The 288,358-nt window shown below is 42.5% G+C and overlaps 3 protein-coding genes across 4 annotated transcripts; 2 read left to right on the forward strand and 1 right to left on the reverse strand.

Annotated features, from left to right (window-relative positions):
- Positions 1–21,336: 21,336 nt before the first annotated feature.
- Positions 21,337–172,585, forward strand: ephb2b (eph receptor B2b). Of its 2 annotated transcripts, none has more exons than XM_020490923.2 (16): positions 21,337–21,504; positions 84,902–84,981; positions 95,406–96,090; positions 126,886–127,041; positions 128,770–129,105; positions 154,720–154,844; positions 155,860–156,022; positions 156,994–157,102; positions 157,389–157,453; positions 159,160–159,282; positions 159,441–159,688; positions 162,148–162,363; positions 162,663–162,812; positions 165,097–165,290; positions 166,111–166,266; positions 167,042–172,585. In XM_020490923.2, exons 1-16 carry the CDS (start codon positions 21,453–21,455, stop codon positions 167,148–167,150), a joined length of 2,967 nt encoding a protein of 988 aa, XP_020346512.1. In that variant the 5' UTR covers positions 21,337–21,452; the 3' UTR covers positions 167,151–172,585. The 2 variants fall into 2 exon arrangements, with proteins under 2 accessions (XP_020346512.1, XP_031668412.1); XM_031812552.1 differs by having other exon boundaries at positions 159,169–159,282.
- A 33,501-nt stretch (positions 172,586–206,086) lies between these two features.
- On the forward strand, positions 206,087–233,201 carry LOC109896630 (leucine-rich repeat-containing protein 38-like). The gene is made up of 2 exons (XM_031812664.1): positions 206,087–207,715; positions 229,055–233,201. Exons 1-2 carry the CDS (start codon positions 207,088–207,090, stop codon positions 229,300–229,302), a joined length of 876 nt encoding a protein of 291 aa, XP_031668524.1. The 5' UTR covers positions 206,087–207,087; the 3' UTR covers positions 229,303–233,201.
- Positions 233,202–265,270: 32,069 nt separating this feature from the next.
- On the reverse strand, positions 265,271–272,754 carry dhrs3b (dehydrogenase/reductase (SDR family) member 3b). Its single transcript, XM_020490907.2, has 6 exons — positions 272,081–272,754; positions 267,195–267,338; positions 266,713–266,832; positions 266,063–266,301; positions 265,844–265,969; positions 265,271–265,750 (listed from the first exon to the last, which is right to left on the reverse strand). The coding sequence occupies exons 1-6, from the start codon at positions 272,273–272,275 to the stop codon at positions 265,666–265,668; spliced, it is 909 nt and encodes a 302-aa protein (XP_020346496.1). The 5' UTR covers positions 272,276–272,754; the 3' UTR covers positions 265,271–265,665.
- Between the last annotated feature and the right edge of the window lie 15,604 nt (positions 272,755–288,358).

Here is a 288,358-nt window from a genome sequence, read left to right on the forward strand (position 1 = left end):
CTCTTAAAAACACTTTCTGCTTATATACATTTACAATATGGTACATTAGTAATGTATCCAGGTAGCTAACACTGTGATACAGTAGTCATCTCATCATTCACATGCCCCATATAAAGTGTTCCTCTGATACAGGTGGTACAGTAGTTGCGTGCATGGGCCCTCAGCCTCCAAAGCCGACACACTGTTTCAGTTCAGGGCACATCAGGGATGGCCAGATTGAACGTGACCCTTGAACCAGCGAAGTGGAGGGGGGTGATCAGGGTGGAGGGTGTACTGTGCCCCCAGCAGGGCCGGAGTGTTGTACTAACCGTCCCCTCCGCCCCATCGCCTGCCTCCCAGATCACTGTATGTTTCCGGGCCAGTATCCTGAGTGGGCTGCACTCATGTTCCAGATATTAAATTACTCATGAAATATTTCCTTGGCCTCCAGGCTCCTGCTCAGAAGACTCCACTTAGCCACTGCAATGTCTCAGATAGCAGGCTTGTGTCACCTCTCCACACAAGGTCAATTTTTCCAATTTAGAGCCTAGGCATTACAGGACGATTCGGCTTGCATTTGCGTCAAAGTCACGCTCTTGCCACCTTTTCCTCCAACCATGGGCGGATTGGCTGTCTGGCAATTCTGATGAATGCCAGAAGGACTGGACCATCTTTTATTAGGACAGGCTGGTCAATATATATATTTTTAAAATATACTGTGCCTTCTGAAAGTATTCAGACCCATTCACTTTTTCCACATTTTGTTACGTTACAGCCTTATTCTAAAATTGATTAAATATATTTTTATCCTCATCAATCTACACACAATACCCCATAATTGCAAAGTGAAAACAGGTTTTTAGAAATGTTTGAAAATGTATAAAAAATAGAAATCGCTAGTGGCACAGCTACCCTAGCACTGCAATGCAGTGCCTCAGCCATTGCCAAGATGATATGACCAATTGTGATCCTCACAGGACAGTCATGACACAACATAGCCTAACAAGTCGTTAAATTGGCTTCTATAACACTTAGATAAGGCAATAGCCATCTAGACATTTATACAGTGCTTTTAACTGAACACAAGTCATCATGTACTACAATAAAGGCCAATTCGGGGACTGTCTGTGTATTATAATTTCTTTATCAATATTTATTCACTTCAGCCCAGCGAGTGAGTTTATGAGCTGTAGTAACAAGTGACTCTGGTGTCTGATTACATCACAGAGTGGCAGATAGCCTTGTGGTTAGAGAGTTGGACTAGTAACCGAAAGGTTGCAAGATCAAATCCCCGAGCTGACAACATACTGTACTCAAGGCTGAACAGTCCTGCTTATTTAAACTGCTGTTGGGCCCATCACTTCTTGGCTGAAATATATACATACGCATTTGACACTGTCAAATGAAGCAACACTGGCCTACAACACTGAAAATGGGTCCTCATCCACATAAACTAATCCACATAAACTTTGACAAAGAGAAGGTTGTATATTGAATTCAATAAAAGAAAACAGAGAGAGAGGGAGAGAGACTGCCAGTTCCTAAATATAACCACCGCAATATAAGTAAATTGACTTTCATAAGGTATTATGGGCCATTGGTCATTTTCTAGACATTAATAAATGACAATTTGCTCGGGATGTGGGCTGAAATGCTAGGGCTTAATTTTCGTCCCAGTCCGCTCTTGCCTCAAACTCAGTCTTACCTCTTTTCCTCAACACCCTTGTGCAGATACTGTTTCCTAAAACAAGTGGTCTGGAGATGTTGAACATTTCACGATTCTGTCCCTCCAAAAAATGTATCCCTCACGCTGGGTGCACTTGCATGTACCAGAAAGTTCTGTCATGTTTACTGAAACTCAAGACACAGTGGCCCACAGTTCAGAGAGGCACAATATAATGAGAACTAGGGTTGCAAAGGGAGGGTATATTACTGGAAACTTTAAAGTTTACCAGTGAACTACCAGAATGTTGGTATCTTTCAAGGATTTTATGCAATCTATCACAAGACATCTAGATTCCAAGATGGCGCAGCAGTAAGAAGTATTTGTTTTTGTCTTTTTAATTTTTATTGTATACATTTCATTATATTTCAATATCTTATTTCCATTTTCAAATTAAATATATCTTCCTGCAACCCGCCTCACCCAATGCGGTACGGATCTGCTATTTTTTTGCCACTGCTAGCGGTCTTTACCTTTCGCTCAGACACCAGCCGCTTTATCGATATCAGCCCTGAGCATATCGGACTGCTTTTTTTCCCACTACATCCCCGGATTCCTGCCGCAAGCTCTGGACCATTACACCGGATCTTCACAAATAGCTAGCTGCTACCGAGTGGCTATTGTGGCTAACGCCCTTGTCCAGAAACATGCACCAGTTAGCCTCAAGCTACCCATCTCCCTGCTAGCAAACGAAGTACACCAACTACAACTCTCTTGCTAATTGGCCTGGACCCTTTGTCGACACAGAGCCCTGCCGATCCATCACAACTGGTCTGCTGACGTAATTCGGCCGATGTGCTCTCAACCAGCCTCTGCGTCGTGCATGTGGTGAAAATCCATCTGCTAGCCCCGGCCCTCTAGCTTCCTGAACGTCGTGTCTCCCGCTCGCCTAGCGTAGTAATCGACTACCGAACGGCTCCCTGTTTCATCTGTTGCTGCTTGGTGGACCCTATGATCACTCGGCTAGTGATCAGTGATGGACAACATTTGCCGATACACTGGTCTCAACACAAGACCTACAAGTTATCATGTACAACGCTGTGTACAGACCTTACGTCATTTCCGGTAACAACTTGTAGACTTATTTACGTGCTGCTGTGTGGTTTGTTGCTAACCTTACTTTGCTACCTGCCAACTTTACGGTTTTATTTTTTAATTACCATTTATATTTTTTGTTATTCCCTCGCTCAAATTTTTCCATACATTTTATTTTCACCCCGGATGCTTTATCTGGACGTGGTTCGTCAGGACCTCCACCAGCCGAAGCTAAGTAGTAACATTAACATGAGGCCTTCCAATTGCAGTTGCTTTACTCATAATATAGAGGAGAACGATCGCCTAATGGCAGCCCAGCTTCAGACGGGTAATTTAAGTGTAGGAAAGGATAAAACAGCGTCTGTGCCACCAGTAAGTAAACATAGTAGTATAAATCCCCTTGCACAGTCCCCACAGCCGGACAACTTTCTCATAGCTTCTGGAAGGAAATGCTGTCAGAGGCCGAGCCTTCTGGCTAGCTTAAGGGCTACCGACGTTAAGGCTAATCTGAAGATGGTGCTTGCTAAAGCTAAAACTGGCGAGGGTAGAGAGTATAGGGATATTGTTATCCACGTCGGCATCAACGATGTTAGGATGAAACAGGCAGAGGTCACCAAGCGCAACATAGCTTCAGCATGTAAATCAGCTACAAAGATGTCGGCATCAAGTAATTGTCTCTGGCCCCCTCCCAGCTAGGGGGAGTGATGAGCTCTAAAGCAGAGTCTCACAACTCAATCGCTGGTTGAAAACTGTTTTCTGCCCCTCCCAAAAGATTGAATTTGTAGATCATTGGCACTCTTTCTGGGACTCACCCACAAACAGGACCAAGCCTGGCCTGTTGAGAAGTGACTGACTCTATCCTAGCTGGAGGGGTGCTCTCATCTTATCTACAAACATAGACAGGGCTCTAACTCTCCTAGCTCCACAATGAGATAGGGTGCAGGCCAGGCAGCAGGCTGTTAGCCAGCCTGCCAGCTTAGTGGAGTCTGCCACTAGCACAGTCAGTGTAGTCAGCTCATCTATCCCCATTGAGACTGTGTCTGTGCCTCGACCTAGGTTGGGAAAAACGAAACCTTGCGGTGTTCGCCTTAGCAATCTCACTGGAATAAAGACCTCCTCCATTCCTGCCATCATTGAAAGAGATTGTTATACCTCACATCTCAAAATAGGGCTACTTAATGTTAGATCCCTCACTTCCAAGGCAGTGGGTTTTGTCCAACATGTCTCCAGACCTACTCACTGCCACAGTCATACTCAGGACCTACTTTTGTCCCGTGGAATAAATGTTGTGAATCTTAATGTTTTTCCTCATAATCCTGGACTATCGGACCACCATTTTATTACGTTTACAATCGCAACAAATAATCTGCTCAGACCCCAACCAAGGATCATCAAAAGTCGGGCTATAAATTCTCGGACAACCCAAAGATTCCTAGATGCCCTTCCAGACTCCCTCCGCCTACCCAAGGACGTCTGAGTACAAAAATCTGTTAACCACCTAACTGAGGAACACAATTTAACCTTGCGCAATACCCTAGATTCAGTCGCACCCCTGAAAACCAAAAGAATTTGTCATAAGAAACTAGCTCCCTGGTATATAGAAAATACCTGAGCTCTGAAGCAAGCTTCCAGAAAATTGGAACAGAAATGGCGCTACACCAAACTGGAAGTCTTCCGACTAGCTTGGAAAGACAGTACCGTGCAGTATCGAAGAGCCCTCACTGGTGCTCGATCATCCTATTTTTCCAACTTAATTGAGGAAAATAAGAACAATCCAAAGTTTATTTTTGATACTGTCGCAAAGCTAACTAAAAAGCAGCATTCCCCAAGAGAGGATGGCAGTTGTAAATTTGTTGCAGTTGTATACTGGCCTATCTGGTTAAATAAAGGTGAACTAAAAATTAAATTAAAATCTAGTGGTCCTTTTGGGTACTTCAGATTTTTACAGGTGTCTGTAATTATCTCTGGCCCACACATGATAAAATATTTTTTATAGTAGAATGACAAAGCTGTAAAACATTATCTTAAATATAAACCATCAACTTAGTGAATAGTCAACTTAGTGAATTTTTCATTTATTTTACCTTTATTTAACTAGGCAAGTCAGTTTAAGAACAAATTCTTATTTTCAATGATGGCCTAGGAACAGTGGGTTAACTGCCTTGTTCAGGGGCAGAATGACAGATTTTTACCTTGACAGCTCAGGGATTTGATCTTTTAAATTTCCGTTTACTAGTCCAACGCTCTAACCACTAGGCTATCTGCCGCCCCGCATTGTCCACGTGAGGAATTCCCCTTGACAACAAATTGTGGAAAACAAAAATAAAAGTCCCATTGACCCCCATTGAAAAAGAGCCAACTTTGTTGTCGATTTTTGGTTACACAGAAACAACCAAACATACTCTAAATGTGTTGTTACCTGTATATGTAACCAGTCAAAAATATCGACCTACTGTTTGCAAAGTTCCCACAAATGGCTGTAGAGCCCTGTGGCTTCAGGCTATTCGGGTAAACTAGGTGACGACACATTGTTTTCCCCACAGACCCGCAGGGCCGCAATGTTCTATCTAATATCAACTGGGACTATACAATTGCAGTTTAATATGAGGGTTTCAGCATGAAATATCCTTTATATATTTTTTTTACACTTTTATTTATTTGACTATGTCAGTATGTATTTGTTGTCGATGTGTTGGCGTCAAACTGGTGGCAGTTGTGAAAAAAGTCAATAGTTGGAAGAGTTTCAAAGTTAATTTAAAATAATGCCATTGTTGATTTGATGTTTTTTAGTTATTATTTAAGCTATGTTCTCTTGAACCATATAGTCTATGTACTATAAACTCATGGACAATATGGACACAGATATAAAAAATAATAATGCTATATAAGAATACATTCTTTGAAAGTTATTCAAGTATAAAGTTACAATAGATTGTCATAGATTTTCTGTTAATTACCAAAATGACTGAAGATTCTGATAACTTTGGTAAATTAACTGTAGCTTCACAACACTAGTGAGAACACATTTAGGTTGTGCTTAATTTCATTAGTGCTCTTTAACCCTGCTTTGGCCCTGTGTGTAATCTTGGGCCTGTCACTGAAAAAGAGCAAATGTGAAAATGTGCAAACAGGTCAAACTTTCCAGGAGTAGGTTACTAACAACAAAAACTAATTACACTGAAAACTGTCTGAAGATACGCTTAAAAAAAAAAAAAAATATATATATATATATATATATATATCTGTATACCATATTGAAAAAACTATGCATGAATCAAATATAATATTTGAAAAGGTAATTAATTTGTAATAATTTAAATAAAATTACTTTAACATAAAGAATATGATAAAGCTTTTAGGTTCCAAAAGCAGTGGTCACCTCTATTTTAGGAAAATGTAATAACCTTTTAAATGTCTAAACCAGATAAGTCTGACAACTCTATGACCTTCACTTTCCTCCAAAATATAACCTAATTATTTCGTATCGGCAGTAAAATATCTTATTCAAAGTACTCTCACCATCTAACTACACTAATGTATCATACGATTCATTGAAACCCCTGTCTTCCTTCTCTCTTACTTTAGCAATTCCACCAGCAATTCCACCAGAGTAGTGCCAGGAGACATTCACATCTGGTTATTAAAAGCCTCTCTACTGTAGCCGCCACTCACTGTGTTTTATTTCAGTTTGGCTCTAATTCTTTGCAAGTTCTCAGGAAAAGGTGAGAATCCAGTCACCCGTGATTATTACCAGCTCACTCATGAAATCTCCGACCACGGGGCAGAGAGGGAATGAGGAGAGAGAGAGAAAATGGGATATTTTTTCATTTGACCAAGCTACCTTAGAGTGCCACTTTCTTTAGATTGAACATGACAGACAAATATTAGGGAAATATATGTAGTATTACATTGCTTGGAAATGGGAAAAAGTGCCTTTTGCATCAAAGCATTAGTTGCTGAACATTGCTTACCCTCCAGAAGTAATAACCTATGTCGCTTTAATTTGTATGAAATATTTCTCTTCCCCTGAGCTTCCTGTGCTTTCTCTGAGAGATCCATTTCCTGCTGTTTTTGTGTTTGTGATTTCATCCGGATTAGATGAGTTGTCTTCATCTCTGCTACTTTCTATACATGCAGCTGAATGGGACGTTTGTGTGTTGCGTGCTTGTAACCATCTGTTTACCTCTGCGGACCTGACCCCGTGGCTGAAACAAATTAATGTGCTTTCTACATAGAAATCACAGTTTTATTCGTGCATAGCTGAGAATTCAAACCTTACGTGATATAGACCATGAAGCTGACTGACCTAAAAGTGAGATTTAACAACTATGTGAACCTCAGAGAAAAGGAGCCTGTATTTGGAACCTCTTTGTAGACTTCACATAAAACCATGGTCTCTCAGAGGTTGGATTCCGTTCCAGAAACATGACACTGTAAGGCTAACTTAGTGTCTAACTCTGATGGTTCTGGACACCAATGCTACAAAATAATGTTGTTGAAATCAATTCAATTTGGCATGCCAAAAATCTATTAATTGCGTTTGTTTGTACAGTTGAAGTTGGAAGTTTACACACACTTAGGTTGGAGTCATCAAAAATGTGTTTTTCAACCACTCCACATATTTCTTGTGAACAAACTATAGTTTTGGCAAGTTTGTTAGGACATCTACTTTGTGCATGACACAAGTAATTTTTTCAACAATTGTTTACAGACAGATTATTTCACTTATAATTCACTGTATCACAATTCCAGTGGGTCAGAAGTTTACATACACTAAATTGACTGTGCCTTTAAACAGCTTGGAAAATTCCAGAAAATGATGGCATGGCTTTAGAAGCTTCTGATAGGCTAATTGACATAATTTGAGTCAATTGGAGGTGTACCTGTGGATGTATTTCAAGGCAGACCTTCAAATTCAGTGCCTCTTTGCTTGACCTCAATGGAAAATCTAAAGAAATCAGCCAAGACCTCAGAAAACAAATTGTAGACCTCCAAAAGTCTGGTTCATCCTTGGGAGTAATTTCCAAATGCCTGAAGGGACCACGTTCATCTGTACAAACAATAGTACGCAAGTATAAACACCATGGGTGTATAAACACCATACCCTCAGGAAGGAGACGCATTCTGTCTCCTAGAGATGAACGTACTTTGGTACAAAAGTTCAAATCAATCCCAGAACAACACCAAAGGACCTTGTGAAGATGCTGGAGGAAACAGGTACAAAAGTATCTATATTTACAGTAAAACGAGTCCTATATCTACATAACCTGAAAGGCCGCTCAGCAAGGAAGAAGCCACTGCTCCAAAACCGCCATAAAAAAGCAAAACAACGGTTTGCAACTGCACATGGGGACAAAGATCGTACATTTTGGAGAAATGTCCTCTGGTCTGATGAAACAAAAATAGAACTGTTTGGCCATAATGACTATCGTTATGTTTGGAGGAAAAAGGGGGAGGCTTGCAAGCCGAAGAACACCATCCCAACCGTGAAGCACGGGGGTGGCAGCAACATGTTGTGGGGGTGCTTTGCTGCAGGAGGGACTGGTGCACTTCACAAACTAGATGGCATCATGAGAAAGGGAAAATGATGTGGCTATATTGAAGCAACATCTCAAGACATCAGTCAGGAAGTTAAAGCTTGGTCGCAAATGGGTCTTCCAAATGGACAATGACCCCTACTTCCAAAGTTGTGGCAAAATGGCTTAAGGACAACAAAGAAGGTATTGGAGTGGCCATCACAAAGCCCTGACCTCAATCCCACAGAAAGTTTGTGGGCAAGGAGGCCTACAAACCTGACTCAGTTACACCAGCTCATTTACACCAGGAATGTGCCAAAATTCACCCAACTTATGGTGGGAAACTTGTAGAAGGCTACCCGAAACGTTTGACCCAAGTTAAACAATTTAAAGGCAATGCTACCAAATACTAATTGAGTGTATATAATCTTCTGACCCACTGGGAATGTGATGAAAGAAATAAACACTGAAATAAATAATTCTCTCTACTACTATTCTGACATTTCACATTCTTTCACATTCTAACTGACTTAAGACGGGGAATTTTTTATTAGGATTAAATGTCAGGAATTGTGAAAAACTGAGTTTAAATGTATTTGTCTAAGGTTTATGTAAACTTCCGACTTCAACTGTAACTTTATATATTGTTTGGATTGTATTGTAGTATCATAGTGTCTTTGTACATGTACAGTATGTTCTGATAGTAACTTTTTATTTTAGGAAATAAGGAAAAATATGGCCATCACTACAGTTCTTTACCTTCAACCAGAATTTTAGCAGAATTAGTCATTAATCAACTCAACATGCAGAGAGATTGTACACCATGTAGGAATTTCCACATAAACCAAATTCATATTTTGTACCATCTCCATTCTGATATTTTGTTTGATCAAACGTCTGCTAAATGTTACACAGCAGAGTATAATGCCATATCTGTCATCATTCCTCCTTTTTTAATTGTTTCTCTGCATTCTACTATTGCTTAGAGATGGTTATACACAACCTTAGCATACCTCATAATATGACAGTAAATGTATTATCATTCTTAAAAACACTCTATTCAACCAATTCACTAAAGTGCACCACTAAAGGAGCGCTGTAGAGTAGACAGAGAGGGAACGGAGTTAGTCTGAATAACTGCTAGGGCCAGGGCCATCCTGTATATTTCCAACATGTCTCTAGGACCATGGGACAAGAATGGTATTTTATGTATCTTCTGTCATTTTGTCCTGTTTTTCAGTGATGTACATAAATTCAGCACTTCAGAAATCACCAATATTGTATAATTCCAGTTGCTTTCAGCTGTAGTTTGTTTCTTAATTTCTATGTTAGAGGACATGTACAGTGGGCAGACTGGGATTTATTTCCCTTGAGGCCCCGACACTGGCCCATTTTCTCCCCTTGAGGCCCCCACGCTGGCCCATTTTTTTCCTCGAGGCCCCAACACCAGCCCATTTATTTCCTTGAGAACCCCAAGTTCAATAGGCCCACTGGGCTAGAAATGGACCAGCCCATCTGGCATTTTCATGAAATGCCAGATGGTCAGTCCGTCCCTAGGGAAATCCATTATTCATAACACCCCATAGTCATATTCTTAAAGTCACAGACATATTTTGGATGACAGATGTACTTTATACAAGCTATACCAACATCTAAGGTCTCTATTGATTAGTAAAATGTACAGCAATGTGGAGGTATTTAACAGATATAAAATATGTAAGAACATATAAGTTATAGTATACTTTTCATGTCATATTTTGAATAAAAAGATTCACTATGAATTAACACTTCATTCATTAATTAATCATTGACATTGGAGTCATGTAATTACCCAGTTGACAATTGATTTTACTTAGGATATTCCTTGTGGGAAATGTATACATTTGTTGACATGGACATTTAATGTATGGCTCCTCCTTGTAATCATCAACATTATCATAGACTTGGGCCTGGTGAGATAAGCCAGAGTGGAAACCAGTTTTATAGTTTAATTTATGACCCTTAAGTCAAGCCAGATTAGGCCTGATTGGATTGCTAGTGCCATATGTGACCTACAATCTGTGCTCCACTTGTATTGGCAGGTAGGAGGGTCAGCAATCTCCCTGGGCAAAGGTTTCCATGGGAACGACCTCTGCTCCTCCAGTCTGCTGTTTTGCAACCCTCACTCATCTTGAGGCAGAATTATCATGGATTCCTTTATTTCAGTCCCATATTCTTCTGCTCTATTTCCTCACTCTTCTCTACCGTTTCAGCTCCCTCTGCTTTACCACAAACACATTCATACACACAAACACATGCACATGCACTAACGCGCACACACACACACAAACACACTACTCATTCCATCGGTTTTGTTATACCTCAGTTCTCCTGTAGAGCTTATTTTTCCTTCTTCACTATGCGGCCACTGTCTGCCATGCTAATGCAATTAATCGTCCTACTTTTCCCACCCAATCTCCCTTGTCACGCTTTGGACTATTCAGAAACAGCATGCACAGTCAAAAAAAGGGCTGCTGTCTTGTTTGGTCAATCTGTCTTTATTGAATAGACTAGGTCCCTTCGTTCCACTATTAGGGAAGATATAAAAATGATTGTATGCTGTGATGGTTATCTCCATCCACTGTAGAAAATGATTTGTGTGCATACTTTAAGTGGTGCTTTTACTGAATGAACATCCATATACTGTTCAGTACTTGTTGTAATTGGTCATCTTATTATTCTGTTTTAAAACAATCAAACCACAGCATTCCCTTTTGCTTGTTAACATAAACAGATATGAATTAACACTTTTGACTCAGGTGATTTTCATCTGTCAATTTGGAAATTCATATCCAGAATGTAAGTGATGAGCAATGAGAGACCAAAGCCCTTAAAAAGCCCTTGATTGGTGAAATAATCTGATGTCAATCATTGATATTGGGCATTGATAAATGCCAGTAAACCAATGAGACACTTGCTATCCACACAAGTTTCTCATTGGTTTATTGCCATTTATCAATTATCAATATTATGTATAGGGCTATGACCTCCTCACATGATATTTTCTCTACACTCAAGCAGTCCACCTGTAATAGGATTCTTGGAATTTACCCTGGGCTATGATACATTTCTCTTTATGGCAAACTGGCTCGACAAATCTCCTCAGACATCTAGGACAGATCCACAGTTAGCATGTTACAAGGTATCTTTCTTTTAATTGGGGAAATAAATCATTTTTATGATTATAACACTGTCATGCCTGCCCATGCAATGGAAGCCTCATAAGACGGTGGATTGTAATGTGCTCACTGTCACCTTCAATGAATTAACTTTGGAGCTAGGTCAGAGGTCAGGCGTGAGGCACCACCAGGATCAGGATGCTTAGCATAACTGTACTACACACTGTTAAGTAATGAGGGATTGTCCCTGGCCTGGCCTCACAGCCAACTAGCCTGGTGGCTGGTCCTGGTGGTGGGGGAAGGACTGGCCCACTACTGTATAGCACACCCAGTTAGCCAGCACTTGGGGGACACCAAAAATCAACATGCAGGGAATCCTCTTAGCTTTAATGTCCTGTTTTACACACCTCCATCTGTTGCACAAGGGGACTACAAACAAGAGAGAAAGAGAGAGACACAGAGAAAGAGACACAGACAGAGAGCAAGGTACAGAGAGCACAGAGAGACGCTTTGTGAGAGTGAAAGAGCTGTCCTAAGGTGTGGTCCATCAATGACCAAATGTTCAGCTTCTATTTCTGATCAACTGTGTGGCCTTATTACCTTTTGACCTCCTTTGTTTTGCATAACTCATACAGTGGGGGAATCCTTGCCTGCATGTGACTTGCTGCTCAATGTATAGGGCTACGTCAGAGCGATATCATCAATAAATCAATGATTTATGTGGGTGTTGCTGTATCAATTAGGATTAATCTTATTGCGAACGTTAAAACTCTGCAGCCCATGATTGATAGCAGCCATGTTAGGTACTGTCTGTGAATGTCATTTGAATCATTTTTACAGGTAGCAACAACAACAAAAATTCAATGGTGTTTACATTTACATGGCCTTCAGAAAATATTCACACCCCTTGACTTTTTCCACAATTTGTTGTGTTACAGTCTAAATTTGTGTCTGGCCTACACATAATACCCCATAATGTCAAAGTGGATTTATGTTTGTAAAAAGTTTGACAAATTCATTTGAAAAAATTATAAACTGAAATGTCATGTTATGGCAAGCCAATAATAGTGTTAAATAGTGTGCAATAATAGTGTTTAACATAATTTTGGAATGATTTACCTCATCGCTGTACCCCACACATATAATTATCTGTAAGGTCCCTCAGTCGAGCAGTGAATTTCAAACATAGATTCAACCACAAAGACCAGGGAGGTTTTCCAATGCCTCACAAAGAAGGGCACCTATTGGTAGACTTTGTAAAAAAGCTGACATATCCCTTTGAGCATGGTGAAGTTATTAATTACACCTTTTTAAAAATCAATACACCCAGTCACTACAAATATACAGGCATCCTTCTTAACTCAGTTACCAGAGAAAAAGGAAACCGCTCAAGGATTTCACCATGAGGCCAATGGTGACTTTAAAACGGTTACCAAGTATAATGGCTGTGATAGGAGAACATTGAGGATGGATCAACAATGTTGTAGTTACTCCACAATACTAACCTAATTGACAGAGTGAAAAGAAGGAAGCCAGTACAGAATCAAAAATATTCCAAAACATGCATCCTGTTTGCTTAAGAAATTAACTTTGTCTTGAAAACAAAATATTATGTTTGGGGCAAATCCAACACAACACAACACATTACTGAGTATTACTCTTTATATTTTCAAGCATGGTGGTGGATGCATTATGTTATGGGTATGCTTGTGATTGGCAAGGACTGGGGAGTTTTTTTAGGATAAAAACAAACAGAAGAGAGCTAAGCACAGAAAAAATCCTTGAGGTGAACCTGGTTCAGTCTGCGTTCCAACAGACACTGGGAGACAAATTACCTTTCCAGCAGGACAATACCCTAAAAACACAAGGCCAAATATACACTAAAGTTGCTTACCAAGACGACATTGAATGTTCCTGAGTGACCTAGTTACAGTTTTGACTTAAATCAGATCGAACATCTATGGAAAGACTTGAAAATGTTTTTCTAGCAATGATCAACAACCAACTTGACAGAGCTTGAATAGTTTTTTCATGAATAATGTGCAAATATTGTACAATCGGGGGGTTTGTACTTACTAAGAAAGACTCATAGCTGTATTCGCTGCCAAAGGTGCTTCTACAAAGTATCGACTCAGGTGTGTGAATACTTAAGTAGATGAGATATGTCTGTAGTTAATTATCAATACATTTGCCAAAATGTCAAAAAACATGTTTTCACTTTGCCATTGTTAATACTTTTAAAATTTAGGCTGTGAGAGAACAAAATGTGGAATAAGTCAAGGGGTATGAATACCTTCCGAAGTCACTGTATTATTGTGATAAAATTTGCTTTCTGGCTCCTAAAGTGCCTACACCATTTGGGCCTGTCCCCTTCCGTAAACCAATAAAAATGCTGGCTATGTAGACTCTGCTAGGTAAGTTCCCTGAGAACATCCAGGGTGTATCAACTCAATACACACCAATAATGATATTAAGATTAACAACTCTTTTCACCACTGCTATTATACTTTCATACCTCTAAGGATCTTTTCACCTCATTCATGTAGTCGTCCTCAGTTTATTAGGCCAAATAATCCAATTAAACAACGCCAAGACTTTTGGCCCATGTGATTAAACCTGGACCAATTGACTTGGGTTCAATTCAGTTTTTGGCAATGGGTAAAGGAACACACTGGGCAGATAATTGTGGAGGATAAGCACTAACTATCTCCTTCACTCAGTGTGGTAGAATCAACACTCCCTACATAATGTACCAACTAGGCATTTAGTAGTCAATATTAAACACTACAGTTTGATAAACACTGTTTGGTATATGTCTGATTGGACTGCATGTTAGACATCAATCTTTGACTTTCACTAACACCAACACTGTGTTAGTGCTGTTGGGGCTGTGTTTCTGGACCTAAGGAAGGCTTTTGATACTGTTAACCATGAGATTCTCATCACAAAATTGTCCAAGTTCAACTTTTCCCCTGATGCCTTGAGATGGATGAAATCATACCTTGAAGGCAGAACTCAGTGTGTCAGAGTGAGCAATGAGCTGTCGCCCACTCGTAGCTATGATGTGGGCGTGCCCCAAGGGTCAATACTGGGGCCCCTCCTGTTCAGCCTGTACATTAATGATCTGCCTTCTGTCTGTACTGGGTCTGAAGTTCAAATGTATGCAGATGATACAGTGATATATGTGCATGCAAAGAGCAAACAACAAGCTGCACAAGAACTCACTACTGTAATGGTCCAGGTTACAAAGTGGCTCAGTGACTCGTGTTTGCATCTCAATGTGAAAAAAACTGTTTGCATGTTCTTCACAAAGAGGGCAACAGATGCTACTGAGCCAGATGTCTATGTGTCAGGGGAGAAGCTCCAGGTGGTATCTGATTTTAAGTACCTTGGCATCATACTTGATTCCAACCTCTCTTTTAAAAAGCATGTGAAAAAGGTCATTCAAATAACCAAATTCAACCTAGCTAATTTCCGATTTATACAAAATTGTTTGACTACAGAGGTAGCAAAACTGTACTTCAAATCTATGATACTCCCCCACTTAACATACTGCTTGACTAGTTGGGCCCAAGCTTGCTGTACAACATTAAAACCTATTCAGTCTGTCTACAAACAGGCTCTCAAAGTGCTTGATAGGAAGCCCAATAGCCATCATCATTGTCACATCCTTAGAAAGCATGAGCTCTTGAGTTGGGAAAATCTTGTGCAATACACCGACGCATGTCTTGTATTCAAGATCCTCAATGGCCTGGCTCCCCCTCCACTCAATATTTTTGTTAAACAGAAAACCCAGACATATGGCAGCAGATCCACAAGGTCTGCCATGAGAGGTGACTGTATAGTTCCCCTAAGGAAAAGCACCTTTAGTAAATCTGCATTCTCTGTGAGAGCTTCCCATGTCTGGAATACACTGCCATCAGACACACATAACTGCACCACATATCACACTTTCACAAAATGCTTGAAGACATGGCTAAAGGTCAATCAGATTTGTGAACATGGTCCCTAGCTGTGTGTTGCCACTCCATGTTGTCTGTTGTCTGTAGCTTGTGAGGTGTGGAAACACTTTGTTGCTTTTATGAATTTTGTCTTGCTGCTTTTTGTTTTATGCTGCTCTGTCTGTATGCTACGTCTTGCTTGTCCTATGTTGCTCTGTCTGTATGCTATGTCTTGCTTGTTCTATGTTGCTATTGTCTATATTGTAATTGTTTTTAATAACCTGCCCAGGGACTGCGGTTGAAAATTAGCCGGTTGGCTAAAACCGGCACTTTTACTGAAATGTTGATTAATGTGCACTGTCCTTGTAAAAATAAAAATAAACTCAACTCAACTCAACACTGACTAGGTATGGATCTCCGTACGCTTTTGTTGTATCCAGTACTAGGCCAAGTCCTAGTTAGCCTGCTAAGTGTGGTATTGAGGAGGGAGGCTAATCCACAGGCACATGGTATCGCCAGATTAGAGGGCCCTGTAGATCTTCTCACTCAGAGGTCAAGCACAAACTTGACAGAGAGCAGGATAGTTCTCGCCCTCTCTCCATACCCTGCTGCTAATATTAGCTATGAGCTATACCTCATCTTAAGCTCTTTCAGGCTGAAAGTGAAATCAACTCCATTTAAGAGAGAGCATTCTGAATGGTAAAGTCAAAGCAGAGTACTTTTAAGGTTACTTCTGATCTGCATGAACTCCTTTCATCCCCACACCTTCATCTTTCTCTCATATCCAACTTTCTCCGAGATAATTGACTGTTCAAGTTTAACCCTATGAGGTAGGAGTTTGAAGAGAAATAGTACAATCTACAGTCATACTAGGGAAAGCTCACCTTAATCATGTTTTCCTTACATTTAAATAGTATTGTTTGTGATCCATGGTAACATTTTTATTAAACTACTTAAATGTACATTCTGAATGTTGTTGCAAGCACACAAAGCATGATTATGTTCGCAATTCTACTGTATTTAAGGAGTTGTGCAGAACAGTAGTCTAGTGCTACTCCTCTTAAAGCCACAGTAATCTAGATTTAGTCTCAAATGGAACATTGCACATTGCAGAAATGTTCTTTTAAGTACTTACCCTAATGTAAAGATGTAGCAATGCAGCACTTGTAAATGAAATATGCACACAACCTGTCAGTATCTACTGGTTAACTTGTTTGTCATAATGCTAACCCTGATTTACTGTACCATTCAATAGCCCCAAGTGCAAAAATGTTCTCTTTTTAAACTCTAGATGGCACTATTGACGTAATCAGACTGATGCCGTGTCTAGCAACACAGCTGAGGAGACATCTATGCTCTTTAGGTCAAGTCATATTTTACAGGCAGCAAGAGAAAGCCTTCTATTGAGTCCTTCCAAATTATTACTTTGAAGCCACAACAATGAAACCACAACTCTTGCCTAAATTAAATCCATATTCACTCAGTGATAATAGTATATCTAGATTAGTTGGACTGAGACACTGTACATTTGCTGTCGCTATGCTACATCATTATCCAATCTCCAGTGATTTACAAAGGCCTCTAGTCCAGTCAGTCTCTGCATCTGAGATTAATTGAGTTTAATACAGCCACTTCAATAATATAACCATGTGTTTCACCACTTGGAAAAGGTTTTAAAAATTATTGGTTTTATACCTCTACTTTGATTGTTACATGTGTTTTATATATATATATATATATATATATAGTGGCCATTTTTTTATATATATATATATATATATATATATATGAATATATGAATGACATTTAACATACATTTTTGTTTCATTTTGTATCTATTTTCAAGGATCTTTTACCTTAATTATCATATTCACAACATACTGTACACAACCAAGGAACATGGAAACAAAATTGCACGTCTGAGATAAATACCTGTCTTAAAACCCAAACATGCTTATTTGTAGTTATTATCAAATGAAAGTTTTAAAAAAGACAAAGAAAATGCATGGGTGTATGTTGTGAAATAACCTTTTTATCATTGAACTTTGTTTAGACCCTTTGAAAGGTTAATGTTTTCAGGATGTGTAAATGTGTACTGAAATAGAAAAGCACAAGATCATTATTCAGCCTTCATAAAAAATAAAGCTATGGTACAATATAAATCCACAAACCAATCAATAAAATAATGCAATGGTAAGAATTGTATTAATATACACTTTTGGATATAATTCACAATTTAATGAATTTGGAACATTTCTACATGTATCAAGTCCAGAGTGTAAATGTACATGTTAGTAATATAGTTATATAAAACACAAAGTACCATATTATCTCAATTATATTAATCTGTGCCTCATATATTTTCACTCAGAGACTTAGTAACTGCTCTCACTGTTTAATGGAGCTAGCTAAATGGTTCTAGGCCTACTGTTAGCTTGGACATATCTACTGTTAGCTAGGACATATCTACTGTTAGCTAGGACACATCTACTGTTAGCTAGGACGTATCTACTGTTAGCTAGGACATATCTACTGTTAGCTAGGACACATCTACTGTTCGCTAGGACATATCTACTGTTAGCTAGGACACATCTACTGTTCGCTAGGACATATCTACTGTTAGCTAGGACGTATCTACTGTTAGCTAGGACATATCTACTGTTAGCTAGGACATATCTACTGTTAGCTATGACATATCTACTGTTAGCTAGGACATATCTACTGTTAGCTAGGACATATCTACTGTTAGCTAGGACATATCTACTGTTAGCTAGGACATATCTACTGTTAGCTATGACATATCTACTGTTAGCTATGACATATCTACTGTTAGCTAGGACGTATCTACTGTTAGCTAGGACATATCTACTGTTAGCTAGGACATATCTACTGTTAGCTAGGACATATCTACTGTTAGCTATGACATATCTACTGTTAGCTATGACATATCTACTGTTAGCTAGGACATATCTACTGTTAGCTAGGACATATCTACTGTTAGCTAGGACATATCTACTGTTAGCTAGGACAGCTATTTAAGAACGTTCCTCCTCAAACTCTACTATTACAAAGAGAGGTTAGATATGGCATAAATATTTATGCAATACATCATTACTATAGCAATCTTCGTCTCAACTCAACTAAACCTGCAATTCCACGCTTTGTATTTGCCAATGCACTCTAATACTACCGAAGATGTGAAATGGAACTCAAATCACAATGTTATGCTCACAGGGACTGTATATACTGTATGACCAATATATCATAAAAGACAATATGTCTGTTTATGTTTATGGCTGCTTAAAATAGGCCTGAGCTCCATTTTAACACAGCCTCTCTCCCAGTGTCCATCATCTCCTCAAATAAAACTTATTTGTGTATTCTTTACCCATCATGCCTCAGCGTCTGTACAGTCATTTGAATTTCACTACCAGCTGCTGAAACAGGAAATCTGTATTATACTGCTTTAAGGAAATTACAAAATTATGTTTGTAGCTTGGCACACATAAATTCAGATGTCATTGTAGGTTGGTTGACAAATTACATCTTAAAATTGCTTAGGCAACAGTATTTTGATGGAGAAAAAATACAGTGTGGAATTTATATATTTAATTTATTCATATTTCTCTCCCCAAAAAATTGCGTAATTTTATACTAGACAGAATGAATTGGAGAAAAAAAAGATGACAGTGTTGCAATTGATGGCAGTGCTAGTCTTTGATGTGCCAACCTGATGTGCCAACTTCAGGGCTTAGTTTGATTTGAACAGCTTGGGGTGATCAATTATGACTTGTTTTCAAGCTACATTTATACTTTGAGCCAAATACTGTACCCACATGAGCAAGAATAATGCTGATATATTTGTAGAATATTGACTAAATTCTGTCACTGACAGTCGTTAGGTTTCATCAAAGTATATTAATTTGAGTAACTTTCATCAGTATACTGTATTGCTCATAGTGTAATAGACAGATGTTGGAATAAAAATACTAACTACTTCAACAAATTCGGTGAAAATCAAAGGATTAATCCAAAAAGGAATAGTTTATGTTTACAACAACCTACTGTGGCATGTTATCATGCATCATTTTGCATGATTCAAATGGGACAATAACATAATAATTTTCAAAGACAACGTTGATGCAGTGGTGCAAATGTATATGGATTGTACAGCTCAAATAGCTTGCAGTGTAATACAACTCCTGCAATCATTGTGATACAATGCATTAATAACATGTACAGGAAGCCTACAGCATGCATGTTTTCATACTGAAAATGGAAAACAAAATGGCCACTATTACTCATATGAGATACTGAAAAGTTTATCAAAAAACATATACCGGTAGTTCCTTTAATCTTCATTACAGATTCTGAGAGTAAAGTACAATACCATTGATCATATTCATATGTCATTATCACAACCAATTGTTCATATATTGTTTTCGGGAGGTTCGGTTCACAGCAGCTTCTAGAGAGGATATGCAGTCTTTTCCCCAAACTCCACCACCAGATAATGATATGAACTATTTAACAAAAAGAGCTGACCGATTGAATCTACAGTGCACAAACGCAGGACCTGTCACTCTATGAGGACCTGATATCCATACCTGACTGCTTTCAGGGGATTCCAGTATGTCTCTAAAAAGCAGAGAGGAAGCAATAGGCCACACTGAACACTAACTTATTCATCAGTTTGTAATCATCATACTTGTGAAGATGTTTAGATGATAACAAACTGATGTACAAACACATTTTTATTGATCTGTTCTTCAATAAAAAAAATATTCAGTTATTGTGCTCAAATTAATTACAGTAACCATTTAGAACACAACTGATTTTTATGATACAAGATTCCTGATTATTTTATGTTATAAAACATGAATATTGATAAAACATTAATTTAATTTCTTGAATATGACACATAATTTATATTAACCATAATATATCATTGAGAGATTGTGGGGGATTAGCATTAGTTGATTCGATCCATACCTTGACAATAGTGGCTCATGAAAAACAGCAGCATCCCATAATAGACACAGCAAAAGCCTGTGCCCTGTTGGTTACAGTTAATTTTAAAAGCACATTTCCATCTAGTAATTTGAATGGACCACCTATTACCGCTATTAATGAAACAGTAGTGGAATATCTAAAGCAGAGGATTTGAGCAAAACATTTGGATTTTCAGGATATCAACTAGTGAAAGATGGGATTTATGAAAAAGGTATTTCTTTATCACTGATACTATTGCTATGTTTTGGCAATGTTTTCTTCCATTGGTCCAAATGGCTCACACGCATGTACAGCAGATGGCTCATGTATTGAACACGCATCCTATATCAAAATTACTTTGAAAGATTTCACTTCTACCCCTTATCTTAATTGCACTCAAGACATAATGATTTTGCAAATTATACTACTACACAAACTAGCAGACATACACTTTCACAGTGGGTTTTCCTTTCTAGAAGAGACCCTTCTAGGCTACTGGACCATAAAAAAAAAATAACTTACTCTTTATTGAATTATATAATCCATGCTCCTTGTCAAGTGTCAAGCTTGTAGTATAAAATACATTACTGACAACAAAATACACATAAAAGTCGTAGGCAGAAAACTTTTTGCGTAAGAATCAAACATCATTGGTCATCCTTCCACGTGATTCTAAAATCCTTTATTATCAGACAGATGAGGCAGTTAGCGATTGTATCGTCATGATTGACAGTAGGGATATAGTGGAATTTCTTTTGACAGGTGGAGAGCATACCATGTACCACAACTACAAGCATAACCAAAAGGCTTAGCTTATGTATGTTATATTTTAGGGTTGGATCATAGATATATCTAATATACACATCTCATACATTTGAAATCTGGAGCAGTTTCCGATGCATGGAAAATGTTATGTTTTACACGGCACCCCTCTGTTTTGGTTTCGTCCAAACTTGGTTAAGATTTGAGTTATTTTCTATGGCATCTGGTTCACTCTGTTGAAGGTGAATGTCCTCTCGTGTCAGTCAGCATTTGCTGTCAATGGCTTTCATGATTTATTTTATTTGAATGTCTGGGCTTTTTACACTTTCGTCCAAAGAAACCAATAATGGATATTCTATGGATTTTATGGATAATACCCACTGTAATAGCTGTAGAAGGTAAGATCATGTTTAAAGCTCTTTGAATAACGTCTTGCCGACGGGGCGAAAGAGTTGCTGATCACATCACGTTGAGTGGTTGAATTGATTTTAACGAGAACGTTCCGGGGGCGACTGTACATTGTGGCAAAGGCGCTTCTTTGAATTGTGTACGGAAATAATTAACAATAGCTATATGAGGGTTGCACCGATCATGCCCGCATCCTCTCAGGTGTGGAAATGTCCAAACGTATTGCTTGTCATGAAGGACATACGTTATGCTTTTTACTGTGCCATTGTATACATGTCAAGTCAAAACACCGCTATACTTTTATATTATTTCAAACAGTTCAACCGTGAACAAGAAAGTACACGGGTTACTTTATGATGCAGCATGGCGTTTTCCCCTTGTCTTCAATTTGTAAAAGAGCAGCGTGAACAGTCAGTAGGCTATACATTTTCTGAAGATGATTGGGTGCAGTAGGGACAGTTATGTATTTGATTAATGACGTCTTTGTTGTATAGTTTAATAATTTTGTTGGCATATTCTAATTGTGCTGTGCACTGGCCGGAGCACACAGGCTTCGCTCGCGAATGATGATGAGCAGCGTGTTCAGTGGCACAATAGAACAGGTATTTCATGAGAGCATAGCGCTAGGGTAGCCTACCAATATTTAACCACAATTTTATAACGTAAGAAAATGCCTCGGTAGGTTGTTGATAATATGCCTTCAGCTAATGTGATTTGTCACAGAACATGCGTCTTGTTATTTATTTTAAAGATATGCACGGCCTCTGAAGGACTCGCGCATCTCTTTAAAATACATCACAAGAGCCTATTTTACCGGGCAAGCCAGTTAAGAACAAATTCGTATTTAAACTATTTTCCTACATCGGCCAATCCCGGACGACGCTGGGCCAATTGTGCGCCGCCCTATGGGATTCCTAATCACAGCTGGATGTAACACAGCCTGGAATCGAACCAGGGTTTCTGTGGCGACGGCTCAAGCACTGAGATGCTGTACCTTAGACCGCTGCGCCAATCGGGAGCCCCACATCCCCGTAGGATTGTATGTTTACCAATCCTATTGTACTTAGCATTAGCGTCATATTCACATGGTAGGCATTTTCATGTTCATGTAGTCTATTGTATAGATAGTAGGCCCAACCGTTTGAGAGAAATAATGTGCTGTGCTCCTCATACTTTGATAGGCCTTTTGAATTGACAAATAAAACGTAAGAAATGTTCAAACTGGACACACTCTTTTCATGCCACATCAATATAAAGTGATTGTCATAGCCGGTTAGGAGAGATTTTTTGCTAACCCTAACTCTTTAACTAACCTTAACCTCAGTCTCCTATCCTGCTACATTAATTATACTAACCTGCTGCGTAAATTCTCCTAACCTGATACGAAAAAGTCACTTCGGTATTGAAGTGTCTTGAAAAGAATGTTTCCCAATTTCAAGCAGCATATCATTTAACTGGGATATTGGAAAGTTATGTTTCCTGAATTGTTACATAGGCAGGCCTAAATATGCCTGGAATTTGTATTTTCCAGTTGACATTATACTTGTACAGTAGGTAGGTCCTACACACATCCAATGTCATGTGTTCCTCTGGCAAAATAAAATATATGGTAGTGTTTAGGCCTTTGTGCCTGAGCTTACGGCTTTTGATATTGAACGTCTATACATAATAATTTTGTAATGCTTTGATTGTTTATTTCATTATTTCAATGCCAATAGTAGAGTGGGTGCTTTTTCTTGTGTCCTAAAATACTAATCTATATGTATATGTTTGAACGATTACTGTCATTTGTAGTCGACCCTGCTGTACAGTTGAAAAATATTTTTCTTTCCTTATTAGTTAAAAATAGCAATTTAACCTATTAGAGAAAAACTGTTTGCAAGACCCAGGTTCAAGGAACCACACTTATATGCCATTTATACAAATATTTGAATTTTTATAAACAATGGCTTTGTGTCCTAGCAAATAAATTATATATATATATATATATTCTTTTTTTTACCTGGCTTGATCTGCTATATTTACTATATTGTTACCATTAATTCTTCTTCTTATTATTATTATTCAAATTACTGGAGTTAAATTATTGTTATTTTGTTTACTAAATAAGCAAATCTTAATACAGTGAGGATTGTTTTCAACATTCTACTTGAGGTAAATCAGCTAAGGCCAGACTTTTCGAATAGCTATGTCTTCCGGTTCGCGTTAGCTCATGAAAGTTGTTAATTTACATTTTCACTTTAAATGAAGAATAAAGCTTGAATGGGAAAAGCTTATGGCTGTTCACCTTTAGAAGGTTAGTGATAGAATGAAGTTGTTCTCTCTTAGCGCAGCAGTGTTCGGCCCTAAGGTCATGAGTGAGATGGAACCCCAGACAGTAGGGTAGAAGCTGCTTCAACATTGCTGAATGAATCACGTTTTTATTTTTTTTGCATAAAAAAAAATGATGACAAATAATAACAGACCAATGTCTTTCTACCAATTGCGTTGAATAGAGTGGCATGCTATTTTCTCTTTCTGGAATGCAAACGTGGCTAGATGACGTATGAGACTGCAAAATATATGAAGAGACACTGACAGCCATGAAAAACAGGCATTTATTTTACTTTTAGTCAGTGGGAAGCTATTGATGGAAATGTTTTGTATTGTGCAATATGGCTATGTCTGGCAGGCTAATACACATAATATGCTGTCATTTAATAGGCCTATTTTATCAAGAGTTTTCTTTTCTATTTGTGACACAAACAATATATGTTCTTGATGAAGCCATTCATTTGGCTATTCTCTTTCAAAAGAAATGTATTACTTGGTCATTTTCAATGTAAAACAAATCATATATTTACCCTTTCAGACAATAATGGCTGCATGGAAGAAAAGGCTGTTTTGTTTCTGGAGAGGCAATTAAGCTAATAGTGTTACCCTTTTCATGTTTTTGTTTACGTAATTGAGAAGTAATTACTTACTATTGAACTTGACTGACGATAAAAGTATTGATTTCCGAAACCATTTTTTCTCAAGCAACATTAGCCAGCAACACTATTATTATATTTATTGTATTTCAGTAACATGACTGGTTGGTCTCTTCCCCAACCCGTCACAGCCCCCCATCTTACCCTTCGTATCACCCTAGCCGATCATCCAATGAAGTCGCAGGAGTAGGCTATGTATGCATTTTTTGTTGTTGAAAAAGAGGTCACTGTAGCCTTAATCCAAAAAACAACACACCACAGCGAGGAACATCAAAGTAAATCGTATTGACGGCTCTGATGTCATGGCATCAGGACATGGTTGCTTTGGCAAAGGTTCTTCTGTCGGGTTTTATATAGAAACACGTCAAAATATTCCCATAGTCCTTCTGGCACATATCTTAGATCAAGGCTAATGTTGGTAATTGCATCGTGATATAATTTTTGTTGTTGTTGTGTGTTTTGATGTATAATTTTGAAAGCTAGCTTATAATTATGTACGTAACTGTATAGCTTAGCAATTGAAGAGAATACAAATAGCAATACTTTCATATTTATCTTAGGATAATTATTTAGCCCTACATATCTTTTAATGTACTTGGACAACATACATTGTTTTATATTGTATCTTTTTGAATGTTTTTTGGACATAGCAGGTGAACTTTGTCTTAATGACAGATGCTATTCTTTCAACTACAGCTCTAACATCCATAGCTCTGTATATGGATTTCAGAGTGATCACATTTTGAGAGTGATGTAGCTAGTTATCTTTCAAACCAAGGCAGGGATGTTGTTGGGCTAAAACACTGTGGATTGTATGCAAGCCCCTGTTGATATGAAATCTTCTTGGTAGACCTATGGTCAATTTTAGCAGGTGAGCTTTGATGAATGGAATCGAGGTGCTCAGTAAGACAATTCCTGTTGTTCCATCTGAGCCAGGCATGCCTGTCTATATATCCTCTCATTTTGTTTACCTACCTCATGCCAGGTGTATCTATGGAGAGCATCATCATCATCCGCAGCAACAAATCTTACCAGAGCTGCCAAAAAGTATTACCATGGAAGTAGTTGCAAGCCCATTCACTCTTAATGCCATTTAAGGGAGAGTATTATAAAATTAAGTCAATCATTGATTTAATTAGTAAACACAACGCTTATGGCGGTACTAGACCTTTGGTTCTCCATATCTGATTCTGTATCTTATTACCCTTCTGCTATCTCTGGACTGGGTAAATACTGGGTAAGTAATGGACTGTAAAATAAGGTAACCAAAGTTTGAACACGGTTTATTGACTAGCTTGTTTGTGGATTTATGATAAATGTAACAGACATTTAACAGGAAAAACACCTTGCTTTTGAATACCCTTAGGAGTAACCTAAGGCAGCTACTGTAACGATAACAAAACCATTAACCTTCAGTGGGATTAGCACACAGAACATAATTTACTAGGTATTCTTGGAAATACTGCCAGAGTACACTTGCTAACAACAACTATCGTTTACTACGAATTTCACCTCTGCAGTCAGTAGTACAAGACCCCAACTACCTTCTGAAACACATCCCGTTACTGTATTATGCTACATTCAGTGAGATAGCATGTTTCTGGCTATATGTATATGTGCAAAAGCCACATTGTGATCTGATCATGACCATCACCAGAGGTAGACAAACTAGGACACATGGCATCCATGTTGAGGCAGGGTGAAGCCATTTAAGGCAATGTGAAATCATGATTTTTATCGAAATTCAAAAATCACGCAAAATGTAAACAGTATACAGTATAACTCGTGCCTCAATAATTTGCATATTTAGATAACTCACATTAGTAGAGATGACTCCATGGATGAGATGCTGTAAAATAACATGGGATCGAGATGAAATATTTAAGGAAGGGAGTGGCTTTTTATTAGCATCAAGTGTAGAGCGATATCTTAGAGTGTACAGGTAAGAAAGGCAGTGGCGGAGGTTTGTTGGCCATAATGCGGTTGCCTCCTATAGGCTACAGCGGAGACCTGAGAGAAAACAAAGTGCTTTCAGTATTTAATACTATCGTGTTCTGTTATATCTTAACATGTCTTATTGTGTTGTGTGTCGTTTGAAAAGCGTTATGAAAATGTGTATTTTGAGTTTGCCAAATATGTGTAAACTTTCTTTCAAATGTAAATTCAATAGGCCCAGTTCAACTGTACTTGTGTGGGGACTAGAAGTGTTCGCCTAACATGGAAGCATTATCGTTTTTGGAATAGTAACAAAAGGCAGTGACAGGGGGCTCTGAAACGGGATTAAATCAAGGTAAAATGAGTGACCATACACAATCCTGTGTTTTCTCAGTCTACCCAATGAGCAGATGCAGGGAGCTTGTATGCACGCCAACCACCACAGTAGGCTTTCACAAAGAATCCGCCTCTATTCAAGACCTAATCCATGCTGCCCATGGCCCAGCCATTGTCACTTTGCATGCAGAATTTAAATTAGTGCTGGTACCAGTTGTTTCATTTGAGAGTGGGTGTCACATTTCGGGGACATCCATGGGCTACCTTGAGGATTAGTTTAATGCAAGGGTATCCGAGGGCTCAGAGATTTTGGCCGATGGCAAGAGGGGATGCTAGTTTTACAAAAATGTGTTCTCTCTGCATGGCATGACATCATTGTGGCTGCATCTTTTGTTACGGGCTTGTATCAGTGCCTCAATCTCCAACCATGTTTACTACAACATTTGTTCATTAAGAGCCAGTCGGTAAGAGTCTGCCCCCTTTGGTAACATACCATTTAAAACCACTTTCAATTACACTAGTTATTCATTTCAGTCTAGTAATAATTTGATATTCCTTAAGTTAACACAAAACCATGTTTAGATGGACAAATTTATTTTGAAAAGGCACCCAGTCTATTCCCAATATACTTTTTTTTTTATAGCTGGCCTCGGGACGGTCAACTGTGTATAAAATAAGCTCTGTTCGGAAATACTATACGTTTCTCAATGGAATAGTTCTAAATGTAGACTCAAATTTCAACACCAAAAAGTTTTGTTAACACTACAACTACTGTGGAATGGGGACAATTGAGAACCTGTGTGTTACATAAAAAATGTGTTCTTCACTCAGGATCACTTATGTTATGGGTCTTGGGTTTTGTTTTTGTTTTTCTAGCAGTCGTTAAAGTATAGGTGTGTTGTTCAACCACAGGGCTATAATTGTTTTAGCCTGTTTGGTCTGAAAGTGAGTGAAACTAGCTACTATGACTAATGCCCCTGTTAGAGTTTTTTCAACCAAACATTAATGACACTGTTAGGGCTTGTATTGAACATGAGTCAGATTGATTGCATAATTTCTGAGATAATATCATTATATTCCACATGGTAATGTGAAATCATCCAAGCTTCATACTGCTCAACATTAATTAGTTTATCTAATGAAGTTACACAGGGGTGAGTAGTTTATTCAATGAGAGTAACTGTATAATTTCATTAGCACAGTTTCTGGCCATTACGTCATCCCTGTGGGCTATATTTTGTTATTTTTTGCTGATCGGAAAAAACATCAACATTTTGAACTGTCTGTAAAGAGTTCTAGATTCAATTTAAACTGCAAAAGCAACCTAATATGTACGTTTACAGGTAGAACCTTGTTATACCAATCACAAATCTTGATTGACAAATTGCAAACCTTCAGCATGTCACATGCTAGATTGAAAACTCAAGCTGATGAGCACCCTCATTGTTGCCTGCATCTTTTAGAATATTTGAAAGCACAAGTCTTCTAGAACTTGAATTGAGCTCAGAGGGTAAATGCAGCCAGCATCAAGCCAGGATACCCTGAGAGAGGTCAGACCTGGTCTCACAGCCTCCCTCCATACAACCCCAGGTACTGTGCCACTGCCTCTCTGAACAGGCCCACAGAACACAAACCCAGCGGATTAGTGTCTGGCTCTCAATGTCCCCGGGAGCAGAGCCCATCGGCGGAGACAAAGAGGGGCTGATTGCGTTGTCATCTGCATCACAAAGGGAAGCCTTTTCCACCTGAACCATTGCCTCTGCTGAGCTGCACATCCCATCTATCAGCTCCTCTGGACCCAGGTTACATCTGCTTTTAGTTTCTCTATATCTCTGCTTTTCTCTCTCCCTCCCTCTCTTTCTCGGTCCCCTCTTTCTCTCCAGTGGTTGTGATATCAGCAGCGTGACGGCTCAGTCCTTAGTGGGGACTGGGCTCCCCAGCCTTCATGTAAGCTGCAGCAGATCTGACCGATTTCAGCCTCCGTCGGTAGTAATGGGCCCAGCATGGTTCATCGTTTTTCTCCCCCTACCCTTGCTCTCGCTGGCTGGCTAGCCACGGTGGGCTGCTCTGTTCTGCTTTGCTCCGCGACAATATGCAGACGCGCAGACATTTATTTTAAATTTTTTAAAATGTAACCTTTATTTAACTAGGTAAGTCAGTTAAGAACAAATACTTATTTACAATGAGGCCTACCAAAAGGCAAAATGCCTCCTGTGGGGTTGGGGAGCTGGGATTAAAAAAATAAATACATGAAATAAAAAATATAGGACAAAACACACATCAGGACAAGAGAGACAACACAACACTACATACAGAGAGACCTAAGACAACAACATAGCATGGCAGTAACACATGACAACACAGCATGGTAGCAATACAACATAACACCACATGATAGCAACACAACATGGCAGCAACACAACATGGTAGCAGCACAAAACAGACAAAGGACCTTCTCTACTCCTGCCCAGCCGGACCTATCTGTCTCACTCTCTGATATAGACAGAGCACCCTGACGTGATTTCCAGCGAGCAGACATGTTTTATCTGATTAGTGTGAGCTGGGGAGGACCTGGTGTCCTCTAACAGATTATGCTTGTCTTTAGTTATTGGACAGGGCGGTTGAGCACCAATGTGACATGGTACAGTAGAGCAGAGGTACTGTGGATCTTTGCCTTCTCGTGGGATCAGTACTCTAGTCTATAGGTCTATTGCGACGACACAACGACTCTACCTTTTGCACAATATTTACATATGAGCCACACATAATAACTACCCCATACAGTGCATGCAATAATTGTAGATTTTTATGAATCAAATGCCTGAAAAAAAGTGTTACAATTATACATTCACATGGCTAATTTGAGGACATGACATTTAAAAGTCATAAAAGAGAGAACGTTATTAAAAAACCTGTATGAAGAGTGATACGGGAGGTATTTGTTGGCATCTTATTGCATTAGCCTAGTGCTGAGGGAATTAACAGAGATAATGAACTGATTTGGCCCATGGCTGTGACTTGACTGCATTCAGAGAGCAGGAGCTAATCTTTTGTTGTTCCCAGATTAATTCAGATACAGCGTAAATCAATTGTATAACCCCAGACCCTCAAAGGGCTCTAGAGTAGCTACAGTTCAGACAGTCAGATTGGTGAAATGTACTGTAACAACAAGGGTATAAACCTAGCTCTGGGCTGAAATTACACGGTGTTAGATGTGGCCACAGAGGCGTGTTGTGCTGGAAACGGTTAAAGAAGTAGGGGCCATTTTGATCACCTGGAATCCTAATATAAATAAAGTGCTAAAATGGAGGGTTAATAGATAACAAATCTCAAAGGCAGGGGTCATGTCACGCCCTGACCTGAGATATCTCTGTTTTCTTTATATCTTGGTTAGGTCAGAGTGTGACTAGGGTGGATACGCTAGTTTTTGTATTGTCTAGGTTTTTTTATGTCTAGGGTTTTAATGGGTCTAGGCATTTGTATGTTTATGGTGGCCTGATATGGTTCCCAATCAGAGGCAGCTGTTTATCGTTGTCTCTGATTGGGGATCATATTTAGGTAGCCATTTCCCTTTGGTGTTTGTGGGTTCTTGTTCTATGTTTAGTTGCCTGTCTGCACTATTCATATTTGCGGCACGGTTCGGTTTGTTATTTTGTTGAGTGTTTGTTCTTATAATAATAAAGAATGTACACATACCACGCTGCACCTTGGTCCGATTCATACGACGAACGTGACAGGTCATCACAACAGAAGGGTAACAGCACTTCTTCTTTGCAGTTAATCGGCTGTAGTCCAATTACTCAGGACTGCCTGGGCCAGAGGGGGTACCTCTCTGCACAGACTTGGCCCTGGTAAGCACACATGAATTTTCAAATTATGTAGGGGTGTCAGGTGATAGACCTTATGGCAGTTTTGCTTTTTAAGTATTTAAGGCTTGGGAGAGGTTTCCAGGTTTGAGTTTTTCTTCCATGTAGGAAAACTGTCATTATCAGAAATGGAGTCATTGTTGTGGGTTGAGGCCGAGGTAATCATCTCCTTTGGAATTCTCAGACTTCTCCAGACAACCCCATATGGAGCTCCCTCATCAATCTGCGTAGAGCCCTAATCAATAGCACAAGCTTAGCAAAGATTTAACCCCTAGCAACATTATATGGAGGAACATCAATGAGGGGTTATTACAATTTTTCTTTTAATAACTCGTATGATAGACATTCTATTCGACAGAGTAAGCACATTCATTTGCATAATCATCTCTCAGTAAGCAGATTCAGCATGGGGCCGATAGACAGCGGGATCAGTCAGACGTGCAGTTGTAATAACTCCCACTCAGGCATTAAATTCATGTCTTGCACTTGTTCCAACCCTCCATTCATTGCTATTTTACCCTAATTCCTACCCTGTAAAGGTTTTTCAGCAGGAAACACTACCCCTAAAACTCACGCCCACGTTTTGAGAAAAGCCAAAAACTGAGCAATATGTGTCCACTGGGCTCGATGAAACCATGTCTGCGATCATTGTTGCCATGAGGTAACACAGCTCACCGAAACAGGAGCACAATATTGGGATTTGAGGCGTGATGACTATTTTCCATACCTTCCTCTGGCTCTACGTTCCAGATAGTAATCACAGTGGACCATTTGCGAGGGCAGCTGGAAAATCCATAGAGAATCTCAGGAGACCTGCTGTGGCTGTGAAATCAATGCAGAGATTCAACGGAGAACGTTAAATGAAATGAAAAAGTCATATGATATGGTTAAATGTGTAGAATGTTATTATTCATGTGGACCTAATAACTTTTTCATCTGCAGATAACTCACTACTTCCACGTCAGCTCGCGTTATCTTTGTGGTTGGTACCCCGTTATACTCACAATCCATCATTCCTTTTGGAGATACAGTAAGAATAGCCTTACGTGTTGAGTTATTGGTCCAATGACAAGAAAGAGACAAAGTAAAGGATATCATACAAACAGGAAACAACTGGTTTTAGTGTTGTATAAATACGGCATAACTCTGGGACCTAGAGACACATTGTACTATTTACAGAGCACTCGCATAGGCTAGGTCTGACACGGAACCCAAACCGGCTGCGCGCGTGCGCCATCGTGCGCTATCGTGCATACATTTATTTTGCCCTCCCCACACCAAATGCGGGCATGACACGCAGGTTAAAATCGAAACAAAAAAATCAAAACAAACTCTGAACCAATGACATTAATTTGGGGACAGGTCGAAAATCATTAAACATGTATGGCAATTTAGCTAGTTAGCTTGCACTTGCTAGCTAACGTTAATTTGTCCTATTTAGCTGGCTTGCTGTTGCTAGCTAATTTGTCCTGGGATATAAACATTGAGTTGTTATTTTACCTGAAATGCTCTACTCCGACAATTAATCCACACATAAAACGGCCAACCGAAACATTTCTAGTCATCTCTCCTCCTTCCAGGCCTTTTCATTGTTTAACTTATATGGTGTTCGCATCTAAACTTTCATTGTATTACCACAACTACCGGCAAAACGTCTTTCAGTCACCTACGTGGGTATAACCAATGAGGAGATGGCACGTGGGTACCTGCTTCTATATGTGAGAGCCAGAAATCTTGCTTGTTTGTAGGTGACCAAATACTTATTTTCCACCATAATTTGCAAATAAATGCATAAAAAATCCTACAATGTGATCTTCTGGATTTTTTCCCCTCATTTTGTCTGTCATAGCTGAAGTGTACCTATGATGAACATTACAGGCCTCTCTCATCTTTTTAAGTGGGAGAACTTGCACAATTGGTGGCTGACTAAATACTTTTTTGCCCCACTGTAAATGATGGACATTCCTGGGAGTGAATTCTGATGAAGATCATAAAATGTAAGTGAATATTTATAATGCTATTTCTGACTTCTGTTGACTCCAACATGGCGGATATCAATTTGGCTAGATTTGTCTTCTGAGCGCCGTACTCAGATTATTGCATGGTTTTCTTTTTCCGTTTTTTTTTGACACTGTGGCTGGATTTACAACAAGTGTATCTTTAAAATGGTGTAAAATACATGTATGCTTGAGGAATTTTAATTATGGGATTTCTGTTGTTTTGAATTTGGTGCCCTGCAGTTTCACTGGCTGTTGACAGGTGGGACGCTACCGTGTTTATTATATCATAATTACGTTTATGATTTGATAGAGCATTCTGACTGAGCGTTGGTAGGCAGCAGCAGGCTGCCTACCAAGCATTCATTCATTCAAACTTTCATTCAAACTTTACAAGCATTCATTCAAACTTTACTGCGTTTGCTAGCAGCTCTTAGCAATGCTTGATCACAGCTCTGTTTATGACTTCAAGCCTATCAACTCCTGAGATTAGGCTGGCAATACTAAAGTGCCTATTAGAACATCCAATAGTCAAAGGTATATGAAATACAAATGGTATAGAGAGAAATAGTCGACGTGTCATAATTCATTCCTATAATAATTTCACCTAATATGTATTTACTGGGAATATTGAAGAACTGGGAATTTTGAACCACCATCTTTCATATGTTCTGAGCAAGGAACTTAAACGTTTTCTTTTTTACATATATTACACATATTGCACTTTTACTTTCTTCTCCAACACTGTGTTTTTGCATTATTTAAACCAAATTGAGCATGCTTCATTATTTATTTGAGACTAAATAGATATTATTTATGTATTAAGTTAATGTTATGGCTGCTGTCCCTGTACAGGGATCAACATCAGGGGAAATTTCAGAGTGACAACTAATAGACCTCGATAAAACTCAAACTTTCATTAAAACACACATGCAGGGTACTCAATTAGAGCTACACTCGTTGTGAATCTAGCCAACATGTCAGATTAAAATGCTTTTCGGCGAAAGCATGAGAAGCTATTATCTGATAGCATGCAACCCCCCGAAATACCTGAAGGGGACGTAAACAAAATAATTAGCGTAGCCGGCGCTACACAAAATGCTGAAATAAAATATAAAACATTCATTACCTTTGACGAGCTTCTTTGTTGGCACTCCTATATGTCCCATAAACATCACAATTGGGTCTTTTTTTCGATTAAATCCGTCCATGTATACCCAAAATGTCCATTTATGAAGCCCGTCTGATCCAGGAAAAAAACAGCTTTCCAAAACGCAACGTACTTTTTTAATATTAAAAAAGTTAAACTTTGACAAAACACTTCAAACTACTTTTGTAATCCAACTTTAGGTATTAGTAAACGTTAATAATCGATCAAATTGATCACGGGGCGATCTGTATTCAATAGCAGCAGGTCTTGAAATAATGGTCGATATTCTCTCTTTCATAACTTCCTCCGGTGTACCCATGACAGGAAGTGCCTATTCTTCATTTCACCAAGGATTAACTTCAACCCAATTGCCAAGACTGGCGACATCGTGTGGAAGCTGTAGGAATTGTAAACTGGGCGCTATCTATTTTCCCTTGCCATAGACAAAACAGACAACTGGCGGAGTGTTTTTTTTTTTTTTGGTGATCAGTTTTCCTTGGGGTTTTGCCTGCTACACACGTTCTGTTATAGTCACAGACATGATTTAACCAGTTTTAGAAACTTCAGAGTGTTTTCTATCCACACATACTAATCATATGCATATACTATATTCCTGGCATGAGTAGCAGGATGTTGAAATATTTCGCAATATTTAACAAAAAGCTGAAAAAATTCTCACGCTCTTTAAGAGGTTTTAAAATAAGTGTTCATTGTTCATTCAGTATTGTTGTAATTGTCATTATTTAAAATATATATATATATATATATATATATATATATATATGTGTATGTGTATGTGTGTGTGTATATAAATCGGCCGATCAATCGTTATCGTCTTTTTTTGGTCCTCCAATAATCGGTATCAGCGTTGAAAAATCATCATTGGTCGACCTCTGGTGTGTTGGGTCATTGTCCTGTTGAAAATGACCCACTAAATGCAAACCAGATGAGATGGCGTATTGCTGCAGAATGCCGTGGTAGCCATGCTGGTTAAGTGTGCCTTGAATTCTAAATAAATCAGACAGTGTGATTATCCTCTGCAGCAGAGGTAACTCTGGGTCTTCCTTTCCTGTGGCCGTCCTCATGAGAGACAGTTTCATCATAGCGCCTGATGGTTTTTGAGACTGCACATGAAGAAACTTTCAAAATTCTTGACATTTTCCTCATTGACTGACCTTCATCTTTTAAAGTAATGATGGACTGTCGTTTCCCTTTGCTTATTTTTGCTGTTCTTGCCATAATATGGACTTGGTCTTTTGCCAAATAGGGCTATCTTCTGTATACCACCCCTACATTGTCACAACACAACTGATTGGCTCAAACTCATTCAGAAGGAAAGACATTCCACAAAATAACTTTTATCAAGACACACCTGTAATTGAAATGCATTCCAGGTGACTACCTCATGAAGCTGGTCATAAGTAAAGCGTACTTTAAATTGTTTTACCTCAAATCAGTATGGTTTCACAATTCAATACACTTTTTTCACAAGCCATTGGTGTTGTGTGGCATGCAGTGCACGCATGTGTAGTGACTTTATGAGTCCTTTGATGGACTTGCTGTCAAAAGCCTGCCTCTTGGAGTGATTGAAAAAATATGCATGGGTGAATATTATCATGTGATGTTGATGCCAACAAAGTAAACCAACAAACCAGTTGATCATGCAAATTATTTTACTTTTGATCTTGGCATTTATGGTAGGATGTCCTACTTTTTAGAAATAGACATTCTAAATCTTATGTTGGTTTTCCTACCGACAGACAAGCTTCTGGCATGGGCATAAACTCACATGCCTATATTCATGCACACATGCATATGCTCACAAACTCACACATTCTTCCTTTTACTAACTCAACACCTGCATACTGTGTCTACAAGGTTTTTTGGGGCATTATGGCATTAGCATGAAAATCCAAAGACCAGAGACCTAGAGCAGGATTAGATGAGTAGGTGTGAACACAAGGCCGGGGCAAAGCTACGCTTTTAGCCCTGTTGGTTAGTCACCACACTCTCCACGCACTGAATAGTGACTCAAAATATTTTTCACTAAATATCTATACCGTCTACATCATTTGAGACTTTTCAATGATGCTTGGTTTTACGATGCTTTGCTTTTATCAGATCCACAAATTATTTCTGCCTCAGCCTACCAAACAGACTGTTGAGTAGTCTGATGGATACACTACCGGTCAAAAGTTTTAGAACACCTACTCATTCAAAGGTTTTTCTTTAATTTTACTATATTCTACATTGTAGAATAATAGTGAAGACATCAAAACTATAAAATTACACATATGGAATCATGTAGTAACCAAAAAAGTGTTAAACAAAATATATTTTAGATTTGAGATTCTTCAAAGTAGCCACCCTTTGCCTTGATGACAGCTTTGCACACTCTTGGCATTCTCTCAACCAGCTTCACCTGGAATGCTTTTCCGGTCTTGAAAGAGTTCCCACATATGCTGAGCAATTGTTAGCTGCTTTTCCTTCCCTCTGCATTCAATCTCATCCCAAACCATCTCATTTGGGTGAGGTCGGATGATTGTGGAGGCCAGGTCATCTGATGCAGCACTCGATCACTCTCCTTCTTAGTAAAATAGCCCTTACACAGCCTGGAAGTGTGTTGGGTCATTTTCCTGTTGAAAAACAAATGATAGTCCCACTAAGCCCAAACCAGATGGGAAGGCGTATCGCTGCAGTAGCCATGCTGGTTAAGTGTGCCTTGAATTCTAAATAAATCACAGACAGTGTCACCAGCAAAGCACCCCACACCATAACATCTCCTCCATGCTTTGCAATGGGAAATATACATGCAGAGATCATCCGTTCACCCACACCACGTCTCACAAAGACACGGCGGTTGGAACCAAAAATCTCATATTTGGACTCCAGACCAAAGGACAGATTTCCACCGGTCTAATGTCCATTGCTCGTGTTTCTTGACCTATGCAAATCTCTTCTTATTGGTGTCCTTTAGTAGTGGTTTCTTTGCAACAATTTGACCATGAAGGCCTGATTCACACAGTCTCCTCTGAACAGTTGATGTTGAGATGTGTCTGTTACTTGAACTCTGTGACTCATTTATTTGGGCTGCAATTTCTGAGGCTGTTAACTCTAATGAACTTATCCTCTGCAGCAGAGGTAACTCTGGGTCTTCCTTTCCTGTGGTGGTCCTCATGAGAGCCAGTTTCATCATAGCCATTGTTGATTTTGAAGTCAGAGTCCTTTAGGTGCCTTTTGGCAAACTCAAAGCACTCTGTCATGCCATTTACTGAGGAGTGGCTTCCGTCTTTCCACTCTACCATAAAAATCTTATTGGTGGAGTGCTGCAGAGATGGTTGTCCTTCTGGAAGGTTCTACCATCTCCACAGAGGAACTCTGGAGCTCTGTCAGAGTGACCATTTGTTAAGGGAATTTTTATCAATGATGACTAATTATGTATACATTTCAATCAGGACTGACTAATCAGAATACTATTATGTTACTGTATATGTATGAATTTTCATTTGAATATAATGTGTGTAAATATAATCAAGAGTTAGAACAATGACTGTCTGTTCCTTGGTAGAAATGAATGAACTATATCGCCAGTCTGGCTAGAAGGCTTATCTTCACAAGCATGACCTTGGCACGGTCGTATATTATCTTAATAGGGAGAGACGATGTGAGAACCATACAGCCTTTGTACTAGAACGGAGATGGCACGGGTTGGTACTGAAACTAATGACGTCATTTTAAGTTTATAACCTGTGGTAAAATGTTTAAGGAGCAGTACTCACGAGAATAAACGCAGCTGGTTGATTTCAAAGGCTAGACTCTGTCCTATTTATACCAAACAGGATCTTGCAACCTCTTATGAATTGACAGAGTGATTAATTTGAATTGGTTATTAAAACAGAGGAATTTAATTCCTGTAACACCATTGGGTTCTTGGTCACCTCAATGACCAAGGCCCTTCTCCTCTGATTGCTCAGTTTGGCTGGATGGACAGCTCTAAGAAGAGTCTTGGTGAATCCAAACTTCTTCTATTTAAGTAAGAATGATGGAGGTAACTGTGTTTTTGGGGACCTTCAATGCTGCAGAGATTTTTTGGTACCCTTCCCCAGATCTGTGCCTCGAAACAATCCTGTCTCGGAGCTCTACAAACAATTCCTTTGACCTCATGGCTTGGTGTTTGCTCTGACATGCACTGTCAACTGTGGGACCTCATATAGACAGGTGTGTGCCTTTCCAAATCATGTCCAATTAGTATAATTTACCACAGGTGGGGTCCAATCAAGTTGTAGAAACATCTCAAGGATGATCATTGGAAACAGGATGCACCTGAGCTCTATTTCGATTCTCATAGCAAAGGGTATGAATACTTATGTAAATAAGGTAGTTCTGTTTTGAATTTTTAATACATTTGCAAACTTTTCTAAAAACCTGTTTTCGCTTTGTCATTATGGGGTATTGTGTGTAGATTTATTTGAAAAAAATATTTATTTAATCAATTTTAGAATAAGGCTATAACATAACAAAATGTGGAAAAGTGAAGGTCTGAATACTTTCCAGATGCACTGTATTAGAGGTCGACCGATTATGATTTTTCAACACTGATACCGATTATTGGAGGACCAAAAAAGCCAATACCGATTAATCGGCCGATTTTTATATATATAATATATATATATATATTTGTAATAATGACAATTACAACAATACTGAATGAACACCTTTATTTTAACTTAATATAATACCTAAATAACGTCTATTTAATCTAAAATAAATAATGAAACATGCTCAATTTGGTTGAAATAATACAAAAACAAAATTCCCAGTTCTTCAATATTCCCAGTTAAGAAGTTTTTGGTTGTAGTTATACTAGGAATTATGATGCGTTGACTATTTCTCTCTATACAATTTGTATTTCATATTCCTTTGACTATTGGATGTTCTAATAGACACTTTAGTATTGCCAGCCTAATCTCAGGAGTTGATAGGCTTGAAATCATAGTGCTGTGCTTCAAAGGCATGGCTAAGAGCTGCTAGCAAACGCAGTAAAGTTTGAACGAATGCTTACGAGCCTGCTGCTGCCTACCACCGCACAGTCAGACTGCTTCATCAAATATAAAATCTTAGACTTGATTATAATATAATAAACACAGAAATACGAGCCTTTGGTCATTAATATGGTCAAATCCGGAAACGATCATTTTGAAAACAAAATGTTTATTCTTTCAGTGGAATACGGAACCGTTACTTATTTTATCGAACAGGTGGCAATCCTAAGTCTAAATATTGCTGTTACATTGCACAACCTTCAATGTTATGTCATAATTATGTAAAATTCTGGCAAATTAGTTCGCAACGAGCCAGGCGGCCCAAACTGTTTCATATACCCTGATTCTGCGTGCAATGAACGCAAGAGAAGTGACACAATTTCCCAAGTTAATATAGCCTGCTAACATTAATTTATTTGAACTGAATATGCATGTTTAAAAAAATATACTTCTGTTTATTGATTTTAAGAAAGGCATTGATGTTTATGGTTAGGTAAATTTTTTTGCAACGAGTGTGCTTTTGTTAAATCATCACCCGTTTGGTGAAGTAGGCTCTGATTCAATGATAAATTAACAGGCACTTAATTGATTATATGCAATGGAGGACAAGCTAGTTAACTTTGTAATATCATCAACCATGTGTAGTTAACTAGTGATTATGTGAAGATTGATTGTTTTTTATAAGATAAGTTTAATGCTAGCTAGCAACTTACCTTTAAGTTACCTTAGCTTAACTTAACTTAGCTCCTTGCTGCACTCGCGTAACAGGTGGTCAGCCTGCCATGCCGTTTCCTCATGGAATGCAATGTAAGCGGCCATAATCGGCGTCCAAAAATACAGATTACCGATTGTTATGAAAACTTGAAATCGGCCCGAGTTAATCAGCCATGCTGTTTAATCAGTCGACCTCTACACTGTATGCTACATTGCCTATTTAGTAAAACAGCCTCGTATGGCTTAGATTAGATTTGTCAGTTATGTGAAGTGTCTTGACATCCAATGTACAGTACTGTAGTAACTTGCTACATACAGTATGGACACAACAGTGTCAAGGTACAAATATGCCTGGTATGAAGTAGTCTAATGGTTTCTGTTATTCAGCTACAGCTATGACTACAGCTTTCACAATACAAGGTATATATTTCTACGTTCAACGTAGTTAATCAATCATGTTCCTAATTGTTTGTTTGATGCCAAAGCATTTTGGCTGAAAACTCTTCGGATTTTATTGAAGTGATGTGTATGTTGTTCATGCATGCATTAGGCTGCTGTACAACCTAGAATCTTCATCAGCATCCATAGTTCAATGAGACTAGGACTGATTTATTAAGCAACACTTTTTTGACACTTTAAGACATGAGATCATTATGAGGTTTGTAAGACCAGTCATGATTACAAGACTGTCAAAAAGTCTAGTCTTGCAAGTTTAAAATAGTCAGTAACCCAGTTGAAAAAAATTCCTGAACATAAGGATGCTTTTGATCAGGTTGTCTTTTGGCTGGATGATAACATTGTCACGCCCTGGCCATAGAGAGGCTTTTATTCTCTATTTTGGTTAGGCCAGGGTGTGACTAGGGTGGGCATTCTAGTTTCTTTATTTCTATGTTTTGGCCGGGTATGGTTCTCAATCAGGGACAGCTGTCTATCGTTGTCTCTGATTGGGAATCATACTTAGGCAGCCTGTTTTTTCCACCTTAGTTGTGGGTAGTTGTCTGTGTTAGTGGCCTGTATAGCCAGCCCTAGTAAGCTTCACGGTCGCTTTTGTTGTTTCTTGTTTTGTTGGCGACATTTATAATAAAGAGAAATGTACGCTCACCACGTTGCACCCTGGTCTGGTCATTTCCCTGACGACGTTCGTGACAAACAGCATTGAGCTCTTTTAGTCAACCAAGGATGTTCTGACAATGACAAAGGAATGCATTGTGTTAATTTCTTACCATTAATTCAATTTCCATGGAACGTCCCACTGGAAATCTTGGAATGTTTTCACAAGTAACGTTCTCAGAAAACGGGATAAATCTAGGTTGGAACTTAGTTGGAATAATTGTTAGTTGGGAAAGTACTACGTTAGTCTGGCTAACACCTAACTTGAATTCCTCCTGACTTCAGAGTCTGGAAAGGCTGTTTTGATGTTGTCGGCACGATGCGTCGATAATGAAGGGGGCTGTGCTTTAACTGGTTGGTTCTCTTCTGTGTCTTTCTCACTCAAACACCCAGACGCACAGTCAACGTTATAGAGAACCAGTCAATGCCTAAATATCTGAGCGAATACTGCATTTACAATGGCCTCTTCTCCAGACAGGTGTGTCACAGCTCTCCTTGCGCTGTTAGTCACGGGAGTCGCGTCAGCCAGGCTAGTACGACGTACCCTGTAACCGGCACTCATTTTAATCTCATCTGCTCGTCTTCAGAAAGTGAATGACACTCAAGGTAAATGGAAAAAAGGAAGATAGGGGTTTGGAAGTTTTCAGTGCCCAATTGTGGTTAGTTCTAGAGAATCACAACATCTAATCCTTCAACCGACAAAAGGAGTGTATACAACTCTTCTGGTGTCCCACTCATGTTGTCTTGCTGGAGGGCACTTCTCAATGGCCCACTCTCAGAACAGAAGGATCTGCACTTTAAAACAGCACGTTGGCTGCCATCTTTCTCTGCTTCTGTCCCAAGTCTGTTCAGTGAAAACAGCAGTTCCACTCTCCTTCAAACAGCCCTTTCTTCCTCCACCTGTCTTCCTCATGCAAAAGTGAAATATTCTCAACTTAAAAAGTGGGGTGGAAATCTCACCTCTGAGAAAGGCATTACATGTCACTCTGTTTTGTATTAGGATTTCATCAGTGCCAAACGGTTAAGGGCTTTTGCTCGGTTGTCAGGCAGACATGATTGTCTGGCCTGTGGCCTGTGGCCATAAGGAAACATATGTGCTCATTTTAAAGGCGGGGGCATGCAAGGTCAGATGTGTGTGGTGAGTGGTATGCTTTTCTCACCCTTGAACGTGTGTCAAAGCCAGTGTACAGCTGGCTGAAGACTGAAGAGTCAGTCAGGCTATCTCATAGAGTGAGGAGGAAGGAGGGTAGAAACAGCAGGTCTAATTGAACAGGTTAATGTGCTGTCAGCAAGCATTCCTACTAGTGATGCACTGATGTGACATTTTTGGCCGATACCGATATCCAATGTTTTTCTTGACAAAAAAAAAACGATACCGATAACCGATTATTAAAATTTTTCGCGACCTTTTAAGTCTTCTAGTACAGTTAAATAGTTAACACACACATATGGGCACAGCGGTCTAAGGCACTGCATCTCAGTGCAAGAGGCGTCACTACAGTGCCTGGTTCGAATGCAGGCTGTATCACATCTGGCCGTGATTGGGAGTCCCATAGGGTGGCGCACAATTGGCCCAGCGTCGTCCGGGTTTTGCCGGGCTAGGCCGCCATTGTAAATAAGAATTTGTTCTTAACTGACTTGCCTAGTTAAATAAAGGTTACACACACACACACACACACACACACACACACACACACACACACACACACACACACACACACACACACACACACAGACCAAAGAGTTATTTTGTTGCCATTTACGTATGTCCCCATTACCAGTAAAACATAATCAAAACCTATTTCTTTCACTTACTTGCTGTGCTGTTTCGTTGATCCTGTACGGTAAAGGACCCTGGAGGCAGGCTGGAGATTACTGTCACACCCTGGCCATAGAGAGGCTTTTATTCTCTATTTTGGTTAGGCCAGGATGTGACCCAGGTGGGCATTCTAGTTTTTTTATTTCTATGTTTTCTACACGGACATGTCAAGCAGTGAAGTTTCATGGGAGGAGATCCTGGACGGTAAAGGACCCACAGCTGTCCGTGGCCTCTCTTCCTTGGTGCACACTGTCACTGTGTCCGTTTCCATCTTGTCCAGCTGTGTATGTAACATTTCTTGTCTGCATCAAAGTAACGGTCCTTGTATCAAATCAAATGTATTTATAAAGCCCTTCTTACATCAGCTCATATCTCAAAGTGCTGTACAGAAACCCAGCCTAAAACCCCAAACAGCAAGCAATCCAGGTGTAGAAGCACGGTGGCTATGAAAAACTCCCTAGAAAGGCCAGAACCTAGGAAGAAACCTAGAGAGGAACCAGGCTATGAGGGGTGGCCAGTCCTCTTCTGGCTGTGCCGGGTGGAGGTCATAACAGAACATGGCCAAGATGTTCAAACGTTCATAGATGACCAGCAGGGTCTATAATAATCTATAATAATCACAGTGGTTGTCGAGGGTGCAACAGGTCAGCACCTCAGGAGTAAATGTATCTCTACCGCTCTGACTGTCTCTAGAGAGTTGAAAACAGCAGGTCTGGGACAGGTAGCACGTCCGGTGAATAGGTCGGGGTTCCATAGCCGCAGGCAGAACAGTTGAAACTGGAGCAGCAGCACGGCCAGGTGATCTGGGGACAGACAGCAAGGAGTCAATCAGGCCAGGTAGTCCTGAGGCATGGTCCTACGGCTCAGGTCCTACAAGAGAGAGAAAGAAAGAGAGAATTAGAAAGAGCATACTTAAATTCACACAGGACACGGGATAAGACAGGAGAAATACTCCAGATATAACAGACTGACCCTAGCCCCCTGACACATAAACTACTGCAGCATAAATACTGGAGGCTGAGACAGGAGGGGTTGGGAGACACTGTGGCCCCATCCGATGATACCCCCGGACAGGGCCAAGCAGGCAGGATATAACCCCACCCTCTTTGCCTAAGCGCAGACCCCACACCACTAGAGGGATATCTTCAACCACCAACTTACCATCCTGAGACAAGGCTGAGTTTAGCCCACGAGCATGGTGGCGACACAGTAAAGAAAGAATGCCACCGAATCTCTTGTTCACAGCCTGTGTGTACCGGTGCTCGACCAGTTGGCGAAAGCCAACATCACCCACGACAGAGAAAGGTTGATTGTCAAAGGCAATGAATTCCATTATCTTGGCGTCAATGTATTTCGCGTTTGAGTTGTCTCGTTGAAAATACCTTACTCCTTTAAATGACTGCTCGACTTGTTGACTGCTCGATCCACACAGCAGACAATGTGGGCTAGGTTAGGAATGCTGTGTTGCACGTGTAGTGCAAAATTTTACGCAGCCTCATTATGTCATGTACCTATGTTATATGCAAAGATGTTCTCATCTATGTGTGTTATATAGCTATGCATGTCAGCTTTGACATCGGTTTTGCACATCGGCGTTAAACTAGACATTGGGCAGATTCCAATATGTTCACTGATATATTGTGCATCCCTAATCCCTAACCGTGATAAAGAAAAGCTCTTATGTATCCTATAAGTGTTAGGTTAGTAGTGAGAGCAGCCCAAAACTACAGAAAATATGGAGGTTCTGTAAAGGAAATCATTGCTTATTAGTGTATTCAGCTGCTATTGTGTATTGGCTGTAATTTAGTGCAGGAAGCTATGCATGCAGTGGGGCTTCCAGGAGAAGGACGACAGTCCGCCTCTGTCTCCCCAGCTATAGCCCAAGCTCTAGCTCCAACCCCAGATCCAACTCCATCTCTAACCTCAGTCCCTCCTCTGTGTGTGTGATGGAGGGAGGGTGGTGAAAGGGCGGAGCATCCGACCTCCCTGCCAGAGAGTTTAAGACCAGAACGGGGAAGCTTTCCTCTGGGTTTTACTCTAAGAGAGTGGTTGCAATGTTCATTCAAAAGCACGCTGTGATTTGATTAACTCAGCATGTATTATTCAACATACTATGTTATAATAGTTTTTCTTGGCTCCTCCAGGGTAACAAAGAATGTCTCATACTGCTGGAGCATACAGAGGCAGTGTAAATCCTTATTGAGGAATCTGGATTTTCAGATTGCCAGTTGCATTACAGTGATCAGTGTTAATGAATGGTTTTAATCCTTTGGCATTGATCTGTCGACATGTATTTTGTTTACAGACAATGTGCACCGTAGGTAGAGAAATCAAACCAAAAAGAATATGTGATTTAATATTAATAATACATTGCAGAATATAATCACTGAGCTATATTTGAACCCTTAGGGCTGTAGACATTAACCTCACCGCCCCTTTTCAGAGCCAGAACTAGAATGACGTGTCGTTTTATTTCAAGGCTACATGTTACGGAGCTGGTTGGTGCAGCGTTGATTGTCTCTCTTAGTGATAGTTCTTTAATGATAGTGTTGTCTGGGAGCTCTACCAGATATAAACTACTGCTCGTGCCCAGTTAAAACCTGATTCAACAGGTTCCTCCTCTTCTTCTTTTAGTGCTCTGTAATCAGTTTTAAACAAGAGCCAGGCCTTTCTCTGATGGCACCAGGTTTGATTTGCCAAGAAGCCACTTGTAGAGTGGATGAATAGTGCATGAGTGTTCCCAGCTCATTCATAGAATTTCAAGAGAAAGGACTATATTAGGGAATCTCTATTTTGTTTTGTTGCATTCGTTTGGGTGTTGTTGATTTTTGCATATTCCAATTAGCCCAGAGTGCGAAGGATATAAACTCAGCAAAAAAAGAAACGTCCTCTCACTGTCAACTGCGTTTATTTTCAGCAAACTTAACATGTGTAAATATTTGTATGAACATAACAAGATTCAACAACTGAGACATAAACTGAACAAGTTCCACAGACATGTGACTAACAGCAATGGAATAATGTGTCCCTGAACAAAGGGCGGGAACAAAATCAAAATTCACCGTCAGTATCTGATGTGGCCACCAGCTGCATTAAGTACTGCAGTGCATCTCCTCCTCATGGACTGCACCAGATTTGCCAGTTCTTGCTGTGAGATGTTGCCCCACTCTTCCACCAAGGCACTTGCAGGTTCTCAGACATTTCTGGGGGGAATGGCCCTAGCCCTCACTCTCTGATCCAACACATCCCAGATGTGCTCAATGGGATTGAGAACCGGGCTCTTCGCTGGCCATGGCAGAACACTGACATTCCTGTCTTGCAAGAAATCACACACAGAACGAACAGTATGGCTGGTGGCATTGTCATGCTGGAGGGTCATGTCAGGATGAGCCTGCAGTAAGGGTACCGCATGAGGGAGGAGGATGTCTTCCCTGTAACGCACAGCATTGAGCTTGCCTGTAATGACAACAAGCTTAGTCCGATGACGCTGTGACACACCGCCCCAGACCATGATGGACCCTCCACCTTCAAATCGATCCCGCTCCAGAGTACAGGCCTTGGTGTAACGCTTATTCCTTCGACGATAAACACAGATCCGACCATCACCCCTGGTGAGACAAAACCTGACTTGTCAGTGAAGAGCACTTTTTGCCAGTCCTGTCTGGTTCAGCGACGGTGGGTTTGTGCCCATAGACGACGTTGTTGCCGGTGATGTCTGGTGAGGACCTGCCTTACAACATGCCTACAAGCCCTCAGTCCAGCCTCTCTCAGCCTATTGCGGACAGTCTGAGCACTGATGGTGGGATTGTGCGTTCCTGGGCAGTTGTTGTTGCCATCCTGTACCTGTCCCGCAGGTGTGATGTTCGGGTGTTCGGAACCTGTGCAGGTGTTGTTGCACATGCTAGGATGATCAGCTGTCTGTCCTGTCTCCCTGTAGCGCTGTCTTAGGCATCTCATAGTACAGACATTACAATATGTTGCCCTGGCCACATCTGCAGTTCCCATGCCTCCTTGCAGCATGCCTAAGGCACGTTCACTCAGATGAGCAGAGACCCTGTGCATTTATTTGTTATTGTTGGTGTTTTTCAGAGTCAGTAGAAAGGCCACTTTAGTGTCCTAAGTTTTCATAACTGTGACCTTAATTGCCTACCGTCTGTAAGCTGTTAGTGTCTTAATGACCGTTCCACAGGTGCATGTTCATAAATTGTTCATGGTTCATTGAACAAGCATGGGAAACATTGTTTAAACCCTTTAGAGTGAAGATCTGTGAAGTTACTTGGATTTTTATGAACTGTCTTTGAAAGACAGGGTCCTGAAAAAGGGATGTTTCTTTTTTTGCTGCGTTTATTACGTGCAATTAAAATCATTGTGGGCACTATTTTACAATGCACAATATCTTGTTTTTACATTTCAGAAGCCTGTTAGTTTTGAGCATTTGTGTGTTGGAATGAGATGTTTCATTTTTTAACCATCACTCTTGGTGACAATCAGGGAGAGAAGCAGTAGAAAGAGAGCAGGCCTGCTTTATGATGCAGAGTGTAACGTAGCGGGCCCTCCTGTCGTGATGCTCAGACAGATACCTCCTCCTCCCTCTCCTCCAACTCTTCCTTCCTTTCCTCCTCTTCCTCCACATCCTTATCCCCTAACCACACCCACCCTTTTTTAGAATTCTAATCCAATCAAAGTTGATAAGAGAGATGCCATTGCTCATTTATGTCTGTAAACGTGGGTGGCTTGGCGGCCCTGCAGCCACTGCCAACAGCAGTTTACACGGTTGAGTAGGAGTCTTAACGTGATTTCCATGGAAGGCCATCTGTACAGGGAGGCTCTCTGCTCATGTCAGCACATAGACTTTTGTGTGGGTGATGGAGTTGATGAACGTATTGGTTCCCTGAGTGAATTAACCCGCCTTGACATGCTTCCTGGTGTCCTCCATGTTGGTGGAGGGGTTATATCTCTTTGTCAGTCAGGGGTTAAATCTCTTTACTCATCCCCTGCCTCTCGCTTTCCCTTCTCCTCCCCTTCTTTCTCTCCATCTCTCTCTATCTGTCTTCCCCTCTCACCCCCTCTCCACCAGGACCATTAGCGTTAGCCCCAGCCAGTCGACTCAAGGCAGATTGTTTATACAAGACTCAGGTCTGGGGACTGCGGGACTCTCTGCAAACAATAATCAAATGTTTTTGTTGGAAAGCACAATCCTGTTTTGGATGTAACAAATGGCCTTTCCCTGTCAGCAGTGCTCATTATTCATGTGTTTCTTGGCAGGCTGCAGTCCAGCAATGCATTACACAGGCCCAGGATGTTTGGTACCAGAGCTGTGTGCAGGAAAATCATGTGTAATCCTCTCATTAAGAGCAGAGAAGTCAGCGTCTGATACACTCATACGGTTTCCTCTTGTGTCTAATGATGGTCCACTAACACATCAGGAGATGCAAGCAGGGCTGGCCAGACGTCACATTACGTCTGTGTTAGGTCATAGTTGGTCACTGGGAGCACAAGTGAGTGTCTTTCAACAGAGGATTTGAAATGCATCACCATTTGTGATCGTCAACTTTACATCCAGTAGGGTTGGGCGTTATCCAGATTTTCATACCGACATTCCGTTTCCGTACCATACCGGGGGTATTCGTTATTAACGGAAGTGCAAACAAGGGGAGCTATTTAAAAAAAACTTGTTGTTTTACTGACACACAAAACAATTTAAGCAACAGGTATCTATGATCCAGAAGGGGATTGAATGTCTCTGCTGTAACCAAGTAGCTTGATCTTGACATCAAGCCACTTAGCTAGCATGTTAGCAAACCAAATGCATTGCTGGAGCCCTGAGCTGGAAATAATGTATTTGATACATCTTAGATTTATACTTAAGTGATAGCATGCACCCCCGCAGCCCCCGCAATGCGGATATACACTATTTACAGTGGGGAGAATAGGTATTTGATACACTGACGATTTTGCAGGTTTTCCTACTTACAAAGCATGTAGAGGTCTGTACTTTTTTATCATAGGTACACTTCAACTGTGAGAGACGGAATGAATCTAAAACAAAAATCCAGAAAATCACATTGTATGATTTTTAAGTAATTAATTAGCATTTTATTGCATGACATAAGTATTTGATCACCTACCAACCAGTAAGAATTCTGGCTCTCACAGACTTGTTAGTTTTTCTTTAAGAAGCCCCCCTGTTCTCCACTCATTACCTGTATTAACTGCACCTGTTTGAACTTGTTACCTGTATTAAAGACACCTGTCCACACACTCAATCAAACAGACTCCAACCTCTCCACAATGGCCAAGACCAGAGAGCTGTGTAAGGACATCAGGGATACAATTGTAGACCTGCACAAGGCTGGGATGGGCTACAGGACAATAGGCAAGCAGCTTGGTGAGAAGGCAACAACTGTTGGCGCAATTATTAGAAAATGGAAGAAGTTCAAGATGACGGTCAATCACCCTCGGTCTGGGGCTCCATGCAAGATCTCACCTCGTGGGGCATCAATGATCATGAGGAAGGTGAGGGATCATCCCAGAACTACTCGGCAGGACCTGGTCAATGACCTGACGAGAGCTGGGACCACAGTCTCAAAGAACATTGAAGAAGGGTCGTGGCTGGGTCTTCCAGCATAACAATGACCCGAAACACGCAGCCAGGGCAACTAAGGAGTGGCTCCGTAAGAAGTATCTCAAGGTCCTGGAGTGGCCTAGCCAGTCTCCAGACCTGAACCCAATAGAAAATCTTTGGAGGGAGCTGAAAGTCCATATTGCCCAGCGACAGCCCCGAAACCTGAAGGATCTGGAGAAGGTCTGTATGGAGGAGTGGGCCAAAATCCCTATTGCAGTGTGTGCAAACCTGGTCAAGAACTACAGGAAACGTATGATCTCTGTAATTGCAAACAAACGTTTTTGTACCACATATTAAGTTCTGCTTTTCTGATGTATCAAATACTTATGTCATGCAATAAAATGCAAATTAATTACTTAAAAATCATACAATGTGATTTTCTGGATTTTTGTTTTAGATTCCGTGTCTCACAGTTGAAGTGTACCTATGATAAAAATTACAGACCTCTACATGATTTGTAAGTAGGAAAACCTGCAAAATCGGCAGTGTATCAAATACTTGTTCTCCCCACTGTATATATTTGTATATATTTGTTTTAACCGGTAATGAAAATCAATATCGCCCAAGCCTAACAGGGTGAGGACAGAATGGACGGTTCACTTTACACTTAACCTTTCAACTTAAACATGATGTGCCTGCCTGTTCAGTTCATGTCATGGACATTCAGCTTCCTTGCTCTTATCTGAAAAATGCATGTGCCCTTGTGCGTGGTTGTGTTATGTGCTAGCACAACAGACCAGGGGGAATTCAGTAACATTGCTACTCAGCGTAATTCTGGCATAGGTAATATGACAGAGACTGGAGTAGTGATATTGAATCCATGTAGGGCTGCAATGGATACAAGTGGGACTTAGAGTTTAGTCCACTCGACTGTGTGTCCTGGAGGACAGTCTATGTTTCCACTGGAGGTAATCCAGCACAAGCACTGTATGGTCTACTGGCCTACAAGGATTATATGGTGCATTTGTTGTTTCACTGCTCTACTTTCCCCCTTTGATACTGTATATAGGATTGTATAAGAGAAAGTGCATGTGAGAGAAAGAGGTCATATTCACAACATCCAACAAGGACTGGAAAATCCTAAGGCATAATACTGAACCCACATGGAAGATACCACTGAAATGTCTTCTCAGTATGTTCTAGATGTTTCTTTTCCTCTAGCTTTTTAAGTGACATGTCGGGTTAATGTAAGGAATGCTGGCCTTGTTTTTCATGAGCTGCTTTCATGTCAACGACTCCCAGATTGGCTGAGGATTTGTTCTGCTGTGCATAATTGAAGCTTCGCATTACCTACATCTCGAAACAAACACGCACACAAACATGGACACACAAAAACAGACACGCAAAAACGGAAGAGGAAAGAAAGACTTGTGTTCTGTGGGGCTGGATCTTACAACCAGCACATCTATTCTACCACACTATCATGTGAATCTACATTGCCTTGTATGGCATAACTCTTTAGGGAGAAACACCTAATTCAATTGGATTGCTGTGTTCAAAGGTGGAAATTGAAGCCACATGTCTTCACATAAAATAATCACGTAATCAGCCTTGCTTTGGAAAGAGAAGCACAGTGCCCACCACACACTCAGTCGGACTCAATGGCAGTCAGATGAGGTCTCTGATGGGTTGCAGGTAGCCTAGCGGTTAATAGCGTTGGGCCAGTAACTGAAAGGTTGCTGATTCAAATCCCGAGCTGATTAGGTGAAAAATGTGTCCTTGAGCAAGGCACTTACCCTTAATTGCTCCTCTAAGTCACTTTTGATAAGAGTGTCTGATGGCAGTGAACACATTGAGATAAACACACACATGAGATATTGTGGATAGTGGTATTCTGACCCCAATTTAGTGATCATTGCAGTTAAATTAAAAAAAATGGCTGTCTTGAAGGCAGGTCTGGTTTGATTACATTGGAGATATTGTTCAATGTAAAACACTGCCCACTATTTTACAGTGTCATTTGCAAATACATTGCACATTTTTCCGGGGCAGTCTTCTCACCTTGATATCCGAAGGCTCAGCAATGCATACTATGTCATGGGTGACTTGAATGACATCCATGTACGTTAGTGATCCTCTGGATGATGGGACAGCCAGAGCTGGTACATAGGAGATGGGAGCGTAGCCATTGAGAATTATGTGATCTCTAGCATACTGTTGTTAGCTGGTCTTGTGACACACCAACTGCCATCTGACCTTAATGGGTCACAATCAACATCTTGTTTATGGGAACAGGTACAGTGATAGATTACACACTGTGATGGGATGGGAATTGATTTTAGAATCAGAAGGGTGCGTTTGAAGTAGACGTCGACCGATTATGATTTTTCAATGCCGATACCGATTATTAGAGGACCCCCCCCCAAAAGAAACGATACCGATTAATCGGACGATTTTATTTTTTTATTTGTAATAATGACAATTACAACAATACTGAATGAACAATTATTTTAAAATAATATAATACATCAATAAAATCATTTTTGCCTCAAATAAATAATGAAACATGTTCAATTTGGTTTATATAATGCAAAAACAAAGTGTTGGAGAAGAAAGTAAAAGTGCAATATGTGCCATGTAAAAAAGCTAACGTTTAAGTTCCTTGCTCAGAACATGAGAACATATGAAAGCTGGTGGTTCCTTTTAACATGAGTCTTCAATATTCCCAGGTAAGAAGTTTTTAGGTTGTAGTTATTATAGGAATTATAGGACTATTTCTCTCTATACCATTTGTATTTCATATACCTTTGACTATTGGATGTTCTTATAGGCACTTTAGTATTGCCAGTGTAACAGTATAGCTTCCGTCCCTCTCCTTGCCCTACCTGGGCTCGAACCAGGAACACATCGACAACAGCCACCCAAGCATCGTTACCCATCACTCTACAAAATCCGTGGGGAACAACTACTCCAAGTCTCAGAGCGAGTGACGTCACCGATTGAAATGCTATTAGCGCGCACCCCGCAAACTAGCTAGCCATTTCACATCGGCTACACCAGCCTAACCTCGGGAGTTGATAGGCTTGAAGTCATAAACAGCTCAATGCTTGAAGCATTGCGAAGAGCTGCTGGTAAAACGCACAAAAGTGCTGTTTGAATGAATGCGTACGAGCCTGCTGCTGCCTACCATCGCTCAGTCAGACTGCTCTATCAAATATTAAATCATAGACTTAATTATAACATAATAACACACAGAAATACGAGCCTTTGGTCATTAATATGGTCGAATCCGGAAACTATAATTTCGAAAACAAAACGTTTATTCTTGCAGTGAAATATGAAACCGTTCCGTATTTTATCTAACGGGTGGCATCCCTAAGTCTAAATATTGCTGTTACATTGTACAACCTTCAATGTTATGTCATAATTATGTACAATTCTGGCAAATTAATTACGGTCTTTGTCAGGAATAAATGGACTTCACACAGTTCGCAACAAGCCAGGCAGCCCAAACGGCTGCATATACCCTGACTGCTTGCACAGAACGCAAGAGAAGTGACACAATTTCCCTAGTTATAAGAAATTCATGTTAGCAGGTAATAGCAGGTTTAAAAATATATACTTGTGTATTGATTTTAAAGAAAGGCATTGATATTTATGGTTAGGTTTGGTGCAACGACAGTGCTAGGCTGTGATTCGATGAGAGGTAGGCTGTGATTCGATGAGAAATGAACAGGCACGCAGGACACGCTAGATAAACTACTAATATCATCAACCATGTGTAGTCAACTAGTGATTATGTCAAGATTGATTGTTTTTTATAGGCTTAATGCTAGCTAGCAACTTACCTTGGCTTCTTGCTGCCCTCGCGTAACAGGTAGTCAGCATGCCACGCAGGCTCCTCATGGAGTGCAATGTAAAGGCAGGTGGTTAGAGCGTTGGACAAGTAACCAGAAGGTTGCAAAAAAAATCCCCAAGCTGACAAGGTAAAAATCTGTCATTCTGCCCCTGAACAAGGCAGTTACCCCACCATTCCTAGGCCGTCATTGAAAATAAGAATGTGTACTTAACTGACTTGCCTAGTTAAATAAAGGTGTAAAAAAATAGTTTTTTTAAATCGGCCAAATCGGTGTCCAAAAATACAGATTTCCGAGTGTTATGAAAACTTGAAATCAGCCCTAATTAATCGGCCATTACGATTAATCGGTCGACCTCTAGTTTGAAGTGAGGCACATCCGAGACTAATAGATTTTTGGTTGTTAAATGGTAAATGGATTACCTGAAAGTAAGTATTTTAAGGTGACTCAATATGGACACATAGACTTGTGCACCTCAGTCTCATAACTTAATTCACTGTAAGTCAAGAATTTTGCGTTTGCAAACACCCAGTTTGATGTTTTCTTTGTTTTAGTTCATTCAGTTAGAAGCAGTTTAGTACCACTAGTACCGCTGCTCATAATACTGTAATGACCCTGGGTTTATAAGCGTGGAAATCGACTCTGCCGCACGAGCATGCTTTTGCGGCACAGTCGATAGAGCGCCGGTTCTCGGGCTAGAAGGTCGAGGGTTCGAGACCTGCTCCCTGCTGTTTCATTACAATACTATGTTATAATAGTTTGCATGAAGAAAATGTTAAGGTCGCCAGAGCTATAGGGGTATTGGTGAGGCAGAGCCCTCTGGTGCAGCAGGGTCTTTCACACTGTTGAAGCTGTGGCAGGAGCGCTGTACAATAACCAGATGCTAAAAATAGCCTGGATGGCCCAGCCAAGAAATGCTGCTTGCCTCACTCCAGTAGAATGGTGTTGTATGCAGACAGATTATTGAAAGTATGTTTGGTAGAAATACTATGTTTATTTTTTTGCAGTGGAGGGAATGATTTTGCGATGGCGCAGCACCATAGCTAAATAAACGCAGCTTAAACACTGTTGTAGCTGAACTACTTTCGAGCTATCCCATTACCTTTTGCGAGCTATGGGAATTCCTATAATTCCTTATTGGAATTGGGAGATGGGTGCTTGTGTGTACCAGCCACGTGCTACGGTCTCCTTGGTGATTAAGAGAGGAATCGTTTGTCTGGTGGTAATGCCAGAGCTATAAGGGTATTGGTGAGGCAGAGCCCTCTGGTGCAGCAGGGTCTTTCACACTGTTGAAGCTGTGGCAGGAGCGCTGTACAATAACTAGATGCTAAAAATAGCCTGGATGGCCCAGCCAAGAAATGCTGCTTGCCTCACTCCAGTGAAAGGGCTTTGTTTGTGACATGCTCTCCCTCTTTGTTCTTCCCCTCTTTGAAAAAGGGAGGGTGGCGGGTGGTTGGTCTTTAGGAGAATGTTGATGTCTCTGCTAGTGTGGCCTGCCTGACTGTAAATACATTTTAAAGCGACAATGAGCGTGTACACTGAATGAAATGAGATGCAGGTGTTTCCGTGAAAATGTCTCTCCATGAAATAGGAAGAATAACTATCTAAAGTGTTACAAACGTTGTGAAAATGATTTAATTGTTTACACAAACAAAGCTTTCTTCTGCAAAAATTCGGTGCAAGGACGTCGTTCGCCACTGCCAGTGCAGTGACTGGATCAGCAGCTTAGCTTTCTGTTGTAGCTATCTTACTGACATAGCTAACATTAGTTAATTAGCTAGCTCTACCTTTACTGATATAAAATGGCTGCTGCTTAGCTTGTTAAATTACCTTGAAGTTGTAGATATGCAGCCCCAAAATTAAGAGTGATTGTTATCAGTAATCAGTCTGTTGATCAGCATGTTACTTCGAGATCGCTAACATTACGTTGTAGCCTATTGTTGGGTGAGATTAGCATGGCAGCTGCCTCGGGAGGCTACTGCAATGACTCATGGCAGAACAGCTGCTTCATGAAAACTTGTTTTTAATTTTTTTTTATTTCACCTTTATTTAACCAGGTAGGCTAGTTGAGAACAAGTTCTCATTTACAACTGCGACCTGGCCAAGATAAAGCATAGCAGTGCGAACAGACAACAACACAGAGTTACACATGAAGTAAACAATAAACAAGTCAATAACACAGTAGAAAAAAGAAAAAAAAGAGTCTATATACATTGTGTGCAAAAGGCATGAGGAGGTAGGCGAATAATTACAATTTAGCAGATTAACACTGGAGTGATAAATGATCAGATGGTCATGTGCAGGTAGAGATACTGGTGTGCAAAAGAGCAGAAAAGTAAATAAATAAAAACAGTATGGGGATGAGGTAGGTAAATTGGGTGGGCTATTTACCGATGGACTATGTACAGCTGCAGCGATCGGTTAGCTGCTCAGATAGCAGATGTTTAAAGTTGGTGAGGGAGATAAAAGTCTCCAACTTCAGCGATTTTTGCAATTCGTTCCAGTCACAGGCAGCAGAGAACTGGAAGGAAAGGCGGCCAAATGAGGTGTTGGCTTTAGAGATGATCAGTGAGATACACCTGCTGGAGCGCGTGCTACGGGTGGGTGTTGCCATCGTGACCAGCGAACTGAGATAATAATGTTAGCAACACTACTACAGTAGCTTTCTAGCTAGCTTTTTGTGTGTGCATCACTAAGTAGCTGGCTGGTTGGTTAGCAGCGTTATTTCAGTGACTGGATCAGTAGCAAACTAATGTTGGACAAATTTATGCTAGCTTTCGAGCCCATTGGCCAAAAATTTAAATCTGCTCATTGAAGCACACAACTCCTTAGCTAGATGTGAAATCATGTGACTAACACATGCTGACCAGGCCGGACACGTCGCGTGCGCGAGCGTCGCAAATTAAATGTAGAAATCCATGTAATTCAATTATTGCACCCACACTGCTTGCGCGCGCCAACGAGCGTCTGCGACACCAAGGGCTAAAATAGAACTCATTCCTATTTCTGACGCAGATCGCACTGAAAGTCCTGCCTCTCCCATCACCTCATTTGTTTATTGAAGCAGGTACCCACGTGCGATCTCCTCATTGTTTATAGCCACGTGGGTGACTGAAAGACGAACTGTTTTGCCGGTAGTTGTGGTAATACAATGAAAGTTTAGATGCGATCACCGTATAAGTTAAAGATGAAAAAGCCTGGAAGGATGAGAGATGACTAGAAATAATTTGGTTGGCCGTTTTATGTGTGGATTAATTGTCGGAGTAGAGGTCCTTGTGGATTTCAGGTGAAATAACAACTCAATGTTTATATCCCAGGACAAATTAGCTAGCAGCAGCAAGCTAGCTAAATAGGACAAATTAACATTAGCTAGCAAGTGCAAGCTAACTAGCTAAATTGCCATACATGTTTAATGATTTTCGACCTGTCCCCAAATTAATGTCATTGGTTCAGAGTTTGTTTTGATATTTTAACCTGCGTGTTCATGATTGCGTTTGGTGTGGGTGGGCAAAATAAATGTATGCACGATGGCGCACGTGCGCAGCCGGTTTGGGTCCAACATGCTGACCAGACCGGACACGGCGCAAAATAAATTCAGAAATCCATGTTGTTCAATTATTGCACCCACACTGCTCGCACTCGCCAACGAGAGTCTGCGATGCCAAGGGCTAAAATAGAACTCCTTTCTATTTCTGACGTAGATTGCACTGAACGTCCTGCCTCTCCCATCTCCTCATTGGTTTATAGAAGCAGGTACCCACGTGCAATCTCATCATTGGTTATACCCACGTGGGTGATTGAAAGAAGAAATGTTTTGCCGGTTGTCGTGGTAAAAGTGTAGATGCCAATCACCATATAAATTCAAAGATGAAAAAGCCTGGAAGGAGGAGAGATGACTCGAAACAATTCGGTTGGCTGTTTTATGTGTGGATTAATTGTCGGAGTAGAATACCTTTTTCATTTCAGGTAAAATAACAACTCAATGTTTATATCCCAGGACAAATTAGCTAGCAACAGCAAGCTAGCTAGCTAGCTAAATTGCCATACATGTTTAATGCTTTTCGCCCTTCCCTAAATTAATGTCATTGGTTCAGAGTTTGTTTTGATATTTTATCCTGCATGTCGTGATCGCGTTTGATGTAGGGGGACAAAATACATTTATGCACGATAGTGCACGATGGCGCACGTGCGCAGCTGGTTTGAGTTCCGTGTAAGACTTCCCTAACCAAACACGTCATCATTATTTACAGATTTTGGTTGTATTCCCCAGTTCCCCAGACCTAGCATGCGTCTATCAATGGTTTATTAAAGCTCGACTTGACTAGGTGAGTGGTAAAGTCTGAGGAGGTATGACAAAGTACATAATATGTATTCCGTACCAGTGACTGGCATGCTGTTTTGAGGACGGTGCACTGTGTTTCGACAACAGTGTTGTATCCAAACAGAGTTAAATAACCTTTAGAACGGCGTTGTATGCAGACAGATTATTGAAAGTATGTTTGGTAGAAATACTATGATGTTTATTTTTTTGCAGTGGAGGGAATGATTTTGCGATGGCGCAGCACTATAGCTAAATAAACGCATCTTAAACACTGTTGTAGCTGAACTACTTTCGAGCTATCCCATTACCCTTTGCGGGATACAAGACAGATCAGTGCAGGCAGAATCGACACGCTGTCTGGCGTAAGACAATGGGTAAGAGATCGAATGGCCATTTGCATATGTAGACCAAAATAAATGAACTGCAACACTTATTACTGCAGTGTAATGTTCACTGGTTGTTTATGTGTGGTGGCGGTGGACAATGGTGTGGTCTTTCTACAGAGTAGTTATGCCCATGACACATGGTACCACACATATCATCCTACTGTATATTGACTTCTTAGAGCTTGGACATCAGAGTGCTACTTCAAATACTATTTCCCCCCATTTTACACATCATGTGGCATAATAGTCTGTATCCACAGAATGAAAGCATTTAAGTACTATCAACTAGATTTATGCCTGCTTGAAAAGGCAAAGGTGTCTTTACTTTTCTGAAAGTGCAGTCCTGGCTGTCTTCCTGCTCAGATTTTGACCAATAACCACACATGATTAATAGTTATTGCCCGGCCTGTTTAGCATTCATTGCTCACAAGACTGAAAGCTCCTCTCCCATCCTTGGACTTGATTGAACTTTTTCTAAGCCAGTCCGGCTTCATGTTTTAGTACTCCAGGATCAAATCTGACAAACATAAACTCCCTAAATGCAAAGAGGGAATAAAGGATTTATTTGACAGCTTCCATATGCACATCCATCACTCCTCCTCTCTCAGTCCGCCCTCCCTTTCCTCACTCACATCTCCTCCCCGGCGCTAGAAAGCATTGACGTTCCCAAAGCCATTAGCTACACTTGTGAGACCAAGTGAGATGTGTTTTTTTCCAGATTATCCTACGCAAGCAGAATAAATTGAGAGCAAGTGTCAAGGAGTGACACTTAATCGGGCGAACAACAATTTTCACTCCCCTCACAGGTCCTTCTCACGTGTGGGCAATGGAGGAAAGTAGTCCAAGGAGAATGCTTGGAGAGAGGAGAGACTGTTAAAAGGGTGCTTCCCCAAATAACGCTAGAAAGGGTGTCTCACTGTAGTTTTTGGCCCCTCTCAAACACGGCAGTCCATTTTTAACGCATCTTCAATGTATCATTAATAGAATTCAAGCTGGAGATGAGAAGCAGGTACGGGGAGTTGAACATTTAATGCTGAACAAGACAGGAACAGCGTCAGCACAAGGGTAGCAACGACATATGAACATTAATGCAGCTTGTGAGGAACAGAGCTGGGGAAATGACAAATATAGGGGAGGTCATAAACAGGTGATTGAGTCCAGGTGAGTCCAATAATCGCTGATGCGCGTGACAGGGGGAGGCAGGTGTGTGTACTGATGGTGGCAGGAGTGCGTAATGCTGGGGAGCCTGGCGCCGTTCTAGCGTCAGGCAGGAGGAGCGGGAGAAGGCTTAACATGCATTATATTTCTCATGTTGTACATAAATGTTCAAACCAACATGAATATTCCAATCACTGTAACACAATTCTAATAATATGATGGTCATTATCGATGAATCACCAAACAACTAATAACAATTTTATCACTGATGTTGATGATCTAGAGAGCACAGATCTATTGCCCATGGGAGAGCAGAGAGGGACAAAGCCTGGGGATCTTTCAGGAATTCAAATGATTACTACACAGTCCAGGGTGGAGAGGGAGGAGGTGGCTGGCTGGTTTGACGCCCTGGACAGCCAGGAGATTTCACACCATGCTCATGACTGAGTGCTGGGCCTCAATTTGTCTATTTGTCTATCTTAAAACAAAAAAAATATTTCACCTTTATTTAACCAGGTAGGCTAGTTGAGAACAAGTTCTCATTTGCAACTGCGACCTGGCCAAGATAAAGCATAGCAGTGTGAACTGTGACTGAGCAAGATTGGACTTGGATATGGCCGACCACTGGATTTAATTTTAATCTCCGACCAGATTGTACTTTCAGTCAATGCATTGGTTGCGCTCCTCTGTATCATAGGTATGGAAACAGATGGAATGAGAGGATTTTGTCAGTATGTCGCACATGAAATCATCCCAGCTAGCACGTTACATTCTGAGAACCATATGTCCTAATGGTCATATTTAAAGTAATGTTCTCAGAACATTCAGAGAATGTTAAGAAACAACATTATTCTGTGGGAATTTCAGTACTTCATCTTGCCTACAGGTTTCCACATGGTTGAATCTCACTGGAATCTTGGCACAAAAAGAATGGGTTTGTATGATTAATTCCTATGCAAATTAATTTCCATGTGTCCTATCTGTGCTTGAAGTTCAAAACAGTTAACCTAAGTTAGGAGTGTTATTAAAAGTCTCATTGAAACATGTTCTCAGGGGCCTTCCGAGAGGCACTGCATCGTAGTGCTAGAGGTGTCACTGCAGAACCGGGTTCAATTCCAAGCTGTATTAGGAGTGTTATTAAAAGTCTCATTGAAACATGTTCTCAGGGGCCTTCCGAGAGGCACTGCATCGTAGTGCTAGACGTGTCACTGCAGAACCGGGTTCAATTCCAAGCTGTATTACAACTGGCCGTGATTGGGAGTTCCGTAGGGCAGCACACAATTGGATCAGTGTCGTCCGGGTTATGGGAGGGTTTGGCCGGGAGGCTTTACTTGCCTCATCACGCTCTTATGGTAGTCCGGGTGCCTGCAGGCCTCAGTTGAATGGTTTTTCCTCCAACACACTGGTGCTGCTGGCTTCCGGGTTAAGAGGGCGGAAGTTATTCACTTACCTTTGATGATCTTCATCAGAATGCACTCCCAGGAATAAATAAATGAGAATTCCGGAGAAATCCATTGTCTGTAGAAAACACTGGAACGAGAGCTAACTGTCGGGACCGCGCGTCACGAGCCTGAGACACTCTGCCAGACCACTGACTCAGTCAGCTCCCATTCCTCCCTCCTTTATAGCAGAAGCCTGAAACAAGTTTCTAAAGACGGTTGACATCTAGTAGAAGCCTTAGGAAGTGCAACTTGACCCCATAGACACTGTATTTGGTAGGCCAAGCTTTGAAAAACTACAAACCTCAGATTTCCCACTTCCTGGTGGATATTTCTCAGGTGTTCACCTGCCATATGAGTTATGTTATACTCACAGACATCATTCAAACAGTTTTAGAAACGTCAGAGTGTTTTCTATCCAATACTACTAATAATATGCATATATTAGCATCTGGGACTGAGTTGGAGGCAGTTTACTCTGGGAACACATTTAATCCAAAAGTGAAAATGCTGCCCCCTATCCCAAGCAGGTTTTAATTACTGTTCTCAGAATGTTAATACAACCTCCCAGGAAAACTTTCTGAGAACCTCCTTACAACCTAAAAATGTACCTTCCCCGAACAGATTGTATTTTCAGAACGTAAATTTTTTTTTTCAGTTTTACCGGTCAAGAAACGTATGGCTTCGTACCCAGAAATAATGGGAAACCAAAAACTTTGATTCCCTCAACTTCTAAGGAAGTAAATGTGATGGCTAGGATTAGGGTTGCAAAGGGTCAGAAACGTTCCTGTACATTTCTAGAATATTTCCGGAACTTTTCCTTGGGAAGTTAAGCCCTGGAATTTGGGGAATTTTGCTTAAATTGTGGGATACACAAGGCAATTCTAGGTCTTCTGGCATATTTTGATTAAACTATCCCCAATTCAATGGAATTTCCTCTCATGCACAGTACATTTTTCCATCACATGTACACATGTATGATTCGCAAGATCTTGTACACTAATGAGATGCTATTGAGTCCACACTACTATACTGTCTGCGCCAAGGACTACATGCTTTCTGGTAAGTTTACAATACTGGGTGGGGTGAATATATTTTATATGACATACATTATGTTTTTGTTAACTAGTAAATAGTAGCCAACAGCAATGTGTGTTTAAATCATTTCTAACTTGTTGACAATTTCTGCTAGTTAGTTTTTTCTACCATGTGGGTTATAGCTTGCTTGAGCCTGCTAACTGAGGAGTGTTAATTCACCTGTTTCCATACCTGTTTAATTTTTTAAAAGTATTTTACTAAGGAGTTGTTTAATCTATCTTCTTAACTATTTATCTGTACATTGAATTGTATTTGGTGTTCTTTTCGCCATCCTGGCAGTCTGGCGAAGTACACTTCCAAGCAAGGGCTTTGGGATGGAGATGCATTCCTTCCTGTTGGAAGGGACTTTGTGGATCTGAGGCTCTTTCCCCTGTTGCCTCCATCATCCTCCAAATCCCACCAACATCAGCTGCCTCAGATCGTAACTGGTGCTTGTTTGAGAACACACACACCAAAGCACAGGCTGACCAATACAAGGGTTAAAAAATTGGTGACCATCTAGGCAAATTTGAGGCTTTTTGAGCCTGACAACGAGCCATCCTCAACAAGGTTGGAAAGTGAAAGTGAAGATGAGGCCTCAGAGTCTGATGTTCAAGAGGTGGACATTGAGGTGGTCTAGGGAGAAGACATGTGAGCCTGAGAGGAAGACAACCAAAGCTTTAGTTTCTAGACTATCATTTATATTATATTAATCACGCTTAATATTAATTTGCATATATTCCTGTTAATTCCAATATATTCCCGTTAATTCCCACGGAAAGTTTCCACCTCTGATTATTCCCTAAAATGTGCAACACTAGCTAGGATAACCTCTTTGAAACTTCTCCGCCTTCAAATTATATTTTGTTGTTTTGAGAAGAGGTTGAAATCAACCACTGCTGGAGCCTGTTGGAGAGAATACTATTATTTTTGCACTGACTCTTAGCAACTTCTTCACTTCTGAGTTGTACAGTATCTGCAGGAAGTTGTGTTGCATGTTATTTGCTGTTATCCTATTATTATTCACAGGCAGGATTATAAATAGTTTGTGTGTGTGTGCGTGTCAGCATTTCAATGGGCACCTGGTGTCTATATTCTGATAGATATAGAGCTTTACTTGCATTTCAAACAAATGTTGAAGTTATGTAAGAAAATCAACTGGCTATTATTCAGACCTTCCCCATTTCAGTTTTAGTCAAGCTGGAGTTTGAAAAGGTTGCGGGGTCTGGGCTGTGGCGCAGTCTATATAGACTGTGCTTAGGAACTCATTTGCCTAATCTTGGGAACTAGAGTGGAAGCTTGGTGTATAATGAGGGGTAAGGCTTGTCTGGGAGGGGGTGGAGGGGGGTGAGGGACTCTGAAAGACTTGAAGGTATTAATCGGACAAAAGGGGCAACCGAAAGTTTGAACAGAGGGAGAACGCCTGTGGAATGGGCAAGCATTTTGCATTTTGATGGCTTTTGTGCGACTCAAAAGACGGGGAGAGAAACAAAAATGCAAAGGAGTGTTGGCGTTTCCCTAAGGCTCGTCTTACAAACATTTGTCCACTTGGGAATGACAGGAACTGCGGTGACGTTGCTAGAATGTGCGCCATGTGCCATTTTTCATCAGAAGTGAATACCCCAGAGCGTAGTTCCGCATCACTGAGCGTTAAAGGGCAAACAATTCAACCTTTGATAATGGAGCAACGACCCCGAGTTTGGTTACTACCAGCACTCTTTATCGCAGCCTCTACCTCATGGAAAATCAGCCTGCTAAAGTCTAATACTGCCATAGCGCATTGATTATCTCCTCTATCATGTTACACACTGCAATATGTTCATATACATGTAACCTGATAGGTTAGCTTAGATAAGGATTAGTCCTTCTTACCTAGGTTTACATGTAGCCAAACCTATAGAAACATGACATTTTACCCAGCATTTGCCATGATGTCTACAACATATTGTTCTTACAAATGGTCCTTCGCTTTTCTTAATTTGTTTCCATGATTCATGCAATAGTCCACTTGTTTGTGTGCACATCTGTTAGTGTGTAATTTACCATAATTTCCCATTTAGACAAGTCCCCAGGTTCGCAACACTCATTGTGTGTGCACAACATCCCTCTCACAAGCACACAGGTACTCGGATATTCGCACACAGACACTCCAAATAGCATCCGCACCAAGGACCTCTGTCAATTTCATGTTGTAATGATATGGGTATTATCCAGTGCAATCTAGCAGTAAATTAATTACAAACCACAGTCCTCCTCTCCCCTTCTCTGCATTCCCTGAGTAAACGACCACAGTTGCACTGTGCCTTTCCCCTGGCTCTCCATGCCAAATATATATCACTTAGAGAGATGAAGGAATTCACCATTTTAAATTGAAGGGTTCTTCCTGCTTCTATTTAGAATGCGAGATCCATACTTTCAAACTACTCTGATAAATGTACAGTGTAAATGTTGGTAATTGTACATTTTAAACACAATAAAAGCACTTCGGAAACACTTTTCAAAGAGACACTTTAAAATCTTTGTATGAGCATTCCTACTACCTTACACCTTCTCTCTTTCTATGTGGACGGATGGCATTTACACAGATGACATCATGCCTGTGGGATTTTGAGCAATATGACAGCCTTTCCAAAAAAGTCTTGAGTTGCCAAGAGTTGCTGAGGTAATAGTTTCCTCCCAGAGAATCCTTTCACCTTGACTGTGATAAACCATATTAAGCATACAGTTGCGCCTGCAATGTGTTGGCATAAAATCTGAATATGCTAACTCTGGAAATGTATTAGTCTCCTCTATAAACAAGGTCACTTGTCATGTTTTTCTTTCAGCAGTAAATCCACCCTGAAAATGTATTTGGCCTCATACTGTAATTTATTTTATTTTATTGTAACTACACCTGGTCCAGTAAGTAGTCCCTAGAAATGTTAGAGATGGATGTTTTTAACAACATGGAAGTAGTGTAAGGCTGAATTAGGTTTATAATTGATGCAATTGTAATTATTGATTAGTTATTGAGGGCAGTCTTCCAATTTTACAACAATCTCTCTCTCTCCCTCTCTCTCTTTTTCTCTCTGACTCTCTCTATCTTTCTCTCTCTGGTGCTGCTCCGTGTGGGTAGCTAGAAAAGCAAAATTAGGTCAAAATAAAAGGGAGAACTGGTATGGTGATTTTATTTATTTTTCCCCCTGTTTCAGTCCTTTGGCACACACCACCTGCATGTAGCAGACAGAGACCAGCTAACATAGAAACCTCCTAGGAGTCAGACTAGTGCAATTCAATATTACACACATTATCAAAAAAATGGAAAAAAGCCTGGCGACCTGAGTGGTGAGCACACACGCAGAGTAACACACATACGCACACAAGGTCACAGAGATGGGCTGGTAAAATGTGTGCATCGTATGCAGGCACACACCCCGGCAGGGAGACTACACAGGGAAATGAATGCACCAACACTCTCCCAGATATAAGTTGTGGAAGCACGTCTTCAGGGGAATATGGCCAGCAATATCATCAAGGGAGGCCCACAAAATGTAGTCTGTCTACAAATGAGGATTCTCCTTAGTGCCACTCCAAAACACATGCTTCATATTTACAATGTCCAGGAAATAATGTTTTCCAACGCGGTCACTTCTTGATAATCGTTGTGCAAATACTAACGGCAATACCAAAGAGTAAATTCAAGTAATTCTATAAAAAAAAAAAACACTATGGTTTTCACTCTTGTCAGAACACCTTTCCTTTCAATGGGAATTCCTTGCTTAAAGGCGGACTCAGCAATATGACGGAGATGCAGAAAGTAAACACTATAGCGGTTCAATTTCCACAACAACTAAGAGCGTTGAAGCACGAGGCTCAACTTCTCCGCTGTTTTGGTCCCGTGGCTACCACACTGTAACATGGCGAAGCGTACCCGTGCGCATGCGCAGATACTGTGTGTGACTGTGTGAGAGTGAAGTCTTGCATCTCGCTCATCTCAATATCTGCGATGCTGCTCATGAGAACATCATTTCGCTGAGTCTACCTTTAAATAAAAGTTTAAGAAATTAATAAAATAAATAATCCTTTGGCTCTGTTCTTTAAGGTGCATTGAATATGAGAACTGTCTGGCAGCCTGGCAAGAGCTTCCCAGGAAATAATTGACAGAGAGAACACTGACAGGAAGCTTGAAACGTTTACTCTGAATATCACATTGTTACTCAGGAACATATTTTGGATTGAGCACACTGTGATCTCTGAGCTTTGAAATTTTCTCTTGAACTGAAGTTTTTCTCATCAGGAAAGTTTCAAGCGAGGAGCAGTTCACAGGGGTGGTAAGGTTCTGAGTTGTAGTTTGAATTCACCCAGATACATTCTGTCTAATGAACAACCTTTGGCATACTTGCTCTTAGCTGTGGCCCGAGGCAAGCCTTTTCTCCCTGCTTCAGCAGCTCCATTTCTTAGAGAAAAGCAGAGTCAATGTCTAACTAAATAGAAGGTTCAACGCCAGATTCATACGGACTGCTGCTCCAATAGAGATATGGAATACTCAATCTACTGTATCTGCCCTGGCTGACACCATGAGAGATCAGAGGTCCTTTCGTGTTTCACATCAACATGTTGACTAAATGGGTCATGATGGTTGGACACTGATCCCTTTCTCTGAGCATGGTACAGTGAGAGACATACACATTTGTGCAGATGTGGTTAATCATGGGGTGCTTTGGACAATTAGTAAATGTGTCTGACAGTAACCTCCATGCATTAATCACAGTAAATTACACAGAAGAAGGCGCAGCACAGAGACTCAATGAACCTTTTAGCCTTCATCTCAATGTTGCAGATGGTGCTGGTATTCAGCAGAGAGCCCGACACCCTCTCAGGTCACTGGGGAGAGTGTGGCACCCGGTGCGAAGGCAGACGTGTTAGAGCGAAGTGTTCCCCGCTTTTTATCTTACAAGGCCTACCCTGACCCTCAAAGAATTGAATCCTTTGTGTTTGGCCTTTTTCTCACAGATTTTTCAGAAACCTCCAGCTGTTGTAAGATTTTTCCTTAATCAGTTTAAGGTTGTAGCTGACCCAGTCACCTACCCACCAACACAGCCTCTCCCAGGAGAAATCAGGAAGCAGTGCTGGGTATCATAGCCAAGGACTCCTCTATATGTGGATCAGTACCAAACAGGGCTGTGTGGGTATGTGATGAGCAGTATCAATGCTAGGATTTGATGCATCAGTTCTCTGCTATTGAGCTCACTGCCTCACAATACGAGGCATCCTGGATATTAGTCTATGAGTTTGACAAGGCCCTCTCATCTGTCCACACCCTTTCTCATCACTTGTCACAACATACAATTTATCTTTGATGGATCATGCACATAGCCGCGGGAAGTAGTTTGGGGGTGTTGTAACATTTGTTTTCAACGGGGGAGGGTTTAAGGACAGATGTTATTGCTGGCGCTACAGACGGATACTTCAGCTAATACAGGACTATTAAAGGCCCAGTGCACTACTTTTGTGAGAACACATTTTATTTTTTATGAATTTCTAATTCTGATTAGTTCTACTTCCTGCGGCTATGATCATGCATGGACACACACTGATACATTTACATATACTTTTAGTCATTTAGCAGACGCTCTTATCCAGAGAGACTTATACTGTCTGGCCTTGATTTGTTGTTGTCTTTAGATTTTAATGGCCTTGATTGTTGGTGTGAAAGGAGTTTTTGATTATAAGCAGGTTATAATGTAAAGTTCTACCAGAAGAACTTTCTATTAGTACTGCTCTGAATTATAACCCGGTGGTTTTAAAACATATGTGACCCTACTTAGTAGCCTACACCTCTCAGAGGTTTCTTCATCTCTGGCTTGGCATATGAGATCCCATCTAGTATTGAGTCCATGTGCGCTCTGTCACGGAAGGAATGCAGCAGCCTGGGCGACAGACCAAAGATGCTTGTAACAGAGGATATCAAATTAGTGCTTTGTAGCTCTACACTCCCGTTTCACATTTTACATGTAGTGCTTTTATTCAGTGTTGGATTTACAGCTTCCTCAACACACTTAACACTGATTCAGAAACAAATTGCGAGCTGTTTTCTGGTAGGCATATTTTGAGGGAACAGTGGGATAAATGTACTATATAGATGTAGTATTATTTCACCTTTATTTAACCAGGTAGGCTAGTTGAGAACAAGTTCTCATTTGCAACTGCGACCTGGCCAAGATAAAGCAAAGCAGTGTGACACAGACAACAACACAGAGTTACACATGGAGTAAACAATAAACAAGCCAATAACACAAACAAGTCAATGACACAGTAGAAAAAAGAAAGTCTATATACAGTGTGTGCAAAAGGCATGAGGAGGTAGGCAATAAATAGGCCATAGGAGCGAATAATTACAATTTAGCAGATTAACACTGGAGTGATAAATAGACTCCATAGTGGTTGAGTCATTCAGTTGTTGCCAGTGACAAGCCGACACAATAGTCTCTCTGTCCCATCCAGGACAGACTGTTCTTATCGGTTGATGCTGATGTTTCAGGATTGATTTGCCTGTGTTCAGCAGAGAGGCACCTGGCACACAAACAATGACATAGGCATGCAGCCTTAATACGTGCCCTCCAGTTTCTGACGGCCCAGTGACCCTGTGAGAACCGCTGGTCACATGACCAAGCTAGTCACGGAACGTGAGGGGCACAAGGGGGAACTCCCCCATCCTGGTCCTCTCCATTCTTAGACACGCTCAGCCACTCACAGGACAAACTGTACACAACCACACACTCTTGCACATACACACTAACACGCATGCATGCATGCACACTGCCTCAGACACACTTTCACACAACCTGCACAAACACATTTGCCACATGTCCTCACAACCACAAACACTTATTAGAATATGAGCCTTTGTCATCTTTAGAGAGAACCTCTTCCGGGAGGACACTCTCTCTGGTCTAAGCATGAGTTGATCCCTTAAGCCTGTGTCTCAAACATTCAAGGCTTTATGCATCCAGCCTTCCCTACGCTGTGTTCCAGCAGCCCCCTCCGACCCCCCTGGCCTGCTTGCCGCTCTGCTGGAATTCCTCGCGGATCACTGCCTGCGCCCTCTTTATTCCCATTCTGTAGCTGCTCCGACACCTGGCCACTGCCCCCCCCCCCCTCCTCCTAGCTCCTCATTAATCGGCCCTGATATTGATGGGAGGTGAATGCCAGCAAATCACTGCCTCTGAAGCCCAGATAGCCCCTCCCCCCTTCGTCCAGATACAGGCCTGATTTGCATGCCAATTGATACGTTTTTTTCTCAGTCTTTTCACAGGGCATTGCCCAGTAAGCCTGTGAATCGGCTCCTCTGTAAGTCCCGCTCGCTTTCTTCTTTTCTTTCCCATGTTGGTCTTCTCTCATCTCTCCTTTTCTTCCAGTCCCTTCTCCCTCCCCTTTTTCTCTGTCTCTCTGTCACTTTCTCTCACCAGCTGATGGACAAAGTACCTGCACATGATTCATGAGATGTATTCTATCAAAGAAGCAGATTGTTGTTTTATCACACTAATTTTAATAATATGACCAGCTTCTGTCTAATATGTTATAGGACATTAGCTTTCTTTGTAATTTTGTGTCTGTGTTTGTGGTTTAGTTTGTACACAGTGAACAAAAACATGTCCTGTGCCTTCATTTGGCACCTGTTGATGTCCCTATATCAGAATTCTGTGGGCCCTTTGTAAGAAAGGTTGTCAGAGTGAAATGACAGAACACCCGATAGAGCAGCAATTAATAGACACACACACACACACAGCTCCCTCTCTATCTCTCTCATTGAACGTTGGCATTGATGGCTTTTAAGAAACTCTTCACCTTTGAAATGGCTGTGGAAGAAGGCTTCTGCGTGCCTTACAAACATAACAATGTTTTACTTGTGCAGTATTGTCAGCTTTTGTCAAGGCCTTTTGTCAAGGCCTTCCCTTCATAGGAACAATGACTAGAGATGTGCTTTGCAGAAATCCTCTCTCTGAAAGGCCCACTATGTGCTTCCATCCTAAGACAGAGAATATACCTATTCCTCTCGTTGTTGTGGATAGCCTTTTTTAAAAGACAAAATAAGTCTTTGTGGGACGGGTTTTATAGAGGGTGAGTACCAGAGAAACATCCTGTTCAGACGAGGGTCAATCAATTGTCTTTGCTTGAGGGTTAGAATTAAGACCGAAAGGGGATTGCTTGTTTACATCTCTAAAATGAGATATGATTTTAGAGTTGTCATCTGTGCCAAAGCTAAACCAGGTGGAACAACCATGGATTAAATTGTTGCCATTGACTACAATGTTTTCCAGATGGTGAAGTTTGGATAGCAATTCAGTCTCTCTGCCAGCATTACAGTGATTTGAATACCTTGAAGCCGAGACATATAAACCAATGAAAATGTGGCTCAGCAGGTTTTTCCCTTTCGTGAGATCATCTTCTGTAAATCCCCACACAACAAAGAAAGTTATTACAACAGTGAGAATGAACAATCCTTTTCTGTTGATGTCAACTTCGGCGCCTTTCGCGCCAGTAACCATAGAAACTAAAGATTGACTGGTTCTGGGACTTTGACAGGTCTTCTGTGGCCTCATGTATGATGACTTACAAAACCGTCCTCCATCCAGAGGCCTGGACAGATTGAACAAACAGATGAACTCTGTCTACCGGCCAATACTTCCTGATGTCATTGCAGTCAGACAGCAGTCTGGAAGAGCAGACGTCTCTTTTGAGCTCACCTATCAGAGTCAGGTTTTTGTGTGAAATATATCCCTGCCTTTACCCTCCATAGTAAAACCTCTATGGTGTGAGAGGGTCTATGAACACTGGCCTGTGCTCTGTTCTGCTTACACAGTCTAAACACCTCAAACTCAACTCTGGACCGCAAAGCCAGTTTCACAGCATTTTTCATTGTTCCTCTCTAATCAGGGACTGATTTTAGACATGGGACACCGGGTGGGTGCAATTAATTATCATGTAGAACAGAAAACTAGCAGGCTCCGGGCCTTGTAGGGTAAGAGTTGAATACCCCTGGTCTAAACCAATCAGTCTTTGCGCTTTTGAGTCAGGTGGGAAACACAACTAAAAACACTTATGTGTTTTAGCTGTTTGGGAGATAAGTAAAGCAAACTGCTCTGTCATCTTAAGTGACTGTAATGACTGAAAGCAAATAGACGACAGGGCTCTGCACATCTCACAATCAGCATGTCACATTCCAAACAGAAACAACACAAAAAACCACAGAGCTACTCTGGACCTTGGACAAGCCAGGCTCTGTTTGTTTACCTCACAGGTTTTACAATAAACCTTTATCGACATTGTAAGGCCAACGGCGGTGTCTGGCCTCCACCGCCGTGTTCCAAGGCTGATTTTAGGTGACAGAAGTGTTGTTCAACAGGCTAACAGCAGGCCATGCCTGTTTTTCTACAGGAACCTCACTCTACGTTTGGTCTGGTCCGCCCTCAGAGTTAACCCTGAGTCTTAGTGTGGTTTGTGGGGGTTGAATGCTCTCCTTTGATTGTTACAATGGACAAGGACATACAGGCATATACTATTATTTCCCAGAGCCATAGCTTTGCCTTCCCCAATTTGAAGAGCTTTATAGACACACACATAGATTCACAGACAAAAAACATGCATGCAACCAAATACTACAACCACATCCTGCCTAAATGACTACCGCCCCGTAGCACTCACAACTGTAGCCATGAAATGCTTTGCAAGGCTGGTCATGGCTCACATCAACACCATCATCTCAGAAACCCTGGACCCACTCCAATTTGCATGACACCCCAACAAATCCACAGATGACGCAATCTCTATTGCACTCGACACTGCCCTTTCCCACCTGGACAAAAGGAACACCTACATGAGAATGCTATTAATTGACTACAGTTTAGCGTTCAACACCATAGTGCCCTCCAAGCTCATCACTAAGCTAAGGACCCTGGGTCTGAACACCTCCCTCTGCAACTGGATCCTGGACTTCCTGGCGGGCCGCCCCAGGTGGTGAGGGTAGGCCACAACACATCCGCCACGCTGACCTTCATTCGCGCAAAACTGAAAGCGCGAACCACTGCTTTTAATCAGGGCAAGGCAACCGGAAACATGACCGAATACAAACAGTGTAGCTATTCCCTCCGCAAGGCAATCAAACAAGCTAAGGGTCAGTATAGAGACAAAGTAGAGTCGCAATTCAACGGCTCAGACACGAGAGGTTTGTGGCAGGGTCTACAGTCAATCACGGACTTCAAAAAGAAAACCAGCCTTGTCGCAGACCCCAATGTCTTGCTCCCAGACAAACTAAACAACTTCTTTGCTCGCTTTGAGGACAATACAATGCCACCGACACGGCCCACTACCAAAACCCCTAAAAAAAGACTCTCCTTCACCGCAGCCAACGTGAGAAAAACATTTAAATGTGTTAACACTTGCAAGGCTGCCGGCCCATACGGCATTCCTAGCCGCATCCTCAGAGCATGCGCAGACCAGCTGGCTGGTGTATTTACGGACATATTCAATCAATCCCTATCCCAGTCTGCTGTTTCCACATGCTTCAAGAGGGCCACCATTGTTCCTGTTCCCAAGAAAGCTAAGGTAACTGAGCTAAATGACTATTGCCCCGTAGCACTCACTTCCGTCATCATGAAGTGCTTTGAGAGACGAGTCAAGGATCATATCACCTCCACCCTACCTGACACCCTAGACCCACTCCAATTTGCTTACCGCCCCAATAGGTCCACAGACGACGCAATCGCAATCACACTGCACACTGCACACTGCCCTAACCCATCTGGACAAGAGGAATACCTATGTAAGAATGCTGTTCATCGACTACAGCTCAGCATTTAACACAATAGTACCCTCCAAAACCGTCATTAAGCTCGAGACCCTGGGTCTCGACCCCGCCCTGTGCAACTGGGTCCTGGACTTTCTGAAGGGCCGCCCCCAGGTGGTGAGGGTAGGAAACAACATCTCCACCCCGCCGATCCTCAACACTGGGGCCCCACAAGGGTGCATTCTCAGCCCTCTCTTGTACTCCTTGTTCCCATCTCAATCATCAAGTTTGCAGACGACACTACAGTGGTAGGCTTGATTACCAACAACGACGAGGCGGCCTACAGGGAGGAGGTGAGGGCCCTTGGAGTCTGGTGTCAGGAAAATAACCTCACACTCAACATCAACAAAACAAAGGAGATGATTGTGGACTTCAGGAAACAGCAGAGGGAGCACCCCCCTATCCACATCGACGGGACAGTACTGGAGAAGGTGGAAAGTTTGACCTTCAACACGGGGGCCCTTCAAGTGTGCGTGCTTAAGTTTGCCGACAACACGATGGTGATAGGCCTGATCACTGATGAGACAGCCTATAGGGAGGAGGTCAGAGATCTGACAGTGTGGTGCCAGCACAACAACCTCTCCCTCAATGTGAGCAAGACAAAGGAGCTGATCGTGGACTACAGGAAAAGGGGACCGAGCACGCCTCCATTCACATCGACGGAGCTGTAGTGGAGTGTGTCGGGAGCTTCAAGGTCCTTGGTGTCAACATCACTAAGAACCTATCATAGTCCAAACACACCAAGACAGGTGTTGTCGTGCCCTCTTCACGACTATTCCCTCTCAGGAGTCTGAAAAGATTTGGCATCCTGACTGCTTGCATCACGGATTGGTCTGGAGCTACTTGGCATCCGACTTCATATTTATTTTTTTGTACTGACTCTTGCACTCTCTTGCACTCTCTTTTTATTTAACCTTTATTTATCTAGGCATGTCAGTTAAGAACAATTTCTTATTTTACAATGACGGACTACACCAGCCAAACCCTCCCCTATTAACGCGGACGACACTGGGCCATTTGTGCGTTGTCCTACGGGACTCCCGATCACAGCCGGTTGTGATAGTACTGAGATGCAGTGCTTTAGACCGCTGCGCCACTCGGGAGCCTACTCTCACTGATACTTCAATGACAATCCAACACACACACACACACACACACATGCATATTGTCACACACACACACACACACACACACACACACACACACACACACACACACACACACACACACACACACACGCATATTGACACCACACACACAAACAATCTTGTACAGCTAACCTTGTGGTGACACACAATTCGGTCCCGTTCAAAATCCTATTTTCAACTAACACCTAACCCATACTCTTACCCTAACCCCAACCTTAACCCTAAACCTAACCCTAGCTCCTAAACCTAACACTTCATTCTAAACCCCCTAGAAATAGCATTTGAGCTTGTGGGCACTAACAAAATGTCCCCAGGTGGTCAAATTTTTGTTCGTTTACTATTCTTGTGGGGAATTTTGGTCCCCACAAGAAATGTTAAACACGTACACGTACACGTACACACACACACACACACACACACACACACACACACACACACACACACACACACACACACACACTATACATCTATGCATAGTCACTTGACCCCTACCTACAGTACATATTACCTCAATTACCTCAATTACACACACATCTATGCATAGTCACTTTACCCCTACCTACAGTACATATTACCTCAATTACCTTGACTAACCCGTACCCCTGCACATTAACTCGGTACCGGTACCACTTCTTTACAGCCCTGTTATTGTTATTGTTTTACTATTTTTCCTTTTGTTTATTTAGCACATTTTTCTTACTTACTTTTTTACAAAATTAAGGGCCCATAAGTTAGCATTTCACGGTAAGGAATAGCTGTTGTATTCGGCGCATGTGAAAAATACAATTTGATTTGATACTGAGGATTTCAAGGAAAATGGTTGTGTGGAGGAGCTAGAGTGCAGAATTATTGAGAAATTGTGTTTTTTCTGGTCTGGGATTACTCTATTTTTTTTGCTGTGGTACAGCACCGGCCCAGTTGGTGTGTAGGTGTATTGGAGTTCTCAGCACTCAGTAATGTGAGAGAGTACAGACACTTTAAGTGGAAAAATGTGTCTGGTGAGTATTGTGTCTTGTAAACATAGCCGGGTCCAGCTGAAGGGAGTGCTGCTGTGCTGTCCCAGGCAGCTCAACTTAACCCTGTTTATAACCATTCAGAGCTGGCCACCATGAACCCATTAGCTCTCCATCTCTGGCCCACAGGTGTCCAATGTCTCGGATAGCTGTAGTTAATGTTAGTTTAGTGTTAGGAGGGCCTTAAAATTCTTTAATGGTACACACTTTCCATTGTGCTATGCATTCAGTGATGGAGAGGATGTTGATGGCAGGGATTTGGGGTGCCAGTGTGTGGAGTGATATTTGGGTTAGTGTAGAGGCATGTCCTGGCTGTGTGTCTTTACGCTAGGCTCCTCAGACAGGAGTAATGGTCCCAGCAGTGCAGGACTAGACCCACTGTGGAGCCTGTCTCAGAGCCTGAGCTTTATAGAAAGAACCCTGGGAGGCGTGACCGGTCATAACTCTTCCACAGACAAGTGGACGACTAGCTCATAGGCCAGGAATCTGAAGCAGGTCTGCCATTCCTCTGTTCCCTGATACGTGTGGTCCCCAGGTCCAGGGGGTCCTGGTAAAACGGTCACGACCGTGAGGAGGTACACTCATCTCCTACTCGGTTCAGGGAACTTAAGGGAGGTGGGCTGGATATGGAGCGTCTCAGAGAGCCGTAACAAGCCTGAGTGTTAGGAGGCATGCAGGGAGGGAGGGTGGAGGGAAGGGCTATCCACCTGGAGCTTCTGGAGTCTGTCTGCTGCTAAGCATGGCCTCATCATTCAGTCACTACACCAGCCATGCAAAGGCGTGCACTCAAACACACACAGGCACACAATCAATTATGCACACACACACACACACACACACACACACACACACATACATACATACATACATACATACATACATACATACATACATACATACATACATACATACATACATACATACATACATACATACATACATACATACATACATACATACATACATACATACATACATACACACAGGAATCCATTAGACACACCCCCACAGACACTCTGTAATCCCCCTCTCTTTATAGGAGGATGTATGGTCATTATCTGTCTCTAGCCATTTGTCTGTCAGCTGATTCATACAGGCCTCCCCACATCTTTACTATTTCATATCAGTCATGTCCCCTTTTCATGCTCATGTTTGATTAAAGTCTCCATTAACATTCTTCTATTGAAGATTACGCCACACTGGGGTGAGTAAATATATAGGCTAGCTAGACCATGCTATTGATTATGCAGCAGGGAAGGTGGGGATGGAGATATCATGCAGACAGAGATCTAGCTGATGGCTTTCCTGGCAGACAGACTGCATTGACTGGCAATGGATCAACTCCCCTAGTTTGACCCTGTGATGCTCACACATCAAATGTCACTGCTCAAATTCCTCAGCACTGAAACTACACAGAAAGGGCTAAAGGTTTAACATGGCAATCTAGGGCATATGCAATTCTTGTGATTCATATTACTGAGATGAGATTTAAGGACAGAGTGGTGAGATATTATTGTATTCTTTATCTTGTAATAGTTGTGCTACCAGATTATATTAGTTATACTTGGTGGGATGGTTATGGAAAATGAATTGAGGTTATTTGAGTCCCCAGATCTCGGTAATCATCCCCTGTGATATTTAGCTTTTACATTTTCCTGGAGGCTCCTTGCCATACAACAGACAAGGGCAGCTGTTGCCAATCCCTAACACAGGCAGGCACAAACACGCCTAGGGGTTTCAAACAGCAGGATGCAAAGTTTCTAATTAATCTCTGTTCCCTGATATGTGTTCTTTTTATGGATCCGGATACCAATGTTTTGGTTTGTTGCCAATGTCTCAAACAGTGAGAGTAAACAGTATGTGAACTCAATATGCTGGCCATGATAATCTCCCACTCTTGTGTCAAGTCTTTTGTTCTTTTGAAGCCTCTTAGTAGGATACGGGGCCAATGCCTGTATTCCCGCCCCACCCTTTCATAAATCTTTTAAACACACATTACAGTAGGGAAGCTACACATTACAGTGTTGGGGAAGCTACTCTGAAAATATAGTTTACCAAGCTACCAATTACTTCACACTGGAAGAAGTTAAGCTACACTAAAGCTACCCTTAAGAAAAACATACTTAAAGTTCATTTGAAAAATAAGTTCACTACATTCAAATGACTTTGTGATAGTCTAAATGATCTGAATCTGAAATGTCATGGACTACAAATTGCTAGACAGGTCACTCTGGGGTCAGATGTTAATAGCAAGAACAGATCACTCTGGGGTCAGATGTTAATAGCAAGTGAGAATTGGCAGGTTTGATGCCAAAAAATAACAGACATTCACCCATATGTTATTTCCGTAAAAGAAGTGGTGTGCTGTTCCGCTGAATAGCAAAAAAGTATTTAACTACTGGAAAAACAATCAAGATTTTAATTTAGTTGAACTACCACCAAGATACTGCAAAATGTAGTTACATGTTGTTCACTACTCCCCAACACTGGTTATGGTATTTGTTGTAGATACAAGCTACACATAATGATGTGTTTTTATTTCCCCTGTGCCCATTTTAAGCACATGCCAGGTAAGGCACAGGAGATTGGAGAAACTGTCAGTTCTTGGGATTCAAAAAGTATTGACTTTGGAGGCAAGGCTTAATAATGTGTCACGTTCTGACCTTAGTTCCTTTGTGATGTCTTTGTTTTAGTATGGTCAGGGCGTGAGTTGGGTGGGCAGTCTATGTTATTTTTTCTATGATTTGGTATTTCTGTGTTTGGCCTGGTATGGTTCTCAATCAGAGGCAGCTGTCAATCGTTGTCCCTGATTGAGAACCATACTTAGGCAGCCTGTTTTCACCCTTGAGTGGTGGGTGATTATTTTCTGTTTCGTATCTGTACCAGACAGAACTGTTTCGGTTTCATTTCGTTCTCTTGTTGCTTTTGTATTTTAGTGTTCTGAGTTCTATTAAAGAATAGGAACACTTACCATGTTGCGCATTGGTCCTCACCTTCTTCCACCACAGACAACCGTTACATAATGGTGTGTAAAATCACTGTAATTTTAATTTCAATGTTATTTTCACGTGTCCTTATTTCCCACTTAATTTTTCCCCAAGTCGATTGATAAACGGCCACAATGAAGCAAGCCCGTCTCTGCGTGAGAGGCAATGACTTATTTTACATACCATGAATAATTCACATGTCCGGGTGAGTCACATATATCATTAAACAACATAAAGTCAGAAGCCCCATTTACAGTTCATGTAGCACTTAACCTAGAAATGATACACCATTTTGTACATCAATGTTGAATCTAGGAAACTACTGTAGGTGTCAAGCATTCACAGCATGCTGTATACATTTGTTTTTAAGATTACTTGCTTCAATCGCTTTAGCCAATCAATAAATAAGGGACTTGTGCCTAGAGACAAACATCAGAGTATCGTAAATTAATCACATTTAACCCTTAATGTCCAGGACAGTGACTCACATCCTGCATGGCCCAGATTTAAATACATATTCAACCCGATATGAGGAGGGTGGAAGCTCAGAAGCTTAGTCTCACACATTTCCATCTCATGCATATTTCAGGTCAGGCAGAGAGCTATGGGACAGAGCAGGGTGTTGTAGTACAACGGTTACTCTCTGACAGCCAGAGAAATGGTCCATCTGGACTTCCTTCTCTCTATCCACCAGGCTATAAAGCCACAGCCCCCAACTCTAGCCCCAGCCCCATCTCTAGCCCCAGCCCCAACTCCAGCCACAGCTCCATCCCCAACTCTAGCCCCTGCCCCAGCTCCATCCCCAACTCCAGCCCCAGCTCTAGCCCCAGCTCTAGTTCCATCCCTAGCCCTTCTCCAGCTCCAGCCCCAGCACTAGCCCCAGCCCCAACTCTAGCCCCAGCCCTAGCTCCTTCCCTAGCCCCAGCCCTTCCCCAGCTCCAGCCCCAGCACTAGCCCCAGCCCCAACTCTAGCCCCAGCCCTAGCTCCATCCCTAGCCCCAGCCCTTCCCCAGCTCCAGGTCCAGCCTAGCCCTAGCTCCAGACCAAGCTCTTTCCCCAGCTCCAGCCTTAGCTCCAGCCCTAGCCCTGGCTCCAGCCCTAGCTCCAGACCCAGCTCTAGCTCCAGCCCTAGCCCCAGCCCTAGCTCCAGCCCTAGCACCAGCCCCTAGCCCTAGCCCCAGCTCCAGCTCCTGCCCTAGCCCCAGTCCCAGCTCCAGCCCTAGCCCCAGCCCTAACCCCAGCCCTAGCCCCAGCTCCAGAACTATCCCCAGCCCTAGCTCCAGCCCTAGCCCCACTCCTAGCCCCAGCTCCAGAACTATCCCCAGCCCTATCCCCAGCCCTAGCTCCAGCCCTAGCTCCAGCTCCATCCCCAGCCCTAGCCCCAGGCCTAGCCCCAGCTCCAGCCCAGTGACATGGAGGACAGGACCAGGTCACCAGGTCTCCACTCCTTAACTGATAAGGATCAGGAGTAAACCTGGTGCTCAGAATGATCATTTTTGACTACTTTAAAAGCTCTTAAAGGATGTGGAATAGGCAGTAAACTCAATTGTTTGTCAGTCTAATGGCTCGGAGTGACATTGACTGGTTAATGTGAAGGCATTTTAGAGGGGTCAGGAATCAACCAGATTCAATCTGGAGTACTTTACCCATCTCTCTGTCACCTACACAGACAGTGTCAGAGCCATTTCACTGATGTAATGCATCTCAGGCCTGCACATACATAGCTGACTTTCTAGCAGGGCTTTGAATCTGAAATGTTGAAACAGAGATGGGTTTTCTTTAGTCTCTGAGGCGTGCTCATAATCTCATAACACAGACTTGGAGTGGAAGGGGAGACAGCCCTGCCGTAGCCCTGGTTCACTTGATTGATCAGGTGGTGACCATTCTTCCTCCCCATTTACTGTTAAGGTTGATGGTTCTCAATTCACAGTGGAGCACTCAAATCATTGTGAAATATAGTGTCTTTCAGAACTAACTACATTGTAATGTGCAGTGAAACTGTGTGCTAATGATGTGCCTACAGTTACTGCTAATAGCAATAGCACACTCTCTGGATGCATGGAAAGAATACTACATTTTGAAAAGATTGGCAAGCTAGCGCACAGGGGTGTTGTAATCCATGATGATGTAAGACAGATTTTGGAAAATGATTTAGTATATTATTTTGGAATAGTTGGAAAAACCCTTTAACATGGGAGCTAAGCATATCACTGATGGTGTGTTTACAAGTTTGTTTACAAAGTTTGCAGCCATTTTTATCTCAATATTAAATCATTTCTGGATAACAATTAAGTATCTTTCTGTGACTGTTTTCAATTAAAGTGGTCAAAAAGAAACAAAAATAGCTTCTTATCAAAGAGCAATTACTAGGACTGTCTGGGAGTGGGGAGGGGGAAACTGAAAACTAGCTGTTATTGCCAGAGAGGTTTGTAACTCTCTTTCTCATTGATCTAGCAACTAATTTACCACCTGGTGTTGTCATTATCATCATTTTCACAATTTCACAGTATTATTCCAACCTCATAGTGTGGAAATATACAAAGTTACGTGGTATAATGGACGTACTGTAAAAGGGTCAGGAGTATCTACTATTTTTGTCATCCGGTAGTTTGACACATTTACTTACGGAAACAATCAAGTATTTTTGATTAGATAATCTTGTGATTTAAATTGGCTTTTTTAGAAAAGGGTTAAGACTGGAGAGTATTTGGATGAGTGATTCAAATAAGTGCATAGAGGACTTGACCTAGAATATAGTTTTTGCTTGATTATCTTTTTACTTTTTGGTCATTGCTCCTTTTCCAGGCTGACAGGTTATTATATTGAATGATAACACAGTGAGCTCTGTAAGGATTACTGTAGAACATCCTGCCTGAAGCCCAGGGGAATGCTATGCTGTATCATTCTGTCAGCAGTCAGAGTGCTCCACGTACTGTGTGTGGTAGCATATTTCACAGGGCACCGTCTGCTGCCAAAATCAACTGCCCAACTTCCTCTCTCTCCCTCAGAGCAGGCCGAGATCCCCAGCCTCAGCCGTGTCCCACTCAGTCCCACCTCATCACTCCTCGAGCCCCTACATCATCATCAGAACCCCAGAACCGGGCATTGCAAGACCCAACAATAACCCCCAGTTACCCATAAATCTCCCTGATAGAGTGATGTCTCTCCAAAGACACATGTTAAAGTGCACCGGATACTCAGGGCGGCATGCCAAGCCCAGTTTGACTCTTTGAAAAAAGTCGGGGTTTGGGCTGATGCCACCTCATCCACAAAGCCTGTTTCATTGTAAATGCAGGATTACTGATTCATTTACCGCACAAGGACATGTTGTAATGTGGTGGTGGGAGCCCCACCTAATGGACCCTCCTTGTGTTGAAAGATTTCTGAGACGGCTCGGGCTCAAATGAAACCGAGCACTCTACTTGTTATTCTGTCCAAAATGCCATACAGTAGCAGTCTGCGTCCATCATTATGGGCATCAGTCTTACCTCAGCACGGGCAGTTTTTCCAATGCCAGTGCCCATGAATGTAGGCACATTTCTTAGCTCTGTCCACAAGAAGACTTGCCCTCTGTGGTCTATGGTATTAGCTTATAGACATATTGTTCATGTTAAGATATAGCTGTACCGCCATCTATAATCCACATTTACCAGTAAATATAGCCTATGATTCCAGGTGTTTAATGACATAGAAGTTCATTGAGTTTTACACACCACAGATTTGGTGAGAAAAGCACTGTGGTGCTGTAACCTGCTATTTCTACCGTGGTGGGAAAGAAAGTATAAGTGGCGGCTTTGATGTAGAAGTCAATGTTGAATGATTTGCTCCATAGAGGCTAGGCTATAGTACAGTTCTCCTGGTGAGAGGATAAAAGAACATCACCCCTGCAAGCCACTACATGCTGTGTTTTGGAGGTCAATCGCTTCTTCATAAATACCCTCAGTAAACTATAGACATAGTTTTGATACAAGCCGGGCTTTGCCCATATTGAAGCTGGCTAGAACTATAACAGTATTCTACATGGCTGCTCCGCGCTGTTGTTCTGCACTATTTTGACAACACTTGCTGAATATTCATGCTTTATGACATGAAAGTACAGGAATAGATTCTTTTTTTAAACTTTTTTATTTTTTACAGTATAGTCAGTGAATTTGTGACCGTGAGTAGTGTGTGTGTGTGTGTGTGTGTGTGTGTGTGTGTGTGTGTGTGTGTGTGTGTGTGTGTGTGTACCCCTATGTGTTTGTGTATAAGTGTTGTAGAGACAGGGATCTGCATCTCTTTGGAAGTCTGCACTTGTTGCCTGCCTGGTGGAGGGCAGTGGGAGCTGGGAGCTGGGAGATGAGATGGTCCACCCTGGAGGAGAGAAGTGGGAGCTGGAAGATGAGATGGTCCACCCTGGAGGAGGGCAGTGGGAACTGGGAGATGAGATGGTACACCCTGGAAGAGGGCAGTGGGAACTGGATGATGAGATGGTCAACCCTGGTGAAGGGCATTGGGAACTGGAAGATAAGATGGTCCACCCTGGAGGAGAGCAGTGGGAGCTGGGAGATGAGATGGTCCACCCTGGAGGAGGGCAGTGGGAGCTGGGAGATGAGATGGTCCACCCTGGAGGAGGGCAGTGGGAACTGGGAGATGAGATGGTACACCCTGGAGGAGGGCAGTGGGAGCTGGGAGATGAGATGGTACACCCTGGAGCTGATTAGGATAGCTCCCTCCCTGGCATCCATCAGTCAGACTGCCATGCTCAACCCTACACACTAATTGGCCATCCATCTCTCAAAGCCTGACCTCCTTGCCTCAAGTCAACTCACACTGTACCCACCCAAATCAAGCACATGTGTGGTCAAACACACACATAGAGCTCCATGGCGGGTCCCCTGTCCTGTCCTGTTCTTTCCTGTCCTCTGTTGCATCCCCTGTTCTGTAGACCTGGAGGGGAATCACTGTGCCTGGATTAAAAGGGTTGGCAATGTACCAAATTCACATACCTTGAAAACCTACTCGATGAATGAGAATTAATTGTATTTTCACTTGGTCTCAACTTTACTGTGTGTGCAGGAAGCTTGGCTCGTCCACCACCATTGTGTATTGCCCATCTGCTAACGAGGCGTGTAATACATTTGGAACACACTGCTCTACAAATAACCTTCTCCTACACTTCTTAGAAATAGAAGTTATACCAGGTACTCCTCCTTTTTTTGTAATTAGAATGTGGCTGCCGACCAACCAATTACCACTGCAATAATCCCAGGCCTAAAAGCATCTTGATCCATGTCAATTAGTGTGCGTATGTGTTCTGGGGCTCATTTTGTTAATGGGCTTGTGAACAGCTGCTCTTTCTAATCTTAATGTAAAATGTGATGGCATTCTGTGGAAAGCTGAGAGGCTGCGGCTGCATCGACTGCTAGCTCTGAGAAAACTGAGTGTTGTTGAAGCACCACTGGCCCCTCCCATTTGGCCCCTCTGTAACTTCAAACAGATCTCTCAGGGAGGTTTCAGATCAAGACAAAACCCTCCTTGCTTACTCTCAGGAAGTGTTCTAGGAAGCACTCTTAGGCCTGTAAGCATTTCTAAAACTCCCAGGTCTCATTGCATATTCATGCACCTTCAGTGTTGAGGCCGAGTCTGTCTAGTAAAAATAGACAGCCATATTGAAAAGTTGAAGGTCTCACATCCTCCATGTGCTCATATAACTCTGAAATATAGCTGGTTACCTTTGACCCCCCAGCTGAGCCAGAGGCCCAGGCTGGAATGTGTAGTCACCTCCAGACCTCAGTATAAACAGTCAGTCCTGGTCTGCTGGCTTCTCCAGGCTCCATTGCTGCCACACCATTCCCTGTTCTGGCCCAGAGGCCTCTCTCCACTCTGACTGGCCACTCTCACCTCATCTCTCTGATTAATGGACAGTGTGTCTGGCTGAGTGGCCATGCCCTTCCACTGTGCTGCCTGCTGGGAGCTTGAGGACTGATGACGGGGTTGAACAGTGCTGGTGGTGATTCAGTGAGGTACGCTCGGTACTGCAGTAGGTAATGAATTGGTGTGGCTGCCTGCTATGAAGTCTAGTCAGCAGGAGGGAGAAAGGTGATCAGTCTTTCTGGGTAAGGTCCTACTTGTCCAGCGTGTGGGTCTCTGATGGAAGGAAGCAGGTGTGTGTGAGCCTGACTGAGGGAGTGGAGGGAAGAGAAGTGGGCCGTCTGTGTTCACATATCAGGGGAATTCACTCCTTCCCTCCCTGTTCTCTAAACCACCACACTCCCTAAACCACCACCAAGGGGTTCATCATTCTCACTTTACTCCCCAGCTAATTATCATTATCATTACGGGGGATAATTACCATTTCACTGCCTAACACCCATGTAGACTGCGGAGTCGCGCAAGGTTATCAATGGCAGCACAAACGCAGCCTCCTCTGCCTAATTATACGATTTGGGCTTTGTGATAACTGAATTGGATGTGAAATGTGCTATTATGCTTTGTGTATATTGGTGAGGCTCTGAGATTCGGCAAGTTCCTAAAAATACATTTGCGGCATGTGGAGCCTGTTAATTAAAAGCTTTGGTTTCCTCTGGAATATGAAGAGGAAATCCACGTGTTATGAAATGCGGGAACATTCTAAATTATATTGGGTGCTTTTCTCTTTCTTGTGTGAGTTTAGCCATACTGCACTGTGGAATGAGACCACCCGGATCATTAGCCCGATTGTCCTTTTATCCAATTTCCGAAAGGGAACTCTGACATCATACAGAATGCATTTTTAAAATACTTCTAGTTTTTACTGAATATCAAATACATCTTTGAAAAATAGCTTTAGACTACCAATCACCAACAGTAACTTATGGTTAGTAGCTAGCTTGTCGAGAGGAGTTACATACATCTTTCTTTGCCCTTTTGGAGTTGCAGCTGATGCCTAACACCTGATGAATGTTGTCTCCATCTGCTCCAGCTCAACACTGGTGCTGCGGGGCTAATAAGCAGGGGAAATTCATTAGGCCTGCAGCACCCTCCTTCTTCCCCCCTCCCTCTCCCCTCTGTGTCCCTCAGAGAGAAGGCTCTGAAGGACAGCCTGCTTGGCCTGCCTCTGAAATTGCATTTGCTGGCCACAGAGGACCTCATGACAAACAGGAGACATATCTCTTTGACCCTAATTACAAGAGGTGTTTTTTTCCCCACCAGCTAATCCAGCTCGTTTAGAGTGCGCTTGCCCCTCAAAGCCAGGGGGTAGAACCGAAGAAGCATGTGCCTGTTGAGTGGAAGTTGACCTATCATGTAGTAGCTTGGTGGTTGTGGTAGAGTTGACCAGGTTCCAGTGAACCCAGTGATCTGTTCTTTTCCATGTGGATGGTCACACTATGCCCCTCTATTTACTACTACTGCATGTAGTCAAATATGCCCGGGTCTCAAACAAAAGCATTGCCATCTTTGACAGAGGGGATAATGGAGGTACAGTATCTGGAAATATACCATCTACAATAGGAGTATTTTTGAGACTGAAAAATTAAGTATATTTTCATTGCAATGAATCTAAATCATATCTGATCAGGGTTTGAATGGATGGACTCATTAATGGACTCCCATCTTCACCTATGCTCAGCTGCTGTAAATGTGCACTGCTGCTACTGTATATTGTTTGTTTGAAGGTAGTTGTCTGACCGCCCTCTCTCTCTCCTCCACAGAAACACTAATGGACTCTACCACAGCGACAGCTGAGCTGGGCTGGACAGTCTATCCTGTGTCAGGTTCCAGTGACAACAGCGTGAGTGTTACCTCATCTACTTGATGTCATGGAATTTTCATTTGAGTTACTTAATTAACTCGATTGCTGATTTATTAATTTGCATGCAGATGCAGCAAGACTACAGTACACTACATGTTCAGTTAATTTAAGATCCTTACAGATACACTTTGGTTTTAAAGGTCCACTGCAGTCAAAAATGTGATTTTCTTTTTTCTTTTATATATATTTCCACACTGAGGTTGGAATAATACTGTGAAATTGTAAAAAAATAAATATGATAATACTACCCTTTTAGTGTAAGAACTTTTTGAAACCACCACCTGAAATTTCAATCTGTTTTGGTGGGATGGAGTTTAAATGGGATGGAGTGACATCACTAGGTGTTAAATTAGTTAATAGACCAAATAGTTCCAAACCTCTGCCAATAACAGCTAGTTTTCAGGTTTCCCCTCCCTACTCAGACCACTCCTAGACAATCTTAGCAAAGTTCTTGCTTGAGAAATTGCTATTTTTTAAGAAGTTATTTTTGTTTCCTTTTGACCACTTTAATTGAAAACAATCATAGTAAATTACTTAATTGTTACTCAGAAAGATTTGATATTAAGACAAAAACGGCTGCATTGGACTTTTAACACCCAAAAGAAAGGATTATTTCTCCCTACTGTTGGGTGTCAAACTCAAGTTTATCAGTAAATCTGCCCTGTCTGCTGTGACAGATGTGGTACTGGTAGTATTTTCATTTCTCACTTCAAGGTCAAAGGCCAGTAATATCTCAGAAAGCTCTCTCCACAGTGAGCCAAGTCTTTGTATGAAAGAACACATCGTAAAGCTGTGCAGAAATCATGAGAGAAACTATAATCCAAATTTAACAGTGGGCTTTTGGGCTCTTTCAGAAAACATCTTCAAGCTTTTTGAAAAATGATCTCCCGCTCTCTCTTTGCAGGGGAGAGGTTTTGAGTTGGTGTTAAACTTTGCCTACTGGTGCTTTAAAAAGAAAGACGTTCTGTAGAGGTCAATTGAGACCCATAGTATTGCGGTGGTCTTTAATATTAACTGTCTACATGCTTGGTTAGGTTTACCTTGAGTTAATGGTCTCCACTTTCTCCACTTTGACCTGAACTGCCCCCACTGCACCACACAATCTAGCCTTATGAATGTCATATTGTACAATCATAAATGCATTGCTAATTACTTCTGTTCATATGCAAGGCATGAAGCTATGTGTTATATGGACTCTAGCAACGTTTGATGCACACTATTTCCACATGGTGTGCCAAGGCATTGGTTTCATCTAGCCACACACAAGCCTAGCCTTCTCCGGGCCAGCCGAAACCAGAACCTCAGCCTCCTACACTTCTTCCCTCACCACATGATCCAGACTCCTCAGACTGGGTCCAAAACACAGAGAAATATGTTGTAGACTTATTTGCTGGTGCATTTCAGAAAACCACTCCCTATTTTATTCAATTATTTATGCTTCTGTGGTTGGTATCCAGGCTGGTTTGAATTATACTGTATGATGCCGTGTGTCTTTAAGCACGAAAAAAGTAGGAGGAAGAAGAAAAAAGGGCTTCAACAGTCAACTGGTGCAACTTCAAAGATCTTCTGCAATAATTGAGCTCAACATCTCCCTCAACCTGAGGGCATGCTGTTTCTTCCCTGCTAGTTCTTACAATTAATATCAGAGAACAAAGAGGACTGGTGTATTCTTCTACCAGCTCTGGATTCAATCTAAACAGAACCAGCGCTGCCATTTCCCCCTTAACGAGGCTGGGAATCTTACAGGTAGTTTGCGTCACGTCTCCCTTTCATCTTTACAAAATGTAAGGTTTAGCAAAACAATCAGAAAAGTCTATTTAATTATCTATATGAATAAGTCAGAACTTCAGACTTGAAAATCAAACATTTGAAAAGGCCAGTGATTAAAAATCTGCCCTGATTAGATTTATTAATCAGCATCAACGCTTTGGGGTCTCAATTCTCACATCAAAGACCCAGTCAGCTTTTAGTGTCCTGTATGCCTTTATGCTAGACACAAAGTCTAGAATTGTCTACTCTTGCAGCTTCGGACGAGTTTATAAGGGGCACGCTTCTACAGGTAGATTATGAAAAGCTTTTTTTTTTTACCTCAGATTAAACATTATGCGATGTCCGTGTTGAGGATTCTCTTATTTATTTCCCTGTGATTGGAGAGCCAAAGAACCTCTCAGGTCCTGATTGGTCAGGTAAGAACGAGACCTATCAGATTCAGACGTTGGGGTTTTATGGGGAAATTATGGAACTGGATGAGGACGCAATCCATTGTGAAGTCTCATGTGGCCATCGCTTTCCCAAGTGGACCAGCACAAAAGGAACAGGTGTGATTACTGGACTTGCTCACAGTAGCTATTGTCTTACACATGCATGGCTTTACGGGCTTAACTGACGGATCAGTAACATTCAGCACTGCACCACACCAGCACTTGGTCTTTCACTACTCTGTAGAGCTTCATGAAATATATCATAATGTGTTACATAGTCAACTGTACAATAGGGATACAAAATCGCTGGTACTATTTCACTTAGATGGTTTACATTTTTCTCCCAAGATTGAATTAATGGACATTGAATTAAATAAATGTATTCAAATGTTTTCAAATACATAGTTCTTCACTTTCCAGGTGTTGGTAGCATTACATAACCTAACATTCCAGTGAAACATGAACAAACCAACTTTTATGTGTGCTCTCCAGGTGTGTTCCCATCTGTTGCACAGTCAGTTTACCCCTTATTATAGTGGCGGCTGCAGCCCTGTATTACCTAGAATAACAGTTCAACTAAAGCAGCAGCTGAAACTGCCTCCAGTCAGGCTCCAAGACCTGAAATATGTTATGATTAAGATTCCATGTAATATTTAGTCAGCTATAACACATTACTTGCTTCAGGCAGAATAGGGAAGGTCTGTTGTGCACAGGGCAGGGCAGTGGGAGGAGAGGCTGTTTTGATACAAAGCAGAGTAGCGGAGAGTTTAAGTGGTCAGTGTTTCCCCTAAGTGGGAGTTGAGAGAACTGTGAACACCAGGCCTTCTGACCTTCACAGAGCTGCTGTGGAATATCACCTCTAGCCTCTAGCCCAGGGGTGTCAAACATACGGCACCGGTCCGTGAGGGGGTCCAATCCGGCCTGCTGGCGGTTTGAGTAGATTTTTTTTTTTTTAAGTCAACTTTAAAATGACTAAAACCAAATTGATACAGTGTAGAAATTATAATGGACCTATATTCATACAGTTCCATGACTGTCCAGCTCGCTAATGATCACTAGACAGTCAGGGAGCATCAACATTTTTAAAAACGATAGAAATTTTGATGGCAAAGAAATATAACCAATTTTCAGTGCGGCCCTCCGGACTTTGCAGACAGTTACAAATTAATCTAGACATTGCACTAAAAACACCCATTATGTGGAGAGGATGTTGAGGTCTTTATATATGAAGGCCTAATGATGTGGCCTGTGGGCTCAGTAAAGAAATGTTCTGTCTGACTCCATAACACAGAACTGGATTGTGGTTGTAAAGGTATGTTGGCCACAGAGCATTCTAGTCCTAGGTGTAATACTTTGATTTAATATTCTGCTTTAGTAATGATAAACATTTATTTTATGTCAACTTGTGAGTGGATTCAGAATCAGAGTAATGAGTCATTAATACAGTGCCTTCTGAAAGTATTCAGACCCCTTCACTTTTTCCACATTTTGTTACGTGACAATCTTATTCTAAAATCGATTGAATAAATGTTTTCCCTCATCAATCTACACACAATACCCCATAATGACAAAGTGAAACGTTTTTTTTGTTTTTTGCAAATGTATTAAAATTAAAACAGCTATGATATGAGACTTGAAATTGAGCTCAGGTGCATCGTGTTTCCTTTCATCATCCTTGAGATGTGTCTACAACTTGATTGGACTCCACCTGCGGTAAATTCAATTGATTGGGCATGATTTGGAAAGGCACACACCTGTCTATATAAGGTCCAACAGTTGTCAGAGCGAAAACCAAGTCATGAGGTCGAAAGGAATTGTCCGTAGGGCTCCGAGACAAGACTGTGTCGAGGCACAGATCTGGGGAAGGGTACCAAAACATTTCTGCAGCATTGAAGGTCCTCAAGAACACAGTGGCCTCCATCATCCTTATATGGAAGAAGTTTGGAACCACCAAGACTCTAGAGCTGGCCACCCGGGCAAACTGAGCAATCAGGGGAGAAGGGCCTTAGTCAGGGAGGTGACCAAGAACCCAAATGGTCATTCTGACAGAGCTCCAGAGTTCCTCTGTGGAGATAGGAGAACCTTACAGAAGGATAAACATCTCTGTAACACTCCACCAATCAGGCCTTTATGGCACATGATAGTTTGTTAAAAGGTACCTAAAGACTCTAAGACCATGAGAAACACGATTCTCTGGTCTGATGAAACCAAGATTGAACTCTTTGGCCAAGTGTCACGTCTGGAGAAAACCTGGCACCATCCCTACGGTGAAGCATGATGGTGGCAGTATCATGCTGTGGGGATGTTTTTCATTGGCAGGGACTAGGAGACTAGTCAGGATCGAGGGAAAGATGAATGGAGCAAAGTACAGAGATCATTGATGAAAACCTGCTCCATAGCACTCCGGACCTCAGACTGGGGTGAAGGTTCATTTTCCAACAGGACAACAACCCTAAACACACAGCCAAAACAACGCAGAAGTGGTTTCGGGAACAAGTCTCTGCATGTGCTTGTGGCCCAGCCAAAGCCCGGACTTGAACCCAATCGAACATCTCTGGAGAGACCTGAAAATAGCTGTGCAGCGACGCTCCCCATCCAACCTGACAGAGCTTGAGAGGGTCTACAGAGAAGAGTGGGAGAAACTCCCCAAATACAGGTGTGCTAAGCTTGTAGCGTCATACCCAAGAAGACTTGAGGCTGTAATTGCTGCCAAAGGTGCTTCAGCAAAAGTACTGAGTAAAGGGTCTGAAAACTTATGTAGACGTGATATTTCAGTTTTTTCTTTGTCATTATGAGATATTGTGTGTAGATTGATGATGAAAAATATCTATTTCATCCATTTTAGAATAAGGCTGTAATGTAACAAAATATGAAAAAAGTCAATGAGTGGTGGATTCGGCACTAGACTAGTTAACATCTTCTACTTCTTAGAGACATTTGAGTGATCAATAGCTCTGTACATTCTCTATAGCCAGGCTATAATGAAGTCAGTGACTGGAATATGAAATATGGAAGTCTTATATAAGATCCTATATTCCATGCATGTCAATTCACAACAAGTTTCATTAAATGGCAGGTTTTGTCATTTAAAGAGTTTACTCAGCATAAAAAAAGCCTGGTTATGACAGATCCTGGTTATGACTTTGCATATAGCCATTTCCTTACCTAAATGGTAATGTTAAAGCATATTTAAGTATATGGAACTCATTAGAATAGAGTAACCCCTAATTTAGTATGATTGTCGATTAAAGTTGGTCTGTAAAACTATATCCTGCCTTTTTAAGACCTCTTCATCATGGGGGAAAACATCTTTGTGTGGTTATGACTTTATATGAGCACTGAAATGTCAATCCCGGGTTGGCAACTTGGCATGCATTATATTGTCATGTCTTTAATTTACTCCAAAGTAAAAATGTAAATACGATCCTTATGTAGATTGGTGGAAGGGGATTAAAGCGGCAATAAGAAGCTTGTTTGTCTAACTTTACATGTTGTACATAACAAGTGGACAATGGTAATTGAAGTTGACTGCACCAGACCATTCTACTCATGTCTCCCTGTGTGTCTCTCTCTGTGTGTCTCTCTCTCTGTGCCCTCCATGTGGCTGGGACTCCTGCAGTACTTGGCTCGTTTTGTTCCCCTCTTTGTAACTCAATGCAGAGACTGGGTGTCATTTGTCCTGCCCTGTCCCCTTAGGGCACAGCACTCTTACTCTAACAGATTTCCCACAACTGCAAATTGGACAACTTGGCCCCAGGAGATTTCCATTGGATTCTTTCTCCTTCATGTGAATTATTTATTTACTTGTTGTCAGTGACAGAGTGCTGGAATGTTTTGTATGTGTGTAGCTGTTCTCTGATGCTTCAGCCATCCTGGGTTGATCCTCATACTGTAATGACAAGACGTGAGAAATGAAGTTCACATTTCATGGTGTGTCATGCATGCCACTGTGGCCTTTGAATGATGTAAATGGCTCAGGAGACCGCTCACCCTGCCAGCCCACTCCACCCCAGGAAGGAGGTTCAGTTAGACACAAAAGTCCATCCTAGAGATCATAAAGACTTTATTTTGGATCATTTAATGTAGCAAAAAGCTTCATTTTGGGAATAGTTTGTGCTTTGGAGATAGTCTACTCTATAACTCATCCCTGACAGTGTGTTCTGCTTGGCTTTACAGCAGAGACACATTGTCAGGGAGACTGAAGGTCAGCTGAACTTTAACCCCATCCTGGAGTGGCTGGCAGCCCTGGGAGTTATCAATCCAGAACCTCATTCTCTGAGTCCAGCATGCTCTATAATTTCATACAGCTACAGAAAGTGGCTGGCAGTTCACACATTGTGTACTTTTCCAAACTGCATACTAAGGAGAACTTCATAGCTATACAGAGCACATTCATCAGATTTCATTCTAAGGTCATTTATCATTCATGTGAATCAAAAGGATAAGTGGCATTTAAACTCTGAAATTAAAAGATGGCCAACAATGGCCTAACCCATTGTACATCCCATTCACACTCAGTAGAGCAGTGCAGCAGAATGCACAGTGGCACCGCTAGTGCTGTAATGACTGTCTTTATATTTGGGTACGACCCTCAAGACCATAGATGCGACCCCGGACACTTTGGCACTTTTATGATGGTCCTCTTTATGTTTGGGTGCCAACCTCTGAGCACTAAGGGCCAATGACACCCCATTAGAAGAAGCTCCTTTATGTGAGTGTGTGACCCCAGAACACAGGACCTTGAAGAGAGCAGCTCCTCTGGCGTGTTGTTGATTGCAAGTTCTCACTTGTTCAGTCTGTGAGCTCTTTATGTCCATAAATTAATGTTGTGTTTCAGCAGATGGAAGCTCATGCAGTGCTATGAAAGAATACCTTGATTCTGTGTGTTTCACCTTGACATATACAGGTAACTGCCAAAATAATGGAAACACTTGAGTAAATGAGGGATACAAAGTATATTGAAAGCAGGTGCGTCCACATAGGTGTGGTTCCTGAGTTAATTAAGCAATGAACATCCCATCATGTTTAGGGTCATGTATAAAAATGCCAATTTGCCTATTATTTTGGCTACCATGACTAGAAGAAGAGATACCAGTGACTTTAAAAGAGGGGTCACAAAGGAGCATAGGGGGTTTAAAGTGTTTGTGTGTGTTTGTGTGTGCGTGTCTCAGTCACCAGATCTCAACCTAATTGAACACTTATGGGAGATTCTGAAGTGGCGCCTGAGACGGCATTTTCCACCACCATCAACAAAACACCAAATTATGGAATTTCTTGTGGAAGAATGGTGTCGCATCCCTCCAATAGAATTCCAGACACTTGTAGAATATATGCCAAGGCACATTGAATCTGTTCTGGCTGCTTGTGGCGTTAAGACACTTTTTATTGGTGTTTCCTTTGTTTTGACAGTTTGTTTACGTAGGACAGATGTTGTAACTGTGAATTCAATTATTATTTGAATGATGCCTTTGACTGTTATCAAGCCAACAGGAAAAAGTAATACTGTATTTGATTTTTAATGACATTGTTCAGTATCTCCTGCTTTATAGCATACATCCAGCTACGTAGCCAACAGTACATCCAGTCAAGATGCTCTACATGGTGGTCGTGATGGTCCCCCTCTCAATAGACCTGGACTCAGATAAACAAGTCTGTGTGTGGTAAAAAAACAATCTCAAAGGAGAGAGAGTTAATGTTACAATTCCCAGCCTCCTCAAAGAGCCCTTCATCCTTCTTAACCAACCCCACCATGAACTCCTCCACCCCCCCACCACAATCAACTCCACCACCTTACCTAACACATGACCGCCCTGCAGCCTCACTCCCACTATAGTACCGGGAGGAAAAGCTGTGAAAATGAAGACGTTTCTTCTTATTTCACACTCGGCGCTTGATCGCTGGCCTCTTATTATGTCCCATTTGCTTCCCTCCACTGGCTCTGATGAAAGCAGGGCAGCAAAGCCGTGACAGGACTAAAAGGGGCCCTCCATCAAAACACATTTGTTTGGGGTCTTTTTAGCCTGGCCCTATTCCCCCTTCCCGTAGTCACTATCTCTCATTAGTGGCTACCGCCCCACCCCCAACCCCAGTTCACATTGTTTAAGTTTGATGGAGCGATGCTTGGGGCTCAGAACAAGAGAACGTCACACTCTGTCCTTTCCTGTTTAATCGGTCCACGACCTCTGTCTGAAAAGAGTGTCACTCTGTGAATGGAGGTGGAAAGGTCAATGGCTGCCCATGACCCTGGATGGCTGTGTCCATTTGGATGGGGAATAGATGGGACGACCAACACATTGCCCCTCCCAGAATGTCTCTTAACTGTAAATCAAGGCCCCCATTTTGGTCAACATTAACATTCATACACTTACAGTATTAATGAGTATCTTTTATTGCATATTAATGGACCATATCTGATACATTCTCAGAATTATAAAAGATTTGTAAATGTGTGTCATCAAAATGAAGACATATAGCTACCATCTGGTTGAATCACATCCAAGGTCTCTTTAATCATTGTCTACAAGCACAATCTTAATAGTTTTGAGTTAGCGCCAGTATTACAATAATACATGTTCTTCATACCTTTCTCCTTCAAATCCCTCCAGTTACTAAAGGTTTTTACATCTATCAGCTGCTATTAATGAACTGTACATATTTGGTATGATGTCCGTCTGTCTGGAGAGAATAATATGGAAATGGGAATAAAGAAGAAAAGCTCTAATTAGTCTGTGAGTGTTTGATAGAACGTGGGTCTTAAACATGAGGGCTGACTCGTTCCTCCTTACCCGTCAAAACTCTGTCAGAATCCTTGTTAAGTGGGCACTAATTTAGGAAATGATGTCAGCTGTGAAGTGAAGAGTGAAGAGGGATAAGAGGGGTTTGAGGTAAAGGCAGCACGGGGTGCAGCTGACTAGTGTGAAGAGGCTTTGGTGTTAAGAAAAGCTTTCTCTTCAGATGAACTTGTCAGGTCAAGGTCACAGTGGTTGGAATCCTTTGCAGTAACAGCAGCGGTTGCATATGAACGCTTTACTATATTGTGTGTGTGTGTGTGTGTGTTGAAATGAAAAGTATCCCTAGCACACAAAGTGAAATCTGCTCTCTGTTTGCAGATAATTACCTGTGTAATGTGATTAGCCCAGTTCTATTGGAGTGTGACTCAGATTAGGGTTAAATTCATGTCATGCATGTGTTTCGGTACAATGACTGATCTGGTTTTTTAAATTTTTACCTTTATTTAACCAGGCAAGTCAGTTAAGAACACATTCTTATTTTCAATGACGGCCTGGGAACAGTGGGTTAACTGCCTGTTCAGGGGCAGAAGGACAGATTTGTACCTTGTCATCTCAGGGGTTTGAACTCGCAACCTTCCGGTTACTAGTTTAACGCTCTAACCACTAGGCTACCCTGCCGCTGTTTCATTTACAATAACTGATGTGTTGGTGCTGGACTAATTTGGAGATTTGCTTATTGTAGTATTCAATAACACATTGTATTTCAAAAACAGGAAAATTGGGTGCATCACCCATGCATTGGAGAGAAGGATTTTTTTCTCAGTATTTAGACCGGGGGATTGTTTTTCCTGTATTTGTTACCCTTGAAGAGCTTCTTCCGACAGTGACTTTATGCAAATAGTTTCCTTTTTTGTATTTGGCCAGAGGACATAGAGGAGCCAGAGAGGAGGCGGCACTATAATGCCTTGCTGGCTGTGTAATGAGCAGAGTTTAACACCTGCTCTCTACTGCCTAAATAATGCATGGTCCTGTCCTAGAGTAGAGTAGAGAGAAACAAACAGGCCAGGTTCATACAGGGAGCCAAGTGGGATCTCCAGCGGGCACTGACAGATGACAACCCCTCACTGCCAACAACCCTCTGTGCCAAGAAAACAATGTTAGGGAGCAGATTACACCCTGACCATAATGTACACTCCCCATCTCCTGCACTGTAATCTCAGCTCTGACTGGGACCGCTGCTGCTCAGGATGGCCCTGTCTTTATCTATGGTTAGGTTGTCGTGTAGCCATGATGCTGGGCACACTTGCCATTGGGTGTGAGGTAGAGGTAAAGAATTGGAGGTATTGATGTGTTACTAAACCTACCATTCAAAATATACGGTCAGCGTGTGGTCAACACAGGGACATATTATCAAAGTGTATGTTATGTCTACATTTGAGTAACACTTTACCTCTGTGTCCTTCTTCCACAGTGGGAGGAGGTGAGTGGATACGACGAGAACATGAACACCATCCGCACCTACCAGGTGTGCAACGTGTTCGACAACAACCAGAACAACTGGGTCCGCACCAAGTACATCCGGCGCCGGGGTGCACAGCGGATCCACGTGGAGATGAAGTTCTCCGTGCGAGACTGCAGCTCCATCCCCAACGTGCCCGGCTCCTGTAAAGAGACTTTTAACCTGTACTACTATGAGTCAGACTCGGACACGGCCAACAAGGTGTCCCCGGCCTGGATGGAGAACCCCTGGATCAAGGTGGATACCATCGCAGCCGACGAGAGCTTCTCCCAGGTGGACCTGGGTGGCCGGGTGATGAAGATCAACACAGAGGTGCGGAGCTTTGGCCCCGTGTCCAAACACGGATTCTACCTGGCCTTCCAGGACTACGGCGGCTGCATGTCACTCATCGCCGTGCGAGTCTTCTACCGGAAGTGTCCCCGCGTCATCCAGAACGGGGCCGTGTTCCAGGAAACCCTGTCGGGGGCAGAGAGCACCTCTCTTGTGGCATCGCGTGGCGTGTGTATCCCCAACGGGGAGGAGGTGGACGTGCCCATCAAGCTCTACTGCAACGGGGATGGCGAGTGGATGGTGCCTATCGGGCGCTGCATGTGCAAGGCTGGCCATGAGGCTGTGGAGAACGGGACTGTGTGTAGAGGTAAGAGCCACCCTCATCCCTCTCTCTTTAACACTGTTAGCCAAACTAGATGGACATTCTAACCTTACAAACCTAGTCAGCTGTAGATTCATAACAGAGTAATCCAAACAGCAGAGAATACATGCGGTACTTAATACCGTACCTGTCTGCATACTGCACTTCATGCTGCTCTAGGGATCAGGTTATTCCCTATGAACAGAAAGTGTAAGCTTTTAAAATATGGCCATGTATATTGAATAAGTAAACAGGAGGATGGGATGATCACACATCACAGTGGATAGTACATGTTGGCTTTACGGTCTCATTTTCATATGAATGATCACCACAGTTTTTCCAATAACAAACGAGTGAATATTACTTCACATATGTAACAGATGTGCTTCAGGTTATGGCTTATATACTGTTTGACATAATATGGCTTTTCTTTTGAAGTGGGCAGATATAGAACATGTCTTGTTCATTTCTAAAGCACTCTAAAGGAGAGGACTGTCAGATCACAGGTGTTTGGACTCCAATCACATAGGTCTGTCATAGCTGGGAGAGACTTTTCCTTCAGAATATTTATTACTTTTAACACTACACCAGGGATCATCATCTAGCTTCAGCCCTGGGCCAATTTATTCTTGAGCGGATGTCAGGGGGCCGGAACATGATTACAAATCATTTATAGACTGCAAATTGACCGCAAGAATCCCAAACAAGAATCCTAAAACTTAACAATTTCAAACCATGCTTACACAATCACATACTGCATATCTCTCTATTATCCATGGGATTTTCAAAATTAAAATAATTTGGAGCTGATTTGCTGGTGTTTTTACAGTCTTATATGTCCAACAATAGAACAATTTTAAAAAATCATATTATTTTTTTGCTCAGAAAACTTGGGGGCCTAATGAAGTCCTCCAGTTGGGGAACCCTGCTCTACACAGTGTAGTAGATGTCATTTTACATGTCCATTCAAATCTACACCGAATGGAAACCATTTCCCTGACTGGGAGAATTCTATTAAATGCATGACTTTACCTCATTGGAAGCTGTAATGCTAATGCATGTAGAATGTGTGAATATATTACATTGAATCATTGTGTCACAGGTCTTCTCATTCCGTTTTCCAGCTCTGATGGAAAAGGCTGTAAAGAGGTTCATATTTCAGTTTCTCACAGTGGAGGCTGAAGTTGATTTGAGTTTATAAGCGTAGTGGTACTGTTTCTAAAGAAAACACAAACAGCCAAAATAAGATCAAAGCTGAATAGTAGCATCTATCACTTTAGGTGCAATGCAGTGTTGAGTCAGTAAGCTACCACACACACACCCACTGGGTATACCAAAAATGTATGTCTTTCATATACAAGGACAAGAGAGGATTTGTTCCAAACGCCTACCTCATACCTTTCTTCTCTTCGACTGGAATCACTCGAGGTCCAGATCGATTTACCATTTCACAACATCACTGTGCTCAACCTCACCTGTGCTGCTACACCCGTCTGCTCCGCGGCAGGTGGTATTGGCTGGACGTGCTCAGAGAGCCTGATGACTAACAGCAGAACGGGGCAGTATCAGCCTGCAGCTTGCAGACAGGGCCCACGCTGACACAGCAATGCAGCCAGCCGGCAGGCACAATAAAACACCCACCTGTGTTCCAGCCGCCTGTGTACTGCTGCCTCTGTAATTAGCCCACAGCCCCCAGCAGCTCTGGCTCTGTAGAGAGGGAAGGCGATGGGCGATAGCCCGTCTTCCTCCTCACAAACAGTACCTCTGATCAATGACTGCTAATGAGGACATGCACAGGCCCTCCTTAAGGAATACGCACCGATAAAAGGCACACATAGGATAGCTGCTCTAATTTGAAACCCCTGCATAATTACACGAATCTGGTTGTTTTTTGACCTACATGTAAGTCACTGCGTTGGCGGATTGGAATGTCTCAGGGGCATTCTCAATCACTGTGCTTTTGTGTGAAACTGGATTATACAATTAAATTGATGGCCATTCAATGGAAATGCACATTTTTCAGTCACTCACTACTAGAATGCTGGGCGGTGGAAGTGTTTCACCTTCTAGTTCCTTATCATTCTCCTATTTCTCCAACAGGGGAAGAATCCGAGTTAATCACAGAGGCTAGCCATCCAAGGTGCTTTGCTCTGAAGAAAAGCTTCATTCATTGTAGTCTTTCATCTTCATCATCCCCTTTGCTGTACTGAGAGAGTGTGTGTGAGGTCAAAGCTCACACAAACACATCACTTCCCAGTGTTCACAAGCAGACATTTTTCTCTGTGTCACTAGGTCTTCACTGATCACATAGCCACACAGCGGACTATTAAAGCTTTATGAGCAGGAGCTGTGGCAGGCAGCAAAGGAGAAATGTATGTACTGCAAAAGAAGAAAATCAAATCATTAAAGATTAAATTATTACTTGCGGTGTGCCCATTGTATGGTAATCCTTTTAGATTTTTGATCAAGCCCTGCAATCAATCGACGTGTGTAATCTTTCTTCAAATTGAAAGTTGATATTGCAGTGTGAGACTTCATTTATGAAAGATGCGCTTTTGTCTGCTCATGTTTAGATAATGAGTTGATTTGTGAAAGATGCCCTCTCAGGGAGTCTTCACTATCCTCTTTCAGAGGGGATTATGAAACCACAGACAGAAACAGCCAAGATGAAAGAGCTGTCCTGCTCATTTATTAATAATGTGACGCTTTGTTCCAATACCTCAGCAACAAAACCTGGAATTACACATGTATCAATTAAATCCTTGGCAGGGCCCTCCACAAATAATCACACTTTTACATGAAATCGGTCAAAATATTGACAATAGACAGTGCTATTGCTTAAATTGCAGGGCATTTTTTCCGTGATCGTCTTACTAACCAGATTAAGTTACTTCTCATAGAAGTGCCGGGAGTAAATGAACCTGAACCGCACCAGGGTCTTTGAACAGAATGGGCCCTGAAAGGAGAGATCTGATTTCCCTCAGAGCTCCAGGAGATGGTGCACCACAGAGACACACATGGGGTTCTGTTCGTCCTTGCCTTTCAGTTGAAATACTCCCATCTCTCTCTAGAAGGATACAATAAGAGCCATGTTCAAGGGTGGACAACTTCCTAACAATGCCCATGTGTGTTTTTTATTGTAATCTGATCATCTAACCCATGCCATTGTGGCTTTAATGGTCTTGACTGTGGGAGTGTGTCTCATATTATTGAGTAATGCAGGTTCAGTTAGAGACGCAAAAGTCACATTTACAGTAACATAATTTCTAACAGCACTAAATAACCCAGTAGTTATTTAACTAGTGCCGTTTGAGGAAGGGGAATGCTGTAAAATCACCAGCGTAGTTCACACAGGCATGTCCCGCTGCACAGATATAAAAGGAAGCATTCAACACGACACAACAAATAGTTCTGCTTGACATCTATGACAGTTAAGGGTGTAGAATGTGAGGAAAAGGAGACTACACGGTCTCTCTCCCAATGAAATGCAGAGAACAAGCCCAGTGTGAAACATAAGACAGCAGGTCAGCTCACAGACTGCCACAGACTGAGGCCATGGCGAAACAGGATGGACATGCTACGTTCAGCACAGCTCACAGACTGTCACAGACTGAGTCCATGGCGAAACGGGATGGACATGCTACGTTCAGCACAGCTCACAGACTGTCACAGACTGAGGCCATGGCGAAACGGGATGGACATGCTACGTTCAGCACAGCTCACAGACTTTCACAGACTGAGGCCATGGCGAAACGGGATGGACATGCTACGTTCAGCACAGCTCACAGACTGTCACAGACTGAGGCCATGGCGAAACGGGATGGACATGCTACGTTCAGCACAGCTCACAGACTGTCACAGACTGAGGCCATGGCGAAACGGGATGGACATGCTACGTTCAGCACAGCTCACAGACTGTCACAGACTGAGGCCATGGCGAAACGGGATGGACATGCGACGTTCAGCACAGCTCACAGACTGTCACAGACTGAGGCCATGGCGAAACGGGATGGACATGTGACGTTCAGCACAGCTCACAGACTGTCACAGACTGAGGCCATGGCGAAACGGGATGGACATGCTACGTTCAGCACAGCTCACAGACTGTCACAGACTGAGGCCATGGCGAAACGGGATAAACATGCTATGTTCAGCACAGCTCACAGATTCAAAACATTCAATAATGCACCATCAGAAAGAGTCGGTATCAAGAATTAGTTTTAAAGTGTACCATTTCTCCTCATAGTAATGGTGAGCTTGGTTGCTGATTGTGGAGGAACAGGAAGGTGTTTTTCTCCTCCTCTTGGATGTGGTGAGGTCTCTGTACTGTCAGTAGTGTGGGCTGAGCTGCCTGATGCTGTTCCACATCCAAGGCAAGAAGATTAACGAGGAGAGCTTTAGTAATCCTTCAGTCAAATGTAATGGTAGATAAAGGGAGTTAGAGGGGATTGAGTGGGAAGGTGGGCCCTGGGATGGCATAGCATGATTGCATGGAAAAAGAAAAGGAGAGTAGGGGGGAAGCTTCAAGCCAGGAAATGACTCCCTAACCCACTGACAGAGTTCCCGGCTCTGCATCCAGAGAGGGTTTAATGGTGGAAATCAGCACAGACGCACCTCTGCTGCACATACTTTTCCCAGGATGCCATTGCCTTTAATAATAGCTCTAATTGACTAACAGCACACGTGGGGAATACACAGCCATGTGTACGCGTAGACACCTCTCCCCTGCGCTCTAGATCCAGGCAAATGCAAAACAAAACACCCCCTCAAGGCTTTTACTGCACTGTGTGCAAACAAAGGCACAGGATTCTGAGAGACGGGAAAATCTTTCAAATCGTTTCCTTTACATATAAAGTGATTATACTGTCGCAGATTAAATTATTTTAGTATGTACGTAAGGAATCCACATTTACATCCACTCAGTATGTACTGTAATTCATCACAGTATTTGACTGAATAGAAAATATGGATGGATGTTTCAATTGAAGGTCTGTCTCATGATTTGAGGGGCTGTTATACTGTAGGTCGATGGTGTGGTCTGTGAACATGAGGTAGATAGTGTAGCAGAAGAATGGGAACATTGGAGCTGTGGGACATGTCTTAGACTACCACAGAGACTCTGGAGCAGCCACACTCCTTTATTCTTGTTCTCAACTGATGGGATTTCAGCCTGACCAGGTGTTTTCTGTGTCTTTGTCTTTGTCTCTTTGAGCGCAGCACACATCTAAACAGCAGACTACACAGAGCAGTAACCATTTACTCCCCCCCCACACACATACAAGCACACACACACACACACACACACACACACACACACACACACACACACACACACAAACACAGAGGGTATCACCCCTTTTCTCCAAAAACATCCATCACATAGGAATGTGATAACTCCAGGTGAGATGTCTGCGAATCGCCTCCAGCTCAGAGATCACGGCCTATTCGCCATGTAAACCTGTTCCATATGGCCGTGCACGTGTTGGGTCCTACCCGATATGGCTTCTCATGCGGTGGTTCCAATCCCTCGTCTGTCCTTGTTATCCCACACCATCTCTGGAATGCAATGTGTCCAGACCATTTTCTGCACAGCGCTCCTTTTATCTTGACCCTGCAGTAGGGTTACCCAGTGCCTGGCTCTGCTTCTGAACACCTCGACACTGTGGCCCCTCCTGGCCCTGGGTCCCCCATGCTTCAGACAGTGGTCTGATGTGAGAGAGGTATAGGAGAATGACCCCTACAACCCCTGATTCAGACAGCCTTCCTACTGGACAAGCCATTTTGCTACTGAGACAAGACGGCGCCTTCTCCAGCCCCCATGTACTCCTTCAGATGTCTTCATTCATGTCCTGTTAGAGGCTTCACTGATTTCCATCAGCAAACAACTAGGAAGTGGGATGGATTGTGTGTCTGACTGACAAAACCTACAGTTGAAGCGACCTTGTTTGTCAGTTAGGTTTAAGTACACGGTCAACATTTTAACAGACTATACTGTAGACATACAGTATACAGTAACTCAAGCAGAATACTTTGTATACTGTTGGTCTGTTCTAACAAGTGCACAGAGAGCTGCTCTCCATTCCAGACATAGAGCTGCTGTCCATTCCTGACATAGAGCTGCTCTCCATTCCTGACATAGAGCTGCTCTCCATTCCTGACATAGAGCTGCTCTCCATTCCTGACATAGAGCTGCTCTCCATTCCTGACATAGAGCTGCTCTCTATTCCTGACATAGAGCTGCTCTCCATTCCTGACATAGAGCTGCTCTCCATTCCTGACATAGGGCTAATGAATGTACCATGTGTGTTATGTGGCCATAGTGTCGCAGAGATGAACCCAGTTGTTCTCACACAATTGACCCCCAGTCGCTTACTGAAGGGTAAACCCCAGATTGTGTTTCACGCCGTGCTGTCATCCAATCTCATGGAACATCTTTCATGGCATGATGTTACACTAAACATAAAGGCGTTCAATGTAGAGGACGGAGTTTTGAAAACCCTGCTATAGAGTACAGTATTGTAGAGCAGAGAATAGTAATATCTTCCTTGGTCATTGAGACAGTTTTCAAACTATAATGGATTTTAAAATTAGAATGTCAGCCCTCCAACAAAGATCTCCCCTCTTTTAAAGTTCAATAGGTGTTTAAAGATTAAACACAGGACTGAGTGAGGGGAGAGACGGGAAACATGAAAAGCTATGGATGGTTCAATCCTCTTGGCTGGGTTGTCAGTGCTGGACACCTCACTGCTCTGTGACATCACTAATAACCAGAGCATGTGTGCACTTTCTTCTTGAAGAGCAGGATAAAATGAAGACATCTTACAGAGCAAACGCTACTCCTCTCCACTATAGAGTTAAGTGCTCTACTGACATTTTTAGGTAGAGAGGTGTATTCTGTTTGATGTATACAGCCAAACAATGCTGAACCTATATTTGGTAATGGTGTCGGCTGAGAACAGGGCTGAGAACAGAGATGGAACTTAGAGTAAGAGGAGCCATACCCAAAGGAAGACCAAAATAAAATGGACCATTAACATTTCATTTCAATGCTACAGCCCAGCAGGAAAACAACAACAGATGGAGAGTAGTATCCTTGGTTTCAAGGGCATCATCTCTCCATAACCCCACTGAATCTCTCCGGGGTGATTATGGCCTCCACCTCTTTTATCTAAAGACAGATTTGGCTTATCCCAGTGTTTGAAGAACCCTCCGAAAAATCAAGCCGTTTATATAGAGCTTTATTATTCTTGGGAATTAGATTCCAAGATGTTTAGAATTTCATCTGCTAGTGTAAACTCTAAAGTTGGACTGACATAACAAAGTTTTTGTCATCACTCCCATGAGACTTTCCGGCAGTGTTTGAGTTTGAAATTGAATACACTCATCTAAAAGTTAAGCTCTCTCCAATCTCCCAGAAACACACCTCAGGAGGATTACTCTCTATTTGCTTTGTCAGATTACTCTCTGATCAACAGGCTGTATTAAAGTCTCTCTCAGACTCAGCTTACTCCACTTGGCCATGGCAGGTAGCGATGTCTTCAATTTGATGCTCTCGAGCACATAGGCCTGTTGTATTGTCCCAGCAGAGTTAGCTGTGCCTTCTGCATGGCACAGAGTCTAGAGTTTACTCTATCTTTGTGCAAAGAGCAATGGGTGTTCGTCTGAACTTTGGTAGTCTACATGTTGCTGGGCTCCGGGTTGGGAAAGTAGCCTGGTTAAGCGCTCAGCCTCCCGCTGAGGGGAGTCCTACTGCAGTAGCTCTGGGGGACAACCCAGCTGTGTAAATGCTTTAGTTACAGAATATTCAACATGTACAACTTTTTTTTGTTGCCCTCGGGCATCGACTAAGCAAATAAATTACCCAATGTAATGAGCTGTTCCACTCCCCTGTGCAAACCCGTAGCTGCTGGCTGGAAGCTATAATGCTAATATACATTTTTTGTCTTACGACTCTGGTGAAGAAATGGGTTCATCTAAAGGATACAGGAATGTTTTCATCCCTTCTTTGAAGGATGAAAGGAATTGCACAATTCCGTAATCCTTATCTCGTCAGTTAGGATGTTTTAGCCAGCACATTGAGTGCCCTAGTTTATACGAACGGGAATTCTCTCTCACCAGATTTCTTTGTTCAACTTTTCTTCTCTTTTCAGTCTGTGCACCATAATTACCTTCTGGGATTCTCTGTTTATACAACCTACATTGCAGGAGGTATGATAGAAATAGTCGGATGACATGAATAATGTGATATTTTTCATTCTGTGAGTTTTCCAGCATGAGTTACATGCAAAATGACATGCAATGCTAGGAGACTGTGCTTGTTTTAATGCCCATAAAATTATTTGCTAAAAATGTGCCTTTATTTGTTACACAAACTTTTTGTTTCACATTAATTTAATTAAAGCTGCAATATGTAACTTTTTTTGGCATCCTGACCAAATTCACATAGAAATGTGAGTTATAGATATACCACTCTCTTTGAACAGAATTCTAAGAAGCAGTAGATTTGTTCTATGTGTGCTATTTCTATGCTTTCCGTTCTTAAGTTTTGTTTTTGCATCTTTTACGTCCAGTTTTGCACGCCAGCTTCAAACATCTGAAAATACAATATTTTTGGTTCTGGAATATATATTTCACTGCGGTTTAGATGGTGCAATGATTCTCTACACGATAGTTGCTTGTTTTGTCACAAACTAATACAATTTTAGCAATAAGGAAGGAAATGGCAGAGCGATTTCTGCGTAGTGCATCTTTAATTTAAGAGAGGGGAAATCCTGCATAGTGAATTACAGTATGTGTGTCAATACTGTAAATATTGGGTGTCCATTTGACTGTATTCTCCTCTTACAGCTAACACAGAATCTCCATATTCCAGAACATTCAGAATATCTTTGTATGTTTACACATTGTCCAAAGCTGATGCTTTACATACACCTTCAGTGCACTGATAATCTCAACAAAAAAATAGGACAATGCATCTTTGAGGTAGTTTACCTCTTTATAGCATACCAGTCAATACCCCATACCAATCAGTACTTATCTCATATGAAATGAAGTATTCCACACACCAACACAGCTCGGAATAAAGCTGCCCAGCCAGACCAGCCATTGTGTGTGCTGCGTGTTAATGTGTATGGTGTAACACCGTGGCGTGTAAAGTTTGAAGGCCACAGGGCGTTGGCTTCAGGCTGAGGAGAGACAGAGGTTCATAGGTGAGCCAGAGTGGCTGCTGGGTAAACACTGTATCACACACTGCTCTGCTCTCCCCCCGCTCCCATGCTGTCACGACATTTGGACATGAACCACCAACCACTGTTTACCATCAAGCCTGGATTGGCAAGTTACTGTATCGGTGCCTGGGAGGCTGCTATACTTGCAGAGTTTTTTGGGCAGCGTGCATGGGGGAGGGTCTTTGCCTGTTAACTGGCAATTAGGGGGGTTGTTTTGTTTCCTCCTGGTGCCAGCAGACACTGTGTGGCACCGTCTCGACGCACCACGACTGCCCTGCTTCTTGTCAGTACATGGGCATCCTTTCTTCGTGAAATAACCCTGCTTACAACAGCTAGCGTCTGGAAAATATTAGTCCTGGTTATTAATGAGGTTGTTTTGATTCTCTTCTTCCCCTCTTTACTTTTCTGAGCCAAGTATGAAAATGACTGTGATGCTAAGGCATTTGGTGAAACCAACAGGCTAGGCTCAACTTCACTTAGTCAACTCTGAGGAGGAGTCTGTAGAGGATGTGCCCATGATAAATGTATGTTTAAACCACACTTGGCAGTGGACTGGATTCCTCTCTTCTTACAGTGAGCTATGATCCAGTTTAAGTTTATTAAGTATCCCACAGTTTAAGGTTATCACCAGTATGATAACGACACAGAGTGGGATATGCTCAGTTGATAATCAAGGGTGTTGTATTATCCTATAAATTAACTGGGGATAGGACTGATAATCCCTTAAACTGTTTTATCTACAGTATCATGGTGCCACATCATTATGTGTTCTCTTTGAATATACTATATCTCTGCTATATCGCTGCATGTAGACACAGTGCAATAATGAAAAGTCAAGTGGATCAATCTCAACTTATTGGAAAACTTGACTCTGGGCTATAATTGTGACAGTCCTACACTCGATGCGATCTAGAACCTGAAACGGTTAATTTGCTGTCCCCATAGGAGAACCCTTTGAAGAACGGGGGAGACACCCTGGACCCAAACAGTTACAGACCTATATCCATCCTGCCCTGCCTATCTAAGGTCTTCGAAAGCCAAGTCAACAAACAGGTCACTGACCATCTCGAATCCCACCGTACCTTCTCCGCTGTGCAATCCGGTTTCCGAGCCGGTCACGGGTGCACCTCAGCCACACTCAAGGTACTAAACGATATCATAACCGCCATCGATAAAAGACAGTACTGTGCAGCCGTCTTCATCGACCTTGCCAAGGCTTTCGACTCTGTCAATCACCATATTCTTATCGGCAGACTCAGTAGCCTCGGTTTTTCGGATGACTGCCTTGCCTGGTTCACCAATTACTTTGCAGACAGAGTTCAGTGTGTCAAATCGGAGGGCATGCTGTCCGGTCCTCTGGCAGTCTCTATGGGGGTGCCACAGGGTTCAATTCTCGGGCCGACTCTTTTCTCTGTATATATCAATGATGTTGCTCTTGCTGCGGGCGATTCCCTGATCCACCTCTACGCAGACGACACCATTCTATATACTTCCGGCCCATCCTTGGACACTGTGCTATCTAACCTCCAAACGAGCTTCAATGCCATACAACACTCCTTCCGTGGCCTCCAACTGCTCTTAAACGCTAGTAAAACCAAATGCATGCTTTTCAACTGATCGCTGCCTGCACCCGCATGCCCGACTAGCATCACCACCCTGGATGGTTCCGACCTTGAATATGTGGACATCTATAAGTACCTAGGTGTCTGGCTAGACTGTAAACTCTCCTTCCAGACTCATATCAAACATCTCCAATCGAAAATCAAATCAAGAGTCGGCTTTCTATTCCGCAACAAAGCCTCCTTCACTCACGCCGCCAAACTTACCCTAGTAAAACTGTCTATCCTACCGATCCTCGACTTTGGCGACGTCATCTACAAAATTGCTTCTGACACTCTACTCAGCAAACTGGATGCAGTTTATCACTGTGCCATCCGCTTTGTCACTAAAGCACCTTATACCACCCACCACTGCGACTTGTATGCTCTAGTCGGCTGGCCCTCGCTACATATTCGTCGCCAGACCCACTGGCTCCAGGTCATCTACAAGTCCATGCTAGGTAAAGCTCCGCCTTATCTCAGTTCACTGGTCACGATGGCAACACCCATCCGTAGCACGCGCTCCAGCAGGTGTATCTCACTGATCATCCCTAAAGCCAACACCTCATTTGGCTGCCTTTCGTTCCAGTACTCTGCTGCCTGTGACTGGAACGAATTGCAAAAATCGCTGAAGTTGGAGACTTATCTCCCTCACCAACTTCAAACATCTGCTATCTGAGCAGCTAACCGATCGCTGCAGCTGTACATAGTCTATTGGTAAATAGCCCACCCATTTTCACCTACCTCATCCCCATACTGTTTTTATTTATTTACTTTTCTGCTCTTTTGCACACCAATATCTCTACCTGTACATGACCATCTGATCATTTATCACTCCAGTGTTAATCTGCAAAATTGTAATTATTCGCCTACCTCCTCATGCCTTTTTGCACACAATGTATATAGACTCCCCCCTTTTTTTTCTACTGTGTTATTGACTTGTTAATTGTTTACTCCATGTGTAACTCTGTTGTCTGTTCACACTGCTATGCTTTATCCTGGCCAGGTCGCAGTTGCAAATGAGAACTTGTTCTCAACTAGCCTACCTGGTTAAATAAAGGTAAAATAAAATAAATAAATAAAACCCTTTTTATTCCAGATAGAGCTCTTTTGGGTTCCATGTAAAAACCCTTTCCACAGAGGGTTCTACATTGGAACCCTTTTTTCACAGTCACACACTCATGCATGTGTAACACACTGTAGGAAGTACACTACTTTAGAATTGCTACAGCAGGTACGATGTGAAAACAGTCTATTTATGTTTGAAAGGAGACCGGTATCTAAAGCAATGTCATCTAATAAGGCAAGGACATAAACCATTCAATATCTACTAAATGAACAATACTGCAAGTGATATACATTTGAAGTTAAAGTTTATCTTCTGTTGAAATCTGTTGAAATGTTTTATGCTCAAAGATCATTGCACATCAACAGAGTATCATAACTGCAATGACCATTCATTCACAACAATACATTCATGTCAATACAGTAATCAAAAATATTACAAACTGGGTACCCAGTGAAAATGAAATATGAGTGCACGTAATTATCTCAGTTCAGTTCCTACCACGATGTATCAGTCAAATGTCCCTCAATAAAAATGAGACGACGATGATGATTGTTGAAGCTGTAGATGATGAGCCTCTGTAGATGGCGAAGTCATTTGTACAAGATGGCAGGTGACGCTGATGCCGTCGAATCAAAGGGGCGGTACAAAAACCAGTCTGCACTATTCATACAGAATAATACATTATTCAGTCTCTTACTTTTAACAACAACATTTTAGTAACTCTTCTGTTATAATATTTTTTTTTACATGTAGCGGTCTCAAAATAATTTTACAGATTGTGTTTCAAAACCCACGTTCTTCGCCACTGCGACAAGACAACTACAGCCGAGCGCCATTACTATTCAATCACTCTCTTACAAAGAAATGCACATGTAGTGATAGCAAATGCTAAATGTTCCAAAATTGTCACAGTCAATATCCTGACTGGTTTTAGGATCGTAAATATCATGTACACTTTAGTCATTCATCAAGACAGGCATAGAATTTAGCTAGCATGAGCTAACTCATCATTGTTCTCTTTTCGGCAGGGTAGCCTAGTGGTTAGAGCGTTGGACTAGTAACCGGAAGGTTGCAAGTTCAAACCCGCGAGCTGACAAGGTACAAATCTGTCGTTCTGCCCCTGAACAGGCAGTTAACCCACTAGGCCGTCATTGAAAATAAGAATTTGTTCTTAACTGACTTGCCTGGTTAAATAAAGGTAAAATAAAAAAATAAACATCAAATGAAAATGTGTCCCAATTCCCCTCTGGTTCAGATCACTCTGATTATCTTAGCGATCGATTCTTCTGTAGTAGTAAATATGTATTCCACAACATTGTTTCCAGTAAGTTATTTAAGTTAAAAACATGAAATATTTCTAGGGTTCTTCTAGGTTTCTTTCATGGGCGCTCTCTAGAGGCAAGAGGGAAAAGAGCGAGATCAGAGGCATATCGAAAGAGGTTCAGACTCTAGGAGTCACCAACAAACTCCCAACCCATAGAATTAGTGTAAAGAAGTTAGGGACTGTCTTGTTTTGTGAAAATGTTTGTGAATGTCTAAAATAGCATGGGTTACACATGCACGCACACACACACATGAATGCACGCTCACACACACCACAGACACACACACACACACACACACACACCACACCACACACTGTTTTCTTTTCAGTGCTAATGGAGAGCATTGATGAATGTGTTTGCTGAACTCAGTCAGGACTAGACACATTAACATTATTGACCAGCCACAGCTCTGATCACAGCGCACAGCAAGGACAATCCGACTGGGAACCCAATGGCTGGAATCATACCTTTAGATTAGATGCTTCACACACTGCTAAGACAAGACAAAACTTTGAAAGGTTTTCTCACTCGCTCAATCTCCATACTAGAGCTTAAACATATCATTAATTTTGTTGAAATATAAATGCCCTAAATTCTATGAATAATTATGTGATCACAATGAATATCATGTGGTGTGTGTTGCCTCGGGGCACTCATGTGACCTTGACACTGTATAAGTGTGACATTCTAAAATGCAGCAGGGAACATCTCACTCTCCATGGAAAGAAGCTCTCACTTGAGAACACATTTGGAAGTCATCTTCATGTAAAATAAACGCCCTCGTGCGCAGGATTGGGATGATGTCATTTGCTCACCATACAGCCTGGCCGAAACCTCCTCGTGACCTTGTTACCAATATACCAATATTACCAATATGTCACCTATTGATTTGGGGACGCAGTGCGTTAATCAGACCAGGGGCCTTTGGGCAAACTCAGTTCCCTGACTTGGGGAGGAGGACAGAGACAGTGCAGTGTCCCTAATAGGGGCTCCCAGTTGGACTTCATTGATTGTAGGAGCGGGGACAAGCTTCAACACAAATGTTTGTATGTCGTCCTAGGCACCTGAGATCTGTACAGACAATAAGAAGATGAGTGTAATATAAAAGCAATAGAGACCTACAACCCCAGATGCTTCAGACACCTCAGCCATCTCTGCTCATCTGAAAAGCAGCTCCCCTGTGAAACGACTGCTGGAAGCTGTGGGTGTGTGTGTGTGTGTGTGTGTGTGTGTGTGTGTGTGTGTGTGTGTGTGTGTGTGTGTGTGTGTGTGTGTGTGTGTGTGTGTGTGTGTGTGTGTGTGTGTGTGTGTGTGTGTGTGTGAGAGAGAGAGAGATGTGATGGATGAGCACTGGTTATTCTTACAGGCTGAAGAAATATGTATCTGTTGTATTTTCATCTCGTTCATGTATTTTATAATCTAACTGTAATATTTTTCACATCTAAATCTTGAATTTTGACCTAATCCTTAAGTTACTGTATTTATTTTGTTAGTGTATCAACTAAAGACATTGAGGGGACAGAGATCTGTCTCTTGTTCTTTAAGTCCCCTATGAGCAAGTACTCCCTTCTTCTCTATCCACACTCAGGGCTTTCATAGCCAGTCACAATCAGGTCTTTGTGGGCCAGGCTTGTCTGTCATCGCCCTGGTTATGTTGATATAGTCCCCGTGCTGAGAACGTGGCCCTCTCATACACAGTCTAAGTGCTGGCTAATTGAGCTTGTCTGGGCAGAAACTGTAAGTGTGCTGATAAGCAGGTATTTGACCTCTCAGGAGGCCCCTAGTTCTGGCCTCTACAACCAGCTTCTTAATAGGGCCTTTCAGAGGAAAAGCATTTAAATCCTGGAAGAGACCCAAAACTAATTTCCAAGTGTACTTCATATGTTATTACAGCTCAAAAGTAAGATTGGTCAGTGACATGCACTAACCTGACCACTGTCTACATGATCTCCTACCACAGAGATGAGGAGACAGCACTGGCATCCTCCGAAACCAGATCTAACTGTCCAGCTTCAATGCAAGGACAAATAGAGTAACACATTCAAAATGTGTAACCAAATGTGACTTTTAAACTGTAATTTATTGTTAGCTAGAACCTTTTAAATTGAATGTAGTATTTTTTTAAACGGATTGTCTAAATGTAACTGTGCATTCTGCATAATTCAGTCTTGTCGACTACGAGAATGAATTAAAAAAATCAAATCTAATGCAATAAACATTGTGTTGCCATTGCAACAGTATTCAGCCTTCCTCAATATTTACTTATATTCTCGAGCAACAAAATGACAGTGAGTCCAGGGGGTTGGGGTATTACTTGGTTGCAGAACACTCAAATTCTTCCTGTGACACCAATTAGATTAGTCTTTCGTTATTAAAATTCCAACATGTTGCTGATGCAATCTATGGAAAGAGCCATGAAATTGTCTATAAACTGGTCTGAAAGAGGGATTTGTGTGTGTGTGTGTGTGTTTGGATGCCCTTCACATAATTGTCATACGGCCAGCCTCCCCGTGCCTGACCCCTCCCATCTCTTCTCACACTCCGGACAAGGATCTGTGTCTCTGAGCCCAATGCTCTCCCAACCCCCACCAGCCTCTCTTAGATAATCCCGCTGCCTCCAGGAACCCAAGACTAATCCACCAGTCTACTCGGCACAGGCAGGCAGGCCACCGCTGAGTTCAAAATCGCCCAGAGTTCTATTACTCCCCACTTTGGTTTAGTGACCTTTCACTGTCACAAAAACAGGATTTTTGAAGCAAACTTGTATTGATGTATGTGTGGGTGTGGGTGTGTGTGCGTGTGCTGTCTGAGTACATGACTTGTCGTCTGTGATCACCCAACTGCTGTTTTTTGGTGCAGAAAATGTATAATGCTCTTGTCTCCTCAGAAGGGACACATACTGTAGCTGATGTAAGTGTACCAGCATCACCAGTACAGAGCAAAGATACAGTAGACCAACCTCTGGGAAATGCACCTGTCTAAATCCACATTATATTTCTATTATAACCTTTTCATCACTTCAGTATTAATGTAAGAGATGAGATTTGTATCAGCCTGTATGCATATGTCAGGTATGTGACAGTGGAATGCTCAGAGGAGTGCCAGGGCAAAGCTAGCTAACCCTACAGCAGTGGAGGATATAGGGTGTGTGTGTGTGTGTGTGTGTGGGTTGGTGTGTGTGTGTGCGATGCGTGTGTGCGTCAGGGGAGGTAATGTGTTTGTTTCAGTAATGAGCCATGTTCTGTTTTCCTTATGATGACAGACATCATCCTCCACCACCAGTCGCCATGGTGACACTGGGGGATAAGCAGCTGGGCAGGCATGGTTACTCCCAATTCTCCCTTCCCCCATCTCTGAGGCACCCAGGTGCAGGAGGAGGCCTCCCTGCCAGTCTGAAGCTCATTTCCACTCTGTGTATTCCCACCATACCCAATCTCTCTATTATGCAATATCTGATCATTAAACAGCAGGTCTACAGTGTCCTATAGCAGTGGGTGGTTATTTATTATACCCATCAATGCAGTAGGTCATCTCTAGATCCATAGCTACAATACAATCCATCTAGCTTATTTACAGTGCTTTCAGGCAGCATTCATACCCCTTGATTATTCCACATTTTGTGTTACAGCCTGAATTAAAAATGGATCAAATTCATCTACACCCAATACCCCATAATGACAAAGTGAAAACCTGTTTTAGAAACGTTTGCAAATTTATTGAAAATTAAATACAGAAATATCTCATTTACATAAGTATTCACACCCCTGAGTCAATACTTTGTAGACGTACCTTTGGCAGTGATTACAGCTATGAGTGTCTAAAGAGCTTTCCACACCTGGATTGTGCAACATTTGCCCATTATTATTTTCTAAATTCTTCAAGCTCAACAATTTACAGGTCTTGTCATTAGTTTTTCAATTAGATTTACAGTACCAGTCAAAAGTTTGGATACCTACTCATTCCAGGGTTTTTCTATTTTTACTATTTTCTACATTGCAGAATAATAGTGAAGACATCAAAACTATGAAATAACACAACTGAGTTAGGAAGGACGCCTGTATCTTTTTAGTGACTGGGTGTATTGATGCACCATCCAAAGTGCAATTGATAACTTCACCATGATCCATTTTTAATGCAAGGCATTGGAAAACCTCCCTGGTCTTTGTGGTTGAATCTGTGTTTGAAATTGCTGCTCAACTGAGGGACCTTGCAGATAATTGTATGTGTGGGGTACAGAGATAAGGTAGTCATTCAAAAAGCATGTTAAAACCTATTATCACACACAGAGTCCATCCAACTTATTACAGTACGTGACTTGTTAAGCACATTTTTACACCTGAACTTATTTAGGCTTCCCTTAACAAAGAGGTCGAATACTTATTGACTCAAGTCATTTCCACTTTTCATTTTTTCTTAATTTGTAATAATAAAAATAAAAAACGTAATTCCATTTTGACATTATGGGATATTGTGTGTAGACCAGTGAATAAAAAAAAAAAGTAATCAATTTTAAATTCAGGCTTTAACCCAACAAAATGTGGAAAGAGTCAAGGGGTATGAATACTTTCTGAAGGCACTGTATTAGGGGCTCTCCCAGCCTTGGGGAATGGTCCTCTGTATCATATCTCTGTTTCCCACTGACCTCAAACCACTGATTGCATGCATTGTTGATGCTTGCTATGTTACGTAATGAGTTGGCTATGAGACATATGGGTTGTTTTGTCTGTGGGAACAATTCCGACATGGACACCCCTTCTCCCATTCCATCTGGGTTTTATCCTCTCTGTGAAAATGTGTATATTTAATTTTGGAGTATATTTGCTCCAGTGTCATGGATGAGTGCCGTTGTTCCACTGTGCAGCCATTTTGGATCTGCCAAATAAAGAAGGAGGGGACAGGGAGGGAGAGACAGCAGTGGTGGTGGCTCGGCTAGCCAGCATTACCATGACAACAGAGGCCATGCTCATCTCCCTCATGCCCAGTCTATGTTGGCTCCAACCTTCTGCAGTGCGAGCGGGGTACTTCATTTCACTGACCCCCTAGGTCTGGATTGAACAGGCTCCATTGATTAGGACAAATGGAGGGATACCCGGCTGGCCCGGCCCCTTCTGTAACTGGGTTAAGGACATGGTCATGGAGGGTGGAAGACATTCAGAGCACCAAGATGAATAGCAGAGGCTTCCTTTGTTTTACATGAATTAATGACATATTTAAAGGCTAATTAGTTGATCCATTCATTCAGTGTAAATTTGCCAGGGCACCACCTCACTCTGGATCCATGTTTGGGCCATGTAATGTATTCCACCCATAAATAGGCACCATTAAACCTTTCAACTGAATCACCTCTGAACAATCCTCAGCCATTGAGACAGATGCAGGTGTAGTGGCCTAGGGGAGCTAGCTGTTATTTAACTGTGTGTGTGTGTGCGTGTCTCCTGCTGCACTGTTTGTTTAAAGTCTCAGTGTGAGATGAGATACCAGGTGGAATCTTTTTTTGGTGGTTACATCTTGTCTTGCATTTTTTTACACATATTTTCATGAATCACTGGATAATTTTAACACCCATTTGACAAATGAAAGTATCTAATAAAGTGCATATGGGACACATTTTGAGTTCTGCAATGGTGGAATAGGGATTTTTTTTTCTTCAGCTCTGTGAGGCTTGGATCCTGTATTGACATTATGCATGCAATATCAAGTACAGGAGGGTTCATTCCTGAAAGTTGTTTGTCCATGACTGAGAACTGGATTCGCTCTCCAAAAGTCCAAGATGGTTCCTTGCCAACATAATACTTCAAAATGATATGTATAAACTGGACAGGTCTACCTATATTTATTGTAGGTGGACAGGGAACCTCTGTTTGTTGAAATACTATGCAGGAAGTACATCCTAGCATGATGACCACGACTTAAAATATCTATATATTTTTTTTTATGGGACACACTTTGCGTGTGTGTGTGTGTGTGTGTGTGTGTGTGTGTGTGTGTGTGTGTGTGTGTGTGTGTGTGTGTGTGTGTGTGTGTGTGTGTGTGTGTGTGTGTGTGTGTGACTAGGTGGGCTCAGTGCAGCTGTTGTTTTTTTCTGTTGAAGATTGAATGGATAATAGAATTCAGACTCCCCATCGTCTCATTAAATCCTTGTGGTCAGAAGTTATATAATCTCTAATAAATACACTCTAGGGATAGGAGGTTTCACATATGAGACAGTTTATGGACATGAGACCTAGGGTCTTGATCATGGCACTGCTTATCTTTTGTCCTTTGCCTGAGGTGTCTTTGTGTGTGTGTGTGTGTGTGTGAGCGCGAGCGCTTGTATGTGCGTGTGTTTTTGTCGAAGGGTTACACAGCGACAGTGACAGGATTCAACGCCAGCTGCTCCTTGAAATGTGGCCCCTCCTCCCTCCCACTCCCCTGTGTCGCCCCCTTGTCTCCAGTGACGGGCAACACAGTCCTTTTATGCCACCTGTCCATCATGCAGACCCCACCTTGGGGAGCCTCTGTCACTGAGGGCTGGGCTTGGCTGGTACTGCTCACTGGCTTTGTTTGGGTGCAGAGAGGGAGAGAGCGAGAGAAATATATAAAGAGAAGCCCCTCCTCCCCTCCTCCAAGCACACAGTACAGACAGCTTCTGTCAGCTATTTCCTGCATCTGCCTCTGGGCAACAAAAGATCCATCCCTGCATGCTTCTCACCTACCCGGGATACCCACATCCAGTTTTGTTTTCTTAAGCGCTGGGTAGAAATACTGCCCAGTGATTTTGGTACGGATGATTTCAATTAACAAATCATTGACTAGAATTAAATGAATGTCGCCCAAGCTGCAATGTTTTGAAACGTTGAGATCTTTAGAGAGTCCCTTTGTAATTTAATCATAAAGTATAGTCGCATAATATATCATTTTTCTGCACCTCGGGAAATGCAGATTTCATCAATTCACTGAAAATCCACAGTAACACACTGTTATGTTAACAGTATTCCACTTTTCATGTAGCCTACTTTTGGCCAGATAATAGCCTAACTGTCGATCAAGCAGCAGGACTTAACGTGCAAATCCTGTTGCTGCAGGATTATTTTGCTGTGACAATATAGGTCATAGGTCAATTAAGATCCTACTTCTGTACACCCTAACACCCTGGAGGTCCTCCTCCTCTCCCACCTCATCCTCTCCCACAACCTCCTCCTGTTCTAGACAGTGTGTCAGATCACAGATCGGGGCTCTGGATGCAGCATGCGGAACGGTGTGGTCCTTCATGGTAGGGGCTTATGTTGCCCAGGCAACAACCTGTCCTTGAGAAAAGGGCACATTTGGGAGTTTAGAGATCTGACACGCACAGTCAAAACTCATAAAGAGTGGAGACACGCCTCCCGAAAATAAACACATGTATCATAGCTGTGTGTGTGTGTGTGTGTGTGTGTGTGTGTGTGTGTGTGTGTGTGTGTGTGTGTGTGTGTGTGTGTGTGTGTGTGTGCGTGATTGCGTGCGTGCTCTGTCTGATTCCCTTTCCCCCCTACTTCAGATGTGACAATACATTTCATAAATCAACAAGCATGATTTCATTATCCAAGACATTGATTAATGTTCCAATCAATGATATGTACCGTACAGTGCCTTCAGAAAGTATTCATTCATAGTATTCATAGTATTCAAAATATATATATTTTTCACCCATCTACACACAATACCCCATAATGACAAAGTTAAAAGTATTTGCAAATTTATTGAAAATGAAATACAGAAATATCTCATTTACACAAGTATTCACACACCTTTGTTATGGCACTCCAAATTGAGCTCAGGTGCATCCAATTTCCTTTGATCATCCTTGAGATGCCACTACAACTTGATTGTAGTCCACCAAAAGGCAAATGATTCTGTGGTCTGATGAGACAGAAAAAATACTTTTTGTGACCCTTTTCAGGAAACTAGGCGTATGTCGTAGGTCACTACTTCACACGAGAGCCATTTGAACGTAATCTTTTTATATTTATCAAAATGGCAGAAATGACTTCTGTGAACTTTCATGTGCCTTAATAACAAACTTGTATGCCATCTGTAAATAAGAATAAAATAGTTAAATTATGAGCCTAGTTTGTTTAGCCACAAACGTTACATGTATGATCTTATTATTCGTATCTCAGAGTCATTTGCTTGGCTAGTTACATTCTAATGTTAGCTAGCTAACATTGAACCTGGTTGTTTATCTACCTGCAGATTCATGCAGGGTAGTAACGAGTATGGTTCATTGTTTAGCTAGCTAGCTACATGTCTTAACAAAAGACTCCACTATGCAAGGAACCATTTCGGGGGCGTTCATAAATTCAGTCTGGTCATCTACAAAATAACTGATTGAATTTCAACACCATTGAATATGGCCGGTGTCAGTAAACATAAGGGGAAAATCGTCATTGAATTGTTGCCAGTAGCACAGTTACAGTCACCAAAGCTCTGGATAACATAAAAACAGCCTAACCAGCACTGCTAGGGAGAGTAATTTTCAATGAGCTGTTCTCTCATTTGTGTCTGGATGTAGCTAGCAAGTTAGCCAGTTATCTTGGGTGCTTGACTGCTGTTGTTAGTACAAAACACTCAGATCAACCCATAAATAGATGGGTGGGGATAAAGCTTAAGAGGGTGTGAACGATGCTGAATGGGTGCAAGGAAGAGCTCTCCAGTTGGTACCAAAACATTCAGGCCATTTTCTCAAAAGTGAGGTGTATAATAAACTATAAATTCCAAATGTATGTATTAGTGTCTTTAATGAAAAAAAAAGTATCTTCCAAAACCTGTAGCTGTTGAAATAAAAACATGTAGCTCTCCTCTCTACACGACAAAGCAAACACGATGTTGACTACCATAATGTAAAGCTGGAGAAGTTAATGCATGTATAATAATAGGTTTGCAATATTGGTGACCAATGTAAAATCAATCTGATGTAATGTTACTCCCCCATGAAGCCAGTAAAAAGAAATTGCAATAGTCAAGATCAATAAATGACTCTTAGTACAATATGATGTGCTAGCATTCTTCAACAGTCATGAAAGGACTTTTAGAAAATCCATAAGAACAGCAGTTCAATTGTGCACATGTATCACCACTTCATCCATGCTTAATAACATCAACAATGGGTTATAGTTTTATAAGCTAGCTAGCTAGCATACACAGGGTACGGTGTTTCCTCCGACACACTGGTGCAGCTGGCTTCTGGGTTAAGTGGGCGTTGTTTCAAGAAGCAGTGCGGCTAGGCTGGGTTGTGTTTTGGAGGAGGCACGGCTCTCGACCTTCGCCTCTGCCGAGTCCGTACATGAGTTGCAGTGATGTTACAAGACTGTAACTACGAATTGGGGAGAAAAAGGCAAAATATTTTTTCAACAACTTTGAGTCTGGGAGATATGTGCTTTATGTAACCCCTTCACAGTGTGAGCTGTTGTCGTACAAAGACAGTAGAGATGATGACTACAAACAGTAACTCCTGTTAGCACCTGTCAGAAAAGCCTTGTGTGGATAATGGCAGGAGCAGACTCTTTTGTCCTCGTTACCACTGCGACATCAGTGAGTATAATGTTGTATAATGTTTGCTTTCACTTTAGTTGGGGACTTATACCACCTACATTCCACTTGACGTATCATTGTGTAACTCAATGTGTCAAAAAGGGGTTTTGTATGTGTGACAATGGTCATCTCTATAGGCTATTCAGCGTATAAACTGTATTCATGTTCCTGTTCAGCTATGTCTTGTGCTAATCATATTCAGAGATAAGGTTGGTTTTAGATATAGCTCCTGTGACTTCAGCCAGGAGATGTAGCCACAGCCAGGTTGAGGTTGACAGTGCATCTTTAATGAAGATTAATGCTCTCACAGGGGTCAGCCTGACTCTCCCTGGCCACACCCCAACCATCTGTAGCCCCATGTACTATGGAGGTCCACCGCCAACCTAATTGGCCCCTAGTACCGTCCAGAGACCAAATTGTCAAGTGATCTGCGTGCATGAAATGACCCTTCACGATTTCGGTGTATCTGTCTGCTCAGATGCCTGTAATTTTACCATTCCCCATATCTGCTTCTTTTCTCAAAAAAATTAGAGAGAAAAAAAGATGCAGTGAAAATTCCAGACATTATTACCGTGCTGAATGTATGGCTCCAGAGATTCTCCCCTTTCATCTTTCTTTTTCATCTATAGACACATGGTAGTTATCAGACACTATGGAAATACTGTGGTTAAGATACTTTTCCCTTTGCTGATTTCACATTTTTGGGGTATTTTATGACCTGATGACTGAGCTGTGTTCCAACTCAAGTAACACTATGTTGTTTGAATTAGAAAGATAATGTTTGCCACATGTGAACGATACAGTATCGGGAGATGGTCCAAGGGCATTCAGAGGTGTGTGTTGGTTTGTGTTTGCATTTTATGTCTGAAGGCGTCCGTGTGCTTCCTTCCGAAAAAGTTTGTAACAGTTTGTGCATATATTATTACTTTTTTGTTCGTTTTGGTCTATGGAAAGTTTTTTATCCGGCTGCTTGTGCACACAAACATTTTTCTCGAGGCAAGCCGAAGTGTATTCCCCTTCGTCTGTGATTGGTCAACAGTAGGGATTCAACAATGAAGGGTTTGTTGTCATTCAACGAGAGACAAATCGTTTTTCAATATAAAATACTGCACCAAACATCTTAGTTAGATGTCAAATTACACAACTAACGTCAAAATCAATGACATATTTCTTGAGTTATTTTAGATTAATTCGGACTATTTTGAGGAAGTGTATATTGGCTACAGCGTCTCAAAATGAACAAACAGTAGTATTGCTGCTTTTATCTTGTTTTTCAAGCGAAGGTCTTTTTAAAGAAGTATGCGAGCACAGTCAATCGGTATGCGAGCAAGCTAGGCGCCAGCATGCAGAAGGCTGAAGAAATGGACATAATGAATGGGGATGTTTGGCTTTACTGGTGTTATCAGGTTACAACACCTTTAATCCACCAACAGATGATGTTTTGTGAGCTTCTATGTTGGCCTGTCACATGTTCTTTTTGTCCTTGATTGCTTAACCATAACACAGTGATGCTGTAGGTATACACATGGAGGGAAACCTGGGTACATCTGAGCCTCGTATTTGGCACCTACTGTAGGAGACATATAGATAGGTGAAATTGACCTGTGGGCTGTGGACAGGGGTTGTTTATAAAGTTATACTGTGTGTGTGTGTGTGTGTGTGTGTGTGTGTGTGTGTGTGTGTGTGTGTGTGTGTGTGTGTGTGTGTGTGTGTGTGTGTGTGTGTGTGTGTGTGTGTGTGTGTGTGTGTGTGTGTGTGTGTGTGTGTGTGTGTGTGTGTGTGTGTGTGTGTGTGTGTGTGTGTGTGTGTGTTTGGACGTGTGCTGGATGTCTAGTTTGTGTTTTTAAAACTGGGCCCTCCCCTCTCCAGCTGTTATGCTGGTGAGCCTGCCCACTGAGAGACCATTTCCCAGGTGTCTCACACATTTCTTACTAATCTCCTGCTCACATGGGCTCCACCGGAGCACCTAATCTGTCTCCATGGCGCCCGCTGGGTAGATTTGGGCTGGATGCTGTCTAAGGAGAGCACACTGACAACTGTAGAGGGGACATGGCTTAGAGCAGGGACAATGACGAATAGTCACTTTCTGTGTTCCACATCCTTCTGCAGGCACACACACTCACACATTAATTCATAATGAAAACACAGACACCCAATAGGGCTATATACATGTGTAGTGTACACACACATGCATAGAATGTAAGATGACAGGAGCCCAGCCATCACTGGGCGTAGAGGGGAGGGCTGCTGTTCTGACCCCAGCCTCTGAATCACCCGATCAGTCCAGCCCTCTCCTCAGTAGTGACAGTGGGCATCCGACTCACGCTGGAAGTGTTCCTGTCCTATCCAGGACATGGAGAGAAGCTTCATTTACGTCCAGTAGATCATTGATGGTCAGCCTCACACCCTGCTCCCCAGTGCGAGCCACGGCAAGATTCAGGCACGCTAATTGCATCAGACAGGGAAAAATAGAGAGGGAAGTGAATATCTCATTTGTGCCCATGTGTGAGGTGAAGCGAATGCCATTTGTATTATTGCTTTCACACCGTCCTAATTGAATTAGCTGGCGAGGCCCGGGCCCTAATTGAATTCCGGGGCCCCGCGTCGCCGCTCAGCCAAAAAGAGTGTGTTCCCTATGGGAAAGTTTACATCGAGGGGACAGACTGGCTCTTGTACTAAACACCTCCTACCTACGTTATGGATGCTGTCCTTAGGCCCATCACAAGGTTAGCTTCTCCTCACATGTGACCACTACAGAGTCTTTTGGCAAAGAGTAAATCATTCATATTTGCGTGCTGTCCCTATTATAGCTGACTGTTTTTCCTAATCTAATTTGGATTTGATCTGCTCCATCGCGGGACCATAAGTATGGCACAAAACAGTCCTCTCTCTTTATGGTCTATCCTTATTAAGGGATAACATCTGATATCTAGTTCCCAGTAATTAATCCAAATTGTTTATATAGGAGACAGAGACAGTAGACAGAAAGCAGGAAAGCCGTGCATAAGCCTGTTTCTCCCTACAGTAGTCCTCTCAGTGGCAATTGGAAATACCCTGTGACTCTGGCCATTTTCACTGCTTTAGCACTTTTTTCTGCTGTGCTAACAAACCTTCACACCTCCATTTCTTTTTCTCTCCAACCTTTTCTCTTTCACACATCCCTGATTCACACACAGAAGCACACACACACATGTAATGAACACTCACACACGCATGTACGCACGTAGACACGCGCGAGCATTGGACACACGCATACATACACACACACCTTGCCCCTCTTTCTCTCCCTTGTCTCTTTTTAATGCTGCTTTCATTAAATGCAGCAGTTTTAGGGGCTGGTTGTGGAGCAGCTGAATAGGAGGAATGGGGAAACAGGAGAGGGGGTGGGGGGTGGTCACCGTCACTGCTGCAGTCCTCCGGCCTGCTGGACAAAGGACCTCTCTGTCGGGCGGGGTTGCTGGGGGATGGGAGACAGGGTGGAGGGAGGTGTGGAACAGGTCATGGGTTTTTCTCAATAGACCTGCTCTGGTTGGATTAGTGGCTGTTTCAGCCAGATGATTCCCCGGCCATGGTGAAGCACTGCACAGCTCAGACGGCCATGATGGAAATAGAAAATGCCCAGCCTTTGTTCTGTTCCTCCTGGCTGTCTGGGCTCATAGTTCTGCTGCTGTGCTGCCTGCATGTATTTGTGTGCGTCTGTGCGTGTGTGCATGTTTGTGTGTAAGCAAACTGAGCTGGAGAAGCCAGATACACCAGCAGCTCAAAATGCTTCCAGTAGAGTGGCTGGCTTCATAATCAGCATTGTCACTGAAAACAATGGAGGCCCACCTCACACACAAATACAGACTAGGGTGGATACAGTGTCTTTTCCTTTCCTCTGACATAAATCTGCCTGACTGGCTAAAACTTACAGGAGCCTTTTGAAACAACTAGCAAATTACCTGCTGTTAAACCTGACTGGCTCCCTGGCACGGAGGACTCACTTCTCACAATACCATTTTTTTTTTTACAGTGGGCCTACAGTACTTCCAATTAAATTCTTTATGTCAGGATGTGTTATTAGAAGTCATAAACACAGACAGAATGGGTTGGCCTCTATCCAGTCACTGTGTTGCCTCTGAGCTGGAGAACAGCAGTCATTGAGATGTGACAGCCAAGCTTTTCCTTTTCTGACGTGTGCCTGGAACCACTTTGAGGTGATCTGGACCCTTTGACATGGCTGCCACTAAATTAAATCCGAAGTGTTTATAAATTCCATTAGAATGTTTCTGTCTGACTTTTCTTCTTGACTTAATGTGGTGTTTCATCACTTCTGTCAAAATCCATGGGTTCTAAGAGCTGAGAAAAAAATTGCTTATTTATCTAATGATATTAATAGACATACAGTAGAGTTTGCAAAGCTGTCATCAAGGCAAAGGGTGGCTGCTTTGAACAAATGTGAAATATATTTTGATTTCTTTAACACTTTTTTGGTTACTACATGATTCCATATGTGTTATTTCATAGTTTTGATGTCTTCAGTATTATTCTACAATGTAGAAAATAGTAAAACATTAAGTAAAAACCCCTGAATGAGTAGGTGTGTCCAAACGTTTGACTGGTACTGTATTTAAAAAGAATACAAGAGAGAAGGGAATATAAAACTCCAGCAATGAATATTTCCCTCATATTACTTCCCCTTGCCAGAGGGATGTCTGAAGTTGGAAGCTACAACCAAAGAAGACTTTCGCCCTTACATGTCGACTGAGGGATTCGAAGGAGATTGTGATCAAACAGCTCAACAGTACCAATCTGAGCAAGGAGGGAATCAAAGTGCTGATCTGCTTTTTAATCAGAGCTCTGTACTCTTCCGCAGGCTACATCTGACACCAAGCAGCTCATCAGCCCTCCAACACAGCCTCTTGAAAGACTTGTGGAATTCCCCCCACCCCCCCACCCCAAAAATAAAGGCCCTGGCGGCAGGGCCGGCTCCAGGCATAAGCAATCGCTTAGGGGGCCCCTGACCCAGAAAAAGGAACTCAGTCAGGTTCACAACTGTTGAGTGTTAAAATAGTAGAATAGTCAAGGTGTAAGTAAAAAATGTGTTTATGCATCAGCAGTTTTTCTTTTGTTTTCTCTTGTCACTGGCAGTCACTCAATAGCCATAACAATTATTTGATGGCAAGTTAGTCCAGGCAGTTATCTAAACATGGCCAAATACCGACCAGGAATGCAGGGCATGTGCCCAGGGGCCCTGACCTCCAAGGGGCCCCCATTGATTTTGTCAGTCACTCTCAGTCAGATACTGTACCAGTAGTCATGGCAAAATGTGTCAAATTGCAGGAAAACAGCTTTCATACTACAAAAATGTATCTTCATCCCATGGCAAAATGTGTAGAATTGCAGGGAATTACATTTTAAACAGCAAAACTGTCTTGCTGCCCGATGGCAAAATGAGTATAATTGCATGAAATGTGTTATAAAAATACTGAATGTTCTCTCCTCCCTATGGCTAGATGTAGATGTAGATGTGTAGATGATTTCTTTTTAAATATCTGCCCCATAGAAAATTAAGCAGAATTACATGACATTTGTTCTAAAATTGCACACAAATAAATCCATCCCATGGCATAATGACCCGTCAAGTGCCACTAAAACATTTTGCCGGCTTGGTGAAAGGACCCCCTACCAAATCTTCCTTAGGGCCCCCAAAAGGCTAGAGTCGTCCCTGCCTGGCAGTGACAGGCTGAGCCCACACTTAAAACAGCCTGGTCTGTATGTCTGTCTGGCCATTCCTGGCCATATCTGGCTACCAAACAATAGAGCTCGTTTTTGACACTGTGCCCCCTTCCCAACTCTCTCTTCCATATAAAACATACTTGGCCTAAACTCCTTAACACACTCATTCATTCAATCCTAAGCACTGCCTACTGCCTTCTGTCTTTCTCTTCTTCTCTCCTCTGCTCCACCCCTTCTCCTTTCCCTCTCACTGGCCCTTTCTGCTATTTCCTTTGGTATCGTGCTCCTCTGACCTCTTCACTGCCTTAGACTTCACTGTGTCCTATAGTCCCAGTCCCAATCCACAGAGCTGGGGCCTCATTCTGTGACTCTGGTGACTGGCAGTGTGAATGTGCCGGCCTCATGTTTCACTCTGTACCGGGCCACTTTCCTTCATCAATCACGTGAGAAAAAAAACATGTCAAGACTAATATTTATTTAAGAGCTCGATCAGATTTTCTCAGTATTTGTATCCAATACCGTTTCCTGCGGCTGACGTTTATGACTACGATCTCGTCCAAGTCAAGAGCCTCTCGCTGAATATTTATTTTTGCTTTAGCTATCCACAAGATGCATCAGCTTCACGGAACATTGTCTTCTCTCTGTGTGTGTATGTGTGTGTGAGACAGTTTTTTGGGACAGGGTTACTAAAACGCAGAAGTGCAATAGTGTGTTTAGCCGTTTTGGAGGGAGGATGATGATTGAGATGTGTTCTACAGAGAGTTTGTGGGGAGTTGGGATTGGAAAAGAGCAGTAATCTTGCTCCAGCATGGTGTTCCAGCATGGTGCTCCAGCATGGTGCTCCAGCATGGTGCTCCAGCATGGTGACTGGGAACTGGGATCTGTCTTCCTAGTATAAACAGTGGGATTGAATCCAGATTTATTCTGCCTTGTGATTTGACCTTCTCCCAATAAAGCACATATTTTAACCCAGCTGTAGTTGCCAGCTCAGACCAGATATGGATAGGGATATGATTGTTTTATTTTGACTAGATATGGAACATAGTGAGAGTTTGTGAGATTATGGAAAGTAGTGCGAATTTGTGAGATGGGATATGATGCAGAGTATCATATATCTGTGAGTTCCTGACCGATTCCAATGTTGCATAATGTATTCAGTGGTGTAGATGTATTTTTTAGGTGCCGGAGGGCAAAACAAAGAGTAAATGACGTTACAGTCAGTGTGTACTGACTGATGTAGTCTATTGAATAATATTGGGCTATTTTATTGCTAAAATGCATCCTCCAAATGCAAACTCTGCTTATACCTAGAAATGTTCCTCTTTTTAATACCCTCAAACAACGAAATATGCCATCATCACTGCCAATCGTCAATGATAATTCTCCACGTTTTATGGGTGAAAGCTGCATCTGCATGCCAACCATTTGATCTCAGTTTCATGGGAATAGCCTATGCATCTATAGTAGGTGTTCTTAAATGATGTTACTATTGTTTTGTGAACACATTTTAGAAGATGGTGTTAACAAGCTATATACTACCTTCACATTGATGCAGCTAAACTTCATTCAATGACAACAGAGATAGTTCTCTGGTAGCATTGGTATATGGACATTCAGAACACTGTGGAGGTCATTCATAAGTGTGGCACCTCCTTTGTGTCAATTTGTCATGTGTTGCTTTAGCTCGTCCCCACACCACTCCATCTCATCCTCTTCCGGATGGAGAGAGAGAGGTGGGTGGTGATTATCTCAAGCTGAACCAACCTCAGCTGGTTTGGCCCCAGTACAAAAACAGCTCTTGACATGGTGCTCGAGCAGGTGCTGCTGTGCATTCTGGGAAGGGTTCCACAGTGCGTGTGCATTTGCGTGCATGGCAGGGCAGGTGGATCTGAGGTAAAGATAAAGATAATTCAGAAAGAGTGAGTTTCACTGTAAATGGTAGTGCTTCACTGTTTTTTGAACATGCACGAACACACACACAGATTCGATGCAGTGGTGTGTGATCATCGTCATCCCTATCCATGGCTGTATATTTTCCTCCCACTCAGGACTTTAAAGACTGCACTTAACAGGAAGTAGACTACTCCAGAAGATCTCAGGCAACTAGCGTGCTGTCAGCAAGCTGAATGATGAAAGAAAAACACAGTTGTCATCCCCACATACCTCCTTACATGAGATTCTTTTGCATTGTGGCGGCTGGATGGCATATCTCGTTAAGTGAGATGCAGACAAACAGGGATTAAAACCAACCAAGCATGAAATGTGTAAATGGTCATATGTTCATATCTCATCTCTCTCTCTTGTTATTTTTCCAGCTTGTCCATCGGCCTTCTTCAAGCCTATACAGGGTGATGCATCCTGCATGCAGTGTCCAATCAACAGCCGTACCACCAACGAAGGAGCCACTAACTGTGTGTGCCGCAACGGTTACTATCGCACCGACTCAGATCCCATCCAGATGCCCTGCACAAGTACGTACTGTCAACTAAAAGAAACACATACATGCACACGCACGCTCGCACACTCACACTTTTTTAATTTCACACCCTGAGGAACTGACAGGAATCAGAAATCAAAGGATACCACAGCCTCTCTGAGCACAAACAGTCCGGTCAGAGAGAAGTCCCTCACATACACCCAGCACTGACATGCTCATAGAGCCCATGCCAACAGGTCTGGCCCAACACACAGGCCACCCTCCCCTCCTCACATCACAGAGCCCTGCTGCCCTCAGCCAAAGCAGAGGTTACTGGGCCAGGCCATGCAGCATTGTAGGGGAACAGACGGAGAGAATAGACTGGGCCAATATTCCTCTTGTCATGCCAATGAAGCCATTTGAATTGGAATTTGTGGTTGACGGAGGGTCTAAGAAAAGAGAAAGAAATAGAGAGAGAGAGAGAGAGAGAGAGAGAGAGAGAGAGAGAGAGAGAGAGAGAGAGAGAGAGAGAGAGAGAGAGAGAGAGAGAGAGAGAGAGAGAGAGAGAGAGAGAGAGAGAGAGAGAGAGAGAGAGAGAGAGAGAGAGAGAGAGAGAGAGAGAGAGAGAGAGAGAGAGAGAGAGAGAGAGAGAGAGAGAGAGAGAGAGAGAGAGAGAGAGAGAGAGAGAGAGAGAGAGAGAGAGAATGCAGTATATACAGTGTGCTAAGAAAAGAGTAAGGGGGAGAAATGAGAGACAGCTCCTTTCACCACCCCGGCAGTTAAAAAAAAATCTTCCCTCCTCTGTGAAAGGGAGAGGGAGAGAAAGATTTGAGCGCTTCCAACAAAGGAGATTTGCATAAGCCCGGCTCTGGGAGCAGAGCAGCTGAATGAGAAAGCAGCGTCACGTCGCTGGTATTAAACACAGCGGGCCCGGGCTGATTAAAGAAGGGAAACGGGCCCATTCGAGTGGCCCGCGAGCTAACTGGGGCCATTAGCTGCCCATCCCAACCCTCCCCGGGAAGGAGATGATGTTTACGAGGCTGTTTCGCATGATAGAGAGACACAGACAGACAGAGGGCCTCGATGGGCACTGCTCCAGGCCTGGAAGTCTCTTAATGGGAGCCAATTAAAAGGGCGGTTAAATAAGTGATCAATTCAGGTTTAGGAGTTTGTGGGCGGGGGGAATTTCCTTGTTTATCTCATTAGCCCTGGAGAGAGCATCCTCCCTAATTAGCTGCACATGCCCGTAAAAGATAAACAGTACTCATTGTGCGTTTGTTTGGGCTCTCAGTCAAATGTGATGCCATGGGGAATGTTACTTTCAACCAGTGATGCCTCTATAGAGGTGGCTGTGTTTGAGGAACAGTCACTTTCTCTGTCTTGCAGTACGTCTACTTGGTGCTCTGCTGTACATAACTAACGGATTGAAACAGACATGTGGCATAATGGACCTCAAAGAGACTGTACTGTATTTGTGGGCGTGTGGGTTTTTGAGTAGAGTGGGTTTTTGAGTAGAGTGATACTGGCTCTGGTATTCCCACCCCCCAGAACTCCAAGGACACAGGAAACATAATTCCCCTGCCAACATCTAAATGAAATGTCATAGTGCTTTTGAACTGACTAGAGTAGATTGAGTCCCTACCATTTCTCCACATTTTTTTTGTCTTTCACCTCAAGTCTGTAGGCAAACCATAGTCTACATATGAGACTTCTGTCAATGCTTCTCACATTCCACACAGAAACCAACTAAGATGTTGACTGTATGTTGTCTGTGTTTCTCCAGCGGTGCCGTCTGCTCCTCAGAATGTTCTGTCCATCGTGAATGAGACGTCTCTGATGCTGGAGTGGCAACATCCTAGGGAGTCAGGTGGTCGTGAGGACGTGGTCTTCAACATCATCTGTAAGAGCTGTGGAGGGGGCCGCGGAGGCTGCACGCGCTGTGGTGACAACGTCCAGTTTGTACCCCGCCAGCTGGGTCTGACTGAGCCCCGGGTCTACATCAGTGACCTGCTGGCCCACACACAGTACACCTTTGAGGTGCAGGCCGTCAACGGTGTCTCTGACCAGAGCCCCTACTCACCACAGTACTCCTCCGTCAACATCACAACCAACCAGGCTGGTGTGTAGACCCTTCCTTATGCTCTCTCTGTCTCTCTCTGTCTCTCAATTAAATTACATTCAAATGGCTTTATTGTCTGGGGAAACTTTAAATTGCCAAAGCAAATGGAATAGACAATAAACAAAAGGGAAATAAACAATCAGGAAACATTATACTCAATGTTCTCTCTTAGCTATGCACGTGCGCAGGCGAGCAGTAGTCGTGAGACTGCCGCGCAGCTCCCCCGGGACTGCTGCGCGGAAAAAATACTGTATCAGCCCATAGAGAGAAGCACGAGATTGAACTTCACTTGGGATGGGCAGGTTTTGCCTGTTAGTTAACACTATCAACGTTTCCCTTTACTGTGGCAATTGTGATCAAATCAACGCAATATTAGCCACTTTCAATGCCACATACCGAAACAAAACAAACTATGCAAGATATTTTGTTGTAGGCAGAACGCATCAGAGTAGGATTCTATTGCATTGACACACACTACTCAACAGGTACTCTACACAGACAGGAGCGGCATCACCAATCAGAGCTGCAGTAGGCCTATATACAAATAGACCATGTGTCACGCCCTAACCTTAGAGATCCTTTTTATTCTTTATTTTGGTTAAGTCAGGGTGTGACTAGGGTGGGTAGTCTAGTTTTTTCATTTCTATGTTGGCCTGTTATGGTTCCCAATCAGAGGCAGCTGTCTATCGTTGTCTCTGATTTGGGATCATATTTAGGCAGCCTTTTCCCACTGGGTTTTTGTGGGATCTTGTTTTTGTGTAGTGTCTGTGAGCACTCCATTACTTCACATTTAGTTTGTTTCTGTATTGTTTTGGTGAGTTTCAATAATTAAACATGTGGAACTCTACGCACGCTGCGCCTAACAACGATCGTGGCACCGTGGCCATATGGATCTGTGCCATTTACTTGGAACTGGACTGTGTTTATAGCTGTGGATTTGAGTAGATGCACTTGTTCTGAGATCAAAGCAAGAGCTGCATGTAGCCACGTGGGCACATTTTGTTCATATCCTTTGCTAGTTATTGAGTTATTATCCCAGTTATAGATAATTTGTAGTCAGCAATAGGGGAGTGAATGCTTCCTACAAGAGCACAAAACATGTACATTCCTAGACATCTCTGAAATGGAGTCAGGTAAAGATGGGTTTTTTATGTCTTAAAGGGGCAGTGTTGAATAAGAGAGACATGCTTGAATAATCGAAGTAGCCAATAGGCAGAGGGTAGCATCATTTGTCTGATTCACTGTAATAATGGCATGGGAATAATAATGCATGTTATTTTGTAAAGTGGTTTCTTGCATCAACCCCATTTCCAGTCACCTCCTTGTCTGAAGGAAAAGTGGATAAACAGGTTAATGTCCAGCCCTGCATGTTTTTCCCCCCAAAAGTCTCATGGAATGTAGACCTACATTTAACACCATATATTGGCTGCTACTGTACGCTGAATGATGGAACAGATATGTCCATGTTAAAATGTTATGGGATGCATTTACTCCATTGTTGTTGATGGTAGGCCACTCTGGTAGGCCTACATTATGATCAAATAGCCACAGTAGCCTACTTGGCCACTGTTAAAACTGTAACTTAAAGCAGGTACAGCCTCAGTGATCACAGTAAACGCTTGCTGAAAGTTGCACAGATTTTCACAATGTTAAAGTTTGCGCTCAGCGGACCTGAAATTTGAGGGAACATTGATTACAGTCACAAAAGTAAAAAAATATTATAGACATTTCAAATGTTATATTATTGGCTATGTACAGTGTTGTAACAATGGACAAATAGTTGAAGTATGAAAGGGGAAATAAATAAACAGATAAATATTGGTGGTATTTGTAATGTTTGTGCTCCAGTGGTTGCCCTTTTCTCATGGCAACGGGCCACAAATCTTGCTGCTGTGATTGCACACTGCAGTATTTCGCATAACAGATATAGGAGTTTATCAATGTTTGATTTGTTTTCACATTCTTTGCGAGTCTGTGTGAGCTGTGGGAAATATGTGTCTCTAATGTGGTCATACGTTTGGCAGGAGGTTAGTAAGTGTAGCTCAGTTTCCACCTCAATTTGTGGGCAGTGGGCACATAGCCTGTCTTCTCTCTGTCTGTCTCTGTCTCTCTCTCTCACACACACACACACACACACACACACACACACACACACACACACACACACACACACACACACACACACACACACACACACACACACACACACACACACACACACACACACACACACACACACACACACACACACACACACACACACACACACACAATGATGCAGTCTAACTTTTCTCTAGTGTGGAGTCAGTATGCAGATCCTTTCTAAATGGAAGTGAGAGGACTGTTGATGATGTCTCAGGCAGGGTTTGATGGCATGTTGGTCCTCAGAGTGTGAGCTCATCAGGGCTCTCAGACAGAGTAGCTGAGTGAGCACTACTTTCCCTCACTACTTTCTCTCCCCTGTCTGCTGCTCAGTGATTATAGTCGTAACATCTCAGACCCTCACTTTATCCACCCACTCAGTTCTAATCTTACTTTGAAGCTTATAAAGTCTTTGGTAATATGCCTTGGATTCACTGTGATCCCCATTCCCTCTATGAGTTACATTATAACTGCACCCAAAACAGTAATGGGACAATTAGTAAGAGACCACTGTCTTTCCAGTGAATAATAACATTTAATCAAAAACAGGTCTGTGTGATTGGCCTACCTTTTTCATCTTTGGGATCTTGGAGAAACATGCTCCAATCACTGGCTGTCTCCTGTAACTATGGTAGCTGTGCATGTTTTCCACTGTGTGCTTTGTGGTTGCAGATGACTGCACCTCCATTATTTCATCCAAGCAGCAGCATTGATTTGCTCTTTAATTGTCTGTATGAGACGCATCATTTGGTGTGCCAGGCTGTGCACTGATGACTGGGGATACGAGCTACAGGCTTTATCTACGCTATGGCTTTGTGTCCTGTAGGCAGTATACGTAAGTACCTGTCATCTCTCATCATCTGACTGGACTGAGGGGAGCCTTCTATGGCTGGGCTCCCCAAAGCCCTATGTTACTGTGTATTATTAAAGTGGACATATTGGCCGTGTTCAACTATACAACGTCCTCCTCCTTTACCTCCTCCTTTAGTTCTTTAGCTGATGTGACTCCCTATGTTTCAAGCGAGGGAGTTGGCACAGCCAGAAGAGGACTGGCCACCCCTCATAGCCTGGTTCCTCTCTAGGTTTCTTCCTAGGTTTCGGCCTTTCTAGGGAGTTTTTCCTAGCCAACGTGCTTCAACACCTGCATTGCCTGCTGTTGGGGTTTTAAGCTGGGTTTCTGTACAGCACTTTGAGATATCAGCTGATGTACGAAGGGCTATATAAATACATTTGATTTGAGATGCAAGGAAGATCTAAGGTATTAAAGAGGCAGAAACAGTTATGCAATACAGTATATGTATTATTAATCAAATGGCTACCCGGACTATTTACACCGCTGCTACTCACTCTTTATTAATCTATGCATAGTCACTTCAGCCCTACCTACATGTACAAATTACGTCGACTGACCTATACTCCCTGTATATAGCCTCGCCATTGTTATTTTATTGTGCTACTTTTTAAATTATTTTTTAAATTTGTTAATTTGGTCAATATTTTCTTAACTCTTTCTTGAATTGCACTGTTGGTTAAGGGCTTGTAAGTAAGCATTTCACGGTAAGGTCTACTACACCTGTTGTATTCGGCGCATGTGACAAATAAAGTTGGATTTGATTTAATTTGATATGTGCCTCTTACAGCACATTTTTGACACATTTGAAAACAGTATACAATACTATGCCGCCTCCTTTAGGGTCAGTCAATTAATAATGATTGAAAGCATCTCTCAGATGAATTAATATAACTGGCTAATTTAATGTTTGTATTGAAAGAACCACCTCTTTTTGATGGTGTGATCGTGAGTGGTTGTTGTGTGGGTTAATGAGGGACCTCTGAGTTCAGTAAAGCCTTTTAATGAGGCCCCTGCCTCAACTCTCCCTCACTGGGCCACATTAAGTCTGCCGCCCCTGCCCCAGCCTTCTCTACTACCCCTCCTGAACCCACCTTCCCCTGCCGTGGGGTCTTGGCGGAAAATGGGGGGCCCTGCACCGTATCCACTGAAGTGGCCGTCACTTTGGATTACAGCGCCAGGGCTACCGTCAGAGAGAGTTGTGAAAGAGACTGAACTCTGGCTCAATCCCCCTCTTCCTGCCCTGTGACCAGCCGGGCTCTTGCCTGGGATAGAGAGGCAGAGTGCTGTGTGGTTCCACAGTGGGCTGGGGTCAATGGGACCAGGGGCCTGTAATTGCATCTGGTTTTGGAGGCTTGGAGGTTACATAAACATCATGTCACCCCTAATTAACAGAGCTGCTGTCGTACCTCCCCCTTACGTTACGGAGAGAGAGAGAAAGTGTGTGTGTGTGTGTGTGTGTTTTTGTTAATCAGACACGTTTGGACCTAAAGCTGTACCAAGCATTTAGCTGCATCCGCAATAATATCTGCTAAACTGTGTATGCAACCAATAAACATTGATTTGATTTGATTTTCAGGGGTGTTCCTTGAAAGAAACAAATAAAAAAGTAAATTGGATGTGACTTGTGTGAGTGTTTTCCTCTCATGTGAATGGCTCCCGTCCTCAGCTGTTGGGACTTGTTGACGAGGGGAAAATTAACAAGGTGTGAGGAGACGAAGGTAAAAGTTCTCATTCACCACCCCCAATCAGCACATAACTATAGCTATAAACAATGATAAGAGAGAGAGGGAGAGAGACAGAGAGAGAGAGAGACATAAAGAAACAGAAGGGGGTAGGTAGAGTGAAGGAAGGGGGAGGGCGATAGAGGTCATTTGATGTGACCCTGAGGCAGCATGTCTGTGGCAGAGAAGGGGCGGCAGAACAGAGTGGGGAGTGTGTTTTGTGAGACTCAAAGGTTTGATGATGACTTGACAAGCCTTCAGATGAGCAGTGATGCCTCAGTCTACCAACATACACAGAATACTTTCTGCAACCCTCTAGTAATACTATTAGATCTGGAATGTTAATACAGGAGTTGCTTGCCTCGGTTATATTGCTTTAGTGATTTATCTGCTGTGTGGCATGGGAGCAGCCTTAACAAGGACTTATTGAGCAAAAACACTATGTTTTATTGAGGCTGTCTCCTCTGGGGCTGGAATGACACCCCTGGGCTGTGGGAAAGCCCAGAAAACACCCACACACATGTATAGGGGACAAACGGCTAAAGACAAAGCTAGCCTTTACCTTCCATTCATAATGATACATTTGTTATTTATTTTTATTTCACTTTTATTTAACCAGGTAAGCTAGTTGAGAACAAATTCTAATTTACTCTTGCGACCTGGCCAAGATAAAGCAAAGCAGTGCGACACAAACAACAACACAGAGTTACACATGGAATAAACAAGCGTACAGTCAACAACACAATAGAAAAAAAAGAAAGTCTATATACCGTGTGTGCAAATGGAATGAGGAAGAAAGGCAATAAATAGGCCATAGTAGCAAAGTAATTACAATTTTGCAGATTAACACTGGAGTGATAGATGAGCAGATGTGCAAGTAGAGATACTGGTGTGCAAAAGAGCAGCAAAGTAAATAAAAACAATATGGGGATGAGGTAGGTAGGTTGGGTAGGCTATTTACAGATAGACTATGTACAGCTGCAGCAATCGGTTAGCTGCTCAGATAGCTGATGTTTAAAGTTAGTGAGGGAAATATAAGTCTCCAGCTTCAGCGATTTTTGCAATTCATTCCAGTCACTGGCAGCAGAGAACTGGAAGGAAAGGTGACCAAAGGGGGTTTTGGCTTTGGGTTGACCAGTGAGATATACCTGCTGGAGCGCGTGCAACGGGTGGGTGTTGTTATCGTGACCAGTGAGCTGAGATAAGGCGGAGATTTACCTAGCATAGACTTATAGATGACCTGGAGCCAGTGGGTCTGGCAACGAATATGTAGCGAGGGCCAGCCGACTAGAGCATACAGGTCGCAGTGGTGGGTGGTATAAGGGGCTTTGGTAACAAAACGGATGGCACTGTGATCGACTGCATCCAGTTTGCTGAGCAGAGTATTGGAAGTTATTTTGAAGTTATAGTCCGTTTTACTAGGGTAAGTATGGCGGCGCGAGTGAAGGAGGCTTTGTTGTGAAATAGAAAGCCGATTCAAGATTTGATTTTGGATTGGAGATGTTAATATGAGTCTGTAAGGAGAGTTTACAGTCTAGCCAGACACCTATGTATTTATAGTTGTCCACATATTCTAGGTCAGAACCGTTCAGAGTAGTGATGCTAGTCGGGCGGGCGGGTGCGGGCACGAACGGTTGAAAGGCATGCATTTGGTTTTACAAGCGTTTTAAGAGCAGTTGGAGGCCACGGAAGGAGTGTTGTATGACATTGAAGCTCGTTTGGAGGTTTGTTAACACAGTGTCCAAAGAAGGGCCAGATGTATACAGAATGCTGTCATCTGCGTAGAGGTGGATCAGGGAATCACCCGCAGCAAGAGCGACATCGTTGAAATATACAGAAAAAAAGAGTCGGCCCGATAATTGAACCCTGTGGTACAAATGAAGGTTAATCATTCATCACACACACATACAGTACCCAATCTCTCTCTCACTCGCTGTCTCTCTCTTTCTGTTAGCCCACATTCATCATTTAGGGGGTGAAATGGTTGCTAAAACCATACCCTTCCCCTCTGATTGTTTAATCAGACCCATCCCCGACAGCTCACTGGCAGCATGTCATTTTGTCCTGAGCTCTAAAGGACAGAGGGACTGCTGGTCTAAGTTCACTTCACTACCCTGGTCCGACATATACACATGCATGCGTATGCACACACACAAACACTCACACACACTCTGAAGGGCTGTTTGATTGAATGACAAACACAGACAAGCCCAACACCAGAGCTGTCAATGAGTGACCGATATGAGAGGAATTACTGTTATCACTGTGTCAGTCATGTCTGACGGGAAAGTCTTTGACACTACTCAAAAAGATATGTTTGGGGTGACTCACAAAAAAAAGATGATGAGCACATAGAATGTCGTGTCCCATTTTTGTGTTGTCTTACAGGCAGTGAATCATGTTTATTGTAGGTGCAGGGGTAGTCATATTTCAGCTCAATAGTGATTATCCTGGCTATCAGTAGTTACAGTGCAGTCGCAGCAACAATATTCACCCCTCCCTCAATCAAAACCATTAGCATTCTGCGTGGAACTTCCATGGAGCCCTGCAGTCGATGACAAAGACCTCCATATACCCATCTATGCTTCTAACTATGTTCTGTAGAGTGTCTAGTTCTATTAAATTGTAGAGGACGTATTTGTTTAGGCGTTTAATTAGCCCAAGGCGAGCCAGGGAAGCTGCTGCTAATATGGGGAGGAAGGGGAGACTGAATTGGTTTCTTATCAACTGAACAGCTCATTGTGGGACTGAATCCCATTACTCAGCTCAGGGGTGGCTGCTGTAATCTGGTGCACCACTATCATACAACTGGGGAAGATGTACCACTTCATTATCCCCCAAATTGCCAGGCCGGACTGTAACCAGTCCTCTAGAGACTGGCTTCCCTGGCTCGCCTTGGGCTAATGAAACGCCAAAACAAATACGTCCTCTACAATTTAATAGAACTAGACACTGTACAGAACATAGTCAGAAGCATAGATGGGTATATGGAGGTCTTCATCATCGACTGCAGGGCTCCATGGAAGTTCCTCGCAGAATGCCATTTTTTTTGATTGAGGGAGGGGTGAAAATTGTTGCTGCTACCGCACTTTAACTATTGATAACCTGGACCATTTCCCTGTTTGACCGCTCGGTTTTACGGGTATTTTGACACATCTACTGTGAGGATTTGATACACTTGATTCTTCGAAGGTCCATTCCTCGCCATTAATAATTTATGCTTGGCCTTTATATTCATGCCTTCTAAACACCAGCTTTGAATAAGGGGAGGGTGTTTTCCACTCCTCTGCTGTTGGTGCTGTAGTGCTGCTGACGTGTCCAGCATACCGTACACTGGTTCGAGAGAGGCAGAGAGATACTTCCAGGCCAGCCAGTGTAGGATGCAGGACGTTTGACAGTGACAGAAGTTGTCAGGAAGGGCACATATGGAAGGTGCCAGTGTGGGTCAGGCGGCCAGACAGACAGGAGGCTTCTGTAGACACCTGGAGCACAGCCCAGCCCTGACAGAGTGGCACAGCTCTATACACCGAGGCTCCAGCCAGCACTGCAAGCACATACTATGGCTACTACTTGAGACCAACTAGTGGAAGGAGAGATAGCAGAGATTGTGTGATTGTGATTTGCATATGGTGTTAGGTATGCAGACTGCGGAGCTAGCTAACTGTAGGGTTAGATGACTTTAGATGAACTACGCATTCAATATGCATTTAATTACTTCATGCCCTTGCTAAAAGAATTAGAGCATAAACTGGCAGCTTAAAGCTTGATGAACTGAAAACTCGCTTGTGTAGCTTTACTGCGTTGGAAATTCCAGGTTCATGTTGCAATGCTTTATACTAAGCTACATATTTTATTCAAACAAAATGAGAAATCTATGACTGTGTTTTGGCAAAACAAAAATAGAAAAGCAAAAGTCATATACTTCATACTGGGGTGACAGGTAACCTAGTGGTTAGAGCATTGGGCCAGTAACCAAAAGGTTGCTAAATCAAATCCCAAATCCCCTGATCAAGGCAGTTCACCCACTGTTCCTAGGCTGTCATTGGAAATGACAATTTGTTCTTAAGTGACTTGCCTAAATAAATAAATACTGGGGCCATTCTACTGGGTACGTGCAGTTGGTTTTATCAAAGATCTAATTTTACTGAATATCTTAAGAAGAAAGAATTAAGAACTTTGGCGATATACATTGCATGAGGGCAAAGCTGTGTAAGAAGATCAGGCCCTTTTGGGCCAGTGGACTTTAAAGGGTTGTTTAGTAAGACTGTGTGGCTGGAATGACTTGTTGTAGGCCACATTAGCTCTGATTGATGCTGAAATGCGCAAATAAATTGTGCTAATGCAGTCATTTATACACTGTTGTTATTGCCCCCAAAGCATAGGTAACAACCTATTTAACATCTTTGTTAGGAATTTGTTCATATGACAGGTTAGAATAATTGACTCCAAAAGAGATTCTGCACAACGAGATTTTGCTCAGTGCTCAGATTTTTCACAGTTTAGAAATATATAAGTAATGTGTCTTGTGAGTGAAAGTGGGCATTTCTATTTATGAATGAAGACAACCACAGTGGGGTGTAAATTAAATGTCATGCCAATAGAAAATTATATATCTGTAATACAAATTATAGTGTTTGCGTAAATACCCCTCTTCAAGCAAGTTTATTGTGCTAAGGGATATGCTGTTTTCCAGCACAAAGTGTGCTCATAAATGATCAGGCTCATTCTGTTATTGCATGTATTTTTCCAGTTCTGTTTATGTTTTTCTGTTTGAGAGGAAAGTGGGAAACATTAAGAAGGTGGTTGTATTACCTCTCCTTCCCTCCTCCATGCCTCTCTCCTCTCCACCTCTGGTCTCAGTCCTCTCCTGGTTGGTGAAATATCAGAGAGAAAGATGCTCTCAGAAATATTTATGTATTACATTTCTGGCTGATATTTTTGCAATTGCTTTATTTTCTATTTCTGGAGCCATGTAATAAGAAGGACTGCTTTTATGTGCCGGAACAGACGAGGAATGAAGTGTCTTCTCAAAGCAAATGTACAACTGAGAGATGGGATGTGGGTATATAGTAAACACACACACATTCACATACACACATACACTTCACACAACGAGGGGCAGGTCTGTGTCAACTCAGACACACCACAGGCACACCACTTTAAAAGATGTTGACGTGCAATTATCTGTTATGTTTACAGAAGCGTGATAACTATAATGAAAAGTGTAGAAAATCCAATATTGACATAATGAATCACACTGCAACAAAACAAAGTCTCTGTTTAATTTAAACTTAAATATTTTTCTTGGATTCTGAAGGATTAACACAATCTCAAACTCAATTTGTGCAAATATGTACAAAAAGTATTTCAGCCGATTTCGTGCGTTTTTATGTTTTTGTGGAGCTTAATTTGTGTGAAAAGACCATTTTATGAGCCGCTTTGTAGGAAAATGCACGTATTTTTGTGCAACTTAATTCAGAGGAAAATACATTTTTGGGGGGGGGGAAACTTCGGAACAATCTTTTGAAAGTTATTAGACCAATGCATGATGTTCAATGGTGTTCTACACTGCCTTTTTTTGTGTCACACATTTATTTATATATAAAAAATGAAAATAAAACAATATTGTTAATCAACCAGGTTGTCACCGAAATAATTACATAATAGTAGCCTTACGTAGTTTTTTTTTATGCCAACACTGTTTTCTGTGCTTGTTGTCACTTAATACTTTGGAATATTGGTGCACTAATAGTCAGAATGGCCCTTTTTTGTGTAGGCAAAAGTAGATCTACACAATTTTCTTCATATGGAATTTCATATTTCGTGGAGCCTACATTTCACCATTTCGTTCATCATGCATTTTATACAAGGCTGTGTCAAATTTTAAGAAGGTTGCCAGATTGGGGAAAAAATACATTCAAATTTTTTTTGTGGTTATACTGAAGGTATTTGATTTTGTGAAATTATAATACAAACCATAATACAGACACACACACACACACAATCACTTACACACATATACACACACTCACTTTGTTTGAACTCATATTATAGCCAACTCTTGACTTTTGTATCAATTCTTTTTAATTAAATATTTTTTATCTAACTGTCATGTGTTCATTATCTTTAACTGGTTAAGTGTTTGTAGTTTGTATGTTTTAGTAATGTTTAACATGGTAAAATAGTCATACATCTCTGCTTGATTTAGCTTTTGGTGTATTTGGTATTTTTATACATATTCTGTATTTCCACTGAAAAAAGCAATAATAATTCGACACACTACTGTAAATAAATTGACACTACCTGCTATAAAATAGAAGTTGCTCTCTGTAAATAAATGGTGAGAAATACTCAGTCTGGAGCCATTCGGCTATGGGTTTCACAGCCCTATAATAATGATCCCTCATTTTTGGATCACCTTAGAAAATAAAGGGTTTATTTACAACCTCTGGGGTATAACTTGGGCAAAGTGGTACAGGAGAGTCTGACGTAAAACCCCTAACTTGAGTTCAGTCTTCACCATTGAGAATCAAGAGGGGCCTAGCTTCGTCCTTCATGACTGGGAAAGGGCTCGATTGTAGGCCGTAGAAAATCCTACATCAGTCAATCAGTCAAATTTAATTTTAAAGCCCTTCTTACATCAGCTGATGGCACAAAGTGCTGTACAGAAACCCAGCCTAAAACCTCAGACAGCAAGCAATGCAGGTATAGAAGCATGGTGGCTAGGAAAAACTCCCTAGAAAGGCCAGAACCTAGGAAGAAAACTAGAGAGTAACCAGGCTATGAGGGGTGGCCAGTCCTCTTCTGGCTGGGCCGGGTGGAGATTATAACAGAACATGGCCAAGATGTTCAAATGTTCATAGATGACCAGCAGGGTCAAATAATAATAATCACAGTGGTTGTAGAGGGTGCAACAGGTCAGCACCTCAGGAGTAGATGTCAGCCTGGACAGGAAGATCACGTCAGTGATTCAACCCACTCAAGTGACCACCCCTCCTAGGGACAGCATGGAAGTGGACCAGTAAGCCAGTGACTCAGCCCCCGTAATAGGGTTTGAGGCATAGAATCCCAGTGGAGAGAGGGGAACAGGCCAGGCAGAGACAGCAAGGGCAGTTTGTTGCTCCAGTGCCTTTCCGTTCACATTCACATTCCTGGGTCAGACTACACTGAATCATAGGACCTACTGAAGACTTAAAGGTCGAGACCGAGTCTGCATCTCTCACATGGATAGGGTGACTATTCCATAAAACTTTAGCTCTATAGGAGAATGCCCTGCCTCCAGCTGTTTGCTTACAAATTCTAGAGTCAGTAAGGAGGCCTGCGTCTTGTGACCATAGCGTACGTGTAGGTATGTACGGCAGGACCAAATCGGAAAGATAAGTAGAAGCAAGCCCATGCAATGCTTTGTAGGTTAGCAGTAAAACCTTGAAATCAGCCCTAGCCTTAACAGGAAACCAGTGTAGAGAGGCAAGCACTGGAGTAATATGATCAAATTTGTTGGTTCTAGTCAAGATTCTAGCAACCGTGTTTAGCACTAACTGAAGTTTATTTGATGCTTTATCCAGGTAGCCGGAAAGTAGATTAGTCTAGTAGCAGTAGTCTAATCTAGAAGTGACAAAAGCATGGATACATTTTTCTGCATCAATTTTAGACAGAAAGTTTCAGATTTTTGCAAACATTCTTGATATGTTCGTCAAAAAAGAGATCAGGGTCCAGAGTAACGCAGAGTTCCTTCAGTTTTTTTAGATGACTGTACAACCATCAAGATCAATTGTCAGATTCAACAGAAGATCTCTTTGTTTCTTGGGACCTAGAACTAGCATCTCTGTTTTGTCTGAGTTTAAAAGTAGAACATTTGCCGCCATCCACTTCTTTATGTCTGAAACACAGGCTTCCAGGAAGGGCAATCTTGTCTCATCGAAATGTACAGCTGTGTGTCATCCGCATAGCAGTGAAAGTTAACATTTATGTTTCCGAATGACATCACCAAGAGGTTAAATATATATTGAAAACAATAGTGGTCCTAAAACAGAGCCTTGAGGAACACCGAAATATACAGTTGATTTGTCAGAGGACAAACCATCTACAGAGACAAACTGATATCTTTCCAACAGATAAGATCTAAACCAGGCCAGAACTTGTCCGTGTCGACCAGTTTGGGTTTCCAATCTCTCCAAAAGAATGTGGTGGTCGATGGTATCAAAGGTCTTGGAGCACGAGGACAGATGTAGAGCCTCAGTCTGATGCCATGCTACCCATCCCTTTAGCGGGATCATTTTCGTCAACAACCGCTGAATAGCATAGCGCAACAGTCAAATAATATTACTAATTACTAATATCGATATTCATGAAATCACAAGTGCAATATTGCAAAACACAGCTTAGCCTTTTGTTAATCCACCTGTCGTCTCAGATTTTGAAATTATGCTTTACAGTGAAAGCAATCTAAGCGTTTGTGTAAGTTTATCAATAGCATAGAATAACATTATGTACACTAAGCATTAAGTAGCTAGGTCAGGAAAATCAGAAAAGCAATCAAATGAATCGTATACCTTTAATGATCTTCAAATGTTTTCACACACGAGACTCCCAGTTACACAACAAATCCTTTTGTTCCATAAAGATGATTTTTATACCCAAAATACCTCTGTTTGTTTGTCGCGTTATGTTCAGTAATCCACAGGAAAGAGCGGTCACGACAAAATAATATCCATAATGTCAACAGAAACATGTCAAACGTTTTTTATAATCAATCCTCAGGTTGTTTTTAAAATATATATTCGATAATATATCAAACGGGTGTGTAGGTTTTTCAAAAACACCGGGAGAAACAATGGCCGCTTTACTCTGTAGCGCAAAACTCACTCTGAGAGCCCCCACCTATCCACTTACGCAATGTGATCTTTCACGCTAATTTTTCAAAATAAAAGCCTGAAACTATGTCAAAAGACTGATGACACCTTAGGGAAGCCATAGAAAAGGAATTGGGTTGATATCCCTTTAAATGGAGGATAGGCATGCATAGGAACAGAGAGGTTTCAAAATAAGAGGCACTTCCTGATTGTATTTTCCTCAGGTTTTCGCCTGCAACATCAGTTCTGTTATACTCACAGAGAATATTTCTACAGTTTTGGAAACTTTAGAGTGTTTTCTATCCTAATATGACAATTATATGCATATTCTACTTTCTGGGGCTGAGAAATAGGCAGTTTCAAATGGGTATGTTTTTTAGCCAAAAACGAAAATACTGCCCCCTACACGCAAAAGGTTAAAAGGTAATTTATCACCTTCACAAGTGCAGTCTCAGTACTATGATGGGGTCTAAAACCAGAATGAAGTGTTTCATATACATTGTTTGTCTTCAGGATGGCAGGGAGTTGTTGCGCAACAGCTTTTTGTAAAGGTTTTGAGAGAAATGGGAGATTCGATATAGGCCGATAGTTTTTGAAATATTTTCTGGGTCAGGGTTTGGCTTTTTTCAAGAGAGGCTTTATTACTGCAACTTTTAGTGAGTTTGGTACACATCTGGTGGATAGGGAGCCGCTTATTATGTTTAACATAGGAGGGCTAAGCACAGGAAGCAGGTCTTTCAGTAGTTTAGTTGGAATAGGGTCCAGTATGCAGCTTGAAGGTTTAGAGACCATTACTATTTTCAACAGTGTGTCAAGAGAAATAGTATTTAAAAAACTTGATTGTCTCCCTTGATCCTATGTCCTGGCAGTGTTGTGCAGACTCAGGACAACTGAGCTTTGGAGAAATACACAGATTTAAAGAGTCCGTAATTTACATTCTAATGATCATGATCCTTTCGTCAAAGAAGTTCATGAATTGATCTATGCTGAAGTCAAAGCCATCCTCTCTTGGGGTTTACTGCTTGTTAGTTAGCTTTGCAACAGTATCAAAAATATATCTTTAATTGTTCTTATTTTCCTCAATTAAGTTGGAAAAATAGGATGACAGAGCAGCAGTGTGGGATACTGTACGGTACTGTCTTTCCAAGCTAGTCGGAAGACTTCCAGTTTGGTTTAGCGCCATTTCCGTTCCAATTTTCTGGAAGCTTGCTTCAGGGCTTGGTTATTTTCTGTATACCAGGGAGCTAGTTTCTTATGACAAATATTTTTTGTTTTTAGGGGTGCGACTGTGTCTAGGGTATTACGCAAGGCTAAATTGAGTTCCTCAGTTAGGTAGTTAACTGATTTTTGTAGGTAGGTGGAGGGAATCTGGAAGGGCATCTAGGAATCTTTGTTGCCCGAGAATTTATAGCACGGCATTTGATGATCCTTGGTTGGGGTCTGAGCAGATTATTTTTTTGTGATTGCAAACAAATATGAATATTAAAGTCACCAAAAATGTTAATATTATCTGCCATGACAACAAGATCGGATAGGATTCAGGGAACTCAGTGAGGAATGCTGTATATGGCCCAGGAGGCCTGTAAACAGTAGCTCTAAAAAGTGATTGAGTAAGCTGCATATATTTCATGACTAGAAGCTCAAAAGAGGAAAATGCAGTCTTTTTTTTGTGTAAATTGAAATTTGCTATCGTAAATGTTAGCAACACCTCCACCTTTGCGGGATGCGCGGGGGATATGGTCACTAGTAAATTCATCAGGCTTAAGCCATGTTTCAGTCAGGCCAATCACATCAAGATTATGATCAGTGATTAGTTAATTGACAATAACTGCCTTGGAAGTGAGGGATCTAACATTAAGTAGCCCTATTTTGAGATGTGAGATATCACAATCTCTTTCAATAATGACAGGAATTGAGGAGGTCTTTATTCCAGTGAGATTGCTAAGGTGAACACCGCAATGTTTAGTTTTTCCCAACCTAGATCGAGGCACAGACACGGTCTCAATGGGGATCGCTGAGCTGACTACACTGACTGTGCTAATGGCAGACTCCACTAAGCTGGCAGGCTGGCTAACAACCTGCTGCCTGGCCTGCACCCTATCTCACTGTGGAGCTAGGGGAGTTAGCGCCCTGTCTATGTTCGTAGATAAGATGAGAGCACCCCTCTAGCTAGGATGGAGTCGACACTCCTCAGCAGGTCAGGCTTGGTCCATCTAATTAGATCAGAACATGATGGATCAAAAGTTATTCATATTACTGGTTTACATCCTAAAAAAGGATAGTTGTGTTTTGCTGCTTAACACACATATAATTTGTCTACCCATGTGATGTGGATCATTGTCAGGTTATTTTATATTTAAGCTTCAGTAACAAAAGAACACCATGGTTGTAATAACACTTTAAACAGGTCGTATGTAAATGTGTAGAATGTGTTTGTTTTGGGTCCACACTGGTAATTTAATTTATTTAAAATAGACAGTCACAGAGGATTTTCTTCTGAATAACTGGTAAGGGCATAGCACTTTCCATTCAGCTTCAGGCAACTTTGATGTAAGGCTTGATCACACCTGTAGTGACTACTTCTATCTGTCATGCCCATTGTTGCTTATCCATTGTTCACTAGATATACCCAGCACAATGTGGAAAAACAGAATGCTTCCCACCACTAGATCACATAACTAGACGTGAGCAGGACGTGATCCCAAAGCAGCCACCAATGTATCGTAAGAAAGTGAAAGCTGCAACAGGGACTTTAATCAGGGCTCATATGTGGCGAGGTGAGCTCTAACGGCCGTTGCCATGAAATCCTGGTAGGCCTCTGGGCAGAGGCAGTAAGCCTACAATGCTGACATATGCCTTGTTACAATAGCCTAAGTACATAACATGATTGACACGACCATAATAATTATAATGAAACTGCCTTGGAAGTGACATAAGTGTAAGCCAACATAATTCAATATTTTAAGTGAACCTGTTTAACTGCATTGATATGGCTTAATTGATCACCAGGGGAATTTAAACCAAACTGTTTTTTTGTTGTTGCTGGTGTTCTGTTTCCCCAAATTTTTTGATGAATTAATTTCCCATCATGAAAATGTATCCCCGTTCCCCAATAAAATACCTTCATCGATACCACAAAAAAAATGACATTCAGCTTTTACTCCAATCTGGCAACCCTCATAAAATCTGACATAGCACCAGTATCCCGAAGTATTAAGGGAAAACAAGCATAGAAAGAAGCATTGGCATTAATAATCCAATTTTAAAAACGTACGGTTACTATTATATTATAAGTATTTCGATGACAACCTGGTTGATTAATAATATTGGATTTTTAACGAGTTTGTTTTTTGAAAGATGTGGGACACAAAAAAAGGCAGTGTAGAACACCATTGCCCAAAATGCATTGCTCCAGTAACTTTCAAAAGATTGTTCCGAAGTTTGCCCCACAATAATTACTTTTCCTATGAATGAAGTCACACAAATGTATGTATTTTCACATGAAATAAGCCACACAAAAACACATGAAATCTGCTGAAATATTTTTTGGTACATATTTGCTTGAATTGAGTGAGATTATGTTGGGAGGATCGCTTTCTTTGCCTCAACAATCTTAGTGTCCTTTCACAGGTTGTCTTCCCTTTCAATGCATCATGTGACATTGGTGAGGTCAAAAGCATGAATCTCCCATGATTCTCTCTGAGTTTGTATATTTTAATTGTGTTCAGGACCTTTTCAAGATGAGATCATCTTTTTTTCATCCTGACCATTGTGTCATATAGTAACTCCTTATCTGTTAATGCAGATAAGCAATGTATCAATGGATATCAAAAGTTCATTTCTATGCAGTGTTACTACAACAGATGTTCTGTATCCAGTCTTTCAGTGTCCTGTATACAATAGATTTTCCAGGACAATAGTTTTGTATTATAACATCTATCTTCTCAAGCCCTTCTGAAGACACCTTTTAAGGTCAACAGTGGCTTATCCACTTGACAAAGAGATTTATAGAACTCATTCAAGGACAATCAAAGTAGTAATAAAACCCACAATTGCAGTCCTTCAGATTCAGTGATTCTTCCTCACTCCTCTATTTCCCTGGAAAACCTGCTTTAGAAGCCAGATGCAGAAAATCTAAATAAACTAATTGTGGCTAGCCTAGAGCCTGTGAGTCAGAGCACTGAGGCTTATCCCTGTAGCGTACTGCTAAAACGATTGTCCAGACTGAATGACCAATCGGGGCCAAGCCCAGCAGTGTACATCTGTATTATTACAAGTGACTGCAGAGAGAGTCCCCACCCTGCCCCTCACCACTGTTCCCTCACTTCTCTCATATCTCTGCTTTGGACCTCTTGGGCGAGCAGAACTACTTAGTGTCGTGGTGTGCTTAGATTAGACCTAACCTCCCGTAAGGTTCTGCATATGTTTTAAGCCCCTGGAGTGCCTATTTTAGAATTAGCTTATATTGTGTATACGAGTGCATTAAGGCCCCAATCTTTTCAAGCGCAGATGGTTTAAAGCTTGATGAACTGAAATCTTGCTTGTGTAGCTTTACTGCATTGGAAACTCTTTGGAGACGTAAAAACCCACAATCCATTGCAGATGGGGAAACAGGGCCGTCTGCCAGTGTGCTAAAAGTACATGCAAATACAGGCCTCTGCCTTTAAGAGCTCTCGATGTGCGGCTCGTAAACGGAGAGCATTCGGAGGGAGAGAGAGTGAAGGCAGCACCAACAGCCTGTTTAGAAGGCTGCCTGGCTGCATAGTGGAGGAGCAGCTGGCTGGGCCCATTGGGAGAGACGGTGCTGTGGGGGAAACAGATTTTTACTGTGAAAGGGGATGGGGATTTACGAGTGCTGACCTGTTCTCGCTTCCTTCCCCATCCTCCCCCAAATCATAGCTTTGCTCCCTGTACCAGAACCTCAAATCAGAGCCACATGGTCATAGAGCACGCTGCACATAGGCAAGTCAGATATTCAAAGAGAAGTCCTAAATCCAAGTCACTTTCACAGATTCAACAGCCAAGATGAATGGTTGACTCTTCTGTCTCTGCAACCATGTATTTTTCAGCAGACTTTGACATTTAATTTGGTTTTGGTTGTAATAGTGCAGGGTTTTAAAGATGGGAAGGGGAACAAAGGGAGAAAGGGGAAATCACTCGAGGTGGCATTGTCTCTCCCAACCACAAACCCCAAATTGTGATTACTATAATAACTTTGCCTCCCACCCCTCGGAGTATGGCTCTGTAATGGCTGTCTGCCTTTTTTTTATGGTGGCTGGAACTCCAGCTGGCCCACGTGGTCCTGCGCCCAAACTCAGGCTCTGTCCAGGCATGGGGGCCCTCTCCCCACCTGCTTTCCTGCCTGTCATCAAAGGCCAGCCTGGTTTCAGTCCACCAGCTCGCTTAATGAAGATGCCATCATGCTCAGAAGGGTGCTCTGTGGAGACCAGAATCAATAGGCTGAGCTGAAAGGAGACCAGCATTCTTAGGGGAAGACAAGGAGGGGAAAGAGAGGGACACAGGCATGGGAGGGAGGCCATGCCCACCAAACAAGTGTAGCAGAATAGAAGAGAACAGAACAATAGCAGCAGAGATATTTATTTACAGACTGGGTAGAGGATGTAAATGGGATAGATCAGGGGGCTCAGTAAATTGCTTCTCTGTGTTTGCAGGAGTATGCCCCATTAAATCGCCATGGATTTAAATGAGTGGAAATAACTCTAAAGCCCATCTTTGATTGATTATGGAAGTTACTAGGTGTTCAAACACAACAGTAAAATGACTATTGGGATTTTGCACAAAATAGAGCCTTTTATATTCGGCTGCTGGGCCCAAGCCAGAGCGTTATGCTAGAATAGAGAACAAAGCCCCAATGTCTTTTATCAGATCCAAGACCTTGTATTAATACTGAGACTGTAACTTAACTCTGTGACAACAACAGGAGTTCTTCACATTAAACAGCACTGACAAATACTATTTACAGTAATGCACTACTTAGAGTTTCTCTTCTGAACCGTCCACAACCCTCCCATCTAGAGAGAGCTCAGTAATGTATTGAGTTACTTTCCAAACATTTTTGGATGTTATTCAGAATTTCTGGGCCTGGATGACCTTAAGATAAAAGAATACAAACGTTATCTGTTTCTGATGAGTTTGTTCATAGACTCACACTCTCTCGGAACCCTCCTTTGTGCTGGATGATTGTTCCAATGTGTCAGAGTACAAGCCTTGCCAGGAAAAAGTTAAACACCTAGGATTCTAGATAAATAGTCCTCATCGCTGTAGCGTTGCAAGGAGCAATCGTTTGGAAAGCTGGAATGCTCCACCATGACTAGAATATTTTACTAGCAGTGATTATCACCCTGTCTCCTCGTGGCAGGGACTCTGCTGTTAGCCCTCTCTCTGCTGGAGTATCAAGTGGAAAATGATATAATTACTGCAGTACAGTTGACACGCTACACACATTTTTCCATAGCAGCAGTAACGGTAATGCTTCCATCTTCTTAGATCTCTGTTGTACTGTTTATTTTTTCCTCAATAGTTATTATTGGTGTGATACAGACATCGTGTTCTTCATGCTTCAGTCCGGAAGACGTCCGTCTGTTAGAGTAAACCACAATGTTCTGCGTGGAATGCTTTCATCTTGGCATGTGTACCATCCTCTGTACAATGAGACATGCACTGCCTTTGTCTGTATGCCCTGCCCGGGATTAGGTTACCAGAGATGGCTACACCTCTTGTTTAATGGAAATGCAATGCACAAAAAAGCATGTGGCATGCAGTCCTGAATATATGTACATCCGTAATGGGATACTTGTGATTTCCCCGTAGAGTGACTATTTGCCTTATTATGATAGCAAACAAACTCAACGAACAGTGAGATTGAAGAGATGCCTGTGAGTAGTCTATTCTCCGGACTGGTTACTGTATACACTACCTCTGTATACACTACCTCTGTATACACTACCTCTGTGTCTCTGTGAAGGGGATCATGTACGGTGCATTCGGAAAGTATTCAGACCCCTTGACTTTTTCCACATTTTCAAATCAAATCAAATCAAATCAAATGTATTTGTCACATACACATGGTTAGCAGATGTTAATGCGAGTGTAGCGAAATGCTTGTGCTTCTAGTTCCGACAATGCAGTAATAACGAACAAGTAATCTAACTAACAATTCCCAAAAAAACGACTGTCTTATACACAGTGTAAGGGGATAAAGAATATGTACATAAGGATATATGAATGAGTGATGGTACAGAGCAGCATAGGCAAGATACAGTAGATGATATCGAGTACAGTATATACATATGAGATGAGTATGTAAACCAAGTGGCATAGTTAAAGTGGCTAGTGATACATGTATTACATAAGGATGCAGTCGATGATATAGAGTACAGTATCTACGTATGCATATGAGATGAATAATGTAGGGTAAGTAACATTATATAAGGTAGCATTGTTTAAAGTGGCTAGTGATATATTTACATCATTTCCCATCAATTCCCATGATTAAAGTGGCTGGAGTAGAGTCAGTGGCATTGACAGTGTGTTGGCAGTAGCCACTCAATGTTAGTGGTGGCTGTTTAACAGTCTGATGGCCTTGAGATAGAAGCTGTTTTTCAGTCTCTCGGTCCCAGCTTTGATGCACCTGTACTGACCTCGCCTTCTGGATGACAGCGGGGTGAACAGGCAGTGGCTCGGGTGGTTGATGTCCTTGATGATCTTTATGGCCTTCCTGTAGCATCGGGTGGTGTAGGTGTCCTGGAGGGCAGGTAGTTTGCCCCCGGTGATGCGTTGTGCAGACCTCACTACCCTCTGGAGAGCCTTACGGTTGAGGGCGGTGCAGTTGCCATACCAGGCGGTGATACAGCCCGCCAGGATGCTCTCGATTGTGCATCTGTAGAAGTTTGTGAGTGCTTTTGGTGACAAGCCGAATTTCTTCAGCCTCCTGAGGTTGAAGAGGCGCTGCTGCGCCTTCTTCACGATGCTGTCTGTGTGAGTGGACCAATTCAGTTTGTCTGTGATGTGTATGCCGAGGAACTTAAAACTTGCTACCCTCTCCACTACTGTTCCATCGATGTGGATGGGGGGGTGTTCCCTCTGCTGTTTCCTGAAGTCCACAATCATCTCCTTAGTTTTGTTGACGTTGAGTGTGAGGTTATTTTCCTGACACCACACTCCGAGGGCCCTCACCTCCTCCCTGTAGGCCGTCTCGTCGTTGTTGGTAATCAAGCCTACCACTGTTGTGTCGTCCGCAAACTTGATGATTGAGTTGGAGGCGTGCGTGGCCACGCAGTCGTGGGTGAACAGGGAGTACAGGAGAGGGCTCAGAACGCACCCTTGTGGGGCCCCAGTGTTGAGGATCAGCGGGGAGGAGATGTTGTTGCCTACCCTCACCACCTGGGGGCGGCCCGTCAGGAAGTCCAGTACCCAGTTGCACAGGGCGGGGTCGAGACCCAGGGTCTCGAGCTTGATGACGAGCTTGGAGGGTACTATGGTGTTGAATGCCGAGCTGTAGTCGATGAACAGCATTCTCACATAGGTATTCCTCTTGTCCAGATGGGTTAGGGCAGTGTGCAGTGTGGTTGAGATTGCATCGTCTGTGGACCTATTTGGGCGGTAAGCAAATTGGAGTGGGTCAAGGGTGTCAGGTAGGGTGGAGGTGATATGGTCCTTGACTAGTCTCTCAAAGCACTTCATGATGACGGATGTGAGTGCTACGGGGCGGTAGTCGTTTAGCTCAGTTACCTTAGCTTTCTTGGGAACAGGAACAATGGTGGCCCTCTTGAAGCATGTGGGAACAGCAGACTGGTATAGGGATTGGTTGAATATGTCCGTAAACACACCGGCCAGCTGGTCTGCGCATGCTCTGAGGGCGCGGCTGGGGATGCCATCTGGGCCTGCAGCCTTGCGAGGGTTAACACGTTTAAATGTCTTTTGTTACGTAACATCCTTATACTAATATTGATTAAATTGTTTTGCCCCCCCTCCTCACTCTACACACAATACCCAATAATAACAAAGCAAAAACTGGTATGTATACATTTTAGCAAATTTATAAAAAATTCAATAATGAAATATCACCTTTACATAAGTATTCAGACCCTTTATTCAGTACTGTGTTGAAGCAGCGATTACAGCCTCAATTCTTCTTGGGTATGACGCTACAAGCTTGACACACCTGTATCTGGGGAGTTTCTCCCATTCTTATCTGCAGATCCTCTCAGGTTGGAATGGGAGTGTCGCTGCACAGCTATTTTCAGGTTTCTCCAGAGATGTTGGATCGGGTTCAAGTCCGAGTTCCGGCTGGGCCACTCAAGGACATTCAGGAACTTGTCCCGAAGCCACTCCTGCGTTGTCTTGGCTGTGTGCTTAGGGTCGTTGTCCTGTTGGAAGGTGAACCTTCGCACCAATCTGAGGTCCTGAGCACTCTGGAGCATGTTTTCATCAAGGATCTCTCTGTACTTTGCTCCATTCATCTTTCCTTCGATCCTGACTAGACTCCCAGTCCCTTCTGCTGAAAAACATTCCCACAGCATGATGCTGCCACCACCATGCTTCACTGTAGGGATGGTGGCAGGTTTCCTCCAGACCTGAAGCTTGGAATTCAGGCCAAAGAGTTCAATCTTGGTTTCATCAGACCAGAGAATTTTATTTCTCATGGTCTGAGAATCCTTTACATGCCTTTTGGCAAACTCCAAGTGGGCTTTCATGTGCCTTTTACTGGCTTCCATCTGGCCGCTCTACCATAAAGGCCTATTGGTGGCATGCTGCAAAGATGGTTCTCCTTCTGGAAAGTTCTCCCATCTCCACAGAGGAACTCTGTTGCTCTGTCAGAGTGAACATCAGGTTTTTGGTCACCTCCCTGACCAAGGACCTTCTCCCTGCGATTGCTCAGATTGGCCGGGCAGACAGCTCTAGGAAGAGTCTTGGTGGTTCCAAACTTCTTCCATTTAAGAATGATGAAGGGCACTGTGTTCTTGGGGACCTTCAAGGCTACAGAAATGTTTTGGTACCCTTCCCCAGATGTGCCTTGACACAATCCTGTTTCGGAGCTCTATGGACAATTCCTTCGACCTCATGGTTTGGTTTTTGTTCTGACACACACTGTGGGACCTTATATAGACAGGGGTGTGCCTTTCCAAATCATGTCCAATCAATTGAATTTACCGCAGGCGGAGTCTAATCAAGTTGTAGAAACATCTCAAGTATGCTCAATGGAAACAGATGCACCTGAACTCAATTTCGAGTCTCATAGGGTCTGAATACTTATGTAAATGTGATATTTTTGTTCTTTATTTTTAATAAATGTGCTTTCGTGTTTTTGCTTTGTCATTATGGGGTATTTTGTGTAGATTGATGAGGAAAAACATTTCATTTAATCAATGTTAGAATAAGGCTGTAACGTAGCAAAATGTGGAATACTTTCCAAATGCACTTTATGTTCATGGCAGAATCACAGGCCATCTTAGTGCAACTGCTGCAGGAGATGAAACTACAGGCTGCCTATTCATTATCTGTAGACACATTTATTTTAAGGCCGACGGCATATGGGGACATAGGCTCCGGGACCTCCCTGTTTAGACAGTATCTCATGATTAGTGTCCTCGGATGGAGGCTTCTGTTGGAATCAGAGGGCATGTGAGGCAAGGCTGACTCACTGTTGAGAATGAATACGCCATAAAACCGCCTCTCCGTCATCATGTCTTAGAGCACACTGGTTTCTGGGAGCTGCTTCGGGCTTTACTCTACAGTACTGAACATGTGTATTTTAATCCAAACCCCATCTGAAAGGCTCCTTTGTGGTGTGGTAGATAGCATCAGATATTACCAGAATTTTGTTACATGAACTACATAAAATGAACACTTAGATTTATATATGAGATATTAACCACACACACTCCCCCAGATTCCTTGATAATGGTGGGAGGGGCCGAGGGAGGGCGGGTGGGAGGGGTTTCCAGTCAGTGGATTTTCCAAGGAGAGCGCGTGCCGGTGGAGCGCTTTATGGCTGGAACTCTGGGGAGCCACTGTGCTGCTGGCTGGGGGCTGTGTGTATGCAGCGTGGGACCATGGGCCGAGGCTGGGGCCCGGGGGCCCATAAATCCTGCCCTCCAAGCCCCAGACAGCGCTTTTATCTCCTGCATTAGCTTCGCTGTGACCCACGGCACCATGCACTAATGTTAATGGATGTATGAGGGCGCGTGGATAGCATGCCCCTCCCTGACCCTTTAGCCTTACTAAAAAGAAAGTTGCAAGTCTGGGCCTTTGGTTTTGTTAGACTAAAGGCAGCTTACAACCCTACCCACTCATCACTCATTTCTGGCTCAATTACTTCTGAAAGGATCTGGCTTATTGCTACACTGTGATTACCACATGTAAATGCTATAATTCTCTATATCTGTCCACCATGACCATGACTCTTGTCCTTGCACTTTCAAACAATTTACTGATGTGTCTGAAGTTGTCATCCACCCAAAAATATCTGTAAACATAGACCTCAATTACAAAAATAGAAGGCTGGAAAAAACTAAATGGCGATTGTGTATGGCATACTTGTGGTTCTGATGATTTTCTCTTGTTTTATGAGCCATACAAAATGGGCTTGCTCCACAATTTGTCCGGAGGAGGAGGATGCGGCCAGGGGAATGATTGCTAGTCAGACACAGACAGATAGGGTCCTCACACCCTGACAATGTGGGAAGCACAGATGAATCATGGAAATAATACAAAGTCAGTGCTGGAAAGTCCCTTCAAATTATGTATGTGGTTTAGTCAGAGGTGTGCCTTTTCTACATGCAGCCCAGGATGATAGAAACAAATATATAACTATCACTGTTACATAGCTCAGTGAAGTAGGCATCTGTTTGATATCTGTTTGATGAGATTTTATGATTCGGATGTATGATTGGGAACTAATCACAGTGACTGAATGTTGTCATTCTGAATTTGTATGTGTTATGCACTTTCCTTCTTTCTCTCTGTCTGTATATCTCTGTCTCTCTCTATCTATCAATCTCTCTATCGATCTATCTCTCTGCAGCTCCGTCGACAGTGTCCATCATGCACCAGGTCAGTCGTACCGTGGACAGCATCACTCTGTCCTGGTCTCAACCAGACCAGCCCAATGGAGTCATTCTGGACTATGAATTGCAGTACTACGAGAAGGTAGGTACCCACTGCACACTACCCATTAACAAACAGTCTGCTCTGTCTCACCTCCATATAAACAGACACACACGTAAAGACACCATTGACTGTGTCAGGCTTTCTTTCATCTCAGCGGGGCTAAATAAGGTATGCAATGACTGTCAAATATATCTCAGATTTTCTAGCACATTGAAATTAAGAATGTTGGAGTCCAGAACTGCATGATTACGGTGGGAGTCAGGCATACTGTAGCTTCTGAATCGAACATACAACTTCTGCTCGATCACTTTCAATTCTAATCACGGTCGGTCACTGGGAAAGGAAACTGTTCTCAGCCCTCCAGTCAGGCCACTAGGGATTGATGGAGAGATATTTGCAGTTGAAACAATGCTGTGTTGACTGCCATAAAAACAGTATTCAACAGACAGACTCCTCAGAATCAGCATACTTTCTCAGAAGAAACACTCCCACACACAGATACGGGCAGAGAAGAGCACACACACACACACAAGCTCACACAAAGTTCATTTAGCAGTTCTCTGTGACTGCGCACCACTCTGCTCCACTTTTTAGTTTAATTCTATTCTCAGATGCTGCTGAGGAGAGCTGTCAAAACAATTGTCTCGGCCCCTGCCGCGGCTCAGATCTCTCAACTGTGCTCACGCTGCTGACTGATTGGTTGAAGGCTGCAGCCGGCACAGTTTTAGTCTCCACTTCCAGACAGACCTGTCAGCTTTGTGCAGAGAGAGAAGCGGTGTGGCAATGAAAAGTTACACTAATCGTCCGAACTCACAACCCAAACAAACTAGCAGACCTGAAACTGCCATCCCTTCTGCCTATGGCTGTTGCTTTTCATTCTCTCTTCATTCTGCTTGGTTAAATAGATACACCAGTGTTAGAAACATTTGAGTCTGTATCCTACTTTGCACATCAGCCTATTTTTATAAGGCACTAAGTTAATACATGTGTATGGTAATTGTTCTGTGGATGGCACTGATTTGTATTTCTCCCTCTTTCCTTAATACTCTCTCAGGACCAGACCGAGTACAACTCAACCATCATAAAGAGCCAGACCAACACAGTGGTCATCCGCGGTCTCAAATCAGGGGCAATCTATGTGTTCCTGGTTCGCGCCCGGACTGTGGCCGGATTTGGACGCTACAGTGGCAAGCTCTACTTCCAAACCATGACTGAAGGTGAGGGTACAGACAACATTCCCTCAGCTCAGATAGAGCATAGAGAGATGCAGAGTTATCACATCCCATGCATGGCCCGTCAACCTAACATGGACACAATGACCCAACAGACACAAGGATGTGGATGGGGAAATGGTCTGAGATACGGTCTACAAGACAACTCTCACCCATTGTTCTATTTATGTGGAGTTCATTAATTATCTTCTCAGCAGAGCTCATGAGTCATGTGAAACGTATTTTTTACCAATGAATAAGATTATTCATGTTATGTATGAATGCAGATATTTTCTGTAGTATACTGTACTTTATTAGCGGTAGACTATCGTCAGTCACAGATCAGGTTAAAGTGGATGAATCTGTATAGAAGGACACTGCTGGGCAGACTAACTTCTACCCTGGCTCCGCTAATGCTCGCTCCTGGCTCCCCTGGCCTGGATAATGTCAGTAACCTGGGTGTTCTCTAAACATCTTATTACCTGCAGTGCCGATGGCCATCATTAGCCTGATCTCTGCTCTCCTCCACTGCAAGCAGCCAGCACACTGCCAGACAAAGGAGAACCCAGTATCGCAGTAGGCTGCATACAGTACAGTACCACCACCATGGGACACAACCCTCCCTATCCTCAGACCTCGGAAAGAGCAGTCAGGACCTGAGATGGTGTTGTGAGATTGTGTGCCTACTGCCATGCTGGATTCCCTGTGTTTGGCAGCACTCTTGAGGGAAGGGAGCTGGGTCTCTCCCAAACCTGATCTCTCAGTTCCAGATGAGCGGGCGACCATATTGCTGGTATCTGAATGTGCTCAGTGGGCTTTGGAGAGAGGTCTTGTGCTGCCAGCCAAGATGCCCATTGGTCTCCCCAACCGTCTGTCTGTCTGTCACCCACTGCTCTCTCCATATGCATTAGCTCAGATGCCTGGCCCATATCTTTCAGTGTGTGATGGTGTGTTTGTGTGTGTTTGTCTAATCACAGAGGAGTACAACACCAGCATTCAGGAGAAGCTGCCTCTCATCATCGGCTCTGCAGCTGCAGGTCTGGTCTTCCTCATCGCAGTGGTTGTTATCGTCATCGTCTGCAACCGGTGAGTTATTCCTGCTCCAGTCCAGCCAACCAATGCTGCCTGCGACCCAACGCAAAAACAGTCAAACAAGCCAGCCAGATTAGACACATTCGCTTTAGTGGTTGTTTTCCACCCTACTTCGTTACTGTACTTTAATGGGTCCTGTGGCTTGTTAAGGTGGGGTTTATAGTTTATAGGCTGGTTGTGTTTAGTGGTCAGTAGCTAGCTGTGGAGTGGGTAGGCCTGGTACATAGACCACACCCCCTCTCTGGGCCAGCGCTATAGCTCTTTGTCTTTCTCCCAGGAGGCGTGGCTTTGAGAGGGCAGACTCAGAGTACACAGACAAGCTGCAGCACTACACCAGCGGCCACAGTGAGTAACCCAGCCCTCACTCAAGAGTGTCTGTTTGCACCTCCCCCACCATACACACACTCTCACTCATGCTCACACACCCACACCCACACGCACACACACACCTGTCTCCATGGCTACCTGCTCACGCAGCAGCCTCCATGCCTAACGTTCAACCCTCTGCTGCCTCACACACCTGTCTCCATGGCTACCGGCTCACGCAGAAGCCTCCATGCCTAACATTCAACCCTCTGCTGCCTCACATACCTGTCTCCGTGGCTACCACCTGACACGCTAGTGTCCTTGGCTACCTCCCAACCTTGTGCTTCTTCTCACCTCTCCATTGGTAATCTTCTCTCTTGTTTTCCTCACCCGTCTTAATGCTAGGATTTACTCACAACATAACCTGTGTACAAGTGTGTGTTCGCTGTAGGGTCTCATTTCATAGTCAACTGATTCCATTGTTGTGGAAATAGCATTTAGCCTTCTTTTAGTTCATTAACACGCTAATACCACATACACCATTTGCCATTGTTGAAAAATTCAAAGGAGATTGTGAAGGAATGGCCTTTATGAATCATTTTGTTTTCCATGTAAAGCACGTTGGCCCAGAGTTCCATGATATAGAAATAAATCTTCAAGATGTAGCCAGGCGCGGTGATTTAAACTAGTTTGGCTCTCCCTGGGAGCTTATGGCTTATCGTTTTCTCCTCCTTCACTCAGCTAAACAGAAATGCTCTGATATATTTCCTCTCTGAGCTTATTTCAGTTGTATTTATTTATATATTTTTCTATTTAGCTCTTCCGCTAGTCAGGCTTATCAATGGAGACAGCTTTCCCATGTGTAATCAATAGTATCAGGTTGCAGTAAATGCTGTATTTACAGAACTCATTTTTGCCTGGGTGCAATTCAGTGAGGAGTATTGCCAGAGAGGCTGAGGGCATTTCACAGCTATTAATATCGTTCCACTCCCCTGTGTGTGTTTTCATCCCCACACTGATGGTCACAGTTATACTGGCTGTCCTCCCCTATATCAGGTGGTCTCTGCCATATTCTGGTGGGTGGTCTTTGGATTGCTCCATAGTTTGGGAAGAGATAGGAGGTTCTGACTGGGGATTCTTTTTTTTTTGCCTTAAAGGAGAATCTCCATCTGTTCCTAAACACTTCTTCAGTTCAGTCTGCTATGCAGGTTTCATGACTCTTCTATAAGCAGGTATCTCAGCTTCGCTGACTGCCTGTGCATGAACACAATAACCATTAAAGAAGCCTCAGGCCAGATGTGGAAGTGAGAGTCAGAATACTCCGATTTAAAACCTGGGACAGTTAAGTCCCTGAACACTTAAAGGCCACCTTAAGCCAATTTACCTGGCATCAGAGCTTAAGAGAGACAATTTATTTCCTGGAGCAGAGAGTGATACTGATATATTGTCTGGCTGTCTCTCCTGGGTGTTAATGGTCTGCTTTGACTCTGGAGCTGATACATACATTAACCTGCCTTATCACTGCTAAAGACTGCCTAGAAATGCCATGTCATTGCGCATTGATTATTACAGTCCTGAGGCCCCAAGCCAAACCTACCATTCCTCTACCTTGTACTAACACTAACCTTTCTGACTCATAGTAATACACTGCATTGTCTACTCAAACTCTGAATGTTAAAGGCAGACCGAGTTTGTTTGTGTGTGTGTCAGAACAAAAAATTACATCGGCCTCTTCTTTTTCCAAGTGACTCCAGGAATGAAGATATATATTGATCCGTTTACATATGAGGACCCCAACGAGGCGGTGAGGGAGTTTGCTAAGGAGATTGACACTTCCTGTGTGAAGATTGAGCAAGTCATTGGCGCAGGTAAAGAGAAAGGCCAGTCATTTTTTACAAAATAATGATTTTGAATGCTGTCTGTATTCCAATTAATCATATTTTGCCTCATCATTTTAATGTTTGTAACCTCTGTCAGACATCTCCTCTCATTAACTGTCTCTCTGCCTCTATGTTGTGTCTTGTAGGAGAGTTCGGGGAGGTGTGCAGTGGGAACCTGAGGCTCCCAGGTAAGAGGGAGATGTTTGTGGCCATCAAGACACTGAAGTCGGGCTACACAGAGAAGCAGAGGCGGGACTTCCTGTCTGAGGCGTCCATCATGGGTCAGTTTGACCACCCCAACGTGATCCACCTGGAGGGTGTGGTCACCAAGAGCGCCCCTGTCATGATCATCACTGAGTTCATGGAGAACGGATCACTGGACTCCTTCCTCAGAGTGAGTTACGCTGTGTTTGTATCTGAGTCAAACATTAACACTAATGGCTGTGCAGATAAACAGGTAGACACACAGGCGCATACAGGCACATACGCACACACACTCTGGGAAATGACTGCTAAATACACACACTAATGCCAACCCATCCAGGTTAAAGTGAATAACATGCAGAACATTAATCATATGAGTCTCCTCTTTACTTAGCATAGTGTCCACCACAAGTCCTTAGAGAGATCCTTCTCTACCCAATCAGGCTGCGGTCTTAATGCTCCCTGAGGGTCTGTCTAGTCCAATTATTGATTTATACTCTGCTGCAACTTGTGCTGGCTGTTATTCAGCATTTCACCTTGATCTCCATGTTTGACTACAGTAAAAAGTACAGTACTGTAGCTCACTATAGGCACTAGTGAGGAAGAGAGTTCAGCAGTTCAGTTCAGTTAGTTATGCTCTCATTCTGTATTTATCATACTAACCCACATTCACTCCTTCTCTTTGAGTCACAGAGAAGGACAAGGACCTATGAACTTATAGTACCTTCTACATACATTCCAGATATCTAACCTCACATCATCCTTTGGGAGGGTTTCGAATGATTAGCGCTGTAAGAAGAAAACATGCCAGCTTTCAGAGAATGAAGTTGGCTTGTAGGTAAAAGGCTGCTGTCTGTTGTCAGCCAGTCCTGTGCCGTCTGTCTGTAGCATTTCAGCTGAACGGGAGCATGTGACTGTGTGTCCACAAGCTTTCATATCCTCTAATTGCACTCATTGTCATTTTGAAGTGAGTGAGAAAAAACTGAGTAGGAAAGAGCTAGGGATTCATGGAAATTGGACATGTCTGATGTTCACAAAAATAAAGGATTACCATTTTTCTTATTAGAGTTACTTCACTGTAAATCTATTGTGAGTGAATGATTAAATATGGAAAACAAATCAATTCAATAAGGGCCAAGGGTTTCATGTTTGATATGAATCACTATGTTTATGTTTGTAAATGTCTGATGTTTCTACTGTGTCTATATGGATAACACCTCCCTCCACCACCTCTGTCCTAGCCTAGTTGTCACTCCTCATCACATTGGGATTGTCTACCTCTACATAGATCATACTGAGTAAGGCTTTCATGACTCAGGGCAGAAAGCACACTGACAAGTGTCAGCTCTGAGCTATGGGAGGATATTATAAACCTGAGACGTAAACTCTTCTTTCAAAATCCTGCCTTTAAAAAAGGATCCAGCCAGCCGCCTGTCAGCAGACTGCTGCTCTGTCTACTGCTAGAGAAGCAAAACATGAACTTTATTAGCATTCTGATTCAAACATCTGACACACTGTGTGCCAACTCACTCTTGAATTTGATGGGTTGTGTGTGTATGTGTCTGTGTGTTTCTGTGTGTTAAGCATATTTGACAGCACATTGTATTCCAAGCAACAGTGTCACTGTGGCACCTCACTGTGACAGCTTTTGACAACATTGTCTGAACACGTCAGCGCTTTAGAACATGGCGCTCTGTGAAAGAGGATGGAGCAGCAGGGGAGACCACCTTAGATGGGAGCTGCCAGCTGAAGGATCACCTGGTGCAGCCCCCATTTCTATGAAGCATCTGCAAGGGAGAGAGGACTAGATCAATCACAGCTAATAGATGGATGGAGACAACAACAGGCAGAGGAAGTAGCAAATGCTGGGGGGCCATATAACGATCAGAAAGAAAGCTTTCTTCAGAAACATTATCTCCACCATTATGACTAGAATTGGGATTGTGTCATAAATTGCACAGAGCATGTATTAGCCATAGATCTATATGATATAAATGATGCCTCTCTCTGTCTGCTAACCCGATCCAAATTACTTTGGTGGAAGAATCTTCCCAATTAAAGTATATGCAAACACAGTGCAGGGATACAGGGATTACGAGGAGCTGTGTATTTATTAGGGAATTCAGCCTCATGAATAATGCATAAGACTTCATTGCTGTGGTGCATGAGGTGCATGAGGAGCTGATGGACGTGAGGAGAACTCCTTGCTCTGCTAATGAGCAGCGAAGAGTTCAGAGGAGACTCAGAGACACAGGCATAGAGGATCTGACAAACCATAAACTGGGAAGATCCCTAGAGGAATACACAGCTGGGCCTAGTCCGTCTGTGGTCCATCTGTGTCCCCACCCCATCCCTGTCAGTCCACGCTCATACTCTCTCATCTCTCGTCATGATCCTCCCGGATATTCCCTAGTTGATCTCTGGTCCTCGTGGTGGGTGGTGAGGGTGCAGGTGGAGGCACAGCTGCAGCCCAGATCCAGACACTCCACATGTATGGGGTAAAGCCTTGGCCAATCCAGGGAGAACAGCTGCAGCCTGCCAGGCCGAGCCCAGCCCTGCCTAGTCTATGCCATATCTATTCAATCATATCCCACAGAGGGATGTCTCAGACCTGGGGATGTATCATATTGTGATCCTTTTGTTTTGCAGCAAAACGACGGTCAGTTCACAGTGATCCAGTTGGTGGGCATGCTGCGTGGCATCGCCTCTGGCATGAAGTACCTGGCCGACATGAACTACGTCCACCGCGACCTGGCCGCACGCAACATCCTGGTCAACAGCAACCTGGTCTGCAAGGTGTCCGACTTCGGCCTGTCCCGATTCCTGGAGGACGACACGTCAGATCCCACCTATACCAGCGCCCTGGTGAGTACCATGACGTCACCGCACACACTCACACATATACATACACACACACACACCTCACACACCACATTACCCATAATAACAAAGACCCCTCACCTGTCCCTCTCCTCCATTTTTACGGTATTCCATGTCACACACATCCACTCCCAGGAGTTTAGTTATATCCATCTCCCAGTTTGGATTACAGAGTATTGTTGCTGTGAATAATATCTCTCTGCAGAGCCAGGACACTGTGACGATCAGGTTTCCGTCTCACTTCCCTCTATAAGGTCGTTCCCTCATTGTGTTGTGTTTCTCAGGGAGGGAAGATCCCTATCCGATGGACAGCCCCTGAAGCCATCCAGTACAGGAAGTTCACGTCCGCCAGTGATGTCTGGAGCTACGGCATCGTCATGTGGGAAGTCATGTCCTATGGAGAGAGACCTTACTGGGACATGACCAATCAAGACGTATGTATTTATAGACCTTTTTATATCTGTATATCATTTGTCAAACAGAACCACTCTAAGCATGGCATCAAATGCTTAAATATCATTTCGAACAACGTCTGATTATTCCTGAATGTTATTACCTCTCTGTGAACCCCCATAGAGATCCATTTTGTCATGGTGGTTCTCTTCCCATGGCTAAACAGCAGCTTTCGAACCCGGGTTTAATATGAAAGCCCCCCAGTTACCACAGAGCGATAATAAGATGATTTGGAATGCAAGGCAACGCTCTGCAGACTATTCCTGCTCTTGACTGGAGCCTCTGTTTCCAGGCTCCCTCTGGGTGGTGGAGAAGAGAGCAAATTATAGGGAGAGAGATAATGAAAATAGTTTCAAATTGAAAGTGTGAACACTAATGTGCTAAGAGGGACTGAGGAGCTCGACGGTTATCTTATTATGGGCTCTAGATAGTGTTTCTACTCCATCTGGGTCTTGGTTGGGAGGGAGGCCTCTGAATGAGATTAATCTGGGCCTGAATGGAGCTACATAATGGTGGTGATAATGAGCAGGGGATCGTGGGTCCTTGTCAGAACCCTCCTCTGGGCCGGTTGTTCCCCACTCCTCCCTGATCCCTCCCCCATTTTTTCACATTTACATTTGAGTCATTTAGCAGACATTCTTATCCAGAGCTACTTACAGTCCCCCCACACCCTCTCCCACCACCAACAACACCACTGGCTACTCTGTCAGACTAGACCTTTTTGGTATAACAATGACCATAGAGTTGGCAAAACGTAGATATTTGTATAGCAGGAACATTACTGTACACAGTTTCTAAAGGCCAGACTGACTAAGATTAAATCACTGCTGGCACAGTCTGCATGCATGTGGAGAGCCATTACTATTAGCCTGATACTTTACTGTGATGCTTAAATGGTACCGTAAGTATGCAGCCAAGCCAAAACCTTTTCAAAAAAAATTGTTTTTGTTAACTTCTTTGGGACTGGGGGGCAGTATTGAGTAGCTTGGATGAATAAGGTGCCCATATGCATATAGAATATGCATATCATTAGTAGATTTGGATAGAAAACACTCTGACATTTCTAAAACTGTTTGAATGATGTCTGTGAGTATAACAGAACTCATGGCAGGCAAAAACCTAAGAAAAAATCCAACCAGAAATCTGAGGTTTGTAGTTTTTCAAGTCATTGCCTATCCAATATACCGTGTCTATGGCGTCATATTGCACTTCCTAAGGCTTCCACTAGATGTCAACAGTCTTTAGAACCTTGTTTCAGGCTTTTACTGTGAAGGGGGAGAGAATAAGAGCTGTTTGATTCAGGTGTCTGGCAGAATGCCATTAGCTCAGTCATGCGTGTGCCCGTGAGAGTTAGCTGCGTTCATTTTCCTTTCTAAAGACAAAGGAATTGTTCGGTTGGAACAATATTGAAAATTCATGATAAAAACATCCTAAAGATTGATTCTATACATCGTTTGACATGTTTCTACAAACTGTAATGGAACTGTTGTCTGAACTAAGTGCCTGCGCCGTGTGAATTTGGATTTGTGAACTAAACACGCAAACAGAGGTATTTGGACATAAATTATGGACTTTATCAAACAAAACTAACATGTATTGTGGAACTGGGATTCAGTGCATTGCGTGCATTCCGAGGAAGATCATCAAAGGTAAGTGAATATTTATAACGCTATTTCTGAGTATTGTGACACCTCTCCTTCTTTAGAAAATGGCTGTATGTTTTTCTGTGACTTGGCGCTGACCAAACATAATCACAAGGTGTGCTTTCGCCGTAAAGTCTTTTTGAAATCAGACACTGTGGCTGGATTAACGAGAAGTTTATCTTTAAAATGGTGTATAATACTTGTATGTTTGAGGAATTTAATTATGAGATTTCTGTTGTTTTGAATTTGGCGCCCTGCAATTTCACTGGCTGTTGTTGAGGTGGGATAGTGTCCCACATATCCCAGAGAAGTATAATAATAATAATAATAATAATGCTTGCAGGATTATGTTTTGTGTGTGGGCATGTGTTTTTACTTGTGTAACACTGCTATGGTTTTATCTTTCAGTGCATACTGTATTTCAAGAACATAGTTCTCATTTGAAATCACTGAAATATTAATCAACATGTTAGCCAAATAGCACTCTGATCATAGATGAAGTAGTTTGTGAGAATTGTGAGAGGATGCTCTCCAATAGGATTTCTGTCTCTCTCTCTCCTCTCCCTTCTCCTCCTTTTAGAGCCTCATAGCAACCCTTAGAGATCTGTGTCTCCCCCTGCAGGTGATCAATGCCATAGAGCAGGACTACCGGCTGCCCCCGCCCATGGACTGCCCCTCGGCCCTGCACCAGCTCATGCTTGACTGCTGGCAGAAGGACCGTAACAACCGGCCCAAGTTCAGCCAAATTGTCAACAACCTGGACAAGATGATCCGCAACCCCAACAGTCTGAAGGCCATGACCCCGCTGTCTTCAGGGTGAGTGGAACACTTAGCATGCTCTCCTTAGATCTCCATCAGTTTATCTTTCTATTAGTCTGTCACTACATGTCTGTCTGTCTGTGTATTAGTGTGTTTGAGACGAGTGTCCCTCTGTCTCTCCTTGCCAGTCATCTCAATATTCAGGACTGTTCCAGTATTACTTTCCTATTTCCATAGATACTATATAATCCAAAATAATTTAATGCATCTGACCTCAAAGATGGGAAAACACTTTGACATTTCAAAGGACATGATTCCTTCAATGTTTTCAATTTTGGGTTACAGTTTTGATATTCATGGTACAATTTATTTCTACCGAACATTGTGTCTCCTGTTTCTTTTGGCGCCAAGTGGTTATGTAAATAAATCCCCTTTGGTTTGATAGATCAAGTCATTTCCATGAATGCTTTAAGCAAATCATGTTTTGAAACAGTTACACAATTTCAAAATAAAACATTTCCAATCACATTTTCTCTGGGTGTCAGTTTCCTATGAATGTTAAAATATACTGAATTCCGTATATCCTACTCTATATTTACATTGTTGGTGGTGTGTGGAATAGAAACACTGTGTGGATACGGGCACTAATCCTGCCAGTATCCATCCGTTGTCCTCAATTTGAAATAGAATTTTCTTCAAAATCGATTAGGAAAATGTCCACTGTTACTTTCTCTTGTCCTGAAGGCTAGCTTATTGACTAGTCTATTGTAGGCCCTCCACTATTGTGTACTGTACTGATTGCCATCATAGAGGTGACAGAGTACTGACACTGTCTCTAAAGCTGTGTTTGACTCTTTGTGTCTATGTCCCCCTCCAGTGTCCATCTTCCTCTCCTGGACCGCAGTGTTCCAGACTTCTCCAGCTTCAGTACTGTGGACGAGTGGCTAGATGCCATCAAGATGGGCCAGTACAAAGACAACTTTGCCAATGCTGACTTCGCCAGCTTTGATGTGGTTTCCCAGATGACCATGGAGTAAGTACTGATCCCAGACCTGTGTTTCTGATAAGGATGATAAGGATGAGGAGGAGGTGGGCTATTCCTTGACAGTATCATACCTTAAAGCCTGGATGCCGGCCAGGCTCAGCCCCTAGCTCATCATAAATATGCCTCTCACTGTATGTCATTAGGAGATAATGGCTGTGCAGCACAACTGCTCTGAGCTAGAACAGAGCGTAGAGACTCTGGCCCTGTGGCTGCCTGGTTTCTTATACAACAGTTTAAAGAAAGAAAAGATATAGGAGAATGAACAGACATTGTGATGTTTAGGAATACATTCCTGCCTCAGTATACTTAATAAAGACATCTATTAGCAGATAGACTCATTCAGATGTCTGTTTAGTAAGGCACGCATTACTCTGCTCATTGTCTCTTGTCTCTATATCTCTTAATATCCTCCTAAGGTCACGTCGGATATCAGCACAATTCTGTTTGAAATTATTTTCCAGCCACAACACTGGTTACAATACTTTCAAAAACAAGGCTCATCAGTCCATGGAGTTAGGGTTAGGAAGCAAAAAAATTCCATTGTCTCCTGAATGGAAGAAGTTGTTCAACAAACAGAGTAATTACTGTAAACAGTCATGCCTTGGACTGAATTAGGAATTTGGCAGACTGGGGCCCAGAATTTAGCCTTGATCTAACTTGTTGATTTTACATTGGCTTATGCCATGTGACTTGTGCAATAAAACCTGTTGTGTCGTCTGTGATGGCTTCCTCCTGACTCCTCTGGTTGTGTCTCCTGTCACAGTGACATCCTGAGCGTGGGTGTGACGTTAGCAGGCCACCAGAAGAAGATCCTGAACAGTGTGCAGATGATGCGTGCCTCCATTAACCAGATCCAGTCTGTGGAAGTTTGACCATCCAGAATGGAGCAGAGGAGAGCAGATGAGAGCAGAGGAGAGGAGAGCAGAGGAGCAGAGAAGAGGGGATTGGGATGCAGGGCTCTGGGTTCACGGATGGAGTGGAGGTGTTTTTGCTTGACTGTGAAACATGTCTTCCTACAAACTACCGTCCATCCACGGTCCCCTTTTTCAATCCCTCTCCTGTCCTCCTCTATCCCCTCATCCAAAGTCCCCATAACCTTTCAGGATCAGCTCTGAAGGTTTGTGGCCAGCAGGTCTACATGACCAGACATCAATCAATGTGGCCAACAAGGTTCCTTCTTGGAACCAGGATTACCAGAGGTTACTGATCAGCGACACATTTCTACTTCCATCATCCACCTCGTTTTTTTTTTACCGTGAACTTTTTTCTTACATTTTTTGGTTTGTTTGATTTAAGAATTTTGTAAATAATTTTGTAAAGAAAAAAAAGTTGAGAAAACTCAAGGAGTCTATAAGTATAGATGTAAACTAGGTGAACTGACTAGAAAGACTACCCTTTAAAAGGGCAACAGACAAGAAGACAATGAAAAATGGGAGATTTCAAGACCATCACTTTCAAAAAGAAACTGAAATATTATATGTTTGGTTTTTTTACTTCGGAAACAGGAAACAAACATAAATCTTTGCTGCCTCCCCAAAAGCAAACAGCAGAATAGACTGACGAGCTTGATCTACACTCCATGGTTGACCTGGGAGACAAAATAGTGTGAGCACCATGGAATGGACACCTTTTGGCAGAAACTACTACCATGAACAACCAACTTATAGCAACACTTAAAAAATAAAAACAAAATACCTTTTCTCAAAGCAAGTAATTTCATTTTTCTGTGTGAAAATGTTGAAGATTTTCTCTCACCATGCTTCCTCTCACCGTGGGAAAGTTTATATTTTTTCAATGAAAACATCACAACCTGCCAAATGGAACATCCTCCCTGTGTACCTCAGATGATGTCATGATCCTGTACATATCAGATGCACTTGACAATGGGACTGTGATGTCATCACTATGAGCCGGACATAGTTACTAAGACCTGGAAGTGATGGATTTAAATTGTTTCTTTGGGTGACTAGAGGGAGGTTTTTCTTTGTTATTATTCATTTCATTTTCGCAAAATGTTAGTGGTGGATTTTGAAGAATCAGTGTAATAAACAGCAAACATACAGTACTTCCTCCATGGATGTATGGAAAAAAATGACATATTATGGGTGTTTTCCCTATAATGTTTACATAGGAGGGCACATATGTTTTGGTCGTCACATTATCTGCACTCTTAGAAAAGGTACTATCTAGAACTTAAAATGGTTCTTCAGTTGTCCCCATAGGAGAACCCTTTGAAGAATCCTTTTTGGTTCCATGTAAAACCCTTTCCACCGAGGTTTCTACATGGAACCAAAAGAGTTCCACCTGGAACCAAAAAGGCTTCTCCTATGGGGACAGCCGAAGGACCATTTTGGAACCCTTTTTTCTAAGAGTGTAGAGTTTACCCCCGTGTTTTACACTTCACTCTGTGTGTGTGTGCGTGCGTGCGTGTGTGGCTAAATGTGCTCTGTGTTACAAAGCAACAGCTCCCAAAGCTGAAGGGCTAGTGTTTGATAGCATGCTGAGTTAATGATTGATTTCACAGAGCTTTGATATGTTACACTTTACAGAACACTGTCCTGTAAGCGCTTGGATTTGATACACTTTACAAAATATAATGTGCTTACATTATATTTAGCTTTTTTTTCCAGATTATTTTTTAATTTAAAGTAACATTATATTGAAGTGTTAGGGTTTTAACACCACATATGGTTATCTCACATTGGTATGGTCACGGACAAATCTTTTCACAACTGGGCAGTAAGTAATATTAGCATGGGATAGTGGATTATTTTACGCATATTATTATAATTATTGTACATCCTGGATGATGGGGAGCACTTGTGACAGCTTTTCCAAGTAGTCTATTGGCAGGGTGTGTGAACACAGATCATACGATACAATGGGCCTCCATGCCCTTGTGGAATTTTAGGAAATCATTGTTGGTGCACAAACATTTCTGATAAGTGGAGTCCTTGAGGCTTCTATTTTCATTTGATACACACATAATGCATTTACTGTATGGCTTCTGTGAATAGCTGTCTGATGTACGGAAAGCTATCTATCATTGTCAATGTCATTGAGGCCAATGTGTTATTTGAGGGGTTAGGGAGCCTGGGGGGGTCCTGTGTTAGTCAAACCCATGGATTCCCTAGAGATGGTAAATCACACAGTTTACAAACTCAGGCAAATGAGATCAGTACTGCAGAGATGCTAATGGATAGATCCGCTGAGACAGGCCCATTACTCGATATAGACTGAGGAGCCAGACATGGATCTCTATCTGGGGCCCATTGCTCAGACATGTTCATTCCTAGTGGGGGTCCACAGCCTGATCACAGCCCCGCTGACCAGACAGTGATTCTGTCTATTTCTCCTCAGAGCTAAACACACGCCTCAGATCCCCTGCTCTTCTCCTCCCACTGTCCTCTGTGCTCTGCTTTCTCAGATCCATGACTTTGTGACTCTGCATGTTGTCATGTTGACAGACCAGGTCTGTTTAAAAAACAGACAGAATTTATGTAGGCAACACACAACCTGAGGGGCCCCGTGTTGGTCTCACAGCAGGTGGCTATGTAAGCTTAGGTTCTTCCACAAAAGGTCGTCCTTCCTTAAGCATCATCAGGTGTCCGCTGTCTGTTTTGAGGCACTTTGCTGTCTGAACAGAACAGGAGAGGTGTCCTATATAGGCCTTAGCATTTGACCCCTCAGCACAAAAGGAGTGAAATCCCACCTTAGCTCTCATCTGTCACTTAGTCCCCATCTTATTCCACCCACTAACCCATATGGCCATCCAGAGTCTTTACAAACCTTGGGCAGGAGCATTGGGGTTTTCATCCAGCTTCTGTAACATCATCCTCCCTTTAGTTTTCTGTCAACAGTACTGTGTCACCCTGCATATTCCAGTGCAGACTCCATGACAGATGAAACAGCAGGAAGTACGTCACTCTCACTGTTAGTCATTGCGGGGTAAATTATTCTGTGACCCAACTGTCACTGACGCCACCGTGCTGTTTCCTTTAAAAAATAAATTGCTAAAAAATCTTCCTTTCCATCTCAAAACACTTTAATATTTGAGGGCACCTCAGTGATATTCAGTAAAGAGCCAGCAGCCGGAGTCAGTCTTCCCAAGATATAGACAGATATCCCACTGTCAGGGCAATTTCTGTTCAGGAAATCAGGCTCAGCAGTACAGCACTAATATTTGTGCTGAAGACAGACAGACGGAGTCTTGTGTCACTTGCAAATGTCTCCATTCATGCTCTCTGAGCTGTTTGGTGATACTGTCATATTAAGGTGATTAAGCAAGGGGTGCTTAAACAAACTATGTTTCCCCATGTGACGTTCAATCAAAATAAAGTATGAAGAAATGTTATAATGATGAACTAAAACACACAGTAGTGGTGGACTCGTATTTAGAGTTATAGGACCGTAAATATAGGTATTAAGAAAGTGTTTTTATTTTCTGGGATTATTCTTAGAGGAGTAGGTTTGGTGTGTTACTTTGTTGAGAGAATCTAGATTCATAAGGAGTTGAGTCAACACTTTTATTGGTCGCTCAGTGTGGAGCTATGGAGACTTCTGAAAGTACTGTGGGAACTATTTATTTCTTCTGTATCTGAACCTAATGGCAGAAAGAAACCTTGTTTATTCACCCTTAGTTCATCCAGAGCTGTCATTTGCTATTCGTCGGAGAATAAGCTGTCGTCCCTCTTTCTTTTATTTTTAACACATTGATAGCCTCCAGTAGAAATCTGTGGTACTGTTTCAAAGCACCGTGCCTTCTGATAAAACCCCTTGGCACAGTGGTCCTTTCTGGGCCCATTGTAATGGACCTGTAGTATGTGATTAATCGATCTGATGGGATTATGATTGGGGGGGGGGGGTTCAGAATAGATTCTGCTCACACTGCGAGGATTAGACTTCCCTGTGTGAATCCATGATGGTCATTATGGTCATTATTATACAATATCTCATGTGATGTCTCACTCAATAGCATATGGGTTACTTTATACATAGATGGAATCAAGGATATTTTTACATTGTTGAGATTTTTCCACTAGTTGAAGACGAGGAGAAGCTAAAAAGGTATAAACACACACATATAGCTTTTTGTTGAATGATTGCGTGTTTTTCTTCCCAAGGCCACTTAAATAACAGGCATATTCAAGACAGCAACTTTACACTTTCATGAGATTCCATTTTTCATGAGTAAGAGCATAAGAGCATGAATAAGAGCATGTCTCAAATGTCTGCTCCATTTCTGAAAAGAAGAAAATGAAATATATACTGTAGTTATTTTTTATGGACTATGTGCTTCACAAACATAAAATCTTGGGCTACCATCACTACAATTATTTAACAGTGCGGGGCAATCTCCTTCATACTCTCCGTTTTCAATGTCCAGGCTCATGCGACAGATCAGAAATAAAGGAGCATAGATGCATTATGAGTAAACATTGAGAGCAGAATATAACTGTTTGTTTTACAGTAGGGTTCTTTGTTTGGAATAAACAAGATCACTTGCTCCAGTATCACAGAACTCTGTCCTCTGCGGTTTTGTACATCTAAAACGCTTGTCTTTGTTTCAATGGCTTGTATCTGCAGATACTGTTGATTTTTCACTGTCAATGCGCATGTTATTAACTAATGCATAACAATCTTTTATTTATAAATCAAAATCAATGTATCTGAGATGTTGATTCAATGCACTGCGGGCGCAAAGAACATTTCCCGTACTGTATTTTTGTAGGACGGACGAAAACCATTATGTCTCAATGTTACAAATACATGACAGTGTGCATAAACACAAGCTGTGCCGGCTCGTACTCATTGGTCTGTGTTTGTGGACCATCCAAATATGCCCCGAGCAGCAGCCTGCCTGCCTGCCTTTGTGGCAGTCAGTTCTGTGTGTATAGAAAATGGCTCCTGTGGATAACTCTCTTACGGAAAGCATCAGAGCCCCCTCTGCTGACATGGTGGCTAATAGCAGTCTAGTTGTGACAAATTTCCTTGTGTTCCTTACGTTGTCTTATCCCCCCACATCCCCCTTCCTCCCCTATGTTCTCACCTCTCTGGCTGTTGGTGAAGACAGGCTGAAGATGGCCCTGTCTCCCCTGGCCTGTTGTAGCCCTCGTAGAACAGTGCCGGCCCTGACCACTGTGACTGATGTGGGAGGTCCTGTATTTCTGTATAAATGTACATTGACTGTAACCCTGTGAATGATGTAACAATTTCATTATTTGTAATATTGTAATTGGTTTATTTTCTAAAAATGGAAAGCCCAACTTGACTCTCCTCAAAAATAAAATGAGATCTGTTATACCACTGTATTATGGAAATGTTAATATTTTCACTGTCGTCCTCTGTATGACCATGTGAAATAATTTCACCTACAGTGGGCATCTCTTCATAGTACTTATGTAATTGTTACGCTGTATGACGAGGGGCTATTTTGAACCACATTGACCTGACAGTTTATAAGCATTACACCAGCCCAAACTGGGCTCAAATATTGTGGTGTTTTTGGTACAATTATGGGAAATGCAGTTGTGAAAGGATTCTATTTTAATTTTCAGTTAGAGGGAAGGGCATCTGTGAAGTGAAATACAGCATATTTTATGTAACTATATATTTTCCATATGAACATGTAAGTGTCTTTTTTAATTGTGATATTTATTTGTTTGTCCCACAGTTTTTGGGCCACCTCACAAATCACATCTCTCACTCACTCGCAGCGCCACACATTTTTTCTGGTTCCATGTCTATATTCATTAGAACTAAGTTCTGTACAGTTCCCCCCCCCTCCCCAAGCTGACATTCCTGAATGGAGGTCAGAATCTCTTCACCTTCCTCTCAGTTTTTGAGGCCTCATTAGCAGTTGATGTGTGAAAGGCTAGAGACCTCGGTGTGAACTCACTGAGACTGGCGTGTGTGCTAAAAGGTTTACCCCGTGAGCAGGAGAGGGGGTTCAGGAGTTCAGTGGCGAGACCCTGCTGGCAGACCCAAAACCGTTCTCCTTCTAATCTCGACCACCCGCGAGTCTATCTTTACACGTTGTTAACTGTGATGACTTTGGACCCAGCAGGGCCGACCGTGAGAGCAGGTTGGGAAATGCCTGTCATCTCAGATGTATGGACAGTATGTGTGTGTGTGGGGGTGGTATTATAGAGAGGAAATGAGAGGATAATGTTGTGATTGATTGCTACATTTGTTCAAAATATAAGGTATATTAGCATTTGTTTGATTTCACATCTTGTCTGCCCAGATAGTGAAACTTTGTAGTGAGGAGAAAACCCTTTCAGTCATTGTTGTCTGTGTAAAAATGATCATTCATCATCAGTTTATTTGTTACTGATTAAGCTGCCTTGCTGCAAATGTCACTACTCCCTCAGTGGATCACGTAGTGCAGGGTTTTCCACAATAATGTCTGAGAGATATGCAGATACAAAGCTCTTCTGAGGTCATTCTGAGTCTATAGGTTAGAGTTCAAAGGTCAGCTGTGTGGAAGGCAGAGGATTTATGAACCCAGGCCCGCCTGAGGTCATGATAGAATGTGGCATTAGACTGAAATAGTCCATAAAGGTTCCACTGGGCTAGGGAGAGCTGGGTCTGATTTCTACACAACTGCTCCTAATCAACAACAAACTGAAAGCTTCAACCAGGAGCCAGATTTTCACTGAGTTATGACACAGTGGCTAATGTAATACAGGCTGCCAAAAAGCCTTTTATTTAGAAAAAAATATTTTATGTGTCCAAAGATTCTGGACATCTGCAGTCGGGGTTGGAGAGTTCTGTATGACCTGGCTTTGGGGGCTCAGTCTCATAGGGAACGACAGCGGTGAACAACTGGTAATCTGTCCCAGCAGGTATGGAGGACAGAGAGGTTTTGTGCTATGGCTTATACAGTAACCATAGTACTGGCACACTGGCAGTCACGAGTGTCATGACCGCAGTCAAATTCCACTTGACCGTTGAATCGCAGTAACTAGGCTTCTCCAAAACTGCACTCTGACACCGCTGATGGTCATTAGCAGGCTACCAAACTTGCTAACGGCTAGTGGCTAATGGTCTGGCACTCCGCATTCTATTGTCCCACTAACCACTCTGACATCAAAGTAAATGCAATCAAAAATCAAATCAAGCACTTCGTGAGAGCCCTGCCATTCACAGTTTGAGCACAATAGGATCACCTGTTGCTCAGCGAGAGCCAGCTCCTCATAGCTGGTTGATGCATGGGATGTAATGTGTTCCTATAAGCCCATGTTAAAAAGAGGAGGATCCCATCAGCTTTCTAAAGGATAGGCCTCCTATATTTATTTCTCAACTTTGTTAATATTAAATTCTGTGCGGCAACCTTTTTTTTTTACTAGGCAAGTCAGTTAAGAACAAATTCTTATTTTCAATGACAGCCTAGGAACAGTGGGTTAACTGCCTGTTCAGGGGCAGAACAACAGATTTGTACCTTGTCAGCTCGGGGATTAAAACTTGCAACCTTTCGGTTATGACTGTTGGGGTTAGTTCCTGTCCGTCATTAGTCCAACGCTCTAACCACTAGGCTACCCTGCCGCCCTAAGTAACGTAATAAAGAAATTCCCCATCAAAATCCGTCAGTTTAAGCAAGAGTTATCTGTCTTTTTGAAAAGCCTGCGTCTCAATCCACTGCATCCTCCTATGTCGGCCTTCCACATCTGCGGTGGAAGGTGGCTGAGCTACAGCGGTGTTTGTCAGTCTTCTCAAGAGAATGTCTGTAGCGTCCAAACAAACTAATATCACCACTCTATAGAAATATGAACACGATGGGGTTCTCCATTTGCTCTATGACCCACACAACAGTCAAGGGAATTGTCTGAAGGTAAGCCATACAAATGAATGGAAGTATGGAGGTAGTGTTGTGCCATCAAAAATAAGGGGTTAAATATGTGTCCAAAAAAACAAAAAATATTTCCTGAGCTTTCTTATATCTCGTAGATATTGGACAGACACTTTATTTTTTGACTCTTTTTTTCCATCTATTACTGTGTTATTCAATGCATTTCTATGGGCTATAGTAGTAGGCCAAATTCAATATTTTATCCCCCAAAATATATATATTTTTATACCTAAAGGGTTCTAAAATTCCAAATAAAATAGCTAAATGATCCATGGTATGACCATCGTAAAACAATTCCATATTATATTAGTGGAACCTCTGACTGTTGGGGTTAGTTCCTGTCCGTTATATTACAGAGTGTTTTTCACCCAGAAGGCAGAGCAGACAGAACTGTCCCTCTGGCGTTTGTCCCGGACCCTCAGTCTACAGACAAAGTTAACATATGGACACACCTTTCAATAGCATCTGGCATCCCAACTCAAACCCATTGGACATTATCCATCTCATTGTCTGTAGTGGAGCAATATACATTTTCCTGCATGCTCTCTGCAGCTGACCGTGTGGATGTATAGTCTGGTCCCAGATGTTTTTGTGCTGTCTTGTCAACTCCTGACCATAGGATTTGACGTCGATCACGTGTGGTTCAGTTGGTATAGCATGCTGCTTGTGATGCCAGGATGTGGGTTCAATTCCCACTGGTGACCATTATGAAAATATATGCACTCACTACTGTAAGTCACTCTGGATACATGCATATGTTCAATTACTGAAATGTAATAACCTGTTGTGTTCTATTCCAGGTGCTGGAGGGTTGCGGAGCAACACAGGACTCAGTAGAGGGTGCACACAGCTTCCCAGTTCTACAGGCATAAGCCTTTGTAAAAACACTTTATTCTACCATTATCTTACCAGCTACTGAGTGCAGCTTCAGAAGCCAGCATAGAACTGCACAGCAAGGCGCAGTTGTGTGTGCATGCAGTGGTTCATTTTCTGATAGATGGTGTATGTTTGTGTTTGTGCGTGTGTGTTTGTGTGTCTATTAATCTGTGTGTCTTGTCTGTGAGTGTCTGTCTATCTTCCTGTGCTTGTGTATGTCTGTGTCTGTGTGTAACCTTATCAAGCCTGTCTGTGCTCTACAGAGTTTACGTCATCTCCTGAGGGTGGTGCTGCGTAGTGCCAAGTAATGGAAATAGTGGGCACTGTGTGCACCACGCAGTGCAAACCAGCCCAGAGAGACACCAGTGTCCCCCAGAAAGAGTGTGACCTTCTCTCTGCCTAATATTGATCCTGACGGCTGCACCTAGACATAGTGGCACAGTGAGCAGGGATCCAGACACAACAATTTCAACCATCTGTGTGTAAAAAGGTTGCGATGCTAATATAATTTACCTCAAACTTATCAGCTGGGAATCCAGCACTTATTCTGCTATTCTTGGTCTCTAGTCTTCCACCAACTCTCTCTTGAGGTGTGCAGGGTGGCGAGTTTGCTTCAAGACTACAGATCTCAACCAAAGAGGTGATTGTTTACCACAGAAAGCAGAGGAGGGATACCCCATCCACATCAACATGGCTGCAGTGGATATGGTCAAGAACATCAAGTTCCTTGGTGTACACATCCCCGACTGTATTACCAACATGCTCAGAGATAGCTTCTACCTCCAAGCAATGACACTGGTGAACAGCTAATCAATGGCTGACCACCTACACTCACGTGCACTGAGTAAATAATGTTTTGAGTGTTGCATTACACAAACCAAATTTAATTTAATTAATACAATTAATTAATTTGCTGCCAGTATGGTGTTGTGCCATGATGTTGCCTAATATTAAATTTTTTGTATTTATAAACTTAAAGTTAGAAAGGGGCAATCTCCGACTGCCATATCCACTGTTTGTAAATGTACAGTCGTGGCCAAAAGTTTTGAGAATGACACAAATATTAATTTTGACAAAGTCTGCTGCCTCAGTTTGTATGATGGCAATTTGCATATACTCCAGAATGTTATCAAGAGTGATCAGATGAATTGCAATTAATTGCAAAGTCCCTCTTTGCCATGCAAATTAACTGAATCCCCATTAAACATTTCCACTGCATTTCAGTCCAGCCACAAAAGGACCAGCTGACATCATGTCAGTGATTCTCTCGTTAACACAGGTGTGAGTGTTGACGAGGACAAGGCTGGAGATCACTCTGTCATGCTGGTTGAGTTCGAATAACAGACTGGAAGCTTCAAAAGGAGGGTGATGCTTGGAATCATTGTTCTTCCTCTGTCAATCATGGTTAACTGCAAGGAAACACGTGCCGTCATCATTGCTTTGCACAAAAGGGCTTCACAGGCAAGGATATTGCTGCCAGTAAGATTGCACCTAAATCAACCATTTATCGGATCATCAAGAATTTCAAGGAGAGCGGTTTAATTGTTGTGAAGAAGGCTTCAGGACACCCAAGAAAGTCCAGCAAGAACCAGGACCGTCTCCTAAAGTTGATTCAGCTGTGGGATCGGGGCACCACCAGTACAGAGCTTGCTCAGGAATGGCAGCAGGCAGGTGAGAGTGCATCTGCATGTACAGTGAGGCGAAGACTTTTGGAGGATGGCCTGGTGTCGAGAAGGGCAGCAAAGAAGCCACTTCTCCCCAGGATAAACATCAGGAACAGACTGATATTCTGCAAAAGGTACAGGGATTGGACTGCTGAGGACTGGGGTAATGTTATTTTCACAGATGAACCCCCTTTCCGATTGTTTGGGGCAAAAGTGTCAAAGGCTTTAATTGACAAGGTGAGAAGACAAGGTGAGCGCTACCATCAGTCCTGTGTCATGCCAACAGTAAAGCATCCTGAGACCATTAATGTGTGGGGTTGCTTCTCAGCCAAGGGAGTGGGCTCACTCACAATTACAAGAACACAGCCATGAATAAAGAATGGTACCAACACATCCTCCGATGGCAACTTCTCCCAACCATCCAGGAAGATTTTGGTGAAGAACAATTCCTTTTCCAGCATGATGGAGCACCTTGCCATTAGGCAAACATGATATCTAAGTCGCTCGGGGAACAAAACATCGATATTTTAGGTCCATTGCCAGGAAACTCCCCAGACCTAAATACCATTGAGAACTTGTGGTCAATCCTCAAGCGGCGGGTGGACAAACAACAACCACCAAATTCTGACAAACTCCAAGCATTGATTATGCAAGAATGGGCTGCCATCAGAAGTTAATTGGCAGCATGCCAGGGCGGATTGCAGAGGTCTTGAAAAAGAAGGGTCAACACTGCAGATATTGACTCTTTTCATCAACTTCATGTAATTGTCAATAAAAGCCTTTGACACTTATGAAATGCTTGTAATTATACTTCAGTATTCCATAGTAACATCTGACAAAAATATCTAAAGACACTGAAAACTTTGTGGAAATGAATACTTGTGTCATTCTCAAAACTTTTTGCCACGACTGTACATCTAGGACCTATACCCATAGATTTTTGGAAGAATATAATTTATGTATGCCTATTTAGCCTCCGAAACAATAATGTTTTTAATAAAGTTATCATGGTTATATTTTGGTAAGAAGTCCATTTATCAAAGGTAGCTAAATGTAATCACCACATTAGAGTGTTATAACCTCAATGAGGTTAGTTGTGCCAACTGGATTTAGGATAGGGCCTATGACACGTGAATTATAGGCATCCTACATTGTCGATGGTAACATTCGGCCATCAGAATGCTACTCTTCCATGATTGTGCAAAGCCGCAAGGGGCATGCTTGTGCATTCCATGTCATTTTGCTGGCACTATGCCTACATTATTGTATTTTATAATATGGCATCGATAATAAGACGGTTTTTAATAAAATATCATTTAATGCCTTTTTGATATGTGCCAACACATGGGTGTGAACATTCTACAGTGGTCCCTGAAGCATACGTTCAAACTGAGAGAGGCTCCACTCGATTTGTGTGTTTAAATTATTTTCAGCCAACATTAACCACAACCCAGTCTCATCTTAGTAAAATCTGACCTGTCAGTCTAACACACACACACACGACTCATAACCCCCATGTTAAATTGTTATGTAAAAGAACAAAACAGTAACAGGTTATCACTCACATATCTAGTCTACACTTACTCATAAGCAGCCACCTTCACCAAGGCGAAGTTTGTTTTTGCTCTTTCAGTCAGTGGAACAGGAAAATTGACAGTGGGAGAGGACCAGACAGAGTCAATATAATAAACAGTAACATGTTATCACTCACAAGTCTAGCCTAGACTCATCTACACCTATAGCCCACATGTTAGCCTTCCTCCTTTTTGTCTGGACTAAGACTTTAAGTGCTCTTCTTTTTGTTGTTGTTGCTTGGCCTGCTACTCCTCCTCCACTGCAGTCTTCCTGGTCTGCTGGGCACTGAATGTTGGCTGGCAACCATAAACCTCTTGCCTCCTCTTCGTCCTCATCAGGTTCTCCTGTCTCTATTCTTACGGAATCCATATTGGACATAATTATTGCAACGTACACAATTTTGTGTAGGTTGTGTCACAGTAAAAGAGGGGTCCATTCTATTCAGAAACACTTTCACTTTACACAGAGAGGAGCGGTGCTGCTCATTTTATGGCGATAAAAGAGTGGTCAATCATTTTAAATCTCAGCCAAGGACCCCAGCCTACCCTCGGTGCCTCCAAGTCACTCAGCAGGACACTGTCAGTCGACACCGGTAGGCTGTCGGTTGACACCGGCTGTCTGACAGTTGACATGGGCTGACTGTTCATTTACAATAACCATAAGGGGATCTCAGCCCCTCTCCAAATAAATCTAAGTGTAGCCTAAGGACTAGGTGACCTGGAACAGAGTTGGAGAGCCCATAGCCTACAAAGCCTAGGGAGCGGTCGAAATTTACAAACATTTTACCCGGAGGAAAATGCGGGAGGGTCATGCTTTTTCAATTTCAGTCAGGGGGAGAGTTTAGTATTTTTTATTTAGTTCAGAGGCGGGTCATGTAATTTGTAATTGAGTAAATATCATATTACTCAGGGTTTGAGAAAAAGTTGCTTACTATTGTATCTCAAAGTGTACATGATTATTCCCCTCATTGTTGATTCTCTGCTGGGCGTGCAATATCAAGTGCGCCTAGTGTGGTATCAATAAAATTATCCGTAGCCTACTATAGGCTATAGACCTAGGCTATTCGAAGAGGATGCTCGGAGAAGCACAGGGTAAAGTTATATTTCTGAGAAAATGTACTTTTTTTTGTTGCTACTGCTGGGATGGTGTATATCAAACTAGTTAAACTGCATTACACACTGCAATGGATAGGCGTTCCCAATCATGAGCCCCGGCCTGCCTTGCTCTTGCTGATGTTAACCCTTTTGTGCTGCCTAACCAATGACTGTGCTGTGTATGATGGCACTTCAGGAAGCGAGTCAAAGCCTTATCCAGGAAGAAAAATACATTTTTTGTCCCAAAAAATGTCATTTCTGTGCACACGGACTAGGCTTACTGATCTCCTGTTCAGTTTGAGAGAGAGAGGAGGACTGGAGGTAAGCTTGCTACTGCTATCATTTCTTTTTATAAAAACATTATGTTTTGTTGCCCATAATGAAGCTATTTATCAGAATTATTGACCTCACAATAAGCCATATTCAAGTAATTTACATAACTTCCATTACTCTAAAGCGGCAGCCGTGGAGATGGACAGTGCACGGGTGCTTCAAGTAGGCTAATTCGAGAACGTTTATTTAAAGTCTTTATTGTCATTTTACTTTAGGCTACTATCAACAGGAGGGCTTTGTGTTGGAGCCTATTTCTTCCCTTTCAATAAATAAGAGGTAGGCATACCTGTTTGACAGGCAAAATTATAGTCTACTATCCACAGATTTTGTCAGACAATTCTTTCTGTCACCACACACTCCTTAAATCTCTGTGTCATGGGAAAGAAGAGCTTGGTGTGTTACGTTAAAACCAGAGCTAGAAAATGAGGATGAATGTGAGGGAATGTTAAAGAAAATGGCTGAAAGCATAGGCCTACCCCTTGATAGATTAAGAATATAAATAAATGAAATGGACCTGATGATGTAAAGTGATCTATAACAATGCTTTAGTCCACATTTCTTCATGCTAGAAATAAGTTGGAAAATGCTGGGGAAAGACATGACTCTGATGCATATTGGATATCTGCACTACGACCTTCTATAGCCGACATTGTAACAGGTTATTAAACAACATACTAACTCTTAACTCAGTCAGGAGCAAGTCAGGTAGCCTAAGAAGGAATAAAAATGCCCTATTAGTCTATACAGTCATTCCACAGTGCTTTTGAATTCACTTTTAGAAACCAAAGATTGGCCAGAACTTTTGTTTGAAGATCATGAGGTGAACAACGCATGCCTAATTTGTTAGTTTAACTTAGCAGATTGTCTTACATTCCCATGCCCTTATCACAGTCAAAACAAATATGTTTTGTAACAACAATATCATGGAATAAAATAGAACTAATTAGAAAATAGTGATTTCCTGGGACTAAACACCTCCCTCTGCAACTGGATCCTGGACTTCTTAACGGGCCGCCCCCAGGTGGTGAGGGTAGGTAGCAACACATCTGCCACGCTGATCCTCAACACTGGAGACCCTCAAGGGTGCGGGAACAGTCCCCTCCTGTACTCCCTGTTCACCCACGACTGCATGTCCAGGCACGACTCCAACACCATCATTAAGTTTGCAGATGACACAACAAAGCCTGATCACTGACAAAGTCGAGAGCCTATGGGGAGGAGGTCAGAGACCTGGCCGGGTGGTGCCAGAATAACAACCTATCCCTCAACGTAACCAAGACTAAGGACATGATTGTGGACTACAGGAAAAGGAGGGCCGAGCACGCCCCATTCTCATCGACGGGGCTGTAGTACAGATTATTATTCTTTATTTTATTTTATATTCCACACATGCATTAGTAGGCTATATGTAAAGACAGGATTACATTTAGAATAGTCTGATGGGTGAGAATATTATCAAGTGCTTGTCAAATTGTGAATGAGAGACTAATTAAGTGTGTACTGCCTGAGCAAAAAAAACAGATTAGTGCCCGCCTTTATTCTACTTTTTTTAATCATCATTAGAGTCGCATCATGCAGCCTCAGGTTTGTATCACAACTAAAGTTGCATAAATAACTCAAAATTAAGTAAATTATTACTTTGGTAACCGCTCAACACATAATAGTAGAATGTGCGCACTCCCTCGAAATCATTTGTGAAAAATATAATTTATAGTTTATTCCGCTATGTTCAATTGTATTCTTCTTACCATTCAATTATATAAAACAATGCCATGTGAATTATAAGCAAATCTCTTTTTTCTAAATTAGCTATTGCCCACAGCCTATGGCATAGCCAGATCAGCGCCTAGCACGCTTCAGTTTGGCTGTCGGGTCGCCAAAGTTGGCTAGCCGAACCAAACGAGTGTGCTAGCATGCTCCCTAAAAAAAAACATTTGCTTGAAAAAAAGCAGTAACACGGCAATATTACCCCGGGACAGTACAGGGCCAGATCAGGGCCTGACATCAGGACAACTCAGAATACGCTATATGTTCTTCTGAAATAGGCTACATTTCTTCATATCATAATGTTTCTTCACACCCGCCTAAAATAAATTGTTTAATAGATATATTGTTTTGGATGTATTGATAATTTGTTAGACATTTTAAAATGTACTGTAGGTGTTCTAAAGGTCCGCATCAGTGGCCTTTAGTCTATGCGTGGGAGCCCGGGAGATGTTAAATGTGTTTATGTTAATTAACGTAAATTACCATGAGACCAGCAGTTATTTGAATGAGAATTACAGGCTGACAAAATTTCAAGACCGCCGCAGCCATGATTCAGTGCCTCTGTTGCAACAGAGTTTTGTTTGAGCCGGGAGCTCAGCACTTTCAACCTTAAATTCAAACATCCAAATACACACAGAGCATTTTCAAGTCACACAGAAACATCTGGCCTCTCAGAGAAAGCTGTTTCATGTGTACCATACTTTTCCCCTTCAGTTCAACCATCTCCTACAGTAAAACTCATGCCGTGTTGTTGGGTCATGGAAAGCTTGGAGCAAAGGGACTATCTCCCTTTAGCACTGAACATCAGACTTGGTGTAGACAACATTTGTCCAGTGTGAGGGGAAGGGGAAGAGGCCTTGCTCTGGTTAGAGCGCAGCAGGGTGTGGGTGTGTTGAGGAGGATGCATGAGGAGCCTTAATGCATAATTGAGAGGGAGGCACTCTGGAGGTGACAGGACTGAGGGAGTCTGACCTGCTGGGTGTGCAACAGGACTTATATAAACACTGAACTCTGAGACCTCACTGGTACAGTAACACACACTGACAACCTGACACAGCCTGGCCAATCTCAGACTCTGCTTAGCATATTTACAGACCGATGCCATTTTCTGCACACTCTAGTTGGTTGAATGCAAACAATAAGGAAAAGTGGATTTTGTGATTTAGTTGAGTGTGAAATGCAAGGTCAGACCCATGTTAGTGGTGAACAAGGGATTTGACTGAGGAATAGAATGTCTTATCCAATTACTGTAAGACTTATTGCTTAGTGTGTAAGATTCCTGCTCTTTTGAAAAGAGAGGTTTGCACTCCATCTAGTTGCAGAGGTTCAGCATTGCTTGTCTGGTAACTAATGAGTCATAGATAAGCCGCAAATACTCAAATTCCTTTTCAACCAACATAATGCTAAATGGCTGAAAAAAACATATTATTCCGTTTCCTCTCCTGAAGTTTGCTGTACAAATGTGTTTTACAGTAATATATTTAAAAATAATAATAATAATACAAACAAATAAATTACATACTTGTTTAAGTAAACCCACAATGGATTTTCTGGAGACAGGATGCAAACTCTTGTGCTGGTGGCATGCCTTCAATGCCTTGGAAATTAGACAAAGTACCAAATGTCATCAAAAAACTGAAACTTTCAATCGTAGTTTGCCCACTGCCATCTTGAACCTGAATATGGGATTCCTCAAGAGTTAAATTACGGATTTGACCCCTCCTGTCTCAGCCTCCAGTATTTATGCTGCAGTAGTTTATGTGTCGGGGGGCTAGGGTCAGTCTGTTATATCTGGAGTATTTCTCCTGTCTTATCCGGTGTCCTGTGTGAATTTAAGTATGCTCTCTCTAATACTCTCTTTCTTTCTTTCTCTCTTTCTTTCTTTCTCTCTCTTTCTTTCTCTCTCTCTCTTTCAATTGTTCTGCCTGCGGCTATGGAACCCTGACCTGTTCCCCGGACGTGCTACCTTGTCCCAGACCTGCTGTTCTCAAGCAGGAGCGATAGAAATACTCTCAATCATCGGATATGAAAAGCCAACTGACATTTACTCATGAGGTGCTGACCTGTTGCACCCTCGACAACTACTGTGATTATTATTAATTGACCATGCTGGTCATTTATGAACATCTTAGCCATGTTCTGTATAATCTCCACCCGGCACAGCCAGAAGAGGACTGGCCACTCCTCATAGCCCGATTCCTCTCTAGGTTTCTTCCTAGGTTTTGGCCTTTCTATGGAGTTTTTCCTAGCCACCATGCTTCTACACCTGCATTGCTTGCTGTTTGGGGTTTTAGGCTGGGTTTCTGTGCAGGACTTGAGATATCAGCTGATGTAAGAAGGGCTATATAAATACATTTGATTTGATTTGGTTGAGCCAAGACTATGGTTAGGGTTATGGCTAGGATTAGGGTTGAGCCAGGGTGTGGGCATGAAGCTAGGGTTACTCCTCGATCACACAAACATTGCATTTTGGTACACCATAAGTACATTCATTTCCAATGGAACGTTGTTTGCCTTGCAGCATTGCGTTGCAGAGGCAGTTGCAGTGCATTCTATGTGGTGCATACTAAGAATTTATCGAACGTATGCATCAAATTGTATGCGTAGATGCCTTGACATAAATGGTAGCAGAATGTGAATGTTGAACTTTTGTTGCACACAGATCCAGAGAATGCTGAGTACCATTTTGCACAATGACATTTCCGTTGTGATTGCATGTTAGGGTTATTTGCAAAACCTTAAAAAGGTCCCTGAAACCAAAGATGTGAGTTCTCCGATCTGATTATTATAACCTCTTATAATTATACCTCAATTTATCCTCAGATTATTATACCCCAATTTGTAGCTAATGTAAATTTTTCATTTGATTAGATTCTAGAGGTTCATTGTACATTACAGGCCAGATACCGTACAGTGGTAGAGCACAAGGTGGCAGTATATCCCAACTCTACCTGCTCTCTCTCTCATTCTCTCACTCTCTCAATTCAATTTCAATATAAGAGACTTTATTTGCATGGGGAAAATCATTTTACATTGCCAAAGCAAGTGAAATAGAAAATAAACAAAAGTGAAATAAACAATCAAAATTAACAGTAAACATTACACTCACAAAAATTACAAAAGAATAGTTCTAAAAGACGTTCCAAAAGTCATATTGTCTATATACAGTGTTGCAATGGTGTGCAAATAGTTGAATTACAAAATGGAAAATAAAGAAACATAAACATAGGTTGTATTTACAATGGTGTTTGTGCTTCACAGGTTGCCCTTTTCTTGTTGCAACAGGTCACATACTGTATCTTGCTGCTGTGATTGCACACTGTGATATTTCACCCAATCATCAAATAAAATGTTATTTGTCACATATACATGGTTAGCAGATGTTAATGCGAGTGTAGCGAAATGCTTGTGGGAGTTATTCAAAATTGGATTTGTTTTTCGAATTCTTTGTGAGTCTGTGTAACCCAAGGGAAATATGTGTCTCTAATATGGTCATACATTTGGCAAGAAGTTAGGAAGTGCAGTTCAGCTTCCACCTCAATTTGCCTGTCTTCTCTTGAAAGCCAATAGCAAGACTCTGGTCACTGAGTCTGTACATATTCAAAGATTTAAATTAATTTTGGGTCAGTCACAGTGGTCAGGTATTCTGCTCGGTTTAGGGCCAAATAGCATTCTAGTTTGCTCTGTTTTGTTAGTTATTTCCAATGTGTCAAGAAAGCTAAGGTAACTGAGCTAAACAACTATCGCCCCGTAGCACTCCTGTCATCATGAAGTGCTTTGAGAGACTAGTCAAGGATCATATCACCTCCACCCTACCTGACACCCTAGACCCACTCCACTTTGCTTACCGCCCCAATAGGTCCACAGACGAAGCAATCGCAATCACACTGCACACTGCCCTAACCCATCTGGACAAGAGGAATACCTATGTAAGAATGCTGTTCATCGACCATAGCTCAGCATTTAATACCATAATACCCTCCAAACTCGTCATTAAGGTCTCGACCCTGCCCTGTGCAACTGGGTCCTCGACTTTCTGACGGGCCGCCCCCAGGTGCTGAGTGTAGGAAACAAAATCCCCACCCCGCTGATCCTCAACACTGGGGCCCCACAAGGGTGCATTCTCAGCCCTCTCCTGTACTCCCTGTTCACCCATGACTGTGTGGCCATGCACGCCTCCAACTCAATCATCAAGTTTGCAGACGACACTACAATGGTAGGCTTGATTACCAACAACGACGAGATGGCCTACAGGGAGGAGGTGAGGGCCCTCAGAGTGTGGTGTCAGGAAAAGAGCCTTGCACTCAACATCAACAAAACAAAGGAGATGATCGTGGACTTCAGGAAACAGTAGAGGGAACACCCCCCTATCCACATCGACGGGACAGTAGTGGAGAAGGTGGAAAGTTTTAAGTTCCTCGGCGTACACATCACGAATCAACTGAAATGGTCCACCCACACAGACAGTGTGGTGAAGAAGGCTCAACAGCGCCTCTTCAACCTCAGGAGGCTGAAGAAATTTGGCTTGTCACCATAAACACTCACAAGCTTTTACAGATGCACAATCGAGAGCATCCTGTCAGGCTGTATCACCACCTGATACGGCAACTGCTCCACCCACAACCGTAAGGCTCTCCAGAGTGTAGTGAGGTCTGCACAACGCATCACCGGGGGCAAACTACCTGCCCTCCAGGACACCTACACCACCCGATGTCACAGGAAGGCCAAAAAGATCATCAAGGACAACAACCACCTGAGCCACTGCCTGTTCACCCCGCTATCATCCAGAAGGCGAGGTCAGTACAGGTGCATCAAAGCTGGGACCAAGAGACTGAAAAACAGCTTCTATCTCAAGGCCATCAGACTGTTAATAAACAGCCACCACTAACATTGAGTGGCTGCTGCCAACATACAGACTCAAATCTCTTGCCACTTAATAATAAAAAATGGGATGTAATAAATGTATCACTAGTCACTTTAAACAATGCCACTTTATATAATGTTTACATGCCCTACATTACTCATCTCGTATGTATATACTGTACTCTATACCATCTACTGCATCTTGCCTATGCCGCACTGCCATCGCTCATCCATATATATATATGTACATATTATTTTCATTCATTTACACTTGTGTGTATAAGGTAGTTGTGAAATTGTTAGATTACTTGTTAGATATTACTGCATGGTCGGAACTAGAAGCACAAGCATTTCCCTACACTCGCATTAACATCTGCTAACCATGTGTATGTGACCAATAAAATTTGATTTGATTTGAATTCTCTTTTTGTTTTCTCATGATTTGGTTGGGTCTAATTATGTTGCTGTCCTGGGGCTCTGTGGGGTCTGTTTGTGTTTGTGAAAAGAGCCCCAGGACCAGCTTGCTTAGGGGACTCTTCTCCGGGTTCATCTCTCTGTAGGCGATGGCTTTGTTATTGAACGTTTGGGAATCACTTTCTTTCAGGTGGTAGTTGAATTTAACGGCTCTTTTGATAATTAGAGGGTATCGGCCTAATACTGCTCTCAATTGGGTGTTTGTTCCATTTTGTGAATTCTTGGTTGGTGAGCGGACCCCAGACCTCACAACCACAAAGGGCAATGGGTTCAAGAACTTTTTCAACTATTAATAGCCAGATCCTAATTGGTATGTCGAATGTTATGTTCCTTTTGATGGCATAGAAGGCCCTTCTCTCTCTCTCTCTCTCTCATTCTATCTCTCTCTCTCTCTCTCTCCAAGCAAAGGTATGTCTATTAAAATGCAGACATCTTGCAACCTGACTCCATTTAGCAAAATTGCAGAGACAACTGTTTCTTATTTAATTGCTTATCAAGAACATTTCACAGTTTACCTGCTATTGTCAAGTTTGATCTGATGAGATTTGTCAGCAAACAAAATGAAGCTAACATTGGGCTTGAAGGAAACGTGGAAAGGCATGGGGGACATCAATCAACATGGCAGATAAATGTCAAGCCACCCAAGTAATATCTCCCCTCAACTCCTATTCCCCCCGGACATGTGCTGACACTGGTAGAATATTTTAGGAGGCAGTGAGCTGTATCCTGAAGTCCCAGTAGATTATTGTACCCGTCTATGATTTGACAAAGGTCACAGGTCACATTTCCTCTCCTCTGATATGAAATGGCCTGGGCGATTATTATTATTACTTGTTATTATTATTGAGTACAGCCAGGTGATTGATTAGAAATCATTATAAATATAACAGTGACATCAAGCCACCCATCTGGGCATCCTTGACCACAGGTGAAGGATTTTGGTGAAGTTGTTCTAGGTTATATAAATTAGAGATCAGATTATCGGGTGTGAAAATAAGATTTATTATCTCAATCTTTAAGCTGCCCAGCTGATAATCATGTATTTGATCAGCAATGTTGAGATATCCACTGCCCATAAATTGGTCCATGGTGAGAATTTCAATTGCATTACTCCTCGTGTCCTCTCTCTTTTCTCCTCGCCTCCTTCTCAAAACCCATTGAAGGAGAAGGTCAAAGGGGTGGGACCAATGGCTTTCTCATCCAATGGGTTTTGAGGAGAGAGGATGCGAAAAGTATGCAATTGAGATTCTCCCATGGACTAGCCCATCTTGAGTAGTATCAAGCTCAAAAAACAAATCATACTGTTCGTGTTAGCTTAACTCTGTGAAACCATGCGGGGAAAACAGAACAATAATAACTGTTGTCTGAAAGAGTAACCATGCTTCTCCTACTAAACAGAACAAATGGGAAGAAAGTAGGTTGATGAGGAGAGGCTGTTGGCCCAGAGGACCTTTCCAGCAAGGATAATTGTCAGCAAGCTCATTAAAAGAGAGGATGGGGTGGAGGGGAGGGTGGGGGGATGTGATGAGGACTTACCAAGGGCCATAGGTGCTGGAGCAGGGCGGAGGAAGGGGGAGGGGTCTTCCTCCCTCTTTGCCTGCAACGAGCAGGAACAAACAGCATGCCTAGCTGCTCCATCCATCACACCCTAAGGACAGAAAGAAGACAGAGACAGGCGGTGGAGAAGAGATGAGGGGTGGTGATGGATTGAATTGCTTTGACTGATCTGGGCAAAGGGAGAAGTTACTAGGGAAGTTCTCCTCTCTGCCCTTGCTATCTCACTGCCTCTATCTTCCAGCTTCAATCTAACTCATAATCATATGCCCCTTCTCTCAGAAATACACCCACATAGATACACACATGCCCAACCACACACACACACACATGCGCATGCACATACCTACAGTAATCTTGATTATGTTAGTGAGAAACTATTGCATCTCTTGGTGACATTTGTCTGGAAGGATGGTTGTATGAGGGATGATAAGGAGGTGAATGAATAATTGCAAAGTGCTTCATGCATTGGCTCCTAGAATTCTACAGTTTGCATTTATCATTTAGGCCTCATCTAGCCAGTTATCACTTTGTTTTCCATTCTTTTTAAAAACGTTTTTTAATAAGGCCTGCTCAGTGAGGCTGCAGTGAAAAGGAACAGCAGACTGATGGAGAAACACTATAGTATATACTACAGTAATGTCTGTAAAAACACTACAGCGCATACTACAGCGGATACTACGGTCTGAAATACATCCCTGTAACCTCAGGACGAGCAGTAAGTAACCAGGGCTTTCTAAATGTGTCATCTCTCAGCGTGTCTAGTGCTGGGAGTGGGTGGAGATAGTGACTCTAGTCACCCTACAGCAAGTATTCCCAAACTAGGGTACGCGTACCCCCAGGGGTACATACAATGCCGTCGGGGGTACGCCAAATAAAAATCTAATTCACATTAAAAATATTATATATACATTTATTTATTTTTACATTTCTTCACATTTTCAAACGGTCCATTTATATTTTCCAACGGGGCTATACATTTGGTGAGTTTTTTTCTTGACTGAGTATCTCCGTTTCACTGCCGAAAATATTAATTAAACCATCTAGTGTTCAGCGAAATAACAACACAATGTCAAATACAGGTAGCCTAGTCAAATATTTAACATCCAATTACATTAACCGTTACTCTCTAGCGGGAATTCCACTTTGTAGCCAAATGTAGCTGCTGCTCATGTTGGTATCTGTACTGATGGCGCAAAGCCATGATAGGGAGACATAGTGGAGTGGTAATGTGAATGCAAGCAGTTGCTCCTGACGCCACTTGGGTACACTTCAGCATCCACCGAGAGGCTCTTGCTGCCAAGGGAATGCCTGACAGCTTGAAAGACGTTTTGGACACTACAGTGAAAATTATTAACTTTGTTAAAGCAAGGCCCCTGAACTCTCGTGTATTTTCTGCACTATGCAATGATATGGGCAGCGACCGTGTAACACTTTTACAACATACAGAAGTGCGCTGGTTATCAAAGGGCAACGTATTTGCATGTTTTTTGGAATTGAGAGACGAGCTTAAAGTTTTCTTTACTAACCATAATTTTCACTTGTCTGACCGCTTGCATGATGACGAGTTTCTCACACGACTGGCCTATCTGGGTGATGTTTTTTCTTGCCTGAATGATCTGAATCTAGGATTACAGGGACTCTCTGCAACTGTATTCAATGTGCGGGACAAAATTGAGGCTATGATTAAGAAGTCAGAGCTCATCTCTGTCTGCATTAACAAGGACAACACACAGGTCTTTCCATCATTGAATGATTTTTTGTGTGCAAATGAACTCAAGCTTCAAATGTGATATAGCGAAGCACTTTAGTGAGTTGGGTGCGCAATTATGCAGGTACTTTCACCAAACGGATGGCACAAACAACTGGATTCGTTATCCCTTTCACAGATATCTGAACAAGAGAGCCTCATCGAAATTGCAACAAATTCTGTCAAATGTTTATTTAATCAGAAGCCACTGCCAAATTTCTGGATTGGGCTGCGCTCAGAGTATCCTGCCTTGGCAAATCAAGCTGCTAAGACCCTGATGCCCTTTGCAACCACGTATCTATGTGAGAGTGGATTTTCGGCCCTCACTAGCATGAAAACTAAATACAGGCACAGACTGTGTGTGGAAAATGATTTACGACTGAGACTCTCGCCAATACAACCCAACATTGCAGAGGTGTGTGCATCCTTTCAAGCAGACTCTTCTCATTAACCTGCGGTGAGTTATTCACAATTTTTGATGAACAAATAAGGTTTTATATGTAAGATGGTTAAATAAAGAGCAAAATTATTGATTATTATTATATTATTATTTGTGTCCTGGTCCAATAAGAGCTCTTTGTCACTTCCACGAGCTGGGTTGTGACAAAAACTCACACTGTAGGTTTTCAGTCCAACCCTAATTTTACACACCTGATTTTACTTATTAGCTTCTCAACAAGACCTTAACCAACTGAATCAGATATGGTAAATTAGGGTTGGACTGAAAACCTACAGGACAGTAGATCTCCAGGAAGAAGGTTGGGCAGCCCTGGTATAGTGTGTGTGTGGCAGGCTTACAAGGATGGTAAAAAACAACATTTGAGAGTGCGCTGACCCTGGTACTAGAGGGGGTACGCAGCTGGAGGTTGAATGTTTGAAGCGGTATGGGACAATAACAAGTTTGGGAACCACTGCCCTACAGGAACCCTGAATACAGCGCAAAGTCATACTGTACTATACGGAGGAGACAACAGCTTATATCTACAACTTTCCTTGCCCTCAACTCTGTCACATTGTTTGCCACTTGTGGAAGTGTGCATAGTGCGCCTGTCAACCTGTGACTCTATCTTGACTAGTCAACGGCCAACAAACAACTACCTTTCTTTGATAACTGCCAGGGCAGATGAGATGGTTGGTTTGTGGACTTAAATTCCGCAAAAACAATACAGTTAATACTGTATTATTAATACCATAGTATATAACAGTATTTTTCATGTGGGAGACATCAGCTATCTGCTAGTTGTGATAACTGATTGAGTAACTCCTGCCAAGACAAATATGTATGGTTGTGTGCAAGTTATTATAGTATGTGTGTGTGGGTGCGTTTTTAATCCACTCACAGGGACAGACTCTCTGAATGTCACCCTGCACTGAGTCTATCCATCACCTGCTCAGATGTGGCTTTCAGACCCGCTTGGGGAAGTTGTGACATGCCATACACAGCTCAAATGTCATAACGTTTCTTCACAAGTGTCTTTCTGTGTTCGTGTGTGTGTATATGTGTGTGTGTGGAAGGATGCTGGCCATGGCATGTGCTAACAGAACGTTCTTACACTTGCTGACTTGCTGCGAACAGGAGGTAGATGTCTTTGGTGTCACTCAGAAATATTTTCTCCCACTCGTCGTATGTGAAGGGATGACTTTGAAAAAAAGCAATGTCACTGTCTTTGTCCTCTTTGACAGCAGGCAGTGACGGAGTGTGGCTGGTGTTGTACCCTAGTCACATGACCTGTGACGCTGGTGAAAGAGGGATTGAGGGGAATGGGGATAGAGGGAGGAATAAATCAGTGACGTGTAGGTCACACCTCGCGCTCAGAGGACTTATCTCCGTAGCAACTATCTTCCTGCTTCAACTTGCCATGGTCGAGAACATGTTTTTTCATTAGCTGCTTCAAAGTTAATGTGCCTTTGATAAGGGGATTGATATATTCTATCTGAGTGAGATATACACTCTTAGAAAAAGGGTTCCAAAAGGGTTCTTCGGCTGTCCCAAAGAAGAACCCTTTTTGGTTCCAGGTTGAAGTATTTTGGGTTCCATTTAGAACCGTCTGGGTAAGGATTCTACATGGAACCCAATAGGGTTCTACGTGGAACCAAAAAGGGTTCTTCAAAGGGTTCTCCTATGGGAACACTCAAAGAACCATTTTAGGTTCTAGATAGCACTACTGATCCCTCTCTAATGCTTTGTTCACAGAGATCTGAAACAGGAGCACGTATTTGTGAAAAATAACAACTCTTGTATTCTTACAGGTCACATGTCCATTGTAATGCTGAAGAGCTATGTGTTCTGATGGGGATGGTCACAGTGAGACAGAGTGGCAGGGCGCTCTGTGACTATGTTGCTGGAGGGGATGATGATGTTTACAGAGTGCTGTTATTTCTGTCCCTCCACCCTGCAGTGCTACCCTGCGTGCCCTCTGCCTGCATCACTGGTGGCATAATGCTAACGATGTCATCATTTTAAGACATCTCTCAGCTGGACCTCTTGACCCTTTTGTCAGGTAGTGGCACACATCAGCAATGTCGATGTGTGTGTGTTTGTCTCGCTCTCTCTTCCTCTCTCTCTCTCTCTATATATCTGTTTATTTCTTTCTTTCTATCTATCTATCTCTCCCTCTATATATATATATATATATATGTTTCTTTCTTTCTTTCTTTCTTTCTTTCTATCTATCTCTCTCTCTCTCTCTCTATATATATATATATATATGTTTCTTTCTTTCTTTCTTTCTTTCTTTCTATCTCTCTCTCTCTCTCTATATATATATATATATATATGTTTCTTTCTATCTCTCTCTCTCTCTCTCTCTCTCTCTCTCTCTCTCTCTCTCTCTCTCTCTCTCTCTCTCTCTCTCTCTCTCTCTCTCTCTCTCTCTCTCTCTCTCTCTCTCTCTGTATTTCTGTCTGTCTCTGTGTGTGTGTGTGTGTGTGTGTGTGTGTGTGTGTGTGTGTGTGTGTGTGTGTGTGTGTGTGTGTGTGTGCGTGCGTGTAAAGCCGTGTGAAGCCGTGTGCCTTGTAAAATGGTTGCCAATGCCATGTTTGCATCCCTTTATAGTTTCTCCTTTGAAATGTTCTTTCCTTTTCCATTTTGTGCGCTTGGATGAACAGGAAAATGTAGAGATAGTATGAGACTTAACCCAGGGCTCATTTAATGAAATATACATGAATGCAGCTAAGTAATAGTCAAGCTTGTTGAAATACATGCATGTATAGAGATAGGGCTTGACGGATGGATGGGTTGGCTGATGACTAATACTCTTGACCTCAAATGTAGCGGCTTTGACATGGAGGATCTGACTTTTAACTGGTTTAATTTGTCTTGGGGTTGTCAAAACAGGAAGACAGCGGCCATAGAGCTGTTAGAAGTCCTGTCTTTAGAGTGGCCCAATCTGGACCAAGCACTCCCCAGGTGAGACTTCTGGGGGCAGTCAAATTCGGAAATTGATACAGCTAAAGCTTGGGCCTCCAGGACTGCTGTTGGGGGGGGTCAGTCAGTCAGTCTGTCCTTCCAGTTGGACACAGTGTCATTAAACGTAATGTCACTGATCCACAGTACCCTTGCTTTAATGTGACTAATTACCAGAAGTTATTGCAACCTCTTGATGTTTTGAGTTGAAATGAGATACCGACAGTTGTACTGAATGTTCTCCATGAAACCCTTCGATACCTCTTAGATTTAATCAGATGTAGACTGTTCCTTTTCATGCCAGGCGTGAGGTCCACCGATCCAGAGGACAATGGGAATAGAGCTGTCCTTGGGTTTTCTCTCCAATTCTGTCTATTTCCCATTGTTCGAAGAAATGAAGGATGACTTGGCATTGTGGCCAACTCATGCAGGTTAAAGGAGCTACAGGGACTCTGATTGAAGTATACTACCATCATAAAAAGATGCATAAAGGTGATTGCCTGCCACACACCCACCCAGCACAACAAGCATCCCTAGAAACACTGTCATGCAAAGTAAGCCATCACATCAAATCAAATCAAACTTTATTTATGTGCCGAATACAACAGGTGTAGACAACAACAATGCAGTTCAAGAAAGAATTAAGAATTAAATAATTAAAAGTAGCACAATAAAATAACAATAATGAGACTATATAAAGGGGGTACCGGTACCGAGTCAATGTGTGGGGGTACAGGTTAGTCGAGGTAATTTGTACATGTAGGTAGGGGTTAAGTGACTATGCAGATAATAAACAGTGAGGGGGGGGGGGGCTTTTGGTCCTAGACTTGGCACTCTGGTACCGCTTGCTGTGCAGTAGCAGAGAGAACAGTCTATGACTTTGGTGACTGGAGTCTTTGGCAATTTTTAGGGCCTTCCTCTGACACCGCCTGGTATAGAGGTCCTGGATGGCAGGAAGCTTGGCCCCAGTGATGTACTGGGCCGTACGCACTACCCTCCATAGTGCCTTATGGTCAGATGCCGAGATGTTGCCATACCAGGCGGTGATGCAACCAGTCAGTATTCTGATATGGTAACATCCTGATGCTCTCGATGGTGCAGCTGTAGAACTTTTTGAGGTTCTGGGGACCATTGCCAAATATTTTCATACTCCAGGAGAAGGGGTCAATGTGATCTGTACAACCTTCATTGTTGAAAATAACAAATGATTTTCACTGCATATTTCAAAAAAACAATTATTTCAGGGAGATAAAAAAACTAAAAACACCCCATGATTGACATTACACATTACCTTACCGACGGGGTTACTGTGACATTGCAGAAAACGTTCAGTTCGTGCTGACACCATGTGCAGATGGTAACAAAATACAGTGAGGAGAAAATTAGAGAAACGTTGACGCCTGAGGCCAAAGTTAAAACATCATCACCACATAAACACATCCACCAATAGAACAGATGAGTGGGAGTGAGAGGCACTTTCTGTTGTGTAGGGGTAATACTACCCTGCAACCAAACTAACTATCTCATCTGCCCTGTTGTGTAGGGGTAATACTACCCTGCGACCAAACTAACTATCTCATCTGCCCTGTTGTGTAGGGGTAATACTACCCTGCGACCAAACTAACTATCTCATCTGCCCTGTTGTGTAGGGGTAATACTACCCTGCGACCAAACTAACTATCTCATCTGCCCTGTTGTGTAGGGGTAATACTACCCTGCGACCAAACTAACTATCTCATCTGCCCTGTTGTGTAGGGGTAATACTACCCTGCGACCAAACTAACTATCTCATCTGCCCTGTTGTGTAGGGGTAATACTACCCTGCGACCAAACTAACTATCTCATCTGCCCTGTTGTGTAGGGGTAATACTACCCTGCGACCAAACTAACTATCTCATCTGCCCTGTTGTGTAGGGGTAATACTACCCTGCGACCAAACTAACTATCTCATCTGCCCTGTTGTGTAGGGGTAATACTACCCTGCGACCAAACTAACTATCTCATCTGCCCTGTTGTGTAGGGGTAATACTACCCTGCGACCAAACTAACTATCTCATCTGCCCTGTTGTGTAGGGGTAATACTACCCTGCGACCAAACTAACTATCTCATCTGCCCTGTTGTGTAGGGGTAATACTACCCTGCGACCAAACTAACTATCTCATCTGCCCTGTTGTGTAGGGGTAATACTACCCTGCGACCAAACTAACTATCTCATCTGCCCTGTTGTGTAGGGGTAATACTACCCTGCGACCAAGCTAACTATCTCATCTGCCCTGTTGTGTAGGGGTAATACTACCCTGCGACCAAACTAACTATCTCATCTGCCCTGTTGTGTAGGGGTAATACTACCCTGCGACCAAGCTAACTATCTCATCTGCCCTGTTGTGTAGGGGTAATACTACCCTGCGACCAAACTAACTATCTCATCTGCCCTGTTGTGTAGGGGTAATACTACCCTGCGACCAAACTAACTATCTCATCTGCCCTGTTGTGTAGGGGTAATACTACCCTGCGACCAAACTAACTATCTCATCTGCCCTGATGTGTAGGGGTAATACTACCCTGCGACCAAACTAACTATCTCATCTGCCCTGTTGTGTAGGGGTAATACTACCCTGCGACCAAACTAACTATCTCATCTGCCCTGTTGTGTAGGGGTAATACTACCCTGCGACCAAACTAACTATCTCATCTGCCCTGTTGTGTAGGGGTAATACTACCCTGCGACCAAACTAACTATCTCATCTGCCCTGTTGTGTAGGGGTAATACTACCCTGCGACCAAACTAACTATCTCATCTGCCCTGTTGTGTAGGGGTAATACTACCCTGCGACCAAACTAACTATCTCATCTGCCCTGTTGTGTAGGGGTAATACTACCCTGCGACCAAACTAACTATCTCATCTGCCCTGTTGTGTAGGGGTAATACTACCCTGCGACCAAACTAACTATCTCATCTGCCCTGTTGTGTAGGGGTAATACTACCCTGCGACCAAACTAACTATCTCATCTGCCCTGTTGTGTAGGGGTAATACTACCCTGCGACCAAACTAACTATCTCATCTGCCCTGTTGTGTAGGGGTAATACTACCCTGCGACCAAACTAACTATCTCATCTGCCCTGTTGTGTAGGGGTAATACTACCCTGCGACCAAGCTAACTATCTCATCTGCCCTGTTGTGTAGGGGTAATACTACCCTGCGACCAAACTAACTATCTCATCTGCCCTGTTGTGTAGGGGTAATACTACCCTGCGACCAAACTAACTATCTCATCTGCCCTGTTGTGTAGGGGTAATACTACCCTGCGACCAAACTAACTATCTCATCTGCCCTGTTGTGTAGGGGTAATACTACCCTGCGACCAAACTAACTATCTCATCTGCCCTGTTGTGTAGGGGTAATACTACCCTGCGACCAAACTAACTATCTCATCTGCCCTGATGTGTAGGGGTAATACTACCCTGCGACCAAACTAACTATCTCATCTGCCCTGTTGTGTAGGGGTAATACTACCCTGCGACCAAACTAACCATCTCATCTGCCCTGTTGTGTAGGGGTAATACTACCCTGCGACCAAACTAACTATCTCATCTGCCCTGTTGTGTAGGGGTAATACTACCCTGCGACCAAACTAACTATCTCATCTGCCCTGTTGTGTAGGGGTAATACTACCCTGCGACCAAACTAACTATCTCATCTGCCCTGTTGTGTAGGGGTAATACTACCCTGCGACCAAACTAACTATCTCATCTGCCCTGTTGTGTAGGGGTAATACTACCCTGCGACCAAACTAACTATCTCATCTGCCCTGTTGTGTAGGGGTAATACTACCCTGCGACCAAACTAACTATCTCATCTGCCCTGTTGTGTAGGGGTAATACTACCCTGCGACCAAACTAACTATCTCATCTGCCCTGTTGTGTAGGGGTAATACTACCCTGCGACCAAACTAACTATCTCATCTGCCCTGTTGTGTAGGGGTAATACTACCCTGCGACCAAACTAACTATCTCATCTGCCCTGTTGTGTAGGGGTAATACTACCCTGCGACCAAGCTAACTATCTCATCTGCCCTGTTGTGTAGGGGTAATACTACCCTGCGACCAAACTAACTATCTCATCTGCCCTGTTGTGTAGGGGTAATACTACCCTGCGACCAAACTAACTATCTCATCTGCCCTGTTGTGTAGGGGTAATACTACCCTGCGACCAAACTAACTATCTCATCTGCCCTGTTGTGTAGGGGTAATACTACCCTGCGACCAAACTAACTATCTCATCTGCCCTGTTGTGTAGGGGTAATACTACCCTGCGACCAAACTAACTATCTCATCTGCCCTGTTGTGTAGGGGTAATACTACCCTGCGACCAAACTAACTATGTCACCTGCCCTGTTGTGTAGGGGTAATACTACCCTGCGACCAAACTAACTATCTCATCTGCCCTGGCAGTTGGCAAAGAAAGGTAGTTGTGTGTTGGCCTTTGACAGGCGAGCTGTGCACACTTCCACGAGTGGCAAACAGCGTGACAGAGTTGAGAGCAAGGAATGTTGTAGATATAGGCTGTCCTCTCCCCCGTATGGTACAGTATGACTTCTCGCTGTATTCAGGGTTCCTGTAGGGTGACTAGAGTCACTATCTCCACCCACTCCCAGTACTAGACATGCTGAGAGATGACACACTTAGAAAGCCCTGGTTACTCACTGCTCGTCCTGAGGTTACAGGGATGTATTATAGGGATGGATGAGTGTCGGGAGCTTCCCCTGACTAACGTCTGCCATGGCCACTGATTACAAAAGGATCAGGACCTCTTGATGGAGTCCTGGGGACCACAATTATTATTACACAGGCTCAGTTTTCTTGTGTTTCAGAGCTTGTGCTGTAATACGCATTAACTCAAGCATTATTTTCCCAGAAGATGCTATATATTGAATAAGTCATGAGAGTGTTATGATTGATAGAATGCTGTGACTCAGCAAGACTTAAACATGGGCATATTCATGTGCACTCAAAACCTGCTAAATCATAGGTTTAGGAGCTGTATGGCAGTATCAGACAGTTGTCTTATTCAGCAGTTTACTTGGGTAGGTAGAGCTGGAAGGGCATGTACATGTACGCAACAAAAAGTTTACCAAGCATGAAAAAAAATCACAGTTATATTATAACAAGATTTATACCAAAATATATTTTATTTGAAGTTATAGTTGATTTAGAGATCAACAGAAGGCCACCTTCCGGTTCATTGAGCACTTAATTATTCTGAAAAGAGTAATATAATATAATAATATTAATTTACGCCACATAGCAGAAGCTTTTATCCAAGGCAATTGACAGTATAGTGACTGTATTAATTTTTCAGCATGTGTATGTGATCCCTGTGGGAATTGAACACAGGACCTTAACATTGCTCTTACCAACCTACCCACACCCTTCTCAGATAACCGATTAATTATATGTGTTTAATGTACATTCCATCATGCTTCCATGCAACTGGCTTGCACGCACACCTGACAGGGGCTGTGACCTCTGCAGAATGAGCAATGACAGATTACATATTGCAGAGCCGTCCAAAAGGCACTGCCAACAGATCCCACATGCATACTTGCAGTATTCACACAACCAGACAGACTGGCTGTTCATTTAGCTGCAATATTGATATTGAACAATGCGTGTTGTACAGTAGCTATAAAATACAAAGGGGAAGCTAAATTGATACTGATCCAATGCAGTATTCTGACAAATAACTGAGGCAGGCATAAATAATGTCTTTGCTCTTTTATTCTGCCCTGTGACATAGCAGCAGCTCTTAAATGTCATCACAATTTACAATCTAAGAGCGCATAAGTCAGAGAGGTTCCAGTCATATAGAATATGGTATAATCTTTACGGCTCACCAAATGGATGATAGTGCATATAATACTCTCCCACAAATCCGTAGGAAATCAGTGAGGAATGTACAGCGTGTGTCAAACTGGCACTACAATAAACATCTGATCCTGCTTCCACTTGACTGGAGTCCTGGATGTACCAGATGGTGTGCCTTTTCACCATATTCTCATGAATTATACTTGTAAATAGATGTGTACGCACATCTATCATCTAGACTGTGATGTAACAAGAACTGCTATACCTGGCGCTCAAAATAACAGATCAACATAGAAAAATATAGTATAATTTATGTATGTTAGAAAACAGATTCAAGGCACCAGTGAAATGTAACACTTAGCACATACCATGTTTTTACTTCCTATCTACAGCTCAAGATTTCAGGTTAAAGTAACATGGGAAAGCATTGTTGAGTCATTGAACAATCTGATTGGAGGTGCTGGTATGCATAGACTAATGCGATTTAGATTCTGGGATGCACTGGACTGGATATTCTTCTATCAGCAATCTGAAAGAGCAGGCCGAGATCAAGAGACTTTGACTGCACTCATCATAAAGAGCCTGAAACAATCAGCTTAATAACTGGTGCTGGGCTGTCGTCTCCCACGCCTGTGGCTGGCTGGCTAATCTGTTTAAGAAGGAACCACGCAGCCACAAGGATCACTAGTCACGCAAGTCAAATACTCACAATCATTACTTTTTGCAGGCAGTATGTTCAAATCTCAATATCTTATTGCATGTTAGAGGCAGTTTGTGGAGTTCCTTATTGCTCTGTTGTGTTCTGCTTTAGGTTGTGTGGGGTCTACCACAGTGACAGACAGCCAACCAGGGGTAGCTTGTCCAGACACTGTTGAGGACACAAGTTATATCAGGGTGATTCTGGCTCATAACACCATGATGGGGAGTCAGATGTGCCCGGGGTTCTCTGTCCACTGTGCCCTTGCCTGACAGACCACCCCTCTCTCCTGCCTCCCTTCCTGGCCTGGCACAGGGCAAGCATACCAGATTCCCAAATGCCAACAGATAGCTTAAGACACGACAGCTGCTCCTGCATCTTGAATGTCTGTCCATTACATTCCCAGAAGTGTTCTAAGGGAGGTGACATTTGCTGTGTGGTGCCTATGAACCCCCTACCTCCTGTCCTTGTCCCCCCCCCCCCCCGCCGCAATAGCAATAGCAAAGACCCAGCATGGGGTACCAGCAAAGCCAAATAACAAGCTGCACTTGACATTCATCATTTATTGATGTGCCCTGCTTTAATTGCAGGTGGAGAGCCTCTCACAGTGGTTAACCGTGGGGAATGAAGGCCCTCCTGCCTCGGCCCCACACTTACTAACTCAGCACGCTGGGCTGTGCTCAGTGCTGGGGTTATATAACCCTGATGACACTCAGTTGCCTGCCTGCCGCCTAGCTGGGGTTTCCTATCCTGTCCCTCTCCACACGCTACCCATTACTCGCTACTCCCTACTCCCTACCCACTACTCGCTACTCGCTACTCCCTACTCGCTACTCCCTACTCACTACTCCCTACCCGCTACTCGCTACTCGCTACTCCCTACTCGCTACTCCCTACTCACTACTCCCTACTTGCTACTCCCTACTCACTACTCCCTACTCGCTACTCCCTACTCGCTACTCCCTACTCGCTACTCCCTACTCACTACCCCCTACTCGCTACTCCCTACTCACTACTCCCTACTCGCTACTCCCTACTCGCTACTCCCTACTCACTACTCCCTACTAACTACTCCCTGCTCTGCAATCTGCTTTACAGTTTATAGGTTGAGAGGGAGGATGTGCAGTCATTATCCACTAATTTTGAGTGGAGTGGAGGAGGGCTTTGATTGGTGTGTGACTGATTGAAGATCCCTTCAAGCACAACCTCTGGTCTAATCCTTGGATAGTGAGAAGTATAGTGAGATGTCATTGTTGGGAGATGCTGAACTACAAATTCCTAGAGATACAACGATTTGTCAATGTGTAAATGCCCTTGATCAGGTATGGACAAGATTGTATTTTCACATTATGTTTTGTATTCAGTACAGACAACCACATATTGTTTTCACCCATCTCAAGATAGCCTCTCTGTTTTAATATATCTGGCTTGGGATTCATTTATCTGCATAAGCAGCAATAGCAATGATACATTTAGTCTTCAGTAGCACAGATGTGGCTCACATTAATGGCAAGGTTCTTGATATCCACACGGATTGTTATTTCTCAAAATGAATCCCCCAGGACGAGCAGCGAGGTAAACCTGGATCAATGTTGGTGCTCGCAGACAAGGTCAGTGATAGCTGAAGCTCGAGCTTATATTTTTCTCTCAGGTTGTATTTACACTACTTTGAACACCTCAGTGACTCGACATTGGTCTAAATACTGAGGGATCGGTTTGTGCTAACAGCTGTCAGAAAAGTGGTGTTTCACGCAGCCTTTATTTTTGACAGACTAAATAGCCTCTCACATCTTTTAGGTTTGGAGTGGGATTTGAAGCCATTGAGGATGTTACACAAAAGGTATTTCATGAATCATCCTGAATCATCCTATGCTTAAGGCACACACAGCATAATACAGAGATACAATGGAGTTGGAATAGTATTAAACTCATAGTGTGAAAAGTAAGTAGGGACTTTGCCAAATTATATCTGCAGAATCTGAATGGCCTATTTGTGCTTTAGCGTAGACTTGCCCCAAATACACTCCAGCATCTCCCTCCGTCTGGCAGCCGATATAAAGATCTTCAAGCCCCGTCCCATCATTCTCTAGTTACCATACTCCACCTAAATATTCACACTGAGAAAGAGAGAAGAGATGGGCCTCAATGACCACTTTGATGGTGTTGTTTATACCTAGTGCTAATTATACTGACATCTTATGCTAATCGTTAATCATTTCAAACCTAAATCAACCCTTCAAAGTTTCCTATTACTCACTCTGGCTCTTACGCACTGACAGCAGACCTGAATTTACACAAGATAACCGTTTCCGACTGAACAGCTCTCGTCAGGGAGTTGGAGGCCGTCATACCTGCTAAGAGTGGTGCTCCACATGCATTTCAATTTGGAAACCTCTCCATTTTAACCAAATCTCTCTGTTCTCAGTCCATTTCATTCTGAGCTGCTTGGCAATTACTCAGCTGGCACAAACATGCCACAACAGGAAGGGGGGATGGGATGTCTTAAACACAGTCATGAATATAGTAATTAAACATGTTGATTAAAAAGAAATGACAGTTGGAAATTACACTCATACAGCCTACAGTGTTTGGATTACGCAATTTAGAAGAATATATTACTTTGAGTCTTGAGTCTGTCTATAATTAAATTGCTGGTTCAAAACAAAACAAAAAAGGCAACAGTGAGTCAGCTAATTCCGTGTCTATGATATAAAACCTGTTAGTGTTATAACTAACAGGTCTTATATCATAGCGGCGCTAAATCCAACAAAGAACCAAAGCACTATTAATATGCAATGTCTGGCTTGCGTGTAAATACAGAGATGGTTAGCCGACCACAGGCTGAGTAATGCTGCTCATAGATCCTCTACCTGGCAAGTCAACACATAAGTCACAAGTCTAGTAATGAAACCTGGCAGTTAGGGTATAATAGAGATGTGCTTTTCCCTTGCAGAGCACAATATGAAACGCTCTATCATTGTGCTGGAATAGGTCGAAAATATGATGTTATTTTGATGAAGAAGCTGCTCTCCTGCCCTGAGTGATATCACAGGTGTGCTTTATAGCGAAAAGAACTCCCTTCAGCTCACACCCTAAAGCAGGGATGTGAGACATTGGTTTACGGATAACGAGGTATAATGTAGGTGCGTTGCTGTTATTCACTGACAACTGGAGCTGTTTGCATTGCCAAACACAATGTATTCTGTAAATAGAGACACACGTTCTTATGGTGTGATGCCGAGGTTGGGAATTACTATAGAGGGTCACTACTGGTAATAACGTCTCAGGCAGGCGGGGCTTCTATTTACCCATTGATATGTACTCCATATTCACCCATTACATCCCATCATACAGAGCCTTTTACTACTCCATCTCCCTCCACGTCTCTCAGGACTCCTCCACTCTGTCCCTGTGCTACAACCTTGGTCTAATTCCATTTGCCTGTTGATACAGATCCCATTGGGGAAATATAATTTAAACCTGAATTTAAACCTGTTCCACTGTTGAGGTTTGAGACACAGTCACTGGTCCCTTTGTGTTTTACTATTAAGGATATAGATTGTAGACACACATGGGCTCGGTGGCTGTATGAAAAAAAGGTATTTGTTCCCATCAGGCAGTTGTAGTGCAATCTACTGTGACAGTGCATCAAAAGGATCATTATATAACCAGAGCTAACTTAAAGTGCTGACGTTTGGCTCGCAGTGCAAACAAGGGCGAAGGTTATATGTGCAGTTTTTGAAAAGGTCACAGTTGAGACTTATTCCATTTTCCGGGATAATAATGAAGCATCTGTCTGACTGTAGCGTGGGCGGGTTGTGTAGCGCTGTCTGTCACCTTCGGACAAGATCTTCTTGAAAATGGTGATGTTACTGTGAGACTGTCTATCAATGCATTGTCTCGTCATTCTCAGAGACTCGGGGATAAAGACTGTAGGAGAGATAAATAATATTCTGTGTGAGGGAGGACAAATAAAACAAAGCGCCATTCATTATTCAGATATAAATAATTTTTAATCATTAACCTGGATGTCATTTTTGTATTGTTTCATTGATTATGTAAGGGGCTATGTGTTCTACAGAAAATAATGAATGAGTAAAAAATATATATATAATTGCTGTACTTAATTCGTTGACCTGTTTTTTATTGATAGTTATTTGATAAAACGGTGCTGATTCATGATTTCGACTGGCTGAGGAAAGCTGCCTGCCTCCCTTACAAAAAAAAAAGTGCAGTCAGAGTGCAGTATAACTGTAGTTCTTCTGCAATTACTGCATCCAAAATACCACAGTCGATTTTTTTGTAAGGAGTGTCTGTCTCATCCCGACTCCTGACTTGCTCATTACTATGGGACAGCTGGAGATCGAATTTGAATATTGAAACAATGTTGCAAATGTTGAAGAGACAGACAGCAAGGTTTATACAAATCTCCGCTGTTGAAAACTAAATGTTATTCTAAAAGAAATGTGAGATAATGTCTATATGATTTTTATAGTGGAGATAAAGTTTATAAATTGCCTGGCTGAGCTGATGAGACAGTGAATTGCGCAGTCAGAGTAAATAGGCATTTTAATGTCAAAGATTTAGCCGGTGGTAACTTGTGGAATAGACATCTGCTGGAATGCGGTTTTAACCAATCAGCATTCAGGATTAGACCCACCCTTTGTATAAAGGGAAATAATGCATTCTCTAGAATGCCCTTCAAGCCAATCAGAAACAAGTATTCAACAAAGCCATTATATAAAGCCCTTTATACTAGTCTATGATATCAAAAGGTTAAACCATAAAATATGCAAAATACAAATTAAAAAAGCGATACATAATGATACAAAATATTTTGTAATATCAATATTTATATCAATATATATTAATTAATCATACATTTAATTATTAATTTATTTGTTAAATTCATGACAATCAGTAATAGAAATTATTGGGATTTAAACAAATTAAAAAATCTTAGTGAAACAACCCAAACATTTTCACACTAGGAAGTGACATCATGTTTTGTCAACATGCTAAAGGCACGCCTCCTTCATAGCAATGAGGAGGGCATGAGATAAACCCTGGCACATTCTGAGACAGACAGACAGACAGACATTCAATTGAATGCTACTGTGCTAAATTCAGGATTGTCATCTGCATGAATATGACTTCTCCACGGACATTTGGATTCTCTCTCAATAGCAACAGAGCGTCGGGACCCAGCTGGGGAGTGTTTTGTCGAGCTCTGCTCGGCTGGTGAGTTGCAGAGCACAGGGAGGTAGAGAAGGAATAAAAAACCTTGCATACACTTCAGCCGTGTTACTGTTGGATCCTTTAAGATTAGCAGGCAGATCAGATCGACAGGCATTCCCACGCAATAAACCTTGCTGTCTGTCTCTCCGACATTTGCAACATTGTGACAAATGGAGGGATGTAACAATTTCCCTCTTCACTTGATCTGCCTGAGACTGACTTACCCCGGCGTGTATCCTTTTGTTTCAGAGACCCAGGCGTCCTCCTCAGTCAATCCCCCAAGTTAACCCGGCGGACAGAGCCCCCTCCTTAGCCCCCCTCCCCCTGTCTGTGCCCCCAGTTTCTCTCTATTCCTGCTTCGCTATAGTTTCTATTTACCTTTGCTAAACCACCCTAATCTTTCTGCTAAGATCTCTTTCTTTCTCCCTCTATCTAGCTCGCTCACTCTCTTTCGCTCTCTCCCTCCCACTTCTTGCCATCTCCCTCCCCTAGCTTCTTCAAAGCCAGCAGTGCTCTATTCTATCCAGGATGCTTGCTACATGATATCTCGGAACACAGCGTTCGACGCTGCTCTCTCGCTGCCTGATGCCGGAGCTGTCTCAGATTTTAATCTCAAGAACGGCAGGATGCTCCTGCACAGGGATTGATCCCCCCCTTTTCCCTCTCGTTCTCCCCTTCCCCTCCCCTTTCCTAATCTCCCACCCTCTGACCCTCACCCCCGCTTCTCTTTCCCGACACCCCTTCCCATTCTTTCTCACCCCAAGCCTCCTCTGCCCCTCTCTGCTCTTACCCCCTTGACCATGTTGCCATGTGTCTGCTGGCTCCAGCCTCTCCTCGTCTTGCTGTCCTCTGTCTTACGGGCTCAGGGGGAAAACTGTCCAGCTAGCTGCCTGTGCCCGGACCCCCACACTGTGGACTGCAGCGGCCGTGGACTCACCCGTCTTCCTGATGAAATCCCCTTGGACGTCCGCAGGCTCCTTCTGTCTGACAACTGTATCCCCCGCATTCCCTCTGACTTCCTAGTGCTCTACAGTGACCTGGTCTACCTGGACCTACGGAACAACTCTTTGTCCCACATCGAGCCGGGCACCCTCAGCACCTCTTCCAGGCTGGTGTTTCTGGACTTGGGCAGCAACAACCTGACTGAGATCCCCTCGGGGACCTTTGGGCAGTCCCGTAGCCTGATCAAACTCCGCCTGGGCAATAACCCCTATCTGAGCAGGGTCAACGAGGATGCATTCCTGGGCCTCACCTCCCTGCGTGAACTGGAGCTGGAGCGTAACGCCCTGTCTGGCCTTCAGGTGGGGGCGCTGAGCCAGTTGCCCTCTTTACGGGTGGTGAGACTGGAGGGCAACCCTTGGGTGTGCAACTGCAACTTTGCCAACCTGTTTGGATGGCTGGAGGAAAACAGTCAAAAGCTTCCAAATGGTAAGTGTCTTCATCAGGGGGATGTTAGTTTACTTACAGCTGGCTTGGCCTAAATAAAGGAAAGTCATGCAACATTAAGATTATATTATCTCAGCAAATCCTCTGCCATGCCATTGCTGTGTGTTCTATTTATATTTTCCCAGTAGAAAGAGGAACCCCTTCCTCTGCTCTAATTTTGGCTCCCTCTTTCTTTTCCTGCCACAACCCACAGTACCAGGGAGAGTAATGAAAGACAATGAAAGACGAGCTCTAGGGGGAAACCTTCAGGGGGATGGTGTCAGATACATTTCACTACAGACTGTCTGCAGCTTCATCCACATCAGCAAAACAAACACAACAACAGAAAGTCAACACCTCACGTTTACAATTCTGCTTGAGCATGAGATTTATGTTACCGTGGTTGTGTGTGTAGTGTACTGTCCAAGCCAAACACCTGCCTCTTCCCTCAGGCCAGTGGTCTATCAATGTTTCACTAAATCAATCAATTAGTGAGTGCTGTTTGTACGACCACTGTAACCAAGCTCGCCCTCCCTCTCTCCTTCCTGGTGGTGGAAGCTGGAGCCCATCCAGTCTTTTACTATTGTGTTTCTGCCTGGGGGAGTTAGGTAACGTTACGGCACTGATGTGTTGGCGTGGGCCCCCTCTCTCTCTCTGTGTGTCTCAGGGACACTCTCAGAATGTGTGCACGGCACACAAATAGGAAAAACAACAAAAGACAAAGGGGATTACAATTCTCCCACAGGAGTGTGTATCACACAAAGGGTAACGTCTGCTTACATGGAGATGATTAGACTGAACATCCGATCCCAGCAGCTATTGTTGTGGGATTCATGTGTTTATAATGCAGAGGGAAACAAAGCTTAATTGTAGAGATTTGCATTTCTTCCACTCTTTTCAAGGTAGAAACGTAACAAACCTCAGGCTACAGGATACACAGTAGCCAACTATCCAATCCAATAGATTCATATTTTAGAACTTTCAGATTTGACTCCACATTACTCCAATCACCATTTGTTGTATTTAGACAAACTAACGAGCCACATGTTGTTTGCTTGACATCACATTTGAATAGTATTTAGATATTGTCCTTGAAAATGCAAATATTGTCCTTATATATCTGTTGATGTCTATTCATAATAATCATTCAAGCAAGACTGTGTATAGCCCACCAGATAATACTATATAGAACCACAAACATGTAGGACACTTTGTTGTTAGAATATTATGGTCCAATAGTTCAGGTGTGCTGAATCTAGTTACCCCAAATGATATGTTTGACACTGTGAATGTAAATATGTGTACTGTATTCAGTTCAAAGGTAAAGCCTCACAGCATAAAACATCATGAATACGTTAAGTCGGCATATGAACCAATAGACAAAGTACATAAATAAGCATGCACAGCTGTCACTGTCTCCAAGCCAAGGTCGTTTCACAGGGGAAAATACTGTAACATGATGATCTACATAAATATGGGACATCAACACATTGTAATGACAAACATTGACCCATCTCATGTTACTGTATCTGTATCCTTTTGCAAATATGATTTCCTTACTGGGTTTGATGGATAAAGGATTGCTTAGATAAACTCAGATATACAATCTATAATTCAGGCAAACTGGGTAAAGCTGACAATAGCCCAGGGATCCTTTCCATTATATCTGTGTGATACATCACTCTGTGGATATGGACATCATGTTGACATAACCTTACTTTGTTGTTCTTCTTTAATCATAGGAATGCAAGGGCAACAGTAGTTATGTTTTATAGAGGCTTGTGTGGAGACAAATAATATTTCTAATCATATTTTCTACCCTATGCAAGCAGTGGGTGGACATGGCAAATCGCTGACAACTAACAAAAACATCCTCACACGTTTAGTTTGTGCATTAGCATGTAATTGCCATGCCTCTTTCTCTCCCTCCTACTTCTCAATAATAAAGCAACCACAAAAGGTTGGGGCTGTGTGAGAAAGAGAAGTTGATAAATTGTCAGGAATACCTCGATCTCCCGTGGTAAGAGACTGCAAATGCATTCATCACTGGTCCTCAGTGTTGTCTACTGCAGGCTGTAATGAATTCTATTAGAGATGCTGGCCAAGCACACATCAGCAACAGTGAACAAGAGGCCATGGTCCCAGTGTGCCAACCCCTCTGGCATATCTGCCAACTGGGCCGAGAGATGCACTCTCAAATTGAGTTAGCAGTGAAGCTTCTCACCTCATGTAAGGCACTTACATTCAACCCAGTGCGTGTTTACTGTGTGACCTGGCTAGGAGGCTTTAGCATAAGACTGGTCAAAACCACCTGACAAAGATAAAAAACATAGTGACCTTTTCTATTTAGCGTCATCAACCACACCCACTGGGCACAGACGTCAGTTAAACATCTAGTTTTGATTTACATTTGGTTGAGTTGCCAACTAACGTGAATTCAACGTGAAATTAACAAAACATTTCATCATGTCATTGGATTTAGGTTAGAAGTTTGGTAAAAAAAAGTATGAAAAGCCCTTATGTTGATGACTTTTTGTTAATCCAATCAGTTTTTCACATTGATTCAAAGTCATCACATAGATTTCCTTAGTTGAAATGACGTGTTGAAATTACGTTTTTGTCCAGTGGGCACTCACACACATACAGTGGGGCAAAAAAGTATTTAGTCAGCCACCAATTGTGCAAGTTCTCCAACTTAAAAAGATGAGAGAGGCCTGTAATTTTCATCATAGGTACACTTCAACTATGACAGACAAAATAAAAATAAAAAAAAATAAAGAAAATTACATTGTAGGATTTTTTATGAATTTATTTGCAAATTATGGTGGAAAATAAATATTTGGTCACCTACAAACAAGCAAGATTTCTGGCTCTCACAGACCTGTAACTTCTTCTTTAAGAGGCTCCTCTGTCCTCCACTCGTTACCTGTATTAATGGCACCTGTTTGAACTTGTTATCAGTATAAAAGACACCTGTCCACAACCTCAAACAGTCACACTCCAAACTCCACTATGGCCAAGACCAAAGAGCTGTCAAAAGACGGCAGAAACAAAATTGTAGACCTGCACCAGGCTGGGAAGACTGAATCTGCAATAGGTAAGCAGCTTGGTTTGAAGAAATCAACTGTGGGAGCAATTATTAGGAAACGGAAGACATACAAGACCACTGATAATCTCCCTCGATCTTGGGCTCCACGCAAGATCTCACCCCGTGGGGTCAAAATGATCACAAGAACGGTGAGCAAAAATCCAAGAACCACACGGGGGGACTTAGTGAATGACCTGCAGAGAGCTGGGACCAAAGTAAACAAAGCCTACCATCAGTAACACACTACGCCGCCAGGGACTCAAATCCTGCAGTGCCAGACGTGTCCCCCTGCTTAAGCCAGTACATGTCCAGGCCCGTCTGAAGTTTGCTAGAGAGCATTTGGATGATCCAGAAGAAGATTGGGAGAATGTCATATGGTCAGATGAAACCAAAATATAACTTTTTGGTAAAAACTCAACTCGTCGTGTTTGGAGGACAAAGAATGCTGAGTTGCATCCAAAGAACACCATACCTACTGTGAAGCATGGGGGTGGAAACATCATGCTTTGGGGCTGTTTTTCTGCAAAGGGACCAGGACGTCTGATCCGTGTAAAGGAAAGAATGAATGGGGCCATGTATCGTGAGATTTTGAGTGAAAACCATCAGCAAGGGCATTGAAGATGAAACGTGGCTGGGTCTTTCAGCATGACAATGATCCCAAACACACCGCCCGGGCAACAAAGGAGTGGCTTCATAAGAAGCATTTCAAGGTCCTGGAGTGGCCTAGCCAGTCTCTAGATCTCAACCCCATAGAAAATCTTTGGAGGGAGTTGAAAGTCCGTGTTGCCCAGCAACATCCCCAAAACATCACTGCTCTAGAGGAGATCTGCATGGAGGAATGGGCCAAAATACCAGCAACAGTGTGTGAAAACCTTGTGAAGACTTACAGAAAACATTTGACCTCTGTCATTGCCAACAAAGGGTATATAACAAAGTATTGAGATAAACTTTTGTTATTGACTTATTTTCCACCATAATTTGCAAATAAATTCATAAAAAATCCTACAATGTTATTTTCTGGATTTTTTTTCTCATTTTGTCTGTCATAGTTGAAGTGTACCTATGATGTAAATTACAGGCCTCTCTCATATTTCTAAGTGGTAGAACTTGCACAATTGGTGACTGACTAAATACTTTTTTGCCCCACTGTATTTTATGTTGCAGTAGACCTGAAGAACACTTTGCAGTTTGTGTCAGAATTGGGAATATGCGTGATATTTACTGCTGAATGCATTTGCAATTTAGCAATTCATAGAGCACAGGGGCACAGTGTTCTGGAACTGCCTCTGTGCTCATTAAAAATAAGAAATGTTGCTGATGCATATACATGAAGTCAACAAAGCTGTAAATCTGAAGGCAAAAGGAGAACTTATGATTTGAAGTCCCTGGCTGCAGCTCCAGAGGCCTTTTCAAGTCAATGTAATTTCCCATGGGTCTGGGATATCAGAAGAGAAATAATCCTTGTACAGGTTTGCTGAAAATCTGTGCACGATCTAACCAGTCTCTTCTCAATTGCTCACATTGTAAAGGAATTGTTGTGAACCACACCTACAGAAACTGTTCCCAAGGACAAATTATAGAGTCAGACGCACCTACACGCTGCTAACAATACTAAGTTGCTATTGCTGAATTGTTGGTATGCGTTGGTGTGAACACTTCAAAGCACCCTAAATATTCTCGGATTATTATGAAATGACCTGATTCATGATTGGTGATTTTTGTGTGTGCATGTGTGCGTGCGTGTTTGGAGCTATTGAGACAGATGCAATGACAGATGACCAGTCATTTATAGAATGAGGTTGATTTGATAAGCTCCTGATTATGTATCAACCCTTCACAGAACCATAATCAGTATCCTCCTTAGGTGTATGATTTGTCATAGAGTAATGTTACCCTTTAATTCAGAGCTAAAATGGTAGTGGTTAGGATGGATACACAAACCGCATCAACAGACAGTTTATGTTACCAGAATAGACATGGAAACATGGAATAATTAAAACATGGACACATTCCTCTATCCGTATCTGTCAAATCATTCCCAAATTACCATACAGGAAACTCCATCAAATCTACAGGAATCTCCCTCTGTCCTAATCTTGTTGTTTCTCTTTGTGGATATGATTTTATCATGGATTAGACCCTGTCTAGCAGCAGCAGTGTAGGCATGCTATGGAGCCATTTTGTGCCTGTTCTCTCATGCTAATTTCCCATGTGCTAGATACCAGTCCACTGCACTACATACTAGCATATCTCTGTTTGCATAACTGTGATTGGGTCACTGTGCTGAGTGGGTTGTAAATGCCTAAAATCCTGGGCTTTTATGGATTAAAAGTGTTGCTGTCCAGATGACTATTTTACAAAATGGACAAATGTGTAAGACACATATATACTGTATCTATACCTGTTGATAATGTATTTGAAATCATCGTGACTGTTGTAAAATTAATAATGACTGATCTTAATCTGAATCATGTGTCATGATGACCCACCTTGCATATCAATTGACAACCTCTCTCCATAAACCTGCCAAGGATTCAGTCTGTGTAGTCAGATGTTTGTCAGTCCACTCCTCTAAGGAGACGTTCCTGTACGCAGGTCTGCCTGTGTGCCACTAATCAGGCACCTAAATGTTTCATTAGGGGAATGAGTGCAAACATGATCCACTCCTGTCTCCAGTGCTCTTGGGTTAAGGATGAACAAAGGCCATGCATCATTTAGAGCAACACAGTTCTATAGCACAGTAGCCAGCCGGGTAACAGGAGCCACAGACACAGACAGGGCAGGACAGGGCAGAGCAGCTCCCATGGGTCCCTTGGGCCAGTGTCTGAGGCCTAATGTGTCACAGCTATCAACACCATTCATGATCCACTGCTCATGTGACAGGATCAAAGTCTGAATTTTCCTTCACAGCCTATTAGGTTACTTCCCAGAGAGCTTCCACCACACTGTGTGAGCAGCTCTCTAAGTATGACGCCACTGTGAATTCACTAGCTCTCCACATAACTGTTGCATATACAGTATGGAGTTAACATTGCATTACATTACACAGTTATCAACTGTCTTTGCCTCGGGCATGGATGTAAGGGAAAATGTATTATTCCACTTAGGGAGTGAACATTATATATAATGAGGGTTACATTGAGAAAATTGGACCTGTCTGAAATGAAAATGGATGGCCCTCCCTTCAGCAAAATATATTTCACAGAAAACAATAATTAAAACATAAAGTGCATAGCAGAAAACATGCCTACCGTTTACCCTCACTTCTTGGACTTAGATATGGCGTTTTAGAAACTGTTCTTTGTCCTGTAAGCATTTCAAGGCAACGCAGGAATTTTGATATCGCACAGGGCTGCCAGCCGGAAGGTTGTGGGTTCACAGACCACAGTGGACAAGAGTAGGGGTGGAAATATCACCTTTATAGTAAAAGCATTACACAAATCTATCGTATTTGCAGGTCCAAGAAAACATTGTCTTTTATAAAAATGTAATTTTACATATTAGCAGAATGTTTTTAAATACCACACAAATTACCGAAATGACGAGCTGAGAATGGACAGAGAGATAGGCCTAAGTGTTTATCTTATCATATTTCTCCAATGCCAAATCAATAAGTCTTGTTTTCAATGAAACTGTCCCTGTTTGCAAATCATTAAATCTGAGATGTCATTAGGAATATGAGTATGGTACTTTCAAAAGGGGCTCCCGAGTGGCGTAGAGCTCTAAGGCACTGCATCTCAGTGTGCTAGAGGTGTCACTACAGGCCCTGGTTGGTTCCAGGCTGTATCACAACTGGCTGTGATTGGGAGTCCCATAGGGCAGTGCACAATTAGCTGAGGGTCGTCTGGGTTAGGGATTGGCCTGGGTAGGCCGTCATTGTAAATAAGAATTTGTTCTTAACTGACTTGCCTAGTTAATTCAATAAATAAAACAAGTTAGGCCTACATTTCCACCCCAGACAGAGTAGATCTATCAATGCAGAAACATTTAAGCTTTAACTACTGGCTACTCTTCTTACGTGGCTTAACCCAACAAGAGGTCACACGTGTTTCCCTAAAAGCTGTCTGGGTTTAAACACGTTCTATTGTACAGAAAGTGAATAGCTGAATCAATTGATAGTGACAGATTTAAATTACTTCCCAAGCCAAGAGCAGTTTTTGTCTCCTCGGCTATAAAAGGTTGTAGCTCAGCCTCTGAATGTCAAATAAATGAATCAATGATATCCCCATATACAACAGAGTCTTTTCCAGATATTTTCCCAGATATTTTATAGCATCACAGAACAAAGCGATGTTATCGATCACTTTAGATAATCAGATCTGTTTTATTGTCTTCAAAATAGAACTGCCGAAGGGGGAGGAGATAGAACTGCCAAAGTTAGAACTGCCAAAGGGGGAGGGGTTGCAGTCTCCTGCAGAGATAGCCTGCAAAGTAATGTCATACTTTCCAGGTCCATACACAAACAGTTCGAACTACTAATTTTAAAAATGACTCTCTCCAGAAATACGTCTCTCACTGTTGCCGCCTGCTACCGACCCCCCTCAGCTCCCAGCTGTGCCCTGGACACCATTTGTGAATTGATCGCCCCCCATCTAGCTTCAGAGTTTGTTCTGTTAGGTGACCTAAACTGGGATATGCTTAACACCCCGGCAGTCCTACAATCTAAGCTAGATGCCCTCAATCTCACACAAATCATCAAGGAACCCACCAGGTACAACCCTAAATCTGTAAACAAGGGCACCCTCATAGACGTTATCCTGACCAACTGGCCCTCCAAATACACCTCCGCTGTCTTCAACCAGGATCTCAGCGATCAATGCCTCATTGCCTGTATCCTCTACGGGCCCGCAGTCAAACGACCACCCCTCATCACTGTCAAACGCTCCCTAAAACACTTCTGCGAGCAGGCCTTTCTAATTGACCTGGCCCGGGTATCCTGGAAGGATATTGATCTCATCCCGTCAGTTGATGATGCCTGGTAAATTCTTTAAAAGTAACTCCGTCACCATCTTAGATAAGCATGCTCCGATCAAAAAATGCAGAACTCAGAACAGATATAGCCACTGGTTCACTCCAGACCTGACTGCCCTCGACCAGCACAAAAACATCATGTGGCGGACTGCAATAGCAACGAATAGTCCCAGCGATATGCAACTGTTCAGGGAAGTCAGGAAACAATACACGCAGTCAGTCAGGAAAGCAAAGGCCAGCTTTTTCAAGCAGATATTTGCATCCTGTAGCTCTGACTCCAAAAAGTTCTGGGACACTGTGAAGTCCATGGAGAACAAGAGCACCTCCTCCCAGCTGCCCACTGCACTCAGGCTAGGTAACACGGTCACCACCGATATATCCATGATAATCGAAAACTTCAACAAGCATTTCACAATGGCTGGCCATGCCTTCCTCCTGGCTACTCCAACCTCGGCCAACAGCCCCCCCCCCCCCGCAAGCTACTCGCCCAAGCCTCCCCAGCTTCTCCTTTACCCAAATCCAGATAGCAGATGTTCTGAAAGAGCTGTAAAACCTGGACCCGTACAAATCAGCTGGGCTTGACAATCTGGAGCCTCTATTTTTGAAACTATCCACCACCATTGTCGCAACCCCTATTACCAGCCTGTTCAACCTCTCTTTCATATTGTCTGAGATCCCCAAGGATTGGAAAGCTGCCGCAGTCATCCCCCTCTTCAAAGGGGGAGACACCCTGGACCCAAACAGTTACAGACCTATATCTATCCTGCCCTGCCTATCTAAGGTCTTCGAAAGCCAAGTCAACAAACAGATCACTGACCATCTCGAATCCCACCGTACCTTCTCCGCTGTGCAATCTGGTTACCGAGCTGGATTGCCACGCTCAAGGTACTAAACGATATCATAACCGCCGTCGATAAAAGACAGTACTGTGCAGCCGTCTTCATCGACCTGTCCAAGGCTTTCGACTCTGTCAATCACCATATTCTTATCGGCAGACTCAGTAGCCTCGGTTTTTCTAATGACTGCCTTGCCTGGTTCACCAACTACTTTGCAGACAGAGTTCAGTGTGTCAAATCGGAGGGCATGTTGTCCGGTCCTCTGGCAGTCTCTATGGGGGTGCCACAGGGTTCAATTCTTGGACCGACTCTTTTCTCTGTATATATCAATGATGTTGCTCTTGCTACGGGCGATTCCATGATCCACCTCTACGCAGACGACACCATTCTGTATACTTCTGGCCCTTCCTTGTACACTGTGCTATCTAACCTCCAAATGAGCTTCAATGCCATACAACACTCCTTCCGTGGCCTCCACCTGCTCTTAAACGCTAGTAAAACCAAATGCATGCTTTTCAACCGTTCGCTGCCTGCACCCGCACGCCCGACTAGCATCACCACCCTGGATGGTTCCGACCTAGAATATGTGGACATCTATAAGTACCTAGGTGTCTGGCTAGACTGTAAACTCTCCTTCCAGACTCATATCAAACATCTCCAATCTAAAATCAAATCTAGAGCCGGCTTTCTATTCCGCAACAAAGCCTCCTTCACTCACGCCGCCAAACTTACCCTAGTAAAACTGACTATCCTACCGATCCTCGACTTCGGCGATGTCATCTACAAAATAGCTTCCAATACTCTACTCAGCAAACTGGATGCAGTTTATCACAGTGCCATCCGTTTTGTTACTAAAGCACCTTATACCACCCACCACTGCGACCTGTATGCTCCAGTCGGCTGGCCCTCGCTACATATTCGTCGCCAGACCCACTGGCTCCAGGTCATCTACAAGTTCATGCTAGGTAAAGCTCCGCCTTATCTCAGTTCACTGGTCACGATGGCAACACCCACCCGTAGCACGCGCTCCAGCAGGTGTATCTCACTGATCATCCCTAAAGCCAACACCTCATTTGGCCGCCTTTCGTTCCAGTTCTCTGCTGCCTGTGACTGGAACGAATTGCAAAAATCGCTGAAGTTGGAGACTTTTATCTCCCTCACCAACTTTAAACATCTGCTATCTGAGCAGCTAACCGATCGCTGCAGCTGTACATAGTCCATTGGTAAATAGCCCACCCAATTTTACCTACCTCATCCCCATACTGTTTTTATTTATTTACTTTTCTGCTCTTTTGCACACCAGTATCTCTACCTGCACATGACCATCTGATCATTTATCACTCCTAATCTGCAAAATTGTAATTATTCGCCTACCTCCTCATGCCTTTTGCACACAATGTATATAGACTCTTTTTTTTTCTTCTACTGTGTTATTGACTTGTTTATTGTTTACTCCATGTGTAACTCTGTGTTGTTGTCTGTTCACACTGCTATGCTTTATCTTGGCGAGGTCGCAGTTGTAAATGAGAACTTGTTCTCAACTAGCCTACCTGGTTAAATAAAGGTGAAATAAAATAAAAAATAAAAAATCAACAAGGGGTAGGCCTGTACTTTTTGCCATTTCTTCAATAAAATGTAGGCCTAAGGAATACCCTTTCATACCCCGTCAATTCGACTCCTGGTTTTAACTTAACCACCCTGACACGGAGGTAGGCTATTTAGAAGTGCCTGGTGGGTGGAGGAATTGGCCGACAAATCCATGGAAGTAGCACCCTATAGACTAATTTTATCTGTCAAACAGGTAGGCCTAACTATTATTTCTTAAATAGTAAGAAATAGCCTCCCGAGTGGCGCAGCGGTCTAAGGCGCTGCACCACTACAGACCCGGGTTCGATCTCGGGCCGTATCACAAACAGCTGTGATTGGGAGTCCCATAGGGCGGCGCACAATTGTCCAGGTTAGGGGAGGATTTGGCCGGGGGGACTTTACTTGGCTCATCGCGCTCTAGTGACTCCTTGTGGCGGGCCGGGTGTCTGCAGGCTGACCCCCGGTCATCAGTTGAACAGTGTTTCTTCTGACACATTGGTGCGGCTGGCTTCCGGGTTAAGCGGGTGGGTGTTAAGATGTGCTGTTTGGCGGGTCATGTTTCGGAGGACGCATGACTCGACCTTAGCCTTCCGAGCCCATTGGGGAGTGGCAGCAATGAGACAATATCTACATTTGGGGTAAAATACAAAAAAAATGTAATAGGAAGAAATTGCTACCACACAAAGCCCTCTTGTTGTTGAAATGAATTTTGCCTACATTTAGCAGCATTAGCTGTCCATTTCCGATTGATTGTGCCATGGCTGCTGCTTCAAGTTTCAACACCACATTGTAAGTTACTCGAATCTGGCTTACTGTGAGATCAATAAATCTGATAAATATATAATGGAAAGCAACATTTAGTTTTTATTAAAATAAATGATAGTAGTAGCAAGCTATTGAAGTTCTCTCGAACTTCTTCTCATCTTCGAGCTCTCCTTCTCAAACGGAACAGACCATAGGCTATAGGGTAGTCCGCGCGCAATAATATAATTTCTGGGAATAGGCCTCGGAATAATTATTTGACTCTCCTCCTGAACTGCCACTGTAGGCCTACACAGCACAGCATTGGTTAGGCAGCACAAAAAAAGTTTGAATTAGTAAGAGCAGAGTAAGAGCAGAGCAGGCTCAAGGTTGGAATATCCATTGCAGTGTGTAATGCAGCCTAGTTTTATTTACAACATCCTAGCAGTGCAAAAGACTCTGGAAGGAAGTACATTTTCTTAGAAATAAAACTTTGCTCTGTGTTTCTTCGAGCATGCACTTCATAGGCTATAGCCTATAGATGACTCACCACCTGGATTCGGTCTTATGTAGCAAAATTTGAAATTGTGTTTTTTACATTGGATAAATGTAGGGACTCAGAGATACAAAATGGTATATCATAAACTGCATTTGAGGAACAGTGGGAAAGTAATTCTGCTTTGAAAGTTGATCAACGTGTAAACTCACTTTTGAGAAACTGGCCTTTGAATGTTTTGGTATCTAGTGAAGAGTTCTTCTTTGTCTACACCCATTCATCATTGTTCACACCCTCTTATGCTTTAGCCCCAACCATCTCGTTTTTCTCTCAGAGCGCACAATTTACGCTCTGACTGATGATTTGTTTACCTATGGATGACATGAAAACAGCCTAACCAGCTCTGTTGGCAACAATTTCATTATGCTTTTTTGCAGACGTTTACTGACGCCAGCCATATTCAACGAGTGTTGTACACACGTCATGTAACTTTAGCTAACAAGCCAGCTAGCTAATGTTAGCTAGTTAAACATCAATGAACACAGTTACTACCCTGCATGAATACGGCTCTGGGATATACGAATAATAGTGTCAGTTATTAGCCAGCTAATGTTAGCTACAGTGGGGCAAAAAAGTATTTAGTCAGCCACCAATTGTGCAAGTTCTCCCACTTAAAAAGATGAGAGAGGCCTATAATTTTCATCATAGTTACACTTCAACTATGACAGACAAAATGAGAAAAAAAATCCAGAAAATCACATAGTTTATCTCAATACTTTGTTATATACCCTTTGTTGGCAATGACAGAGGTCAAATGTTTTCTGTAAGTCTTCACAAGGCTTTCACACACTGTTGCTGGTATTTTGGTCCATTCCTCCATGCAGATCTCCTCTAGAGCAGTGATGTTTTGGGGATGTTGCTGGGCAACACGGACTTTCAACTCCCTCCAAAGATTTTCTATGGGGTTGAGATCTAGAGACTGGCTAGGCCACTCCAGGACCTTGAAATGCTTCTTATGAAGCCACTCCTTCGTTGCCCGGGCGGTGTGTTTGGGATCATTGTCATGCTGAAAGACCCAGCCACGTTTCATCTTCAATGCCCTTGCTGATGGAAGGAGGTTTTCACTCAAAATCTCATGATACATGGCCCCATTCATTCTTTCCTTTACATCAGATGTCCTGGTCCCTTTGCAGAAAAACAGCCCAAAAGCATGATGTTTCCACCCCCATGCTTCACAGTAGGTATGGTGTTCTTTGGATGCAACTCAGCATTCTTTGTCCTCCAAACACGACGAGTTGAGTTTTTACCAAAAAGTTATATTTTGGTTTCATCTGACCATATGACATTCTCCCAATCTTCTTCTGGATCATCCAAATGCTCTCTAGCAAACTTCAGACGGGCCTGGACATGTACTGGCTTAAGCAGGGGGACACGTCTGGCACTGCAGGATTTGAGTCCCTGGCGGCGTAGTGTGTTACTGATGATAGGCTTTGTTACTTTGGTCCCAGCTCGCTGCAGGTCATTCACTAGGTCCCCCCGTGTGGTTCTGGGGTTTTTGCTCACCGTTCTTGTGATCATTTGGACCCCACGGGGTGAGATCTTGCGTGGAGCCCCAGATCGAGGGAGATTATCAGTGGTCTTTTATGTCTTCTTCAAACCAAGCTGCTTACCTATTGCAGATTCAGTCTTCCCAGCCTGGTGCAGGTCTACAATTTTGTTTCTGGTGTCCTTTGACAGCTCTTTGGTCTTGGCCATAGTGGAGTTTGGAGTGTGACTGTTTGAGGTTGTGGACAGGTGTCTTTTATACTGATAACAAGTTCAAACAGGTGCCATTAATACAGGTAACGAGTGGAGGACAGAGGAGCCTCTTAAAGAAGAAGTTACAGGTCTGTGAGAGCCAGAAATCTTGCTTGTTTGTAGGTGACCAAATACTTATTTTCCACCATAATTTGCAAATAAATTAATTAAAAAAAAAAAATCTCATTTTGTCTGTCGTAGTTGAAGTGTACCTATGATGAAAATTACAGGCCTCTCTCATCTTTTTAAGTGGGAGAACTTACACAATTGGTGGCTGACTAAATACTTGTTTGCCCCACTGTATCTAGCTAACAGTACACTTTTGCTTGAAATTAAAAACTGTCAAAATTAGAAATGTGTAATATCTGAAAACGTAGCTAGCTAACGCTTCACTTTCTTTATACGTCATCATGCATGATGGACATGTCTCCCTGTCAGGAAGCCATACCACGATTGCCCTCAGTTTGAAGATGCAATCTGTAGACAGGTGTTTTGTCTAGCTATCATACTCTAATTTCACTGATTTCAAAACTTGATCAGGAAGTAGAGAGCAACACTTATGCAGCTCCAATACACAATAAAAACATTTTAATGTCGCTTTCGACAGGATTACCAACACAGAGTGACAAACTCAAATAGACAGAATCCTTCTAAATGGCAGACCAATCCTTGTGACATACGCCTAGTTTCCTGAATTGGGTCACATAGGCTCTGGATCATTTGAGATAAGGGGCGGCATCATGCACACATCAATATATAGCCTAATAAGCAACTAATTAAAAAAATTGAAATATTGACATTTCATAATTTACAAATTACATGACCCTGCCCTGGACTAGATTTAAAAAATACTAAACCCTCCATTTAACTGAAATTGAAAAATCACAACACTCCCCCATTTTCCTCCAGGTACCCATTTTGTAAATGTTGATCCATCCCTTACTTGAGAAGAGAGTGTATTTGACCTTGGCCTCATTTAATGTTTATTTAATGTTGAAAAATTAATGCAAGCTGACATTGAAGTGTATAGGTTAGCAAGCAATCAAAAGGTGCTATGTGAGTAATTGATGTCTAAATGGCAAGTGTATTATTCTCACCAAAGAAGGATCTAACCAGTGCTCTATACAGTTGTGGGCTTTGTGTCTGTTCTTGTGTGCGCATGTGTGTTTTGAATGAGCCATGCTAAATGTTTGTGCTGAGAGTATCCCCATTTAACTATGAGATCACTGAGTCCCTGTACATAAGGAAATCCCTTCATGATTTGAATGATTCACCCTTGGCCTCGCTGTCACATGAAGGGTTGTCAATTTGTGCATTCAGACTCTCTACCCCATCTCCTTTTGTCTCTTCTCACTCTCTCTCTCCCTCTGACTCTCTGTCCTTCTTCTTCTCAGATTTATTCTCTTTGATTGTCTTTGAGTAATTTCCCCCTCTCTCTGTCTGTGTGATTATGTCTCTTTCTGTCTGCTTTACAATCAGGCAGGCTCAAATTAGGGATTTGGCGGATGCTTGTGCACCCAATACTTAAGGCTACCATAAAGCAAGGGCCTTGCTATTATTCACCTGCAACCACTTGATCTGCTTGTAATTATAGTAACACAATACCTGGAAATTCCAAAAACATACCTAGAAAGTTAACAAATAACAAAGCCCATTCCATAGTTTAATTGGAAATTACGATACTTTATTCCCTTTATTCCATGGGTCCATCTAATGATTCTCACTTCTCTGGTATCGAGAGTGGAATCAATCACTACAGCCACTGTGGTGTTGAAGTGGGAGGAGATACAAGCCTCCAATATCAGCCTACGACAGTCAGCTCGATAAATCCCTCAGGAGACAGGGAGTGGGTTACAAAAGGACAGCCTATCCCCAAGGCTGCCTGTAATCCTGATTGTAATCCCTCAAGAGCAGACACTAGCTGTAACCTATCCATATGGTTTCCCATACCTGTGCCTCCTGGCAAACCTGACTGGTTTCTAGCTGCATCATATTCTATGATGCAGTACCAGTCAAAAGTTTGAAAACACCTACATAAGGTTTTTCTTTATTTTGTACTATTTTCTACATTGTAGAATAATAGTGAAGACATTAAAACTATGAAAAAACACATATGGAATAAGGTAGTAACCAAACAGTTTTAAACAAATCAAAATATATTTTAGATTTTAGATTCTTCAAAGTAGCCACCCTTTGCCTTGATGACAGCTTGACATTCTCTCAACCAGCTTCACCTGGAATGCTTTTCCAACAGTCTTGAAGGTGTTCCCATGTATGCTGAGCACCTGTTGGCTGCTTTTCCTTCACTCCGTGGTCCAACTCATCCCAAACCATCTCAATTGGGTTGAAACTCATGTGATTGTGGAGACCAGGTCATCTGATGCAGCACTCCATCACTTTCTTTCTTGTCCTGTTGACAAACAAATGATAGTCCGACTAAGCGCAAACCAGATGGGGTGGTGTATCGGTGGAGAATGCTATGGTAGCCATGCTGGTTAAGTGTGCCTTGAATTCTAAATAAATCACAGACAGTGTCAACAGCAAAGCACCCCCACACCATCACACCTCCTCCTCCATGCTTCACGGTGGGAACCACACATGCAGAGATCATGCGTTCACCTACTCTGCATCTCACAAAGACACGGTGGTTGGAAACAAAAATCTCAAATTTGGACTCATCAAACCAAAGGACAGATTTCCACCGGTCTAACGTCCATTGATTGTGTTTCTTGGCACAAGCAATTCTCTTCTTCTTATTGGTATCCTTAAGAAGAGGGCTTTTGCAGCAATTCGACCATGAAGGCCTGATTCACGAAGTCTCCTCTGAACAGTTGATGTTGAATGTGTCTGTTACTTGAACTGTGTGAAGCATTTATTTGGGCTGCAATATCTGAGGCAAATAACTCTAACGAACCTTTCCTCTGCAGAAAAGGTAACTTTGGGTCTCCCTTTCCTGTGGCAGTCCTCATGAGAGACAGTTTCATCATAACGCTTGATGGGCCTAGTTTTATCCTAATAAAGTGCCCTGAAACTCATCATTTTACTGGCCATACCAGGCATGCAAGTCACATTAAGTGATATGTACTGTACACTGAACAAAAAAATAAATGCAACATGTAAAGTTTTGGTCCCATGTTTCATGAGCTGAAATAAGATCATGGAAATCAAGCTTATTTCTCTCAAATTGTGTGTTTTAATTAGTTTACATCCCTGTTAGTGAACATTTCTCCTTTGCCAAGATAAACCATCCACCTGACATGTGTGGCATATCAAGAAGCAGATTAAAGAGCATGATCATTACACAGGTGCCTCTTGTGCTGGAGACAATACAATGAAACTCTAAAATGTGCAGTTTTGTCACACAACACAATGCCACAGATGTCTCAAGTTTTGAGGGAGTGTGAAATTAGCATGCCCTTCAAGGCCCACCCATGGCTGCGCTCCTGCCCATTCATGTGAAATCCATAGATTATGGCCTAGTTAATTTATTTAAATTGACTGATTTCCTTATGTTAACTGTAACTTAGTAAAATATTTTAAATAGTTTCATATTTCTTTTTTCAAGGTTTTTTTATTTTCATATTTTCTGTGTGCTATCTGCAGTCTTCCATCCATTTAAAGAACCTCTTAGATTTCGAAAGAATTGTAGATGCCACGTCCCAGCACCCAGAACCAAACAGTCTGTCAAGAGAAACTACAGAGTCTGTGACAGGGACTGAAGAACCTGTCTGTCATGTGTAGGAAATCAAACTAGGATGTTTGTCTGGTAGACAGACAGTATTTTGGAGAGAGTCCCAGTGAGAATTCTCATGTCAGAATTATATAATCAGGAGGATTTGTGTAACAGGTGTCCACTGAAGCTTAGGGCTCTATTCAATCCGCATTGCGGAAGTTAAGCTTTTCAGCGTGTTTGATATTTATAGGCAATATTCCTGCTTTATCAGAGACTGTATTCAAGTTAAATGCTGCATATGTCGGCTAAATCGGAAATACCTTTACATTTCTATTGTGGAATCTGTAGCACTTGAATAGAGCCCTTAGTGTATGTAAATGACACTAATACTGCATGTGACCGGAGGCACAGTGGCCCTAATCCAAGGCTCTGCTCACTGAAAAACTCTCTCCATTTGGGGGGAGAAAACTGTGGGTGGACCATGGTGCGTTATATAACCTATTTGTTCTCTATTAAAGAAATGGTAATAGCATGAAACTGCTCCATTTCCACAAGAATCAAGGCCCATTGTTTTCAGTTTAAACCGATTTCACCCTTTTTCAGTCATTTCCACATACCGAAAAAGTGTCTGTGGCCTCCTGCATAATGTATCTATAAAAATAATGTGTTAACCACAAGATAATCAGCACAAGGTAAAAAAAAAAATCCACTGTCACCTAAGCAGGGATACATTTAGTGCTGGAAGAAAATAGGGCCTGTCGTCGTACCCCACTAGGAGCAGGATATCGTAAATACAGTAACTCCAACAGGACTCTGCAGGCAAACTTTGCTCTCCAATCTCATTAATCAAAGTGTAGGGAGATGCTGGGGCAGAATTACTAGAGACAGGCCCATCTCAGAGCCTAAGGCTGGGTCTCCTGGGTCATGAGTTTGCAATGCAAAGTTCCGTGTGAAAAGCAGAGGCCATTCATCTCTTATTGAAGTTGCCAATACAGCTGGTTTTAGCAATGTAAAGGATCCCAAGACTATATCCGACTCCACTCAACTTTGAGTGGAATTTATATGCAGCCTCTTTATAAACTTTCTTGGGTTGTCCAGGTGAACTTTCCATCTGACCATGCAATCCCATGTTATACCTGTTTTGTAACATGGGAAGACTATACTGTATAGGTATAGGCAATGCTTTATGCTAGAAACAAGCTCTAAAATACAATGGAAGGAAACTAAGGTAACACTTTACTTGACACCCAGTGGCATAACATGTCGTAACAGGTCATAACCATGTCATAATATGTCATAACAGCTGGCATAACTTGTCATAACCTGTCATAATATGGTCATAACACTGTCAAAACCAATATTTACACCTGTTGTGACATATATTGTATTCTTTTCTGGTTATGAAACCTACATAAGAGTGTCAAACCCCTCAGAAATATGATGAGATGAACACATACACATCTCTCTGTCCATTCTTGTGTGGAATTTGATTTATAAAAAAAAAGACTCTGCTAATATGAAAAATGGTGTAGAATGTAAAAATAATTTTGTAAATTATCTGACATGCAAATAAGATGATAGATTCATGCAATACTTTTACTAGAAAGGAGATCTTTCTCCTCTTGTCCACGGTGGTCTTCAAACCCACAACCTTCCGTCCGCCAGCCCTGCGCATCAAATTTCCTGCGTTGCCATGTAATGCTTACAGGACGAAGAACAGTATCTAAAACTGCATATCTAAGGCAAGGCACTGGTCTGTACAGAAAGTGAGAGTAAACGGTAGACACGTTCTCTACTATCCACTTTCATTCATTATTTTGGGTATAGGGGAGGGTCACTTGCTTTTTTTCAGGGAGGATTTAGGTGAAATATATTTTGCTGATGAGAGGGCCATTCATTTTCATTTCAGAGAGGTCCGATTTTCTCCATGTAACCCTCATTATAAATAACGGTCACTCCCTTAGAAGAAAATAATTAGCCCTGTGCCACCAGATGCTCCCAGATTATGAGCGAACACATGGTCAGATGACGAGAGAGCAGCTGGAGTGGTGTTCTCTGGGAAAAAACATGTCTCCATCAGGGCCAAAAAGGGCAACATAGACTGAGTTGAACTCAGCCTTATTGACAGCAGATCAGCAGTTCCAAACGCTGCTGGAGACTAGGAATTCCAAATGGGTTGTGCACGCAGGGTACAATAAATGAGAAGGATTGCAGCTATGGGGTGGGGAGCGTCTGTAAAACCTAAAGGGAGAGGAGCAAACTGCGATGGGAAACACACATACTTGCCAAAGCTACAAAATAGCAAAATGAGATTATCAGAAAATAACTAGGTAAGATAATCAAGTGAGCCTTCCTCTCTTTCCTTCCTTGAATAACTCCATAGGACAACCCTGCAGACCAACTGTAACATAATCCTTTGACACCTTACATTTATAAAAAAATATATGAGAAAACCAGCCGCATTCCACACTGCATGGATGGCAAGTCCTAAAGCAGAGTGGATTGTAATGTTGACAGCAGAAAATAATGAGCTGTGTGTGTGTGTTTGTGAGAGACTGAGAAAACATATATGCATGCGTGCTTTGGCATGTGGCCCACCTCCAATAGGCTTTCTCTCTGCCCACCTGTGAGTTAACATTTTCATTGATATGTCTAGCTTTTTCATCCCAGTGTAAAGAGCCAATTTATTTACTCTATGCGGTTGTCCTCCCAAGCGGCCAGCCTTGTTCGAGTAGAAAAATGTTCTCATTTTATACCTTTGCTAGGTGTTGTCATGCACTGTGTTGACAATGGCCTGTGCTTTAACTATGAAACAATGTTATGGGAAGAAAGGGATGTGGTCAGCTGTACAGTGATGAATGTAGAGGTCAGAAGTCAATAAGAGTGTCAGTGTCGGCGACTAACCAGTGCCCTGCAGAGCTCATGTGTAAGACAACTATAAACATGCCTTTCAATCAAAAAAGCCACTATGTATCGAATCAATTCTCTTCATCATGTAGACTTGAGTCAGATATGTTTCTCTACAAGCTAAACAGCCATGATTGTAATGCAGAACACTATACAGGAGCTAATTTGACCAATTCATCAGCTGTTTAACCTTGCAGTGTTTTCAAACAACATTATTGCAGCAGGCAATGTCAAGAGGCTTGTTTGTTCATTACTTTCATTTCTATTCTAGACAGCATAAAAATCAATGAGGTAGTAGATAAACGAATGCATTATTAGCTCAGCTGGCAATTTAGTCCTGGATTGAAAGTACATACGTATTATAAGGGTGTTTGAAGTTGCCAGAATACATCATTCCATTTTGTATCTGTTCAGCTTTGGGAATTATATAGCCAAGCCACCTGAAAATCTCTCTCACACAGCGCAGACCTCAAAGCCTTCCATATGCATAGGTAGAATCGGTGGAACTACTACAGCCTGTAATCTAGCCAGCTCTCTCATGTCACATAATGTTATCCCATCAGCACAGCACAGAGCATGTCAACGGCACTTCAAATATTTACTCAATGTTAACAAATTGGTTCAGTGAGGCTATGATCCACAGCTCATGTCACCTTGGGACTCAGAATTAAGACTAATGACATCACGATGGAAAAATACCCATGGTTTGTTCGTTCCTCAAAATGGGATGAGTGGAAACTAACCTTGACATCCACAATGTGTTGTCGTTTTTGTCATTGTAAACGATATGTCAAAGTGACTTGGCACTGGCGAGCATGACAGACCAATTTATTATGGTTACATCTTGAGATGAGTTCAGTGAATGTGCTCCTTATCTCTGGTTGTCCCAGACAATGCCGTAAATAAAAAACAGAGGTTATTCCAAGTGATTTGTTTGGTTAATTGTCTTCTATTTACCGCCAAGGATCATAATTCATAGAATTTGAAACCAATCCAGACTTTCCATTTAATAAATAAGACGTAATAAAATGAGTATTGGAATAACAAAAACTCTTTATATGTTATTATTGCATCTAGAGGTCAATATCTCGATAGTTATTAGAATTGCTGTTATTTGTGAAGGTTAATATAGTTGTTTCTGCTAGAGTGGACAGTTTGTTTTACATGATGATAATGTGATAATGGGGACTATTTCTGGGGTTTCTGTGTGGTCCTAATCCTATTCCTCTTCCTTGTCCCCTTGTAGGAGTGGAGGGCATGGAGTGTACATTACCCATGGACGGCAGACGGGTGTCACTGAGCCAGCTATCACAGGACAGCTTCCGGGAGTGTCAGATCACCCTTACCTTAACAGACTTACTTATCATCATATTTTCTGGCATCTCTGTGTCCGTAGTGGCCATCATGACCAGCTTCTTCCTGGCCTCCATTGTCCACTGTTTCCAGCGCACAAGCAAAACCACTAAGGGAGATGAGGAGGAGAGTGAGGAGTGAGACTGACTGTGTCCCAGAGCACGCATGAACTGACACTTCATCTGGCCCGACCGTGAGACCAGGCTGCTGCCCAACATGCTGCCCAAACTGCCGCCTCACACAGGTGGAGAACTGGGAGAGGAATAGAGGGATTGAGTGACACATTTTGCATTGGTTTGTGGGGTTTTCCAAAAGCCCTGATACTGCAGATGCTGTTCTCTCTGCATGTGTGGAAAATATATAAACATGTCCCAATGAGTTATAGTCACAGATAGAATAGATCATTCTCTATGTCTATGGTGTTGACAGTGTGCTGTGGTTGCTCTTTAAAAGCATACTGAATAGCTCTTTAATACACACAAATTCACTGGTGGTTGATGATTCGATAGGAACACCAAGATGTAGAAAAAATAATACGTTTATAAAGAGTTGCATACTTTGCAGTTACCTTTTCCGTGCCCAGCCTAGATCCAAACAAAGACATATCCAAACAAAGACATTATTAGACATAACATAAAAGCAAGTAATACAGATTTTCAGAAACTATTTACATTTGGTTTGACATTTTTACATCTTACAGACGTTCATACAGAGTCATTAAACTGTGATTTATTTTGAAATTAAGTAGCTATAAGTAGCCGCAGGCTCTTAGAGCCCAAAATGAGTATTGAGTATTGGCTAAGTGAAAATGTTTGTTGAAGGATACAGTACGTCTCATATTGAACCAGGGCCTTAGATTGCCATTGTAATCCTTGCGCGGGTCACCTAAGTGTTGTTTTGGGCCAAAACAAATTGAAAAACACTTTCAGTGTAAAACTTAAATGATTAAAACCAGATATAAAGTATGCAAAAAAGATAATAAAGCTTTATATATATATATATATATGTTTTAAATATACACTTTGAGAACTAACAATCACCAAAAGCTAGGCAGTCAGGGAGAATTGAACACTTCAAAAACAATGATTTTAGCCGTATTGATTTTGTAATTATGTTCGAGCATTAGAACACAGCATTAGCCAAGGCGAAATCGAATAGAATTGCAGGAAATTCGCTTTAAATCTGCTAAGATTTCTCTCAGCTCAAGGGATTTTTTATTTGAATTGCAGTAAATTGGCTTAAAAATGCTAAAAAGTTTGTACACCATCAAGATGGGGGCTGCTAAAATGTTCAGCCACACACTGCACCCAATGCCACTCCCCGAGCTACGTCCAGTATAATGGAATGTCCTGCCTTCTCATGGAGTTCAATATGTTTTATTTTGGGACTGCCTCACAGGTTAACTAGCGTTCTGCAAAAATGGTTTTGCTGTTGCAGAATGCAATATTGATTAAGGGCAGCAGGAGGGATAAAATGAGTGTTCTGTGATGGAACATATAATTCATCTCACATATGCAGGTAGTCTCCGAGGTCTACGGATGGTTTTATATCCAGTATATATCCACAGATGTATGTATCAATGGAAATATATTAAACAACATTTTAGAAAAAGATTTACATCTTCCAGATGATACATGTTCCCTAGATTGAGAATTGTGAATTGTGTAAAATGCCATACATATATTCTAATAAACAATGATAATTATAGGTGTAGAACCAAAATAGAATTGATGTGTCAAATACTACACTTTAAATGGTGACCGTTGTATCTGAGTTTGGCCCCTAACTCCACTGAGTGGACTAGTGTTGCCTATATCTGCTAAAGATTAGGTTTAGAGGAAATGGGCATTAGGGACTTCCATGTGGATTATGTAGTGTACAGTGTTGTAGAGTTGGTCCTTAATAAAAAGGAATCCAGAGTATAGCCAAATAACATTGAATTGATGTAACTGTAAAATCACTTATGGTCTTCATGCAGATTGCAATTAGCTTTAAACCTTGATTAGCTTGCTTAGTCAAATGTATCATTTAAGCTAGTTGGTTTCCTCTCACATGGCAAGAAGAAAATACATTTAAAGCTATGGTAAAAAAAAAATGGAATATTCACGAGAGGATGTCAAACTGCAAAATGCAAAAAGCAGAGCAAAGAATAACATCCACAGTGAAAAAAAGTACACTAGGATTCTTTCTATTAAAAAAGAGAGAACATTTATGAATGTCAAATATTTTTTGGGAGGAATTACATTATGAACAGGGCAAAATATAATGTGCAGCGTTTTCGAGTGATGTGTTTCGCAGTGGGGAAAAGAATAAGACAAATGTGGCCTTACATGTCTTGGAATCAATGTACACCATACAGTTGATGCACAGAGATGTCATATAAAAGGGATACTTCAGAACTCTCAGATACTATCCTTGGTTGCTCGTTATGTTCTGTATATTGTTTAGTGTTGGATTTCATCCAACATTTTCAATGGGATAGTTTGAGCAATAAATGAACCACGAAGATGTACTTTTCATGGAATATTATAGTTTATATTACAGCCCACAGATTATAGTTTCTCATACCTGAATATGATGTTATCTATCATCAGTGTTGGATGCATATCAAACACTGGTTGTCAATGACTACAGAGGAGACCAAGTTAATAGATTTTCTTGGCAACGCTGCATAGGATGGACAGCTACATGAATTGCTTATTATTGTTTTTTGAAATGATTAAATTCTTCAGTTAACCTTTCATATGACCATCATACAGTATGTGTAGCATAACATTGAGACATATAACCATAATGAAGACACTGAGATAAATACATGTCTGTTTATGCAGTTTCCTGTGAACATAGCATTGAGTATGAAGTAACAATAATAGCAATCTATGAATTGTCAAGCATGTGTCATTCACAATATTCAGTTTAAAGGAAATGAATTATCCTGACTAATCATCCATCACAGTGGGTAATGTGACAGGTATTGGTTTTACCATGAATAAGCAACCGTGTGCAATAACAAATATGTCTTACATGAATCGTTAGCATAATGGAAGTTCAGGTCCTAAAAGACACAAAAATACAAGTAAGTACAGCAGATAACTTCTAACTACTATGTAGTTACAGTGAAATTATATAACAAATATTTTAGTTCGCTTGGAGCAATTTTCAGCATGCCGTTTATTTAATGAATTTGATAATTTGTAAGTTATTAATTCATTTATCGTTAGATACGAACAAAGCATGTAACCTTAGGTTTTATTTCTGCTTTCCAGATTCATATGTATATTTTTCTATTAAAGTCTATGGGATGCAACTCTTCTGTGTCTTCACATATCACATGGGAGGTCTCCTGGCTGTCTGTGCCAGTTCACCTTGACAATGGTTCTATATCCTTGAAGAACACGTGTCGCTAATGGATACTGTTGTATGTTTTTCTTGACTTAAAATAAGATGATGTCACTCCACTTTATGTTTAAAAAGTTAAAAGTTGAATCAAGGCTGTTAAAAACAATTAGCATGTTTGGAAACATATGGTGTGACCTTTGTGAGCTGTCTGAATCCATGTCATAAAGATAGTACCATTGGGTTGTCAGCGTTAAAACTGTTTCAAATCATAGGAAAGAAAGTCAATTAGGCTTCTTCTGTATTTCTGTTGTCAGACCTGTAAGCCTTCACACGTAGGGACATACTATTTTGACCAGGTCATTGCATTATTCTCGTAGACTGTGAAAAAGTAATATTGTGTCAACCACATAAATCATTAGCATATATATACATGGCCAGGACATCCTCTTCATCTTTGACATGCATTGATACATTATTACCTGGTAATAAGTCACACATATCAAATCAAATTTGGCGTAGATCTGACAGTAGGCTATATGCAATCAGTTGGCAGCATTTAGAAAAATGATGTTCTTTGCACAGTTTTTTTTGCTAAATTTGTAATTCCAACAAAAAAAGCTATGAGCAACATTGTCAGAGCAGGATGTATAATGTATGTGTGCAAAAAAACAAAAACTAAAAAAAGTGCATTTTTGAAATTATTATCTGTCTTGTTTTTTCACACACACACACACACACACACACACACACACACACACACACACACACACACACACACACACACACACACACACACACACACACAACACAACACAACACAACACAACACAACACAACACAACACAACACAACACAACACAACACAACACAACACAACAGGAAGACCGATAATGGTTTGTTTGATGGGCTCAGTCAGTCCCTGAGCCCTCCTGTGTGCTGCAGTGAACATATCTGTAGTAACTGCATGCTTCGATATCTACCACACACTGTTAGCACAACGTGTGTATGCAAATGCTGCTCTATTTTTGGCAAGGCTGATATATACAGAAGTAAGAGACTTTAAGAAGTCCTTGTATCTCTCTCTCCTCTGGATTTGAGCTGGTTGGTATTGATATAATCTTTTAAAGGGAATTTAAAAAATTGTGAGGAAAAAGGTTGATGTACTGTAATTATACAAACATATTACGAGGCAAAGTTCAACACACAAAAGGAAATGCACTATTCCAAATGAATGGCACATATGTAAATTGTTCACTTTCACATCTGACAGCGTTGCTGCGATTGCTCAGGTGAACATAAGTCGTAAATGCATGTCAGTTGGCTGAAATCAGGCCTCGCATCTGTGTCTTTTAGGGGAAAACATTTTATTCATTGGTTATACAAAGGCTTGTGTTTCTTCCTTTGAAGATTTCTACACGTTCTGGCACAAACACAGGTACCTCACTGTTATGTACTATAGCGCGCACCCCACCAGTGTTAATCAGGGGATGTCTTCAAGCAAAGATCAGGACTGGAGAGTGATCTGACTGAAACAAGATTTCCACATAGGCAAAGAGGACATAACCCCAACTAGAGACTTAGCAGGGGGAGTGTCTGTTAGAGGGAAAATCATCTCTGGGCAATCCATACTCAAATAGCGAGGAAGGGGCATTAATAGTGTGGAGTGGGTTTATCACCTGAGTGTGAGCCAATGAACAGAGCCCGGGGAGGGTGGTGTTGATGATGAGTATTTTCCTGTAACCATTTACCTCATTTGGTTGTCATGGCTACACAGCCAGAGGCCGGTGCTCTTGGAAGGCGAGGAGGGAACGGAGAGGGGAGAGGGAGAGATGTGGAGAAGCATGGCCCTCAGCATCTCTGCCTTGCATTTCCCTCTCCCACTGAACTAACTGGACCTGGCATCTAATCACTACGCCCCTGTGAACTGATCTCTGACTCCTTTCTCCAACTACTATTCCTCAGAGAAGGCTGGTGGGATTGGCTATAGGAAGATGGGCTCATTGTAATGAATGGAATGGAATCAATGGAATGGTGTCAAACACATTGTTGTTTTTGATGTGTTTGGTATCATTCCATATACTCCATTCCAGCTATTATAGTCAGCCCATTCTTCTATGGCTCCTCCCACCAGCCTCCTCTGCTATTCCTCCCACAACTCTGACTCCTCTACAATATAATATGATCTAATAGGGTTTCTAGGGTAATTTTTTTTATTGACTATTTTTTGGAATCAGCCTTTTTTGGCCCCATATTGGCATTAGAGAAACAGTAGCATGTCCTTCAAGATTAAGGATGATGTATTTCTGACACTAGTGACCTCTATTCCACACATACCAATAGATACTCCTACACTAATCATTTTAGATTACAGATTATTTTACATCCAATCATCTCTGTGTTTTCAGTCATTTTACGCAATCTTGCAATGCCATACATATTAGATTGTCCCTCCAAGTATATGCACAGCACACATTCTCTGTATGACCTTGAAAACAGAGTCTCTCAGATGGAAAATGATTGCAGTTGATAAAATTCTGTATAATTGATGCTACATCATACTACATCATACTGTATGTACTGGAAGTGACTAAGCTGCCAACAGTCCGTGTCACAGTCATCCATCCTATGACCTGGAAACCAAGACAGGAAACTCAGCAGCTTAAAGAGAAAGTCAGATAACACTGTGAAAGGAAGGTTTGGGCCTTCTGGCCCACAATGGGATTGGAGGTGATGGAGGAGGGTCAGGTTGCTTAGCTTTACCTAATGTAACAGGTGTGAAATGGCTAGCTAGTTGGTGGGGTGCGCGCTAATAGTGTTTGAATCGGTGACGTCACTCGCTCTGAGACCTTGAAGTAGTTGTTCCCCTTGCTCTGCAAGGGCCACGGCTTTTGTGGAGCGATGGGTAACAATGCTTCGTGGGAGGCAGTTGTTGATACGTGTAGAGGGTCCCTGGTTTGAGCCCAGGAATTGGGCGAGGAGAGGGACGGAAGCAAAACTGTTACACTAAGACTGGCCTGTGTGCACAAGGACACGGGTGGTTTCAACTCTGGAGCTTAAGGGTAAGGAGTTGAAAATAAAATGTTGGTCGATCCTGAGGTCTATATACAGTTGAAGTGGGAAGTTTACATACACCTTAGCCAAATACATTTAAACTCAGTTTTTCACAATTCCTGACATTTAATCCTAGCAAAAATTCCCTGTCTTAGGTCAGTTAGGATCACCACTTTATTTTAAGAATGTGACATGTCAGAAATCACTTAATTCAGCTTTAACTTTTTTCATCACATTCCCAGTGGGTCAGAAATGTACATACACTCAATTAGTATTTGGTAGCATTGCCTTGAAATTGTTTAACTTGGGTCAAATGTTTTGGGTAGCCTTCCACAAGCTTCCCACAATAAGTTGGGTGAATTTTGGCCCATTCCTCCTGACAGAGCAGGTGTAACTGAGTCAGGTTTGTAGGCCTCCTTGCTCTGACCAAACTAACACAAAGACAAAATAAAGGAACTAAGGTCAGAACGTGACACCAATACCTTGACTTTGTTGTCCTTAAGCCATTTTGCCACAACTTTGGAAGTATGCTTGGGGTCATTGTCCATTTGGAAGACCCGTTTGCGGCCAAGCTTTAACCTCCTGACTGATGTCTTGAGATGTTGCTTCAATATATCTACATAATTTTCCCTACCTCATGATGCCATCTATTTTGTGAAGTGCACCAATCCCTCCTGCAGCAAAGCACCCCCACAACATGATGCTGCCACCAGGTCATCCAGGTCATCTATAAGTCTTTGCTAGGTAAATCCCCACCTCATCTCAGCTCACTGGTCACCATAGCAGCACCCATCCGTAGCATGCACTCCAGCAGGTATATTTCACTGGTCACCCCCAAAGCCAATTCCTACTTTGGCCGCCTTTCCTTCCAGTTCTCTGCTGCCAATGACTGGAACGAACTGCAAAGTTTACTGAAGATGGAGACTCATATCTCCCTCACTCACTTTAAACACCAGCTGTCGGAGCAGCTCACAGATCACTGCACCTGTACATAGCCCATCTGTAAATAGCCCATCCAACTACCTCATCCCCTTACAGTTATTTATTTTGCTCCGTTCCACCCCAGTATCTCTACCTGCACACTCATCTTCTGCACATCTATCACTTCAGTGTTTAATTGCTATATTGTATTTTTTTTGCCACTATGGCCTATTTATTGCACACACTGTATATAGACTTTTTATATTTTATTATTGACTTTATGTTTGTTTATTCCATGTGTTGTTGTTTGTGTTGCACTGTTTGCTTTATTTTGGCCAGGTCGCAGTTGTAAATGAGAACTTGTTCTCAACTGGCCTACCCGGTAAAAAAAAGTGAAATCAAAAATAATAAATAATCAAAAATCAAAAATGTCCTTTGCTGTTGTTCTGGAATTGATTTGCACTTTTCACACCAAAGTACGTTCATCTATAGGAGACAGAACGCATCTCCTTCCTGAGCGGTATACCGGCTGTGTGGTCCCATGGTGTTAATACTTGCATACTATTGTTTGTACAGATGTATGTGGTACCTTCAGGCGTTTGGAAATTGCTCCCAAGGATGAACCAGACTTGTGAAGGTCTACAATTATTTTTCTGTCTTGGCTGATTTCTTTTGATTTCCTCATGATGTCAAGCATAGAGGCACTGAGTTTGAAGGTAGGCTTTGAAATACATCCAAAGGTACACCTCCAATTGACTCAAATTATGTCAATTAGCCAATCAGAAGTTTCAAAAGCCATGAATTTTCCAAGCTGTTTAAAGGCACAGTCATCTTAGTGTATGTAAACTTCTGACCCACTGGAATTGTAATACAGTGAATTATAAGTAAAATAATCTGTCTGTAAACAATTGTTGGAAAAATTACTTGTGTCATGCACAAAGTAGATGTCCAAACCGACTTGCCAAAACTACAGTTTGTTAACAAGAAATTTGTGGAGTGGTTGAAAAACAAGTTTTAATGACTCCAAATTAAGTGTATGTTAACTTCCGACATCAACTGTATTTGACCATATAATGATTGTCAGCCCCTGAGAAGCTAAAGTGTCATATCACAGCCTCATAATCTGTCCTGATTTGTGTTCGTGTCACGTTAACAACTTGTATAAGGGACATTGACAGAGATACATCTCTAGCTGTCTGACCATAAAAATCTAAAAATAGCAACACACATGCCTCAGTCTTTGAGAGGAAGACTTAGTGATGAGCATCCAAGCATTCAGTTGGCTAACTGCATATGCATTGCACCAAAACAGACAGTATCTTGTCTGCTTCTAGACATAGGGAATGGTAATTACACAGAATAGCAACTCGACCCTTTCACCCCATCAAAAATAAATGAGGGATTAGCTTTAAATTCCACCTGTGTGGAAGTCACATGTAGCACAGTAAAAGAGATGCACTGTGAACTATAGAACAAGAGGGCATGGAACATTGCCTTTAAATGTAAATCACTCTGTGAAGTTGAACTTTAGATCAAAACAAATCTAATTTTACTTGTCACATGCACCGAAAACAATAGGCCTTTCCGTGAAATGTTTACTTACAAGCCCTTAACCAACAATACAGTTCAATAAATAGAGTTAATAAGTAAACTGAAGTAAAAAAAATAGATTCAATAAATAAATAACACAACAAATGTATAACAAATAACAAATGTATAACAACAACGAGGCTATATACAGTATTGGTACCGAGTCAATGTGCGTGGGCACAGGTTAGTCGAGGGGGGGGGGTTAATGTTAATAGTCCAGGTGGCCATTTGATTAGTTGTTCAGCAGTCTTATGGCTTGGGGGAAGACGCTTTTAAGGAGCCTTTTGGTCCTAGGCTTGGCGCGCCGGTACTGCTTGCCATGTGGTAGCAGAGAGAACAGTCTATGACTTGGTTGACTGGAGTCTTTGACAATTTCTTGGGCCTTCCTCTGACACGGATTGAATAGAGCCCTTAATGAGGTCAATTTATTACCCAAGTTCCTGTCACAATCCTTTATACAAAATACCACCAAGACACTGATAACTAAGTGATATTAAGCCCCATTTACAGGTGTCCTTTGTCCTGATCTTGTCCACATTCTCATTGTGCCCATACTTTCAGACAGGTGTAGATGATTAAAAGGCGTATTGTGATCTGATTGTGATCAGATCTTATAAGTGTAAACAGACAAGATCAGGATAAGATCAGGACAAGATCAGGACAAAGGATGCATGTTAGAACCAGGTATAAATGGGCCTTCTGTCTGTAGTTAAGGCCATCTAAAGTTAACAAGGTGAGTGAAGGGAGCAAGGTGACTCCTTAGTGTTTTGTCTTGAGGCAGTTGTTATATAACATAAACCTTTATTTGAGGGCTTTAACCCCATTAAACCGTTGATTAATTGCATAGTCCTGAAAAGTCATTTGTTGTGAAAAACTATGATATCATATAAAGTAACCAACAAGATACATCAAGCTGAACAGTGAACACACTGTTATAGTGACATACTATAAATATATATAGGTTTCCATATGGCCTACTTAAACTTTGAAGAGACATTGCGTTGAGCCAGCAATAAATTGCAAAGTCAATATGAACTATACAAGCAATATGAGGTTGGAGACGACTTGGAGCCAGAGTATATTTGTCTGTTTCTCCGCTTCAATCACTGGACCCCCCCTTCTGTTTTACCCAACAGCCTCTCTCTCTCTCTCTCTCTCTCTCTCTCTCTCTCTCTCTCTCTCTCTCTCTCCCTCTCTCTCTCTCTCTCTCTCTCTCTCTCTCTCTCTCTCTCTCTCTCTCTCTCCCTCTCTCTCTCTCTCTCCCTCTCTCCCCCCCCTCTCTCCCTCTCTCTTTCTCTCTCTCTCTCTCTCTCTCCCTCTCTCTCTCTCTCTCTCTCTCTCTCTCTCCCTCTCTCTCTCTCTCTCTCTCTCTCTCTCTCTCTCTCTCCCTCTCTCTCTCTCTCTCCCTCTCCCCCCCCCCCTCTCTCCCTCTCTCTTTCTCTCTCTCTCTCCCTCTCTCTCTCTCTCTCCCTCTCTCTCTCTCTCTCTCTCTCTCTCTCTCTCTCTCTCTCTCTCTCTCTCTCTCCCTCTCTCTCTCCCTCTCTCTCTCTCTCTCTCTCTCTCTCTCTCCCTCTCTCTCTCTCTCTCCCTCTCTCTCTCTCTCCCCCCCCTCTCTCTCTCTCTCCCTCACTCTCTCTCTCTCTCTCTCCCTCATTCTCTCTGTATGAATTCTAATTAATTGACATGTGTATCCCTCTAGCCCCTCTGAAGCAAACCTTCACTGTTTGTCTGCACTCCAGCCCTGGGATACACTCACAATGAGGCGAAGAGAGAACAGTTACCTGGAAAAGGTCAGCCGTGTTTGTACTACTTCACCGAATCCACATGAGTCAAGTGCAATTAATGCTTTGTACTTGGGCCTGGAAAGGGAAGTACTGTAGGGGGTGGACACAAGGGTCTAGAATAATGGACTGAAGCGAGCCACCAAAGGACAACAGGATTTAGTTTGAGAGGACCACTGTCTTAGTAGCTATAAAATATAGGTTATGATGCCACAATCAATAAGTGATTTACATAAAGAATCAATTAAAGTGAAATTATGTAGTCGTGTTGTTTTTATCAACCAATTCGGCTTATGCTTTCCATGCAGGTTAAACATGACTTCAATAACATTACAGTATTAACATGGTCAATCTTTATTGTGGTGGTGTAGGGGAGGGGCTCCAGCCTATAAAGGAGGTCTAGGGGAGGGGCTCCAGCCTATAAAGGGGGTGTAGGGGAGGGGCTCCAGCCATATAAAGGGGGTGCAGGGGAGGGACTCCAGCCTATAAAGGGGGTGTTGGGAGGGGCTCCAGCCTATAAAGGAGGTGTAGGGGAGGGGCTCAAGCCTATAAAGGAGGTGTAGGGGAGTGGCTCCAGCCTATAAAGGAGGTGTAGGGGAGGGGCTCCAGCCTATAAAGGAGGTGTAGGGGAGTGGCTCCAGCCTATAAAGGAGGTGTAGGGGAGGGGCTCCAGCCTATAAAGGGGGTGTAGGGGAGGGGCTCCAGCCTATAAAGGAGGTGTAGGGGAGGGGCTCCAGCCTATAAAGGGGGTGTAGGGGAGGGGCTCCAGCCTATAAAGGAGGTGTAGGGGAGGGGCTCCAGCCTATAAAGGAGGTGTAGGGGAGGGGCTCCAGCCTATAAGGGGTGTAGGGGAGGGGCTCCAGCCTATAAAGGGGGTGTAGGGGAGGGGCTCCAGCCTATAAAGGGGGTGTAGGGGAGGGGCTCCAGCCTATAAAGGGGGTGTAGGGGAGGGGCTCCAGCCCATAAAGGGGGTGTAGGGAGTGGCTCCAGAGGTCCAAATGTGGAGGGTTGAAGCAGATGGTAGTCTCCATCACCATGGCCACAGGCATGGCTGGGATTGGCAGGAGGGAGTGCCAACACAAGACTGGTTGGGGGGGATGGTGGTGTTCCACATCTGTCTGGATTTATCAACATCTATCTGGGAGAACCTCAATGGACTTCAGGTGAAGAAGCTCACAGACCAAAGGTGAAGAGAAGATACAGACAAAGAATAAGATTATTTACCAACTGTGTAGACTTTTCCCTGAAAAACTGTAATATTACAGTGCTGAAAGCATTTCTGTGTTTACAGAAATTAGCAATGTGGTAACAAAGCGATGGCAGCAACTCATCCTGCTGTTTCCTACTGTCTCATTCAGGGAAAATATAATTCACTAACTTCAGCTGCCAAGGTATTATGAGAATATTATGAGGTGGATTTTGACTTTCTGTATGATTTATTATATAGTTGTAGGACTTGGATGGTTGTTAGAATCAGCATATATACATCCAAAGCTATCAGAGAGGAGGGAAACCGCAATCTTTGGGAAGTTTAACATTAAGACCTTGGCGAGAGGGACATAGAGAACAATACTTCCCCTAATTATTTTGTCAGTTTGTTTACATTTTGTTTACATTTTTTAATCTTCATATTTTGCACAGATGGATAGTTTGCGTGCTCCAACGGTAAAGTTGTGAGACACTGAATGTTTTAGAGAGCATAAAGAGTCCATTAAGAGGTCATGTTTCAAGAAGGTCAAAAGAGGCAGAAGTTAGAAATAACCGGATCTACACAGTGTTTCTCTCTCTGTCTCCCTCTCACACATTCTTTCTATCTCCTTCTTTCTCTCTTCCTACCTCGTCACTGGCTTTTAGCATGTCATGCCCTCCTTTCAGTTGGTATTTGTGCCGACATATTAAATGACTCATTAATGTATTTACAGATGCTGTATCTTAATTGGATCATCCTGTTGTTCTAGGAAACAACAGGAAATGCAAACTTGTAGTGTATTGAAGGTTTAAAAAGGCTTCTAAAAGTTTGTAATTTCCACTTAAACATTTTTTACTTGATTTGCCCTAACAAAAAATGTATCAACCCCTAAAGAAAATCCATTAATTATAATCCACATAACAATTCACATGTCTTGTTGCTGCAGGATTATTTTCCTGCTTTGTGAAACTGCCTCAAATTAAGATACAGCACCTTTAGGAAGGGCTTCACACTGTGGCACACAGTCTCTGGTACTGGTCCTACTCTGTCTCTGTCAGCAGTAACAGAGCAACTTGGTTCTCAGACTGTCCTCTCAAATCAGAGAATAATGCAGAATGGCACATCCCCTGTGAGTGCATGGGCTAATTCCCCCCCCCCCCCAAAAAAAAAACCATGTGTAACTTCAAGATGTCTTGTTTTGGGAGGAGAATGGGAAAGGTAGCGTAATAATTTCAAAGTGACCATGTTGAAGCTCATAGATAGGTCTGTGTGCAAATACAGATGAATCAATGTAGTTTAAGCCATCACAATGTTGCAATGTCATTGAGTAGTGGCCATTAGGTTATGTTAGGTTATGTAAATGTTGAGCTCTCATGTTTATTGAATACAACATAGGAATGAAACAGTGTAGAGGCAAAGATTGTTACTCACAACCATAGACATACCTGTAAATGATATGGCTGTCTGCAGTTCAGAGAAAGACTCTTTTAGGTAGCATTTCTATAGATCTCACTTACTGTATGTGAGTATACTACACTATTTGTCAGAGTTTGTTCGGGTGTGGATCCCGATTGAAACATCAACAGTTTTTTATTTGTTCACTGATGGATACCTCCTAGTGAAGGTCAAGTCTCAGTAATAAGTACCAATCTCAGACATGCAAAGTCTATGTGTAAAATATATAAAATACTTACATGTCAGAGTAATATATTATGTTCAGACAATCATCTGCCATAAGTGAATCATGTTTATGTGGGAATTTAGATATTATCATTATGTAAATATTGCATAAACATAATCTGCAGCATGTGTTTATAGGCTATGACATGACATTTATTATGATGACATTGAGAAATGAAATGTGATTAGTAATCATACCTCATTTAGAGTGCCATCTCTTTGCAGTTTTGCACAACAGAGGTGATTTACAGTAGCAGGTAGTAGATTGCCATCTAGTGATCTAGTACTAGGACTGCACTACACTACTCTGAAGCTACTAAGCTAAAACAACGATACAGGTATCCTAGATGTATACCAAATTAGGAACATGATTTTGAAATTAGGTCAACTATACCATCACGTTACTTGAAAAATATAGTCAACTAGTAGTTATATGGATGAAGTATACTCCCCAACACTGATGCACTGCAAAATGGAGAATTAAATGCCCAACCTAATTGTACTCAATTATGAAAGCATGTTTGCTTTCTTGATTAATGTAGATAATAATTGCCATGTTGTATAAGAGAATTTCCATTAGACATAAGGGGATAGCTTTAGCCTGGAGTTTGGTTGATAAAAGGCAGTGTTCATTCCCACCACTGGAGGACACTGTGGCATTGAAGGAATGGCATATGGTGAATTGTAATGATACAGTAATGATCATAGAACAATTACAGCTCCAGGTTTGGATTCAGTCCCTCCAAAGGAATACACACAATTTCAAATATAATGTGTATGTAAAAGCAGAATAGGCTAGTTCGCCTGAAAATCCATGTTTTATCTATCAATTAGAATGTGGAGACAAACTAGTTTAGCAGACTTAAAAGAAATGCCTGAGCAGCGTACCCACATCCGATTTCAGGGTAAAAGGAAGCTAGGTTGAAGATACTGTATCCTTGAAAAGCGGATGTTTCCGGTTTACTCCGCCCCACTGAGGGTGGTGGAGACTTGGCTTGCCTTTGCCCTCCTGAGTCCTCATTTGTCTCCCATTTACCCTCTAATGACACAATGAAGGAAATTGTTACAGGCTTCCAGTGATGTGTATAATGGGACTCTTTGACCTGGCTGAGAGATTCATCGGAGATTAAAATATTATCCACTCCACCAACACACACTAGATCTTTTAATGTGTATTCTCTGATTATAGTACCAACATGGTCTATAAAATTGTCAGTATCTAGGAAAAATAGCAGTCCTACCACAATTTACTATTATGATGCAGTCATTTTGTGCAGTCCAGTTAATGACACGTCTTGTCAGGTCGCTGACACTTGTAATGCAAGTCAAACAGTTGTGCCTCTACCATTATACCACAAGGGGGAGCAAAAAACACATTTTCCCATTTCTTGTGTCAGTTGCGCAGCAGACGTTTGATCCATTGTAAATCAAAAATAATCTCTCATGGATTGACTATGTAAACATAAATGGTATAGAGCATATAACAAAAGTACGCAATATTTATGTTTTAGTTCATTAGTAAAGAAATTATGTTGACAACTACAGTATGTTGAAAACTGTGTTTTTTATGTACATTTCTAGAATTCCTTGATGACGTAGATTTTAACAATGGGCTATCAAGTAGAGAGAGTCATCGAAAAGAGTCATCCCCTTTTTTTGCTCTTACACGAAAAACCTTAATTTCGTATGTGCTTCAAATACAATACAGCCATCTATTTAATATTGTGAGAAATGCACGTATTTCCTTCTAACACACCATTGCTCCCTGCTTTTTGAAGGGAAAAAATAAAACTTCCAGACAAGAAATTGGTCTCCATCTTACAATTCCTTATTTTGTGCCTAGCTCCACTCCTATTCCCCAGGCGCTCTCTTTTGATGACTTGGTTTCATGCATGTTAACATTAGAAGCCTCCTCCCTAAGTTTGTTTTATTCACTGCTTTAGCACACTCTGCCAACCTGGATGTTCTAGCTGTGTCTGAATCCTGGCTTAGGAAGACCACCAAAAATTTTGAAATTTTCATCCGTAACTACAACATTTTCAAACATGATAGAACTGCCAAAGGGGGCGGTGTTGCAACCTACTGAAAAGATAGCCTGCAGAGTTCTGTCCTACTATACAGGTCTGTACCCAAACAATTTGAACTTCTACTTTTAAAAATCCACCTCTCGAAAAACAAGTCTCTCACCGTTGTCGCCTGCTATAGACCACCCTCTGCCCCCAGCTGTGCTCTGGACACCATATGTGAACTGATTGCCCTCCCTCTATCTTCTGCAAGGCGACCTAAACTGGAACATGCTTAACACCCCAGCCATCCTACAATCTAAGCTTGATGCCCTCAATCTCACACAAATGATCAATGACCCTACCAGGTACCTCCCCAAAGCCGTAAACACGGGCACCCTCATAGATATCATCCTAACCAACATGCCCTCTAAATACACCTCTGCTGTCTTCAACCAAGATCTCAGCGATCACTGTCTCATTGCCTGCATCCGTAATGGGTCAGCGGTCAAACGACCTCCACTCATCACTGTCAAATGCTCCCTGAAACACTTCAGCGAGCAGCCCTTTCTAATCGACCTGGCCTGGGTATCCTGGAAGGATATTGATCTCATCCCGTCAGTAGAGGATGCCTGTTTTTTTTTATTTAAATGCCTTCCTAACCATCTTAAATAAGCATGCCCCATTCAAGAAATTTAGAACCAGGAACAGATATACCCCTTGTTTCTCCCCAGACCTGACTGCCCATAACCAACACAAAAACATCCAATGGCGTTCTGCATTAGCATCAAACAGCCCCCGTGATATGCAGCTTTTCAGGGAAGCTAGAAACCATTATGCACAGGCAGTTAGAAAAGCCAAGGCTAGCTTTTTCAAGCAGAAATTTTCTTCCTGCAACACTAACTCAAAAAAGTTCTGGGACACTGTAAAGTCCATGGAGAATAAGAACACCTTCTCCCAGCTGCCCACTGCTCTGAAGATAGGAAGCACTGTCACCACTGATAAATACTATAATTGATAATTTCAATAAGCATTTCTCTACGGCTGGCCATGCTTTCCACCTGGCTACCCCTACCCCGGTCAACAGCACTGCATCCCCCACAGCAACTCTCCCAAGCCTTCCCCATTTCTCCTTCTCCCAAATCCAGTCAGCTGATGTTCTGAAAGAGCTGCAAAACCTGGACCCCTACAAATCAGCCGGGCTAGACAATCTGGACCCTTTCTTTCTAAAATTATCTGCAGAAATTTTTGCCACCCCTATTACTAGCCTGTTCAACCTCTCTTTCGTGTCATCTGAGATTCCCAAAGATTGGAAAACAGCTGCGGTCATCCCCCTCTTCAAAGGGGGGGACACTCTTGACCCAAACTGCTACAGACCTATATCTATCCTACCCAGCCTTTCAAAGGTCTTCGAAAGCAAAGTCAGCAAACAGATTACCGACCATTTCGAATCTCACCATACCCTCTCTGCTATGCAATCTGGTTTCAGAGCTGGTCATGGGTGCACCTCAGCCACGCTCAAGGTTCTAAACGATATCTTAACCGCCATCGATAAGAAACATTACTGTGCAGCCATATTCATTGATCTGGCCAAGGCTTTCGACTCTGTCAATCACCACATCCTCATCGGCAGACTCGACAGCCTTGGTTTCTCAAATGATTGCCTCGCCTGGTTCACCAACTACTTCTCTGATAGAGTTCAGTGTGTCAAATCAGAGGGTCTGTTGTCCGGACCTCTGGCAGTCTCTATAGGGGTGCCACAGGGTTCAGTTCTTGGACCAACTCTCTTCTCTGTATACATCAATGATGTCGCTCTTGCTGCTGGTGAGTCTCTGATCCACCTCTACGCAGACAACACCATTCTGTATACTTCTGGCCCTTCTTTGGACACTGTGTTAACAACCCTCCAGGCAAGCTTCAATGCCATACAACTCTCCTTCCGTGGCCTCCAATTGCTCTTAAATACAAGTAAAACTAATTGCATGCTCTTCATCCGATCGCTGCCTGCACCTGCCCGCCTGTCCAACATCACTACTTTGGACGGCTCCGACTTAGAATACGTGGACAACTACAAATTCTCAGGTGTCTGGTTAGACTGTAAACTCTCCTTCCAGACCCACATCAAACATCTCCAATCCAAAGTTAAATCTAGAATTGTCTTCCTATTTCGCAACAAAGCATCCTTCACTCATGCTGCCAAACATACCCTTGTAAAACTGACCATCCTACCTTTCCTCGACTTTGGCGATGTCATTTACAAAATAGCCTCCAATACCCTACTCAACAAATTGGATGCAGTCTGTCACAGTGCCATCCGTTTTGTCACCAAAGCCCCATATACTACCCACCATTGCGACCTGTACGCTCTCGTTGGCTGGCCCTGGCTTCATACTCGTCGCCAAACCCACTGGCTCCATGTCATCTACAAGACCCTGCTAGGTCCCCTGCTAAGTCCCCCCTTATCTCAGCTCGCTGGTCACCATAGCATCACCCACCTGTAGCACTCGCTCCAGCAGGTATATCTATCTGGTCACCCCCAAAGCCAATTCTTTCTTTGGCCGCCTCTCCTTCCAGTTCTCTGCTGCCAATGACTGGAACGAACTACAAAAATCTCTGAAACTGGAAACACTTATCTCCCTCACTAGCTTTAGGCACCAACTGTCAGAGCAGCTCACAGATTACTGCACCTGTACATAGCCCACCTATAATTTAGCCCAAACAACTACCTCTTTCCCTACTGTATTTATTTTATTTATTGATTTATTTTGCTCCTTTGCACCCCATTATTTTTATTTCTACGTTGCACATTCTTCCCCTGCAAATCTACCATTCCAGTGTTTTACTTGCTATATTGTATTTACTTTGCCACCATGGCCTTTTTTTGCCTTTAACTCCCTTATCTCACCTCACATCGTATATAGACTTGTTTCTACTGTATTATTGACTGTATGTTTGTTTTACTCCATGTGAAACTCTGTGTCGTTGTATGTGTCGAACTGCTTTGCTTTATCTTGGCCAGGTCACAATTGTAAATGAGAACTTGTTCTCAACTTGCCTACCTGGTTAAATAAAGGTGAAATCAAAATAAATCAAAAATTTAGAAATCCAATTTTCAGGAAGGAATTTTAAGATGTATGAATCAATCTAGCTTCCCCACTAATTTTATAAATAAGGAAGACTAAGGTGAGGATGCCTAGGGTCATGGACTCTATTCTATCTAATTGATGTGAAAAGGCCAGCCCATCCCAGCCCACTGCTCCACTTTGCCAACTGCTGCTTGCTCGCATCCCGCCAGCCTCTCAGTCTCTGGGCTTATGGCTTCTCGGCCTAAATAGAAAAGTATGCTACTTTATTTGCTTGTTTGCTGTGGGGATTGTAACACTCAGTACTGCACTGCAGTTTAGATTCTCCAGCCATTCCCAGGTTTCTCCCAGTTTTACTTGCGTTTACACCGATAAGTCATGAGTGAGGAAAGGGGAAACTGCTACAATCCTTAGACACTACTAAAGAAACAAAGACAGCATTGATAAACTTTTACAATACCTCCTAATCCACTTGTGGCATGTTTATGAATTGTGTGTATTACCATTCCAGTTCCTTTATAATGCCCCTATAACAACACTATGTTTTACTGATTTGATGAGTCCATACATCTTGCATCACCTGTGTTAGCAAGACTAAAACTACTCCATGCTGCATCACTTATTTGAGATCTATGGTAAACAGCTGGAATGGACTAACACCTCGTTCCTCAAACCTCACTATTTAACATCCAGCTATCTCTCTCCCTCTCTTCTCTCCCCTTTCTTGCATGTACACATGCAGGCATACAAGCATGCACAGACACACACTCCACATCACAGGACGTTGGTGGCACCTTAATTGGGGAGGACGGGCTTGTGGTAATGGCTGGAGCCGAATAGGTGGAATGGCATCAAATACATCAAACACATGGTTTCCATGTGTTTGATATGATGCCATTCCATTTGCTCTGTTCCAGCCATTATTATGGTCCGTCCTCCCCTCAGCAGCCTCCACTGCTCCACATGCACTCACAACCCCCTCACCATCAGGATGTGGGGGTAAGGAAGTGGAGTGGAGGGGCTATAAACTTGAAAGGGCTCTCGTCTTCCTAAGAGAGGAGTAAAGAGAGCTAACTAGGTGACATGGAGTGGGGGTGTGGGGGGTGGTGGTGGAGGTGGAGGAGGGGGTTCGATTCTACTCTAGAAAATGTACTGGCCTAGTTGGAAAAACAAGCCAAAAAAAGAGAAGACCAAGAAAACATAGGGGTGAGAGGAACTGGAGCTGTGGCCTGAGGATGAACCCATCGGGGACATTGCTTGGCGGGGTCATCCCAAGTTCACGTCTTTCCCTAGCTGACTCTGTGAGAGTGGAGGAGCTGTCCGAGGCTGAGGGGGCCTGCTCTTGACAGCCTCCAGCCCCGGCAGGGAGTCCCCCAGGGGCCCTGTAACACAAACCCATTTCCAGCAGGAGTCCTCTGGGCTGTGTAAGGGATGGGGGTTCACCCTGGGTAAGGGAGGGTCACTCTGGGGGTCAAGAGGGTGGGGAGCCACCACAACCAATAAATATCTGCTTGACACATAAGAGTCTGTTTCCAAAGCTCCCATTCCTGTTCCCCCCTCAGTAAAGGTTCTAGTTACTTGCAATAGAAAAGCTGAAACTATCTCTATATCCTTATACAGGAGCCATATTTTACTGACATGGGAAAAGTAGGATGGGGGGGTAAAGTTTATTTTGGCTGAAATGATTTGATAATACAGGAAATTAGTTTACCTTAGTTTACCCTCTTTTGTTCTCTATTGCTTCTCTTTTCTGTTATTGACTGTACGTTTGTTTATGTGTAACTCTGTGTTGTTGTTTTTGTTGCACGGCTTTGCTTTACCTTGGCCAGGTAGCAGTTGTAAATGAGAACTTGTTCTCAACTGTCCTACCTGGTTAAATAAAGGTGAAATTAAAAATGTTAAAAATCCTGAAAGCAAAGGACACAGGATGTTGCTGATGGGAGCTGTCCTCAGAGGAGACCCCTTTGAAGAACCCTTTTTGGTGTCAGGTAGAACCCTTTTGAGTCCCATGCAGAGCCCTTCAAACAGAGGGTTCTACATGAAGCCCAAAAGGGGTCTACCTGGAACCAAAAAGGGATTCTACCTGGAGTCTATAAGGGTTATCCTATGGGGACAGCCGAAGAACCCTTTTGGAACCCTTTTTTCTAAGAGTGTAATATTGAAAGGGAATGACAGGTGGTCCAGGGGGAGACATGACTGTTACAGATGGACACAGAGACTCTAGAGGTCTTTGATTTAGACAAATGAGAGACCGTCTATCATTCGTCACTCACAGAACCAACAATGAGTCAGGGCCCAGAGGTAGCCAACTAATCAGGCAGTTTACACAGACAGCCCAGCATGTGTCCTTTGAGTGGATAAGTGGTCCCTCCCATTATGTTAAGAGTAAAGGCTCTACCAGGGGAGTGGGGAAAGGTTGTCAGGGAGTTAATGAGTTGAGTGATGGGCTGATCAGGGATCGGAGGGTTAAGCTATATGACAGGACGCGTCACATATTGAAAGAGATTGAAGACTTGTAGATTTATGAAGTGTTTGTTAATCACCAATCACTTCATATGGCCATCAGGAGACACAATGGATTCTGGGCATACTGTCGGTAGAGAGTTGACAGGTTTTCCAACCTGCTTTTCCCCCCCGGCCAATTATAGTACTTTTCAACCATTATTGCAGATTTAAAAAATGCTCTATGAATACATAAGATGTGTGGATATGGCAATATAATACTGCATAATAAAATGCTTCTCAACAGTAACTTTTACAACTGCTGCCATTTGGTATCCTTGTTTTACCTTTATTTAACTAGGCAAATTCTTATTTACAATGACAGCCTAGGAACAGTGGGTTAACTGCCTTGTTCAGGGTCGGGGCAACACATTTTTATCTTGTCAGTTCTGGGATTCAATCTAGCAACCTTTCGGTTACTGGCTCCAAGCTCTAACCTCTAGGCTACATGCCGCCCCGCAACCCTGTTGCTTACATTAGCAGTGACTGAGACATGAAAAAATATTTTCATTCTGTAGAAAAAGAGCAGGTCTGAACACACAGGTCAGAGTCCCCATGCATGTTGATTGCTCAGGATAAGATGACATTGCTTTTCTCTTGGTCAATGAGTCATAGGTAATTTCAACATCACAGCCCTTGGTTGTTTTGGTTCTAAAGGCTGGGAAATGTGGTGATACTGTCATTGTAGTCTATTTAAAGTAGTTTACGTTGTTTTACATAGTTTTGCTTCATAAGATTAGGGGAGGGTTTGGCCGGGGTAGGCTGTCATTGTAAATAAGAATTTGTTCTGAACTGAATTGACTAGTTAAATAAAGGTTAAATAAATCAAATTAAATAAAGCATTAAAGCTCCAACCTGGGAAACAGAGTGTATCTATCATCTGGGTCAGTTGTGTCAAGTTCAAATATGTGATTACATTGCATTGTAGAATACATTTGATCATATTGAAATGTCATCAAATGTTCTTTCTCTTTCAAACATCTATAGGTTGTAAAGTAGATTTTGAAAACTTTGGTTGATGCATAGAGAACAAAATATACAAAACTGTATTCAGCAGTGTGACATGGCCTACACATGCTGAAGGAGTATGTCACGTTCTGACCTTAGTTCTTTTGTTATGTCTTTGTTTTAGTATGGTCAGGGCGTGAGTTGGGTGGGTTGTCTATGTTCCTTTTTCTATGTGCTGTTTTTGTGTTTGGCCTGGTATGGTTCTCAATCAGAGGCAGGTGTCGTTAGTTGTCTCTGATTGAGAATCATACTAAGGTAGCCTTTTCCCACGTGTGTGGTGTGGGTGATTGTTTTCTGTCTATGTGTATGTCACCAGACAGGACTGTTTCGTTTCGTGTTATTCTCTGTGTACATTTTGTGCACGACCGTAGGTCACGGTTGTCCATGTATGTGTGTATTTTCTGGACTGTTTAGTTCCCCGTGTTTTGGGGCATTTGTTTGGGTTGGCGTCGGTTTCACCTGTGTGGTGAATTAAAAGTATCGCTACCCTGAACTTCTTCCTCCACTACACCCCGGGCATTACAGAGTAGGGTTTACTGTAACAATAGTGAACATTGACTTTTTGCAGATAGGAGTTCAGTTTCTCTTATGAAATATCTCTTGATACAAACACCTGGTATGAATGGGTGAGCCTATATAGGTGGTGCCAGTGAGATTCATATAGACAATGTCCAGGCAGCAGGAAGTTTCACATTCATCTGGTTCTAGTTTAGGCATATCTACTGTATATTACAGTAATTCTGTCCTTAGTATGCATCATAACAGCAATGCACATTTCTCAATATCAAAATACAGAATACAAACTTCAAGTCATTTTGTCTGTGTCAGTAAGGTGTTTTATGAGTCTGAACTGTGTGGTTGAGTTATAACACAAGGTGGCTGGTATGTAAAGCAATTTGTTCTGCATTTGCATGTCTGTAGGAGCCGTCTTCCTGAGGTGCCAACAGAGAGACTGTTCCTGTCTTGTTGACAAGGCTCTGTGGAGAGAGAAAAAGGGAAAAGAAATGGAGTGAGGAATAGAACAGAGCACGGAGGTTTAGGGGTGAGGGAGGATAGAGAGGTGAAGGAGGGTGTTGAGGGAGCTGAAAGGGGGTGGGGAGTGGGAGGGAGAGGAGGGAGAGGGAGAGGGGGAGAAAAAAGGCTGTGCGTGAGGAGAGGACCTCCCCGTGAACTGTGCAGTCGCGAGCCGGGTCATCGGGGCGAGGTTGTTAGAGCGTGCCTGTAACAGTACACCCGAGGGTTCAGCCAAAGTTCACACACTCAATGTGCAGGATCCATGTCCCTCAGTCAGCGCTCCCCAGTCAACCAGCCCAACCAGCATTGCACACCAGCACATACACAGGAACACAGCAATACTGTACGTGCACTGCACCCAGCACACACTCACACAAACATGAGCTCAGCATAGACAGACAAACACAGATAAACATAGAAACCTTATAATCATTCTGGTTAACTTTGAAAAATGCAGTCCGAAATACAAACATGCATGTGTACATAATTATACACATAAAAAATTGCCCCACATTGTCCCACAAATTATACAGATAACATGTTGCTAACATCTCAATGAATCACACAGATTGTCGCTGAGGGATGATACATGATAAATATAAAAAGGACAGCATGATCTCATAAACTCTGCACAGGAACTAGACGGAACTGTTTGCAACAGGAAAAAGGAACTTCTTTGACACTATAATACTGTAAATTATATTTGTGTCTGTGGCCTGTAAAAACAGCCAAATGGTTTGAACTGCAAGAGAGATGGCACTAATTCCAGCCAGGATGGTTAAATAGGAAAGGCCAATAAGCCAGAATCCCCTCTGTGTGAGCGAGCTCTTTGTGGAAAACTGTCTGCTGAACTCCCGTTGGAGACTGGTTGGCCCACTGTCAAACCCAGAGCTTGACCTGGTGTTGAACCCAACTGTCAAACTGACAGTGTATTGTGGGTCTGTGCTGAGGGAGGAGGGGCTAGAGTGTGGCGAAGTTGAGTACAGGAAGTTTTCATCATTATGAGTCCCTTTAAAAGATGTGCTGCATAGTGATTTCATTTGGCTGTGCTCAATAGACACAATCAGCAAAATATGTTTGCATTGTTGGAAAAGGCATGATTTCAGGCCCAAACCTTTGGCAAACCATTATTTTACAATAACTGCACTGTTGTTGTGAAATATCTTGGATATCCCATCTGTCTCAGAGGCCTATCCATCATATGATGACCTGTACATACTCTCCTCATTCTCAGGCGAGGGATAAGTCGTTCCTCTCTTCTGTCACAAGAGTATTTGACAGACGGGCCCAGCTGTGGCTGTCAGGCGCCAGAGCACCGCGCCCTTGGAGCCTGAGGCAGACAAGGCCCAAAACCCAGAACAATTCAGCCTTTGTGAATCTACTGGAAACCATCAACTGCATCCAAATGACCGTAAGCTGCAGATACAAGCCAGATGTTGGAATTCCACGACTAAGTTCAATCCCAGTCCAGTCTGGCTCATCCCAGCCTGGCTCAGGCTCAGTAAAGAAATGTCAGTCAGAGTAGTTATGAAGCTATGGAAGACACAAACTCATCCCACTGGCAAGTGGACACGTCCACATGGGTGGAAATTCTTAATTTGCCATACAGTAAAACTGGTTGATTATTGTCTCATAAAGAGTTGAGGATATTTTGTTTGTATTTGAGTGAATATCAAATCCAGATCAGATTGTTTCAACCTACTGTGCACTCTTAGAAAAAAGGGTTCCAAAAGGGTTCTTCGGCTATTCCCATAGGAGAACCCTTTTTGGTTTCTGATAGAACCCGTTTTGGTTCCACGTAGAAACCTCTGTGGAAAGGTTTTTTACATGGAAACCAAAAGGGTTCTACCTGGAACCGAAAAGCTTCTTCAATGGGTTCCCCTACAGGGACAGCCAAAGAGCCCTTTTAGATTCTAGATAGCACCTTTTTTTCTAAGAGTGTATATTACCGTGATGTGCATGTCAGGTGTGCTCCCTCTCCGGCCTCTAGGTCACCAGGCTGTTCGTTATGACGCACACCTGTCACCATCATTACGCGCATTATGACACTCACCTAGACTCCATCACTTCCTTGATTACCTGTCCTACATATGTCACTCCCTTTGGTTCCTTCCCCAGGCGTCATTGTTTATGTTTCTGTTCCATGTCTGTGCTGTTCGAGTTTCTTGTTTTGTATTATGTTGTGTTTATTTATTAAAACACTCACTCCCTGAACTTGCTTCCTGACTCTCAGCGCACATCATTACAGTGCATCATTCATTTGGGCTTTGTCCCTGTAAAAACTCTGTAGATCTGGGTGTATTATCTGACCTCAGAGACAACATTAAGATGTTTTATTTATTTTATTTGTATTTCACCTTTATTTAACCAGGTAGGCAAGTTGAGAACAAGTTCTCATTTACAATTGCGACCTGGCCAAGATAAAGCAAAGCAGTTCGACAGATACAACGACACACAGTTACACATGGAGTAAAACAAACATACAGTCAATAATACAGTAGAAAAATAAGTCTATATACAATGTGAGCAAGTGAGGTGAGATAAGGGAGGTAAAGGCAAAAAAAGGGCCATGGTGGCGAAGTAAATACAGTATTGCAAGTAAAACACTGGAATGGTAGATTTGCAGTGGAAGAATGTGCAAAGTAGAGATAGAAATAATGGGGTGCAAAGGAGCAAACTAAATAAATAAATAAATACAGTAGGGAAAGAGGTAGTTGTTTGGGCTACATTTGAGATAGGCTATGTACAGGTGCAGTAATATGTGAGCTTCTCTGGCAGCTGGTTCATAAAGCTAGTGAGGGAGAAAAGGGTTTCCAGTTTTAGAGATTTTTTAGTTCGTTCCAATCATTGGCAGCAGAGAGGCGGCCAAAGGAAGAATTGGTTTTGGGGGTGACCAGAGAGATATACCTGCTGGAGCGCGTGTTACATGTGGGTGCTGCTATGGTGACCAGCGAGCTGAGATAACGGGGGACTTTACCTAGCAGGGTCTTGTAGATGACCTGGAGCCAGTGGGTTTGGCAACGAGTATGAAGCGAGGGCCAGCCAACGAGAGGGTACAGGTCGCAGTGGTGGGTAGTATATGGGGCTTTGGTGACAAAACGGATGGCACTGTGATAGACTGCATCCAATTTATTGAGTAGGGTATTGAAGGCTATTTTGTAAATGACATCGCCGAAGTCGAGGATTGGTAGGATGGTCAGTTTTACAAGGATATGTTTGGCAGCATGAGTGAAGGATGCTTTGTTGCGAAATAGGAAGCCAATTCTAGATTTAACTTTGGATGAGATATGTTTGATGTGAGTCCGGAAGGAGAGTTTACAGTCTAACCAGACACCTAGGTATTTGTAGTTGGACACATATTCTAAGTCAGAGCCGTCCAGAGTAGTGATGTTGGACAGGCGGGCAGGTGCAGGCAGCAATCGGTTGAAGAGCATGCATTTAGTTTTACTTGTATTTAAGAGCAATTGGAGGCCACGGAAGGAGAGTTGTATGGCATTGAAGCTCGCCTGTAGGGTTGTTAACACAGTGTCCAAAGAAGGGCCAGAAGTATACAGAATGGTGTCGTCTGCATAGAGGTGGATCAGAGACTCACCAGCAGCAAGAGCGACATCATTGATGTATACAGAGAAGAGAGTCGGTCCAAGAATTGAACCCTGTGGCACCCCCATAGAGACTGCCAGAGGCCCGGACAGCAGACCCTCCGATTTGACACACTGAACTCTATCAGAGAAGTAGTTGGTGAACCAGGCGAGGCATTTGAGAAACCAAGGCTGTCGAGTCTGCCGATGAGGATGTGGTGATTGACAGAGTCGAAAGCCTTGGCCAGGTCAATGAATACGGCTGCACAGTATTGTTTCTTATCGATGGCGGTTAAGATATCGTTTAGGACCTTGAGTGTGGCTGAGGTGCACCCATGACCAGCTCTGAAGGTATGGTGGGACTCGAAATAGTGGATTTATCGGTGGGGACAGTGTTTCCTAACTTCAGTGCAGTGGGCAGCTGGGAGGAGGTGTTCTTATTCTCCATGGACTTTACAGTGTCCCAGAACTTTTTTGAGTTAGTGTTGCAGGAAGAAAATTTCTGCTTGAAAAAGCTAGCCTTGGCTTTTCTAACTGCCTGCTGGTTTCCAGCTTCCCTGAAAAGTTGCATATCACGGGGGCTGTTCGATGCTAATGCAGAACGCCATTGGATGTTTTTGTGTTGGTTAAGGGCAGAGAACCAAGGGCTATATCTGTTCCTGGTTCTAAATTTCTTGAATGGGGCATGCTTATTTAAGATGGTTAGGAAGGCATTTGAAAAAAATAACCAAGCATTTTCTACTGATGGGATGAGATCAATATCCTTCCCCGGCCAGGTCGATTAGAAAGGCCTGCTCGCTGAATTGTTTCAGGGAGCGTTTGACAGTGATGAGTGGAGGTCATTTGACCGCTGACCCATTACCGATGCAGGCAATGAGGCAGTGATCGCCGAGATCTTGGTTGAAAACAGCAGAGGTGTATTTAGAGGGCAAGTTGGTTAGGATGATATCTATGAGGGGGCCCGTGTTTACGGCTTTGGGGAGGTACCTGGTAGGGTCATTGATAATTTGTGTGAGATTGAGGGCATCAAGCTTAGATTGTAGGATGGCTGGGGTGTTAAGCATTTTCCAGTTTAGGTCGCCTAGCAGCACGAGCTCTGGAGCTATATAGGGGGCAATCAGTTCACATATGGTGTCCAGAGCACAGCTGGGGGCAGAGGGTGGTCTATAGCAGGCGGCAACCGTGAGAGACTTGTTTTTAGAGAGGTGGATTTTTAAAGTCGAAGTTCAAATTGTTTGCTTACAGACCTGGATAGTAGGACAGAACTCTGCAGGCTGTCTTTGCAGTAGATTGCAACACCGCCCCCTTTGGCCGTTCTATCTTGTCTGAAAATGTTGTAGTTAGGGATGAACATTTCATAATTTTTGTTGGTCTTCCTAAGCCAGGATTCAGACATGGTTAGAACATCCGGGTTGGCAGAGTGTGCTAAAGCAGTGAAAAAAACAAACTTAGGGAGAAGGCTTCTAATGTTAACATGCGTGAAACCAAGGCAATTACGGTTACAGAAGTCATTAAAAAAGAGCTCCTGGGGAATAGGAGTGGAGCTAGGCACTGCAGGGCCTGGATTCACCTCTACATCACCAGAGGAGCAGAGGAGGAGTAGGATAAGGGTACGGCTAAAAACTATGAGAAGTGGTCGTCTAGAACAGAGAGTAAAAGGATTTTTCTGGGGGCGATAAAATAGCTTCAAGTTATAATGTACAGACAAAGGTATGGTAGGATGTGAATACAGTGGAGGTAAAACCTTGGTATTGAGTGATGATGAGAGAGATATTGTCTCTAGAAACATCACTGAAACCAGGTGATGTCATCGCATGTGTGGGTGGTGGAACTGAAAGGTTGGATAAGGTATAGTGAGCAGGGCTAGAGGCTCTACAGTGAAATAAGCCAATAAACAGTAACCAGAACAGCAATGGACGAGGCATATTGACATTAAGAAGAGGCATGCTTTGTCGAGTGATCATAAGGGTCCAGTGAGTTGTGAGGTTGGTTGGGGTCATGGCGATTCAGACAGCTAGCCGGACCATCGGTAGCAAGCTAGCATAATATGGAGGTCTGTTTTTAGCCACCTCGTGCATTTCCGTCGGTAGATTAGTGGGTTTCCGTGTAGTAGAGGGGATCAATCCAATTGGCAAAATAGATATAGTTATAGTGACCCAAGAAAAATTGTCCGAATAGACCTATTCAGATAGCAGCCGATAAGACAGCTAACGTTTAGCGAGCCACAGATGGGCGTTCAGGTAACGTCGCGACCGAGGGGCCAGTTGGATAACTCCCTCGGGCAGATAACGTCGGTAGTCCAGTCATGAAGGCCCGGTGGGGCTCCGCATTGGCAGTAAAACAGGTCCGGATAGGTGATTGTAGCCCAGGAGTGGCTGATGGAACTCTTCAGCTGGCTAGCTCCGGAATAATTGATGTTTGCTCCGGGATCGACGTAAGCCAGTAGTCACACGGATAGCAGCTAGCTAGCTGCGAGATCCAGGTATAAATGTCCGGAGCTTGCGGTTGAAATCCGGGGATATGGAGAGAAAAATAGGTCCGGTATGTTCTGGTCTGAGTCGCGTTGTACAAAACCGGCGATAGATTTTCGAACTAAAGGATAACTGATGACCACAAACTGTGGTTAGCTGAATACTAACGTTGGCCAGTGAACTGGCTAGCTTCTGGCTAGCTTCTGGTTAGCTTATTGCTAGCTTCTGGCTAGCTTATGGCTAGCTTCTGGTTAGCTTCTTGCTAGCTTCTATTGTGGATTTCAGATTTGAGGTAAATACTGTTTTTTTGTTAGTTCTTTAATTGGTGAGGCGGGTTGCAGGAGAGTGTTTTGAAGTTGAGTTTTTGGAAAAGAAAATATCTAAAAGATATGAGAAGAAAGGTGTAATATATATATATATATATGGGACACGACAAGACAAGGACAAAGGACGTCTGACTGCTATGCCATCTTGGGATAATGATCACTGAAATTATTGCATAGAATGTTGTCACTAAATTAAATGGCTTGAACAAAAATCGTCTATAATGTGAAATAATAAGTGCTCTAAAAACCAAATCCCATTGGCCAAGCTGTGGGAGGCGTCCTCCAATTAGAATGGCTTCTCATTAGTGGTGCAGACTAACCTGTATTCAGAATGTTCAGGATAACGTGATAAGGTCTTCCAGGGCCCAACTCAAACATGCCCAAAGCTGGTTGGAAAAAGATGAATTTGTCCCTTTGAAGGCTAATTATGGCCTCCACAGCCGACCTTTCAACTCTGAGGTGTTGAGCAGACAATTGATCTTTTCAGCTTCAATGTGAGGCACAGACTGTGTGTGTGTGTGTGTGTGTGTGTGTGTACGTGTTCATTGTCCCACTCCATGGTCAGTGGACCATCATGTGTAGGAGGATGCACATGGCTGCTCTGTTTTGACCACCCACAGATTGTAAGCTCTCAGCCTTTGTGTGGGTGTTCTTTAATGCAGGAGCTTATAAATGTGCATTCATTTGTTAGTGCAAGGGTTTTGGAGAACAATTAATATCCACTCTTGGATTCCATTTTCCTGTATGTTGCCTTATAGCTGCTCAGCTATATTCTCCTACCCTATCCTCTCTGTATTTAAAGGGGACATGGGAATGCTAGCCTAACTACTTTGCAGCAGTAGCTGCAGCAATGTGCACCAACGTGGACTGTCCAAATGGTGGAAGGAAGGAACCTCAGGTTCTGTACCAAGGTGATCAAAGTGGGTTGATTATCACCACTATAATCATTGTGTTTTTCCACAGTGGTTTTGCTGCCTAGAAAGCTATCTTAGCTGCATGCTGACTCACTCCTCTGGGAAATAGCCATTCTTCTCTCCTGCACTGCTTGATAACCCACATCCTCTCCTCTCTTTAGGGAAATGCTTTCATCATGACGCACTCTGTGTATTTGGGCTGTTTCCATTTAGATGGGTTCAGGTGTAGTTCACAAAGGCCGCCTCCAAACCATATGACTAGCTCTCAGGCCTTGGACTAGAGAGGCCAATGTTTATGGAATGTTGCATTGCCAGGGATTGAGAGTTTTTCCAAGCCAAGCCAGCAATGAAAGTGCAGTTTGACTATACCATCCTCTTTATTCCAGCAGACGTTGCTGTTAATAGTAACAAATGGCAAGAAAAGTCCACACAAAAGTTCACATCTGGTGTCTCACTCAGTTGTGATTTGGATGGCGTGTTTTGGAGAGAGTGCATAAGCTTTTTAAGCTGGTCTCCTTTTATGCCTGGGGCACTGAGATGAGGATTCTTCCCCTTGACCCACTTGTGATTCACCTTGATCAAGGCAGGCTGCTGGCAGGGCAGCAGGGAGAGGATAGTCTGATCTGACAGCAGAGTTCAGTGGAGCTGTGGCACCATTGCGTAACCTATGAGGAAGCAGTTCAGTAATAAATTATCCGCCTGAGACAGTCCATCTGGGAACAACATTTTTCAGCCTAACCTCCTGACGTGATGCCTGGTGGGCTTTATAAATATCCCCAGCCCATCCACAGTGTGAACTGTGTTTCACCCACACACACCCACACACAACCTCTGACTGTTTGCCTTCTCCTCTTTCTGAAAAGACAGCTTTGCTTTGTTTTCCCCCTGAGCGCTTACCTCCCACTTTCTCTAGTTAACTGTCAACGTTCAAAAGCATAACATTCAAGGTCACATGTACACTAGCCCCTACCCAGGTTGAATCCAATCATATTGGACCTTTAGAAGATCATACCTTAAGCTAAGATCAGAAAAGATGAACACATTTCATCCAAAATTAGGGTAGAAAAACAGAAACAAATGGAAACCATTGATGGACCAAATCCAGGCCTTTTATGCCAGTATCAGTCTGTTTCAACACAGCAGAGAGATGCTTGAAAGCAATACGTTTATTTCACGAGACTCCGTTATGCAATTCCTTGTCAGATGTGCATGGCGCTCTCTGTGATCTCCGTGGCACTGTTGTTGTTCCTGATCAGATGTGTCGACGTGATACGCTGTTCCAGAAATGAACCTTAATGAAAAACAAGAGATAGGAGGAGAGGAAGTATGCAGTGCGGCTCCGAAACCTTTACCCCCCAAAGATCATAGGAAGATATGGTGTTCTGCACAGATTGTTAGGAGACCTGTACGGTGTTGTGTGGCCAGCATCCAATAATAAATTACACTACTCAGTAGGTCTCATTTCAAAGCTTTTAATATTGAATTGGTCCCATTTCAGTCAGCTAGTAGTATAAAGAAAATAATTAGATATCTTGAATTTTTTAATTAACATTTATCATTTTCAAATAACTGTCAATGTTTAGTAGTAGTAGTAAATCAATGAAAAGCAATCACATTTGACAATCATGAAGCTGTAGAGTTGCTTGGCTTTCCAGGTCACCTTCAGTGTACACAAACACTACAGCCACAGTGTGTGTTTTACCACAGCTATAACCAAAGTCATTTACTTGCCCTTAACACCCTCTGAGCTCACTGGTCCTTTGACCTCTAACCACTGCTGCTCAATATTTCTTGTTGTTTGACAGGCCAACCGAGCTGTGGAGGCGGGCCCCTTGCTGGGGGTTAGTACTGACCCTTTTATCACACAACCAACCTGCCTCTTGATGGATGAACATAGCATTAGACTGGCAAGAATGCTAACAAAAAACGAAATAAATTTTGGGACATATTTCAAATAAAATTGTATTTGTCACATCCACTGAATACAACAGTGTAATGCTTACTTACAAGCCCTTAACCAACAATGCAGTTTTAAGAAAAATAAGTGTTAAAGAATAATTAAAGAGTAACAATAAAATAACAGTAACGAGGCTATATACAGGGGTACCGGTAGAGAGTCAATGTGCATAGGTTAGTCAAGGTAATTGAGGTAATGTGTACATGTAGGTAAAATGACCATGCATAGTAATAATAACAGAGTAGTAGCAGCGTAAAAATGGGGGTGAGGGGGGCGGGGGGTCAATGCAAATAGTCCGGGTAGCCATTTGATTAGTTTATGGCTTGGGGGTAGAAGCTGTTAAGAAGCCTTTTGGACATAGACTTGGCGCTCTGGTACCACTAGCTGTGCAGTAGCAGAGAGAACAGTCTATAACGAGGGTGGCTGGAGTCTTTGGCAATATTTAGGGCCTTCCTCTGATATGGTGATGCAACCAGTCAATGAGACATTTGTTTCTCTCATTGTAATACAATGACTGTATTGTCAGAATGTTTATTGCAGGATAATTCCATTCCTCACTGTCCTCCTAGCACCTATCAATAGTTTGTTTGCCTAGGGCTTTGCTAATGCTGCAATGCCCCAATATCAGGCTGTGAGGAACCAACGGCCAAGAAAATCAGAGTCAGGGGATTAGATGAAGGGAGAGACGACAGAATGCTGCACTGCCCAGAATCTTACATGCATTCGGCATCCCTGTACTACTAGCTAAATGGACTCCAGAGCCAAAGGCCTATAACGTATTTAATAGATCATTGGAGGGGGACTCTGAGCACCTCTGTTGGGGTTCCAAATGCTTGGCAAGAATTTAGGAAAGTACACTCAGGCTTGCAGCTTTAAAGTGAAGCACAAAGATGGCAGATTATTACAGTTAACTTAAGAGCAATGCAACAATAGTTTCTGATTGCTGATGGGGAAGAAGGCTGTGAGAGAATTTAGAGGACAGTGGACCATGCCTGTCTTCGATTAAAACATATGCTTTAATGATATCAATCTAAGACAATAGATGTGCTGAATTCTTCCTCAGCTCAAATCCCTTAATATTACTGAAAATGTTGTTACCCTACATATATCTGCATCTAATTTCTTTGTTACTTCATGCCAGAATGTTCTGAGTGTACCGTTGTTCTTGGTGAGGCCAATAAGACAGTGTGACATGTACTGTAGTTCTCTCTCTATGCATCAACACCTCTACCCTATTCACACCTGCTTCCACCTGTGCCTGGTACCTCAGGCTCAAAGACTGTTTGTGTTTGTGTGTATCTTCCCAAGCCTCCCTCTGATTTATCCACCATTTGGCTAACCTTGCTCTCTTCCATCATACTTGCACTACATAGCTCCCTCATCGACCTAGTTCAGTCTCAACATGCCTCAGTCTTCTCCCTCTTCTTTAGCAACAACTATAGCCCAGTCAGGGAATGAAAAACAGGCCCTTAACAGAGGCTCAGGTTTTCTCCCAGCAGAGCACATTCTCTCTCCCTCTGACCAGTGCGGTGCGGGTCACCTACTAATCATAATGAACGGCCCTATCTTGAGCACACAGTAGGGTATTTATGGTTCGCTGGGATTCAAATGAATGTTTATGAGTCTTGTCTGGCAGCCAAAGGGTAGACACTTTCCCTGTTTTTACAGTTCTCTTATTGGTTGGCCTGGGGCTTTGTGTGTGCGCTTGCTTTGCCTTCTGCTCAGACAGAAGGCAAAGCAGCAACACAGCTCTGGGTGTTTATCTGTGCACTATACTATAGATCACTTTATTAAAGATGCAGTCCAGGATCTGAAGCACAACAAATGTGTAACATATTGTATGAATTGGATTCGTAACATATCATACAAATTGTAAGTACACAAGTGCATGACATTGTATACAAAAACGGGGACCCGTCTTGTCTTGTGAGCACCACATTCAAAACTACTAGCTGAAATTATAGAACATTTCAGAGCATCACTTTAACTAGAGGAAGGGTCTCTCTCACACAGTAAGGAGGGCAAAGATAACTGTAAATTTTTCCCCTGATGATACAGTACAGCATGGCAATGTCATAAAGATAACCAAGGCCTATTTATTAATCATTAAATACCTCCACTCTGGAAGATGAAAGCTTGTCCTTCTAAATCAGGTTTTCCCCGACACCACATACTGTAATTTACAAGGTTCTCTTTGATGATATCAGGGATATCCTTTTTAAACCGCAAGGCCGCAAGCCCTTTTTAAACCGTGTTTTCAATTATTCAATAAAACATGAATGGTTTAATGGTTAATTCTTTTCCAGCATGCAACAACTTGTGGCACTCTAGTCGTCAACACTACTTTTAAAGGCAATGTTAGCGCATTTATGGTCAACACTACAGATGTCGGCTTGGAAATTGCCTTTAAATGTCAAATGCCATTTAACGTCGTTTTGGATTTAATCCCGGCCCTAATCTTCTTTATAGTGTATAAGTGAGCAGTGTATGGATTTGTCTTGCCTTCCAATGAATGTTGCTCATTTGCTGTTTTGACAACACATCCTGGCATGGTCAAAGATCTCATGGTTTGCATAACTGTGTTATCATTCTCTCCCATGTGAGAATCATCCGGTTAACTCGACTGTGTTGACCACTCAATAGACTATAAGTACCTAGGTGCAAACTCTCCTTCCAGACTCATATCAAACATCTCCAATCGAAAATCAAATCAAGAGTCGGCTTTCTATTCCGCAACAAAGCCTCCTTCACTCACGCCGCCAAGCTTACCCTAGTAAAACTGACTATCCTACCGATCCTCGACTTCGGCGATGTCATCTACAAAATGGCTTCCAACACTCTACTCAGCAAACTGGATGCAGTCTATCACAGTGCCATCCGTTTCGTCACTAAAGCACCTTATACCACCCACCACTGCGACTTGTATGCTCTAGTCGGCTGGCCCTCGCTACATATTCGTCGCCAGACCCACTGGCTCCAGGTCATCTACAAGTCCATTCTAGGTAAAGCTCCGCCTTATCTCAGCTCACTGGTCACGATGGCAACACCCATCCGTAGCACGCGCTCCAGCAGGTGTATCTCACTGATCATCCCTAAAGCCAACACCTCATTTGGCCGCCTTTCGTTCCAGTACTCTGCTGCCTGTGACTGGAACGAATTGCAAAAATCGCTGAAGTTGGAGACTTTTATCTCCCTCACCAACTTCAAACATCAGCTATCTGAGCAGCTAACCGATCGCTGCAGCTGTACATAGTCTATTGGTAAATAGCCCACCCTTTTTCACCTACCTCATCCCCATACTGTTTTTATTTATTTACTTTTCTGCTCTTTTGCACACCAATATCTCTACCTGTACATGACCATCTGATCATTCATCACTCCAGTGTTAATCTGCAAAATTGTAATTATTTGCCTACCTCCTCATGCCTTTTGCACACATTGTATATAGACTCCCCCTTTGGTTTCTACTGTGTTATTGACTTGTTAATAGTTTACTCCATGTGTAACTCTTTGTTGTCTGCTCACACTGCTATGCTTTATCTTGGCCAGGTCGCAGTTGCAAATGAGAACTTGTTCTCAACTAGCCTACCTGGTTAAATAAAGGTGTTCTCAACTAGCCTACCTGGTTAAAAAAAGGTAAAATAAAATAATAAAATAATAAAAAGACATTTTCCAGTCTACATGCACAAAGAGACACCTTGGTTCTCTGAAAAAGTATTTTATTAATGTGATTCCATTCAAAGACACATTATTGGTAGGATAAAGAAAGGATCATCAAAAAAATGACTTGTGGAAAAAAGGCTGTTGATCCAGGCAAGTTTTGCATGGTTTATGTTCAATGTGTGAATGGTATTAAGTCCGTCCAACTACACACAGGAGATCAAGAATGTGACCAGGATAAGTTCCAGCAGCTTGTAAGCTAAAGTTACCTGCCGAAGCAACGATACATGCTGAAGTCCCCATGGCACTATGCTGCATACTTTCTAAAGGCTTTCATTGTTTCCCAATGTCCTGTAGCCCATGTATACTTCCCTTCAACATCCTCTGGAGTTAATGAGGTTCCTCTGATATGTATTGACATTCAGGATCCTTTGTGTTTATGTCCTCCCTTTGAATGTATTCATGCAGGTATAGGTTCCAGAAAACTTGTGGATCTCTTCAAGTGCAGCCTGTGGCATAAAGCTAGGGTGTGGAGAAAATACAGAGATAGGGGGTTACCTATGAGTGAAAAACATGTGTGTACTTTGAATTGGTCAAAATGACATGAGGCATTACCTTTTGAGGACAACGAGAGCATGCATGGTCCAGGGCATGTAAAGGTAGGCTGTGTTAGTCCTGACTGCATCCACAGTCCTTTCAGCAACTGTCTCTGGCTTGAGGGGAGGGAAGAGCGCTGGAAACCTACAGGACCAGAAAAACCAGCAAGATTAGGTATGCAGTAACTGCAATACATGGTTTCATCTAAACTAGGGTGTGAAGAACCATGTTGCTCACCTGACTCTCATACCCTGGAACATCTCAGTGTTGGTGTGGAAGGGGAGCACGGTGGTGCAACCCACCCCGGGACAGTCCAGCAGGCCCAGAGTCAGGCTCTCCATGAAGGCCAGGGAGGAGGCCTTGGAGGTGCAGTAATCTATGGCCCCAGGGATGGGCGATTGGGAGAGGATGGAGTTTATACAGACTACGTGGCCATGCTGGAGTTCCAGCATCCGTGGCAGGAAGGCCTTTGTAGTCTGGATGGGGGAGAAAAGGGGAGGGAGGGTGGATATGGAAGAAAATGTGCCGTTAAAGACATGAAATAGAGACACACAGGGGAAGCAGGCCCGAGTGGAGCCACAGATTGAGTATACATTTATTTTTAGCTGATGATTGCATTTCTGTCTGCACACAACCTGACAGTTTGATCTATATTCAAACAGAGTGCCATAGGCCTTCTGATTTTCTACCTAGGGGCTGAAGCAGTAAGCCTATCATTTGGAAATACCACTATACTCATGTAAATGAAGCTGAGACTGACATGCCTGCTGGGCGCCCACCTCTGTCAACATGCAGGGTTATTGGCCTCTAAAAGCACTTGTGGAGAATGATAAGATTGATCTATCTATAAGGAAACCCACACCTCTCTAAACCTCAACAACACTTACCCAGAACTGCCCCATTGTGTTGATGTGTTGAGATTTCAAAAGAGAGTCATCGTCGCAGTCCATCAGACTTTTCCCATGGACCACTGCAGCGTTATTCACCAGGATCGTAACATCTCCCACCTGGGGAAAAGAATAACATAGCAAACGTCCAAAAAAAGACTGCGTTTCTATTTCTCCTATAAAGAAGTTATCCACTTTCTACCTACTTTCTTTTCATATGAAGCTATGTAGTAGAGCTGACAGATAGTCATATTCAACACTATTATCTTATCCAGACATTGCAATTGAGGTGTAATCTATATGTCAGATGGTGAAGAGGAATTAAGGAGCTATGAACCCCTGCCAGTTCTGTGGAGGGAAGTAAACAGCAGTGATAGAAACCTTGACCTGTGAGCGTTTTACTGGCTCAAAACAACTTTTTTTATTTGTGTGGATAAAAATTGCTCATTGGATTTACTATGGATCTACTGTAAACAGCATACCTTCTCTCTGACCACCTTGGCCTGCTTGTAAACCTCCTCCCGATTGGCCACGTCGCACAGAAAGTAGTGGCACTCTGTTCCTGATTGGGAGATCTCTTCGCATGTCTCTTTCAGACACTTCTCTGTGCGGCCCCACAGGATCACCTAAGAAAGGAAACATATTGAAGGTAAACTAGCCATGGGTTACAAAATAGGGTTAGAAAATGACTGACAATGAAGTTGTGCTATACTATGTAATATGCTCTGAATAGAAGGCGAACAAGTAACTCAGCTGCTTGAATAGTAATATCTAGCTTTTTAACAATCAGCGATCTGTACATTTATTGTTGTCCAAATCCTGAGAAAAACGTGACTAAAATAAGTTTAATGGTGTTGGATTCTGGCTTGAAATATACTTATTCATGTTGCCATACTAGAACTTATTGATTACTTTACATGTCAAATAAATGTATATGTTGGGGCTCAATGAAGGGTGAACAGGGACTTTGTGTATGCAAAGTTACTGAGTGAGACAGAAAATGTATTATGAATTATTAAACATGTTATTAAACATGGATATTAATATTCTTAAGGAAGTAGGCAAAGAGCAACAGTCTAGTCTCAGTTCCTGATAACGCAGGCCAGTTGCTGTGGAACTAGGACAAGGAAGGATGTGGAACTCAACTCAAAATACGGTCAACAGTTGAAGAGAGATGAAACCTCTGGGAGGGGGGCCAGAGGGGCCCACCTCGAAGACCATCTAATGGAACTACTGTCCTATCTCACACACACACACACACACACTTCAAGGATTATGAAGGTTCTAAACTTAGGGAGGACCATGACAATACCAGTAAGAGGAACCTACTGAGTTTCTGCCTAACAACAGAGAAGGATGTTTATCTTAGACATACAACGAGGTGACTCCTAGGCAAAAGGTATAAATATGTGCTTGTGTGATTTGTATGTTGTGTCTGCAGCTAAAGCTTTGGGTTGAGTAAACCTTGGTTTGAGCTTTTACTAGTCGTCCGTTTGAGTTTTTACTCTCTTTGCTCAGAAGCTAACAATGGGTAGCCAAAACCAAATAACTATACCAACAACTCATGCTCTCAATAAGTGCATAGACATTTCATGTTTGCAGCATTTGGTCAAAAAGGATGAGAAGACATTGTTTGGTTGAAATGATCATTTAATTCATAGAACAGAGAGGCCATTTTTAGGTGCAACAAATAGTTTTAGAGTGAGATAAAGCAGGTGGAGTTGCAGTATGAATGAACTGTCTCTTCATCAGCCTGGTGAGGCTAAATGAAGCTCAGTCATTAGAGCAGAGAACATGGAGTAGGATGGAGGTGGGGGGCAGCGATTGGGCAATTAGATCTGTCAGGGTCTTTGGAGTCAGGGTCTTTGGGGTCAGGGAAAGGTAATGAAATAAGGTGTTGAGCCCCCCTCATCTCTCAAACACACATTCTCAAAGAGATTACACAGCCTGTTGGGCACATGAGCCCAGTCATTTCTGGTCAGGGAGTCTGAAAACAGTGAGTGTGTGAAGTACTGAGGGGGCCAATGTAGGGCTTGGCTGGTTGCCTGTGACCCAGGTTAATATTTGAGCAGAAAGAAAGTGATCCTGTGTGTATGTGTGTGTTTGTGTGTGTCTGGGTGTGTGCAAGAACTTGCATGTCTTTCACCCACCCTTACAGTATGATATCAATGTTGTGTAACTATAACAATCCTAATTCTAATAGGGAAGATCACTTAAACACAAGTACAGGTCACAGTGACATCCTTGTCCTGATGGAGAAGAGCACATTGACAGCCAGGGGCTATAAGCACATATTTCTTTAGGAATTAATAGGAGGATAGTATATCTCAACCTCTCAAACATGCATAGCTTTCCAAAGGTTGCCTAAGGTTTTGCTGCTATCTGTCTTGTTTTACTGCAACACCACATCTAGGGCAATCTGATCAGCTGTCTGTGATTTACATAATGGAAGCACTAAGCGAATGAGACTTTAAAGTGAAACGTTTGCTTTGGGGCCTTCATTCATTTGAGTGGGAGGATCACAATCTGCATGACATGTAGTTTCTATCAGTTCCAAGACTTCAACATGGTTGTCTTTCCACTGGATGGGTCTTTGTTTGCTTTTTTGTTTGCTTCCTTTGCCAGCCCATTTTAGTAATCAGAAGAGATGGACAAGTGGCAAGTGGGTCTAGTTAAATGACTGAAAGCCTTTTATAGGATTTAATCCAAACAGTATTCACACTGTGTTTTCCTGTTATTTAATTCATTATGCTTATCTGCCAGTGCCAACACAAACAATTGCCAGTTAAATCTAGAGCTATCAGTTTAGGATGCCTACGTGTTGAGGTAAAACTAATTCTAAATTCCCTCACATCAGGTGACTAAGTATCTCTGATAAACCAGTGATTACTCTGAAGTGCCATATCTGACAAGATGAAACAACATTCACCAATTGTGTAAAACTGATGGTCTATTCAAGGACAGTAAGTCTTCGCCATTACAGAGGGCTGATGTGTCAGGGTGCAATGATGAACTGGCGGTGTGGTCATCCACATGCCTACACCACAACACAATTATATTTCACAAGGGAAAACCTGGGTTCAAGGATGGGCATGAACCCTTCTCTTCACAGCAGCTGTAGAGGGGCAAACAGGGAGAGAGGGCTTTGGGAGTTCAGGAGGCAGTCGCCTGTCCTGCTGCTGTCTAATTAGTGCAGAGATAGCAGGGTCAGTTGCAGGGCAATACCCAGCTGGGAGCAGCGTGCTTCCTGCACACACACACGCACACACACAAGCACAAACACACACACAAAGACACACTATATAGTGCTTCAACTAATCAACCTGGGTAGAGGCATATGTTCCCAGTTCTCCAGATGAGAAGCCAGGTCTGAGAAAGATTGCATTATCCCTTCGTTTTCTAAATTGTACTTCTTCCACATGTTCACAATATTATGATCAAAATATTGAGTTTCAAAACTGACCCCCCTTTGTTGTGAAGAAGCAAATGATAGCTTTTAAAAGCCACAGGTTTCCTCCGGGTTCTTCCATGAGAAGATGTTGATGGAAGGATGATGAGCGAGGCCAAAGCACTTTAACTTAAAATGTTTTTTTTATTATTTTTTTTTAGCTCAGACAGTAATAAGCTGCAATTTTACATGAGGAAAAGGCCACATAAAAGAACAGCAATTATAAACCGGTTCGTTTGAGGCATGAATGCTGACAAAACACTTATTTTTACTGCTCTAATTACGTTGGTAACCAGTTTATAATAGCAATAAGGCACCTCTGGGGTTTGTGGTATATGACCAATATCCAGGCACTCCGTGTTGGGTCGTGCATAAAGACCCGCCCTTAGCCATGGTATATTGGCTGTATACCACACCCCCTCTGGCCTTATTACTTAAATAACAACTAAGACTCTGTCGTTTGAAACATGGCAATTCATAAAGCTAGTCATTATTGGTCTAAGTTACATGGCGAACATGCAACTATCTTTTGATTTGATTTTGATTTGTAAAAGGGGGATGTGGTATTCATATGAAATCCTTGTGACATGATTATGTCTCAATCTGTGTGTCCGGGAGGTGTAAAATGGACTGGACTCTGTCCATTACACATGAGAGCAAACAGAACACCACGGTGGCTCACTATGCACTCAGCTGTGTAATGTTTGAAGAAAGTTATAATAGGAATAGTGGGTAATCTGACCAGTAGTAGATGCTTGGCGGGGACTGTCAATGTAGTCACTGAGGTATTTCAAACCTAAGTGACTGCTCCTTGTTAGGGAGGGGGATGGGGGTGGAGACAGGCTATTTATAAGACCCCTGGCTGGATGGTGAATGTTTAGGATGGGCGAGGCAGCTAAAACATGTCACCTTCCTCTGTAGGCTTGATTTCACCTCAATAATGAACTCAATGTAAGGTCATTTCTGCCTTTCTGGTTTGCTTGAAAAACACATCTGAATCTGTTTTATTCTGGCAATGTGATGTTTTATGTTGGCACTTGGCATAGGTAAGTGTTCCTTTGCTGGTCCCAGATGAACAACAACACTTATTCTTAGAGGATTATGTGATTAGCTTTCAAACATGTTTCTTCAGAGAGTTTCAAGTAGAAAAAAGAAGCACACATTCATCCCAAATCCATAGTAGGGTGTTGTTATCAATTGATCAGTTCTGCTGGCATTCATAAACCAATAAAACTTTATTCTGGACATGAATGATGCCTGATCTCATCCACTATACATTTTCAGCCATAACTCCTATTCCGGAGCTTTGGATGAACAAATATAATTCTGTGCTTCACTATATCATGGCAGCGGTCAAACGGTCAGAGGGGGACCATCGATTTCTGCAGACATGCCCTCTGGTTGACCTACTCTGTTGTGCAACTTGTACCAAAACTGAGAACCCTGTCCTGCAATCTCAACGGCCCATTTACTCCTAAAGTCATGACACCCTGCATTCATATTGGAAGAAACAATAGATTGGAGTAACACATGGGCAAACCGATGTCTTTGCCCTCAACAATGTACCTAGGCAAACATATGGAGATTTTGGTAAAGGAGGATGGGGGTGGGGCAGTACTACATCAATAAAAAATAATATTTTTGTCAATAAATGTGTGTAAATAAGACTATGTATAGCACAGGAGGTGTTCAGAGGTACAGGTTGGTACAGGGTATGAACTCAGTCATTGTTATAACCATATAATTAACAAGTACTAAATTCAAAAGATATGAAAACCTGCACAGGTGTGGGCTAATACTGGCTATTTTGAGTACTCCTATTGTCTAGGCTAAGTAGACCGACTCACTTTTAATGCGCAACAAGTTGCAGAATAAAAACAAAAAATTGAGAAACTAAACGCATGCATCTGTTTAATTTACCTTTTTAGCGCCCTGCTTGGCAAACTCTTGAGCCAGGTGACGACCAATACCTCGCCCCCCGCCTGTGATCAGCACCACCTCCTTGGTCAGGGTTCTCCGTCTACTTGGTTGCAGTAAGCACACGCTTGCTTTCAATATGTAGTATAGAATGTGGATGGGGAACAGCACCATACAGCCCAAACACTTAAAATCCATGTTACTTCTTGTACAGTAACCTAAATTCTCAGAACAACTTTCGAACACAGAAACACAAGTTCAGTAACGATGTCCTCCAATCGTGATGTCCTTGGCAGAGCAGAGTTCAATATTAGGTTTTTAGGTAATTATCGGGTTAAAACTAATAGCAGACTAAAGTAGGCTACTGCAGCACTTGATGTCAAAATGTCCTACAATGATAAGCTCGTCAATATACGGAGCTCAAGCATGTTTCTCGATTTATTCAGAATACTGGCAAAACTATGTTATTTGATTCAATACCTCTTTACACCGGTAGTACTTTGTTACTTTTAACAAAACTGAACTCGATTAACCTAAAGAAGGCGCGAGTGTCTCCAAAGGCATGCGCTACGGAATCGTCTACAACAAGTGTGTTGTGTTCCTTCCTTTAGACGTTACCGCCTCTGACTCTGGCAGCTTAATTTATAGAGCTCTGACTACCCGTTCTCGCAGTGCTGGAAAGACCTGCGATCTGAAGGGAGTTTTTTAAAGACCATTAATCCTGATTGGCAGGTTGACTGGTGAGGAATATATTTATTGACTGTGTCGGCTGTGAATGGTTGTCTCGCTCCCCACCCCGGAGAAACGTTGGCCACCACTGCTGTGAAGGCATATTTCAGTTGCTCCCACTCTCTGATAAGTAATAGTTGGATACGTTTCTCATGCACTTTAGAAGTGGCATAACCTGCTTTGATAATTTACTTGGATTACTTTGATGGCACTTTGATGAGGCAACATTCACCCAAACTGGTTTAAGGGGTTGGTCGCAGTATCCAGGTTGTGTGCACACACACAATCTCTGAAACTGAGAGCTGGCGGGGAGTAGATGTGTCAAGTGACTGGATTCGAAAATATTTGGTGGAAAAAAGTGAAGGGAAAATAGGAAGCACAAAATTCTGCAGGAGCAAGCAGCAAAGAAACAAAATAAGTTAACATGCCAGCAGCAGATTCTTTCAGATACCTCCAAATCAGGAATTTCTTAAGGACACATATCCCATATTAAGCCAAACAATCCTAGACTTTATGATGTGCTATACAGGCCCACATTGAGGCATCCACAGATACTATTAAAAGGGCTTGGGAGCAGGAACTTGGTTCAGAATACTCAGATGAGTAGGACTGGGTAGAAGCTCTCCGGAATATAAACCACAGTTCAGTGAATGCCAGACACAACCTTGTTCAGTTTAAGGTGATACACAGGTTACATTACTCAAACGTTATACTGCATACAATATTCCCAGACACCTCACAACTGTGAGAGGAACAAGTAGGATGAGGGGACTATGACCGACTTATTTTGGACATGTCCTAAATTACAGTTGAAGTCGGAAGTTTACATTCAGTTAGGTTGGAGTCATTAAAACTCGTTTTTCAACCACTCCACAAATTTCTTGTCAACAAACTATAGTTTTGGCAAGTCGGTTAAGGCATCTACATTGTTCATGACACATGTAATTTTTCCAACAATTGTTACAGACAGATTATTTCACTTATAATACACTTTCTCACAATTACAGTGGGTCAGAAGTTTACATTCACTAAGTTGACTGTGCCTTTAAACAGCTTGGAAAATTCCAGAAAAGTATGTAATGGCTTTAGAAGCTTCTGATAGGCTAATTGGCATAATTTGAGGTGTACCTGTGGATGTATTTTAAGGCCTACCTTCAAACTCAGTGCCTCTTGGCTTGACATCATGGGAAAATCAAAAGAAATCAGCCAAGACCTCAGAAAAAAATGGTATACCTCCACAAGTCTGGTTCATCCTTGGGAGCAAGTACCAAATGCCTGAAGGTACCACATTCATCTGTACAAACAGTATGCAAGAATAAACACCATGGGACCACGCAGCCGTCATGCCGCTCAGGAAGGAGACGCGTTCTGTCTCCTAGAGATGAATGTACTTTGGTGCGAAAAGTGCAAATCAATCCCAGAACAACAGCAAAGGACCTTGTGAAGATGCTGGAGGAAACAGGTACAAAAGTATCTATATCCACAGTAAAACGAGTATATCGACATAACCTGAAAGGCCACTCAGCAAGGAAGAAGCCACTGCTCCAAAACCGCCATAAAAAAGCCAGACTACGGTTTACAACTGCACATGGGGACAAAGATCGTGCTTTTTGGAGAAATGTCCTCTGGTCTGATGAAACAAAAATAGAACTGTTTGGCCATAATGACCATCGTTATGTTTGGAGGAAAAAGGGGGAGGCTTGCAACCCGAAGAACACCATCCCAACCGTGAAGCACGGTGTTGGCAGCATCATGTTGAGGGGTTGCTTTGCTGCAGGAGGGACTGGTGCACTTCACAAAATAGATGGCATCATGAGGATGGAACATTATGTGGATATATTGAAGCAACATCTCAAGACATTAGTCAGGAAGTTAAAGCTTGGTCGCAAATTGGTCTTCCAAATGGAAAGGACCCCAAGCACACTTCCAAAGTTGTGGCAAAATGGCTTTTAAGGACAACAAAGTCAAAGTATTGGAGTGGCCATCACAAAGCCCTGACCTCAACCATATAGAAAATTTGTGGGCAGAACTGAAAAAGCGTGTGCGAGCAAAGAGGCCTAACCACCTGACTCATTTACACCAGCTCTGTCAGGAGGAATGGGCCAAAATTCACCCAATTTATTGTGGGAAGATTGTGGAAGGCTACCTGAAACGTATGACCCAAGTTAAACAATTTAAAGGCAATGCTACCAAATACTAATTGAGTGTATGTAAGCTTCTGACCCACTGGGAATGTGATGAAAGAAATAAAAGCTGAAATAAATAATTTTCTCTACTGTTATTCTGACATTTCACATTCTGAAAATAAAGTGGTGATCCTAACTGACCTAAAACAGGGAATATTTACTAGGATTAAATGTCAGGAATTCTGACATTCTGCCCACAACACCTCCCCCTCAGACGCCAGTGACGGAGGATGTTGATTAAGGCAGCCCCCCACATCTCTCTGATTCACAGGGGTCAGGTTAAATGCAGAAGACAAATATCAGCTGAATCCATTCAGTTGTGCAACTGACTAGATATCCCATGTGCCCTGCTTTTGCTGCTCTAAGAGCAGTTTGAGTCAACTGGGTCTAATGCGGCTTAAGCGCAGAACTGTACCGTGTCATCAATTTATGTTGCTGTTTTAGGAGCATCATGAGTATACAGGGGGCATTGCTTCGAACAGAACAGTGTCAACTAGATATTGCTGCTCTAAGAGCAGCTTGAGTCAACTGGGTCTTCTGCTGCTCTAAGAGCAGAACTATCAGTACTGGACATCAACATATTCAGTACTCCATATTCCTCTTTTCCTAAAATGTTTTATTGCCTTTGTCAGATCCGGATGGAGTCAGAACATCCAGCTCATCATACTGGGGTAGACCGCCTACTTCACAGCATGTCACAACACACACTATAAGGAATTGTTTTCTATTTAATCTAAATAATCTATATCTCTATGAAATTAAGTTGAACCAACGTGGACCAGATGCTGAATTAAGCACCAAACAGAACTGACTAAAACAGAGTCACTACATGAACTTGTTCAATAAGAAACACTTTTTAGTTTTTGTTTTCTGTTGTGAAATGATTTGCTACGGTTTGCCTTAATGAATACGACCCTTATCGTACCCCACAATTTACAAATACCCATAACAGGGTTTCCTATGAGTATATCCTTCACTCTTAGAATAAAAAAACAAATCTAGACCATAAAAGGGTTCTTCAGCTGTGCCCATACGAGGACCCTTTCAAGAACCCGTTTGATATGGAAGCTTTTGGGGTTCCATATAGAACCCTTTCTACCTGGAACCAAAAAGGGGTCTCTTTTGGGGAAAGCCAAACAACCCTTTTGGAACCCTTTTTTAAAAAGCGAGTAATAGTGGTTTGTGGTCCTCTAACAGGTACCTGTTTAATTTTTAATTCCAAGGGAAGCCAGGCTTCCCCTTAAAAATTACAAAAAAACAACATACAAAATAATTTATCTGTCGTCTCTGTATTTCATAAATTTCTTTGAATTCACAAGAGGCTGAATCTATCTCTGTAACAACTGTCTTGGGAAGAAGGTGAGGACCAAAGCGCAGCATGCTAAGTGTTCATCTTATTTCATGAAAAAACTGAACACTGAAAAACAAACAATAAAGCAACAACCGAAACAGTTCTGTCTGGTGCAGACACACAAAGACTGAAAATAACCACCCACCAAACACAATCGAAAACAGGCTACCTAAATATGGTTCTCAATCAGGGACAACGATTGACAGCTGCCTCTGATTGAGAACCATACCAGGCCAAACACAGAAATAGAAAATCATAGAAGAATGAACATTGACAACCCACCCAACTCACGCCCTGATCAAACTAAAACAAAAGACAAAACAAAGGAACTAAGGTCAGAACGTGACAGTACCCCCCCCCCCCCCCAAAGGTGCAGACTCCGGCCGCAAAACCTAAACCTATAGGGGAGGGTCTGGGTGGGTGTCTGTCCGCGGTGGCGGCTCTGGCGCGGGACGTGGACTCCACCATAGTCCTTCTCCGCCTCTCTACACGCCTCCGTGGCCTCTTTAACGTGGCGACCCTCGCCGCCGACCTCGGACTGCGGACCCAAGCCACGGGTCCCGAATGGACGGGAGATTCCGGCAGCACCGGACGGACGGGAGATTCCGGCAGCACCGGAGTGAAGGGCGATTCCGGCAGCTCCTGGCGGACAGACGGGAGACTCTGGCAGCTCCGGACAGACGGGAGACTCTGGCAGCTCCGGACAGACGGGAGACTCTAGCAGCTTCGGACAGACGGGAGACTCTGGCAGCTCAGGACAGACGGGAGACTCTGGCAGCGCTGGGCAAACGGGAGACTCTGGCACTCTCAGGACAGACGGGAGACTCTGGCAGCTCAGGACAGACGGGAGACTCTGGCAGCGCTGGGCAGGAGGAAGGCTCTGGCAGCGCTGCACAGGCGGGAGCACCTGTAGGAAGGAGATGGAGAGACAGCCTGGTGCGGGGGGCTGCCACCGGAGGGCTGGTGCGTGGAGGTGGCACCGGATAGACCAACCCGTGGAGGTGCACTGGAGGTCTCGAGCACCGAGCCTGCCCAACCTTACCTGGCTGAATGCTCCCCGTAGCCAGGCCAGTGCGGCAAGGTGGAATAGCCTTCACTGGGCTGTGCTGGTGAACAAGAGACACCATGCGTAGGGCTGGTGCCATGTACACCGGCCCGAGGAGACACACTGGAGACCAGATGCGCTGAGCCGGCTTCATGGCACCTGGCTCGATGCCCACTCTAGCCCGGCCGATACGAGGCGCTGCAATGTACCACACCGGGCTATGCACACGCACCGGGGACACCGTGCGCCTCACGGCATAACACGGTGCCTGCCCAGTCCCTCTCTCTCCACGGTAAGCACGGGGAGTTGGCTCAGGTCTCCTACCTGACTTAGTGTTAATTAATTATTCCTGTGTGTTAATTCTCCCCGTGTGCTCCCCCCAATACATTTTTGGGGCTGCCTCTCGGGCTTCCAACCATGCCGCCGTGCTGCCTCCTCATACCACCGCCTCTCGGCTTTCGCTGCCTCCAGCTCAGCCTTGGGGCGGCGATATTCTCCAGCCTGTGCCCAGGGTCCCTTGCCATCCAGAATCTCCTCCCATGTCCAGGAGTCCTGCGACCGCTGCTGCTGCTGCTGCTGCTTACCATGCTGCTTGGTCCTTTGGTGGTGGGTGGTTCTGTAACGACTGTCTTGGGAAGAAGGTGAGGACCAAAGCGCGGCGTGGTAAGTGTTCATCTTATTTAATGAAAAAACTGAACACTGAATAACAAACAACAAAGAAACAACCGAAACAGTTCTGTCTGGTGCAGACACACAAAGACTGAAAATAACCACCCACCAAACACAATCGAAAACAGGCTACCTAAATATGGTTCTCAATCAGGGACAACGATTGACAGCTGCCTCTGATTGAGAACCATACCAGGCCAAACACAGAAATAGAAAATCATAGAAAAATGAACATAGACAACCCACCCAACTCACGCCATGACCATACTAAATCAAAAGACAAAACAAAGGAACTAAGGTCAGAACGTGACAATCTCACCACCCCTTTGTCTCTGTATTTGTAGCCCATCTCTGCTATCTGGTCAAAAAGAGTATGACATTGTTTCCACCCATAGCATTAAATGCAAGGAAACCAGCGAGCATTTGGCCTCCCTCGATGAAAAAGCATATAATAGTAGCCAATCAGCGTTGAGATAAACTGAGTGAGCTCACCTGTGAATGGTCCTGGCGCACCAAAAACAGTCTCAAGGGAAACCCGTTTGGATTTGGCTTCAGACCAATCACATCACATTAGCAGAACATTTTAATTGTTGTATCCTGTTTTGTTGTTGTCCTCCGGTGGCTAGGTTGCTAGCTAAAATTGTCTCTTTCCTAAATTAGTCATGGGATTTGGAATTTTGTTTTAACTTAATTCTCAATACTGGCCAATGATTATAACGGCAATTCTGATCCAACCATGAATTCATGCATTGTGACCCTGGCCTGAGAGGATGGAAGCTAGATGTAGAAAAGTTACGCTAATGTTAACATTGAAAGATAGTTAGGCTAGCAATCAAGCATTTTAGCCAGGTAGCCTAGTACAACAAAAACTAAAAGGGTGTATGACAGTCATAGACTGTTTAGGCAACATGAAACAAAGAGATCTTCTTTTGGATCTGACAATTAATCTTGATATTCTTGATGGTTGTACAGTCATCTCAAATAAAACTGTGAAGGACGTCGGCATTACTCTGGACCCTGATCTCTCTTTTGACGGACATATTAAGACTGTTTCAAGGACAGATTTTTTTCCCATCTACGTAACATTGCAAAAATCAGAAACTTTCTGTCCAAAAATGATGCAGAAATACTAATCCATGCTTTTGTCACTTCCAGATTAGACTACAGCAATGCTCTACTTTCCAGCTACCTGGATAAAGCACTGAATAACCTTCAGTTAGTGCTAAACACAGCTGCTAGAATCTTGACTAGAACCCAAAAATTTTATCATATTACTCCAGTGCTAGCCTCTCTACATAGGCTTCCTGTTAAGGCTAAGGCTAGGGCTGATTTCTAACCTACAAAGCATTACATGAGCTTGCTCCTATCTATCTTTCCGATTTGGTCGTGCCTTACATACCTACACGTACGCTAAGGTCACAAGATGCAGGCCTCCTTACTGTCCATAGAATTTCTAAGCAAACAGCTGGAGGCAGGGCTTTCTCCTATAGAGCTCCATTGTTATTGAATGGTCTGCCTATCCATGTGAGAGACATGGACTCAGTCTCAACCTTTAAGTCTTTATTGAAGACGTATCTCTTCAGTAGGTCTTATGATTGAGTGTAGCTTGGCCCAGGGGTGTGAAGGTGAATGGAAAGGCACTGGAGCGACTAACCGCTCTTGCTGTCTCTGGGGTTCCTCTCTCTCCATTGGGATTCTCTGCCTCTAACTCTATTATGGGGACCGAGTCACTGGCTTACTGGTGCTCTTCCATGCTGTCCCTAGGAGGAGTGCGTCACTTGAGTGGGTTGAGTCACTGACATGATCTTCCTGTCCTGGTTGGCGCCACCCTTGGGTTTGTGCCGTGGGGAGATCTTCGTGGGCTATATTTGGCCTTGTCTCAAGATAGTAGTTTGGTGGTTTGAAGATATCCCTCTAGTGGTGTGGGGGCTGTGCTTTGGCAAAGTGGGTGCGGTTATATCCTGCCTGTTTGGCCCTGTCCGTGGGTGTCATCGGACAGGCCCACAGTGTCTCCCGACCCCTCCTGTCTCAGCCTCCAGTATTTATGCTGCAATAGTTTGTGTCGGGGGGCTAGGGTCAGTCTGTTATATCTGGAGTAGTTCACCTGTCTTATTCGGTGTCCTGTGTGAATTTATGTATGCTCCCTCTAATTCTCTCTCTCTTTCTCTTTCTCTGTTTTTCTCTTCTATCGGAGGACCTGAGCCCTAGGACCATGCCTCAGGACTACTTGGCCTGATGACTCCTTGCTGTCCCCAGTACACCTAGTTGTGCTGCTGCTCCAGTTTCAACTGTTCTGCCTGCGGCTATGGAACCCTGACCTGTTCACCGGGCGTGCTACCTTGTCCCGGACCTGCTGTTTTTGACTCTCTCTCTCTACCGCACATAATGTCTCTAACTCTGCATGATCAGCTATGAAAAGCCAACTGACATTTACTCCTGAAGTGCTGACCTCTTGCACCCTCTACAATCACTGTAATTATTATTATTTGACCCTGCTGGTCATCTATGAACGTTTGAACATCTTGGCCATGTGCTGTTATAAGCTCCACCCGGCACAGTCAGAAGAGCACTGGCCACCCCTCAGAGGCTTGTTCCTCTCTAGGTTTCATCCTAGGTTCCTGCCTTTTTGGGGAGTTTTTTCTAGCCACTGTGCTTCTACCTCTGCATTGCTTGCTGTTTGGGGTTTTAGGCTGGGTTTCTGTATAGCACTTTGTGACATAAGGTGATGTAAAAAGGGCTTTATAAATACATTTGATTGATTGATTGATTGATTGATTGATGAAAGAGGAGAATGGCATTGGCATTTCTCTACAAGGTGACTCAACATGTTTTTTTCTACTTGCACACACACATACATCAGTGCCATGGACAGCCACATCCTATATAGCTTACATTGATTGGGCTAAATAATTGTTGGTATCTTTTAGTTGTCACTATTAGACTAAGCATAGTTGATTAGATGTTGAAATGGTGCTGGAATGGTGGAGGCAGCGCCTGTTTTCAATGCAACTTGCTGTAAATCTCTGTGGTTCTAAATCAATAGTTGTTTAGTAGTCCGAAAATGTGGGAAACGTTAACTTGCTTGACCATGCTGTAGGTAACGTACCTGTTTATTTTTGCAATATGCTTTGTGGATTTCATCGGACAGATGTTGCTCTCCGGTTTTGTAATGAAACAAAGCTGTGGTTGAATTTATTTGGTGACTGTGTCACTTATTGCCTCGGCCATAGGCCTATATATCATGATGTCAAGGCATAAGAACTAACAGGTTATGGAGCAAACAATCACAACACATAGGTTGTAATATGGCTATTGTATCCTGGCGATTTTACCCACACATCGCTACTACAGCCACTACCTGGGCTACAACACTATGCAGGACTTCTTCTCCACTATGGCCATGAAGGCCAACCCCATGTGTGATGACCGCCACTGCAGGAAACAGCAGAACAAATACACTGAGCAAAAATATAAACACAAAATGCAAGTGTTGGTCCCATGTTTAATGAGCTGAAATACAAGATCCCGGTGAGTATTTCTCCTATGCCAAGATAATCCGTCCACCTGACAGATGTGGCATATCAAGAAGCTGATTAAACAGCATGATCAATACACAGGTGCACCTTGTGCTGGGGCAATAAAAAGTCACTCTAAAATGTGCAGTTTTGTCACACAACAGAATGCCACATATGTCTCATGTTTTGAGGGAGCATGCAATTGGCTGCAGGAATGTCCACCAGAGTTGTTGCCAGCGATTTGAATGTTCACTTCTCTAACGTTAGCCGTCTCCAACGTTGTTTTAGAGAATTTGGCAGTAAGTCAAACCGGCTTCACAAATGCAGAGCACATGTAACCCCGCCAGCCCAGGACCTCCACATCCGGCTTCTTTACCTGCGGGATCGTCTAAGACTGAAACTGTGTGTTTGCACAACCAAATAATTTCTGCACAAACTGTCATAAACCATCTCAGACAAGCTCATCTGCGTGGTCGTTGTCCAAGGTATTGACCTGACTGCAGTTCGGCGTCGTAACTGACTTTAGTGGGCAAATGCTCACCTTCGATGGCCACTGGCACGCTTGAGATGTGTGATCTTCACAGATTAATTCTGGTTTCAACTGTACTGGGCAGATACAGCGTAGCATGTATGACGTCGTGTGTGCGAGTGATTTGCTGATGTCAACGTTGTGAACAGAGTGCCCCATGGTGGTGGTGGGGTTATGGTATGGGCAGGCATAAGCTACGGACAACGAACACAATTGCATTATATCAATGGGAATTTGAATGCACAGTGTGACGAGATCCTGAGGGCCATTGTCGTGCTATTTATCCGCTGCCATCACCTCATGTTTCCGCTGATAATGCATGTCGCAAGGATCTGTACACAATTCCTGGAAGCTGAAAATGTCCCAGTTTTTACATGGCCTGTACAATCACCAGACATGTCACCCATTGAGCATGTTTTGGATGCTCTGGATCGACGTGTACAAAAGCGTGTTCCAGTTCCCGCCAATATCCAACAACTTCGCACAGCCATTGAACAAGCTGATCAACTCTATGTGAAGGACATGTATCACGCTGCATGAGGCAAATTGTGGTCCCTACTTTTTTTAAACTAACAGATGTATATCTGCATTCCCAGTCATGTGAAATCCATAGACATAGGGCATAATTTATTTATTTTAGTATATGAGCATGCATAGTTTCAAATTCAATTTGAAATGTAAATTACATTTACATTTTTGTCAATTAGCAGACACTCCTATCCAGAGCAACTTACTAGTCGGTGGTGATATTGGTGATATTGATTTATCATTATCATCAAACTATCATTCTCCAATTCAAATTGAATTTCGACAGCTACTATATGCTTCCATAGATGGTACAGAGAGCTGTTCATTGAATTTGGACATTTTTGTGAATATGGAATAAAAAAAACTTTATAACCTGAGTTTCAGGCCCTGACAAGTGTGATATTGACATAATTTCACATGATTTTAAAATATGAAAAACAAATCAATAAAAAAATCTGTATTTTATTTTTTACAATTAACAATACAATATATTTCCATAAAGGTAGTTAGCAACTGCTTAACAACTGCTGTGGAATAGAACATCAGTTGGTCTGGGACAACATTGACATTAGCAACCTCTAGAGCTTGTTGAATAGATAAGGTTAGTCAGAATCAAGGTGACAGAATCATTGAATTTCTCAGCATTTTTAACATAAGTGAAGCCCTTAATAGATTAAAATAAAAAAATCACTGACACGGTGTCCCTCTTTGAGATGTTCTTTTTTTAAAAGTGGTAGTTGTCGGAAGATGACAAGATGACAAATGAGGTAAACACTGGGTGCCTCTAACTAAGTTTAGTAATGTGTGGTTCCCAGTTTCAAACATAAAGTTTGATGTGCCCCACAAGGGACCCCAGTTCTCCACCGACTCTGTAATATGAAGTAGTTGATGAATATGAAAGGTCATGTGATTCATAACATATAAATCTGGGACTTTGTGAAAAAGGTTGTCAACAATTAATTTGCTCTCAACAGGTCATTTGGACTTCTTTATTCTAGAAGCAGCAAACCAATACCTTCAACTAGAAAGTGCCTTAGATATATCATTGGAAGAATATCATTGTCATGACGTTGGCCTGGGGGGTAGGTTTATGACAGTCATAAATACCTCTTCCCCCCTTTTTCCTCTCTCTACCCTACTGAGGTTACATTTGCAAACCCCTTGGTTAACATAGAGATTCTGGGAACGTCAGTAGGTGGGGGGAAATGAACTGTATTCTGGGAATCCGAACAATTGAACATATGCGGTGGTACTTAATGAATATGATGTCAGTTCAGTCTTCATCTGAGACATTTTCATCAATGATAAGATGACAAACTCTACAGTGGAAAGTCTACACATCAGAGTTATCGAATTCACATGGAATTGTTGTTCAATGTAAATGTTTGAATAGGAAATTATTTGTGATGGGATGAAATGTGATTTTAGCTTCTAAAATGTAACACTTGGGTTTTCATAAGATTGAGCAGCTCTATCAGTGGCCATCCCCTGTGAAGGGACAAGGGCTATAAACTTTTCAAACACATCCTCCTCTCCCTTCCTATATAAGCCCTTGACGGCAACATAACTTCCTGTTCCGAGGATGTGAGGACGACGGTCCTATGTCAGAATGGTTCAGATAATAACTACAGAATGAAGCCAATATCAGCGTGAGCTTTGGTTGCGAATGGTATGAACTTTGAACTCTTATTGACTACAGAAGTGATACCTCCTAGCCATTGAGTTAGCAACAGCAGCTGCAAACGAGGGTTAGGAAGCAACAGACAGAGTATCCCGTCTATCACACAACGACGTTACTACAACTTATCCAATTGACTACCAGAGACATTCTTCAAAGGACAGAGGAGTCGGTTTGGCAACACGGTCTTCCATCTACCACCAACCTACTGAAGCGCAGCTCAGAGTAAATATTTATTGCATTTTTTGCATTATTGCACTTTTCCAAATGGGCTGTCATTTAGAATGCATAAGATACTGTATTTACGATAGCACAGCTTCGCCTTTGTCCCAGTCTTCCCGCTCTTTCACTCAACCCAGCCCCTTTTCCTTTGTGTAACAAACTGTCATATCTGTTACGCCCGCTAGGGCCATTTTCCTTTATAAGGTAATTTGTAATCAAGTTCTGATTTAATTATGTGTGATTCGTTAGGTATTTAGTAAATAAACAATTAAACCCAATTTTGTATTGCTGATTCAAATTGTTAGCCAGGGTTCGTGCAGATGTGTACAACTTTCAGATGAGACTGAATTAAGACGATAATTGATATTGACGGCTATTGATGTAAAATATTACTAGGTCTTGAGGAGTTTATTCGGAAGAGAACAGCTCTATAAATATTATTTCGTGGTGCCCCAACTCTCTAGTTAATTACATTTACATGATTAGCTCAATCAGGTGATATTAATTACGGAGAAATTATTTTATAGAATAGCATGTCATATCAATTAATCCGGCATAGCCAAAGACACGACACCATTAACACAAATGAGTGAGTAAAACAAAAGCCAGTTCCTCCAAGATTCCTCCAGAATCTTTACAAAGTGCTCTTTCAGATAATGACCTTGGAGTTCTGGTAACACTCTTTGTAAGCATTACATTATTCAAGCGATTGTCAATGTCACCAACTTCTCTACCAATGTACCATGGGGATATATGATGTAAAGAGTCAAAGCACAAGTTGTTCATGTACTTAGTAACACCTAAGAGGAAAGCCATTGACAATTGAGTCAATAAGCAACAGAGGGGATGCACCTTTAACACAATTTCGTATTGCATTATATCTTATTGCATGATGGATCTTTAAGGGCAACTCATTAATAACAAAGTGTATTGGCCATATGGACAGCTTGGAGATTTGAAAACTGATGCACCATCAGAATTCTATGTCAATTAAATATTGTTTGCATCAGATAATGCTTCAATAGTTTTGCATTGTTTAACAACATAAATGCCTTCAATGTTTTCCTCAGATTATGTGATAAGATCCAACAGATTGCTATTCTCAAACATATCACGTTGCTTCATTGGAATTATTTATTTTATTTTATTTCACCTTTATTTAACCAGGTAGGCTAGTTGAGAACAAGTTCTCATTTGCAACTGCGACCTGGCCAAGATAAAGCATAGCAGTGTAAACAGACAACGAGTTACACATGGAGTAAACAATTAACAAGTCAATAACACAATAGAAAAAAGGGGAGTCTATATACATTGTGTGCAAAAGGCATGAGGAGGTAGGCGAATAATTACAATTTTGCAGATTAACACTGGAGTGATAAATGATCAGATGGTCATGTATAGGTAGAGATATTGGTGTGCAAAAGAGCAAAAAAGTAAATAAATAAAAACAGTATGGGGATGAGGTAGGTAAAAATGGGTGGGCTATTTACCGATAGACTATGTACAGCTGCAGCGATCGGTTAGCTGCTCAGATAGCAGATGTTTGAAGTTGGTGAGGGAGATAAAAGTCTCCAACTTCAGTGATTTTTGCAATTCGTTCCAGTCACAGGCAGCAGAGAACTGGAACGAAAGGCGGCCAAATGAGGTGTTGGCTTTAGGGATGATCAGTGAGATACACCTGCTGGAGCGCATGCTACGGGTGGGTGTTGCCATCGTGACCAGTGAACTGAGATAAGGCGGAGCTTTACCTAGCATGGACTTGTAGATGACCTGGAGCCAGTGGGTCTGGCGACGAATATGTAGCGAGGGCCAGCCGACTAGAGCATACAGGTTGCAGTGATGGGTGGTATAAGGTGCTTTAGTGACAAAACAGATGGCACTGTGATAAACTGCATCCAGTTTGCTGAGTAGAGAGTTGGAAGCTATTTTGTAGATGACATCGCCGAAGTCGAGGATCGGTAGGATAGTCAGTTTTACTAGGGTAAGTTTGGCGGCGTGAGTGAATTAGGCTTTGTTGCGGAATAGAAAGCCGACTCTTGATTTGATTTTCGATTGGAGATGTTTGATATGAGTCTGGAAGGAGAGTTTACAGTCTAGCCAGACACCTAGGTACTTATAGATGTCCACATATTCAAGGTCGGAACCATCCAGGGTGGTGATGCTGGTCAGGCGTGCGGGTGCAGGCAGTGAACGGTTGAAAAGCATGCATTTGGTTTTACTAGCGTTTAAGAGCAGTTGGAGGCCACGGAAGGAGTGTTGTATGGCATTGAAGCTCGTTTGGAGGTTAGATAGCACAGTGTCCAAGGACGGGCCGGAAGTATATAGAATGGTGTCGTCTGCGTAGAGGTGGATCAAGGAATCGCCCGCAGCAAGAGCAACATCATTGATATATACAGAGAAAAGAGTCGGCCCGAGGATTGAACCCTGTGGCACCCCCATAGAGACTGCCAGAGGACCGGACAGCATTCCCTCCGATTTGACACACTGAACTCTGTCTGCAAAGTAATTGGTGAACCAGGCAAGGCAGTCATCCGAAAAACCGAGGCTACTGAGTCTGCCGATAAGAATATGGTGATTGACAGAGTCGAAAGCCTTGGCAAGGTCGATGAAGACGGCTGCTCAGTACCGTCTTTTATCGATGGCGGTTATGACATCGTTTAGTACCTTGAGCGTGGCTGAGGTGCACCCGTGACCGGCTCGGAAACCAGATTGCACAGCGGAGAAGGTACGGTGGGATTCGAGATGGTCAGTGACCTGTTTGTTGACTTGGCTTTCGAAGACCTTAGATAGGCAGGGCAGGATGGATATAGGTCTGTAACTGTTTGGGTCCAGGGTGTCTCCCCCTTTGAAGAGGGGGATGACTGCGGCAGCTTTCCAATCCTTGGGGATCTCAGACGATATGAAAGAGAGGTTGAACAGGCTGGTAATAGGGGTTGCGACAATGGCGGCAGATAGTTTCAGAAATAGAGGGTCCAGATTGTCATGCCCAGCTGATTTGTACAAATCAAAACACATGATTAGAACAATAGCCCCACCAACAGTAAGGCTTGATCTGTCAAATAGCGGTATTCCATATGCCTCTTGCTCTCTTTCGTCTGAGGGGTCTTCATCAGTGTCCGTATCTTCAAATGTTGCCTGATATTAAATTATGTCAAGAATAGTGTGAGACTAAGTAAACACTTATATTCTGTTATCTAAATAATATAGAAAACATGCTCTCCATTGCATAAGATGGCATATTGATATGTATGTGAAAGGATAGCCTCGCTAGCCATCTGTTTAATTATTTTCAAGCAATTTTGTAGTTTTTGTAAATCCATAATTAGATATATGAGGTCAGTCGGAGCAACAATTCAACCTACCTGGCCATCATCATCCATGTCTTCATCATGGTCCAAGTCTAGTCCAGTATTCCTGAGGTTCCCCTGAAACAAATGAGGACATATTGTGTCAGCAAACTTAAGGCTTTGAGGACTATGTGTCTTTTGAGGGAAAGGCCATGATGATTAGCTGAGCCTACCTGCTTCTCACGTTTTATTCCTTCGTCATGGTCCAAGTTCAGTTGGGCATTCACAAGGTTCCCCTGAAACAAAGTAGAGGAGACCGTGTCAGCACTGCTAGCAAACCTGTGCAAACCCAGTGGGTCTAATGTTTCCTGGCTATTTTCATCCACATCATACTGGTCCAAGTTCAATTGAGCATCCATGCAGTTCTCCTACAACAAATAATAATTTTATTCAGAGATATTAGAGGCAAAGGTTAGGCAAGCTAACGTTACTTACGTCGCTTAATCGATATCTTATAGTTGACATAGACACTATGGTCCCAG

This window comes from Oncorhynchus kisutch, linkage group LG1 (assembly GCF_002021735.2).
Source record: "Oncorhynchus kisutch isolate 150728-3 linkage group LG1, Okis_V2, whole genome shotgun sequence".
In the NCBI taxonomy this organism is placed as follows: domain Eukaryota; kingdom Metazoa; phylum Chordata; class Actinopteri; order Salmoniformes; family Salmonidae; genus Oncorhynchus; species Oncorhynchus kisutch.

Coding starts and splice junctions, on each gene's coding strand:
- ephb2b (XM_020490923.2), top strand. CDS start 21,453: ATGGATATTCTATGGATTTTATGGATAATACCCACTGTAATAGCTGTA. Junction 21,505..84,901: donor CACTGTAATAGCTGTAGAAG/GTAAGATCATGT, acceptor TCTCCTCCACAG/AAACACTAATGGACTCTACC. Junction 157,454..159,159: donor GCACTACACCAGCGGCCACA/GTGAGTAACCCA, acceptor TCTTTTTCCAAG/TGACTCCAGGAATGAAGATA.
- LOC109896630 (XM_031812664.1), top strand. CDS start 207,088: ATGTTGCCATGTGTCTGCTGGCTCCAGCCTCTCCTCGTCTTGCTGTCC. Junction 207,716..229,054: donor CAGTCAAAAGCTTCCAAATG/GTAAGTGTCTTC, acceptor GTCCCCTTGTAG/GAGTGGAGGGCATGGAGTGT.
- dhrs3b (XM_020490907.2), bottom strand. CDS start 272,275: ATGGATTTTAAGTGTTTGGGCTGTATGGTGCTGTTCCCCATCCACATT. Junction 266,302..266,712: donor ACACAATGGGGCAGTTCTGG/GTAAGTGTTGTT, acceptor TCCCCCATCCAG/ACTACAAAGGCCTTCCTGCC. Junction 265,970..266,062: donor TTCCAGGGTATGAGAGTCAG/GTGAGCAACATG, acceptor CTGGTCCTGTAG/GTTTCCAGCGCTCTTCCCTC.